We start from the raw sequence: 288,358 nt of genomic DNA, 5'->3' as shown, positions 1-288,358 counted from the left end.
TCCCCCGAAACCATCAGCTCCTGCGCCTGTCCAAGTTCCTTCCTGGCTAATGCTAAGTCTGCCTCAGCTCCCTCACTTCCTCCTGTTTCACTACACTCCTTCTTTTCACTTTCTACCTCCCCCTGGTACAAGGCTGGTAGAAACGTCTCAGCTAAATTTACTTCGGCACTCTTTCTGTACACACGCCGAGTCACTGCGCAAACGGGATGAACCTGTGAGTCCATGGGCGGGGCCTCAATACTGGCAGGCTGACCTGTCAATCTCACTGCTGAGAACACAATTCCCCCGGCGAGGTCATTACCAAGCAAGACTTCCATGCCTTTCATCGGTAATTCGGGCCTCACCCCAACCGTGACTAGTCCAGAGACCAAGTTGCTTTGTAGGTGTATCTGGTGCAAAGGGACTGCCTCAGTCAGTCCAATGCCTTTTATGACCCTGACTTTCCCAGTCTCGTTCTCTGAACTAAAGTCTAACACACCCTTTAATATCAATGACTGACACGCTCCCGTGTCTCTCCAGATCCGCGCTGGAACGGGGTTTAACCCCTCCTTCACCGACAGCAATCCGGCCGAGATAAACCTCTCGCACCCTTCCTGAACTTTGGCAGACCTTTCCTCTCCTAGCGGTTTATTCACCAGCTCAATACAGCCAGTCAAAATTGCCATTTTTCCTTTCCCCGTCTCCTTCTTTGGGGCAAAGCACCTGGACGCAAAGTGTCAGGCTTTCCCACAATTATAACAGACGACCCCAGGAGGCTTCCTACCAGACTGCTCCTGGTCTACCTTATCCTTCTCACTAGTCCCCGGCTTACTTACTGACTTTTCTGGCGGACTCTCCCCACCATCCTGACTACCCTTCTGGTAGCCTTTACTCGGGGCAAACTTCACCTTATGCATCAACGCGTACTCATCCGCTAACTTAGCAGTTGCGGCTAACGTGGCTGCCTCTTTCTGATCTAGGTAGGGTCTCATACCTTCAGGGACACAACCTTTAAACTGCTCAATCAGGATCAGCTGTAGCAGTCTGTCATAATCCCCATTTACCCCCTTCGAGGCGCACCAACGCTTACAATATGTCTGCATCTCACGGGCAAACTCTAAATACGTGCGGTCCCACTGCTTCCTTGCATTCCGGATCCTCTGCCGGTATGCCTCCAGGACCAACTCATAAATCCTGAGGATGGCCTCTTTCACCACCTCATACCTCTGGGCATCTTCCACGGACAAAGCTGAGTAAGCTTGTTGGGCTTTTCCTTTAAGTACACTCTGAAGCAAAACAGCCCACTTATCCCTCGGCCAGTCCTGACTTGCAGCAACTTTTTCGAAATGGAGAAAGTACCGATCCACATCGCTATCGTCAAATGGGGGAACCAGCCTAACCTCCTGGGTCGCCCTGAACCCTCCACCTTGGTTCGGCATGGGCCCCTGTTCTGCCCTCATCTTTAACCTCTCCAGCTCAAATTCCCTTTCCTTCTGCCTCTCTTCTCGCTCCAACTGCCTCTCTCTTTCTTGCCGTTCTAACTGTTTCTCTTTCTCCTGCCTTTCTAACTGCTTCTCTTCGTGTTCTAGCTGCCGTACCCGGAACTCGTGCTCGAGTCTTAGTTCTTCAAGCTGCACCTGTACTGTGTCTCCACTAGGTTTTCCAATAGATATCACCTCCAGATCCCCTTGGGGAAACACATCTTTAGATACATAGTGCTCTACGATAGCTCTGTGCATCTCCTCTCTCGTCATTGTTGACTTCCCCTTAACAAGATTCAACCGTTTGGCCACAGCTGCCAATTCCGCTTTCCTGGCATCCTCTAATGCCTCCGAGGTTGGCGCCTTTAGAAATTCCTCAATCTCCATTTCTGCTGTTTGCCTTTTCTTTCTTTCGGGAATTTTAACCCAATCAATTTACCCCGTCCCAAATTTAGCGTTCAAAATCGCGGACGAGAACCCCACTTATGTTACGTACCCCGTAACTGGGTTGCCAAACCAGCAGAAATGGATCACTCAGTTGGAGTCTGGATTACTGGAACTAAGAAAGTTTTATTAAAGAATTAAACAATACAGTACTCTAATAGTAAGGATATAAATGCAACAGGTTAGCAATGAACAAACACACATGTGCACAGAACTGGGATAATAGGGTCAATCAAGCTCTATCGCAGTCTAGGGGTAAAATGTTCAATCACAAGTGACAGAGTTCAGTTTAGTTCAGTTCGCAGTAATCGCCGTCGTGCCGTTGGGGAGGGAGAGAGAGAGAGCGAATGCTGATATTCAAATCGGATTCAACAGACCTTTGATATTCCTTGCAGTTAGCTTTCGGGCGAGCCCTTTGTAATGTCTTCTGAGGTCACCGACTGTGACCCCTCCATTTCAGATACGATCGTTCCTCTGCGGTGAACCCGGCACCCAGGCAAGGGTGGACACACACACCAGGTTCCCGCCGACCGAATCTTTCCACCCTGTGCGTCTATGGCTGGTCCCGCGATCAGCCCTCCAAAACTCCCATCGACTTGTGGGGGTGCACCACTTCCAGGGTCTCGATACCTCGTGGTGTCGTGAGTGGTGTCTTGTGTGGTGTCTGTTGCCTTAGTGAACCCGTCCCTTTTTATCCCCCTTGTTGGGGTATTGCCTGTCCATCACTTCAAACAGTTCAGGGTTCTAAAGAGCCGGTCTCGACAATACTCAGACCGGTGTCTCCTTCCGTTATTCTCTCTTGTCTCCTCATTAACATTTCCAAATGCTGCTCCATTGTCTTACTTATCTCTCTCTCCTGAAGACAGGTGGCAGATCAACTGATGATCCCACTGGTGATAGCACAGGACAGTTTACATCTTAGTCTATGTGTACTTTTGTCACCCTCTTTCGTCACACATGATTATCTAAAAATCTAAAATAAGGAAATGGCTGCTTCCTGTAGCCTGAAGGCAAATTACCATCAATTTGAGGCTTGGGATGGCAGTGTTGAGGTTGTTACTTAAATGTCAGATATGAGCATAACATTGGGCAACAAAGATTTTGCTTCCTGAATATATTTGGGAGTATCTTATGCAGGTTGGGCTGCAGATCATGAAAATCACCATGAAATTTCCACATCACACACCATTTTTTGAAATCAATTATATTTGTTACTTCAATTCATAATTCAAGTCAGAATAACTGATGCCAAGACTATTGAAGACATCCTTGTTGGTCCACAAATCAAGCAGGTCATCAATGACAGACAATTCGAAGAACTTCTATTGGGACCAGAGAAAATCACATGGAAGGCATTCAAGGAATTGCCGAAAATTTTCTTGGCAACTACAGAGCACCAAACTGTGATTAGCTGGTTGACAACATGCTTCAAGTGAGCAAAACCATGAAGTGCTACATGTCACTAAAGATTCATTTTCTGCATTCCCATTTAGACTTCTTCCGTACTGTCAGTGGCGAGCATGGTGAAAGGTTTCGCCAGGACTTTGCAATCGGGGAGAAACGTATCAGGGCAACTAGCATCCATCAATGCTGGCTGATTATTGTTGGACACTTCAGCAAAAAGCCTCAGACACTGAGTACAAATGACAATCGTCAAGAAATCACTTTCAGCTTTGTTGAACTATTGCAAAGAGTCAGCACTGTATTGCAATTAAACACATTATATTCAATAAGAGTTAATTTATTGTTTCTCCAGGTTCCTATGTGATACAAATAGTCTGAAACTATATTTGTGTTCGGCTTCAAGTAGTTTATCATAAACAAAAAAAGAATTCTGACGAAGCAACATTTATCAAAAAAAATTGTTGTCCAGTTGTAATGCCACGACTTTAGTTAAGATGGAGCAAACAAGTTTGGTGTATTTATAGAACTATGAGGAGTAGTGCTGAGGCTGTTGATATTTTTTAGACTGATAGTTGCTCTGATTAACAGAATGAATGCTAATGTATCTAAAAGATAGTCTAAATCTATTGACCTGTCTATCAGTTTCATTTGTTGATCACATGCACATTGAAACATACAATGAAATGTACTGTTTGCATCAACAACCAACAGAACCTAAGCATGTGCTGGGGGCAGCCCGCAAATATGGTCACACATTCCGGCACCAATATAGCATGCTCACAATGCTTGGCAGAACAACACAAGCAGCAACAACAGCAAAACAAATCCCTTTCCTCCCTCCCACTGATAGACAGTTAATAACTACATTGTTGGATATACAGATTAAATTGAACCAAACTAAAAAAGAATCCACAACTGCTGTCACTCAATTTAAGACATTGATTAGAGTAAGCGTTGGTACAACTTTGAAACAAATGACCTTTTAGATTATGAAGACACGGAGTCCTCTTTTATTGTCATTTAGTAATGCATGCGGTAGTCCAGTGTGATATCACAAAACACAGGACAGACCAAGACTGAAAAAACTAACAAAACCACATAATTATAACATATAGTTACAACAGTGCAACAATACCATAACTTGTTGAAGAACAGTCCTTGAGCACAGTAAAACGTTCAAAGTCTCTCAAATGTCCCACATCTCATGCAGACGGGAGAAGGAAGAAAAACTCTCCCTGCCATGCCTGACCACAGTCCAACTCAGAGTCATCCGAAAGCTTCGAGCCTCCGATCAGCTCTCCGACACCGAGTACCGTGCACCATCTCTATCCGAGCGATTCGACCTCAATCTCAGTCACCAACAGCAGGCAAAGCCGGGGATTTTGAGGCCTTCCCACCGGAAAATTCTCGATCGCGCAGTAACAACAGCAGTGAACGGGCTTTTCAGAAATTTCTGCAGATGTTCCTTTGTGCTTTCACATCTGTCTCCATCAAGTCAGAATTGTCCACGACCCCTATTTAACGGATACAATGTCATTTTTCACCGGAGGGCTGTGCACATACGGTGCACTGCTCTCTCTGCTCCCACTTTTAAATTCTGAACTTTTGACTTCATTTAAAGATGCTGGCACGTTTAAATCTAAAAAAAGTAAAGACAACTACGTGACTGTATTTTTCTGGTCAGTTTGCATGATTGGAAAAGCAATAACATGCTTAGGGTTCACTTGATTCCATAAACCTCAGGTGCAAATCTCAAGTGAGTCTTTCAACGTTATCTCAAGCTAGAAACGTGGTTGGGTAATTTCCCACGTTGACACTGCTGATGTAGCATCTCACCAGTCAGCTGTGCAAATCAGTACATTGTGAGCGGTGTATTCATTTTGCAGCAGAGGACATTGAGGACAACATTCTCACAGCTTCCTTTATGCATAGATAATCAGATGCTGAGCTAACCTGCTTGCATTTTGAACTCAGAAATCAGCCCAGCATTGTTCCAAGGAATCGCGTCTTGTATGTGAAAAGTCACTTATCTACATTACCTGTTTTGTTCCAGGAGCCCACTGGCCGGAAGGCTCCAGTCGATTTAATGGCAGACATTGACAGATGCAAATTCCACAGTCACATCTTCATTTTTCTCATCTTTGAAATAAAATAATGCAATCGTTTACTTTTCTATAAATTGTAAAGAACTCACATACTTTGGCTCAGATTTTGGAATAAGAACAATCCAAGGCTATTGGTGTTCACTGTGTCTGTGAATAACCCAGTCTGCAACTTCTGGCATCTGCAAAATCTCAGGTAGATGCTTTCTGAAATAGCCTCCTCTCCACGAGCATCTCGAAATCACAAAGATCAGTATTCGATGGAATAAAGTTGTTTTACCTGCATGGTAGACAGCTACAAAGAAACCTTCACATTTTAAACTTTCAAGTGCTTATTTTTTTATTAATTGAATGGAAATTCTTAATTATTGTAAAAAAAAACCCTTCCAGCCCTAAATCCTAGTCTGATGGGTGTGGAGTCACATTTCTCATGATTTGAATTGTTGGAGATTTAAAAAAGATACGTTACTCTTTTGTTGATTTACCTTCTATCTGTAGGACCCTACGACATGTTCTCAGTATTATTTATTCGTCTTTTTGTTACTTACACGATTTACCTTCTTTTTGCGTTGCTTGTCATTCTTTGTTTATGTATAGTTTCTTTCATAAATTCTTTTATATTTCTTTATTTCCCTGTAAATGTCTGCAAGGAAAAAGAATCTCAAGGTACTGCTGTATATGGTGACATGTATGTACTTTGATAATAAATTAATTTTGACTGACTTTGTTTTTTAGATCTTACTTTTAATTATTTACTTCCTTTTGCATCATGCATATAACTTTACATTAAAATAATAGTTCAAATGTATACTTCCTTATTCAGGCCTGAGGATTTTTCTCTGCATTTCTTATTGAGATTACCACTTTGGTTAAACAAATCCTCCACAGAATGATTGGTTTAGATCCCCAACTACACTGGACAACAGTTTTTTTGAAAGTGTTACTTCCTCAGATTTTTTTAGTTTATGATAGACCACTCAAAGCTGAACACAAATATAGTTTCAGACTATTGCATCACATAGGAATTAACTTTTATTGAATATAATGCATTTAATTGCATTATGGTGCTGACTCTTTGCAATATTCAACTAAGCTAAAAGTATTTTGTTGATTTTCATTTGTAGTCAGTGTTTGAGGGTTCACACTGAAGTGTCCAACAACAATCAGCCAGCATTGATGGATTCCAGTTGGCCTGATACTAATTTTCCACAACCGCAATGTCCTGGTGAAACTTTTCACCATGCTTATCATTGACAGCACCAAGATTTGCAGGGAAGAAGTCTAAATGGGAATGCAGAAAATGCATCTTTAGTGATATGTTGCACTTCATGGTTTTGTATGCTTGAAACCTGTCGTCAACCAGCTGCATATAGTTTGGTGCTCTGTAGTTGCGAAGAAAATTTTCAACAACATCCTTGCATACCTTCCATGTGATTTTCTCCAGTCCCACTAGAAATTCTTTGGATTGCCTGTCATTGATAACCTGTTTGATTTGAGGACCAACAAAAAAACCTTGCCTAATCTTGGCATCAGTTATTTTGAATTGAATCATAAATTTTAAAAAAAATGGTGTATATAGGGATTGTGATTTTCACGATCAGCAGCCCAAACTCCATAAGATGCACCCAAAAGTACTTAGGAAGCAAAATCTTTGTGGTCCAGTGCTGTTGCAAATCCCAGTCTGAAAGCTCACGTGGAGACTGTACCAAATGTGGTGAATGGCATGTTGTTTTCATTTTCTGCCGACTGCAAAATCCAATAATTTTTTGAATCCAGAGAGACTTAGCTCCTATAGGATTATAACTAGCAAGAGAATGAGCCAGGATTACATTTTACATACAAAACAAAATTATTCGCCAGCTGTTAGGCTTGGGAATTCCATGTGACTTGTACTATTTAAACGGATGCCTGATTAGCACTAATTGCGGAGTCCTAGTCTTGAGAATGTTCTGTCTCACGGTGTTGCTTGGCCAAGCCACCATTGTTCTGTTGGAATTTTTTTAAATAAAACTTTCGTTGCTGTTGCTGCTTTGTCATAGTCATAGTCATAGTCATACTTTATTGATCCCAGGGGGAAATTGGTTTTCGTTGCAGTTGCACCATAATAATAAATAGTGATAGAACCGTAAATAGTTAAATAGTAATATGTAAATTATGCCAGTAAATTATGAAATAAGTCCAGGACCAGCCTTTTGGCTCAGGGTGTCTGACCCTCCAAGGGAGGAGTTGTAAAGTTTGATGACCATAGGCAGGAATGACTTCCTATGACGCTCTGTGTTGCATCACTGGTTTTAACATCTGCAGGGAGTTCTACCACTGACCTGTGAGGAGGACAATGCTGTTTGTTCACTATAGAATTACCAGAGAGGAAGGGGCTGTAATGAGCTCCTCAGGTTTGTGCAGGGAGCCAGAGAGATTTGGGCTGGGGAGTATGTCTTTCCTCTGCACTTGGTTCTGACATTGCCAACACACATTGTGACATGTGCATTTATATCCAATGGCCAATCAGTGGTTGGTATTCCTAAACACAAGAGATTCTGCAGTGGCTGTTAATCTTGATGAAGTCAGGATTCCTGATGAAGGATCTCAACCCAAAATGTCGACACTTTATCCCTCTCCATAGATGCTGCCTGACCTGCTAAGTCCCTCAAGCATGTTGTGTGTGTTACAGTGGTTAAAATTGACTCCTTTTTATTTAGGTTTTCTTTAGGTGTCTATTCAGAGCAGAGTGAAGGCTTAAGGGCTTCAGCTCACCGGGCTTAGGCGGAAACGGGCGAGGCAAAGAAGGTTTGGTATTCATTTTTTTTTGTTGTTGTTATTTGAGGAGAGGGGCAGTATGAGTGTGAGGGCAGTTTGTTGTTCTCGGTGCCGGATGTGGGAGGCCCTGGAGTCTCCAAGCCTCGCCGGACGTCCACATCTGCGCCAAGTGCATCGAGATGCAGCTCCTAAGGGACCACGTTAGGGAACTGGACTGCAGCTCGATGACCTTCGTCTGGTCAGGGAGAGTGAGGAGTTGATAGAGAGGAGTTACAGGCAGGTGGTCACACCGGGGCCATGGGAGGCAGACCAGTGGGTCACGGTTAGGAGGGGGAAGGGGAAGAGTCAGGTAATAGAGAGTACCCCGGTGACTGTGCTCCTTGACAATAGGTACTCCTGTTTGAGTACTGTTGGGGGGGACAGCTTACCTGGGGGAAGCGACAGTGGCCGTGCCTCTGGCACAGAGTCCGGCCCTGTAGCTCAGAAGGGTAGGGCAAGGAAGAAGAGGGCAGTAGTAATAGGGGACTCAATAGTAAGGGGGTCAGATAGGCGATTCTGTGGATGCAGTCCAGAGACCCGGATGGTAGTTTGCCTCCCTGGTGCCAGTGTCTGGGATATTTCTGATCGTGTCCAAGATATCCTGAAGTGGGAGGGTGAGGAGCCAGAGGTCGTGGTACATATAGGTACCAATGACATAGGTAGGAAAAGGGAAGAGGTCCTGAAAGGAGAATATAGGGAGCTAGGAAGGGAGTTGAGAAAAAGGACCGCAAAGGTAGTAATCTCGGGATTACTGTCTGTGCCACGCGACAGTGAGAGTAGGAATGCAATGAGGTGGAGGATAAATGCGTGGCTGAGGGATTGGAGCAGGGGGCAGGGATTCAAGTTTTTGGATCATTGGGACCTCTTTTGGCGCAGGTGTGACCTGTACAAAAAGGACGGGTTACACTTGAATCCTAGGGGGACCAATATCCTAGCAGGGAGATTAGCGAGGGCTACTGAGGTGACTTTAAACTAGAATAGTTGGGGGGTGGGAATCAAATTAAAGAGGCTAGGCGAGAGGAGGTTAGTTCACAACAGGGGGATGGGAACCAGTGCAGAGAGACAGAGGGGTGTAAAATGAGGGTAGAAGCAAAAAGTAGTAAGGTGAAAAGCAAAAGTGGCAGGCCGACAAATCCAGGGCAAGCATCAAAAAAGGCCACTTTTCAACATAATTGTATAAGGGCTAAAAGAGTTGTAAAAGCACGCCTGAAGGCTTTGTGAGTCAATGCAAGGAGCACTCGTAACAAGGTGGATGAATTAAAAGTGCAGATTGTTATTAATGAAAATGATATAGTTGGGATCACAGAGACATGGCTCCAGGGTGACCAAGGATGGAAGCTCAACATTCAAGGATATTCAATATTCAGGAGGGATAGACATGAAAGAAAAGGAGGTGGGGTGGCGTTGCTGGTTAGAGAGGAGATTAACGCAATACAAAGGAAGGACATAAGCCAGGAGGATGTGGAATCGATATGGGTAGAGCTGCATAACACTAAGGGGCAGAAAACGCTGGTGGGAGTTGTGTACAGGCCACCTAACTGTAGTAGTGAGGTTGGGGATGGTATTAAACAGGAAATTAGAAATGTGTGCAATAAAGGAACAGCAGTTATAATGGGTGACTTCAATCTACATGTAGATTGGGTGAACCAAATTGGTAAAGGTGCTGAGGAAGAGGATTTCTTGGAATGTATGCGGGATGGTTTTTTGAACCAACATGTCGAGGAACCAACTAGAGAGCAGGCTATTCTGGACTGGGTTTTGAGCAATGAGGAAGGGTTAATTAGCAATCTTCTCGTGAGAGTCCCCTTGGGTAAGAGTGACCATAATATGGTGGAATTCTTCATTAAGATGGAGAGTGACATAGTTAATTCAGAAACAAAGGTTCTGAACTTAAAGAAGGGTAACTTTGAAGGTATGAGACGTGAATTAGCTAAGATAGACTGGCAAATGACAATTAAAGGGTTGATGGTGGATATGCAATGGCAAGCATTTAAAGATCGCATGGATGAACTACAACAATTGTTCATCCCAGTTTGGCAAAAGAATAAATCAAGGAAGGTAGTGCACCCGTGGCTGACAAGGGAAATTAGGGATAGTATCAATTCCAAAGAAGAAGCATACAAATTAGCCAGAAAAAGTGGCTCACCTGAGGACTAGGAGAAATTCAGAGTTCAGCAGAGGAGGACAAAGGGCTTAATTAGGAAGGGGAAAAAAAGATTATGAGATAAAAATGGCAGGGAACATAAAAACTGACTGTAAAAGCTTTTATATATATGTGAAAAGAAAAAGATTGGTTAAGACAAATGTAGGTCCCCTACAGACAGAAACAGGTGAATTGATTATGGGGAGCAAGGACATGGCAGACTAATTGAATAATTACTTTGATTCTGTCTTCACTAAGGAGGACATAAATAATCTTCCGGAAATAGTAGGGGATAGAGGGTCCGGTGACATGGAGGAACTGAGGGAAATACATGTTAGTAGGGAAGTGGTGTTAGGTAAATTGAAGGGATTAAAGGCAGATAAATCCCCAGGGCCAGATGGTCTGCATCCCAGAATGCTTAAGGAAGTAGCCCAAGAAATAGTGGATGCGTTAGTGATAATTTTTCAAAACTCGTTAGATTCTGGACTAGTTCCTGAGGATTGGAGGGTGGCTAATGTAACCCCACTTTTTAAAAAAGGAGGGAGAGGGAAACCAGGGAATTATAGACTGGTTAGCCTAACATCGGTGGTGGGGAAACTGCTAGAGTCAGTGATCAAAGATGTGATAACAGCACATTTGGAAAGCGGTGAAATCATCAGATAAAGTCAGCATGGATTTGTGAAAGGAAAATCATGTCTGACGAATCTCATTGAATTTTTTGAGGATGTAACTAGTAGAGTGGATAGGGGAGAACCAGTGGATGTGGTATATTTGGATTTTCAAAAGGCTTTTGACAAGGTCCCACACAGGAGATTAGGGTACAAACTTAAAGCACACGGTATTGGGGGTAAGGTATTGGTGTGGGTGGAGAATTGGTTGGCAGAATGGAAGCAAAGAGTGGGAATAAACGGGACCTTTTCAGAATGGCAGGCAGTGACTAGTGGGGTACCGCAAGGCTCAGTGCTGGGACCCCAGTTGTTTACAATATATATTAATGACTTGGATGAGGGAATTAAATGCAGCATCTCCAACTTTGCGGATGACACGAAGCTGGGCGGCAGTGTTAGCTGTGAGGAGGATGCTAAGAGGATGCAGGGTGACTTGGATAGGTTAAGGAGTGGGCAAGTTCATGGCAGATGCAATTTAATGTGGATAAATGTGAAGTTATCCACTTTGGTGGCAGAAACAGGAAAACAGATTATTATCTGAATGGTGGCCGATTAGGAAAAGGGGAGGTGCAATTAGACCTGGGTGTCAGTATACACCAGTCATTGAAAGTGGGCATTCAGGTACAGCAGGCGGTGAAAAAGGTGAATAGTATGCTGGCATTTATAACAAGAGGATTCGAGTACAGGAGCAGGGAGGTACTACTGCAGTTGTACAAGGCCTTGATAAGACCACACCTGGAGTATTGTGTTCAGTTTTGGTCCCCTAATCTGAGGAAAGACATCCTTGCCATAGAGGGAGTACAAAGAAGGTTCACCAGATTGATTCCTGGGATGGCAGGACTTTCATATGATGAAAGACTGGATGAACTAGGCTTATATTCATTGGAATTTAGAAGATTGAGGGGGGATCTGATTGAAATGTATAAAATCCTAAAGGGATTGGACAGGCTAGATGCAGGAAGATTGTTCCCGATGTTGGGGAAGTCCAGAATGAGGGATCACAGTTTGAGAATAAAGGGGAAGCCTTTTAGGACCGAGATTAGGAAAAACTTCTTCACACAGAGAGTGGTAAATCTGTGGAATTCTCTGCCACAGGAAACAGTTGAGGCCAGTTCATTGGCTATATTTAAGAGGGAGTTAGATATGGCCCTTGTGGCTAAAGTGATCGGGGGGTATGGAGGGAAGGCTGGTATAGGGTTCTGAGTTGGATGATCAGCCATGATAATACTGAATGGCAGTGCAGGCTCGAAGGGCCGAATGGCCTACTCCTGCATCTATTTTCTATGTTTCTATGTTTCTATTTGAACTCATTAGACACCATTGGAAAAGAAGCAATACCCACTAGTCATACCTAACAAAAGGGAATGTAGTTATCTGCAATCTTTGTTTGTAAGTTTTCCTGTAAGATATAATGCTGAGGCTTTATAAAGCATTGGTCAGACCACATTTTAGATTAGATTAGATTATGAAGACACACAGTCCTCTTTTATTGCCATTTAGTAATGCATGCATTAAGAAATGATACAATGTTCCTCCAGTATGATATCACAGAAACACAAGACAGACCAAGACTGAAAAACTGACAAAAAACACATAATTATAACATATAGTTACAAATGTGCAAAGCAATACCATAATTTGATAAAGAACAGACCATGGGCACGGTAAAGAAAAGTCTCAAAGTCTCTCGAAAGTCCCATCATCTCATGCAGACACTAAAAGGAAGAAAAACTCTCTCTGCCATGAACCTCCAGCACCGCAAACTTGCCGATGCAGCATCCTGGAAGCACCTGACCACAGCCGACTCTTGAGTCCGTCTGAAAACTTCGAGCCTCCGATCAGCCCTCCGACACCAGGCACCGAGTGCCATCTCTGGCGAGCACTTCGACCCCGGCCCTGGCAACAGGCAATAGGCAAAACCAAAGATCTGGGGCCTTCCCCTCCGGAAATTTTCGATCGCACAGTAGCAGTAGCAGCGAAGTGGGCATTTCAGAAGTTTCTCCAGATGTTCCTCCATGCTTTTCATGTCTGTCTCCATCAAATCAGGATTGTGCACGGTACCTACTTGACAGATATCGATATCATTTCGGAACGGCCGTGCGCGCTGCGTCGTGCCGCCATCTTCTTCTCCCCCTCCCATTTGGAGTATTGTGAGCAATTTTGGGCTTTTTATCTAAGACACGATGTGCTGGCATTAGAGAGAGTCCAGAGGAGGTTCATGGAAATGATTCCAAGAATGAAAAGGTTAACATATGAGGAGTGTTTGATGGCTCTAGGCATTGCAGAGGGTTCTGAGGAGGTTCACAAGAAACTCTACTTACTGGTCTTTAGAAGAATGAGGGGAGAAGGGGAACAAGGGGAGAAAAAAACCAGAGGACATGGGTTAAGGGTGAGGGGGGAAAAGTTTAAAGGGAACGTTAAGGGGGGCTTCTTCACACAGAGAATGGTGGGAGTATGGAATGAGCTGCCAGATGAGGTAGTAAATGTGGGTTCTTTTTTAACATTTAAGAATAAATTGGACAGATACGTGGATGGGAGGTGTATGGAGGGATATGGTCCGTGTGCAGGTCAGTGGGACTAGGCAGAAAATGGTTTGGCACAACCAAGAAGGGCCAAAAGGCCTGTTTCTGTGCTGTAGTTTTTCTATGGTTTCTATGGTTTCTTTAAGATTTCATTGAAACCTACCAAATATTGAAAGGCCCAAATAGGGAGAATGTGGAGAGGCAGCAGCTCTAGGAAGAGGTGCAGTTGACGTTTCAGGCCGAGACCCTTCGTCAGGACTAACTGAAGGAAGATTGAGTAAGGGATTTGAAAGTTGGAGGGGGAGGGGGAGATCCAAAATGATAGGAGAAGACAGGAGGGGGAGGGATGGAGCCAAGAGCTGGACAGGTGATAGGCAAAAGGGGATACGAGGGGATCATGGGACAGGAGGTCCAGGAAGAAAGACGGGGAGGGCGTGACCCAGAAGATGGGCAAGAGGTATATTCAGAGGGACAGAGGGAGAAAAAGGAGAGTGAGAGAAAGAATGTGTGTATAAAAATAAGTAACGGATGGGGTACAAGGGGGAGGTGGGGCATTAGCGGAAGTTAGAGAAGTCGATGTTCATGCCATCAGGTTGGAGGCTACCCAGACGGAATATAAGGTGTTGTTCCTCCAACCTGAGTGTGGCTTCATCTTTACAGTAGAGGAGGCCGTGGATAGACATGTCAGAATGGGAATGGGATGTGGAATTAAAATGTGTGGCCACTGGGAGATCCTGCTTTACACTCAGGTTGGAGGAACAACTTTAAAGCAGGATCTCCCAGTGGCCACACATTTTAATTCCACATCCCATTCCCATTCTGACATGTCTATCCACTGCCTCCTCTACTGTAAAGATGAAGCCACACTCAGGTTGGAGAAACAACACCTTTTATTCCGTCTGGGTAGCCTCCAACCTGATGGCATGAACATCGACTTCTCTAACTTCTGCTAATGCCCCAACTCCCCCTTGTACCCCATCCGTTACTTATTTTTATACACACATTCTTTCTCTCACTCTCCTTTTTCTCCCTCTGTCCCTCTGAATATATCCCTTGCCCATCCTCTGGGTCCGTCCCCCCCCCCGTCTTTCTTCCCGGACCTCCTGTCCCATGATCCTCTCGTATCCCTTTTGCCTATCACCTGTCTAGCTCTTGGCTCCATCCCTCCCCCTCCTGTCTTCTCCTATCATTTTGGATCTCCCCCTCCCCCTCCAACTTTCAAATCCCTTACTCACTCTTCCTTCAGTTAGTCCTGACGAAGGGTCTCGGCCTGAAACGTCGACTGCACCTCTTCCTAGAGTTGCTGCCTGGCCTGCTGCGTTCACCAGCAACTTTTATGTGCGTTGCTTGAATTTCCAGCATCTGCAGGATTCCTGTTGTTTGTATTTTAGAATGTGGAGAGGATGTTTCCTATAGTTGGAGATCCTAGGACCAGATGGCACAATCTTTGCATAGATGGACATGCCTTTAGAGTTCTACACAGAAAAAGGCCCTTTGGCCCATCTAGTTTGAGGTGAACTACTAATCTGTGTGGTACCATCGATTTGCAACGGAACCATAGACCTCTACGCTCCTGTCATCCATGTACCTATCCAAGTTCCTCGTAAATGTTGAAATCTACCCTGCATCCATCACTTACACTGGCAGCTCATTCCATGGCCATTAACACAGAGGTGAGTATGAATTTCTTTACCCAGAGGATGAAGAATCTGTGGAACTCATTGCCTTAGACAGATGTGGAGACCAAGTCATCGGGTAAATGCAAAGTTGAGGTTCGTTGGTTCTTAATTAGTATGAATATCGAAGGTTATGGAGAGAAGGCAGGAGAATGGGGTTGAGAGGGATAATAAATCAACCATGATGGAATGGTGGGACAAAGTCGATTAACCGAACAGACTTGATTCAACTCCTACGTTTTATAGCACCTTAATGCTATACACAATGTTGTGTTGCTTTGATTTCAAGGGCAACCTCCTTTACATCTGCTCCAGAATTGAGCTCTTTGATATCTGTTTAACCCAAACCTGTGATTAAAGTCTGGAGCTGAAAAGTATCAGGGAAAAGAGAAAGAGAAGCTGAACTTTAATTTGCAGATCATTGACATACGTGTGTCACTTGATAGCACTGTTGACAGCATCTTTCATCACTTTGCTCATTATTGACTCTGGGTGAATAGCAGAGCAAACATTGCCAAAAATAAATTAGAACTACAGCTTGCCAAGTGTTACGCAGAATAGAAACTTAATCTTTCAAGATGGGCTGTGACTAAGTGTACATTTTATTCAAGTTGTGGACGTTATATATTCAAGATTGTTCAATGTCATTTCCAGTACACAGATGTAAAGGAGAATGAAATAATTATTAATCCAGATCTGATGCAGCTCAAAAAAAACATGCTAAAGAACAAAATAAATTAAGAAAAACACAGTAAATATAAATACATAAGATGTTCAAGAAAAAAGCATACAATTGGTTTATTGAACTCCAAAAAGCTGAACACAAATCAAGGTAAAAGTCTTTTATGTAATTACATCATCATGTCAGACAAGCCTCTTAAACTGAAACCCCAATGTTGGTGGTTGTGAATTATGTACATTTCCAGCAATTATGTCATCCTACTATATGTCATATATATATAAAGTGACACTGGGTACAGGAGTACCTAGTGGGCTGTATTCATCATGAGAGAATATTCCCTGGTGATGCAGTTTGAGGTTTAAAAAGAACTTGGGTGTTTAGAGGACTTTTCAGCTCTGTTAGGCTCTTGGCAGGGGCCAATAAAAAAAAGCAAGTTGTAAGCCATGCGGCCACTATGGGAGTGGACAGAGTTAGAGTGGTCAGACTTTGGCTCAATGGGCTTGGGTGAGAACAGACAGGATTTCTAAGTAAGTTTCTAGTTATTTTTCTGCTTTTACATAGCTAGTGCTCTGAGAATGTTCAGAATTAGTGATCTGTTCCTTGTACGAGATGTGGGAACTTTAGGACACGGAGTCTCCTGATAACTACAGCTGCATGACTTTCAGCTAATATGTGAAAATAGGGCGATGATAGACAGGAGCTACAAGGAGCTCAGTCCTAAGCTGCAGGAGAGGCAGCTGTGATGGATGAATGTATGTCTAAGGAGCAGGTTTTCAGATTTCTGGATCATTGGGATCTCTGCTGGGGAAGGTATGACCGGTACCGAAAGGACCCGAGGGGGACCAATATGCTTGCAACCAGGTCTGCTAGAACTGTTGAGGAGTGTTAAACTAATTTGGCAGGGGGATGGGAACCAAATGGACAGGACTGAGGATGGGGCAGTGGGTATACAAGGGAGACAAAGTCATAAAGAGTGATGAATACAGGGCTGAAGGTGTTATATTTGATTGCATGCAGTATATGGAATAAAGAAGATTACCTTGTTGCTCAGTTAGAGGTTAGCAGGTGTGACGCTGTGGGCATTGACGAGTTGAGGCTGCAAGACGATCACAGTTGGGAGCTTAACATCCAGGGATACACATTGTATCAAAATGATATGCACGTAGGCAGAGGTGGTGTGGTGACTCTGCCGGTTAAAAAATGAAATCAAGTCCTTAGACAAACAAGAGAAAATCTGCAGATGTTGGAAATCCAAGCAACACACACAAAATACTGGAGGAACTCAGCAGGCCAGGCAGCATCTATGGAAATGAGTACACTCGATGTTTCAGGCCATAACTCTTTGGCAGGACTGAAGAAAAAAAGCTGAGGAGTAGATGTAAAAGGTGTGGGGGGGGGGAGGGGAGAGAGAAACACAAGGTGACAGGTGAAACCTAGAGGGGGAGAGATGAAGTAAAGAGCTAGGAAGTTGATTGATGAAAGAGACAGAAGGCCATGGAAGAATAAAAAAGGGGGGAAGGAGCACCAGAGGGAGGAGATAAGGTGATATGGTGAGAGAGGGAAAAAGAGATGGGAAATAATAAAGTGGGGGAGGGGGCTTTACCAGAAGATAGACAAATCAATGTTCATGCCATCAGGTTGGAGGCCACCCAAACGGAATATGAGATGTTTTTCCTCCAACCTAAGTTGGCCTCATCACATACATCTCCTTCTTTTGGAATGAAACGCCTCATCCTGAGAGCAGATGCAGCAGAGACGAAGGAATTGAGAGAAGGGGATGGCGTTTTTTACAAGTAGCAGAGTGGGACGAGATATAGTCCAGGTACCTGTAGGAGTCTGTGGGTTTGAAATAGACATCAATAGATAGGAGGAGGCTATGGATGGACATATCGGAACGGGAATGGGAAGTGGAATTAAGATGGGTGGCCACTGGGAGATCCCACTTTTTCTGGCCGACGGAGCATAGGTGATCAACAAAGCGGTCTCCCAATCCACATCAGGTCTCACTGATACACAGAAGGCAACACCGGGAGTCCCTGATACAGTAGATGACCCCAACAGACTCACAGTTGAAGTGTCTCCTCACCTGGAAGGAATGTTTGGGGCCCTGAATAGTAGTGAGGGAGGAGGTGTAGGAGCAGATGTAGCGCTTGTTCTGCTTGCAAGGATAAGTGCCAGGAAAGAAATTAGTGGGGAGGGACAAATAGACAAGGGAGCCGTGTAGGGAGCGATCCCTGTGGAAAGCAAAAATCGGGTTGAGGGAAGGATGTGCCTGGTGGTGGGATCCTGTTGGAGATGGTAGAAGTTCTGGAGAATTATGTTCTGGACGCAAAGGTTGGTGGGGTGGTAGTGAGGACAAGAGGAACCCTATCCCTGGTAGGTTGTGAGAGGATGGGATGAGAGCAGACGTACGTGAATTGGAAGACATGTGGTTGAGGGCAGCGTTGATGGTGGAAGAAGGAAAACCCCTTTCTTTGAAAAAGAAGGACCGCTCCTTCTTCTAGAATGAAAAGCCTCGTCCTGAGAACACATGCAGCAGAGATGGAGGAATTGAAAGAAGGGGATGATGTATTTTCAAGTAGTAGGGTGGGAGGAGGTATAGTCCAGGTAGCTGGAAGAGTCCATGGGTTGAAAATGGACATCAGTAGATAAGCTGTCTCCAGAGATAGAGAGGGAGATTGACAAAGGGGAGTCAGGAGTCGGAAATGGACCAGGTATATTGGAGGGCAGGGTGGAAGTTGGAAGCAAAGTGGATGAAGTTGACAGGTGCTCTCATCATGAGGCTAAGAAAAGATATTCTGGCATTGAAGAGGCCTTCAAAGGGGGTTCACGAGAATAGGATGAAAGGGTTAACATATGACGAGCGTTTGATGGCTCTGATCCTGTACTTGATGGAGTTTAAAAGAATGAGAGGTAGCTCATTTAAACCTATCAAATACTGTATTGAATATTGAAAGAAGAGGATGTTTTCTGTAGTGGGGGAGTCTAACATCAGAGAGCAAGAGTAGAGAGCATTCATTTATAACCGAAGTAAAGAAAAATTTCTTTATTCAGGGGGTGGTGAATCTGTGGAATTCATTGCAAAGAAGACTGTGCAGGTTAAGTCATTGGGTTTATTCAAAATGGATATTGATATGTTCTTGATTGGTCAGGATGTCAAAGATTACTGGGAGAAGGCAGGAGATTGGGCTTGAGAGGAATAATAAATCAGCCATGATGGAATGGCAGAGCAGAATCAATGGGCCGAATGGCCTAATTTTGCTCATATGTTTTATAGTCTTATGGCATCCATCAATATGAAAATACAGCAGAGAAAATCACAGGGAATACTGATATTTAGAAAATGTTACTGTATAAACTTGCATTGCAGTTTAAGAAGCAGCCAACTATCTTTGTCTACCTCTGTAATATTTTAATGCTATGAAATTAATGCACTAGTTGGCATGTTAATTAAGGTATTTTGCACCTGAGTTGGTACAAGATGATAGAAGGGCAGTGATGGAGCTCAGCTAGCATCAGAGCCAGATTGCCCTCATCATTCAGGATGCCAGCAACCATAACTGCAAATTTTTGCAGTTAGCTGACTGTAACTGAGGATGGATTAGATCCGTGGGCTTTGGGTCTGCTGGAAGGCATCTGCAGAGCTGTGCCGCATGTTGCAAAGCCAGCTGCAGCAACTTGACTGCATTTATAATGGAATTTCTGCTCAGGTTCAATTATTTCCTGGGTGTCATCATCTCTGAAGATCGATTGTCAATCAGCACTTGATTGTTTTTGCAGACTTAGTGAGCTGAAGGGTTCATTTCATTGTTTGACTCTACAACTTCATAAACAATGCACCTAGTCTGGATTCACTGGGCGTGGGTTGGTTATCCAGGCTCCATACTGACACTCACTGGATTTTTTTTTGTGTTTCTTGCACTATTTTCTATAAACTCTGGAGACTGTTGTGCATGAAAATCCCAGGAGACCAGAAGTTTCTGAGATACATAACTCATTCTATCTGGCACCAACAATCGTTCCACAGTCAAAGTTTCTTAGTTTGCACTTCCTCCTCATTCTAATGTTTGGTTTGAACAACAACTGAACCTCTTGACCATGTCTGCATGTTTTTAATGCTTTGAGTTGCTGCTACATGATTGGCTGATTAGATACCTGCATTATTGAGCAGGTGCACAGGTGTATCTAATAAAGTAGCCACTGAGCGTATAAAGAGGTATTGTGTCATGCCAACATGCAGGTAACAGTTTGCTCTTCTAGATCCAGATCCTGCTTGTACTCTGTGAGAATGTAGAGGAGATACCTTTGCAACATGGCGCACTTCCTCTGCCATAAACACAGGGCATTCTGCAGATGGTGGAAATCCAGAGCAACATACATAAAATGCTGGAGGAACTCAGCAGGTCAGGATCCGTTGTTGAAAATGAATAAACATTCAATATTTCACGACAAGACCCTTAACCAGTACTCAAAAGGAACGGGAAGAAACCAGAGCAGGGAGTTAGAAGTAGGGGAAGGAGTACAAGCTAGTTTGTGAGAAGTGAAGCCTGGTGGTTGGGGGAGGGGAGATGAAGTAAGATGTTGGGTGATGATAGGTGGAAAGAAAAAAAGCGCTAGGCAAACTCAAAGGACTTAAGGTGGATAAGTCACCTGGACTAAATGGATTATATCCCAGAGTTGTGAGAGAGGTTGCTGAAGAGATAACGGATGCATTGACCATGATCTTTCAAGAATCACTAGATTCTTGCATGGTCCCGGAAAATTGCAAATGTCACTCCACTCTTTAAGAAGGGAGGAAGGGAAAAGAAGGGAAATTATAGGAACAAGTGCTACACATGCCCTTACACTTCCTCCCTCACCACCATTCAGGGCCCCAGACAGTCCTTCCAGGTGAGGCGACACTTCACTTGTGAGTCAGCTGGGGTGATATACTGAGTCCGGTGCTCTCTAAGAAGCCTCCTAGATATTAGCGAGACCCGACACAGACCGGGAGACCGTTTCGCTGAACACCTACACTCTGTCCACCAGAGAAAGCAGGATCTCCCAGTGGACACACATTTTAATTCCACGTCCCATTCCCATTCTGATATGTCTATCCACGGCCTCCTCTACTGTAAAGATGAAGCCACACTCAGGTAGAAGGAACAACACCTTATATTCCGTCTGGGTAGCCTCCAACCTGATGGCATGAACATTGACTTCTCTAACCTCCGCTAATGCCCCACCTCCCCCTCGTACCCCACCCATTATTTATTTATTTATTATTATTATTAATTCATTTTCTCTCTCTCTCTCTCTCTCTCTCTCTCCTTTTTCTCCCTCTGTCCCTCTCACTATACCCCTTGCCCATCCCCTGGGCTTCCCCCCTCCCCCTTTCCTTCTCCCTGGGCCTCCTGTCCCATAATCCTCTCATATCCCTTTTGCCAATCAACTGTCCAGCTCTTGGCTCCATCCCTCCCCCTCCTGTCTTCTCCTATCATTTCAGATCTCCCCGTCCCCCTCCCACTTTCAAATCTCTTACTATCTCTTCTTTCAGTTAGTTCTGACGAAGGGTCTAGGCCCGAAACGTCAACTGCACCTCTTCCTAGCGATGCTGCCTGGCCTGCTGCGTTCACCAGCAACTTTTATGTGTGTTGCTTGAAATTATAGGCCAATTATTCTAACAACAGTGGCTGGGAAAGTGTTGGAGTCTATTACTAAGGATGAGGTTTCGGGGTACTTGAAGACTCATGATAAAATAAATCAAAGTTAGCATGGTTTCTGTAAATGGAAATATTGCCTGGCAATCTGTTAGAATTCTTTGAGGAAGTAACAAGCAAGGTGGATAAAGGAGAGGTAGTGAATATAATTTACTTAGATTTTCAGAAGGCATTTGATAAGATGACAGTCATGAGCTGCTTAACAAGATAAAATTCTATGGCGCTACAGGAAGAATACTGGCATGGATAGAAGGATGGCTGACAGGCTGGAGGCAGCAAGTGGGAATAAAAGGGGCCTTTTCTGGTTGACTGCCAGTGACTAGTGGTGTTCCTCAGGGGTCAGTATTGGGACTGCTACTTTTCACACTGTTTGTCAATGATTTGGAGAATAGAATTGATGGCTTTGTGGCAAAGTTTGCGGATGATACGAAGATAGGTGGAGGGGTCGGTAGCACTGAGGAAGCAATGTGATTGAAGCAGGACTTTGAAAAATTGAAAGAATGGGCAAAAAGGTGGCAGATATAATACAGTGCTAGGAAATGCATTTTGGTAAGAGGAACAATAGTGTGGACTATTATCCAAATGGAGAGAAAGTTCATATATCAGAGGTGCAGAAGGACTTAGGAGTCCTTGTGCAAGACTCCCAGAAGTCTAATTTATGGGTTGAGTCTGTGGTAAAGAAGGCAAATGCATTTATTGACATTTATTTCAAGGGGAATAGAATATAAAAACAAGGAGATAATGCCAAGCAATACACACAAAATGTTGGAGGAACTCAACAGACCAGACAGTCCTGTTGAAGGATTTTGGCCTGAAACATCAACTGTACATTTTTTCCATTGATGCTGCCTGGCCTGCTGAGTTCCTTCACCAACTTGTATGTATTGTTCAGATTTGCATATTATCTCTTGTTTGTGAGATAAAGCTGATGCTTTGTAAGACACTGGTCAGATTGCACTTGGAGTATTGTCACAGGTTTGTGCCCCATATCTCAGAAAGGATGTGTTGTCATTGGAGAGAGTCCAGAGGAGGTTCACGAGGATGATTCTGGGAATGAAGTGGTTAATATATGAGGAGAGTTTAGCAGCTTTGGGCCTGTACTCACTGGAATTTTGAAAAATGTGGGGGGAGGGGGGTGGGGAGCTGAATCTCATTGAAACCTACCGAATATTGAAAGGACTAAATAAGGCTGATGTGGAGAGGATGTTTTCTGTGGTGTGGGGTTTCCAGAACGAGAGGGCACAGCCTCAAAACTGAGGGGTGACCTTTCAGAACGGAAGTAAGGAGGAATTATTTTAGCCAGAGAGTAATGAATCTGTGGAATGCTCTGCCACAGACTGTGGTGGAGTTCAAGTCTGTGTAGGCGGAAGTTAATAGTTTCTTGATCGGTCAGGCATCAAAGAATATGGCGAGAAGGCAGGTGTATGGGGTCAAGTGGGATCCCAGATCATCCATGATGGAATGGCGGAACAGACTCAATGGGCTGAATGGCCTATTTCTGCTCCTATATCTTTTGGTCTTATGGTGTCAAAGGTAAAAGGCTGGAGAAGAAGCAATCTGCTAGGAGAGTTGAGTGGACCATGAGGATGTTGGGATGTGCTGTCACGCTCTTAAGACTGATTGGAGGGGGGGGAGAAGAGGGAATAATCGGAGTAGGAGAGGTCCTTAAAACACCTACAGGGTCACTAAGAAGAGCAGGAGACATTGGAGGAGCCCATGGTCTTGGCCCAAACACTGGTCAGTGGGGGCCTGACACAGACCATTCACTAACCAGTAGTATACCTGACCTAAACAACACCTTTCTTCCTTGTACGCAACAGCCCCTTTATAACCCCACCCCATGGGGCTCTCATGATTTGTCAATGTGCAGCTAGTGGTCCTGGGACAGCTCTGTTCCTCTGGTGAGGTAGAGTGTGGCCCAGTACTCAGACTGGTGTGGTGCATGGTGCCTGGGACTCTCTGTGTGAAAAACTTACCTCTGACGTCCCCTCGGTACCTATTTCCAAGCACCTTAAAACTATGACCCCTTGTGTTAGCCATTTCAGCCTGAGCAAAAAGCTTCTGACTATCCACATGATCAATACACCTCATCATCTTGTACACCTCTAACAGGTCACCTCTCATCCTCCATCGCTCCAAGGAGAAAAGGGCAAGTTCACTCAAGGAATTCTCATAAGGTGCTCCCTTCAATCCAGGCAACATCCTTGTAAGTCTCCTCTGCACTCTTTCTATAGTATCCACATCATTCCTGTAGTGAGGTGACCAGAACTGAACACAGTACTCCAAGTGGAGTCTGACCAAGGTCTTATATAGCTGTAACATTACCTCTCGGCTCTTGAACTCAGTCCCACAGTTGATGAAGGCCAACACACTATACCCCTTCTCAACACACTGTCAAACTGCGCAGCAGCTTTGAGTGTCCGATCGACATGGACCCCAAAATCTCTCAGATCCTCCACACTGCCAAGAGCCTTAGCATTTATATTATATTCTGTCTTCAAATTGGACCTACCAAAACGAACTACTTCAAACTTATCGGGGTTCTGCATCCAGTTCTGCATCCTATGTATGTCCCGCTGTAACCTCTGACAACCCTCCAGATTATCCACAACACCCCCAGCCTTTGTGTCATCAGCAAACTTACTAACCCACCCTTCTACTTCTTCATCCAGGTCATTTTAAAAAAAATCACAAAGAGGAGGGGTCCCAGAACAGATCCCTGCAGAACACCACTAGTCATCAACCTCCATGCAGAATACATCTACAACCACCCTTTGCCTTCTGTGGGCAAGCCAATTCTGGATCCACAAAGCAAGGCCTCCTTGGATTTCAGGCCTCCTTACTTTCTGAAGGAGCCTTGCATGGGGAACCTTATCAAATGCCTTACTGAAATCCATATATACTACATCTACTGCTCTACATTCATTAATGTGTTTTGTTACATCTTCAAAGAATTTAATCATGTTTGTAAGGCAGGACCTACCCTTGACAAAGTCACGCTGACTATCCCCAATCAGATTATGTCTCTCCAAATGCTCATAATTTCTGACTCTCAGGATCTTCTCCAACAATTTGCCCACCACTGAAGTCAGACTTACTGGCCTTTCACTGGTAAAAGGGAGTAACCTTTCACTTACTGACTAATCATGAACCTATCAACCTCCACCTTAAATGTACCCAGTGGTCTGGCCTCCACAGCCACCAGTGGCAATGAATTCCACAGATTCAGCAGTCTCTGGGAAAAGAAATTCCTCCACATCACAGTTCTAAGTGGTGTCCCTATACCCCGGGATGGTGCCCTCTTTAGTGTTCTTTAGTGCGCATGCGCCGGTCGTGCATGCAGCCTGGTACAGCCATTCCGATCAGTATTCTTACTTTCTTCTTCTTACTTTTAACTTATGTTACTTTTTGTATTTTTTTTCACGGTAACACGTTGAAGCTGCACCCTCTCTAACATGCTGGTAGAGAGAGTTTTATTTGGGTTTTTAGCGCTGGAAATAGCTACATCCCGTCACGCAGGACAGAAACATGGTCCCATTGTGTATTCCAGGGACTAGCTGTTTGCGCTAATACCGGCCGGTTTAGTGAGCAGAGCGGCGGACACCCCTGCTGAAATCTGGAGGGAAATACACAGAGGATGCAGAGGGGGATCACAAAGTCGAGGAAAGAGGACCGGGTTGAAACAACAGAGACTTATGGAGAAGAGGAGTTCGGTGGGTAATAAAATGGAGGAGTTCACGGCGCTAGCCAGGCGTCAGAGAACATTTCGGGAGTGCAGTGTTATGTGTTTCACTGGAACGGGGCTGCACGAGGACATACCTGATCAAACTTCTCCATGGACGGCTTCCAGACCGTTCCGGCTGACCGGAAGTGCACTGACAGCGGTAAGGGTAAAGGAGTTGGGTGCTTACTGTTCTGGTTAACAACAGATGGTGCAATCCGGGTCATATTACGATCGAGGAACGTGTTTGTAGACCAGATATTGAACTTCTTACTGTTGGACTTCAGCCACATTCCACCAAGATTCAACACTGGGCAGCACGAGAGGTCGTTCCTGCCTGTGGCCATCCAATTTGCAGCTCCTCCCGTGGAGGGTCAGACACCCTAAGCCGCTAGACTGGTCCTGGACTTATTTTCCATCTGGCATAGTTTGCATTTTGCTGTTTGATTGTTTGTGGTTTTTGTATTGCTATATTTACGCTCTATTCTTGGTTAGTGCAGCTGTAACAAAACTCAATTTCCCTCGGGATTAATAAAGTATATCTATCTATCTATCTATCTATCTATCTATCTATCTGCCATAGGAAACATCCTCTCCACGTCCGCTCTGCATCATTCCATAGGTTTCAATGATATCCTCTCTCATTCTTCTGAATTCCAGTGAGTACAGGCCCAGAGCCATTAAACTCTCCTCATATGACAAGCATTTCAATCCTGGAGTCATTCTCATGAATCTACTTTAAACCTTCTCCAACATCAACATGTTCTTTCTGAGATAAGAGGCCCAAAACTCTTCACAATACTCCAAGTGAGGTTTCCCAAAATTAATGCTAACATGGCATTTAATACTGATGCATTTGATTTTAGTTTCTCCCTCTCAAACTGCAGGGTGGATTTTATCTTATTATGATCACTGCCTCCTGAGGATTCATTTACCTTAAGCCCCCTAATCTAATCTAGTTCTTTACACAATGGTGTAGTAAAGAGGCTGGTTTTAATGAGTTACTGCCTACCAGTTTCCTTATTACCTATACTGCATGGAGTAGACCCTTCCGGCCCTTTGAGCCGTGCTGCCAAACAATCCGCTGAACTAATCCAGGCCTAATCATTTACAATGACCAATTAACTTATCGACCGGTACGTCTTTGGACTGTGGAAGGAAACCACATCACCCAGAGAAAACCCACAGGGTCACGGGGAGAACGTATACACTCCTTACAGACAGCGGCAGGAATTGAACCTGTTACGTACCCCGTAACTGGGTTGCCAAACCAGCAGAAATGGATCACTCAGTTGGAGTCTGGATTACTAGAACTAAGAAAGTTTTATTATAGAAACAAGCAACACAGTACTCTAATCAAAAGGATAATGAATGCAACAGTTCAGCAATGATAAACATACATGTACACAGAATTAAGATAACAGGATCAATCAAGCTCTATCATTGTCTAGGGGTAAATGACCAGTTTCAAAGTGACGCAAAGTTCAGTTCAATTTAGTTCAGTTCAGTTCGCAGTAATCGCTGCCGTGGCGATGGACTGTGGGGGGAAGGAGAGAGAGAGAGCAAAATGAATGAATATTCAAAATCGGCTTCCACACAGAACTTCACAGTCAGCTTTCGGGCGAGTCCTTTGTGATGTCATCTGAGGTCACTGACCGTGACCCCTCCGTTTCCAGATACGATCGTTTCTCTGCGGTGAACCTGGCACCCAGGCAAGGGTGGACACACACTAGGTTCCCGCCGATCGTGCATTTCCACCCTGTGCGTCTATGGCGCAACCGGCCTTCCAAGACTTCCCACCGACTTATGAGAGACGCACCGCTTCCAGGGTCTCGTTACCTCGGGTGTCGTGTGTGTGCTGCCTTAGTGAACCTGTCCCTTTTTATCCACCTGCTGGGATATCGCCTGTCCATCACTTCAAACAGTTCAGGGTTCAAAGGGTGAGCCGATCTTGACAGCTCTCCTTCCGTTACTCTCTCCCATCCCTTCATTAACATCTCCAAATGCTGCACCATTGTTTTCCTTATCTCTCTCTCTCCTGAAGACAGGTGGCAAACCAACTGCTGATTCCACTGGTGCCAGCACAGGACAGCTAACATCTTAATCTATGTGTATTCTCGTCACAAACCCGAGCCTGTACTGTAAAGCACTGTGCTAGTCCGTACACTACTGTGTCGCCTTCAGTTGTAGGAAGGTGGGACCAAATTTTCTGCCTTAGTTTGAATCTTTGCATAATTCAATCCCAGAGTCTTTGTGGCAGAACAGTGAACAGGATCGAGCCCTTTAACCCACAATGTTGCGCTGAACTAGTAAGACTAGTAACTGAACTGCTGACTAACCTAATCCCTTCTACCTACACAGTGTCCATATCCCTTAAATTTCTGCATATGCATATCTAATAATTACCTCTGAAGGTATCTGCCTCCACCACCACCCCGCGGCACATCCCAGGCAGCCACAGTTCTTCATGAAGGAAACTTGCCCTGCACATCTTCTGTGAAGTTACCCCTCTCACCTTAAATGCATATCTAGTATTAGTAAATTCCATCCTGAGACAAAGATTACAGCTATCTACTCTATGCCTCTCATTACCAGATACATTTCTATTAGATCTCCCTTCAGCCTTCATCGCTGCAGAAGTAAAAAACCAAGTTATCCAACTTCTACTTGTGGATAATGCTCCCTTGTCCAGACACCATCTCAAGATGCTCCTTGTCCCTGTAAGAGAGCAGAACACAAATAAGCTTGTAAACTTTCTCCTGCGCAACATGAACATTAACACAGAAGTGTCCACAGTACGTTTAAGAACCAAGTGTTAGGTGAAGAGACCCATTTTTACCCTGAATCATTTCTCATGAATCACCTGGGACAGTACCCACTGGAATTCAGAAGAATGAGAGAAGATGTTATAGAAACATATAAAATTATGAAAGGGATAGATAAGATAAAGGCAGCAAAGTTGTTTCCACTGGTAGGTGAGACTGGAACTAGGGGTCATTGCCTCAAGATTTGGAGCAGTAGATTGAGGACAGAGATGAGGAGGAACTGCTTTTCCCAGAGAATGGTGAATCTGTGGAATTCTCTGCCTAATGAAACAGTAGAGGCTACCTCAGTAAATATATTTAACACAAGGCTGGATAGATTTTTGCATAGTAGGGGAATTGTTATGGGGAAAAGGCAGGTAGGTGGAGATGAGTCCTCGGCCAGATCAGCCATGATCTTATTGAATGTCGGAGCAGGCTCAACAGGCCAGATGGCCGACTCCTGCTCTTATTTCTTATTTTCTTATGTTCTTATCTGCGATCTCATGTTCTCTACAATGTGATAAGAATGATAGGAACTTCACTCTGTGTCTGACCCCGAGTGGGTGTTTTGGGATGTCATGAAGGGAGCTTCACTGTGTTTGAACCTGGAAGTGTGTGATGGGACGTTGTGGAGGGAATTTTACTGTGTCTGACTCCAGGAGTATGTGATGGGACTTTCACTCTGTGTCTGACCCAATGAGTTTGTGATGGGATAGTGCAGAGAGGAAGGTTCACTCTTTGTCTGACCGGAAAAGTATGTGTTTGTGCTGTTTTTCATCATACCTACCCTCCGTGCACACAAAACACCACAATATTATGGGAGAGGACTGCAATCTCCAGAGACAGGGAAGAGGATTGTGTTTTTATGGTCTGTGGGTTCAGTGGGTTCAGCGACAGCTCCCAGGGTCTGTCTGACTCTCTTCTTTCTATTATGGAACTGCCCCCTCGTGACCCCCAACCCACGGTGCTTTCTGGAGTTGGCAGCTTGCCAGGGACCTGGACACCTCTGGTGAGGCAGAGTGTGGCGTAAAACTCCAGATCGTGCAGGGCACACACACCAGCTGGCTGTCCAGAAACAGAGGGGCCTGTCCTATAAACAGTCAGCCCAGATCTCCCACCCCGTTCAGTTTCATGGTGCAGGGAGCCTAATCCCCAAACCTCTCCACTCGCCCTGGGACAGGATTCAGCCTCTCAGCCTCCTGACCCTCTCCCTCACACCCCACTGTGACCTCTCCCATGGACAGTAGGTGCCAATGGTGAGTGGTTCCAGTCGGGGATGGGGAGGGGTAGGCCTCTCCAGTGGTTGATTGTCGCAATGTCAAGGGCTGGCTGGGTCTGAGCCCCAACTGCGGAAGTCCTGAGTCGCCAACCCTCCTGCGGGAAGTGGGTTCATGGATGTAAGAGTCTAATGTGAAGGGTTGGCTCACCTGCTGTTTGAAAGTTGCTTCACCGATCCTGCTGTTGATTGACCTGTTCAAAGGACGTAGCAGTTCGTTGCCACTGGTTGGCTGTGCTGCCATGATACCAGCTTTCAGTTTCAGGCACTTCAGAGGTATAAGAATAGTGCGAACAAAAGACTGTCTCTTTTTTCACACTGCTCATCTCCACACTGCTCACCTTCACACTGAAGAAGCACTGGTAAAGTGTGCTGCAGAAATAGCAGGGCCCACGCACACACTTAGCGAAGTACCTGCTTGTGGAGTGCTTAGTTTTGGAATTGCGTAACTTGGGGAGACTTAAAAAAAAACCTGTTGAGTTTGAAATGTTATTGAATGTTCAGTGTCATAGCTTTTGTAACTTAGGGTGGCTTAGATGCATACTTGTTTGACTTTCAAATCTATTACTAGCTCTTCTTTCAGTTAGTCCTGACGAAGGGTCTCGGCCCGAAACATCGACTGTACCTCTTCCTAGAGATGCTGCCTGGCCTGCTGCGTTCATCAGCAATTTTTTGTGTGCTGCCTGAAATTCCAGCATCTGCAGATTCCCTCGTGTTTTCTTGTTTGACTTAGATGTTTGATCAAGTATTTTACTGTTTGTTAATGTGCTTACTCGTAATCAGTGTCTTCTGTCCTACTTATTGTATTCACAAACTCTGGAACAAGGAGTGACGTACAGCGGCTGGGACTGCATGAGCACCACTGTCGTTCCCACCACCAGCACCAGGGAGCTTTGAAAATTGCCATTATCCTCACCACCAGGATATTGGACAACATCAGATTTACAATCTCATTCAACAACAGCACTTGGGTGGGACCTCTGACAAAATGGTCACCCTGCAACAGCACAAAAGTGACCGGTGAGAACAGCTGAACAACGTTCCCATGCTGGGGACTTGCTCGAGAATGGGGCAGGGATGACAGAGATAGGCAGGGTGTTAGCACTCCCATGTTGGTGTGAGCGAGGGATACAGAGAAGGGAACAATGCATGGTAATCCCGGTATGGATCTGCTCCAGGGGCACATGGGCACAGGAACCGTGCTTGGTACTCCTGCTGTCGGTCTGATCCAACCCTTTCAGAATCAGAGCACATAGCCTCAGATTAGAGGAGCATCCTTTTAGAACGGAGAGGAGGAGGAATTTCTTTAGCTAGAGAATGGTGAGCCTGTGGAATTCTTTGCCATAGGCAGCTGTGGAGACCAAGTCTTTATGTACATTTAAGAGAGAGGTTGATGGATTCTGGATTGATCAGGACATGAAGGAATATGGGGAGAAGGCAGGAGATTTGGGCTGAGAAGGAAATGGATCAGCTGTGATGAAATGGTGGAGCAGACTCGATGGGCCAAGTAGCCTAATTCTGCTCCTATATCTTATGGTCTTTCCGGATTTAACCCACATTTGACAATCCCACTAACCAACCTCAGTATCTGATTCTCCAAGTTGTTTCCATTTCGCTGAAGGTGCGTGGAAGGTGGGCGATTTCCAGCAGAAACAATGGCTTGACTTGGTCCCCTGCCGCTCATCCTCGGGAATTACTGATGACAATCAGCCCTACAGAAGGACTACTACTTGTCCTCAGGAACTGCAGTTGGAGAATCTGATGTACAGCATATTGGGAAACCTGTGAAAAAAGATTGCAAAGTTGCTGGAGTTTTAAGAAAAGGTTAGCGGAATACAGAAATTCACAATTTGGCAATGGCGCAGTAAAGCAGATTGGTTTAGTAAATTACTGCCCTCTGATAATCTGACAATGGTGCAGTAAAGCAGGTTGGTCCTGCTGGAGGGTCTTGGCCTGAAACGTAAACTATACACTTTTCCACAAATGCTGTTTGGCCTGCTGAGTTCCTTCAGCATTTTGTGTGTGTTGTGCGGTTGTGTGAGTTACTGCCCACTGGCAATGGTGCAGTAAAGCAGTCTGGTTTAGTGATTGTAAGGAGAGTGGAACAGAATTTCCTGCCTCAAGGTGTGTTGAATCTTTGCATAATTCAATCCCAGTGTTTTTTTGGTAGAACACTGAATAGGAACTTCAGTCCACAATATGGTGCTGCACTAATTAGATTAGAAACCATAGAAACCATAGAAACTACAGCACAGAAACAGGCCTTTTGGCCCTTCTTGGCTGTGCCAAACCATTTTCTGCCTAGTCCCACTGACCTGCACACGGACCATATCCCTCCATACACCTCCCATCTATGTATCTGTCCAATTTATTCTTAAATGTTAAAAAAGAACCCGCATTTACCACCTCGTCTGGCAGCTCATTCCATACTCCCACCACTCTCTGTGTGAAGAAGCCCCCCCTAATATTCCCTTTAAACTTTTCCCCCCTCACCCTTAACCCATGTCCTCTGGTTTTTTTCTCCCCTTGCCTCAGTGGAAAAAACCTGCTTGCATTTACTCTATCTATACCCATCATAATTTTATATACCTCTATCAAATCTCCCCTCATTCTTCTACGCTCCAGGGAATAAAGTCCTAACCTATTCAACCTTTCTCTGTAACTGAGTTTCTCAAGTCCCAGCAACATCCTTGTAAACCTTCTCTGCACTCTTTCAACCTTATTTATATCCTTCCTGTAATTTGGTGACCAAAACTGAACACAATACTCCAGATTCGGCCTCACCAATGCCTTATACAACCTCATCATAACATTCCAGCTCTTATACTCAATACTTTGATTAATAAAGGCCAATGTACCAAAAGCTCTCTTTACGACCCTATCTACCTGTGACGACACTTTTAGGGAATTTTGTATCTGTATTCCCAGATCCCTCTGTTCCACTGCACTCCTCAGTGCCTTACCATTAACCCTGTATGTTCTACGTTGGTTTGTCCTTCCAATGTGCAATACCTCACACTTGTCAGTATTAATCTCCATCTGCCATTTTTCAGCCCATTTTCCCAGCTGGTCCAAGTCCCTCTGCAGGCTCTGAAAACCTTCCTCACTGTCTACTACACCTCCAATCTTTGTATCATCAGCAAACTTGCTGATGCAATTTACCACATTATCATCCAGACCATTGATATAGAAGACAAATAACAATGGACCCAGCACTGATCCCTGTGGCACACCACTCAGGCCTCCACTCAGAGAAGCAATTCTCTACCACCACTCTCTGGCTTCTTCCATAGAGCCAATGTCTAATCCAATTTACCACCTCTCCATGTATACCTAGTGACTGAGTTTTCCTAACTAACCTCCCATGCGGGACCTTGTCAAAGGCCTTACTGAAGTCAAATGTAGACAATATCCACTGCCTTCCCTTCATCCATTTTCCTGGTAACCTCCTCAAAACTCCAACAGATTGGTCAAACATGACCTACCACGCACAAAGCCATGTTGACTCTCCCTAATAAGCCCCTGTCTCTCCAAATGCTTGTAGATTCTGTCTCTTAGTACTCCCTCCAATAACTTACCTACTACTGACGTTAAACTCACCGGCCTATAATTTCCCGGATTACTTTTCGATCCTTTTTTAAACAATGGAACAACATGAGCCACTCTCCAATCCTCCAGCACTTCACCCGTAGACAGTGACATTTTAAATATTTCTGCCAGGGCCCCCGCAATTTCAACACTAGTCTCCTTCAAGGTCCGAGGGAACACTCTGTCAGGTCCCGGGGATTTATCCACTTTAATTTTCCTCAAGACAGCAAGCACCTCCTCCTTTTCAAAACTGAATTAATCCTTTCTGCATACATAGTGTCCCTATACAGTACCTCCAATCTCTGCACAACTTCTCCCTATGGATAACAGCCTGTTATCCAGTCAGCCTCCCAAGATCCTTCTTGTCCCTGTATGAGAGCAGAACTCAGGTAAGCCTGTAATAAAGGCAGACTTGTTTAGAGTGGGTGCAAATCAGTAAAGACACATTGATTTGCGGGGTGAAGTTAATTTTCTGGACATGTGGTGGTCACAGTAATGGAAGGATGTGGTAATCAGATTTGCAGAAAGTGCAGGAAAAGGAATGGGCACAATGAGTTGGATGAATATCCTCCGTCCACACAGCATGAAGAGTAATACACAAGTTTCCACGGTGTCTCAAAGAACACTGTTAAGTGAAGTGATCTCATGTCTTCCGGAATCAATTCTTCTCTCTGGTCTCATGTTTTCTACAATGGGACAGGAATAAATGGAGTTGCATTCTGTGTCTGAACCCGGGTGTTTGTGATGGGACTGTGTACAGTGGGGGTCCCCAACTTTTTTTATGCCCCTGTTAACCCCCTACCATTAACAGAGGTTGACAACCCCTGGTGTAGAGGAAGCCTCACTCTTGGCCTGACCCAAAAAGTAAGTGTGTGTGTGTGTGTGTGTGTGTATGTTTGTATCCATTTCATCACATCTACCCTCCACACATACTGTACGAAACGCCACAATCTTATGGGAGTGGACTGTGTGTCCCAGAGATGGAGGAAGATGATTGTGTGTTTGACTCCCATTCCCAGAGGGGTAGAGGATAGTGTGTCCAGCGACTGCTCCCAGAAGTGGGAAGAGAACTGTGTGTCTGACATCCAGGTCCTGGAGGGCATCCTCTGGAACAATGCCAGAATCTATTGATTGTAATGAATTTCTGCCCTTTTCTTGAAAGATCATTACTAACGCCTCTACGGTCTCTTCAGCTACTCCTTTTAGAACCCTGGGGTGTATTCCAGGCGATTTATCTAACTTCAGACCTTTCAGTTTCCCTAGCACCATCTTCGTCGTAACAGTAAATGCATTCACTTCCGTCCCTTGACATTCTTGGACTTTTGGCACACTGCTAGTGTCTTCCACAGTGAAGACTGATGCAAAATATTTATTCAGTTTGGCTGCTATTTCCTTGTCTTCCTCATTTTTTCCACTCTTATGTTTTTTAATTGCCATCTGTGGTTTTTAAAAATTTCCCAATCCTCTCCCACTAATTTTCACTCTATTATATGCCCTGTCTTTTGCTTTAATGTTGGCTTCGACTTCCTGTGTCAACTACAGTTGTGTCATCCTGCCTTTGGAATTCTTCCTCTTCTTCGGTATGTATCTATTCTGCGCCTTCCTTATTGTTCCCAGAAAACCTAGCCATTGCTGCTTTGCCATTATCCCTGCTAGTGTCCCTGTCAAATCAACTTTGGTCAGCTCCTCTCTCATGCCTCTATAATTCCCTTTACTTCACTGTAATATACATGTGACATGCTTCTCTCCTTAAAATTGCACGGTGAATTCTATCATATTGTTATCCCTGCTTCCTAAGGGGTAAATTGCCTTAAGCTTCCTAATCATATTCGGTTCATTACACAATACCCAATCCAGAACTGCTGATCCCCTAGTGGGAGCAACCAATCTATCTGCATAATGAAATCCCCCATGACTAATGTAACATTGCCTTTTTGATATTTTTTTTCTGTCTCCTGTTGTAATTTATAGACCACATTCTGGCTACTGTTTGGAGGCTTGCAGTTTCTTAACTCTACCCATAAGGATTCTACGTCTTCCCATCCTATGTCACCACTTTCTAAAGATATGATTTCATTTTTCTACCAGCAAAACTAGTCCTCTTTCTCTGCGTACCTACTTGTCCTTTTGATAGGCTGTGTATCTTTGGATATTAAGCCCCAAACTACAATCGTCTTTCCGTGATACCCACAATGTCATACCTGCCAAGCTCTTAACTGCACTGCAAGATCACTTACCTTATCTTATGGTGTAACCCAGGCTGATTAAAAACCACAGATGTAATGTTAGAAAGCTTCACCTGTGGAGGGATGAAAATGAGGTTTATTGAATTAAAAAAAATGAACTTGACCGGGGTGGGAGGAAGAAGCTATGCAAGAACGAGGCGTGGCTGATGCAGCACGGGAAAGCAAGAGAAATGCAGCAAACTATTACGTTTGTAGAAACTAAAGATATAAAACTGTTAAAAATGGAATTAGTTGTGAATGTCTCTAACATACTTGAAAACTTCAAGGTGAAACCCCCGGAGGAGAGTCGATAGCAATAAAAGATTTATTGAAGTTACAGCTATAAAAAGCAGCAGCTATAATGAGACAATATCAACAGAAACAGTGTCCAAGATCTCCACCGTGTAACTGGGAATTAGTTCTGTTAAAACTTTTACTGTTCCGAGTGTATAAATTTGTGTATGAAATATGTTCAGTAGTGTTGTACGTAACTGAGAAATGGTTAGAAAATAACAATGTGATATTGAGTTATTTTGAAAAATAGAAAATAGATGTGTATTCTATATTGTAATCCTGTTGTATACAGGTCAGGATTTTTTGCGTAAGTGAATCAACTTTCTTTGGATGATCGATTATTTCACTCAAAGAGCTAAGAAACAAGATGGCAAGCCACCTAAGATGAAGAACCAGCGCAGGAACAAAATGTTTCATGATGTAGAGGATTTAATACGGTTGGATGTATAAGTATATTTTCATTCGAAGGATCTGAATTTGATTTTCTACAACTGATTATTTTTGTAAAGACTTTGATAAGTTACTGGACGACTGAGATTAAAAGTTGTGATGTTGGAGAATTGCTGAGAAAGGAGTTAAGCTGTATAGATATATAATTTTTGAATTTCAGTTGCAATTTATACACATACTGACTTGAACTGAAACTGAAGTTAAACATAATACTTAAGAATAGGAATTCAATTAACTTTCTAAAAAAAGGTTAGTCTGTAAACCTTTAAATAAGGAATAACACTAGGTCTAATTAGTTAGATAAATTGGAGTAACAAAGGTTACTCTAATGGATATCACTGATTCTAACTTGATTTTTATTGATATCTGAAATTTAGACCCTAAACAGAATGTTGGAATTTTGAATGTTCTTACATGTGTAAATATTTTGTATGTCTTTTTTATATATATAAACAAAACTTACCTCCAGAAGTATAAGTTTTCTACTCACTGCCTCCTTCCGATACCTAGAGCTTCTGATGGTCTAACATCTAGTGTAGTACTATGTCATTTGATTTTTCTCATAAGGAGTGTGACGACTAGTCATATGAGATGAAAAGAGCACTACACAGGTGTTACATAAAACTTAATGAGCCGGCCAGGAGGCAATGTATTAGATAACCAGTAACACACTGATTACAAAGCACTAGGAGAATCTTATGGGTCAAGCGCAAGTGTTCAATTAAGACTTACAGTGAAAGAAAATGAGTTGTAGAGGAAAGGAGTATCAAAATCTCAATTGCTGTTTTAGTTAGTGGCATAACGAACAGAAAAAGATGAGGAAATACTAAACTTTCTAAAATATGACTCCGTTGCCAGAGTTATTCCTCTGACCAGCTGTACTGGATTGGGTATTGTGTAATGATCCGGAGGTGATTAGAGAGATTGAGGTGAAGGAACCCTTAGGAGGCAGTGATCATAACATGATTGAGTTCACAGTGAAATTTGAGAAAGAGAAGCCGAAATCCGATGTGTCGGTATTTCAGTGGAGTAAAGGAAATTACATTGGCATGAGAGAGGAACTGGCCAAAGTTGACTGGAAAGGGGCACTAGCGGGAAGGACGGCAGAGCACCAGTGGCTGGAGTTTACGCGATAATTGAGGAAGGTGAAAGACATATATTCCAAAAAAGGAAGAAATTTTCGAATGGAAAAAGGATGCAACCGTGGCTGACAAGTGAATTCAAAGCCAAAGTTAAAGCAAAGGAGAGGGCATACAAGGAAGCAAAAATTAGTGGGAAGACAGAGGATTGGGAAGTTTTTAAAAGCTTACAAAAGAAAACTAAGAAGATCATTAAGAGGGAAAAGATAAACTATGAAAAGAAGCTAGCAAATAATATCAAAGAGGACACCAAATGCTTTTTCAAGTATATAAAGAGCAAAAGAAGGGTGAGAGTAGATATAGAACAATAGAAAATGATGCTGAAGAAATTGTAATGGGAGATAAGGAGATGGCGGAGGAACTGAATGAGTATTTTGCATCCGTCTTCACTGAGGATGACATCAGAAGTATACCGGACACTCAAAGATGTTAGGGAAGAGAAGTGTGCGCAGTCACAGTTACGACAGAGAAAGTACTCAGGAAGCTGAATAGTCTAAGGGTAGATAAATCTCCTGGACCAGATGGAATGCACACTCATGTTCTGAAGGAAATAGTTGTGGAGATTGCGGAGGCAATAGCAATGATCTTTCAAAAGTCAATAGGTTCTGGCATGGTTCCAGAAGACTGGAAGTTTGCAAATGTCACTCCGCTATTTAAGAAGGGGGCAAGGGAGCAAAAAGGAAATTACAGACCTGTTAGCTTGACATCAGTGTTTGGGAAGTTGTTGGAGTCAATTGTCAAGGATGAGGTTATGGAGTACGTGGAGGCATATGACAAGATAGGCAGAACTCAGCATGGTTTCCTTAAAAGAAAATCCTGCCTGACAAACCAATTGCAATTTTTTGAGGAAATTACAAGCAGGCTAGACAAGGGAGATGCAGTGGATGTTGTATATTCGGAGTTTCAGAAGGCCTTTGACAAGGTGCCACACATGAGGCTCCTTAACAAGATAAGAGCCCATGGAATTACGGGAAAGTTACATATGTGGATAGGGCGTTGGCTGATTGGCAGGAAACAGAGTGTGGGAATAAAGGGATCCTATTCTGGTTGGCTGCCAGTTACAAGTGATGTTCCACAGGGGTCCGTGGTGAGGCCGCTTCTTTTCACGTTGTGTATCAACAATTTGGATTATGAAATAGATGGCTTTGTGGCTAAGTTTGCTGATGATACAAAGATAGGTGGAGGGGCCGTTAGTGCTGAGAAAACAGAGAGTCTGCAGAGAGACTTGGATAGATTGGGAGAATGGGCAAAGAAGTGGCAAATGAAATACAATGTTGGAAAATATATGGTTATGCACTTTGGCAAAAGAAATAAATGGGCAGACTATTATTTAAATGGGGAGAGAATACAAAGTTCTGAGATGCAATGGGACTTGGGAGTCCTCATGCAGGATACCCTTAAAGTTAACCTCCAGGTTGAGTTGGTGGTGAAGAAGGCGAATGCAATGTTGGCATTCATTTCTAGAGGAATAGAGTATAGGAGCAGGGATGTGATGTTGAGGCTCTATAAGGCGCTGGTGAGACCTCACTTGGAGTACTGTGTGCAGTTTTGGGCTCCTTATTCAAGAAAGGATGTGCTGATATTGGAGATGGTTCAGAGAAGAATCACTGGAATGATTCTGGGAATGAGAGGGTTAACATATGAGGAACGTTTGTCCGCTCTTGGACTGCATTCCTTGGAGTTTAGAAGAATGAGGGGGGACCTCATAGAAACATTTTGAATGTTGAAAGGCATGGACAGAGTGGATGTGGCAAAATTGTTTCCCATGGTGGGGGAGTCTAGTACGAGAGGGCATGAGTTAAGGATTGAAGGGCGCCCATTCAGAACAGAGATGCGAAGAAATATTTTTAGCCAGAGGGTAGTGAATCTGTGGAATTTGTTGCCACGGGCAGCAGTGGAGGCCAAGTCATTGGGTGTATTTAAGGCAGAGTTTGATAGGTATGTGAGCAGCCAGGGCATCAAGGGTTATGGTGAGAAGGCGGGGGAGCGGCACTAAATGGGAGAATGGATCAGCTCATGATAAAATAGCGGAGAAGACTCAATGGGCCTAATGGCCGACTTCTGCTCCTTTGTCTTATGGTTCTTATGGTCTAACTGACCCCAGCATAGAATTTCCTGTCCCTCATAGTAGAGTATAATTTTGGTTCTGCCATGCAAGCTCTCCAGCCCATGCTATCATACACTCAACAGGCAAGCGGTGACCAAAAGGTTTCCTACCGTGTAGTTACTTTAGCCAGTGTTTACACTCAGAAAGTTGGAACACACGCCACTCAAACTTACCTTGGTGAGTTGAAAACCTTAGAGAAGAGCAGTGGGAAAGATTATGACGAAATCCTGAGAGAGATGTTAACCCAGATCAGCGAAACCCTTACTATCGAGAGTGGGGAAATAGTCACTGTTGAAACTGCTGAAGATCATACCTCTTCAATTCAGAGCAGACTCCTCTGATACTAACCAGCCGGAAACAGCTGTAGCTGCTATACAGAATAACTCAGTCCCTGTAATACAAACTACTGGAATTGCAGTGAACCCATCCCTCTCTCCCAATGGTCTAAACCCTCCAGATATTCAGTCGTCAGTTGTAGTGGAGCACATTGTGTGCAGCAATGACTTGAAGGCTCATGGCAATCCACCAGTAAGGCTCTGAACTTTTTCTGGTAGAACCCCTTTTACACCTACTGAGGCAGATTATGAGACTTGGCGTGCGAGTGTTGGACTGTTCTTGCAACACCCAAATGTGTCTGATCTTCATAGAACACAGAAAATATGTGAAAGTATTCTTCCACCAGCTCTGACATCGTCAAGTCATTAAGCTCTGGAGCTTCACCTGCTCTTTATGTACAACTCCTAGATTTAGCTTTTACCACTATGGAAGACGATGATGAAGTATTTGCCAAATTCATGAATATGATACAGAACACAGATGAAAAACTGTCTGCCTACCTACAGTGGCTACAGGTACCATTGACACTGACTGTAAAGTGAGGCGGAATTCCTGAGACTGAGGCTAACAAGCATCTCTTAAAGCAGTTTTGTAGGGGATGTTGTGACCGGTCCCCAATGTAGAGCTGCAGCTGGAACAGAAAAATCAAAACGCACCATCGTTTACCGAACTATTGACATTTCTACACACCGAGGAAGACAAGCATGTTTCCAGAACTGCATGCATGAAGCAGCATGTAGAAATAGTCACACAGCAGTCTCAGACTACGGGTGCCTGTAAAGAAGATGACGTAGCACAGCTAATTTCAGATACTTCTCAATTGACTGAACAGATCGCTGAGCTTCATAGTCACCTAACTACTCCACAAGCTACAAAACAACAGAAGGTAAAAGTGAGCTCAAAGACAGCAAGTGATACACCACCAAAAAGAAAGGTTGACACAAAGGATAAATAAGAATCCACAACCACTAACTAACAGCCAAGTGTAAAACCAAAACCTTGGTAATGTTTTAAATGTGGCAAAAATGGGCAGATAGCCAGCTTTTGCTGCTATGAACCCAATCCAACATTAGTAGCGGAAAAGAGCAGACAGCTTGAAAAGAGGCAGAGTGAGTGGGAGTCATGGTGCTCTGAAGCCTCATTTTAAACTGGAAACAGTTTCTGTTGCGGGGCAAATAGGGACTGATGTTGGCAAAGCATATCCCAAAAGCTCTAAGATGTCATTCAGTGAAACAAAGTCCCAGAAACGGTGGGAATGCATCTTGAAGTTTACTGAAAGTCGTCTGGTGAAGTCGGGTGATGTGGTTGAAGTTAGTGCTAATGTTGTGCCAGCTGTATGTGAGAGTTGTCTTATCCAACAAACAGAACCTGCCGCAATTACATAATACTGTGTAACTTGATTCCTCTCATAAAGAGTGCAGTGGCCAGTCATACGAGATAAGACAAGTGCTACACAGGTGTTACACTATATGGTGTGCATTCAAATGTAACAACTTCAGTTTGTCACCATTTTGCACTGCAACACGCCTCTTAACTTGTGAACTCCCTCCCCAGCACCTCTCTTACATCAGGAGACTGATGTAGAGGACATTTCGCCAGGTGAAGTCACCCCAGCATCCCAGAGGAAGGGACTTGCCCTGGAGTAATATCATCCCATGATATTCCATGCAGAGACCCTTCTCCAGAACTGGAAAGGAAGGAGGAAGGTGTGAGAATAAGGTGGTTCGGGGGTGGGGGGGGGGAGGAGCACAAGCTGGCAGGTGAGAGGTGAGGGGAGAAGCGGATGGAGGGATGCTGTGAGGTGATGGGTGGAAAGGTAGAAAGGTAAAGGGATGAAAAAGAAGTGAAATGGTAGGAGTGTGGATTGTGGGCTAAAGGAAAGGAAGGGCATCAGAGGGAATTGAAGGGCAGGGGAGAAGAACGGGTAAGAGGGGAGACGGAATGGGAAATGAATAAAAAGAGAGGTGGGAGGGGCAGAAACTGCTGGAAATTAGAGAAATCGATGATCATGCTGTCGGACAGAATATGAGGTGCTACTGTTCCAAACTGAGCGTGGCATCGTCAGGACAGCTGAGGAGGCCACGCATCAACATGTCGGAATGGGAATGGGAATTGAAACAGGTGGCTAATGCATGATCCTGCCCTTTGTTGTGGTTGGAACGAAGGTGCTTGACGAAGCGGACCCTTTTACAGTCCTAATGAAGAACCTTTCTTTCTCCTCATAGAGCAGGAACAAGTCATTTTCTGCTTGATTGACAGCTGAGTGGGAAGGTTGAATTTAGAACAGATTGGTGAGAACAGGGGGAAGATACTATGATTGATTGACAATGAGCTATGGAGCCACTGATTGGCTAGGATAAAAAGTGGTACAACCTTGCTTTGATTGGAGAAATGGAGCTGCTCATCGGTGAGGAGCAGCAAAGCAACAGAGTTCACTGACAGCAGAAGGAAGGGTGGGCATTTCACTGATGACAGGATGACAATTGATGGTGGGGCCTGAGGTCGACTGACCAGGATGAAAAGGTAAGGCTTATTGGTGATTCACATGTTGATGAGGAGGGTGTGGCAGTTGATAAGAAGGGGGTGGAACTGGGGATGACTGACACATGAATGAGAATGAGAATGGGTGCATTGGATAGGGCCAAATTGCTGACATCAGTGCATTCCTCCCCTATGTACAGAAGACGGTTGGAATTATTGGCCAGAAGAAACTACAGTCTGATCAAGGACAGGGAAGCAGACAAGCCAGTTGTCTTTGCTTCCCCCCATTTTGTGGACTCTGAACAGTTTCTTGCTCTTGGATTATATAATCAGAACAACTGAATTTGGACATAGGAAGCTTCAGGTAATGATCTGATAAACCTGAGACCATTCTCAAACAAGTAGTCATTTGTTATGTAAAGGCTCTGAAATCAGTTCAAGACTCTGAACTGCTCATTGCTCTGGGACAATCTAACCAGAGCAATAAACCTGAGACCATTCTCAGAGGAGTTGCTACTTGTTATGTAAAATGCCAGACCTGCATCGGTAATCTCGTTAGGCTCTATCTGGGTTGCCTTATTTAACTGGTTCGGACCAGTCAGAGTGTAGAGACACAAATACACAAGGCTGGGGTGGGTAGAGCCATGAAACAATGTTGGCTGTAGCCCTGTACAATGACCAGTAAGAAGGTGACCCAGGTAGGTCAGGTGACCTTGAGCCAATGGGATAGAGATCCAATGGTTCAATTGATGAGGAACCGTATAAGACTCAGGAGCTCCGAATACGCAGAGGTGATGACTCTCCAGCAGCCAGAGACCAACCATCGCCGATAAGGAGGACCCCACGGATACATGGAGATTGGGACCACAAGGAGTGAGGTGCAGAGATCTGGGACTGTGTAGTTAGCAGTTACTGACTCAGGATGAAGAATTCAGAAATTTCTGCAGGTCCACACGATTTGGGTTGTTTTGATAGGAGGGGATACCTCCAGAAATACGTGTTGGGGGAGTGGCCACAATATGAGGAGTTTGTCGGTCACCCTGGTTGTGAAGGGAAAACTGCTGGTGATGCTCTTTCTAAGGAAAATCACCCAAGGGAAGCTGTCGAGCAGGAAGTTTACACAATTATGAAAAACAGTAGCAGTTGGTTGTTTAATTGAGGATTCGATAGAATTTGATAGAATTACGACAAAATGCTAAAGCAGAACGGCATAGATTAGAATCAGAAAACGATTCAGAAAGCAGAAGCCGAGAGAAATAGGTTACAACAGGAAATCCTAGAATATCGCCAAAAATCTGAACCCGAGCAAGATAGGTTACGACAGGAAATTCTAGAATATCAGCATAAAGCTGAAGCTGAGTGAGAAGGAGAACATAAAAGGCTCCAAAAGGAGGTAGAAACCTTTAGAGAAAGGGTTACTTATTTACAGGGTCAGAGAGCTGTGGACTTTCTGCATATGAACCAGTTTCAGTTGAAGTGTGAGAAATTAAGAGAAAAGTAAACTAGAGGAAGCAGCCGAACTGGCGAAGGATGAAGTGGAGGGATTGAGGAAACAGTGCCATGATTGAAAGACGGCTATGAATGCGATTCAGGAATCAGCACAGGGAAGGAAGAGTAACACTGGTGATCATGCTATTCAAAAGCTGCAGGACCAACTTGCGGCACAGCGAGGTATAATATGTGCTTTTGGATCTGAAAAAGGGAAGGAAGGTGAATATGGAGATATTGATTGGCGTGATTTAGCAGACGAAGCTACTAGATATGGTTATGATAATTACAAAACACCATTTCCGAGGAACTCACACCGACACCCTACCAACGGGAGCCGGTGCTACCGTCTGCACGATTAGTACCCCTAGTTACTATCAGAGAGGGGGGAGCAGGGGGAGCAGATCAAAATCAGAATATAATACGCCACACCGTTTGGGGTACAGCAGCTTAGAGATATTGCTAATGATATCGGAACATGTGTGCTCGGAGACGATCCTCGAGAGCTTTTCCAAGCAATTAGTCATCAGAGAATAATACACAGCCCAGAGGTGACTCTGAGGAAAGGAAACTGATTATCATGTGTTTACACCCGAATGTACACTCAGCTTTGCCAGGTATACAATGACATGGTGGGGGAACAAGTGAGGAACTGAAAACCACAATAATGACTGTTATGGGTGTTAACAGAGGGAACGTGGTAGCCGTGCCAACCAGATGTTACCAGAGGAGAGGTCAACATCCCACTGTATTTGCATCTCGTTTATGGACGGTGTTCCAAGGGGTTTATGGGACAGCATTAGAGTGGGACCATTTAGGACCAGAGGCCTCAATTAGATGGTTGAGGACATTGGTGTCTCACTGTACCAATGAATCTAAAAAGGCACTGGAAATGTTTGATCCTTCTGAACCCACACATACTGAGGCACGGATGCTGAGGAAAATGTGTGGAGCGTGGGCAAAGGAGATACAAAGACCAACTCAACTCTCTAATGGGAAGGTAACGTCTATTAAAACCTGCCTGGAGAAATGAGAGTAGTGGACCCACCCTGAGGGCCTCCCTGCCACACTATCAAGGGGCAAGGAAGGGCAGAGGAAATGGAATAGGGCCGGTAACAGGGAGAACTGAAGGTGGAGTAATTAAATGCTATAACTGTGGTCAAGAGGGGCACATTAAGAGAGAAAGTCCAAACTTGGGACGAGAAAGAGCACAGCAATGTGGTTTACCCTTGGAAAGGCCAGGAAGATGGAGCCCACAAAATAACATGGTGGAGACACCACCATCCAGGGAATTGTAAATGAGCCTCAATGACGGTGTCAGGCCTCACTAACATGGACGTGTGACACAAGGTGGGATGAAACCAGAAGACCTCTAGTGAGTGGTAGGGACAGAGGCTGCCCTGTTACCTTTTTTTGAGACACTGGAGGATCCCGAACCACCACCAACACCACTAATGTAAATAGTGTAAATTGGGAGATACAAGGTAAAATTATCCTAAGTGAATTCACAGAACATTCACAAGTGGAACATGTGAGTGTATCATTGGAAGTAAGGATAGGAGACATAGCATTAAAACATTCAGTAGTGTTGGTGGAATTACATATACTGGGGAGTGATTATATGGTCAAAACGGGCTTTGTTTTGACCCAGTTAATTGTATGATTTGGCAGATGCCAGCTGGCATGAATAACATGCACCATCTGCAGATCCCAGCAGGTAAATATCAGGATAGAATATGCGCAATGGGTGAAATGTGGATCAAACTGGAGGAGATGAGCAATGATCAGAAGGTGCAGCAAATCATTGCAAAGAACTCAGGGGCATTGCATGGCACAAGCATGACTGCAGAAAGATGACTGGCAGTGTGTGCATACAAGGTCCAGACCCCAAACCACAGAAGCAATATGGGTTTCCAGAAAAGCAGAGGAAGATGTCGGTAAGGTAAAACAGAGTGGCCTCCACTAATAACTCACCCATATGGCTAGTGAGGAAACCAGATGATAGTTGGAGGCTGACAATAGACTATCGAGAGCTGAATAAAGTAACTCCATTAACAGCCCCAACTGTAGCAACTAACCCAGAGACAGTGGACAAAACAGAATGAAAGAGGGCAATGGTTCACAGTTTTGGACATAAATAATGGATTTTGGTCTATCCCACTAGAAAGAGAGTGTCAATACAAGTTTGCATTTACCTTTCAGGGACAGCAGTATACATGGACTACCCTACCACAGGGATTCCATAATTCCCGATCTATATTACACCAATGCTTAGGTGAAGGGTTAAAACAGTTTTCAAAACCTGAGTGCTTGGTACAATATGTAGATGATCTACTCCTGCAGACTGAAACTAAGCAGGAACATTGTCACTTATTGACAGAACTGCCACAATTAGTATTTCCATTGGGACTAAAGCTAAAAAGCACAAGTAATGAAACAAAAAGTTAGTTATTTGGGAATGATCTTGACACTGGGAAAAAGAAAGATTGATAAGCGAAGAAGTAGAATCGGTTATGAAACTGCCTATTCCCTGAGACCTGAAAGGGCTGTGGTCCTTTCTGGGGCTGGTAGGATACTGTAGGGATCACACTGATGGATTTTCCACAAAAGCAGCTCCTTTAATGGAGTTACTGAAAAAGAATGTGGTGTGGGAATGGAAATCAAAACATACCCAGGCCATCTGAAGCAAGCACTGGCCACTGTACCTGCTTTAAAAACCCCAAATCCGAATGAACCATTCTCATTGGAGGTCAGAACAACTGATACCACCCTCTCAGCAGTGCTGTTACAGGAGACACATGGGAGGTTAAGACCAGTAGTGTATGCATCGCGCATGCTCTCACCAGCAGAACAGGGGTATACTGTATGTAAAAAATACTTGTTAGTGGTTTTCTGGGCAGTATAACATTTCGCCTACGTAGTAGGATTTACGTAATCCACTTGCAATGCTGACAGAACATACCCCCATATAATTACTGTTAGATGGAAGGATTAAAGACGGTTCAGTAAGCCAAAATAGAGTTGCTAGATGAGCATTGCTGCAGCAAGGAAGAAATACGAGTGTAAATTGAGTGAACACTACCACTATGTTAGCTGATAACCTGGTGTACCAAGAAAGTGAACATGAGTGTCCAGTTATGATAGCAAATGATCCCAAGGGTCCATTTGTATCAAAACAAAAAGGAGGGGGTGGAAGCAGATCAGATAAAGTAATGACTGAGAACAAAGAAGCAAAGGAAAAAGAAAAACCTACTTAAAAATTTTTGTGGATGGCCCCTCATCAGTACAGGATGCTGAGAAGAGAACTGGGTGTGGCACATATGTAGAGGATGAACATGGTCAGGAAAGGTATAGTGTATCGTTAAAGTTACCCAAAACCATGAGTGCACAGGCAGCAGAATTGGCAGCTGTAGCATATATGGTTAGCCACCCAAAATACCGGACCAGCAATCGGTAATCTCATTACTGGTTTGGACCAGTCAGAGTGTAGAGACACAAATACACAAGGCTGGGGTGGGCTGAGCCATGAAACAATGTTGGCTGTAGCCCTGTACTATCACCAGTAAGAAGGTGACCCAGGTAAGTAAGGTGACTTTGACCCAGTGGGATAGAGGTCCAATGGTTCAATTGGTGAGGAACCGTATAAGACTCAGGGGCTCCAAATGCGCAGAGGCAATGACTCTCCAGCAGCCAGAGACCAGCCACCGATAAGGAGGACCCTACGGACACGTGGAGATCGGAACCACGAGGAGCACCTGGCCAGAATAGCCTCCTTTCCCGGGTAATACCTTTTCTTTTCATTGACTGTTCATGGAGGGTCTGGGATCCTAGTAGGTGCACATGGAGACAGTTTGTGAACCCACGTACTTTTAGTTGAAACAATAAAAGTTACTTGTCGATAAATACAGATTTTCTGTGCCTCACTGATCATTATTACAAGGGGTGATTCTTGTAACAGAATGTCAACACCCACTCCAACAGTCTTCGGTGTGCATAAACTCACAGTCACTGTTGCAGACCCAAGATTCACTTCGTAAGAAGTGCTTCACGGAGAGCATCGGGACCAGATGGTGCTCTTATCTATGTGTTTATATCCTGCACAGTTCAGATGGTTGAGGGTATTTGCAGACATATTTTACCTTCTCCCTGTTTCAATATGAAGTTCCCACCTGTTTTATGAAGACCACTGTCATACCCTCTGGTGATGGAGTTTTTGCTACCAGTTCTGGCTACTCTCAAGGTAGGTGGTGATATTCCGATCTTCTGTACCATACGATAGAAATCAAGGATTGTTTCGAAATCAGTGGTGGAGGGGGAAAGAAAACTGTTCCCAAAACTGTGAATGTGAATCTTCAGGCTCCTGTACCTCCTACCTGATGGTAGTAATGAGAAGACGGCATGTCACGGATGGTGAGGATTTTTAACTATGGATGAAATGAAGCATTTTGTATCTACTGCACTATACTACACATCACATCTTTCATTTATCGTGCTTGAAATTTTGTACAGGAATTTCTGTAACCTGGATATTTCTTAATTATTGACCCACTTTTCTGTACGAAGAGACAGTATTAAGCCTTAATTGAAAATACAGAATTACGAAGAGACAGTATTAAGCCTTAATTGAAAATACAGAATTGTAAGATGTTTTAAAAGTCATGTGTGGTTTCAGTTCTGCTGAAAGGCCAGTAATTATTTCTCATTCCTAACTAGCCTTGAGTCATTTTCTTCACCCGCTGCAATCTTCTGCTTCAGTGCTGTTAGATACCATTTTGCTGCTTTTCACTCTTACTTACTTAAAATGAGGCACTGGTGGAGCCATTGGCCTGTACCTGGACCTCAGCCCTCCAAACTCTTCCCATCCATGTACATATGCAACCTTCTCTTAAATGATGAAATTGAACTTGCATCCACCGTTTCAGCTGGCAGCTCATTGCATGCTCTCAGCACCCTGAGCGGAGAAATTCCCCTTAAACATTTTACCTTTTCCTCATTAACCCATGGTTGTGCCTTGTATCACACTGCCTCATTGGGAAAAGCCTATACCTCTATCACATCTCCCTCCTTCTCGTAGGCTTCAGGGAATAAAATCCTAACTTAGTCAACCTTTCCCTATAACTTCGAGTCAGTTACATTGATTGATTTGGACACATATATATATATAGGCAAACCTTCCCTGAAAGGAAGAACCAAATGGGCAAACCTTCCCTGAAAGTAAGAACCAAATGAACTTTACAGCAATTTTGTTGCCTTCTATGATTTCTAGTATCTACTTTTTTTTAATTTCTAGGAATATCTATTCACTTAATTTAAAATTCCCCTGTCACTAAGGTAGGATTTGAACTTATTCTTGAGTCAAGTGTTCAACCCACTAAATACAAGTCCAGTAACTTAGTCAGTCTGGTATAACTGAATGGTTTGTAAAGTTCCTTCAAGGAATAAAGAAGACATACCCTGTCCATACTGACCATCATATCTCTGTATATAATCCTATTTTCCAGCCTCCTATAGTCTGTTCCTCAGCTAATTTCTTCTGAAATATTTTGTCTTTGCCTCTACCACCCACTCAGAAAACACTTTTCAGATTCCATTCAATATTGAAGTAGTAAAATGGATTCAGCAGTGGCTGGATGGGAGATGCCAGAGAGTAGTGGTGGATAACTGTTTGTCAGGTTGGAGACCGGTGACTAGTGGTGTGCCTCAGGGATCTGTACTGGGTCCAATGTTGTTTGTCATATACATTAATGATCTGGATGATGGGGTGGTAAATTGGATTAGTAAGTATGCAGATGATATTAAGATAGGTGGAGTTGTGGATAATGAAGTAGGCTTTCAAAGCTTGCAGAGAGATTTAGGCCAGTTAGAAGAGTGGGCTGAAAGATGGCAGATGGAGTTTAATGCTGATGAGTGTGAGGTGCTACATTTTGGTAGGACTAATCAAAATAGGACATACATAATAAATGGTAGGGCATTGAAGAATGCAGTAGAACAGGGGGATCTAGGAATAATGGTGTATAGCTCCCTGAAGGTGGAATCTCATGTGGATAGGGTGGTGAAGAAAGCTTTTGCTATGCTGGCCTTTATAAATCAGAGCATTGAGTATAGGAGTTGGGATGTAATGTTAAAATTGTACAAGGCATTGGTAAGGCCAAATTTGGAGTATGATGTACAGTTCTGCAATACAATAAAGTTGCAGTGAAATCAAAGCAAAAAGTATCAAATACTGGTCTTAAGGTGTTGTACTTAAATGCACGTAGCATAAGGAATAAGGTGGATGATCTTGCTGTACAGCTACAGATTGGCAGATATGATATTGTGGCCATCACTGAGACCTGGCTAAAGGATGCATGTCTTTGGGAGCTGAACGTCCAAGGATACGAAGGATAGGAAGGTAGGCAGAGGGGAAGGTGTGGCTTTATTGGTAAGAAATGATATTAAATCATTAGAAAGAGGTGATATAGGATCGGAAGGTACAGAATCCTTATGGGTTGAGCTAAGGAATAGCAGGGGTAAAAGGACCCTGATGGCAGTTATTTATAGGCCTCCAAACAGCTGCATGGATGTGGACTACAAATTACAACTGGAAATAGAAAAGGCTTGTTAGAAGGGCAGTGTTATGATAATTTTGGGGGATTTTAACATGCGAGTAGATTGGAAAAATCAGGTTGGCACTGGATCTCAAGAGAGAGAATTTGTAGAATGTCTGCGTGATGGCTTTTTAGAACAGCTTGTTGTTGAGCCCACTAGGGGATCGGCTGTACTGGATTGGGTATTGTGTAATGAACCGGAGGTGATTGGAGAGATTGAGGTGAAGGAACCTTTAGGAGGCAGTGATCATAACATGATTGAGTTCACTGTGAAATTAGAAAAAGAGAAGCCGAAATCTGATGTGTCGGTGTTTCAGTGGAGTAAAGGAAATTACAGTGGCATGAGAGAGGAACTGGCCAAAGTTGACTGGAAAGAGACACTGGCGGGAAAGACGGCAGAGCAGCAGTGGCTGGAGTTTATGCGAGAAATGAGGAATGTGCAAGACAGGTATATTCCAAAAAAGAAGAAATTTTCGAGTGGAAAAAGGATGCAACCGTGGTTGACAAGAGAAGTCAAAGCCAAAGTTAAAGCAAAGGAGAGGGCATACAAGGAAGCAAAAATTAGTGGGAAGACAGAGGATTGGGAAGTTTTTAAAACCTTACAAGAGGAAACCAAGAAGGTCATTAAGAGGGAAAAGATTAACTATGAAAGGAAACTAGCAAATAATATCAAAGAGGATACTAAAAGCTTTTTCAAGTATATAAAGAGTAAAAGACGGGTGAGAGTAGATATAGGACCGATAGAAAATGATACAGGAGAAATTGTAATGGGAGATGAGGAGATGGCAGAGGAACTGAACAAGTATTTTGCATCAGTCTTCACTGAGGAAGAGAGCAGGATACCGGACACTCAAGGGTGGCAGGGAAGAGAAGTGTGCGCAGTCACAATTACGACAGAGAAAGTACTCAGGAAGCTGAATAGACTAAAGGTCGATAAATCTCCTGGACCAGATGGAATGCACCCTTGTGTTCTGAAGGAAGTAGCTGTGGAGGTTGCGGAGGCATTAGGGATGATCTTTCAAAAGTCGATAGATTCTGGCATGGTTCCTGAAGACTGGAAGATTGCAAACGTCACTCCGCTATTTAAGAAGGGGGCAAGGAAGCAAAAGGAAATTATAGACCTGTTAGCTTGATGTCGGTGATTGGGAAGTTGTTGGAGTCAATTGTCAAGGATGAGGTTATAGAGTACCTGGAGGCATATGACAAGATAGGCAGAACTCAGCATGGATTCCTTAAAAGAAAATCCTGCCTGACAAACCTATTACAATTTTTTGAGGAAATTACCAGTAGGCTAGACAAGGGAGATGCAGTGGATGTTGTATATTTGGACTTTCAGAAGGCCTTTGACAAGGTGCCACACATGAGGCTACTTAACAAGATAAGAGCCCATGGAATTACAGGAAAGTTACATACGTGGATAGAGCGTTGGCTGATTGGCAGGAAACAGAGAGTGGGAATAAAGGGATCCTATTCTGGTTGGCTGCTGGTTACCAGTGGTGTTCCACAGGGATCAGTGTTGGGGCCGCTTCTTTTTACATTGTACATCAACGATTTGGATTATGGAATAGATGGCTTTGTGGCTAAGTTTGCTGACGATATGAAGATAGGTGGAGGGGCCGGTAGTGCTGAGGAAATGGAGAGTCTGCAGAGAGACTTGGATAGATTGGAAGAATGGGCAAAGAAGAGGCAAATGAAGTACAATGTTGGAAAGTGTATGGTTATGCATTTTGGCAGAAAAAATAAACGGGCAGACTATTATTTAAATGGGGAAAGAATTCGAAGTTCTGAGATGCAACAGGACTTGGGAGTCCTCGTACAGGATTCCCTTAAAGTTAACCTCCAGGTTGAGTCAGTAGTGAAGAAGGCGAATGCAATGTTGGCATTCATTTCTAGAGGAATAGAGTATAGGAGCAGGGATGTGATGTTGAGGCTCTATAAGGCGCTGGTGAGACCTCACTTGGAGTACTGTGGGCAGTTTTGGTCTTCTTATTTAAGAAAGGATGTGCTGACGTTGGAGAGGGTACAGAGAAGATTCACTAGAATGATTCCGGGAATGAGAGGGTTAACATATGAGGAACGTTTGCCCGCTCTTGGACTACATTCCTTGGAGTTTAGAAGAATGAGGGGAGACCTCATAGAAACATTTTGAATGTTAAAAGGCATGGACAGAGTGGATGTGGCAAAGTTGTTTCCCATGATGGGGGAGTCTAGTACGAGAGGGCATGACTTCAGGATTGAAGGGCGCCCTTTCAGAACAGAAATGCGAAGAAATTTTTTTAGTCAGAGGGTGGTAAATCTATGGAATTTGTTGCCACGGGCAGCAGTGGAGGCCAAGTCATTGGGTGTATTTAAGGCAGAGATTGATAGGTATCTGAGTAGCCAGGGCATCAAAGGTTATGGTAAGAAGGCAGGGCAGTGGGACTAAATAGGATAAAATGGATCAGCTCATGATAAAATGGCGGAGCAGACTCGATGGGCCGAATGGCCTACTTCTGCTCCTTTGTCTTATGGTCTTCTGGTCACCGAATTATAGGAAAGATCTCATAATCATACTTTATTGATCCCGGGGGAAATTGGTTTTTGTTACAGTTGCACCATAAATAATAAATAGTAATAGAACTATAAATAGTTAAACAGTAATATGTAAATTATGCCAGTAAATTATGAAATAAGTCCAGGACAAGCCTATTGTCTCAGGGTGTCTGACCCTCCAAGGGAGGAGTTGTAAAGTTTGATGGCCACAGGCAAGAATGACTTTCTATGGCGCTCTGTGTTGCATCTCGGTGGAATGAGTCTCTGGCTGAATGTACTCCTGTGCCCACCCAGTACATTATGTAGTAGATGGGAGACATTGACCAAGATGGCATGCAACTTAGACAGCATCCTCTTTTCAGACACCACCATGAGAGAGTCCAGTTTCATCCCCACAAGATAGAGAGAGTTTGGAGAAGATTTACTACAATGTTACCTGGGTTTCAGCACCTAAGTTACAGAGTAAGGTTGAACAAGCTGGGTCTTTATTCTTTGGAGCTAGAAGGTTGAGGGGGGACTTGATAGAGGTATTTAAAATTATGAGGGGGATAGATAGAGTTGACGTGGACAGGCTTTTTCCATTGAGAGTAGGGGAGATTCAAACAAGAGGACATGAGTTGAGAGACCGGCGCAAAAGTTTAGGGGTAACACGAAGGGGAACTTCTTTACTCAGAGAGTGGTAGCTGCATGGAATGAACTTCCAGTAGAAGTGGTAGACGCAGGCTTGATATTGTCATTTAAAGTAAAATTGGATAGCTATATGGACAGGAAAGGAGTGGTGGGTTATGGGCTCAGTGCAGGTCGGTGGGACTAGGAGAGAGTAAGCATTCGGCACGGACTAGAAGGGCCAAGATGGCCTGCTTCCGTGCTGTAGTTGTTATATGGTTATATATGGTTATATGGTTATCTTCAGGGAGCGGTGTCTCGGAAAGGCAGCATCCATTATTAAGGGCCTCCAGCACCCAGGGCATTTCACAACAGCTTCTTCCATTCTGCCATCCCATTCCTAAATGGACGTTGAACCGTTGCACTCTACCTCACTTTTTTAAATAAACAATATTACTGTTTTTACACGTTTTAAAAATCTATTCAATATATATATATATATATATGGCAATCGATTATTTAATTATTTATTATTATTATTTTAATTTTATTTACTATTTTTTCTCTTCTATATTATGTATTGCATTTAACTGCTGCCGCTAAGTTAACAACTTTCACATCACATGCCGGTGATAATAAACCTGATTCTCATTCTCATTTAAAGCAGCAAACAGCATTAAGATGACCATTGGTTTAAAATGAAATAAAAAGAATCAAGTTCTTCACTTTTACATACAACCTCTTTCAATTTTTTAAAATTAATTTATATATATATAAGGATACAGAGTCCAGGAAAAAAAAATCAATACATTAAGCTAAATCCCATATAAAGACTCCTTACCCTTTCTTCGTACAAGTCAATTAGTTCGTAACATTGAAAAATAATAATTTTATTATATAAAAAATATCTAACCTACTACCAAGACCGAAGCTGATTAGTAGAAAAAAAGAAAAAAGATTGTTAGTCATCATCTGTGCTTTAACAGCAAATCAAAGGTTTTTAAAATAATTCAGAAAAGGTCCCCACAATGTTTGAAAGTCTTGATTAGATTTAAAGATTGAACATCAAATTTTCTCTAAATTTAAACACGACATCACATCACGTAACTATTGGGCGTAAATAGGAGGGGTCACATCTTTCCATTTAAGCAAAAGCGTCCTTCTGGTCACAAGAGACATAAAAGCCAAAATATGCAAATCAGATTGTTCCAAAATAATATCCTTTCCTCCAACAATACCAAATAAAGCAGTCAAAAGATTAGGCTTGAAATTAACTTTAAAAAGTATTGAAAAGGTTTGAAATACTTCTTTCCAATATTTTCCAAGACTCGGACATGTCCAAGACATATGAATGAGTGAAGCTCCTCCATTATTGCATTTATCCCAATACGGAGATATATCTAAATAAAAATGAGATAACTTATTCTTAGTCATATGGACCCTATGGACCACTTTAAATTGAAGGAGAGAGTGATGGGCACATAACGATAAAGTGTTGACCAATTAAAAAATTTGATTCCAAGTTTCCTCCGAAATTGAAGTCTGTAAATCTTGTTCCCAAAGATTTTTAATTTTATGTAAAGGAACACTTCTCTTTCCCAACAGCATATTATCTATATACTACTAAAATTCTCAGGCTCTGTCTGTCTGTTTGTGACCTCCAATTAGCACAAACGGTGCATTACAGCGGTACTATTTTTGGCTAAATCGAATTAAAATGCATTAACTTACAGAATGCAGACAAAGTTCAGGGTTATGTATTCGTATAAAATTGCTCATTCGCCAAAAATCGACAGGCTGGCTTTCGCCCAAGAGCCGATCCGCCATCATGGAATCGGGACATGACAGCCCGACGTATACGCACGGCCAGCCTCAGCAGCGATACCTACCAGAGCAAAAGGGAAGAACAGCTCTATTTAGAGGGGTCACATTCTGCTATCAACATCAGCATGTGCAGGATTGTGACAGATCTAACTGCCACCCATCAATAAGAGATAATTAAATCTTACTGTAGTGATGTATTTCGAGACACTCATAAAACTCTTTGCTGCAGTCAAAGGACAATGGTGACTATATCATGTCCATTTAGGAGAGCGCCAACCACATAATCAAGAATCATAAGCATCCTTTGGTGTTCGTATCTTCTATCCAGCAATTGGTTAAAAAAAATGGTCAGCCTAATTATGCCGCGTGGAAAGGGAAGGGGGACATTATGGTCAAGGGATGACGCCAAACGTCGTCGGGAAGCGGCAATGAGAGGGAGAGAACAAGAATCGGATGAGGCCAGGGCTGCACGACTCCAGGATCAAAGAGTCAGGACAAAAAAAGATGAGAGAAGAAGAGACAGAGGAGGAGAGGCATGCATGTTTCCAGGATCAGGAACAAACAGCAGAGGAGATGAAGAGACGGTGGATGAAAGGGCTGTACGTCTCCAGAATGGCAACGAGAGGCACAAGGGTGGCAGATAAACCAGAAATGATGCCATCAAAAGTGTCCTTCATTAAATGAGGAGCAGCTATATTTGCTTTGTTACTTATTGTTCTTCTTTAATAAACTGAGGTTTTCTACTTCAGTTTCCAAAGCAAAGCGATAACAACAGCATTCAGGAAAACTTAATATTCATTCTGGTCACATCAGACTGCACTATCCTTCTCTCAAAGGGTGCCCCAACGGGTCACCCCTTTGTCTAGTAAATATTAGATACAGGTCCATTATAAAAAGATTTCAGATTAAAAATTACATCTCGTAGATTCTTATCAGGACTTTTAGGAAATGTATTTATTTGAGACCGTAAAAAAATCTCTTATTTGTAGATATCAAAAAAAAACAATTAGTTTTGGGTAAACTATATTTAGTTGACAATTGTTCAGATGAAAAAAGACTTCCCTCTACAAACGAGTCTTGATAGCATTTAATACCTAATCTATCCCATTCTTTAAAAGCTACATCAATCATAGAGGGTTTAAAAATATTACATAGAAAAAATGGGAATGGAAAGAGAAAATCTCAATAAGCCAAAATATTTTCGGAATTGTATCCAAATCCTCATAGTGTGTTTAACTACCAGATTATCAGTTAACTTACTTAAAGACAAAGGAAGTGAGGATCCACGAAGAGAAATAATAGAGAATTTATTAATAGAATTAGCTTCTAAAGAAAACCCACATCGTGCAATCCTCATGATTTATATAATATAACCAAAATGTAAGATTTCTTATAATAACTGCCCAATAATAAAATCTAAAATTTGGTAAGGCTAATCCTCCATTCTTCTTATCTTTCTGAGATGAATTTTATTTAATCTAGAATGCTTATTCTTCCATATATAAGAAGATATAACAGAACCTCAACCTCAATTCCCTAATTCAAAGTCACTTCGAAGAGATAAGATTCCAGGGTAGGAAAAAGTTTCAGGATGGGCTGCTGGCCGTTTGGCATTGAAATGAGGGCAATTCTCTTCTTTGATGAAGCATTTGAACTCTCCATCCCATGAGGACTTTGAATACTCAGATATTGAATATGTTCAAAACTACTATTTTTTTTGAAAGATGTATATCTGTATGGATGGATTTCAGGTGGGATTTTTTGCTGACCCATGTGACGATAACAAAGCAATTTACCAATTAAAAATACTTTGTGCAACCTACACAAAATGCTTGAGGAACTCAGCATGTCAGGCAGCATCTGTAGAATGGAATAAACAGTTGATGTTTTGGGCTGAGACCCTTCATCAGGATTGGAGAGGAAGGGGGAGAATAAGATGGGGAGAGGGAGAAGTATAATCTGGCACGTGATATGTGAGACCAGCTGAAGGGAAGGTGGGTTGGGTCAGGGAGGTGATAAGTGGAAGGGGTAAAAGGCTGAAAAAGACAACATTTTCCATGAGAGGACAGTGGACCATGGAAGAAAGGGAAGGAGTAGGAGAGGTGATGGTCAGATGAGGAGAAGGGGTGAGAGGATAACCAGAATAGGGAATGAAAAGGAGAATGAGGAAGGGCTAGCAATTACCAGAAGTTTGAGAAATTGCTGTTCATGGCATCAAGTTGGAGGCTACCTAGACATAATATGAGGCATTACTTCCCCAACCTGAGTTTGGTCTCATCATGGGATTAGAGGAGGCCATGAACAGACATCGAAGTGGGTTTGAGAATTTGAATTGAAATGCAGACTCCAGGAGAACCTGCCTTCTGCAGCGGACAGAATGTAGGTGTTCGACTAAGCGATACTGCAATATGATTCACCCCACCCCCTCTTTCTCCTGCATGAGCAACTTCTTCCTTCCTGCTCTCTCTCATTATCCTTCCTCTCTGCTGCAAAGGGTCTTATTTTGCTCTCTGTATGTTTCCTTTCTGAATCAAAGAGAGAGGACGTGGAGGTGGTCATTCTTTGAACTGGCTGTACAGGGGCAGTGATGGAGGAGGCCTGTCCTATGATAACTGCATGGATTTTTTTCTCTGTCTGAATGAACACAGCAAAAAAAAAAATGCTCAGTTATTCCTATCTCACCGCCTTTATTGTCCAAGTGGCAGACTGTGGGAAAGCAGAATGAGAGGAAAGAAAACAGAATGCCTCACTGCCAAGTGTGAGGGAAACACTGGACACGAGGAACCAACCTTTATCCAAGGGGAGAAGTCATGATTTAGGCTGGGTTGTATGGCAGATGCAGAAGCATACAAAAGGGATCTCAGGCATACAAAATGATAAGGGATATGATTCTGAGATTGTGACTTTATACAGGCTTCCACTTGGACAGTTATTAGATTGCCTTTGCATTCACATGTAATTTTCAGGTCCACCATTTCCTCTAGATAAGAAAAGGATGTTAACTCTGTGTCTGACAGCCTGACCTGCAGTGTTTTCAAATATTTTCTGTTTATCCTAACACCATAATTAATCACGAGGGTCTTAAACTCACCTTATCTACTTTGTCAGCATTGGTGTACCTTTGATGAGTCAGAGAAAGACTGAGACCATGACATTCAATGTAGAGTCTCCTTCTCCCATCGAGGCATATGGTGTCGAATTGCCCAGCACCAGATGTGTCTACCTGGGCAGCATCATTTGGCAGGATGGTAGGGCCAAAGGCAGCATCCAGTGTAGACTGAGCAAAGCTAGAAATGTCTTTAGATCAATATATGGATCAACCATGAAGGTGAAGCTGTATCGGAACTGTGTTCTGTCCATACTCTTGTACGGGTCAGAATGCTGGTGCATGATAGAGAGCAACCATACCAAGCTGTTGTCATTTTACACCAAGAGCCTCTGGAAGATCCTCCTTATTTTCTGGCCCAGAAAGATCTCCAGCCATGCTCTACTCCTTCAGTGTCATTAAGAGGACATGGCCACAATCATCATGAGGAAACCATGGAGATGGATTGGGCATGTGATGAGAAGAGAGCCCAACTCCATCATCAAGACAGCACTTAATTGGACCCCTGAAGGACAGAGGAAACACAAGAGACCAAAGGCAACTTGGCACCATACTGTAGACAGAAATGAGGACCTTGAAGCACACATGGGGGACAACAGAGATGGCTAATTTTAGACAGATAGAGGACCTTCATTGCTGCCCTAAACGTCAGCGGTGTAATGGGCAGTAATTAATTAATTTACTTTGTCATGTGGTCATTCAATAATTTCATTATTTTTGATGTCTCTCTTCCTAGCCATTTTGTTGTTCTTAGTCTCAACACAAAATATACAGACTGATGTGCACAAGTAACTCAAACAAAATGTGTCTAGTTTACACAAGAGTCTATTTTGCTTCTGGAATTTCATTGCTGTCATTAGTCACATGAATACTCCACGCAGGAATGATAACTTCAAATCCGTTTATGATTTATATTGCATATACTAAATCCTATTTGAAAAATTACCCTGCACATCTTACATTTCCCTTTCTCACATTGAAGTAACAGTACTATGCAAGAGTCGAAAATATGTAGCTAGGATGCCTGAGAATTTTGCACAGTAGTGTAGTAATTTTATGTGTTCAATTGTACTGCTGTTGCTGCAAAAAAAAACACCCAAAATTCTTGACATATGTGAATGATGATAAACCTGATTCTGATATGGGCTTCTAATGTGTACTGAGAGTGGGAAGGGGGAAGAGAGAAAGGAATCATGTTTGGGAAAAGGTGAAGGGAGAGGGGATGGAAAAGGAAGCACCAGAGAAACATTCTGTAATGATCAATAAACCAATTGTTTAAAATCAAGAGCTCAAGGGAAGCCGCTATGATTTACTAGAGCCACCAAGGTCACAAAACAGCCACATGGACAAAATCCAGTCACAACTCTGTGACAATGACACACACACAGAGTATGGCAAGGACTGCACACCATTGTGGACTTCAAAAGGAAACACAGTGGTACAGCCAACATTGCCGCCTTGCTCCCAGACAAACTAATTGTGTTTTTTTAACACTCGACTTGAGGTTGATAAGACTGAACCCCCAAGGAGGGCTGCTGATCGACGGGACTTGAAACTTTGAGAACCCGCCCTGGGATGCCACAGCCTTGGAGATGACCAAAGTTCAAGTAAAATAAAAATAAAGAATCCCACTAACATAGACATAACTGTTTTTGCGTTTGCAGTTACCTTAACCAGTTCAACATGGAGTAGCTTTTAAATTGTTCCTGTTTCAACCTATTGGATGAGAAATGGACAATTTTGAGGTCAGCTATGTTACACCAATTAGACTGGATACAAATGAGTAACAATTTACGATGGCAAGTGTTATTGGAGATTTTAATTTGGATTTTAATTCAGCGAATAGATAAAGCTGTGATGAATGAATTTTAATATCAGCAAATGTGTGGTCATCTACCATAGACCTATAAAGATATATATCTATATATATAACTATATCCATAGATATCTATATCTATATCTATATATAGAGCATGACTAGACACAGAAGACGTCCTGGTCATCCACTGCGCCTAGTCCCATCTCCAGCCGTCTAGACTCTGTCTTGCCACTGGATCCAGATGCGAATTGGGAAGAGAGAGTGAGGCTGACACTGTGTAACTCTCCCTCACTTAAATCTAAATCATGCGCTAGTCTCGACATCATCAATTTGTGTCGAGGTCTTCATTGGCAATGATGGACGAACGAACATAAAGCTTACAGCAAGCACTGTCTAAATGATGGACAATTATGATTATGATTATGAAGACATGTAGTCCTCTTTTATTATCATTTAGTAATGTATGCATTAAGAAATGATACATTATTTCCTCCGGTGTGATATCACAAAACACAGGACAAACCAAGACTGAAAAAACTGACAAAACCACATAATTATTACATATAGTTACAAACAGTGTAACAATACTGTAACTTAATGAAGAAGTCCGTGAGCACAGTAAAGTTCAAAGTTTCTCAAATGTCCCACATCTCACGCAGACGGGAGAAGGAAGAAAAACTCTCCCTGCCATGCCAACCACAATCTGGCTCTGAGTCATCCGAAAACTTCGAGCTCTGATCAGCTCTCCGACACCGAGTACTGGGTGCCATCTCTGTCCGAACGATTCGACCTCCTTCTCGGTTGCCAAAAAGCAGGCAAGGCCGGGGATTTTGAGGCCTTCCCTCCGGAAGATTCCGAACCACACAGTAATGACAGCAGCGAACGGGCGTTTCAGAAATTTCTCCAGATGTTCCTCTGTGCTTTCACGCCCATTCTCCATCAAATCAGAATTGTCCACAGCTCCTATTTAACAGATACGATATCATTTTTCACCAGGAGGGCTGCGCACACGTGCGGTGCACTGCCATCTTCTCCTCCCTCCTTCTTGGACCACCCATTAGAGGCATTGGTTTGGGGTGCATACTTTTCAAAAGCTATGTGCAAGTAAAGGCATTAGTTACAAAGGCTGATGATATATTGGTCTTTAGACTGATACCAGTGCAATGCTTTTGTTTGACCACGTCCAGTTAACTAAAAAGGACGTAGCACAGTGGCATGGTACAGCTTCAGAGCACAAGGACGTCCCTTGAGAACAGCTGAGGAGGAATTCTTTAGCCAAAGAGTGGTGAATTGTGGAGGCCAAGCAATTGGGTATATTTAAAGCAGACGTCATAGGTTCCAGGAAGAAAGCAAGAGATCGGGATTGAGGAAGTTAATAAATCAGCCATGATGGAATGCTGAAGACTCAATGGGCTAAATGTCTAATTCTGCACTTATGGTCCTATAATCTTACAGGTAAGGTAAATACATGCAGGATTTTCCCCTGTGGTCAGGTGAGATTAGAACTCGAAGTCACAGGTTAAGTGTGAAAGATGAAATATTTAAGGGGAAATTGAGAGGGGACTTCATCACTCAGAAGGTGCGTGAAATGTGGAATGAACACCAGTGGAACTGGAGGATGCAGATTTAATTGCAACATTTAGGAGACTGGATAGGTACATGGATGAGAGAGGTATATATGGTCCAGGAGCAAGGCCTGGTCTGAGCTAGACAGCAAAGCAAGTTAGCAGGACTAGATGAGCCAAAAATACTGTTTCCGTTTTGCAGGACTCTATGATGATATCCCGGAAAGACAGAGGTCCCTGCACTGATCCTTCCTTATTTAACTTCCACCCTCAGCACAAACTTTCCATTTCTTCTTTTTCCTTTAAGGGGGAATAAAGGCTTGCACTCCCAATTATGCTTAACACACTGTGGATCAAGAAACTGAAGATATTGGCCTTCATAGTACAGTTCATCGTGGAAATAGTTACTGACAGAGAATTAAGAAGAGTTATCTCTTTACTTGCAGTGCAAGTTAACAGATAGTTATGAAGACATGTGGTGTGTTGGCCTTCATTGGATGGGGATTAAATTCAAGAGCCATGAGTTACTGTTGCAGCTCTATAAAGCTCCAGTTAGACCACAGACAGCATCCTTTCTCAACCTCTTTGCCCTGAAGGAGTCCCTGAAGTAACTCAGAAAACCCCTATGCTATCGTGATCAGTAAGATGTGCATATAACCCAGGCTATGTACCCCAGGCTACAGTGGGAGGCAAGGGAGGAAATTGCTAAGCCTCTGGTGATGATCTTTGTATCGTCAGTGAGGACGGGAGAGGCTCCGGAGGATTGGAGGCTTGCAGATGTTGTTCCCTTATTCAAGAAAGGGAGTAAAGATAACCCAGGAAATTATAGACCAGTGAGTCTTACTTCAGTGGTTGGTAAGTTGATGGAGAAGATCCTGAGAGGCAGGATTTACAGTGGCATGCAAAAGTTTGGTCAAAATTTCTGTTGCTGTGAATAGCTAAGCGAGTAAAAGATGACTTGATTTCCAAAAGGCATAAAATTGAAGATGACACAGTTCTTTAATATTTTAAGCAAGATTACTTTTTTATTTCCATCTTTTAGTTTCAAAATAAGAAAAAATGAAAAAGGCCTGAAGCAAAAGTTTGGGCACCCTGCATGGTCAGTACTTAGTAACACCCTCTTTGGCAAGTATCATAGCTTGTAAACACTTTTTGTAGTCAGCTAAGAGTCTTTCAATTCTTGTTTCGGGGATTTTTGTCCATTCTTCCTTGTAAAAGGCTTCTAGTTCTGTGAGATTCTTCGGCCATCTTGCAAGCACTGCTCTTTTGAGGTTTATCCACAGATTTTTGATAATGTTTAGGTCAGGGGACTGTGAGGGTCATGGCAAAGCTTTCAGTTTGCGCCTCTTGAGGTCGTCCATTGTGGATCTTGAGGTTTGTTTAGAAACATAGAAACATAGAAAATAGGTGCAGGAGTAGGCCATTCGGCCCTTTGAGCCTGCACTGCCATTTATTATGATCATGGCTGATCATCCAACTCAGAACCCTGCCCCAGCCTTCCCTCCATACCCCCCTACCCCCGTAGCCACAAGGGCCATATCTAACTCCCTCTTAAATATAGCCAATGAACTGGCCTCAACTGTTTCCTGTGGCAGAGAATTCCACAGATTCACCACTCTCTGTGTGAAGAAGTTTTTCCTCATCTCGGTCCTAAAAGGCTTCCCTTTTATCCTCAAACTGTGATCCCTCGTTCTGGACTTCCCCAACATCGGGAACAATCTTCCTGCATCTAGCCTGCCCAATCCCTTAAGGATTTTATACGTTTCAATCAGATCCCCCCTCAATCTTCTAAATTCCAACGAGTACAAGCCCAGTTCATCCAGTCTTTCTTCATATGAAAGTCCTGCCATCCCAGGAATCAATATGGTGAACCTTCTTTGTACTCCCTCTATGGCAAGGATGTCTTTCCTCAGATTAGGGGACCAAAACTGCACACAATACTCTAGGTGTGGTCTCACCAAGGCCTTGTACAACTGCAGTAGTACCTCCCTGCTCCTGTACTCGAATCCTCTCGCTATAAATGCCAGCATACCATTCACCTTTTTCACCGCCTGCTGTACCTGCATGCCCACTTTCAATGACTGGTGTATAATGACACCCAGGTCTTGTTGCACCTCCCCTTTTCCTAATCGGCCACCATTCAGATAATAATCTGTTTTCCTATTTTTGCCACCAAAGTGGATAACTTCACATTTATCCACATTAAATTGCATCTGCCATGAATTTGCCCACTCACCCAACCTATCCAAGTCACTCTGCATCCTCTTAGCTTCCTCCTCACAGCTAACACTGCCGCCCAGCTTCGTGTCATCCGCAAACTTGGAGATGCTGCATTTAATTCCCTCATCCAAGTCATTAATATATATTGTAAACAACTGGGGTCCCAGCACTGAGCCTTGCGGTACCCCACTAGTCACTGCCTGCCATTCTGAAAAGGTCCCGTTTATTCCCACTCTTTGCTTCCTGTCTGCTAACCAATTCTCTATCCACATCAATACCTTACCCCCAATACCGTGTGCTTTAAGTTTGCACACTAACCTCCTGTGTGGGACCTTGTCAAAAGCCTTCTGAAAATCCAAATATACCACATCCACTGGTTCTCCCCTATCCACTCTACTAGTTACATCCTCAAAAAATTCTATGAGATTCGTCAGACATGATTTTCCTTTCACAAATCCATGCTGACTTTGTCCGATGATTTCACTGCTTTCCAAATGTGCTGTTATCACACCTTTGATAACTGACTCCAGCAGTTTCCCCACCACCGACGTTAGGCTAACCGGTCTATAATTCCCCGGTTTCTCTCTCCCTCCTTTTTTAAAAAGTGGGGTTACATTAGCCACCCTCCAATCCTCAGGAACTAGTCCAGAATCTAACGAGTTTTGAAAAATTATCACTAATGCATTCACTATTTCTTGGGCTACTTCCTTAAGCACTCTAGGATGCAGACCATCTGGCCCTGGGGATTTATTTGCCTTTAATCCCTTCAATTTACCTAACACCACTTCCCTACTAACATGTATTTTGCTCCGTTCCTCCATCTCACTGGACCCTCTGTCCCCTACTACTTCTGGAAGATTATTTATGTCCTCCTTAGTGAAGACAGAACAAAAGTAATTATTTAATTAGTCTGCCATGTCCTTGCTCCCCATAATCAATTCACCTGTTTCTGTCTGTAGGGGACCTACATTTGTCTTTACCAGTCTTTTCCTTTTTACATATCTATAAAAGCTTTTACAGTCAGTTTTTATGTTCCCTGCCAGTTTTCTCTCATAATCTTTTTTCCCCTTCCTAATTAAGCCCTTTGTCCTCCTCTGCTGAACTCTGAATTTCTCCCAGTCCTCAGGTGATCCACTTTCTCTGGCTAATTTGTATGCTTCTTCTTTGGAATTGATACTATCCTTAATTTCTCTTGTCAGTCACGGGTGCACTACCTTCCTTGATTTATTCTTTTGCCAAACTGGGATGAACAATTGTTGTAGTTCATCCATGCAGTCTTTAAATGCTTGCCATTGCATATCCACCGTCAATCCTTTAAGTGTCATTTGCCAGTCTATCTTAGCTAATTCACGTTTCATACCTTCAAAGTTACCCCTCTTTAAGTTCAGAACCTTTGTTTCTGAATTAACTATGTCACTCTCACTCTTAATGAAGAATTCCACCATATTATGGTCACTCTTACCCAAGGGGCCTCTCACGACAAGATTGCTAATTAACCCTTCCTCATTGCTCAATACCCAGTCCAGAATAGCCTGCTCTCTAGTTGGTTCCTCGACATGTTGGTTCAAAAAACCATCCCGCATACATTCCAAGAAATCCTCTTCCTCAGCACCTTTACCAATTTGGTTCACCCAATCTACATGTAGATTGAAGTCACCCATTATAACTGCTGTTCCTTTATTGCACACATTTCTAATTTCCTGTTTAATACCATCTCCGACCTCCCTACTACTGTTAGGTGGCCTGTACACAACTCCCACCAGCGTTTTCTGCCCCTTAGTGTTATGCAGCTCTACCCATATCGATTCCACATCCTCCCGGCTTATGTCCTTCCTTTCTATTGCGTTAATCTCCTCTTTAACCAGCAATGCCACCCCACCTCCTTTTCTTTCATGTCTATCCCTCCTGAATATTGAATATCCCTGAACGTTGAGCTCCCATCCTTGGTCACCCTGGAGCCATGTCTCTGTGATCCCAACTATATCATAATCATTAATAACAATCTGCACTTTCAATTCATCCACCTTGTTACGAATGCTCCTTGCATTGACACACAAACCCTTCAGGCGCTCTTTTACGACTCTCTTAGCCCTTATACAATTATGTTGAAAAGTGGCCTTTTTTAATGCTTGCCCTGGATTTGACGGCCTGCCACTTTTACTTTTCTCCTTACTACTTTTTGCTTCTCCCCTCACTTTACACCCCTCTGTCTCTCTGCACTCTTTCCCATCCCCCTGTTGTGAACTAACCTCCTCTTGCCTAGCCTCTTTAATTTGATTCCCCCCCCCCAACCATTCTAGTTTAAAGTCACCTCAGTAGCCCTCGCTAATCTCCCTGCCAGGATATTGGTCCCCCTAGGATTCAAGTGTAACCCGTCCTTTTTGTACAGGTCACGCCTGCGCCAAAAGAGGTCCCAATGATCCAAAAACTTGAATTCCTGCCCCCTGCTCCAATCCCTCAGCCACGCATTTATCCTCCACCTCATCGCATTCTTACTCTCACTGTCGCGTGGCACAAGCAGTAATCCCGAAATTACTACCTTTGCGATCCTTTTTCTCAACTCCCTTCCTAATTCCCTATATTCTCCTTTTAGGACCTCATCCCTTTTCCTACCTATGTCATTGGTACCTATATGTACCACGACCTCTGGCTCCTCACCCTCCCACTTCAGGATATCTTGAACACGATCAGAAATATCCCAGACCCTGGCACCAGGGAGGCAAACTACCATCCGGGTCTCTGGACTGCATCCACAGAATCGCCTATCTGACCCCCTTACTATTGAGTCCCCTATCACAACTGCCCTCCTCTTCCTTGCCATACCCTTCTGAGCCACAGGGCCAGACTCTGTGCCGGAGGCACGGCCACTGTCGCTTCCCCCGGGTAAGCTGACCCCCCCAACAGTACTCAAACAGGAGTACCTATTGTTAAGGGGCACAGCCACTGGGGTACTCTCTATTACCTGACTCTTCCCCTTCCCCCTCCTAACCGTGACCCACTTGTCTGCCTCCCGTGGCCCTGGTGTGACCACCTGCCTGCAACTCCTCTCTATCAACTCCTCACTCTCCCTGACCAGACGAAGGTCATCGAGCTGCAGCTCCAGTTCCGTAACGCGGTCCCTTAGGAGCTGCATCTCGATGCACTAGGTTCATTATCCTGTTGTAGAAGCCATCCTCTTTTCACCTTCAGCTTTTTTACAGATGGCGTGATGTTTGCTTCCAGAATTTGCTGGTATTTAATTGAATTCATTCTTCCCTCTACCAGTGAAATGTTCCCCGTGCCACTGGCTGCAACACAAGCCCAAAGCAAGATCGATCCACCCCCGTGCTTAACAGTTGGAGAGGTGTTCTTTTCATTAAATTCTGCACCCTTTTTTCTCCAAACATATCTTTGCTCATTGCGACCAAAAAGTTCTATTTTAACTTCATTAGTCCACAGGACTTGTTTCCAAAATGCATCAGGCTTGTTTAGATGTTCCTTTGCAAACTTCTGACACTGAATTTTGTGGTGAGGATGCAGGAAAGGTTTTCTTCTGATGACTCTTCCATGAAGGTCATATTTGTGCAGGTGTCGCTGCACAGTAGAACAGTGCACCACCACTCCAGAGTCTGCTAAATCCCCCTGAAGGTCTTTTGCAGTCAAACAGGGGTTTTGATTTGCCTTTCTAGCAATCCTATGAGCAGTTCTCTTGGAAAATTTTCTTGGTCTTCCAGACCTCAACTTGACCTTCATCGTTCCTGTTAACTGCCATTTCTTAATGACTTTACGAACTGAGGAAATGGCTACCTGAAAATGCTTTGCTATCTTCTTCTGCTTTGTGGCATCATTTATTTTAATTTTCAGAGTGTTAGGCAACTGCTTAGAGGAGTCCATGGCTGCTGATTGTTGGGACAAGTTCTGAGGAGTCGGTATTTATAAAGCTTTGAAATCTGCATCACCTGGCCTTTCCTAGTGATGACTGTGAAAAAGCCATAGTCCTAACAAAATAATTAAGGTCTGAGACCTTGGTAAAAGTTATCTGAGAGCTTAAATCTCTTGGAGTGCCCAAACATTTACATAGTTCTCCTTTCCTTTTTTACACTTTAAAATTGTACAAAACAAAATTAATACACTAATCTTGCTTAAAGTGTTGAAAAGAATGTTTCATCTTTAACTTGATGACTTTTGGAGATCAGTTCATCTTCTACTCAATTATTCACAGTAACAGAAACTTTGACTAGGGGTGCCCAAACTTTTGCATACCACTGTATAAACATTTGGAGAGGCATAATATGATTAGCAATAGTCAGCATGGCTTTGCTAAAGGCAAGTCGTGCCTTACAAGCCCGATTGAAATTTTTCAGGATGTGACTAAATGCATTGATAGAGGTAGAGTAGTAGATGTAGTGTATATGGATTTCAGTAAGGCATTTGACAAGGCTTATTGAGAAAGTAAGGAGGTATGGGATCCAAGGGGACATTGCTTTGTGGATCCAGAATTGGCTGACCCACAGAAGGCACAGAGTGGTTGTAGACAAGTCATATTCTGCATGAAGGTCGGTGACCTGTGGTGTGCCTCAGGGATCTCTTCTCTTCGAGATTTTTATAAATGACCTGGATGAGGAAGTGGAGGAATGGGTTAGTAAATTTGCTGATGACGCAAAGGTTGGGGTGTAGTGAATAGCGTGGAGGGCTGTTAGAGGTTACAGTGGGACATTGATAGGATGCAAAACTGGGTTGAGAAGTGGCAGATGGAGTTCAACCCAGATGTGTGAGGTGGTTCATTTTGGTAGGTCAAATCTGATGGCAGAATATAGTATTAATGGTAAGTCACTTGGAAGTGTGGAGGATCAGAGGGATCTTGGGGTCTGAGTCGACAGAACACTCAAAGCTGCTGCGTAGGTTGACTCTGTGGTTAAGAAGGCATATGGTGCATTGGCTTTCATTAATCGTAGAATTCAGATTAAGAGCCAAGAGGTAATGTTGCGGCTATATAGGACCCTGGTCAGACCCCACTTGGAGTACTGTGCTCAGTTCTGGTCGCCTCACTGCAGGAAGGATGTGGAAACCACAGAAAAGGTGCAGAGGAGATCTACAAGGATGTTGCCTGGATTGGGGAGCGTGCCGTATGAGAATAGGTTGAGTGAACTCGGCCATTTCTCCTTGGAGCGATGGAGTATGAGAGGTGGCCTGATAGATGTGTATAAGATAATGAGAGATATTGATCGTGTGGATAGTCAGAGGCTCTTTCCCACAGCTGAAATGGCTAGCACGAGAGAGCACAATTTTAAGGTGCTTGGAAGTTGGTACAGAGGAGATGTTAGGGGTAAGTTTTTTTTACCAGAGAGTGGTGAGTGCATGGAAAGGGCTGCCGGTGATGGTGGTGGAGCAGATATGATAGGGTCTTTTAAGGGATTCCTGGACATGGAGACATGGAGCTTAGAAAAATAGAGGGCTATAGGTAACCCAGGGTAATTTGTAAGGTAGGGACATGTTCAGCACAGTTTTGTGGGCCAAAGGGCCTGTATTCTGCAGTAGGTTTTCTATGTTTCTGTAACAATATAAAAATATTTGTCAATACATTTTTGAGTAGAGAATGAATTTTTAGCTAACCTTTCTTGAAAAAAAAGATAGTTAAGCTTACCTTTCTTGAAGTTATCTCTTTCTTCCCCTTTCATAAATTTTTAAAATTTAATTTTTCTAAAGGTAGTGTTGAGGAAGCGGGTAGGATACAGAAGGACTTAGATTAGGAGAATGAACAAGAAAGTTTCAAATGAAGTATATGAATGAATGAATAAATGAATGAATGAAATTTATTTCGGTCAGTACAAACATAACAAAAAGCATAATTTTCAACGATGATTTCATAGGACAAAATTACAACAAAACACATAGATATCCTTTAAAACAGACCGAAAGGGTGTTACATCATTTGTACACATCACTTATGAGTAAACCTCCTGTTACTTTCCCATCAGTAGCATTTGTAAATATGTTATCAATAATTGTAGCACTATTTACAGTTATCCTGCTTGGTTGTGTGATTGAATGATATAAACTCATGCAGAACATTGTATTGATAGAATTTGTTATTTGTGTATGTCCATGAGGATTTAACAAGTCAATATTAAAATCCCCACAGACAAAAACTATCTTCTTATTGTTAATGTTATCATATAACCCAGCCAACTTATCTTTAAATGTAGCTATGTTGGATCCTGGGGTTCTATATATACAGCTTATACAGTCATTATATTTTTTGATCTCTCAACTTTAATTTCTGCAGTCACACATTCCATAATATTGTCTAAAGCAAAAGACATATTTTCAACGATTTTACTTTGTAAGATGATTTGATATGTAGTACAACCCCTCTACCCTTTTATTAAGCCTATTAATGAGAAATAAATCATACTCTTCAATCTCAACCATGGTAATTTAGATTATGAAGACACATAGTGAATGAATTGTATGAATTTGCTCTTCATTTAGCCCAGTCTTAGAAACAGCTATTACAGTAAAGTTCTTACGATATAAATTCAAACAATCCAGGATTTTTAAAAGATTCATATAGAGGCTTCTACTAATAAAGTGTATTATTGACATAGTTCCATCCATATTCACATTTCTTTTGAACTGCTCGTCAGTGTAGTAATTGCACTGTCGATACATGCTGTGATAAAAATGATTGTCCGGATCAATGTCGTTTTCAATATTATAGAATCTATGCTCTCTGTAATCAAATGTTTTAAGATAGAGATCCTCCACCTCTGTACTTCCAATCTGCGAGTCAGTTCTCGTCAACCAGGAGTGAAGATTTTGCTCAAATTAGTGAAAGTAGTCTTCCTTCGATCAAACGGTTCCATAATAAAATCAGTTATCATGCTTACTCAGTTGTATTTGTCCAAGTCAGAGAGTTCTCTTACCACGATGACTTTAGCTTCCTCTGGTGTTTCGTTCAGCTTAATCCACACTTTACAGTTCCTCGTCCAGGTGGCTAGTATTTTGTTTTGTTTTCTGAGAGTCCGGGCCTGTCTGGTGATGTCGGCATTCTTCTTTGTTAGGTGTTCATTCAGGTACACATCAGTTCCCTTCAGTTTTCTGGCCTGTCGCAGTAAATCGGTCTTAAATTTCCTGTTTACAAACCGGATTATAATAGCTGGTGTTGTCTTGCTGTCCTTCCTTAGAAATACATGACAAACCGAAATAGCACTGCTTTCTATGCTAATGTTGCTAGCTCCAAAGAACTGAAGCACCTGTTGCTCCAGGGAGAGTAATTCACCTGGTGAAGTGTCCTCTTCCTCTCTGTCTCCGGCTGTAACCCTTGCATACGAGCAGTGTCTGGTATCAAGTCCACTTACAATCGCATCGTCCCTTCTAGTGTACTGTTCCAGTTCATCCATTTGTCATTCTAAATCTAAAATTTTCTTGTCCTTCTCCAGAATTATTCTTTTAAGTTCATGAACTTACTCCATTAGTTCAAGCAGTTTTGTTTGCTGTTTTGCCACTTTACTGATCTCTTCCAACAAGATGTTAAGAGACGCAAACAAAAAAGAGGAACAAGTGCTACACATGCCCTTACACTTCCTCCCTTACTACCATTCAGGGCCCAGACAGTCCTTCCAGGTGAGGTGACATTTCACCTGTGAGTCGGCTGGGGTGATATACTGCGTCCGGTGCTCCCGATGTGGCCTTCTATATATTTGCAAGACCCGACGCAGACTGGGAGATCGTTTCACTGAACACCTACGCTCTGGCCGCCAGAGAAAGCAGGATCTCCCAGTGGCCACACATTTTAATTCCACATCCCATTCCCATTCTGATATGTCTATCCACGGCCTCCTCTACTGTCAAGATGAAGCCACACTCAGGTTGGAGGAACACCACCTTATATTCCATCTGAGTAGCCTCCAACCTGATGGCATGAACATTGACTTCTCAAACTTCCACTAATGCCCCATCCGTTATTTATTTATTTATATACACACTTTCTTTTTCTCTCTCTCCTTTTTCTCCCTCTGTCCCTCTGACTATACCTCTTGCCCATCCTCTGTGTTTTTTCCCCCCTCCCCCTTTTCTTTCTCCTTAGGCCTCCTGTCCCATGATCCTCTCATATCCCTTTTGCCAATCAACTTTCCAGCTCTTGGCTCCATCCCTCCCCCTCCTGTCTTCTCCTATCATTTTGGATCTCCCCCTCCCCCTCCCACTTTCAAATCTCTTATTGCTCTTCCTTCAGTTAGTCCTGATGAAGGGTCTCGGCCCGAAATGTCGACTGTACCTCTTCCTAGAGATGCTGCCTGGCCTGCTGCATTCACCAGCAACTTTTATGTGTGTTGCTTTATAGATGTTAAGAGATTTGTTTATCTCCTCCATCTCATCGTCATTCGGATGTATCTTCTTTGGTGTTATTTTTTGTGCAGTAACAAACAACAGCAAACACTAGACAAACCTTAGAAATTGAAATTGAAATTTAAATAAGCACTTTCACAGTAGTGTGTGCTCTCGTCAAGACACCATCTTGATTGTAGCATATGAAAATGAAATGTAATGTTGGAAAATGCACTTTGGTAGTAGAAATAAATGTGCGGACTATTTTCTAAACATGGAGAAAATCTGGGATTCTGAGATGCAGAGGGACTTGGGAGCCCTTGTGCAGAACAGCCTGAAGGTTAACTTGCAGGTTGAGTCGGTGGTGAGGAAGGCAAATGCCATGTTAGCATTCATTTCAAGCGGGCTAGAATACAAGAGCAAGGATGTGATGCTGAGGTTTTATAAGGCACTGGTGAGGCTTCACCTTGATAATTGTGAACTGTTTTGGGCTCCTCGTCTTAGAAAAGATGTGTTGGCATTGGAGGGTGTCCAGAGGAGGTTTACAAGGATGATTTGAGGAATGAAGGGTTATCATAAAAGGAACGTTTGATGGCTTTGGGGCTGTGCTTGCTGGAATTCAGAAGGATGGCAGGGTGCAGTTCTCATTGAAGCCTTTTGAATGTTGAAAGGCCTAGACAGAGCAGATGTGGAAAGGATGTTTCTCATGGTGGGAGAGTCTAGGACAAGAGGGCACAGCCCCAGTCATACACTTGTGTTGAAGGGGAATAAAAATACTGTTCAATTATCTTCTGCAGTTCTTCCAGGTGATTTTCAATAAGGCTTGAGATTTTCTGATGTCCTTTCTCACTCTCAAGCACAAGCAGCAGTGGATACATTTCAAGATTGCCTCCCTATCTCATGTCAAAAACTGAAAATGGACTCAACCAAATAAACACGGTCTTACTGCGCATTGCCATACTGGGCTGAAAGATCTCTAACGAGATTGCTAACAGGTCTGCTCGATCACTGCCCACAACTGCGAGCGATAGCATTGCAAAGTTAAAAAAAAAGTTTTTTTTAAAATCACAATCTCTCGTGGAACCCCAGTTGCAAAACACTGAAATAGAGTATGTGTTCATTTCTAGTCACCTTATTATTGGAAGGATGTAGTAGCTTTAGAGAGGATGCAGAGGAAATTTACCAAGATACTACCTGAACTAGAGAGCATGTCTTACAAGGGATTGGAGAGCATGCTAGGGCTGTTTTCTTTAAAGTGAAGGAGGATGAGAGGCAACCTTGCTAAGAGGTATAGATAGTGAACAGCTACCTCCTCTTTCCCAGGACAGAAATGATTAATAGGTAATCTGGAAAGTATATGGGAGAATGCCAGAGGTGTGTTTTTTTTACATAGAAGATGGTAAATGCATAGAATACACTGCCAGGGGTAGTGGTAGAAACAGATAGGGACATTTGAGAAACTCTTAATTAGGAACATGGATGAAAGAAAAATAGAGGGTTATGTGGGAGGACGGCGAGATTGATCTTGGATAAGGTTAAAAGATCAGCGCAACATCATGGCCTAAAGGCCCCTACCGGCCTTTGTTCTATAGTAGTGTGTTAGTTTGTGCGCAGTTGGATAACGTCCTCTTGTGTTTGTTCTTTTTTTCACTTTTATTAAGAGGGGAAAGGGTTCCTAAGTTTTGAAGAGTGTGGGGATTTGATGAAGAGTGGGACCAGCGGTGTGAGGCTGTTAATACTTGAGTGTGCAGAGAATGGACGGGTGTGGACATTGTGAAAGTAGAAGTGATTAATTTATTTAGTCATTTAATGACAATTCTAATTACTTCACCATGGGGTGATAGGGTTGTTCCTATGCTGTACGCTCTATGTTGAATGTTCTCTCCTCTTCCCTCTACCACTTGCTTTCGCTTTCTATCCCATTTTCCACTTTCACGTGCTGCCTCCTGTTCTCCCTCCCTTCCCCAATTGCATTCCCACCCTCTCACTTTGCATTTTTGTTATGTCTGTAGGGTGTGAACGTCCCATTCTTGGGCTCAGTTTATTCGTTTTTGTCTTAATTTATTGCCCCACTGGCGCCTTGTGCACATCAGGAATACCCTGCAGTACTTACGTTTCTTTACACCATGACATCTCTCTTTTGTGGTGCCAGGTGGGAACCTAATTATTTTCACAGATTAATATTTTGTTTGCTAATCATGGGATAGCTCCACCGCATCGATTTCGCCTCATAGCTTCTCTCTAGTCCCCTTGAGCATGGAAAGGGAAGAATTGTGCACTTCCTACTGTCACCCCTCAACTTCTCCCTCACTACTTCCAGGGAGAGGGGTCAGACTGCATAATACTTACATTGATATAGAAGCAGCCAACAGGGAGGGGGGGAGCAGGAGTCATTGGAAGGAGTCATTACAAGCCGATTCAGCCGAGACATAAGGCAAAGCCGTTTGTTGCAAACAATTTATTATTTAATACAGAAGATATTCCTCACCCCTCCATCCCACTACCTCTCCCCTTTCTCCCATCCTGCTTCCTCTCCATTCTCCATTCCCACTACCACTCCCTCTCCCTCCCTCTTGCTGCTATAACTACCCTCTTTACCACTACTCTATCTCCCTCCCCTTCCCCCTCTATCATCCTTACCACTCCTGTTGCCATCTGCATCCCTACTAACAACTCTTAACCACCCACCCCTTCAAACCTTGTACTAGGTCATGCTCATGGACTCGACCGCCTCCGATGCTTTGCTCTGCCATCCCACATCCCTCCTCCTCCTTTCTGTGGAACAGCCCCCTCATGACCCAACTCTATGCTCTTCACGGTCAGCGAGGAGACGGCCTTCAGCTGGCACTCTCTCAGCAGCCTCCACATCTCTGGCGAGGTAGAAGGTGGCCCAGTATTGTAGATTGATGCACATCAGCTGGCTGTCCAGGAGTGTGGAGGGAAGTGAGGCTGGTCTTTTCAGCAGCATCTCAGAAGCTGCTTCACTACCATGGCGGGGAGGAGAAGATGGCGGCGTGACGCAGCGCGTGCGGCCGCTCCGAAATGATATCGGTATTTGTTAAGTAGGTACTGTGCGCAATCCTGATTTGATGGAGACAGATGTGAGAAGCACGGAAGAACAGCTGGAGAAACTTCTGAAATGCCCGCTTCACTGCCGCTGCTACTGTGCGATTGAGAATCTCCAGAGGGGAAGGCCCCAAACCCTCGGCTTTGAATACTGCCTGTTGCTGGGGCTGGGGTCGAAGCGCTCGGCAGAGATGGTGCTCGGTGCTCAGTGTCGGAGGCTCAAAGTTTTCGGACGGACTCAAGAGTCGGCTGTGGTCGGGTACTTCATCAGGAAGTTCGTGGCACTGGAGGTTCATGGCAGGGGGAGTTTTTCTCCCTTCTACCATCTGCATGAGATGATGGGACTTTCGAGAGACTTTGAGACTTTTTTTTACTGTGTCCATGGTCTGTTCTTTATCAAATTACGGTATTGCTTTGTACTGTTGTAAATATATGTTATAATTATATGGTTTTTGTCAGTTTTTTTAGTCTTGGTTTGTCTTGTGTTTCTGTGATATCCTTCTGGAGGAACATTGTATCATCTCTTAATGCATGCATTACTAAATAACAATAAAAGAGGACTGCGTGTCCTCATAATCTAATCTAATCTACCAAAAATCCAGCACACTACCAAAAACCAGATTAGTAATCGCTGCATTGCACAGCAAGCAAAAGATCTGAGCCAGGTCTGCTCACTGGAATTCTCAATCTTTTACTTGCTGTGAAATGCAGCGATTACGAATCTGGTTTTTGGTAGTGTGCTGGATGGAGAGGTTCTGAGGTCTGGGCTTACCCTGGACATATCTGTCCCCAACTTCATCTCTCTGCCTGCTGCCAGGGTGTGGTAGCTATGTAATGTCATGGAGGTAGACATATTTTCAGACATCCTACCTCTCCCAGAAGTTCCGGGAGTCTCCCGCATATTGACAGTGGCTCCCTGACACCCGGAAATTATATACAATATCCCGGAAATCGATTTTTTTGAGAAAGAAAGGGAGAGTGAGCATCCTCATTGGTCTCCCCTCGTGCTAAGAGTGGTCCCCAACCACCAGGCCTCAAAGCATGTGCTACCAGGCTGCAAGGAAATTATATGATTTGGTGATATGAAATGATATGAGTCAGCTGCACCTTTCCTCATTCCCTGTCATGCACTGTTGAACTTGAACGCACACGAGGTCATTACGCACGTGTCATCCATGTCAGCGCGGGAAGATCAACTCCTCGAGCTTGCAAATGACGGCGGACTGAAAAGTATGTTTGACATAACATCTTTGCTGACATTCTGGATCAAAGTCAAGGCTGAATATCCTGAAGTAGCCATGGAAGCACTGAAAATGTTGCTTCCATTTCCAACATATCTCTGCGAAGCGGAGTTTTCTGCAATGAATGCAACAAAAACTAAATTGCGGATTAGACTGGACATAAGGAACCCCCTTCGAGTATCGCTGTCGCCCATCACCCCTCGATAGGACCGTCTTGTTGCAGGAAAACAAGCCCAGGGCTCCCACTGATTCAGCGATATTGGTATGATGCAATGATTTTATATGTTCATACAAGGAAAATATGTGCTGTGTGTTTAATATTAAATTCGTTAGATAAACCCTTTTAGAAACGAAATTAAGTTTATTAGCCACTTATAAGTGACTTATCACCTATATTCTGGTCGTGATTAACACCCCCCACCCCCACCAGTCCGCAAAAATATTGTCAATATTAAACCGGTCCGCAGTGCAAAAAATGTTGGGGACCCCTGCTAAGTAGACCTATCTGTTTTCTCTGTGGGCGGGCTTTACAGTCGACCTCAAAAATAATGACAGTGTTGCTCGCTGCACTGTTTGCAACAGTGACTCTTCTATTGCCCATGGTGGGTTAAAATGTAAAAGACATGTTGAGGTGAGTTTAACAGGTGTCATTCATTCATTAGCATAGCTAATGTTATTTAAACTAGCTGGCTGGCTGCTAAGGAGCTACTCTATTGATGTCCTACGTGATGAGGCCAAACTCCCTGTAGACTTGCTTAAAGTTGTAACAGAATAAACATGATAATATATAATATAATATAAGTATATAATTCTGAATATACCCAACTTCGTTTTCGGATTAGGCAAAATCACTAAACAAAGTATAACATACACCCTTGGAGGTCAACCAGGGGGTGGGGGGGGGTGGGATATGGGGTTGCCGGGGTGCTCCCTCCCTGAAATGGTGGTGCTACCTCCCTGAAATGAGTTTTTGCAGGGTGGGATGTCTGTATTTTTGTGAGCTCACTGGGGGTTGTGGGGTGTGGAGAGGGGCTTGTGAGGGGGAGGAAGAGGGTCCTAGTCCATCCCCTTAGATTAATGTCTGCAGCCTCCTCAGAACCTCACCCCTGAGGGCCCAGCTGGCTGTCCAGCAGCAGGGAAGGAAGATAGACCTGTTTCATCAGCAGCTGGGTCAGAGTTGCTTGGGCCACTTGAATCAGAGGGAGGGTATGAGCTGGCCCAGATCTTCCCTCCCTTCCAGTTCACACATGGTGCAACAAACCTCATCACCCAACCCCACCCCAAGATTAAGCCTCCTGGCTCTCCACCTCACACCCCAGTGGGGCCTCTCCCATAGGACGGGAGGCGCTGATGGTAAGAGCTGTCGAGGCCTCCTTGGTGGTCAGTTGCCATGATGAAGAAGAACTGATATAGGTCCAACTAGGCCCGAAGCCCAACTGTGAAAGTTCTGAGATACTAATCGTCCTGTGGGATGTGGATGAGCAGTCAGAGGAAGTGGTGTACGGCGGCTGGGACTATATGAGCGCCACTGTTGTCCTGAGTCCATGAAAAGTGGCATCCTCAACACCAGGATATGGAGCCCAACAACCTTGCCCAGGCCTGTGCCCTGGAAACTTCCAAGGTGCAAATTCATGGTCTCATGAGACTAACGGATGCCTATATATAAATGTCCCACTGTAACCTCTGACAGCCCTCCACACTATTCACAAAATCCCCAACTTTTGTGTCATTCAGCAAATGTACCAACCCATCCCTCCACTTCTTCATCCAGGTCATTTATAAAAATCACAAAGAGTAGGGTTCCCAGAACAGATCTCTGAGGCACACCACCACTCACTGACTTCCATGCAGAATATAACCCATCTACAACCAGTCTTTGCTTTCTGTGGGCAAGCCAGTTCTGGATCCACAAAGCAATGTCCCCTTGGATCCCATGCCTCCTTACTTTCTCAATAAGCTTTGCATGGAGTACCTTGTCAAATGCTTTGCTGAACTCCACATACTCTACATATACCGCTATACCTTCATCAATGTGTTTAGTCACATCCTTAAAAAATTCAATCAGGCTTGTAAAGCATGACCTACCTTTGACAAAGCCATACTGACTAGGCACTCACTCATTGAATCAGGAACAACTTCTTCCCCTCTGCCATCTGAAGGGATATTGAACCCATGAACACAACTTCACTACATTTTTCATTTCTGTATTTTGCACTAACTATTTAATTTAGCTATTATATGCTGTAATTCTCAGTTTTTTCTACATTATTTATTCGTTGACATACAGCACAGAGTAAGACCTTTCAGCCCATCGAGCTGCACTGCCCAGCAATCCCCACATTTAACCCTAGCCTAATCATGGGACAATTTTATAATGACTAATTAACCTACCAACGAAGACGTCTTTGGACTGTGGGACGGAAACTGGAGCATCCACAGGAAAGCCACGTGGTCACAGGGAGAACATTGAAACTCCTTACTGACAGTGGTGGGAAATGGGACCCAGGTTGCTGGTATTGTAAAGCATTGTGCTAAGCACTATGCTACCATGCCACCCACATTATCAATGTATGGCATCGTACTGCTGCTGTAAAGTTCACAAATATCACGACATTGCCGGTGATATTAAACCCAATTCTGATATGTAGTGGAGAAAGAAAAAAAAATGAGGTGGTATATATGGGTTCATTGTCCATTCAGATATCTGATGGCAGTGGGGATGCAGCTATTAGTAAAATGATGAGGCTCCTCCCTGATGGCAGTAATGAGAAGAGGACATGTCCTGAGTGATGAGGGTCCTTTATGACGGATGCAGCTTTTTTGAAGCACCGCCTTTTGCAGATATCCTCTATGCTAGGGAGACGAGATGGCATGATGGAGCTGGCTAAGTTTGCAACCTTCTGCACCTTTTTCCGATCCTGTGCACTGGCCCCTCCTTACTAGATGGTATTAAACAATTCCACACCAGGGGAGAAAGATTACTGCTATCAACTCAATGCCTCACGCAATTTTATAAATTTCTATTGGGACACTCCTTAGCTTTCATCACTCCGGAGAAAACAACCGAAGCTGTCCAACACCTACTTGTGGATAATATCCTGTTATCCAGAAACTATCCCAAGATCCTTCTTGTTCCTGTGTGAGGGCAGAACTCAGGTGAGCTTGTAGTAAAGGCGGACTTGTTTAGAGTGGGGGCCAATCTGTCAAATATGTTGTTGGTTCCTATGCCAGATGGAGTTAATTTTATGGGTGGGTGGTGGTTATAGAGGGGAGAGGTGAGCAAAATCATAGAGAATGCAGGAGGGGGAATGGGCACAGTCAGGGAGATGAAGCACTTTCTCCCACTCTTACCTCCCACAGGGATTAGTCTTGGAGAACTCACCGCCAAACAACATAAACAATAATGCAGATGTTTCCACAATGCGTCGAGGATCAAAATGTCAGGTGAAGGAATGTGTTGACTTCCTGAATCATTTCTTCTCTGCAATCTCATGTTCTCCACAGTGGGACAAGAATAACAGGAGCTTCACTCTGTGTCTGGCCCCAGGTGTGTGATGTTGTGGAGAGAGCTTCACTCTCTCTGACCTAGAACGTGTGTGCTGTGTGTTCTCTCATCTTACAATCAGTTCTTTGGTCTTAATGACTTGGAGTGCAAGGTTGTGGCTGTGACACCACTTAACTAGCTGTATATATCTCGCTCCTGTACGCCCTCTCTCCTTCAGCTGAGATTTTCCCAAGGCAAATTTATAGATGACATTTGAGCTCTGCCTAGCCACACAAGCATGGGTGTAAAGAGAGTAGAGCAGTGGGCTAAGCACACACCCCTGAGGTGTGTGGGTGATGATTGTCAGTGAGGTGGAGATGTTATTTTTAATCTGCACGGATTGTTGTCATCCAATGAGGAAGCCGAGGATCTAGTTGCAGAGGGAGGTAGAGAGGCCCAAGTTCTGGAGCTTTTCAAGCAGAGATGTAGGAATGATGATGTTAAATGCTCAGCTGTAGTCAATAAACAGCATTCTGACATAGGTGTTTGTATTGTCCAGGTAATCCAAGGCTGCATGGAGAGCCAATGCGACCGTATCCACTGTACACCTGTTGAGGCAGTTGACAAATCACAGTGGGTCCAGGTCCTTGCTGAAACAGGAGTTAATTCTAGCCAGAACCACACTCTCAAAGACCCAAGAGGTAAGCCTGTAGATCATTCAATCGGTTTAGATTTGTGATGAGTGATGTTATCCATGCCAGTTCAGGAGCCGAATAGTTGTAGGGTAATAATTGTTCCTAAACTTGGCGATGTAGGACCTGATACTTCTGTACCTCCTGCCCAATGATAGTTGTGAGAAGGGGTCATGGCCTGGATGGTGGGGGATTTTTGGTGATGGATGCTGCTTCCACCCTCCTCTTTCACCTGGTTTCACTGATCACGTGACAGCTTGTACTCTTTCCCCTCCCTCCCCCCACCTTCTTATTCTGTCTTTTTCCCATTCTGATTTTAGTATCAACTAAAGTTACATGTGTGCTAGTTTGATTTTCTCTATGTGCTCAGAAAGACTATGACACCTAACGGCATCTGAACCAGGAAAACTAAAACAGCATGGAATTGTCAAGAATGTATTTACCTCTTCAAATTATTACAGTTAAAATGAACCTTAGTTGTCAAGTTGCAAGATCTCAGAATGCTTTCACAGTCTTACATGTAGATCCACGAGAACAAAAATTTGCCATCTGGTAGACCACCAAACAGACTGAAGAAACATCAATCTGTAACAGATGTGAAGAAATTAAAAATTATAATTTTATAATGATAAAATTGATATTTTATTTTAGCACATTATAACACCAATAATTAATTTTAACGTTTGCACAGCAGTAAGCAATTATAATTCCTGCTTTCTTACAGAATAGATAATCAGGTGGTATTTTATTAAGATATAAAATAGGAAATGAAATAGATAAAAAATCAATATATTATTTCAAAGTTTTATGCAAGGAAACTCATTTATATTGGTGACAGTTAGTTTTATAACTGAGAATAGCAAGAGTTTCTTGAAGAATAAAGCTGAAAGAAAGCCTGGGTTAATTAAAATGATGAGTTGAATGGATTTTCTGGTACTGCGTGTTTTATAAGTGTGAATGCACAACTAGACCGTAAACTGAGTTGGATTCTGTGAAATTTGATTATTTCTGCTTTTTCTATAAACTGTGAAATCTTAATAAAATGGTAACTTTCCATCATTGTACAATTTTGACTTTCAACAATAATCCACAACATTACTCAAATATTATTGAAATATTAAATATACAGCTCTCCTCCCTCCTTAGCCGTAAATTCCTACTCAATATAGAATTCATCTCAACTATATATTCCATATCTCTGAGGCCCCCGTCAGCAGAGTTGACCAAGGATGTTCTGCCCTAGCTGTCTAGATACGCAAGCCTGGTCAGTATGATATGGAGAGAAAGCTGTTGCCCATGCAGCAAGCTCCCCTCTCCATGCATCTGATGAACCCAAAGGAAGGAAGAAGACAGATAAAGTTCAGCACCAGCAGCATCGCAGGACTTGCCAGTCAGCATTGAACCCAAAGTAGGACTATCGTTGGGACTCCAGCTCTAGATTTTTCCCTCGGGGTTTATTCCCAAAGCCTTTCCCATGAGTGGGTATAGCTGCAAGGCAGTGGAGGTTTGAGATCAGAGTTTTCCTTCATCTAGATGAGCTGCCAGCCACGGATGATGAGCCTCATCTGCCCGAAGCAACTGGTTTTAGGGCGCCAGTAAACTGCCTTTGCCCCTTCTTCTGTCAGCAGAAACGGTTCCGCCAGGCTCAGTAGCTAAGCCGAACGTGAAGGCCAGGAGCTGGACTTGGCTGTCAGAGGCTATTTGAAGTGCACACAACTAGGAGCATTTAATAGGAAGTGGGAACTTGTTCCCATTTCCATCCCCGACTAAAGCAACCTTAAGGAACCATACTATTCAGTAAATACAATATATATAAATGCAGTAAACTACATAAAGCAGCTTTAGCAAAAAAGAAAAAAAAACAAAAAAAAGAACAAAAAAGATGTCAATAGAATTCAGAGAGTACAGAGGAGGTTTACTAAAATGTTGCCTGGGTTTCATCTCCTAAGTTACAGAGAAAGGTTGAACAAGTTGGGTCTTTATTCTTTAGAGCGTAGAAGGTTGAGAGGGGACTTGATAAAGGTGTTTAAAATTATGAGGGGGATTGATAGAGTTGACGTGGATAGGCTTTTTCCATTGAGAATAGGGGAGATTCAAACAAGAGGACATGAGTTGAGAGTTAAAACACAAAAGTTTAGGGGTAACATGAGGGGGAACTTCTTTACTCAGAGAGTGGTGGCTGTGTGGAACTCAGCAGAAGTGGTAGAGGCAGGTTCGATGTTGTCGTTTAAAGTTAAATTGGATGAATATATGGACAGGAAGGGAATGGAGGGTTATGGACCGAGTGCTGGTCAGTGGGACCAGGTGAGAGTAGGAGTTCGGCATGGACTAGAAGGGCCGAGATGGGCTGTTTCCGTGCTGTAATTGTTATATGGTTATATAGACATCCACGGAATAGTAAATTTTAAACTGTCCCATCCAGGCCTAAAGATTCAATCACTGGAAGATTTCTTACTCTTGTGGGATAGAGTCTTTCCTGACCGGGAAGGTCAGTCTGCTTGGCAGGTGATACTTCTGGTTGTGAACCAGTCTCAGGTTCTAGGGCCTCCTCCATGATTATGGTAGAAGTTGATTCTGGGACTGCAGGAATTGGCTCTGACATCTTTGGTCAACTTTCTTCTCTAACAATTGACTCTTCTCTCCTCAGTGATTGATGTGTATCATACTGTGTGAGTACAGTGCATGAGGTTACCATTTCCTTTACCTTTTTGAAATCTACCCCACATTGCTGTGTCCATTGCCATTTCTTCCTGATTTGTAGAATTGAGTTCTGGGGTGGAGCACAGCAGACAGGTTTTGGCAGAAAACGCACCACAACTGTGGCACAAACTTTGGGCTTGGGGCATCCACCACTGCCTGAATTTTCTCAGAACACGTGGGTAATACTTGCGCATCAATGGAGATGTTTGGTTTAATGGATTCACACTTGTTGTGTTGTGCTCTGAGCTGGTAATCTTCTCTCTTTTTAATAATGTCTTGAGACTTTGGAGATGTTCCTTGTCATCCTTACCAGGTAACACTGAGTGCTCGGACAGCCTTTCAGCGCCTGGTCCATGGCTTTCTCCCAGAGTGTAGGTGTAGAAAAATCTCCAAGATAAGCCTATTATAGTGATAAAGCCCTTTGTGAGTTTTTATGGTGGGAAGCACTTTAGCCCCCTCTTCCATCTTCACCTGTAGGTAGGGCTCAGCGAAGTCCACTTTGCTGAAATGTTTTCCCCCAGAAAGATTTGTGGAGATATCCTCTTTCCTGGGCAGAGGGCATTGATGTACTTCCAGTTCTGGGTTGAAGGTGACCTTAAAATCAGCACAGCTCCAGACAGACCCATCCTTCCTTGCTGCTGGGACCACTGGCATTGGCCATGGGCTCCACTCAGTCTTGGAAAGAATTTCTTCAGCCTCCATGTGATTTAGCACACTGGTCACTTTATCATGGATGGCATAAAGAACCAGATGGACTTTTCAAACTTGGGTGTGGCATTTTCATTTATCATTATTTTACCCTTGATATGTTTCAGTTTTCCAATGCTAACCTTGAACACTGCTGTGACATCATCCAGTACCTTCCTTAATTTGCTTTCAGTTGACTCTGTTACAGGGGTTGAGGCAAACAGGTAGATGGATCTCCAATGAATTTGTAGTTGTCGTGTCCCCACAATGCCGGCACCCCCGGGTTTGTCACATACAAACCCAATGTGCTGTGTTGATTATTGTATTTCACTGGTATGAATGTCATTCCCACAGGAGTTACTTTTGCTCCAGTATAAGTTTTTAGTTGGATATCTGCAGGATTCAGTTCAGTATCTTTGAAATGCCATTCACACTTATTTTGCGAAATGACTGAAACAGTTGAGCCAGTGTCCAATTCCATTTTTAATTAATTTGCCATTCACTTTTGGCATAAGGCATATTGCTTATCATTTGTTAGCTTTCAGAATGTAAATTTCATGGCTATTCAGTCCCATGTCACTTTCATCATTATCAGGTTTTTCATCAACAGCATGCTTGCAGATTAATGCTCTTTTTGAAACTGCAGCTTGACTTTTTGTCTTTTTCTCTTCCCTTTGCAGTCTACTTATTTTGCTCTGCCTGACATGGTTTTGTATGTATGTGTCTCACTTTGTTGCATTTTCTGTAAGTTTCATCTTTAAACCTGCATTGGTCTGGTGTATGTGGGCTCCTGCCACAACGGTGACACAATTTGTTCAGCCAGGCTGGTTTCTGTTTAGACATTGCAATTTTGTTCACACACACTTTCATTCCGGACTGCAACTCAATAGCATCTGTCTGCAGTTTCCATTGATATAGTTATTTCAACTGCCCTTTTAAACGTAAGTTGTGCTTTAGTTAGGAGTCATTTTTGAATGATTATATGTAAGATTCCACAAACGAAATTACTTCAGCACATCATTATGCCCATCACTGAACTGACAATGCTCAAAAACTTCTTCAATTCAGCCACGTATGCTGAAATGGACTCCCCTTCCTTTTGATCCCGCTTATGAAGCCCAAAGCATACTGAAATTAACAATGGCTTCAGATCTAAATGTTCTTGCATTTCTTTTACAATATCAGCAAAGCTCACTTCGGCTGGTTTGGGTGGAGTAGTTAAACTTCTAAACAAGCTGTATGCCTTTTAACCCAGGATGCATTTTAGAACCATAATCCCCTCAAAACTAATCAGCAAACTCTAAAACCTGGGCCTCAATACACCCTGGTGCAATTGGATCCTGAATTTCTACACTTGTAGACCCCAGTCAGTTTGGATCAACAAAAACATCTCCACCACAATCTCCATCAGCACAGGAGCACTGCAGGGATGTGCAGGGATCTGCAGTCCCCTGCTCTACTCGCTTTACACCTTTGACTGTGTGGCTAAATACATCTCCAACACCATATACAAGATTACTGATGACTCCACTGCTGTGGGCTGTATCAAAGCTGATGATGAATCAACATACAGGAGGGAGATTGAAAGTTTGGCTGAGTGGTGTAATAATAGCAACCTCTCACTCCATGTCAACAAGACCAAGGAAGTGATTGCAGACTTCAGGAGAGGGAAACCAGAGGTCCGTGAGCCAGTATTCATTGGAGGATCAGAGGTGGAGAGGATCAGTAACTTTAAATTCCTTGGTGTCACTTTCTCAGAGGATTTGTCCTGGACCCATAATATAATATAGAAAGCACCTCTACTCCCTCAGGAGTCTGCGGAGATTTGACAGGTTATCACAAACTTTGGCAAACTTCCATAGATGTGTGGTGGAAAGTGTGCTGACTGGCTGCATTACGGCCTGGTTTAAAAGGTAATGTAAAAGGTAGTGGATTCAGCCCAGTATATCACGGGTAAAACCCTCCCAACCATTGAGCACATCTATATGAAAGACCTTCACCACCTAGGCCATGTTCTTTTCTTGCTGTTGCCTCAGGACACGCACCACCAGCTTCCAGAACAGTTACTACTCCTCAACCATCAGGCTCTTAAACATGAGCATAATTGCACTCATTTATGGACTCTTTTATCTTGTTATTTCATACTTGTTATTTATTGCTATTTTTTGTGATCTGCATTGGCAGAATTTGTTGTCCATTGATCCTGTTTACAGTTAGAAGAAACAGAGAAACATAGAAGACCTGCAGCACAATACAGGCCCCTCAGCCCACAAATTTGGGCCGAACATGTCCTAAGAACTACCGAGGCTTACCCATAGCCCTCTATTTTTCTAAGCTCCATGTATCCATCCAGGAGTCTCTTAAAAGACCCTATCGTTTCTGCCTCCACCATCACTTGGTTCTCACTGTTAATGAACTCGTGTATTTGTCAGTTTTCTGACATTTTTAAAACTCGACTGTGTCTTCCCTTCCAAAGAACGTGTGCAGCAATTTTTTTTTAACTCAAACATCTCGCTGCACTTCAGCAGGCTGTCTCGGATTTGTTTGAAATCTAACCTGTTGCTACTGTTATACTTTGTAATTCCAAAACATAAAACAAGCTGGAAGGAAAATAAGGGAGTCTAGAATGTGAGTTGAACTTTTAATGTTGAGGTTTTATAAGGCAGTGGTGAGGCCTCACCTAGAATATTGTGTCAGTTTGTGGGCCCCTTATCTAAGAAAGATTGTGCTCACGTTAGAGAGGGTCTAATCAAAGTTCACAACAATGATTCCGGGATTGAAAGGCTTGCCATATGAGGAGAGTTTGATGGCTCTGGGCCTGTAATCACTGGAATTTAGAAGAATGCGGAGTGTCTCAAATATTGAAAGGCCTGGATCAAGTAGATGTTGAGGGGTTGTTTCCTATGATGCAGGAGTCTAAGACCAGAGGACACAGCCTCAAAACTGAGGGATGTCTATTTAGAATGGAGTTGTGGTGTAATTTCTTTGCCAGAGCATGTTGAATCTGTGGGATTCGTTGCCACAGGCGGCTGTGCAGGCTGCATATTTAGTAGAAAGATTCTTGATAAATCTGGGCGTGAAAAGTTATGGGGAGAAAGCAGGAGAATGGGGTTGAGGGAGAAATGGATCAGCCATGATCAAGTGGCAGTGCAGACCTGATGGGTTGAATGGTTGAATTCTGCTCTGATGTTAGTCTTATATTTTATATCATGACTTAAATTTTACTGAAATCTTAAATACACAACAGACAAATTCCAGTACCTTCCAAGCTAGTGGGGCAAGGACTCAATTTCAGTAACCAACATGTGCTGGATACAGCCCGCAATTGTTGCCATGATGTTGGCACCAACACAGCATGCCCACGACTCACTAACGTATGTCTTTTGTATGTGGGAAGAAAGTGGAGCACCCGAAAGAAACCCACCTGATCACAGGGAGAACATATAAACTCCGTACAGGCCGCGGTAGGAAATGAATTTAGCTCGCTAGCATGATAAAGCATTATATTATCTGTTGTGCTATCGTGCCGTCCAATGTAAAACATTTTTCTTTCGGTGTCTTAACCAGCTGACTAAATCATTAATTCAATATAATGATTCAGGTATTACATGATCAAAATGTTCTATTGCACTGTAACAGATGAGTAATAATTTTATAAAACTGGATCTTGCCTGCTCGAGGTTCATTTTGCAAGTTTTAGCATATCCCACTTCTTACTTGAACAAAGAATATTGGACATAATGCATGCAACTTTTGATCTATGTTTGCTTAAACAAAGTTTGCCAAACGAAGACTTGTTTTAATGTTCCAGTGCCTCTAACATGGAAGGATATATCCTAATTTTATTTCTCCTTGATCAGTTTATTCAGATTTATGCAGGATAACAAATTGAGGAGGATTGAAGTGCATTGATGGTCTGGTTGAGCCACCTTGTGTAATTTCTGAGTTTTGATTTGGTCTGTTGCAGGCTGTAGGTTTCTTTAGCTTCCTAATCATGCTAAGTCCTTTCATTTTGGAATAAGAACTAAAGAATCATAGAGTGTTACAGCACAGATTCAGGCCCTTCAGCCCAACAAGTTCGCACTGACCACAATGTCCATTCAGCTAGTCCTAATTTTTTGCAATTGGCTAATATCCCTATAAGCCTTGGCACTCCATGTAATTAGGCCAAATGGCCTAATTCTGGTCCTGTTATGATCTTATTAAGGCAGAGGTTGATAGATTCTTGATTAGTTAGGGAATGAAGAGTTACAGGGAGAAGGCAGGAGTCTGGGGCTGAGAGGGAAATGGATCAGCCATGTTGAAAGGGAGGCAGAGTCATGATGGGCCAAATGGCCTATGGACTTATTATAGTCTTTTATTATCCTTCTTATTCCCATTCTCCTGCCTTTTTCCCATAATCTTTGACGCTCTGACTGATTAAGAACCTATCAACCTCCGCAGTAAATATATGCAATAACTTGGCCTTCACAGCCATCTATGGCAACTAATTCCACAGGTTCGCCACCCTCTGGCTGAATGAATTCCTTTCTCATCTCTGCTCTAATTGGACATCTCCCTATTCTGAGGACGAGCCGCCTGGTCTTAGGTTCACCCACTATAGCAAACATCCGCTCTATCTAGGCTTTTCAGTTTTCAATAGGTTTCAATAATCACACCCCCCCCCCCATTCTTCTAACCTGTAAACAGTACAGGCCTGGAGCCATCAAACATTTCTTAAATGATCAGCCTTTCAATCCCAGATTCATTTTCGTGAGCCTCCATTTTGCGTGTGTTGCTCTGGAAAATTATTTTTTCAATTTGCAAAAATGTGAATTTCTGAATTCAGAGGCTGATCAACCAGACTGGAAACACTAGAAATACAGAAAACTGGTCCTTTGGGTCAGATGGAATGGACTAACGACCTATAAACAAATTCAAATTGTGTTTGAAGTTTGGAATTCTTTACCAGTCACCTAGATCACACCTCTTCCCATCCTGATGTCTGAACAACAACTGAACACGTTGACCATGTCTGCATGTTTGTATGCATTTAGGTGTTGCCACTTGATTCACTGATTAGATATTTGCATTAACAAGCAGGAGTACAGGTGTACCTGATAATCTGTGCACTGAGTGTATGTAATATTGCAGCTTTTGATCGAGACTTTTTACATAAATTCGAAATAAAAAGTGGCTCCTCTTGTTACTTGGATTGCTCAGTCCTGCACTAGGAAAGTCTGGGGTGCTAGTTCCTGCCCAGGGCTGAAGACGGGTTATCAGTGAGGCTGGAGCCTTTCATCGTTGTGAATTAGTGGCCAATGGAGTTCTAAGTTTTGCAGGATCTGAAGCCTTATAGTGTTCGGTTCAACCTTCTGCCGCATCCTCAGTGACTGGCTTCCTTTTGTTTTTTGCTTGCACGTAATACCACACCACTACTTTCCCCATAAGTATTCTATTATATTCATGTTCCTGACCTACATTTTCTTCATTTTAAAACTAATGAACTGGACATCAGGGGATAGCACTGATTCCTGTTAAACCAAACCAGCATGTACTGAAAGGGTCAGGGCATATATTAAACGGCATAAAATAAATGCGGAACAACAAATTACACAACGTATGTCAGTGACAATAGACAGATTCTGATTCTGATATGAAGGGTTAATCGAAGTAGAGGGGCAAGAGGCTCAGGGGGAGGGGGAGTTGTGGCCGGGGTGTGGACAATGTACTCATTCTTTCTCATCTGTTAGGCACTATTGATCAAATTCATTCCAACGTACTCTACAGGGAACGAGCTTTTTCTGCAAAGAGACTGAATGATCTTCTTAATGTACTTTTAATATGAACACATTTGACATAAGACCATTAGACATAGGAGGCAGTTAGGCCATTTGGCCCATCCAGTCTGTTCTGCCATTCCATCATGGCTGTTTATCCTGAGAGTTCTTTACTCTCTGTTCTTTAGCTAGAGAGTGGTGAATATTTGGAATTCATTGCCACAGGCAGCTGTGGAGGCCAAATCATTAGATATATTTAAGGCCGAGTTTGATAAATTCTTGATTGGTTAAGGCATGACGTGATATGGGAGAAGGTCTGATGAAATGGCGGTGCAAATTTGATGGGCCAGATGACCTAATTCTGCTCCTTTATCTTATGATCTAACTGTTCAAGTGCTTCTCAAATGATTCTATTCTACCTACCTCAACCACTCTTCTGGCAGCTTATTCCATGCACTGTCTACCCTCTGTGAAAAAAATGCCCCCCTCAGATCCCTTTTAATTCTTTCCCCACTCTTCCTAAATCTATGTTGTCCAGTTTTGGACTCCTGTACACCGGGGAAAAGACTGTTACTATCCATCATATCAGTGCCCCTCAAAATTTTAAATGTTTCTGTAATACCACCCCTCATTCTCCTGCCTGCCAAGGAGTAAAGACCCATGCTGGCCATCTTCTCCCTATAACTCAGGCCCACCAGTCCTGGCAACATCCTGGCAAATATTTCCTGCAGCCTTTCAGCTTAACCATATCTTTCCTATACCCTTTTGTCCTGACGAACGGTCTCGGCCTGAAACGTCGACTGTACCTCTTCCTAGAGATGCTGCCTGGCCTGCTGCGTTCACCAGCAACTTTTATGTGTGTTGCTTTGTATTACCAATAGGGTGCATCATATATTGAAAATCCTGAACTCAATGACTAGTTTTCAGTGGCAGAAAAAGTAGCGCCAAACCAGAGTTTCAAACTAGATTTGAAATAATCATTTAAGCATCCTGTTATTTGGTGCCTTATAATTTTAATATAAGTATTCCAGTTCAAAATTAAATATGCATTAAGTATCCCATACTCTTATTTAGTTATTCTATCCAATTTCCAAAATGTTATCTTAATATTTCATATAGCTACCCATCATTTAGAACAAGGGTTTCCTCCAGGTTTTCTGGTTTCCTCCGACAGCCTAAAGACATATCAGTCAGTCGGTTAATTGGTCATTGTAAATTGTCCTGTGATTAGGCTCGGATTAAATTAGGGGTTTCTGGTATAATGCCTCGGTTCATATTTTTTACTGTTTTGCTGTTCTGTATTTCATTTCAGCAGTTCTGTGCGAGCTGCTTGTTTTCAGCTTATGTTTCGGTTATGGTTGAAGATAAGAGAAAGGAGAAATGTATGCCATTCAGTTAGGATGGTTGCATTAAGGGGAAGTTTCTCTGGTGAGGGACACTAAGGTTGGGCTTGGGGCTTTTGTTCAAGATGAGATGAAGAGAGAGGACGCTGGGGAGAACAGGTCGTGGCATACGATCCGGTGGGAGACCCATTTGCGAGTGAGCTTCGGAAGGTGGTGTGTGTTTTCCTGTTGACCGAGGGCCCAGCGTGAGTGACAGAGACGTTCAAGATGAGCTCCAACTTGTACGCATTTAACTGTTTAATTCAAATGGGCCCTTTTTGTTATTCTTTAGTTAAGATTCATAAATTTAATTCCTTTACTCGTATGCAGTGTACTGTGTTATTTTGTGGCATTAATTTGTAACAGGGTAGTGAATTAGGCAGCATCCACACTAGCAGGGGGCTTGGGGTGGGCTCGCGCCCCAATCTCACACATTTGGCAGGGCTGGAGATTGTCTCCCCTGGACTTACGCAGTCGAGGAAACCAGGGTCTTTCACTGGCTGGTGAGGTCGTGGGCCAGAAGGGTTGCTATCTCAATAAAGTAAAAGAAATGAGGACTTATGTATATTTTGTTTACAATTTCTCCTTATAATGCTGATTAGATTTGCCTCTGACCAATGTTTCCAGACGCTTGTCAGGAAAATGTTCTGGGAGAAACTTTAGGGATTCTTTCAGCTAGGCCCCTTGACATTGTTGGCAGTTAAGCAGAAACCACATTCATACCCTAACTGGAACAGCTTACGAGGATATTCTGAGCAATTCTGCTGGTTTCCTTGTTGACATCTTCTGCAGGCAAATGGACTCAGTGAAGCAGGACTCATTATCACATCTTACCAGGGCCAACATAATTGTGCCAGTCTATTTGTTCAGTTTAACACTTCAGAGGCAACGTGCTCATCAGTTGTAAATTTCTGATTGCCATCCTGATAGGTAGATCTCCACACTAAAAATCTGGCTGGAATACATTGGTACACATGGCGGATGATCTTTCAACATTTATACCAATGGCTGAGAAATCATAAGCTGGAGATGTAAATAATTTGAAAATGCTTTCTCAATGATTAAGCCTCTTTGCTGAAAACACAAGGTTAAAATACTAAATATTATTTATATTGAAGTGTGAAAAGGGTGAATATGGGGCTGAAGTTGTTAAATTTGAAAGTGCGCAGTATATGCAATAAGATAAATGAACTTTCAGCACAGTTGCAGATTGGCTGGTATGATGTTGTAAGCATCACTGATTCACGGCTGAAAAAAGATTATAGCTGGAGCTTAATGTCCAAGGATATAAATTCTTTCAAAAGGAGAGGCAGGGAGGCAGAGGGAGCGCTGTTGCTCTGTTGGTAAAAAATGAAATCAAATCATCGGAAAGAGGTGACATAGGGTCAGAAGGTGTTGAATCATTGTGGAAAGAGTGAAGGAACTACAAGGGTAAAAAGAACCTGATGGGAGTTGTATACAGATCCCAAACAGTAGTGAGGATGTGGTTACAAGTTTCAATGGGAGATAGAAAATACATGCCAAAAGGATAACGTTACAATAGTCATGGGGGACTTCAATATGCAGGTAGATTGGAAAAATCAGGTTGGTGCTGGATTCCAGGAGGGAGAATTTCTAGAGTGCCAATGAAATGGCTTTTTAGAGCAGCTCATGGTTAAGCCCAATTGGTAATCAGTTATTCTGGAGTGGGTGTTGTGCAGTGAACCAGAATTGATTAGAAACCTTAAGGTAAAAGAACCCTTAGGGGAAAGTGATCATAATGTGATCAAATTCACCCTGAAATTTGAGAGGAAGAAGAAGAAGCTAAAGTCAGTATTACAGTGGAGTAAAAGGAAATACAGGCACATGAGAGAGGAGCTTGCCAGAATTGATTGGAAAAGAACACTGGCAGGGATGATGGCAGAGCAGCAATGGCTGGAATTTCTGGAAGCAAACAGTATGATGGAAGTTCTAGGAGTCAGGGGTCACGAAATGTGCAAAGTTATCATAACTAGAGAGAAGGTTCTTGGGAAACTGAAAAGTCTGAAGGTCGATAAGACAGCAGGACCAGATGGTGTACACCCCAGGATTCTGAAAGAGATGGCTGAAGAGATTGTGGAAGCATTAGTAATGTTCTTTCAAGAATCAGTAGCTTCTGGAATGTTTAGCCCAGTTAGTCTAATCTCAGTGGTTGGGAAGATGTTGGGGTCATTATTAAGGATGAGGTCTCAGGGTACTTGGAGGCACATGATAAAACAGGCCATAGTCAGCATGGTTTCCTCAAAGAATTCTTTGAGGAAAAGCAGGCAGGATAGACAAAGGAGAATCAGTTGATGGTGTTTACTTGGATTTTCAGAAGGCCTTTAACAAGGCACCACTCATGAGGTTGTTTAACAGGATAAGAGCCCATGGTATTATAAGAAAGATAGTAGCATTGGTGGAATATTGTCTGACTGGCAGGAGGCAACGAGTTCAAATAGAGGGTCCTATTCTGGCTTGATGCTGGCGACTAGTGGTGTTCTCCAGTCAGTGTAGGGGCTGCTTCTGTTCAAGTTATGTGTCAACGATTTGGATGATTGAATTGATGGCTTTGTGACAATGTTTACAGAGAATACAAAGATAGGTGTATTGGCAGGTAGTGTTGAGGAAGCAGGGATTCTGCAGAAGGACTTGGACAGATTCGGGGAATGAGCAAAGAAGTGGCAGATGGACTATAGTGCAAGGAAATGTATGGTCATGCACTTTCATAGAAGGAGACTATTTTCTAAATGGGGAAAAGAAAAAATATCGAATTTCAGAAGGGTAAAGGGACTTGGGAGTCCTTGTGCAGGATTCCCTAAAGGTTAACTTGAGGGTCGAGATGGTGGTGAGGAAGACAACTGCAATGTTGTATTAATTTCAAGAGGACTAGAATATAAACAAGGATGTGATACTGAGGCTTTATAAGGCATTGGTCAGACCACATGGAGTATTGTGATCAGTTTTGGACTCTTATCTGAGAAAAGATGTGTTACATTGGAGAGGGTCCAGTTGATGTTCAGAAGAATACTTCTGGGAATGAAAGGGTTAATGTATGAGGTTGTTTCGATGGCTCTGGGCCTGTACTCACAGGAATTTAGAAAAATGAGGGGTGATCTCATTGAAACTTATCGGATATTGAAAGGCCCAGGTGGAGTGGATATGAAGAGGATGTTTCCTATAGGGGAGTCTGGAACTGGAGAGCACAGCATCAGAATAGAGTGACTCAGAACAGAGATGGGAAGGAACTTCTTGAGCTAGATGGTGGAGAATCTGTGGAATCCATTGCCACGGATGGCTTAGAGGCCAAGTCATTGAGCATATTTAAAGCTAAAGTTAATAGGTTCTTGGTTAGTCAGGGTGTCAGAGGTTACAGGGAGAAGTCAGGAAAATGGGAGTGAGAGGGATAATAAATTAACCATGATGGAATGGCAGAACAGATTCAACGGGCCAATTGGCTTAATTTTTCTCCTACATTCTTGGGTCTTATGGACTTACGGTAATTAGTTTAGAGTTTAGAAATACTCTTCCTGATATGAATATAAAGCTTATTGATGTCATGGTCCTTTCTGGCAATCCCCCACCTTGCTAGTTACCTCAGGAATTGGGCCTCAATCCCTTTGTTGAATTTCCAATCATTCCCAGGTTCCACTAACTATACACACCTGCTTTCCATCAGAAAATGCAGGATAAAGACCCTGAGATCACAACAAGAAGCTGCCAGTCTGTTGGTCGACTATAGTGTGAGTAAACTTCGTTTTGTGATTCCTGAGAACTGTCAGTTCTACGTTCTGCATTGTTTCCTGGATACTCTATGTGACCCTTGTCTCTGTGTAAAGACTCTCCTGGATACCGGTTCCCTGTTCACAGCAGTGCTAATGCCTCATGACTCTGCCTCAGTGCCTGTGGCCTGCACTTGGGCTAGTCCCCAGCCATGTCCTTGCAACAATTGATCGCCAACACAACCAAACACTTTAACCTTTTGTACAATGTCAAGATCAACCTGTACTTTAAACAGGTCTATTCTGGTCAGTAAGAGAGGAGTTTGCTTCCTAATTCTAGCAGACACTAACAGTTATGGCTGATGTATTAGTTACAGCTGTGGGAATACTCAACAAGCATGACCATTCACAACAAAGCAAACCACTTGATTAACATCCCATCAAGAGCTTTAACTCCTTTCACCAGCAGCACCTGTGATTGTGGCAAGTGTCATTTGCAGGAGGCAAACAGCATTTCCTCACCAGACATTTAAGAGAGTCGTAACTGGATTGTCAGTTCACTTCTAAGCATTTTACACATTATCAAAAATGAAGTTTGGGCAATTTTAAATTTTGGCTTTAGAATGGCTAAAATAAAAAATTTAAAAAAAAATAGCTTTACTTGTCACAAGGACAGTGAAACATACAGTGAAATGTGTTGTTCTGCATCAAGTCAACTCAGCAAGGATTGTACTGCAGGCAGTCCACAATCGTCACCATTATCATACCAATATAATATGTATTATATTAGAATTTCCCTCTAATTTATGACCAGTGTGTGCGAAAATCTTCTGCTGAGCAATTTTTTTTTGCCCAGTGATAACAACATGTGTGCACTGCATAATTTCTTCCATAAAAACAGTATAAATAAGCTAGTTGCAAAATCTGCTGATGAATCATCACAAACACCACGTTGTCAACATTGTCTCCATCAGAACCCAGATTGAGTATGATCTTGAAATATACTGAACATGCCAATCAGGTAGAGGGTGATGACTTCTTGTGCGCAGTGTAAATTCTTTTGTGTGCTGGTAGGAAAAGACGTGCGCACACACAGACGCGTTCACCTCAGAGCGAACATTGCCCACAGCTCACTAACCCCAACAATACATCTTTGGAATTTGAGAGGAAACCGGAGCAGCTGGAGAAAACCCACAATGTCAGGGGATGAATTTACGAAGTCCTTTCAGACAGAAGCAGGAACCGAACCCCAATCTTACAACTGGCGTTGTAAAGCATTGCTCCAACTGTGCCACCTGTGTCTATATCAATGTCTGCTACTTTTGATTTGGAATCCTGGGCTTTTGAAAGAGGCGGGGAGAGAATTCATAAACATACCACAAGTAGAAATTTGGAGTTATCTGTAGATTATTGAAAGAATTGAGAGTGAAATGGTATTATGTGTGAATAAAAATGTGAATACCAAGGGACAGCAGATTATATATTCAAAGTTCAAAGCAAATTTATTATTACAGTACATATGTCACCATATATAATCCTGAGATTTATTGTCTTGTGGGCATTCACAGTAAATACAAAGAAACACAATGAAAAACACACAAAACAAGATGGACAAACAACCAATGTGCAAAAGACAACAAATTAGGCAAGTACAAAGAGAAATAAAAAGACAAACAATATAATAATAAATAAATACATTTTAAAAAATCAAGAGCATGAAATAAAGAGTTCTTGAAAGTGAGTCTATAGGCTGTGGGAACAATCCATAGATAAGGCAAGTGAAGTTAAGTGAAATTATCCCCTCTGCTTCAAAAGCCTGATTGCTGAGGGGATAATAATTGCTCCTGAACCTGGTGGTGTGAATCCTGAGGCTCCCGTACCTCCTTCCTGAGGCTCCCGTACCTCCTTCCTGATGGCAGCAGTGAGAAGATAGCATATCCTGAATGGTATGAATCCTTGATGTTTGTTGCTGCTTTCCTGTGACAGCACTCCTTGTTGACGTGTTCAATGGTGTGGAGGGTTTTACTCGTGATGGACTGGGCAATATCCTTATGCTTTTAGGGTTTTCCATTCAAGGGGCATTGGATTTTTCATACCAGGCCATGATGCAACCAGTCATATACTCTTCACCTCACATCTCTAAAAGTTTGTTATAGTTTCAGATGTCATGCTGAACTTTAGCAAATTTTAAGAAAGTAGATATGCTGCCGTGCTTTCTTTGTAATGGCATTATGTGCTGGACCCGGGACGGGTCCTCTGAAATGATTCTACTGAGGAATTTAAAGTTGCTGATTCTCTCCACCTTCGTGCAATGGGAAGCAGCTCATGGACCTCTGCTTTCCTCTTCCTGTAGTCAATTAAAAAATAATAAAAACTGCTGTAAATGCCCAGGGAATCTGGCAGCATCAGTAGGGAGACAAATTATGTTAATGCTACAAATTGATGGGCTTTCACCAGAAAGGAATCTGGGGGAAGGTCATGGATTTGAAATGCTATGTCTGCTACTCTTAGCATAAATGCTAACTGACCTGCTGAGTACTTTTAGGATCTACAGTTATTTGCTTTTTCACCAGTGTTGAATATTTGCTAGACCTAAAAACCAAAAACAGAGAAGAAGTACATTCCAACTAGAAAGAGGGAAAAAAAACACTGGATGGCCTTCCAGAATCAGGTTTAATATCATCCTTGTATGTAATAAAATTTGTTGTTTTATGGCCTCACGTGGTCTGTACACACCAGCTGTGTGGTGAAAAAGGCACAACAGCGCCTTTTTCACCTCAGGTAGTTGAGGTAGTTTGGTATGGGCCCCCAGATCCTAAGAACTTTCTACAGGGGTATGATTGAGAACATCCTGACTGGCTGCATCACTGCCTGGTATGGGAACTGTACTTCCCATTGCAGGACTCTGCAGAGAGCGGTGCGGACAGCCCAGTGCATCTGTAGTTGTGGACTTCCTATGATTCAGGACATTTACAAAGACTGGTGTGTAAGAAGTGCCCGTAGGATCACTGGGGACCAGAGTCATCCCAATCACAATCTATTTCAGCTGCTACCATCTGGGAAACGGTATCGCAGCTTAAAAGCCAGGACCAACAGCCTCCGGGACAGCTTCTTCCACCAGGTCATCAGACTGATTAACTCACGCTGATTTGAATGTATTCTATATTACAATGACTGTTCTATTTATTATAAATTACTATGATTACACATTGCTCATTTAGACAGAGACATAATGTAAAGATTTTTACTCCTCATGTATGTGAAGGATGTAATAAATAAAGTAAATTCAATTCAATTCAGTAGTACATTGCAATTCATAGTGATAAAAAACTATAAATTACAATAAAGAATAAGAAATAGTAAATTAGCTAAATTAAATTAAGTAAGTGGTGCAAAAAAAGAGGAAAAACTACCAAGGAACTGTTCATGGATGTATTGTGCATTTAGAAATCTGATGGCAGAGGGAAGTGTTATGTGTAGATATTACAAAAGGTAAAGAGTTAAAGAGAAAACAAATAGACACAAGGCAGGTCAGAAGATTGGACAGAATGCAAAACTTAGTAAAGAATGAGTAAATAATAGTAAGGAAGGGTAAATTGGAATATACAATAAAGCTAGCCAGGAATTTAGAATCATAGAATGGAGTCATAGAATACTACAACACAGAAACAGGCCCTTTGGCCCATCTATGTCTGTGCTGACCCATTAATCAGCCTAGTCCCATTGACCTACACTTGGACAATAGCTCTTCATACCCCTCTCATCCATGTACCTCAGACTCTCAATGTGAGAGGTTAAAGATCTCAGTGAATTCTCCAGTCAGTTGATCAGCACAGGTCTTTAGTACTTGGCCGTCTGGGCTAGATGTTTTCCGTGGTTTCACCCTCCTGAAGGATGCTCACACTTTGGCCTCAAATACTGACATCATAGTATTATTGAGGCAATGGGAGTTCCTGATGGTTCCTCCATGTTTTGATGGTCAAAGTGACCATTGAGCTCATCTGGAAGTGAAGTCTTTTTTGCCACAACCACGGATTCGGCGCTGCGGTAGATACAGCAATTGCACTTGTGAATTTGCACGTGTCAGCTAATTATTATTTAATCATGATAGTATTTAAATCCATACTTGTTGTCGTAGTGCTTGTCGAGACTTGAACAGAGCATAGCAATGCTTCGCTGCTGTTTTGCATTTGGCCTTCCCTGAGATATTGGACTTCCAAATCAAGTGACTCTGAAGACTAGCCGTATTCGTTTAATATTTTAGATGTTCCTTTCAGCTGCAGTGTAGGCTTTGTTTTCCTTTTGAGAGTTTTAGTTAATGGCCCTGTTTGCCCTAGCGTTTATTGTTTATTTTCCCTTTAACATTGTTCATATTAAAGTCTGTGAACTATCGACGTGCTTCGGTTTCTCTCACTCTGCACTTGGGACCTATCTGAACCTGGTAACACTTCTGTCACCAATGTCATTTAATTTTACTTTATAAGAACATTCAAGTCCTGCTACATCCTTCATTGATTCAAGTTTATTGATTCAATCTCTATGTTCTCTGGAATAAAGTCTTAACCTCTCCCAAAACCTCAGGTCCTCAAGTTCCAGCAACATCTTTGTAAATTTTTTCTGCACTCTTTCAATCTTACTCTCATCTCTTATGTGTACTGTAGGTGACCAAAACAGGACACAATACTCCAAATTAGGCCTCACCAGCATCTTACACAATTTCAACATAAGGTCCCAACTCCTGTACTCAATACACTGATTTATGAAGGCCAATGTGGCAAAAGCTTTCTTAATGATCCTATTAACTCTGATACCATTTTCAAGGACTATGCATCTGTATTCCCAGATCCCTCTGTTCTATTACAATACTTAGTGCCCTACATTCACTGTCTAAGATCTACCCTGGTTTGTTCTTCCAAGTGCAACACCTCACACTTGTCTGCATTAAGTTCCACCTACCATTTTTCAGCCTATACTTCTGGCTGCTCCAGATCCCATTGCAAGCTTTGATAGTCTTTTTTACTGTCCACTACACCCCCATTCTTGATGTCATCTGCAAATTCGCTGATCCAGTTTACCACATTATTCCAGATCATTGATATGGATATGGTGTTGGTGCGTGGCCAAGTGGTTAAGGTGTTTGTCTAGTGATTTGAAGGTTGCTAGTTCGAGCCTTGGCTGAGGCAGCGTGTGTGTCCTTGAACAAGATACACTGCTCTGCGACAACACTGGTGCTAAGCTGTATGGGTCCTAATACCCTTCCCTTGGACAACACCGGTGGCATGGAGAGGGGAGACTTGCAGCATGGGCAACTGCTGGTCTTCCATACAACCTTGCCCAGGCCTGCGCCCTGGAAACTTTCCAAGGCGCAAATCCGTGGTCTCACGGGACTAACGGATGCCTATATGATATAGATGACAGACAACAGACCCTGCACCAATCGCTGTCCAGTTGCAAGCCTCCAGTCAGAGATGCATGTAAAAACTGATAGGAAGATTTTCTATAAATATTTAAATAAAGGAAAGATTAATATATTAAGAGTTGGGAGATGGAAGATAAATTAACCAGTTACTTCACCTCAGTTGTTACTATTGAAGATATAAATATCATCCCATAAACGTTTAGTAAAATTGGATATGGGAGGAAAAATGAACTGAGGAAAACTACAAGTTGCAAGCCCCCCAAAAATTGTTATTTTATTTATTTATTTATTTATATTTTATGGAGATACAGCATGGAATAGGCCCTTCTGGCCTATTGAGCTGCGTCATTGGGCAATCCCCCATTTATTCCTAGCCTAATCACAGGACAATTTACAATGGCCAATTAACCTACCAACCAGTACATCCGTGGGAGGAAACTGGAGCACCTGGAGGAAACTGACCCGGAAGCAGGGAGAATGTACAAACACCTTACAGGTAGCAGCAGGAATTGAACCCAAGTTTCTGCTACCGTAAAGCGTTGTGCTAGCTCCAAGAGATGACAGATGGACTAATAAATAAATGCTTCCTCTTAGTCAATGCAGTACTGTTTCTGTTTCCTTGGTTATTTTGTTATTGTATTCAACTGTTCCAATTCCCATTAGAAAGCAAAATTTAAATTACAGGTAACATCAAAGTTAAAGTAAATTTATTACAAAGTTACCATACCTTATCTTGAGATTCACTTCCTTGAAGAATTTACAGGAAAATAAAGAAATTCAATAGAATTTATGAAATACACGTGCAAAAAAAATGAGTAAAAGAAACACAATATAGTTATCAGAACATGATGCAGTTGTGCATATAAAAATCCTGGAGTACAGCACATATACATTCAGTGGCCACTTTATTAGGTACACCTGTACACCTGCTCGTTAATGCAAGTATCTAATCAACTAATTATCTGTCAGCAACTCAATGCACAGAAGCATACAGACATGCTCAAGAGGTTCCTTTTCTGTTCATATCAAACACCGGAATGCGGAGGAAATGTGATCTAAGTGACTTTGACCATGGAATGATTGTTGGTGACAGACAGGGTGGTTTGAGTATCTCAGAAACTGCTGATCTTCTGGGATTTTCATACATTACAGTCTCTACAATTTACAGTGAGTGATGCGTAAATTAAAAAAAAACACATCCGGTGAGCAGCAGTTCTGTGGGTGAAAATGCCTTGTTAATGTGAGAGGTCAGAGGAGAATAGTTCAAGCTGACAGGAGTGTGACAGTACCTCAAATAACTATGCAACAGTGACGTGCAGAAGAGCATCTCTAAATACACAAACGTCGAACCTTGAAGTAGATGGCCTACAGGAAGCAGAAGACCACAAACAGACACTCAGTGGACACTTTATTAGTACAGGAGATGTTCAATGAAGTGGGCACTGAGTGTATGTTGACACGTTTAGTTGTGGGGGTAGCTTCTGATTCATGTGAACTGAAGCTATAGTAAACTCCACCAGTCCCTGGATAGCTTGGCAAAGACTTAGCCAGACTGACTCGGCTATCAAATCAAGTATTGTGCAGTTCAGACTTCCGTTCACTTTAGGATCAGATTTAATACATTCATTTCTACAAACGCCTGCTGTTTCAGCTTGTGTTATGCTCTCCTTTCTTAATTGTGGTTTCGTTGGACATAACAGTGTAGTTGAGGATAGTGAAAGTGCAGCTTAAAATTGTTCTCACAAAATTGATTTGGCAACAGAAGTTGGATGAATGTTTTTTTACAAGATGGGCTGTTTCAAAATCAGCTGAATGTAAAGGCATCAGTTGAAAAAAGTGATAAAACCATTTTACAAACCTATCCTTGGAGCTCCATTTGGGCTAATTCGTACTATATATGGTAGCCAGTTGGAGCCCAGAAGGCTCCTATTTTTTGGATATGTGGTTAATGAGGGTAAAAAATCCAGGATTCTCTTGAAGATTACATCATTCATAAATAATTTATTTATTTAGCATTAATCATATCTTGAAGGACGCTGCTGTTATAATCCTGAACCACAAAATTGGATGAAGCACTAAATGGATTCTGATGCCCAAGTTTTTCCAATCAGTTTCACCAATTCTATATTCATTATTCAGGATTTTTATGACTAAGCTCTGGCTTTCCGATTTTCCCAGCAGAACAAAATAACTATTTTTTCTCTCAGCGGGTAACTTAAAACCTTTGTATGGTAAGTCCTTCAATGTAAAATCTATCTCAATGTATCCCATGGGATCCCTGGAAGGTTTAGCATGTCAATAGTAAGCTACCATGTTTTTCTTCTCAGGATATTTTCCAGAAATGTTATTTTCAGTATGACGGATGCCTATAGCACAGATTACTATCCTAAGGACAAAGTGCAGAGTATGCATTTTATCAGATACAGATGTAAACTGATTGGATAACATTGCATTTTTAAAATACAGATAATGGAAAAATGTGATTGCATTTAATACTATTTTGAAAAGCATTTGGTCATAAGATACAGCACACTAAATTCAAATATATTAGAGATTTTTTAATTTATCTTATATATTGTCCTACTGCACTTCAGCCCAATAGATAAATAATTCAGCACAATGCATGAATAATAGACATTGGAGTTTAAAGCAAGTTGTCTTGGTTTTCTTCACTGCTCTTTATCTAAAATTGGGTACATCAGTGCAAAGGATGATGGAATTTTAAATGGAAATAATATTTAACTGACACTGTTTCCAAGATATTAGCATTTAACGAAACTGAGCAGGATATTTATTTACTAATTTATTTTTTATTATTGAGATACAGTGCAGTATAGACCCTTCGAGCTGTGCTGCCCAGCAATCCCCCAGTTAAATCTGAGCCTAATCACCGGACAATTTACAATGACCAATTAACCTACAAACCAGTAGTCTTTGGACTGTGGGAGGAAACCAGAGCACCCGGAGGAAACCTATACGTTTTCACAGAGAGAACGTAAAACCTCCTTACAGCAGCAGTGGGAATTGGACCTGGGTCACTTGTACTATAAAGCATTGTGCTAACCAGTACGTTACTGTACCATTCCAGCTCGCGCGCGCTCTCGCTCTCGCTCTCTCTCTCTCTCTCTCTCTCTATCTATTTATATATAGATAGATAGATAGATATATATACACACACCTAGAACTTTTACACAGTATATTTTAGAAAGTGTTCCACCATTGGCCTTAAAAGTGAAACTTTTTTACTCTTTTATTAGGTTATAATAATACTTTATACTTTATTATCGCCAAACAATTGGTACTAGAGCGTACAATCATCACAGTTATATTTGATTCTGCGCTTCCTGCTCCCTGTATTACAAATCAATAGTAAATATTAAAAATTTAAATTATAAATCATAAATAGGAAATAGAAAATGGAAAGTGAGGTAGTGCAAAAAAACCAAGACACAGGTCCGGATATTTGGAGGGTACGGCCCAGATCTGGGTCAGGATCCATTCAGCAGTCTTATCACAGTTGGAAAGAAGCTGTTCCCAAATCTGGCCGTACGATTCTTCAAGCTCCTGAGCCTTCTCCCTGAGGGAAGAGGGACAAAATGTGCGTTGGTTGGGTGGGTCGTGTCCTTGATTATCCTGGCAGCACTGCTCAGACAGCGTGCGGTGTAAAGTGAGTCCAAGGACGGAAGATTGGTTTGTGTGATGTGCTGCGCCGTGTTCATGATCTTCTGCAGCTTCTTCCGGTCTTGGACAGGACAACTTCTATACCAGGTTGTGATGCACCCTTGAAGAATGTTTTCTACGGTGCATCTATAAAAATTAGTGAGGGTTTTAGGGGACAGGCCAAATTTCTTTAGCTTTCTCAGGAAGCAGGATCGTCACCTTGTCGTGGTGGAGAAGCTTGTGATTTCCAGACGTCCCAAGAGCAATACTGTCTGGATCTTAGCTCCTGGCAGTAAGGTCAAGGGGGAGTTTCCAGACAAAGAGCAATCCAACCAACGCCTCAGTGGTGGAGCTGGAGGAAGATGATGACACCTCACAATGGCAGTGAAGGGGGAAGTGGGCTGAGCAGTGAAGGGTCCCCACTTACTTTGCATTTCATGCCACTGGACCCTGACTGGTCTGTCAAGGCCTATGTGATGCCTGTATTGTGCTGTACGTTTTCTATGTTTCTATGTTAATAAGCAAAGTCACTCACTGGAGTTCTCCATTAAGGAAATCCAACCTATGATCACAGAATCAGAGTGGACGGCTATGTCTGGAACCAAAAGAGATGGGGGAGATTTTGAACAATTTCTTTTCTTCGGTATTCACTAAGGAGGAGGATGTTGAATTGTGCAGGGTAAGGGAAATAGGTAGGGAAGTTATAGAAAATATGATGATTAAAAAAGAGGAAGTACTGGTGCTTTTAAGGAATATAAAAGTGGATATTTCTTAGGACCTTGAGGGAAGTTAGTGTAGAAATAGCAGGGGCTCTGACAGAAATATTTCAAATGTCATTAGAAACGGGGATTGTGCTGGACGATTGGCATATTGCTCATGTTGTTCCATTGTTTAAAAAGGGTTCTAAGAGTAAACCTATCAATTATCGGCCTGTGAGTTTGATGTCAGTGGTGGGTAAATTTATGGAAAGTATTCTTAGAGATGGTATATATAATTATCTGGAGAGACAGGGTCTGATTAGGAACAGTCAACATGGATTTGTGTGTGGAAGGTCATTTTTGACAAATCTTATTGAATTTTTTGAAAAGGTTACTAGGAAACTTGACGAGGGTAAAGCGGTGGATGTTGTCTATATAGACTTCAGTAAGGCCTTTGAAAAGGTTCCACATGCAGATGCTGGAAATTCAAGCAACACACATCAAAGTTGCTGGTGAATGCAGCAGGCCAGGCAGAATCTATAGGAAGAAGTACAGTCGATGTTTCAGGCCGAGACCCTTCGTCAGGACTAACTGAAGGAAGAGCGAGTAAGAGATTTGAAAGTGGGAGGGGGAGGGGGAGATTCAAAATGATAGGAGAGGACAGGAGGGGGAGGGATGGAGCCAAGAGCTGGACAGGTGATTGGCAAAAGGGATACGAGAGGATCATGGGACAGGAGGCCCAGGGAGAAAGAAAAGGGGGAGGGGGGGAAAAAGCACAGAGGATGGGCAAGGGGTGTAGTGAGAGGGACAGAGGAAGAAAAAGTAGAGAGAGAGAGAAAGAATGTGTGTATATAAATAAATAACGGATGGGGTACGAGGGGAGGTGGGGCATTAGCGGAAGTTTGAGAAGTCAATGTTCATGCCATTAGGTTGGAGGCTACCCAGACGGAATATTTCCAACACCTCACTACCCTTTCTAGATCTTTCTGTCTCTGTCTCTGGAGTCAGCTTATCTACTGATGTCTATGATAAGCCTACTGACTCTCACAGCTATCTGGACTATTCCTCTTCTCACCTTGTCTCTTGCAAAAACGCCATCCCCTTCTCGCAATTCCTCCGTCTCCGCCGCATCTGCTCTCAGGATGAGGCTTTTCATTCCAGGATGAGGGAGAAGTCCTCCTTTTTTAAAGAAAAGGGCTTCCCTTCCTCCACCATCAACTCTGCTCTCAAATGCACCCCCCCCCCATTTCACGTACATCTGCTCTCATTCCATCCTTCCGCCACCCCACTAGGAATAGGGTTCCCCTTGTCCTCACCTACCACCCCACCAGCCTCCGGGTCCAACATATTATTCTCCATAACTCCTGCCACCACCAACGGGATCCCACCACTAAGCACATCTTTCCCTCCCTCCACCCTCCTTTCCGCAGGAATCGCTCCCTGCGCAACTCCCTTGTCCATTCGGTCCCCCCATCCCTCCCCACTGATCTCCCTCCTGGCACTTATCCTTGTAAGCGGAACAAGTGCTACACATGCCCTTACACTTCCTCCCTTACCACCATTCAGGGTCCCAGACAGTCCTTCCAGATGAGGCGACACTTCACCTGTGAGTCTCCTGATGTGGCCTTCTATATATTGGTGAGACCTGACACAGACTGGGAGATCGTTTCGCTGAACACCTACGCTCTGTCCGCCAGAGAAAGCAGGATCTCCCAGTGGCCACACATTTTAATTCCACGTCCCATTCCTATTCTGATATGTCTATCCACGGCCTCCTCTACTGTAAAGATGAAGCCACACTCAGGTTGGAGGAACAACACCTTATATTCCGTCTGGGTAGCCTCCAATCTGATGGCATGAACATTGACTTCTCAAACTTCTGCTAATGCCCCATCCGTTATTTATTTATATACACACATTCTTTCTCTCTCTCTCCTTTTTCTCCCTCTGTCCCTCTCACTATACCCCTTGCCCATCCTCTGGGTTTTTCCCCCCCTCCCCCTTTTCTTTCTCCCTGGGTTTCCTGTCCCATGATCCTCTCATACCCCTTTTGCCAATCAACTGTCCAGCTCTTGGCTCCATCCCTCCCCCTCCTGTCTTCTCCTATCATTTTGGATCTCCCCATCCCCCTCCCAGTTTCAAATCTCTTACTAACTATTCTTTCAGTTAGTCCTGACGAAGGGTCTCGGCCCGAAACATCGACTGTACTTCTTCCTATAGATGCTGCCTGGCCTGCTGCGTTCATCAGCAACTTTGATGTGTGTTGCGTGGATAACTGTTTGTCAGGTTGGAGGCCGGTGACTAGTGGTGTGCCTCAGGGATCTGGACTGGGTCCAATGTTGTTTGTCATATACATTAATGATCTGGATGATGGGGTGGTAAATTGGATTAGTAAGTATGCAGATGATACTGAGATAGGTGGCGTTGTGGATAATGAAGTAGATTTTCAAAGCTTGCAAAGAGATTTAGGCCAGTTGGAAGAGTGGGCTGAAAGATGGCAGATGGAGTGTAATGCTGATAAATGTGAGGTGCTAGATTTTGGTAGGACTAATCAAAATAGGACATACACGGTAAATGGCAGGGCATTGAAGAATGCAGTGGAACAGAGGGATCTAGGAATAATAGTACGTAGTTCCCAGAAGGTGGAATCTCATGTGGATAGGGTGGTGAAGAAAGTTTTTGGTATGCTGGCCTTTATAAATCAGAGCATGGAGTATAGGAGTTGGGATGTAATGTTAAAATTGTACAAGGTATTGGTAAGGCCAAATTTGGAGTTTTGTGTACAGTTCTAGTCACCGAATTATAGGAAAGATGTCAACAAAATAGGGAGAGTACTGAGAAGACTTACTAGAATGTTACCTGGGTTTCAGCACCTAAGTTACAGAGAAAGGTCGAACAAGTTGGGTCTTTATTCTTTGGAGCATAGAAGGTTGAGAGAGGACTTAACAGAGGTATTTAAAGTTATGAGGGGGTATAGATAGAGTTGACATGGATAGGCTTTTTCCATTGAGAGTAGGGGAGATTCAAACAAGAGGACATGAGTTGAGAGTTAGGGGGCAAAAGTTTAGGGGTAACATGAGGGGGAACTTCTTTACTCAGAGGGTGGTAGCTGTGTGGAACGAGCTTCCAGCAGAAGTGGTAGAGGCAGGTTCGATATTGTCATTTAAAATAAAATTCGATAGCTATATGGACGGGAAAGGAATGGAGGGTTATGAGCTCAGTGGGACTAGATGAGATTAAGAGTTCGGGAAGAACTAGAACATGCTGTAATTGTTATATGTTTATATCTGTGGATCCCAGATGGGCCTCTACAGCCTCTTGAGGACCCGCTGGTGGACAATCCCTTGAGAGAACATCATTCTCGGCTCCAGTGACTGCACCACTGTTAATAATATTTTTAAAAGTATTGTAACAATTTCAAATCATATTTTAGCAAGCGCCATCCTGAAATATTGCAAATATATATTACTTTATGCATCACAATATCCTTAAACCTCGTCTTGCTAAACCCAGTTAATCTCTAATATCATTACATCTGCCTGCAGTTTGCCTTTAGAAACACATGCATTTATCAAACCTGTTCATAGGCGCTCTTATGTGTTTAGCAACCTCAGGGCCATGACATACAGAGAGCAAGCTACATAAAATGAGATAAGAAGGTGCAAGGAGATTACAGGATGAAATGTTTAAGATTATTACAAGAAATAAGCATCTTCTCGGTCTTTTTTTTGAAAATGGTTGTTCATAGGGCCGTTTTGCACCAAGCATTTGAAGCTAACTTTTTCCTTTCAACTTTTTAAGGTTCTTGCTTCTACAAAGAACATAGAACAGTACAATAAAAGAATAGGCCATTCGGCCCACAATGTTGTGCTGAACCAAATAAATAAGTAATCAAATGGCCAACTAAACTAATCCCTTATGGTACACAATGTTCATATCCTTCCATCGCCCTCACATTCATGTGCCTATCCAAATATTTCTGAATAGACCCTAATGTATCGGTTGTGTATTTAATATTTCAGTAATAATTGAGTAATCTTGTGTGTGTATATATATATATATATAGGTTGATTAAGCATTCTTGTTCATTTAAAGTGTTCATTATGGGTTATATGTATAAACAGGTGAATTGCATATGTCATCACCAAATGATACGTATGCACCTCGCTTAAAGTAAAGAAAAAAGTTAGACTCACATTTCGGACTCCTGGGTCTTCCTTTCAATTAGTTTAATGTTTTGAAATTACAAAACATAACAGTGTCTGTCTCTACCATCACCCCAGGCAGTACATTCTAGGCACCGACAACTCTCTGTGTAAAAAAACTTGCCCCTCATGTCTCCTTGAAATTTATCCCCTCACCTTAAATGCATGCTCTCTGATATTAGACATCTCAACCCTGGGAAGAGGATACTGTCTGTCTACTCTATCCCTCTCATAATTTTATAAACCCCTCAGCTTCTGCCCCTCCAGAGCAAACCACCCTCGTCTGACCAACCTCCTGTTGAAGCACATGCCCTCAAATCCAGACAGCATCCTGGAAAACTTCTTCTGCACAAAGGTTGGAGGTCTTGTAGATAGTGTGGAGGCTGTCAGAGGTATGGTGGGATGCAAAACTGGGCTGAGAAGTGGCAGATGGAGTTCAACCCAGATAAGTGTGAGGTGGTTCATTTTGGTAGGTCAAATGTGATGGCAGAATATAGCATTAATGGCAAGACTCTTGGCAGTGTGGAGGATCAGAGGGATCTTGGGATCTGAGTCCATAGGACGCTCAAAGCTGCTGCGCAGGATAACTCTGTGGTTAGAAAGGCATACAGTGCATTGAATTTCTATTTTTCTATGTTTCTAATTTCCTCAAAAAATTGCGGTAGGTTAGTCAGGCAGGATTTTCCATTCAGGAAACCAAGCTGACTCTGGCCTATCTTGTCATGTGCCTCTAGGTACTCCGTAATCTCATCCCTAACAATCGATTCCAACAACTTCCCAAACACTGATGTCAGGCTAACAGGTCTATAGTTTGCTTCCTGATGCCTCCCACCCTTCTTAAATAGCGGAGTAACTTTTGCAATTGTCCAGTCATCCAGTACAATGCCAGAATCTATTGATTCTTGAAAGATCATTGTTAGTGCCTCTGCAATCTCTCCAGCTACTTCCTCCAGAACCCAAGGGTGCATTCCATCAGGTCCAGGAGATTTATCCACTCTCAAACCATTCAGCTTCTTAAGCACCTTCTCAGTCGTAATTTTCACTGCACATACTTCACTTCCCTGACACTCTTGAATGTCTGGTATACTGCAGACGTCTTCCACTGTGAAGACTGATGCAAAATATGCATTCTGCCATCTCTGTGTCTCTCATTACAATATCTCCAGTCTCATTTTCTATTGGTCCTATATCTACCCTCAACTCTCTTAAAAAAGACTTTCAGTATCTTCTTTGATATTAGCCGCCAGCTTCCTTTCATAATTCATCTTTTCCTTCCTAATGACCTTCCTAATTTCCTTCTGCAAGTTTTTATAAGCTTCCCAGTCCTCTATCTTCCCACTAGATTTGACTTCCTTGTATGCTCTCTCTTTTGCTTTTACTTTGGCTTTGACTTCACTTGTTGGCCACAGTAGTGGCTTTCTTCCATTTGAAGATTTCCTCTTAATTAGAACATATCTGTCTTGCATTTCCCTCATTTTTTTGCAGAAACTCCAGCCTTTGCTGATCTGCTGTTCTTCCTGCTGGTGTCTCTTTCCAGTCAACCTTGGCCAGTTCCTTTCTCATGTCATTGTAATTTCCTTTATTCCGCTGAAATACTGACACATTGGAATTTAGTTTCTCCTTCTCAAATTTCAAACTCGATAAATTAGTGGGAAGTTAGAGAATTGGGAAACTTCTAGAAACCAACAGAAGGCAACTAAAATGCCGTGAGGATGGAGATGAAGAAATCTGAAGATAAGCTGGTCAATAATATCTAAGAAAATACCTAAAGTTTTTTCAGACATATAAAGAGTAAAAGAGCAGTGAGAGCAAAGATCGGACCTCTGGAAAATGATGCTGGAGAGTTGGTAATGGGGGACAAGGAAACAGAGGTTGAACTGAACAAGTATTTTGCATCAGTTTTCACTGTGGAAGACACTAGAAGAATGCCAGGTTACTAAGGAGAAGGTGCTTTGGAAGTTGAAAGGTCTGAAGATAGATAAGTCATCTGGACCAGATGGACTACACCCCAGGGTTCTGAAAGAGGTAGCTGAAGAGATTGTGGAGGCATTAGTAATGATCTTTCAAGAATCAATAGATCCTGGTATGGTTCTGAAGGACTGGTAAATTGAAAATGTCGCTCCTCTCTTCATGACGGGAAGCAGGCAAAATAAAGGAAATTATAGGCCATTTAGCCTGATAGTGGCCGGGAAGATTTTGGAGTCAATTGATAAGGATGAGGTCTCGGGGTACTTGGAAACACATGATAAAAGTCAGCATTATTTTCTTAAGGGAAAGTATGATTTGCTGCTAGTGACTTGTGGTGTTCAACTGGAGTTGATGTTGGGACAGTTTCTTTTTACGTTGTATGTCAATGATTTAGATGATGAGTCCTGCCAAAGGGTTTTGGCCTGAAACGCAACTGTACTTTTCTTCCATAGATGCTGCCTGGCCTGCTAAGTTCCTCCAACATTTTGTGTGTATTGCTTGGATTTCCAGGATCTGTAGATTTTCTCTTGTAGATGATGGAATTGATGGTTTTGTGCCCATATTTGCAGATGATATGAAGATAGGTGGAGGGGCAGGTAATGTAGAGGAAGCAGAGAGGTTACAGAAGGACTTAAACAGACTCGGAGAACAGGCAAAGAAGTGGCAGCAGGATTCTCTAAATGTTAACTTGCAGGTTGAGCTGGTTGTGAGGAAGGTTTCAATGGTTTCAAAGGCACATTTAATGTCAGAGAAATGTATACAATATACATTCTGAAATACTTTTTCTTCGCAACCATCCACAAAAACAGAGAAGTGCCCCCAAAGAATGAATGACAGTTAAATGTTAGAACCCCAAATAACCCCCAACTCCCCCCCACACGTAAACAGCAGCAAAGCAACAATCCTACCTCCCCCACCAGCAAAAAGAGCATTTGCACTCCCCATCGAGCACTCAAGTGTGCAGCAAAGTATCAACAAAAACACAGACTTGCAGTACCCCAAAGACTACTCGTTCAGCCAATATTCTACATAACACAGGCTCTCTCTCTCTCCCTAATAAGGGAAAAAGAGATGTCTCTGTTTCACAGTGAGAGGGGAGACATAACAAACAATTCGCTGATTTACGATGTTAAAAGTCCATGGCGTTGCTTTTTTCGAGCTCTGTGCCCAAAGAACTCGGGTCTCTGGGCACACAGCCAGAGATCTTCCTTCTCCCACGACACACCGAATTTCTGCAGAGGCACCGACCTTCGGTCCGCCCGTGTCCAGAGCCACGAGACCCCAGAACTCTGAAGGTGAGCTAATCTCCTAGGCCGCATCTGTGGCATATTGAATAACGGTCAGTCGCGAAACCCTGAGAGCAGGTCCCATTCCTGCAAAGAACCGTAGTCAGCGTGTAACTCCAGGTCAGGGTCTTCAAAAGAACCCTGAAAGAGAGAAAAAGATATATTAAAGATAGAAATAGAGCTGTTTCCAAAGATACAAGCAAAGGAGTCGCCGTTAGGTAGCATTGTCTCTCCTCAGCTCATTCTCACTACCGACTTAACCTGCAAGTTAACCTTTAGGGTATTATGCACAAGGATTCCCAAGTCCCTCTGCATCTCAGATTCCTGGTTTTTCTCCCCATTTAGAAAATAGTCTGCACATTTATTTCTACTGCCAAAGTGCAAGTACAACGTTAGCATTCATTTCGATGGGACTAGAAAATGAATACAAAGATGTAATGTTGAGTCTTTCTAAGGGACTGGTGAGATCTCATTTGGAGTATTGTGAGAGTTTTGGGCCCGTATCAAAGAAAGGATGTGTGGACATTGGACAGGGTTCAAAGAAGGTTCACTAAAATGATTCTGAACATGAAAGTGTGGGTGTCTTGGACCAAAGGGCACATCCTCAGAATAGAGGGGCATTCATTCAGAGCGGAGATGAGGATCAATTTCTTTAGCCAGAGGGTGGTAAGTTGTTCGAATTAATTGTCACAAGTGGCTGTGGCTGCCAGGTCTTTGAGTGTATTTGTCGTGGAGATTGATAGGTTCCTGATTAGTCAGGGACTGAAAGGTAATAAGACCATAAGACATAGGAGCAGAATTAGACCATCTGGTCTATCGAGTTTGCTCCGCCATTCAATCATGGCAGATCCTTTTTTTATCTCCTCCTCAACTCCAGTTCCTGGCCTTCTCCCCGTAACCTTTGATGCCATGTCGAATCAAGAACCTATCAATCCCTGCCTTAAATACACCTAACGACCTGGCCTCCACTGTTGCATGTGGCAACAAATTCCATAAATTCACCACCCTTTGGCTAAAGAAATTTCTCCGCATCTCTGTTTTGAAAGGGCGACTCTCTATCTTGTGGCTGTACCCTCTTGCCATAGACTATTCCATCATGCGAAACATCCTTTCCACATCTGCTCTGTCGAGGCCTTTCCACATTTGGCAGGCTTCAACGAGATCCCTCCTTATCCTTCTGAATTCCAGTGAGTACAGATTCAGAGCCATCAAACATTCCTCGTATGTTAACCCTCTCATTCCTGGAATCATCCTTGTGAACCTCCTCTGGACCCTCTCCAATGCCAGCACATCTTTTCTAAGATAAGGGGGCCAAACGTGTTCATAATACTCTAAGGTGCAGCCTCACCTGTGCCTTATAAAGCCTCAGCAACACATCCCTGCTCTTGTACTCTTGAAATGAATGCTAAAATGGCATTTGCCTTCCTCACTACCGACTTAACCTGCAAGTTAACCTTTAGGGTATTATGCACAAGGACTCCCAAGTCCCTCTGCATGTCAGATTTTTCTCCCCGTTTAGAAAATGGTCTGCACATTTATTTCTACTGCCAAAGTGCATGACCATGCATTTTCCAACAATGTATTTTCTTGCCCATTCTCCTAATCTGTCTGTCCTTCTGCATCCTACCTGTTTGCTCAACACTACCTTCTCCTTCACCAATCTTCATATCATCTGCAAACTTTGCAACAAAGCCATTTATTCCATTATTTAAATCATTTATATACAACATAAAAAGAAATTGGCCCAAAATGGACTCCTGCAAAACACCACTAGTCACTGACAGCCAACCAGAGAAGGATCCTTTTATTCCCACTCGCTGCCTCCTGCCAATCAGCCAATGTTCTAACCATATTAGTAACTTTCCTGTAGTACCATGGGCTCCTAACTTGGTAAGCAGCCTCATGTGTGGTACCTTGTCAAAGGTCTTCTGGAAATCTAAATATACAACATCCATTGCATCCCTTTTATCTATCCTACTTGTAATCTCCTCAGAGAACTCCAACAGGTTTGTCAAGCAGGATTTTCTCTGAAGGAAACCATGCTGACTTTGTACTATCTTGCCCTGCGTCACCAGGTACTCCATCACCTCATCCTTAACAATTGACTCTAATATCTTCCCAACCACTGAGGTCAGGCTAACTGGTCTATAATTTCCTTTCTGCTGCCTTCTCCTTTCTTAAAGCATGGAGTGGTATTTGCAATTTTCCAGTTCTCTGGCACTTTGCCAGAGTCCAATGATTTTTGAAAGATTATTTCTGATGCCACCACATTCACTAATGTTACCTCTTTCAGGGTGCAGTTCATCTGGTCCGGTGACTTATGTTCCTGAAGGTCTTACATCTTTTGGAGCACCTTCTCAGTAACAGTAACTGCACCCACCTCTCTTCCTTTGCAGACTACATCAGGCATACTGCTGGTGTCTTCCACAGTGAAGGCTGATGTAAAATACTCATTTATTTCATCAACCATCTTGTCTCCAGTTATTATTTCTCCTGCCTCATTTGCTAGCGGTCCTATATCCGCTCTCATTTCTCTTTTATTTTTAACATACTTAAAAAACCTTTACTATCCACTTTGATACTATTTGCTAGTTTGCTTTTATATTTTATCTTTTCCCTTCTAATGATTTTTTTAGCTGTTCTCTGTAGGTTTTTAGAAGTTTCCCAATCCACTTTCTTCCCACTAATTTTTGCTTTGTTGTATGCATTTTCTTTTGCTTTTACAATAGTTTTGACTTCCCTTGTCAGTCATGGTTGTGCTATTTTACCATTTGAATATTTCTTCACTTTTGGAATATCTCATCTTAGCCATTTCAGCCCTGGGAAAAAGCATCACTGGTCTGTAATTTCCTGGGCTATCTTTATTCTTTTTCTTGAATAAGGGAACAACATCTGCAACCTTCCAATTCTCTGGAGCCTCTCCCATCCCCATTGATGATGCAAAGATCATCGCCAGAAGCTCAGCAATCTCCTCCCTCACCTCCCACAGTAGCCTGAGGTATATCTCATTTGAGATGATTTGATGCTCATATTGATGTAGAGATTGCTGACCCACCAAGATGAAGTGTTACATGCTGTATTTTCTCATGTTTTGTCTCACTGTGACTAAAATCAAATCACTCATAATCATTTGAGTTGAGGTTGGGTTTAGTGAAAATTAAATGTTGAGCTTTGTGAAAAAGAATTAATTTGTAACCACTCTCCTTTTTATTCTCATCCAGTCTAATTTCTGAAGTAGGAAAAATGTCCTTCCACATTTTTATGCTAATATTGATGCTGAAGTTTCTCTCCTTTGAAGACAAATGCGTCAATTCTCATTAACCTTAATATGACTGTAGAGTCGTAGATTCAAAGAGCACTCTAGCACAGAAACAGGTCCTTTGTCCCTACCCTACCCCGACCATTCATCTACCCATTCAAACTTCTCTTTAACATTTCAATTGACCCCACATCCGTCACTTCTACAAGCAGTTCATTCCACACATGCACTACCCTCTAAGTGAAGAAGTTCCCCCTTCACCCTTTAACCATGACCTCTAGTTCTTCTCTCACCTAACCTCAGTGGAAAAAGCCTGCTTAAATTTACCCTACTTATACCCCTCATAATTTTGTCTCCTTCCGTCAAAACTCCCCTCATTTTCCTATGCTCCACAGAAAAAGAGATCTATTCAATCATTCTCAAGTTCTCAAGTCCTGGCACCATCCTTTAAATTTTCTCTGTACGCTATCAATCTTGATATCTTTCCTGTAGGTAGGTACTCCAAAAACTCCAAATTTGGCTTCACCAACATCTTTTACAACTTCAACATAGTATCCGAACTCCTGTCCAATATTTTGATTTACGAAAACCAATGTGCCAAAAGCTGTCTTTCCAACCCTATCTAATTGTGACACCACTTTCAAGGAACTATGGATCTGTTTCCCCAGATGTGTTTGTTCTACTGCACTCCTCAGTGCTCTACCATTAGGGAAATCTGGATTAGGGGTGAACAGTGACAACCCGGCATACTCCATAACCAGAGAAGTGTAGAACCAGAGTAAAGTCATAGTCATACAGTGATACAGTGTGGATGCAGTCTTTTCCTCTGTGTGGAAAAGCTGGTCCCTTTCAAATCTTTCCCCTCTCCCTTTAAACCTCTGACCCCCTATTTCTGGGCTGCCCTACCCTGGGGAAAATACTGTATTGTCCATCTTATCTATGCCTCTCTTAATTATAAACATTTCTTTAAGTTTGCTCCTCATTCTCCTCCGTTCCAAGGAATCCAAGCATAGACGCAGATCCAGCACAAAGCTGCTTCATGGAGAATTTGGTTCTAACAATTAGCTTTAAGTCACAGCCCCAAGTCAGAGTAGAAAGCAGCTGTCAAGATAAGGTGGGAGTTGAAACCATTTGTTAGAGGAGGATATAAGTGAAAGAAAGAGAAACAAGATGGGGGTGGAAAGCTTTACAGCTTGCTGCTTGTTTCTTTTGTAAGAACAAATAAGAAGGGATGTGCTCCAAATGTCTACCTCCTAACATTTGTATTAAATTGATTGGCACACAAATTGTAAGCAGGAGGAAAATCTATAATTATTTTTGAAGTGTGCAATAAATATTTCCAGCAAAATATTGCATGCTGGGAGCACCAGAAAATAAGTTGTTCCTTTTGTACATCTAAAAATATACATGCAGTTGCTGATTTACAAACTTTACCACAAACTTATTGTCAAACTTTGGGCATTTGAATAATATTTTATAAATAAGATTGACATCATGGCCAAGAAAACTTACCAACACCTCTACTCCCTCAGGAGACTAAAGAAATTCAATACGTCTCTGTTGATTCTTACCAATTTTTATTCTGGCACTTTAGAAGGCATCTGTCTGGATACATAATGATTTGGTATGGCAGTCAGAAGATTTTACAGACTTTACAGAAGATTTTATTGATTTTGCTCTGTCTGTAACCGCAAGAAGCTGCAGAGTGCTGTGGACGCAGCTCAGCACATCACAAAACCCAGCCTCCCCTCCATAGACTCTATCCACATTTCTCACTGCCTCAGTAACGCAGCCAGTATAATCAAAGACTCCAGCTACTCTGGTCATTCTCTCTCCTTCCTTCTCCCATCGGGCGGAAGATACAAAAGCCTGAAAGCACGTACAACCAGGCTCGAAGACAGCTTCTATCCTATTGCTATCAGACACTTCAACAGACCTCTAGTACGATAAGATGGACTCAGTCTCACAATCTACCTTGTTATGATTTAGCATTTTATCATTTATCTGAACTGCATTTTTTCAGTTGCTTTTAACATTATCCAGTATTGTTATTGTATTAGTTTTTGGGTGGTGAGGTGGAGATAAACCTCCAGCAAAAGAGGTGTAAGCAGTCCTTCCCTCCGCTAGCCTCAGATCACCCTTGGGTAAGGCGTAGCACCTGCTTGGCCCCCTGAGCAGGATCACTTGAATCCATAGGAGCAGGTGGTGGATGGTCGTATAAGCAGCTTGTGTATATCACAAGTCCTGGTTATGTGACCACTGACACCAGGCAGACAATCTCTGAATGGTATTGATAATGGTTGAGGTCACCTGTCCTGTAAGGACACTGCCCAGAAGAAGGCAATGGCAAACCACCCTTGTAGAAAAATTTGCCAAGAACAATAATGGTCGTGAAAGATCATGATCACCTATGTTATACGACAAAGAACATAATGAATGAGTGGATTGCATTAGTTTAGTGTAGCTCAATGTGTAGATTCCTTAAATGGAGAATGCCTGTACGTGACAATGTTTAACGTGGAGAGGAAGCTGATGCATGGGCAGCCATCACTTAGTCCTTGACATATTGGGGTCAGGGTCCCGTGGCACGGGGTACAAGGTGACTGCTGCAGCTTTCCTCCACCATCACTGCCATTGTGATGTGTCATCATCTTCCACCAGTCCTTGGTCTTGGTAGGATTGTTCTTTGTCTGGAAACTAACCCCCCCCCCCCCAACCCCCGACCTTACTGCCATGGGCGACCCTACCAGGAGCTAAATTTCAGATGCCATTATTCTCAGGATCTCAGAAACTCGCAGGCTACTCCGTTACAACGCTAAACTTCAGTATCTTAGTAACTCACAAGCCTCTCCGTCACAATGCTCCTTATTTTAGAAAGGATATACTGACATTGGAGAGGGCTCAGAGAAGATTCACGAGAATGATTCCAGGAATGAAAGAGTTACTGTATGAGGAACGTCTGACAGCTCTTGGGCTGTATTCCCTGGAGTTCAGGACAATGAGGAGGGATCACATAGAAACATTCCAAATGTTAAAAGGCTTGAACAGATTAGATATGGCAAAATTATTTCCCATGGTAGGGGATTTTAGGACAAGAGGGCATGACTTCAGGATTGAAGGACGTCCATTTAGAACTGAGATGCGGAGAAATTACTTTAGTCAGAGGGTGGTAAATCTGTGGAATTTGTTGTCACGAGCGGCTGTGGAGGCCAAGTCATTGGGTGCATTTAAGGCAGAGATAGATAGGTTCTTGATTAGCCAGGTCATCAAAGGGCATGGGGTGAAAGCAGGGGAGTGGGAATGACTGGATGAAGTGGATCAGCCTATAATTGAATAGCAAAGCAGACTCGATGGGCCGAATGGTGTACTTCTGCTTCTAAATCTTATGGTCTTATGGTCTGATGCTAAACTTCAGACGACATCATTCCTGGGACCTCAGGAACTCACAAGCCTGTCTGCCACGATAAGGTGAGATCCTCGGAGAAGCAGCTTAAGGCACTGTGTAATGACCCGATCTGTATCACCAGTATGCAAGGCAAACTTTTTGCACTATTTTGGTACATGTGAGAATAATAAACTAAACTAAATTGGAAAAATGAGCCATGAAGTGCTTCAAGTTCCAGAGACTGGCCATTAGGGGTCTGAAAGTTGACCGCTATGTGTCGGAGGAATCGTTGATTCCAGAATGACAGGATAAGCAGATTATCGTCAAAGCCAACATCTGCTGCCAACTGCGAGCTGCCTAATTTTATTATGAGATCCAGTATTGCCTTGCTATTTTACATCTGGGTGATATTATATGACAGTTTTACAGCAATTTAAATACTAAAGTATATTTGGAATATTTACCTTTTTTGACAGTTGCATAGTGCTGGGAACTTTACTGAAAGCTGGCATGGATTTGTTGACAAGAATGGCCTCCTCCTGTGACAATTCTATGATTCCTTTTGATTATTGAAAGGGCTAGATGGAGTGTATATGGAGAGGATGTTAATTATAGTGGGGAAGTCTAGGACCAAATGACACAGGCTCAGAAAAGAGAGACATCACCTTTAGAACAGAGATGAGGAAGAATTTCTTAAGGCAGATAATAGTGAATTGGTGGAATTTATCACCACAGATAGCTGTGAAGGCCAAGTCATTGGATATATTTAAAGTGGAGCTTGATAGGTTCTTGATTATTAAGGGCATCAAAGTTAACAGGGAGAAGACAGGAGGATGGGGTTGAGAGGGATAATGAATCTCTTCTGTGGAAGGTATGACTTGTACAAAAGAACTGGGTTACACCTGAACCCGAAGGGGTCCATTATCTTTGAGGGCAGGTTGGCTAGAGTTGTTCAGGTGAGTTTAAACTAATTTGGCAGGGGCACTGGGAACCGGAATGAGAGCGCTGAGGGAGTTGGTTGACAAACAGAGACATTGTGTTGTGAGACTCCTAGCAAGGAGAAGAGTAATGACAGGGAAAAATTGCAGTCAACAGGATGAGCTGCAGTGTAAAAGGCAGACAAAATTGAATACAGGACTGAAGGTGTTATATTTGAATGCTTGCAGTTATACAGAATAAGGTCGATGAACTTGTAGCACAGTTACAGATTGGCAGGTATGATGTTACAGGCATTACTGAATTGTGTCTGAAAGAAAATTAGAGCTGAGAGTTTAATACCCAAAAATCCACATTGTATCAAAAGGACAGGCAGGAAGGTAAGGGGGAAGGGCAGCTTTGCTCTGTTGGTAAAAAAAATGAAATTAAATTATTAAAAAGAGGTGACATAAGGTTGGAAGGTGCTAAATTGTGGATAAAGCTAAGGAACTGCAACGGTAAAAAGACCCTGAATTGAGTTATATACAGACCCCACCCCCCAACCATAATGAGCCAGAATTGATTAGAGACCTTAAGGTAAAAGAATCCTACGGGGAAAGTGATCAAAACATGATCGAGTTCACCCTGAAATTTGAAAAGAATCTAAAGTCAGATGTATCAGTACTACAGGGGAGTAAAGTGAATTATAGAGGCATAAGAGAGGAGTAGGTCAGAATTGATTGGTAAAGAACACTGGCAGGTATGATGGCAGAGTAGCAATGGTTGGAATTTTTGGAAGAAATTTGGAAGGCTCAGGATATATACATTCCAAAGAGGAAGAGGTATTCAAAAGGCAAGATGACAAAACTGACAAGATGACAAGAGAAGTCAAAGCCAACATAAAAGCCAAAGAGAGGGCATAGTTGAAGATGGAATATGAAAAGTGAGCTAGCTAATACTATTAAAGAGGATACCAAAATTTCCTTCAAATTAAATAAAGTGTAAAAGAGAGGTGAGAGTGGATATAGGACTGCAGGAAAATGATGCTGGAGAGGTAGTAATGGGGGGGGGGGACAATGCAATGGTGGATGAACTGAATAAATATTTTGCAACAGTCTTCATGTTGGAATACACAAGCAGTATTGTGGAAATTCTAGCTGTCAGGGGTCATGGAGTATATGGTGTTCCCATTACTAGGGAGAAGGTTCTTGGGAAATTGAAAGGTCTGAAGGTAGATAAGTCATTGGGACCAGATGTTGTATACCCCAGGGTTCAGAAAGAGGTGGCTGAGGAGATTATGGAGGCGTTAGTCATGATCTTTCAAGAATCACTAGATTCTGGAATGGTTCCAGAAGTCTGGAGAATTGCAAATGTCACCCCACTCTTCAAGAAGAGTGAGAGGCAGTTACAAGGAACATGAGCCAATTAGTCTGACCTCTGTGGTTGGGAAGAATTTGGAGTCCATTGCTAAGGATGTGGTTTCAGGGTATTTGGAAGCACATGATAAAATACACAGTAGTCAGCTTGGCTTCCACAAAGGAAAATCTTGTCTAACAAATCTGTTGGAATTCTTTGAAGAAATAACAAGCAGGATAGATAGAGGAGAATTGATTGATGTTGTGTACTTGGATTTTCAGAGGGCCTTTGACAAGGTGCCACACAAGAGGCTGCTTAACAAGCTACAGACCTGTGGTATTACAGGGAAGATTCTAGCATGGATAAGTAGAGGCTGATTGGCAGGAGACAAAGTGTGGGAATAAAGGGAGCCTTTTCTGGTTGGCTGCCCGAGACTAGTCATGTTCCACAGGGGTTTGTGCTAGGACAAATTCTTTTTATATTATATGTAAATGATACGAGGTAGTTTTGAGGAAGTAGAGAGGCTATATAAGGACTTAGATAGATTAAGAGAATGAGCAAAGAAGTGGTAAATAGAATATACTGTCAGCAAATATATGGTTATGTACTTTGGTGGAAGAAATGAAAGGGCTGACTATTTTCTAAATGGAGAGAAAAATAAAAAAAATCTGAGGCGCTAAGGGATTTGGGAGCCCTTGTCCCGGATTCCCTAAAGGTTGATTTGTGATGAGGAAGGCAAATACTATATTAGCATTCATTTCAATAAAACTAGACTATAGAAGCAAGGGTGTAATATTCAGACTTTATAAAGCACAGGTGATGCCTCACTTGGAGTATTGTGAACAGTTCCAGACTCCTTGTCTTAGAAAGGATTGGCCTGTATTCACTAGAATGAAAGGTGACCTAACTGAAACCCATTGAATTGTGAAAGGCCTTGATTGAGTGGATGCAGGGAGGATGTTTCCTATGTAGAGAGTGTCTAAGACCAGAGGAGATGAGGAGTAATTTCTTTAGCTAGAGAGTGGTGAATTTGTGGAATTCATTACCACAGGCAGCTGTGGAGGCCAAGTCTTTATGCATATTTAAGGCAGAGGCGATAGCTTCTTGATTGGTCAGGGAATGAAGGGATATGGGGGTTGGGGGGAGGAGACAGGAGCTTGGGGCTGAGAGGAAAAATGGGTCAGCGATGATAAAATGGTGGAGCAGACTTGATGGGCCAAATGGCCTAATTGTACTCCTATATCTTATGGTCTTATGGTCTATGGAATCAGCCAAGATGGAACGGGAGAGCATATCTGATGGGCCGTATAGTCTAATTCTGCTCCTAAATCATGTAGTCTTATGGTTTTTTTCCAAGAATTTAATATAATATTTTGGAAATAACAGTTTCTAATGATTGAGTCCTGTGGCATTGAAACAAACAGTTAGGCCCTCTGAAACTGAGCCAATAATCAAACATTTATTTGCAATAATCCTATATGAAGCCTGTCTTTATTCTCTCCACATTCTTATTAACTCCGCAAACACAAGGAAATCTGCAGATGCTGTAAATTCAAGCATCACACACAAAATGCTGGTGGAACGCAGCTGGCCAGGCAGCATCTATAGGAAGAGGTACAGTCGACGTTTCGGGACCCTTCGATGTGGTTGGATATCAGGCCGGCAGAGAGTGGACGAAGCACCCCCCCCCCCCCCCCCCCAACCCTCACCGCCTAATCAGCAAGTTGTCAGCGGTTTCTGAGAGAGAGTTCCATGGGGGCCGGATGAATGAGTTCCAATGGCCCCCTGCACTCGTGAATCAGTGAGACCGATTTCAAGGCCCAACGTTCGGCTTCTGCCATCAGTGATTCTGCATTTATGGCCTGGTGTTTAGTGATTGTCATGTCCTGGGATCGATGCCCTGGGCCCTGGGATGAATTAAGCGCCCAGAAGTTGAGGCCCATTGACTGGAGCCACGTCTGTGAATCCCTGTGAGTCGACTGGGGAGGTTGAAGCCTGGTGTCTGCAGGCCCGGATCCATGTCTGCTGGAGGCTGGAGCTTGAGGCCTATCCTGGGATTAAAGTCGTGTCAGTGAGCATGGATGGGAGGTAGGAACGGGGCTTGTTTTTGCTGTTGTTTGTAGCTTGTTGTGTTCTGCATTGTTCAGCCAAGCATTGTGGCATGCTATATTGACACCAGAACATGCAGCAACATTTGTGAGCGGCCTCCATCGTTAAGGACACCCATCACCCAGGTCATGCCTTGATCTCAACATTACCATCAGGTAGGAGGTACAGAAGTCTGAAGACACACACGCAACGATTCAGGGATAGCTTCATCCCCTCTTCCATCCGATTTTTGAATGGACGTTAAGACCAGGAACACTACCTCATTACTTTTTAAAATCTATTTTTGCACTACTTATTTAATTTAACTATGTTTTATATATATGTTGGTTATTGATTTGAATTATGCATTCTGCTGTTTGTTTTGAAATACCTGGTCTGTTACGCCACTGGCATTTAAGACAGCAGTGAAGGTTCTCCATCTCTGATGGTGTCCAGGGCTTCCATCATCATGTCAGTAGCCTCCTCTCAGCCTCTCAGTTTCCACTACTGTCGGTCATGCAAGTCCCGGGTGGAGACTCAGGAATACCGTTGCTCTCAGATGTTGAAGGATTCATTGCTGTTTCCATAACAATTTTGTTTTACCAGTCAGGGTTAGTAGCCCTGGGCTGAACCCCCGAACCTAGAGGACTGGTGGACCACTCTTGGACTGGCCCCTACCCTTTGACCTGTTTGACATAGGTGAGCCTACCAAGACCCAAAGTATAAAGCCCTGACTCCAGCCAACATAGTTCTCCAAGTCACTGGGGCACGCAAGCCTCCAAACTATGACAAGGCTGTGGTCCTCTTGCAGCATGCTTTAAAATACACTTGAGAAATAAACTTGAATCTGGAAAGTTGAGTTGTAATGGGGATCTATGTTCATGGGGGAAATGTGCAAATACAACCAAACAGCATCAGGTATCAGGTTTGAACCTGACTCGTAAAGCAGTGAAGCAGCAGCTCTGTTCACTTCATATCTATGGACCCTTCTTTTAAACATCACTCGACAGATTAACAGAATAAGAATAACAATGCTATGTCTATTGTCCAACAGGTGAAGCATGAGTGGTATTGACATTCCTTCGAGCTGGCCTTCTTAGAAATCATTCCTCCTTCTGTATTTGTGAATGCTCCTTTCAATGTCAATTTAAACCTGATAGATTTCAAACTATTGATTTATTTTTATAGTGTCAGATTTTCAAAGTAGCATTGAGCATTGTGCCCTTCAGCGGTTTATGACAATATTGGCGCAAGTATCTCTCTGTCTTGAAGAGGGTCCAGAGCAGGGGTTCCCAAACTCTTTTTTTGCCATTAAATAAGGAGTCTATGGTCCCCTGGTCCAGAGGAGAATCGTAAGAATGATTCCGGGAATGAAAGGGTTAACACATATGAGGAGCGTTTGATAGCTCTGGAGTTGCTGGAGTTTCGAAGATTGAGGGGCAATCTCACTGAAACGTATTGAATTTTAAATTGGAGAGGATGCTTCCTACAGTGGGGTAATCTATGATCAAAGGGTACAGCTTCAGAATATAACAACGTCGCTTAAGAACAGAGATGAGGAGGAATTTCTTTAGCCAGAGAGTGGTGAGTCTGTGTAATTAATTGCCACAGACTGCTGTAGAGCCCATTTTATTGGGTCTGTTTTAAATGGAGATTGATAGTTTCTTGATCAGTAAGGCTGACAAAGGTCACAGAGAGAGGGCAGAAAGATAAAGCTGACAGGGAAAATAAATCAGGCAAGACGGAATAGTGGAGCAGACTTCATGGGCCAAATGGCCGACTTTTCGTACTTTGTGTTATGGTCTTACATTAGACACTATGCCCTAATCTATTTTATGATACAGTAATGTAGATGCTAATGTTTCTCTGCCTTGAAAATAAATGCTTCTGCATCACAGGTAGTTTGTTTCACGTCATGTCGTATGACGCGGGCGATCATGGTCTTTCCATGCTGCTCTGTATCCTCCATTTTGTGAACTGGTTGAATCAGTGTTGTGAAGCAGAGACAGTGTTGCTCCAGGTAATCTGCTGGACTAGAGATCATTTCCAAATGGGAAGTGGTTTTTGAGGTTTTCTCAGAATCAGAATCAAAATCAGGTTTATTATCACTGCCATGTGTCGTGAAATTTGTTAACTTAGCAGCAGCAGTTCAATGCAATACATAATATAGAAGAGAAAAAAATAAGTAAATCAGTATATGTATATCGAATAAATTGAAATCATGCAAAACCAGAAATAATATATATTTATAAAGAGAGGTAGTGTTCATGGGTTCAATGTCCATTTAGGAATCGGATGGCAGAGGGGAAGAAACTGTTCCTGAATCGCTGAGTGTGTGCCTTCAGGCTTCTGTACCTCTTACCTGATGGTAACAGTGAGAAAAGGGCATGTCCTGGGTGCTGGAGGTTCTTAATAATGGACGCTGCCTTTCTGAGACACCGCTCCCTAAAGATGTTCTGGGTACTTTGTAGGCTCGTGCCCAAGGTTAGCTGACTATTTTCTATGTATGTTTCTATGACTAGATTTACAACCTTCTGCAACTTCTTTTGGTCCTGTGCAGTAGCCCCTCCATACCAGACAGTGATGCAGCCTGTCAGAATGCTCTCCATGGTACATCTATAGAAGTTTTTGAGTGTATTTGTTGACATGTCAAATCTTTTCAAACTCCTAATGAAGTATATCCACTCTTTTTATGACTACATCGATAAGTTGGAACCAGGTTAGATCCTCAGAAATCTTGACACCCAGGAACTTGAAGCTGCTCACTCTCTCCACTTCTGATCCTTCTATGAGGATTGGTATGTGTTCCTTCGTCTTACCCTTCCTGAAGTCCACAATCAGCTCTTTTGTCTTACTGACGTTGAGTGCCAGGTTGTGGCGGAAGACAGCACTCCACTAGCTGGTATATCTTGCTCCTGGATGCCCTTTCATCTCCATCTGAGATTCTACTAACGATGGTTGTATCATCAGCAAATTTATAAATGGTATGCCTAGCCACACATTCATGGGTATAGAGATAGTAGAGCAGTGGGCTAAGCACACACCCCTGAGGTGCACCAGTGTTGATCGTCAGCAAGGAGGAGATATTATCGCCAATCCACACAGATTGTGGTCTTCCAGTTAGGAGGTCGAGGATCCAATTGCAGAGGGAGGTACAGAGGCCCAGGTTCTGCAACTTATCAATCAGGATTGTGGGAATGATTGTGTTAAATGCTGAGCTATAGTCGATGAACAGCATCCTGACATACTAGGTGTTTGTGTTGTCCAGGTACACCCTATCCTCATTATATGCAGGTGATACATTCCTCGAAGTCGACGCATAATATGAAATCGCATAATGTGAATAATTATTTAAATGGAGAAAATAGGGATGCGTTCCAGAGGGCTTCCTAACTATGTTTTATCTGTAATTTATTCACATTTTCATACCAATACGACACAAAAGCAGTACCACAAGACAACATTTGTATTATATTTCATCAATTTAAGTTAATATTCCATGTAATAAATCATAGAAAATTAACATCCGCGGGTGTACAGTACTCACCAACAGTGGCAGGTGTGTTCGCTCCGGGAGATGAGTGGTGGTTGTGGTGTCGGGCAGCTTTACATGGATAGGTGGATGGTTGTGGTCATCAGGATCATATCAAGCACAGCAAGGGGCGAAGGAAGACTCACAGAACTCTTAGAACTGCTGGCAGCAGGAGATGACACCGATTTGAAGAAAGTGGTGAGGGTTGTTTGCTTGGCAGCATTTTGTTTTTCAGCATAAATTTGCTTGTAGGGAAGAAGGGTTGACGGCAGCGAACGATTGAAATACTGACTCCGTTCTAAACTTGGCTCCATGTCCATCGCCATTTGTGCCAAATGTTCCGACTTCCACCATTCCCTCACCGTAGTAAACTCCCAGGATTTTCAAAATCGTCTGTTGCTTGCAGCATCTGAGAGATAGTTGGCTGAAAAAAAAATACGTACGCCTTGAATGTGGATCGCAACTTGGTCGAGTGGTTGAATCAGCGATGTTGTGTTAGGCGGCAGAAACGCACTGTTATGTTAGGATGAATGCTGTCCAAATGTTTAGGATGGGCTGGCGCATTGTCAAGCAACAAAAGAACTTTAAAGGCAAGATTCTGTTCCCAGCAGTAGCGTCCCAGAGCGGTGTTACCTTCAGCTGATGCTGCGCTGTTCATAATTCCCAACTTTTTTTTCCAAGTGTTAAAGTGGTTCTCTGCCACTTGGCTGATGGCTCAGGACATGACATCGGACGCTTAGGAGGCATAGTTAAATATTTCAAGCACAAAATCACTGCACCGTAGGTAAAACCAACAGAAGTTTAAGAGCGCAAGATTGCACACCCACACCTTGCCAAAACCAATGTGAGACTGGCGGGAGTGAGATTGTGAGATGCACGCACCTGACTTGTATTGGCAGGAAAGCAGTGCTTCACATTCCAACAGTGAGATGTGAGGTGTGCGCACATGACTTGTATTGGCGGGAAAGCAATGCTCCTCGCATAACTTTGAGTTTTGGACGCATATAAGGAGACATTGGTAGAAATAGGTTCCTCACATAACTGTGAATCCGCATTGTCTGAAGACGCATATAACGAAGATAGGGGGTAGCCTAAAGCCATGTGGCGAACCATTGAGATTGAGTCTGCCATTGACCTATTGTGGCAATAGGCAAATTGCAGTGTGTCCAGGTCCTTGCTGAGGCAGGAGTTCAGTCTAGTCATGAGCAACTTCTCAAAACATTTCATCACTGTAGATGTGAGTGCTACCAGACGATATTCATTAAGGCAGCTCGCATTATTCTTCTTAGGCACTGGTGTAATTGTTGCCTTTTTGAAGCAATTGAGAACTTTTGCCCATAGCAGTGAGAGGTTGAAAACCCTTGAACCCTATCAGTTAGTTGCTACAAGATTTCAGAGCTTTATCAGGTACTCCGTTTGGATCTTCTGCCTTGAGAGGCTTCACCCTCTTTAAAGACAGCCTAACATCAGCCTCTGAGACAGAGATCACAGGGTCACCGGGTGCAACAGGGATCTTCACGGCTGTAGTTTATATTCTCCATTTGAAAGCAGGCATAGAAGGTGTTGAGTTCGTCTGGTAGTGAAGCATTATTACTATTCATGCTATTGGGTTTCACTCTGTAGGAGGTAATGTCTTGCAAACCCTGCCAGAGTTGTTGTACATCCAATGTCGACTCTAATCTCATTCGAAATTGTCTCTTCACCCTTGAAATAGCCCTCCTGCAAGTCATACCCAGTTTTCTAGTACAGATCTGGGTCACCAGCCTTGAATGCCACAGATCTAGCTTTCATTCTTTGGTATGATATGACATGTAGGTTTGCAAATTGGTGGGGTCTGTGTCTCCCCTGAGTGATTCGAGCTGGTTACTGGTTTGGTAACTGATTTAGAACAAAAAGCCATGTATTACCAGTTGTCGCTTGCAGAAGAGGGCAATAAATGGATGCTGGCTTGGACCAGAGCCAATAAGAAGTTGACCCCCCCCCTCCCCCCAGGTCAGTCAGATGACCCACAGCCGAAAAGACTGAAATGAGGCATTTGCACTGGTAAGGAAAGAGTATAAAAGCAAAGGCTTGAAATGCAAAGCAGCAACAACTCTGGAAAAGAGCCACCGCAGATATGGGTGTGAGCAACCCTACGTCAGACATGTGGAGAGTGAATTGGCACTACAAACAACGCCTGGCCAGCATAGACTCTTTTGCCTGGGTACTACCTTTTCTATTCTTTGACTATTGAGGAGAGTCAGGGAACCTAGTGGGTGTGTACACAGGTACTTAGTGTATAAGTTCACATGCTTGTTAGTTTAGACAGTAAAGATACTTGTCAGTAAATACCGATTCTCTGTGTGCCTCTCTAATCTTTATTACTAAGGGTAATCCTTGCAACAATAGATTCTTGTAAGGGCCTAGCATTCTCTTTTAGCTCCTCAGTTGGATACATTTAAGATCATAAGCTAGTGTTGTTTGTAAGGACATCAAAGGTTATGGGGAGAAGGCAGAGGGATGGAGTTGAGAGGAATAATAAATCAGCCATGAAAGAATGGTAGAACAGACTTAGAAACATAGAAAACCTACAGCACAATACAGGGCCTTTGGCCCACAATGCTGTGCTGGAACATGTACTTACTTTAGAAATTACCCATAGCCCTTTATTTTTCTAAGCTCCATGTACCTATCCAAGAGTATCTTAAAAGACCATATCGTATCCGCCTCCTCCATTGTCGCCGGCAGCCCATTCCACGCACTCACCACTCTCTGTGTAAAAAAAAAATTACCTCGACATCTCCTCTGTACTTTCTTCCAAGCACCTTAAAACAGTGCCCTCTCGTGTTAGCCATTTCAGCCCTGGGAAAAAGCCTCCGACTATCCACCGCAGATATGGGTGTGAGTAACCCTACATCAGACAAGTGGAGACTGGATTGGCACTACAAACAATGCCTGCCCAACATAGACTCTTTTGCCTGGGTAATCAATTTACATGAGACATTAACTAACAGTGCACCACCAGTCTGACTTGATAGACTGAATGGCCTCATTCTGCTTCTGTCTCGTATCGTCCAATAAGATACTTCTTTGTTAACCTAGCTTAATTCATCTCAGCACTGGAAGTGGAGTGAATGAAACTGGCATTTATTGTTCTCAGGTGTAAATTTTCTGGAAGATATGGAAAGTCTCACACGACTGGGAACCGGAAACTTTGCATTAGACTTCCCAACTAAAACAAACAGAAGTTATAAAATTCTAGACCATGCTTTAGCCATTTAACCATCAGTAGGAAATAACATTAAGCTAAATGCTTAGTTTCTTACAACACACATCAAAGTTGCTGGTGAACGCAGCAGGCCAGGCAGCATCTGTAGGAAGAGGTGCAGTCGACGTTTCAGGCAGAGACCCTTCGTCAGGACTAACTCATCCTTCAGTTAGTCCTGACGAAGGGTCTCGGCCTGAAACATCGACTGCACCTCTTCCTACAGATGCTGCCTGGCCTGCTGCATTCACCAGCAACTTTGATGTGTGTTGCTTGAATTTCCAGCATCTGCAGAATTCCTGTTGTTTGCTTAGTTTCGTAAGTACTTTGTTTGGTTGAAGTCAGGCTTTCCATCTCATTTTAAAATCTGTTGTATTTTTTACTGTATCTATGTGCATTCTATTTATTGTCCACTCTGAACTGGCAACTGAAACTGCCCAGAGTGGCTGGAAGACCAAGATTTTCCCTGTAGAAGTGGGATGCAGGGGATTCGTTGCTACATCTACGACCAGTCTATTGAGGAAGATGGGGGTGAGGGGTCTCTCCCTCCAACAAGCAATCAAGTCCTTGTCAAATGCAGCAGAAGAAAGCAGCAATTGGATTTGGATTAAAAGGAAAGACAACAACTGGGCTGAAAGATGAAGACAGGAGGGTATGGAACTGAGGGGGGTGTATCTGGGACGGCAGGTAGCACCGTTGAGCCCTCTGGAGACGTCATGGGCTTATCAACGAAAAGTCAAAGAACGAGGGTGCCTACCTGATGACCCCGATGACGTACCTACACCCCCTCCTCATCACCACTCCAAGCCCACTGCCAACATCGAGTGTGCCGACTTACCATAGGGATTGAAACATCGTCCTAGTAGCTCTACTTTATACAATGGATATGTACAAAGTACAGTGGATTCAGTTAGAGCATTTAACGAAAATTGAGTGAATACTATTGAAATTAATCAAAGTTAATATTTAATTTTATTTTTCAGTAAGGAACCTTTGTAATAGAATGCATTAATAAATCAACTGAATTCAAATGTCAATTACTTAATAAAAGAGGTCTCAAAAACCATGGATTCTTGAATAGGTATTAAATTCTTCCCTCCAGTACATTAACAATGGTTTTGACTTGGTTAATACCCACTGTTAAAATAGTGAAGGGATGCTTCATGTGATGAGGCACTAAACTAATCCTTATTGTGCAATTTCAAAACTTTAAATGGTTTTAATATTAGTAAAGGAGTCACATTAGCATTCACTTATACACGAAAGGTATTGGAATATCAGACACATTCATATTATCTTGCAAAATATCAAGGAAAAATGATTTCTGCCTTGGCTCAGCATGTTAAATATCGTTCAGGCATGAAGTTGCGCAGATACATTAAATAGCTGCTGCATAATTTCTCATTTTAAAAATATTGTTAATATTAACAGGATTGGGATCATCAGCTAGTTTTAACATTAACATTCAGTCAGCATTTGAATGGCACTGAATGGAAGTCTGCAATAATTGCAAGTATGGGAGAGAAGAAATCAATTTACGTGAGGCATACCACCAGTCTGCCAGCCTTACAACACAATCTGCCAATGCTTGACTTACAGAGTGTGTCTGAACAGTCAGTGCATTCATAAAGGAAAAACACTATTTTTGATTTTTATGGTACACACAGAAGCATTAAAATACAAGGTCATTCCAATGTCCCATGAACTTAAGATTTCAGAAATATTATGTTGCAAATTTTTTATTTTTATGCAAATCCTTACTTCTAATTGTTATATGTTGTAACTTCAAAACATTAATCTAAGCTAAGCTCATTTCTGCTGGTTTGGTTGGAGCAGTCAAACTTTGAAGCAAACTGTATGTCTAAACTCAATGGACTCAGCAAAATTGGTACTTATTTCTCATTGGCTCTTTCATTTGCTTCAAAATACTATTCAATTAGCTCAGTATAGATGAGCCAGTTATCCCTTGTGGAATCAGACACACCAATCTTTCTTATATACCCTGCCAGTTCTGCTCTATTTTTATGATTATTTTCACCTGGTTCTCACTTTTTATGAACCCATGAATTCTTCTGTTTTCTGACTTAAAAAAAGCCCGATAGTGTCTTCCCTTCTGAAGAATATGTGCTGGACTGCTTTTTTTAAAAAATCACTGTTTGCTGCATTTGTTTTAGTTTGAACATCTCACTACACTTAAATGGGTTGAGAGCTGTCTCAGGTTCATCTTAAACATGCCTTGTCACCGCTGTTATGTTTCAAAACATTAAACTAATTCAAACATTAAACATTAAACTAACCAGAGTCTTCATTGTGAGTCTAACTTCATGTTTACTTTAACTGAGGGGCATGTGGTAGGGTGATGACATATGCAATTCATGTATTAATACACATAACTCATAATGAATTATTTAAATTACCAAAAATGCTTAATCAAATAGTATATTTACAATATTACTCAATACCACTGAAATATTAAATACAAAACACTAATTACAAAACAGGAAACAGATACCTGAACACGAGGAATTCTGCAGATGCCGGAAATTCAAGCAACACACATCAAAGTTGCTGGTGAACGCAGCAGGCCTGGCAGCATCTCTAGGAAAAGGTACAGTCGATGTTTCGGGCTGAGACCCTTTATCAGGACTAAATGAAAGAAGAGCTAGTAAGAGATTTGAAAGTGGGAGGGGGAGGGGGAGATCCAAAATGATAGGAGAAGACAGGAGGGGGAGGGATGGAGCCAAGAGCTGGACAGTTGATTGGCAAAAGGGATATGAGAGGATCATGGGACAGGAAACCCAGGGAGAAGGTAAAGGGGGAGGGAAGAAAACCCAGAGGATTGGCAAGGGGTATAGTGAGAGGGACAGAGGGAGAAAAAGGAGAGAGAGAGAAAGAATGTGTATATAGAAATAAATAACAGATGGGGACCTGCCTGTTCTAGCAGACCTATTGTCTCAGCTTGCTCCTGCCCTACTGAACTCATTTCTGCATACCTCGACATGGTTTTATCCCCGCCTTGTTCAATCCCTTCCTACCTATGTTCGTGACACTTCTCACGCTCTTAAACTTTTCGATGATTTTAAGTTCCCTGGCCCCCACTGCTTTATTTTCACCATGGATGTCCAGTCCCTATATACTTCCATCCCCCATCAGGAAGGTCTCAAAGCTCTCCGTTTCTTTTTGGATTCCAGACCTAACCAGTTCCCCTCTACTATCACTCTCCTCTGTCTAGTGGAATTAGTCCTTACTCTTAATAATTTCTCCTTTGGCTCCTCCCACTTCCTCCAAACTAAAGGTGTAGCTATGGGCACCCGTATGGGTCCTAGCTATGCCTGCCTTTTTGTTGGCTTTGTGGAACAATCTATGTCCCAAACCTATTCCGAAATCTGCCCCCACTTTTCCTTCGCTACATCGACAAATGCATTCCTGCACGCATGCTGAGCTCGTTGACTTCATTAACTTTGCCTCCAACTTTCACCCTGCCCTCAAGTTTACCTGGTCCATTTCCAACACCTCCCTCCCCTTTCTAGATCTTTCTGTCTCTATCTCTGGAGACAGCTTATCTACTGATGTCTACTATAAGCCTACTGACTCTCACAGCTATCTGGACTATCCTCTTCTCACGCTGTCTCTTGCAAAAATGTCACCCCCTTCTCGCAATTCCTCCATCTCTGCCGCATCTGCTCTCCGGATGAGGCTTTTCATTCCAAGACGAGGGAGATGTCCTCCTTTTTTAAAGAAAGGGGCTTCCCTTCCTCCACCATCAACTCTGCTCTCAAACGCATCTCCCCCATTTCAAGCACATCTGCTCTCACTCCATCCTCCCGCCACCCCACTAGGAATAGGGTTCCCCTTGTCCTCACCTACCACTCCACCAGCCTCCGGGTCCAACATATTGTTCTCCATAACTTCCGCCACCTCCAACGGGATCCCACCACTAAGCACATCTTTCCCTCCCCCCACCTCTGCTTTCCGCAGGGATCGCTCCCTACGCGACTCCCTTGTCCATTCGTCTCCCCCATCCCTCCCCACTGATCTCCCTACTGGCACTTATCCGTGTAAGTGGAACAAGTGCTACACATGCCTTTACACTTCCTCCCTTACCACCATTCAGGGCCCCAGACAGTCCTTCCAAGTGAGGCGACACTTCACCTGTGAGTCGGCTGGTGTGATATACTGCGTCCGGTGCTCCCGATGTGGCCTTCTATATATTGGCAAGACCCAACGCAGAGTGGGAGATCATTTCGCTGAACACCTATGCTCTGTCCACCAGAGAAAGCAGGATCTCCCAGTGGCCACACGTTTTAATTCCATGTCCCATTCCCATTCCAATATGTCTATCCACGGCCTCCTCTACGGTAAAGATGAAGCCACACTCAGGTTGGAGGAACAACACCTTATATTCCATCTGGGTAGCCTCCAACCTGATGGCATGAACATTGACTTCTCAAACTTCTGCTAATGCCCCACCTCCCCCTCGTACCCCATCCGTTATTTATTTCTATACACACAATCTTTCTCTCTCTCTCCTTTTTCTCCCTCTGTCCCTCTCACTATACCCCTTGCCCATCCTCTGGGTTTTCCCCCCCTCCCCCTCCTCTTTCTCCCTGGGCCTTCTGTCCCATGATCCTCTCATATCCCTTTTGCCAATCAACTGTCCAGCTTTTGGCTCCATCCCCTCTCCCTCTTGTCTTCTCCTATCATTTCGGATCTCCACCTCCCTCTGCCACTTTCAAATCTCTTACCAGCTCTTCTTTCAGTTAGTCCTGATGAAGGGTCTTTGCCCAAAACGTCGACCGTACCTCTTCCTAGAGATGCTGCCTGGCCTGCTGCGTTCACCAGCAACTTTGATGTGTGTTGCTTGAACAGATACCTGAATCTTATAGGCAGCATCACAAAAAGACACAATTCCCATTTCTTGCAGATGTTTTCCACAATTTTCAAAGGTTGTCCAATGTTTAGTTTTCCTCCAAGAGGACCACAACCTTGCCATGGTTTGGAGGCTTGAGTGTCTCAATGATCCAGAGAGCTATGTTGGCTGAAGACAGGGCTTTAGGTGTTAACAACCCTCACTGGTAAAACAAATTTGTTACAGAAACAGCGAAGAAAAATTCTTCCACGTCTGAGTGCGACGGTATTCCTGAGTCTCCACCCGGGTCTTGCATGACTGATTGTAGTGAATACTGAGAGTAAGCTACTGACAGAATGAAGGGAGCCTTGATTGCACCAGAGATGGAGGATCTTCATTGCTGCATAAACGCCAGTGGTATTACGGGTATAAGTAAGCAAGATGTCTAATTTAGGATAGCATTGTTCACAGTATAAGCATGGTATGTTAAAGCAGAGAGAAAAAAAAACATGGCTCCTCAGCTGGACTGATTGAAGAATTCTTACTCAGACATGTGGGGCCCGTAAATAGCCTGGATAGTCCCCAAATCAGGGTGTCCAAGGGGATCAATTGATGATTAAAGTAGATCACATACTTGCTGGTGTGGTTAATGGAAGCAGGCATCTTTATTATTGATTCATTCATGGGATGTTTTGTTGTAAAGCTGCATTTATTGTCTGACCTTAACTTAAAGTGCACTTGATAGATTAGCTGACCCATTCCAGAAGGTAGTTAAAAGTCCACCATATTGATAGGTCTGAAGTCAATGATTTACCTGAGCAATTATGGATGGTAGTTTTCTATATCTGAGAAGCAGGTGTTTATTTTACAACAATCTGGCAGTTTCATGACTGTCATTACTAACATTAGCTTTTTATTTCAGATTTATTTAATTGCTTTAACTTACATTATCCATTTGCAGCATTGAGATCTAAACTTGTGTCTCCATATAATAAATCTGGCCTCTGAATATAAAGCCAACTAAATTTTGCTAGTGTCGTTTTGTTGCTCGTTGTGTTCTCTGTTGTTCTGCTGAGCATTGTGGGCAGGACATGATAGCGCTGGAATATGTGGTGCACTTCTGGATTGCCCCCAGCACATACCCAGGTGTGTTGGCTGTTAGCACAACCAGCGTATTCCACTCCATGTTTCTATGTACATGTGATAAATAAATCTGAAACTGAATTCAATCGAACTTCATGAAGTTGTTATTTGACAACTGCTAGGAAAATGCTGAGTTGACACATTGTTCGCTGTGCAACACAGATTTGATCCCAGCAATACCACTTTTGATCTTCACATTCCAGGTGCTCATTTGTTGTGGCCATTCAGTCCATCAGGTACATGTTGAGTACCAGCAGAAGAGCCTCATAACATACTTGCCTATGGAAATATTTTCGAATATGTGTAGCTGGGGTGTTTGATGGTTGGATTGAGTTGCTTTCCAATCTTGGCAATTAACTTGTAAATGTTTCATTAAGTGGTGTCTTCTTGCATGGTGATGAACTGTTTGCAAGTTATATTTTCCTTTCTCTTGATAGTCAAGTAAGATCAGCAAGACCAAGGAATTGACTGTGGAGTTCTGGAAGAGGAAACCGAGGGAACACACACCAGTCCTTATCATGGGGTCAACAATGGAAAAGGTGAGTAGTTTCAAGTTCCTGGGTGCCAACAGTTTTGAAGATCTATCCTGGGCCCAACACATTGATGCAATTATGAAGATGGTCACCAGTGGTGATATTTCATTAGAAGTGTGAGGAGATTTGGTATGACTCTAAAGGCTCCAACAAATTTCTGTGCATCTATCATGGAGAGCATTCTGAATGGTTGCATTGGCATCTGGACAGGATTGGAAAAAGCTGCAAAAGGTCTGCCAGTTCCATCATGGGTACTAGTCTCCCCAGCATGGAGAACATCTTCAAAAGGCAATCCATCACTAACGACCCCTATCAACCACAATTATTCTCTTCTTATTGCTTACCATCAGGGAGTTGGTACAGGAGCCTAAAGACGCACACTCAACATTTTAGAAACAGCTTCTTCCTCCACTATCAGATTTCTGAATGGACAATGAACCAATGTATGAACCCTACCTCACTATTTTTCCTCTCTTTTTGCACTATTAATTTAATTTATTTATTGTATATATATATTTCTTTTGTACTTTCTGTTTTTTATCGTATTGCACTATCCTGCTGCCACAGAGCAACACATTTCACGACACGTCTCAGTGATATATAAGCTGATTCAGGTTCTGAAGTGGGACACGATGCAGCCAGAGATGAGCTCACTTGTCCACAATCTCTAGCAGAGGAAGATGTCCTACCAGTTGTTTTATAAGAGGCCATCAGTTTGTAGAGTGGATCTAGATCAGTGATTGTCAACATTTTTCTGTTCTTGGCCCACTTGTGACTTTCATTTATCTCTGTGGCCCCCACCCTCCATAGTCTCTGTTAGTTACTAAAATTCTTTTTTTGGTCAACTGTACTAATTATTAGGTGACTGGGTGGAGATACGTCTCTACCAAAGGAGGTGTAAAAAGCTCCTTTCCTCTGCTAGCCTGCAGGTCACCCTTTGGGTAACTGCAGCACCTGCTTAACCCTCCACCCCCCCCAATCAGGGTCTCATGAAGCCTTGATGCATATTGCAAATCCTGGATATGCGACCACTGACACCAGGTGGACAATCTCTGAAGAGTATTAGTAATGGGTGGGGTCACCTGTTTTGTAAAGATATTGCCTAGAAGGCAGCAATGGCAAACCGCTTGCCGAGAAAAATTTGCCAAGAACAATCGTGGTCATAGACCATGATCACCCACGTCACATGACATGGCACATAATGACGGCGATGGTACTAATTATTCTAATATGCAGTCAATATTTTAACAAGTTATAGGTATTATTATATATTAAATATAATGTTACAGCTGTATATTCCAGTCAAGTGAAGTTTATTGTCATTTAACTACATACACCTTTCCAAGATGGTGCCGTGTATGGCGGCTGTGTGGTGAACTCTGTTCCAAATCTACAGTATACAACTAATTTCTACGATTTTCTTAGCATTTTCTGTTCAAGTAACTGATAGTCACATTAGATACGATAGACTGACCCTTCTGAACATCGGAAGGACAGCATTTACCCACTATGTGCCACCTTTCCTACATTGGGATCCCCTGCTTGAGCGATCATGGGAGACACATCTCTTACTCCGCCACTACCTCGGAAGAAGTACCGGAGGCGAGGGAGAAGGGCTGGCGTCCTGGTGAGGCTGAGATGGCGTGCAAATTGGCTGCTGCTCTTTAGCATACTCCTGGCTAACGTTCAGCCCCTGGACAACCAGATGTGCGAACTGAGAGCCAGAATCTCCTACCAGCGGGAAACAAAGAAATGTAATGTTTTGTGCTTCGTGGAGACCTGGCTGATGGAGGAGATATGAGACCAAGTTATTGAGCCCTCTGGGTTCTCCCTGTTCCAGGTGGACAGGTTGAGAAACCTCTCTGGGAAGAGTAAAGAATGAGGGGTATGCTTCACGGTCAACAATGCTGGGTGCGACCCCCAGAATGTGCATGCACGCAAATCCTTTTGTTCCCCAGACCTGGAATACCTGGTGCTGCTGTGCAGACCCTACTAGCTGCCTAGGGAGTTCACGGCTGTTATCATCACAGTGGTGTACATTCCACCGCAGGCTGATACCGACCTGGCTCTCAAGGAACTGTATGAGACCATCAACACGCTGGAGACAGCACACCCAGAGGCTGCCTTCATCGTCGCCGGTGACTTTAATCGAGCATTGCTGATGAAAGTCTCTCCGAAATTTTGTCAGCACATCCAGGTGAGCACTCGTGGAGTTAACACACTTGACCACGGTTACACTCCCTTCCACAACACTTACAAAGCTCTCCTTCGCCCAGCTTTTGGAAAATCAGACCACTCTTCGATCCTGCTTTTGCCAGTGACCAGGCAGAAGCTGAAACAAGAGGCGACCATAGTTAAAACTCTCACTGTTGGTCCGAGCAGTCGGCCTCCATGCCGCAGGAAGATTCGATGACGTCGACTGGAATGTTTTCTATGACGAGGATGTCTCCGAGTTCATGGATGGAGTCATGTTCTTCAACCGGAAGTGCATTGACTATGTTGTCCCCTGAAAGTCAGAAAGGGTCTTCCTGAACCAGAAACCCTAGATCAATAGTTCTGTGCGAGCAGCACTTACACTGCAACATCGAGCTTACATCGCTGGCGATCAACTAGAGCTCAAGAAAAGCAGCTATGATCTGCACAAAGCTATCAAGACTGCGAAACAATAATACAGGGACAAGATTGAATCAAGATTCACAATGAATAGCACACGTGACTTGTGTGAGGACTGCATACCATCACAGACTTCAAAGCCAAACCTAGTGGTTTCGCCAACATTGCAGCCTTTCTCCCATTTGAGCTCAATCGCTTTTACGCTGGGTTCGATGTTGCTAACCCTGAGCCTCCGAGGAAAGTCACCGCTTCAACCTGCAACCTGGTCATCTCTGAGGCTGAGGTGCGCAGATGTTTCCAACGAGTGGACAGTCGCAAGGCTGCGGGACCGGACAGCATCCCAGGGCGAGTACTCAGGATGTGCGCAGCACAACATGCAGGTGTGTTTACAGACATTTTTAATCTTTCCTTATCCCAGTGTAGAGTGTCCTCCTGCCTCAAATTATCCACCATTGTCCTTGTACCAAAAAAGACCAAGATAACATGCCTGAACAACTGGCGTCCTAGACAATAGACAATAGACAATAGGTGCAGCAGTAGGCCATTCGGCCCTTCGAGCCAGCATCGCCATTCACTGTGATCATGGCTGATCACCAACTACCAGTATCCAGTTCCTGCCTTATCCCCATAACCTTTGATTCCACTATCTTTAAGAGCTCTATCCATCTCTTTCTTGAAAGCATCCAGAGACTTGGCCTCCACAACCTTCTGGGGCAGAGCATTCCATATATCCACCACTCTCTGGGTGAAAAAGTTGTTCCTCAACTCCGTTCTAAATGGCCTACCCCTTATTCTTAAACTGTGGCCTCTGGTTCTGGACTCACCCGTCAGCGGGAACATGCTTCCTGCCTGCAGCGTGTCCAATCCCTTAATAATCTTATATGTTTCAATAAGATCCCGTCTCAGCCTTCTAAATTCCAGAGTATACAAGCCCAGTTGCTCCAATCTTTCAACATATGACAGTCCTGCCATCCAGGGAATTAACCTTGTGAACCTATGCTGCACTCCCTCAAAAGCAAGAATGTCCTTCCTCAAATTTGGAGACCAAAACTGCACACAGTACTCCAGGTGTGGTCTCACCAGGGCCCTGTACAGCTGCAGAAGGACCTCTTTGCTCTTATACTCAATTTCCCTTGTTATGAAGGCCAGCATGCCATTAGCTTTCTTCACTGCCTGCTGTACTTGCATGCTTGCTTTCAGTGACTGATGTACAAGAATACCTAGATCTCGTTGTGCTTCCCCTTTTCCTAACTTGACTCCATTTAGATAATAATCTGCCTTCCCGTTCTTACCACCAAAGTGGATAACCTCACATTTATCCACATTAAACTGCATCTGCCCACTCACCCAGCCTGTCCAAGTCACACTACATTCTTATAACATCCTCCTCACATTTCACACTGCCACCCAGCTTTGTGTCATTGGCAAATTTGCTAATATTACTTTTAATTCCCTCATCTAAATCAGTAATATATATTGTAAACAGCTGCGGTCCCAGCACTGAACCCTGTGGTACCCCACTGGTCACCGCCTGCCATTCCGAAAGGGACCCGTTAATCGCTACTCTTTGTTTTCTGTCAGCCAGCAATTTTCAATCCATGTCAGTACTCTTCCCCCAATACCATGTGCCCTAATTTTGCCCACTAATCTCCTGTGTGGGACTTTATCAAATGCTTTCTTAAAGTCCAGGTACACTACATCCACTGGCTCTCCCTTGTCCATTTTCATAGTTACATCCTCAAAAAATTCCAAAAGATTAGTCAAGCATCCTGTTGCACTCACCTCAATAATAAACAAATGCTTTGAGAGGCTGGTCAACGATTACATCTGCAGCATGCTACCATCCACACTGGACCCCCTACAATTCGCCTACCAACACAACCGATTGACAGTCGACGCAATAGCCACTGCTCTACATACTGTCCTTACACATCAGGAGAAGAAGCATGCTTATGTGAGAATGCTGTTCTTGGATTACAGTTCAGCATTCAACACCATAGTTCCATCCATACTTGACAGGAAGCTCAGAGATCTCGCCTTCACCCTGCCTTGAGCAGCTGGATCCTGGACTTCCTGTCAGATCGCCAGCAGGTGGTAAGAGTGGGCTCTCTCACCTCCACCCCTCTGACTCTCAACACAGGAGCCCATCAGGGCTGTGTACTAAGTCCTTTACACCCTGTATACCCATGACTGTGTCTCCACCTACAGCTCTAATCGGCTAATTAAATTTGCCATTGACTCGACATCGATTGGCCTAATCTCAAACAATAACAAGGTGGCCTACAGGGAAGAAGCCATCTCTCTGACACAGTGGTGTGAAGAAAACAACCTCTCCCTCAATGTTGCTAAAACAAAGGAGCTGGTTGTGGATTACAGGAGGAATGGAGATGGGCTAACCCCTATTGACATCAATGGGTCTGGGGTTGAAAGGGTAAACTTTAAGTTCCTCGGCATCTACATCACCGAGGATCTCACATGGTCTGTACACACCAGCTGTGTGGTGAAAAAGGCGCAACAGCACCTCTTTCACCTCAGACGGTTGAGGAAGTTTGGTATGGGCCCCCGAATCCTAAGAACTTACTCCAAGGGACACAATTGAGAGCATCCTGACTGGCTGCATCACTGCCTGGTATGGGAACTGTATCTCCCTTAATCGCAGGATTCTGCGGAGAGTGGTGCGGACAGCCCAGCGCATCTGTAGATGTGAACTTCCCAATATTCAGGACATTTACAAAGGCAGGTGTGTAAAAAGGGCCCGAAGGATCATTGGGGACCCAAGTCACCAACCACAATCTACCATACGCGAAACAGTACTGCAGCATAAAAGCCAGGACAAACAGGCTCCAGGACAGCTTCTTCCACCAGGTCATCAAAATGATTAACTCATGCCGATTTGAGTGTATTTCTGTGTTACATTGACTGTTCTATTTACTATAAATTATTGTAAATTACTATGATTGCACATTGCACATTTAGACGAAGACGTAACGTGAAGATTTTTACTCCTCATGTATGTGAAAGATGTAAGAAATAAAGTCAATTCAATTCAACATGTATATAACGTATATGGAAATAAGATGTTTTTTTGAACCTTCATAAGTTATCGTGTGTTATGTGTAAAGCACAGTAGTACACATAACACATGATAACTTATAAAGGTAAGGATAAAATCCACAAATAATCAGACATAAATAACAAACTGAAATGCATTAATATTAAATATTGTAAGGAACAGATTAACCAGTGACACTTCGAATATGATATGGCAGGGAGTTCAGAAGCCTAATGGCCTGGCAGAAGAAACTGTTTCTCATCCTGACCATTCTTGTTTTTATGCATTGTAGTCTCCTGCCTGGTGAGAACGTCAAAGAGGATGCTGGATGGATGGGTAGGATCCTTAATGATACTAAGAGCCGTGCGTATGCAGCGCTCATGATAAATGTTCCCTATAATCCTGTTAGCTGTTCTCACAGTCTGTTGTAAGGACTTCTGGCCTGAAGCTTGACTGGTCCCATACCAGATGGAGGTGAAATTTGTCAGGATGCTCTCAGTGGTGATACCGGAAAACTCAGTTAAGATGGGGACTTCAAATCTCTGAATAGGATGCTTTATTTATAATATATATAGTATTCTTCCAACCAGGAGCAAAAACACACTAAATATTGTTACCTTGGGTGTCCTTGTGACTGATGCAAACTAGTGAGTTATTGAATATCTGGTTGCAGCTTGGCTGACGATAATCGAACATCACCTCTTTTTATTGCATCAAGACAGTTGCACGCTTGCGATAGCAGGCGAGGAGCTTGACCAAAACCACATTCTAGGTGCCAGGGTAACACAACAGTTAGTGCAATGCTATTAGAGCTCAGGGTGTTGCAGAGGTCAGAGTTCAATTCTGGTACCATTCTGTAAGAAGTCTCCCCACGAAATGCATGAGGTTTCTCCCGGTGCTTTGGTTTCCTCACAGTGGTGTACTAGGTGGGTTAATTGGTCGTTGGAAATTGTCCCATGATTAGGTTTGGATTAATTGAGTATGTCGGGGATTGCTGGGGTAACGTGGCTCGCTAACCAAACAAATACATAAGCTACATAAGAGGTGGGAAATTCAAATTAAAAACAACTTTACTTTCTCCCAGAGCTGTGGGAACTTATTTTGAACATCACTAGTTATCTAGAAATTTTGCTTGCTGCGTTTGAATTTTGTTTGAGGAGTTATGTCACTCTACAGCTCAATAAGGCATTCTTGCAATGTGGTGTCAGCATCATTCATGTTCACCCCAAATGGATCCACCATCCGATCTGGAATAGGCATCCCCAGCCGGCCTCTGAACCGAAATTTCATATCAGGGCATGGTTGTTTCAAATGATCAAGATATACAATCAGATCATCATCTTGCTATTCTATTTTAAGAGTGGTCAGTGCAGGATGTTACACAAACTTGTGATGTGCAATATTACTGCAGAAAAGTTTACGTTTCCCAAGGAGAGTAGTGATGGCCTCTTAGCATGATATGGGATTGCATTTTTTAACTTTTTAATAAATACAGTTTATCAAATATATCCGACAGGTAAAATATGTCAGACTTGGCAGCGACATTTTGTTTTCCAAACTGCATATCACTTAGAAATGCTACAATACCATCGCAAAGTGCAACAGAGAAAAGAAGACAATTACCTTTTGATAGCCATTGGACCTCTGTATACATTAGCCGTCGTTCAAAATCTTCTTTGTTTTCCTCACAAATTTGTTGCAAAAGACGATCTTGAAAAGCTGCACAGAAAATGCAGGAGGAACTCGGCAGGCCAGGCATCATCTATGGAAAAGCGTATAGTCGACATTTCAGGCCGAGACTCTTCTGCAGGACTGGAAAGGAGGGGACATGGAGTTTCTCGTGTTTGTGATGTTAAAGTGCATTTGATTTGCTGAAGTTGACAGTTTACAGGACCAAGGGAGTCGTGGAAACATCTTCCTATATTTTTGCAACCAAATACTGATGGTGGAAAGCACAGTATATGCAAAAAAAACATATATTTAAAAGGAGCAATGAATCCTCTGTCTGGGGCATTATATTTTCCAGCAGAATATTGTTTTCCAAGAAATAGCTCTTAACTTTTTCAAAAATAGTTTCACCCTTGGTATCTGCCTTAAGTTTTTGGGCAGTATTGAATGTACATTTAAAAATAACACTAGCTTTATAGTCAGTATTTTTAAAAAATAATTTAATATTTTCAGCAATTTTTAAAAAAAATGCGATTATATATGCAAATTTTATGTGGCCATAAAGTGCACGTACTCACCAAGAAAAGCGAATTGAACTTCCTTTCAAAATATGATAATTATCAGGGATTTAATGGAAGCTGTAGTGGTAGACAGCGATGCAGTGGTAAACTTCATGTGTTAGCACATTTCTGCAGTTGAATCATTTCTGGCAGATTGACCCCATGCAGTAACTGCTGCCTTCATGACACGCTTCATAAGTATTATAACATGCACGGGTCAGTGGAAGGCAAGCAGAATCAGCCTCCTGCGGCATTCTCACTGATTGGCCTTGCTGCAGACAGCCCCACCTTGTGATTGGGGGGTGGATGAGGAGCGGGGTTCAGTGGGTCACCCTGCGGGATGTGAACTGTGATTTGTGCATGGTCAAGCAGGAGCAGAGATAACCACTGATGGGCTACACATTCACACCTCACTCTCTCTCACACACACCTCACCTCTCACTCTCTCTCACACTCACACCTCACTCTCTCACACACACACCTCACTCTCACTCTCTCTCACACACACACCTCACTCTCACTCTCTCTCACACACACACACCTCACTCTCACTCTCTCACACACCTCACTCTCACTCTCTCACACACACACACCTCACTCTCTCTCACACACCTCACTCTCACTCTCACACACACACCTCACTCTCTCTCACACACACCTCACTCTCACTCTCTCACACACTCACACCTCACTCTCTCTCACACACTCACACCTCACTCTCTCACACATACCTCACTCTCACTCTCTCACACACACACCTCACTCTCACTCTCTCTCACACACACCTCACTCTCACTCTCTCACACACACACCTCACTCTCTCTCACACACACACACCTCACTCTCACTCTCTCACACACACACACCTCACTCTCACTCACACACACCTCACTCTCACTCTCTCACACACACACCTCACTCTCTCTCACACACACACACCTCACTCTCACTCTCTCACACACACACACCTCACTCTCACTCACACACACCTCACTCTCACTCTCTCACACACTCACACCTCACTCTCACTCTCTCACACACTCACACCTCACTCTCTCTCACACACACCTCACTCTCACTCTCTCACACACACACACCTCACTCACTCACACACACACCTCACTCTCACTCTCTCTCACACACACCTCACTCTCACTCTCTCACACACACACACCTCACTCACTCACACACACACCTCGCTCTCACTCTCTCTCACACACACACATCTCACTCTCTCTCACACACACCTCACTCTCACTCTCTCACACACACACTCACACCTCACACTCTCTCACACACACCTCACTCTCACTTTCTCACACACACACACCTCACTCACTGACACACACACCTCACTCTCACTCTCTCACACACACACACCTCACTCTCTCTCACACACACCTCACTCTCACTCTCTCACACACACACTCACACCTCACACTCTCTCACACACACCTCACTCTCACTTTCTCACACACACACACCTCACTCACTCACACACACACCTCACTCTCACTCTCTCACACACACACTCACACCTCACACTCTCTCACACACACCTCACTCTCACTCTCTCACACACACACACCTCACTCACTCACACACACACCTCACTCTCACTCACACACACCTCACTCTCACTCTCTCACACACACACCTCACTCTCTCTCACACACACCTCACTCTCACTCTCTCACACACTCACACCTCACTCTCTCTCACACACACCTCACTCTCACTCTCTCTCACACACACCTCACTCTCACTCTCTCACACACACGCACCTCACTCACTCTCACTCTCTCTCACACACACACACCTCACTCTCTCTCACACACACCTCACTCTCTCTCTCACACACACACTCACACCTCACACTCTCTCACACACACCTCACTCTCACTCTCTCACACACACACACACCTCACACACTCACACACACACCTCACTCTCACTCACACACACCTCACTCTCACTCTCTCACACACACACACCTCACTCTCTCACACACACCTCACTCTCACTCTCTCACACACTCACACCTCACTCTCTCTCACACACACCTCACTCTCACTCTCTCTCACACACACCTCACTCTCACTCTCTCACACACACGCACCTCACTCACTCTCACTCTCTCTCTCACACACACACACACACACACACACACACACACACACACACACACACACACACCACACCACACCAGAGGCTAAGGTGTTTTGCTGCATCATTTGCATCATCTGGCATATTTTCCATCCGTTTCATTCAGAGTTCGAATTAAATTGCAGACATATATTCATTTCTTTTTAATTTATATATTTTACTAATATTTCATTAAAACAGTGAACATATCATGCCCCATTCAGAAGCTGCTGTGGCCCTCAGTTTCTTGTTATTACTTGTGTCCCCTACAGGATCTGGCATGGCACCGTAGTAGGCCGTACAGCACAAGCTGAGAACACTGATTTGGTGTTCCATCTGGGTTATCGACAAATGAATGACGATTTCTGTATTTTTTTTCTGCTTGTAAAATCTACAAGGAATGGGTGGGAAGTAATAATCAACTTTTGATTATAAAAATAATGATCAACCCTGTTTCCTGGTCTCTGCATATGTCTGTTGCTAGTAAAATAGTGTATATTATTGGAGAAGACCAGAAAACCACAAAACATAGGAACAGAATTAGGCCATTTGGCCTATTGAGTCTGCTCTCTGTTTGACCTTGGCTGATTTATTATCCTATCAACCCCATTCTCCAACCTTCACCCTGTAACCTTGGATGCCCGGACTAATTAAGTACCTATCAACCTTCACTTTAAATAGCCCAATGATTTGGCCTCCATAGCCATCTGTGGCAATTAATTCCACAGATTCAGCACCCTCTTGCTAAAGAAATTCTTCTTCATCACTGTTATAAATGAATGACCTTATATTCTGAAGCTGTGCCCTCTGGTCCTGGACTCTCCCACTATAGGAAGCATCTTCTCCACATCCACTCTGTCTAGACGCTCCCATATTCAGTAGGTTTCATGATACCCTCTCATTCTTTTTAACTTCAGTGAGAACAGACCCAGAGCCAACAAATGTTCCTCATATGTGAACCGTTTTATTCCTGGGATCATTCATGTCAGCCTCTTCTGGACCCTCTCCAATGTCAGCAAATTCTTTCTTAGATAAGGGCTCAAAGATGCTTGTAATACTCACAATTGCAATCTGACCAATACCTTTTAAAATCTCAGTTTTAGTCCCAGTGATGAATAGATCTCCACAAAAGACATTCAAATAATGGCCAGACTCAGCTCATGGTCATACAAGCAGCTCTGTGCCTCATAAAGTAGCCTCCAAATGTTTGGTGGATGTCATACAGTATCTTTAGATACAAGTAGATGCTGGAAATCCTGAGTAACGCACAAAATGCTGGAAGAACTCAGCAGGTCAGGCAGCATCTGTGGAAGAGAATAACCAGTTGATGTTTCTTGCCAAGAACCTTCATCGGGTCTGGACCTTTAGATAGTTTGGATTTCATAAATATATCAAGTTCAAGATAAACACATACAAAATGCTGGAGGAACTCAACAGGCCAGGCAGCATCTATGGGAAAGAATATAGTTGATATTTCTGCCTGAAACGTCAATTGTACTCTTTTTCACTGGAATTCTGAAGAGTGAGAGGTGACCTCATTGAAACCTATTGAATGTTGACAGGCCTCAATGGAGGTGATGATGTTTCCTATGGTGGGAGAGTCTAAGACCAAAGGGCACTGTATCAGAATAGAGAGGTATCCTTTTAGAATGGAGGTGAGGAGGAATTTCTTTAGCCAGAATCTGTGGAATTCATTGCCATGGGCGGCTGTGAAGGCCAAGTCATTATTTAGGGCAGGGGTTGATAGATTCTTGATTAGTCAGGGCATGAAAAGATACAGGGAGATGGCAGGAGGTTTGATCAAGGCACGACTGTGGAGGCATTTGGAGGTCAGTGAGTTAGAATGGGGGGAAGAATTTAAAAGAGAAGACAGCATTATAGAGCGGGCACTAGAGTAGACAGAGTCGGAGTAGAGGGAGTCAGAGTAGGAGGGCTTTAGCTCAACAGGGCTTTGGCGATAACGTGTCAAGACGAGGTAAGTTTCTTGTGAAGAAGAGGAATAGGAAGTATGTCTGTGAGGCTGGTGTTCTCTATTGGGTGTCGGATATGGGATGTCTGGGAGGCTCCCAGCCTCCTGGATGGCCACATCTGTGCTAGGTACATCGAGCTGCAGCTCCTTAGGGACCGGATTAGGGAACTGGAGATGCAGCTCGATGACCTTCATCTGGTCAGGGAAAGAGAGAAGGTAATAGATAGGAGCTACAGTCAAGTAGTCACACCAGAGCCTCAGGAGACAGATAAGCGGGTAACAGTCAGGAGAGGGAAGAACAAAAGTCAGATACTAGAGAGTACCCCAGTGGCTGTCCCCCTTAACAATAAGTACTCCTGTTTGAGTACTGTTGGGGGGGACAGCCTACCTGGGGGAAGTGACAGTGGCCGTGCCTCTGGCTCTGAAGGGTAGGGAAAGGAAGCGGATGGCAGCAGTGATAGGGAACTCTATAGTTAGGGGGTCAGACAGGCGATCCTGTGGATGCAGGAAAGATGGTAGTTTGCCTCCCAGGCGCCAGGGTCCAGGATGTTTCTGATCGCGTCCACGATATCCAGAAGTGGGAAGGTGAACAACCAGAGGTCGTAGTACATATTGGTACCAATGACATAGGTAGGAACAGGGAGGAGGTCCTGAAAATAGACTACAGGGAGTTAGGAAAGAAGCTGAGAAGCTGGACCACGAGGTAGTAATCTTGGGATTACTGCCTGTGCCACGTGACAGTGAGTTAAGGAATAGAGTGAGATGGACCCTGGTCAGACCTCACTTGCAGTACTGTGCTCAGTTCTGGTCACCTCAGTACAGGAAGAATGTGGGAACTTACAGAAAGGGTGCAGAGGAGATTTACAAGGATGTTGCCTGGATTGGGGAGCATGCCTTATGAGAATAGGTTGAGTGAACTAGAACTTTTCTCCTTGGAGCGATGGAGGATGAGAGGTGGCCTGATAGAGGTGTATAAGACGATGAGAGGCATTGATCGTGTGGATAGTCAGAGGCTTTTTCCCATAGCTGAAACAGAAAAACTACAGCATAATACAGGCCCTTTGGCCTGCAATGTTGAGCCGAACATATCCTTACTTTAGAAATTACTTAGGGTTACCCGTAGCCACGTGTGAGCACGTGGCCAAGTGGTTAAGGCATTGGACTAGCTACCTGAAAGTCGTGAGTTCGAGCCCCAGCTGAGGGAGCGTGTTGGGTCCTTGAGCAAGGCACTTAATCACGCATTGCTCTGCGATGACACTGGTGCCAAGCTGTATGGGTCCTAATGCCCTTCCCTTGGCAACATTGGTGTCGTAGAGAGGGGAGACTTGCAGCATGGGCAACTGCTGGTCTTCCATACAACCTTGCCAAGGCCTGCGCCCTGGAGAATGAAGACTTTCCAGGCGCAGATCCATGATCTCGCAAGACTAATGGATGCCTTAAACCCACTGCCCTCTGTTTTTCTAAACTCCATGTACCTATCCAGGTATTTCAGCCCTGGGAAAAAGCCTCTGACTATCCACACGATCAATGTCTCTCATCATCTTATACACCTCTATCAGGTCACCTCTCATCCTCCGTTGCTCCAAGGAGAAAAGGCCAAGATCACTCAAATGGCTAACATAAGTGGGCACAGTTTTAAGGTGCTTGGAAGCAGGTACAGAGGAGGTGTCAGAGGTAAGATTTTTACGCAGAGAGTAGTGAGTGCATGGAATGAGTTGCTGGTGACGGTGGTGGAGGCAGATACAATAGGGTCTTTTAAGAGACTCTTGGATAAGTACATGGAGCTTAGAAAAATGACTATGAGTAACCCTGGGTAATTTCTAAAGTAAGTACATGTTTGGCACAGCATTGTGGGCTGAAGGGCCTGTATTGTGCTGTAGGTTTTCTATGTTTCTATGTTAGGTGCTGAGGAAAAATGGATCAGCCATGATGAAATGGCAGAGCAGACTCGATGGGCCAAATGGCCTTATGCTGCTCCTGTGGACATAAGGATTTGTCAGCAAATTTACAGAACCTTTGGGACTTCCTTATTTGACTGCATGCATACTGATTCAGAGCTGCCCTTCAGAGTCACGGTGAACATTCATATCGCAATATTATTTGCAAGACAAAGTCTAAGGCATTATAGTACTTATCAGAATACAGTCATTACAGTTTGCATCACAGCCAGGGCATGATCAATAATTTCTTTTGCTCAACAGGTGAATTATTTGTAACTTGGGGTGAAGTTAATATTGCTCTATTAACTGAAACAAACGCCGGCTGGTGTGGTAGCATCAACACCGGACATGAGTCCTCAGTTCGAATCCAGCTGGCTTCTTGCATTCTTGCCATCCATGCTGGATCGAATGTCAACATAGCAACTCGACTTCATAAAAAAAACACAGTCAATTGCTATTGCTACAAGAATCACCCCTTATAATAATGATCAGTGAGGCACAGAGAGTCTGTATTTACCAACAAGTATGTATTATTGTCTCAACTAAAAAGCATGTGGGTTCACAAACTAACGACCTGTGTGCATCCCACTAGAATTCCTGACCCTCCATGAACAGTCAATGAAGAGAAAAGGTATTACCCGGGAAAAGAGTCTACACTGGCCAGGTATTCCTCGTACAGTCCTCCTTATTCACGATGGTTGGTCTCTGGGTGCTGGACAGTTACCTCCCCTGAGTACTTGGGAGCTCCTGACTCTTTTAGTGTTCCTTGTCCGTTGAACTGATGGATTTCCATCCCATTGGTTCAAGGTCACCTTCTTACTGGCTCTTATCCAGGGCTACAAACAACATGGTTCTGCTTACTCCAGCCTTGTGTACTTATGTCTTTCAACTCTGACTGGTCCAAACCAGTTAAATGAGGTGACCCACACTGAGTCTAATGAGATAACAGATGGACACCTCCACTCCGTCTGCCACGACAGACAGGATGTCCCGGTTGCCACCCACTTCAACTCTGCTTCCCACTCCCATTCAGATATGCCCATACATGGCCTCCTCTACTGCCATGATGAGGCTAAACTCAGGTTGGAGGAGCAAAACCTCATATACCATCTAGGTAGTCTGCAGCCCCTTGGTATGAACATAGAATTCTCCAACTTCAGGTAATTCCCCCCCTCCCTTCCTCTATCCCTATTTCACTCTGCCCCCTCCCCCAGCTGCCTATCACCTCCCTCATGGTTCCGCCTCCTCCTACTACCCATTGTGCTTTCCCCTATTCCTTCTTTACCTTTCCTGCCTATCCGCTCCCCCACCCCTTTACTGGTTTTTCACCTGGAACCTACCAGCCTTCTCCTTCCCACCCTCCCCCACCTACCTTACAGGGCCTCTGCCCCTTCCCTCTACAGTCCTGACGAAGGGTTCCGGCCCGAAACGTCGAACCATCGTTTCCACGGATGCTGCCCGACCTGCTGAGTTCCTCCAGCGTGTTGTGAGATGGCTTCTTTGGTAGGTCTGGTATTACATAATAAGTAGCTACTCATCTAAGAATGGTCTTGGGTTTAGCAGGTTATTACCTCAAGTTCCTTGTGTTAGCATTCAATTGCTCTGATTAGATTACCCCAGAGCAAGACGCAAGAAAAGCAAAAATCAGTGGAGAGTCCACAAAATGGGGGGGGGGGGGGGCGGTGTTGGGGGACAATGACCACTGGTTTGTCCGCTACCCCTGACTTTGATTCGTCAAATCCACCAAGTTTCTTCTGGCCGACACTACGTAAATGGCAAAAATTCCTCCCGATGCACCACACCGTGTGGAAAGGAAAAACAACAACAACAACAACAACTGAAACAAGAAATCAATTTCTATTAGATAGATAGATAGATTGATATACTTTATTGATCCCGAGGGAAATTGGGTTTCGTTACAGCTGCACCAACCAAGAATAGAGCATAAATATAGCAATACAAAAACCACAAACAATCAAACAACAAAATGCAAACTATGCCAGATGGAAATAAGTCCAGGACCAGTCTATTGGCTCAGGGTGTCTGACCCTCCATGGGAGGAGCTGCAAGTTCGATGGCCACAGGCAGGAACGACCTCCCGTGCCGCCCAGTGTTGTATCTCGGTGGAATGTGGCCGAAGTCCAACAGCAAAAAGTTCAATATCTGGTCTACAAACACGTTCCTCGATCGTAATATGACCCGGATTGCACCATCTGTTGTTAACCAGAACAGTAAGCACCCAACTCCTTTATGCTTACCGCTCTCAGTGCACTTCCGGTCAGCCAGAACAGTCTGGAAGCCGTCCATGGAGAAGTTTTGATCGAGTATGTCCTCGTGCAGCCCCGTTCCAGGGAAACACATAACATTGCACTCCCGAAATGTTCGCTGATGCCTGGCTAGCGCCGTGAACTCATCCATTTTATTACCCACCGAACTCCTCTTCTCCATAAGTCTCTGTTGTCTCGACCCGGTCCTCTTTCCTCGACTTTGTGATCCCCCTCTGCATCCTCTGTGTGTTTTCTTCCAGATTTCAGCAGGGGTATCCACCACTCTGCTCGCTAAACCGGCTGGCATTAGCACAATTGATATTTCATTATTTAATTTATTTGCTCAGACGTTGTTCCAGGCTCCTATGAAAGAACAATGCACTGGGGATAACTCTGTGAATATACAGTACTGCGTAAAATTCTTCGGCACATGCCGAAGAATTATAGGAAAGATGTCAATAAAATTGAGAGAGTACAGAGGAGGTTTAATAAAATGTTGCCTGGGTTTCATCTCCTAAGTTACAGAGAAAGGTTGAACAAGTTAGGTCTTTATTCTTTGGAGCGTGGAAGGTTGAGGGGGGCCTTGATAGAGGTGTTTAAAATTATGAGGGGGATAGATAGAGTTGACGTGGATAGGCTTTTTCCATTGAGAATGGGGGAGATTCAAACAAGAGGACAAGAGTTGAGAGTTAAAGAGCAAAAGTTTAGGGGTAACATGAGGGGGAACTTCTTTACTCAGAGAGTGGTAGCTGTGTGGAATGAGCTTCCAGCAGAAGTGGTAGAGGCAGGTTCGATGTTGTTCTTTAAAGTTAAATTGGATAGATATATGGACAGGAAAGGAATAGACAATAAGTGCAGGAGTAGGCCATTCGGCCCTTCAAGCCAGCACCGCCATTCACTGTGATCATGGCTGATCATTCACTATCAGTATCCAGTTCCTGCCTTATCCCCATAACCTTTGATTCCACTAATTTTAAGAACTTTAAGGATTGGAGGGTTATGGGCCGAGTGCAGGTTGGTGGGACTAGGTGAGAGTAAGAGTTCGACACGGACTAGAAGGGCCAAGATGGCCTGTTTCTGTACTGTAATTGTTATATGGTTATATGGTTACATGCAAAAATATTCTGTAAAGTGAAGATGCTTTCTAAAATAATAAAATGAAAAAATTCTAAATATCGAAAGAATCACTATAAAGAGCAGTAAACAGTAAAACAGAACACTAAATCAAATCAATATTTGGTGCGACCTTTAAAACGGCATCAATTATCTTGGGTACTCTGCTGTGCAGTTTTACAAGCAAACCGGCTGGTAGGTTGTTCCAAGCACTTTGGAGAACTTGCCACAGTTTGTCAGCAGACTCTGGCTGTCTCTCTCACCTTTGTCTCTCCAAGTAATGCCAGACAGCCTCAGTGATGTTGAAATCAGGGCTCTGTGGAGGTCATAACACCTGAAATCATATAAAAATCTAGAGTGCCTATGACTTTTGCACAGTACTGTACAATGACTTATATATTTGTAAAACAGTATATTGATTATTAATTTAGCTAAATTTAAACTTCATTGTAGACCAGGATGAGTATTGATTGGGTTTTATGAAGAAATCATTTTGACTAATTCAGATAATATTGCGAATGATAAATCATTTAAAAACTGTTTACCATTTGGCTAACATTTATTTATTTTATAGACACTAAAATAGAGGATTTGTTTGGTCTTGAAACTGCCTGGAGAAAATATTGAGCATGACAAAGGAACAAATGCGTTTTAGGTACCTTTCAAGTGACTTCAAATTGCTTAATAGATGTCGAAGTACGTAGTTCTGAAGTGATGTCACACGTGTCTGGCAGCATGTTTCCATGACCATGAGAAGCTAACCTGTTTTCTGAAGTCCATCGTTCAGAGTACATTTTATTAGCTAAGAATGTATACTTTACAGAACCATGAGATTCATCTCCTTAGAGGTGGCCATGAATCAAAGGACCCTAGTAGAACCAAAGACTGTCCAAACACCCAGTGCGGGGAGGGAGGGGAGGAGAGGGGGAGGGGGAGGGAGGGGAGGAGAGGGGGGGAGGGAGAGAGAGACAGAGACAGAGATAGAGACAGACACCAACGTCCTTGACATTCACAAGCGGGCAGTTTTTAATATCAGTCCTTGGGCACTCAGGAAATCTGCACCAATCCTCCCACATTCCAAAGACATACAGGTTGGGTTAGGGTTAGTAAGTTGTGGGCATTGTATGTCGGCACTGGAAGCTGGGTGATACTTCTGGGCTGTCGCCATCACAATCCCTGCTGATTTGATTCGGTGCAAAACCATACATTTTCTTTTTTTTTGTAATTTATTTTTTTATTGAATTTCATCATCGAACAAACATTTCCATAAGATGTATTTCAGGTACTGTACATATATATTATATAATCATATTTGTCACAAATCTCCATACATATTTATCTGAGGTATACACTTATAGAAAGGAGAGGAAAGAAAGAACAATCGAAAGAAGAAAACTATGTACAGGGTAGGGAGTGATTTTTTTTCTTACAACATATTCACTGACTTGTGAGAATAAAATCAGGCCTATGAGGTGTTATGTAGTTAAACCATTTTTTCCAGTATGAATAAAATTGTTCCAACTTATGATTAACAGATGCTGTTATCTTCTCCATTTTGTAAATGTCCATGGTAATTTCCATCCATACATTTAAAGTTAGGCTCTCCTGTGATAACCATTTCCTGGTAAGGGTCTTTTTACCAGCCACCAGCAGTACATTCATTAAATATTTATCTCTTTTCAACCATTTCTGAGGTATATACCCAAAATATATGGTCTTACTCTCTAAAGGTATTTCACATTTAAATATGTCTTGTAGGGCATTATGTATCCCACTCCAATAGTCTTTGATAATGGGCATTTCCAGAAAATATGATAATGGTTTGCATTTTGATTTCCACAATTTCTCCAGCAAACGGGGGGTTACTATCATAATGGGATTTCTGAGAGGGTTTAATAAAATATCTTATCAAGTTTTTCCACCTGAACTCCCTCCATTTCTGTGAACTGGTACACTTCCATTGATACCTCCATATTATTGTCCAGTCTTCCTCAGATATTATTATCCCTCCTTCCTTCTCCCATGTTGTTTTAATGTATGAAGTCGAATGTGTTTTAAGATTTGACAAACCCTTATACACGCTTGAAATGATTTTACTACCATTGTCTGAATTATATGCTTTTCTAAATAGCTCTATCAGACATGTACTTGCCTTGGTTACATTTTTAACCGTCCTTTAACATACTGTTGCATCTGAAAATACCGGTAAAAGTCTTGTTTTTCTAATAAGTGTTTCTCTTTGAGCATTTCAAAACTGAACAGTGTTCCTTCTTTCATTATATTGCAAATAGCTGTTATTCCTTTAGCTGTCCACTCCTTAAATCTAGCATCCAGTTTATTCGGTGTAAAATCCGAGTCATATGCACACCATTTAAGAATTGCAATGTCTCTCTCTAGTTTATATTCTTTGGTAATAGTTTTCCATATTTTAAGACTCCATTTCACCCACGGGTTGTCAGTATTATTTATGTAACTCTGTAGGTTGTTATCAGCCAAAATTGCCTGTGTGGGGATGGAGAGTATCCTCTCCTCAATGTTTTTCCATAGAGCGTCATATGATGGGTTGCACCAGCATGTCACAGCTCTCAACTGTGCTGCAAAATAATCATCTCTAAGAGAAGGTAGGCCCCATCCCCCCTTTTCCTTGGCTAATTGCAAAGTTTTAAGATGAACCCTAGGCCTTTTACCTTGCCATATACATCTTGATAGCATCTTGTTCCATTCATGAACTGATTTTGGTTAATCTCGATTGGTAAAGTCTGAAAGAGATATAGTAGTCTGGGCAGTATATTCATTTTAAAAGATTCAATCCTTGAACTGAGACCAAGAAAAGGAATTAGGTTCCATCTTGTTACATCTTCCTTAATTTTTTTATATATAGGCTGATAATTGCATTCTGATAATTTTGCCAAATCTTTTGGCATAATGATGCCCAAATATTTGACAGACTCTGTTTGCCATGCCCAAGGATATCTACTTTCAAATTCTCTTGGTGGGCTATAGTCATATGAAAGTAGTTGGGTTTTATCTGTGTTGATCTTGTATCCTGATAATTGGCCATATTGTTCAAAGGATTGCATCAATTTAGGTAAAGAGTATGTTGGTTGCCCCAGATAGATCAAAATGTCATCCACGTAACAGGTCAATTTATGCCTTGTCCCTTTAATAGTAATTCCCCTGATATCTTCATTTTGTCTGATGTATTGAGCTAATGGTTCCAGATATAATGCGAAGAGTAGCGGTGACCATGCACAACCCTGTCTCGTGAAACCATACATTTTCACTACAGGTTTCAATGTACATGTGACAAATAAAGCTAATCTAATCTCAATTTGCATGCTCAGATGAATGAGTGAATGAAGACCCTGGGGTCAGCCACCCAATCTGATCATATACCAGTGAAGTCTGCAGATGATTTAAGTTGGAAAATATCAAATATTTTTGTTTTAGCCTGCTGAGGAGATTTCAGCGATCTTTTTGGTAATGATGTACGCTCCACCTTAGGCTCTCGATGAACTGAGTGACGTAATCAATAGGTATGAAACAGCACATTCTGATGTCTTCTCCATCATTCTGGGAGATTTTAACTAGGCCAGCTTGATAAAGTCACTAAATAATTATTATCAACAAATCTTCCGTAGAACCAAAGGAAATAACACACGGGAGCACTGTTACACTAAGTTCAAGAGTGCCTACGGTGCTATCCCACACCCACACTTTGGAAAGTCTGATCACCTGGCTGTACTTCTACTCCCTGAGTATAGGCAGAGACTGAAAACTGCAGCACCAGCAGTGAGGATCAAGAAGGTATGGACCAGGAAGGCACAGGAGCACTTACAGGACTGCTTTGAATCAGTGGACTGGAACTGTGTTCAGGAGTTACCTTTGAGCCTGGATGAGAATGCTACAATTGTCATTGACTTCATTAAAACCTGTGTGGATGAGTGTGTGCTGGTGAATACATTCCAAAACCAAAAGCCATGGATGAACTGGGAGGTTCATATTCTGCTGAGGTCTAGATCTTTCACATTTAGTCTGGCATTCCAGGTCTATATAACAAAACCAGTTATGTCTTGCAGAGGGCCGTTTCAAGACCCAAGAAACAATTATGAGCAAGGTTAGAGGCGGCATCAGATGCACGTCAACTCTGACAGAGTTTGCAAGACATTACTTCCTACAAAGCGAAACCCAACATCATGAACGGCAGCAATGGTTCACTACCAGTTGAGCTCAATACTTTCTATGCCCACTTTGAAAGGGAGAATAAAACTACAGCTATGAGGATCCCTGCAGCATTTGATGACCCTGTTCTCTCTTTCTCGGGGGCCGACATTAGGTTGTTTTTCAAGAGGGTGAACCCTTGCAAGGCGGCAGGGCACGATGGAGTACCTGGTAAGGCTCTGAAAAGCTGTGCCAACCAACTAGCGGGAGTATTCAGAGACATTTTTGATCTTTCACTGCTCCGGGTGGAAGTTCCCACCTGCTTTAAAAGGGCAACAATTATACCAGTGCCCAAGAAGAGTGGTGAGCTGCCTCAATGGCTATCATCCAGTCACACTCACATCTATGGGGTTGAAATGCTTTGAGGGCTCCCAGGAAGGATTGGAGCCATTGCAATTTGTCTGTCTACAGCAGACGTGATCTCAATGGCTCTTCACGCAGACTTGGATCACCTGGACTGTGCAAATACTTACGTCAGAATCCCATTTATTGATTTGGTTTGTCAACTGAAACACTCTAAAACTTCTACCAATGAGCCGTGGAGAGCATTCTGACAGGCTGCATCACATCTGGTATTGGGGAGTGGGGGAATACTGCTGTACAAGATTGAAATAAGTGGCAGAAACTTGTAATATTAGTTAGCACCATCATGGATACCGGCCTCGGTAGTATTGATGACATCTTAAAGGACTAGTGCCTTCAGAAGGCAGCATCCATCTTTAAAGGTCCCCACCATCCAAGAAATGCCCTGTTCACACTGTTACCATCAGGTGGGAGGTACAGGAGCCTGAAGGCACACACTCAGCGATTCAGGAACAGCTTCTTCCCTCTGCCATCCGATTTTTAAATGGACATTGAACCCTTGAACACTACCTCACTACTTTTTTATTTCTGTTATTTTGCATGACTTAACTATTTAATAGACATATATATAAGAAATGTAACTCAGTTTTTTTCTCTATATTTATTTATCATGTATTGCATTGCACTGCTGCTGTAAAGTTAACAAATTTCTTGACATATACCGGTGATAATAAATCTGATTCTGACATACTGTATGATAGGTGTAGACACTCAACAGATATGTGTCACACTGGGAGTTCTGCATGGATTTTGCTGTTCCGTGGGTCTTTGAAAGACAGAGCTGTGATGATATCTTTTTCCACTGAAACTATTGTACAGTAGCCTTCTTGACTAACTGCCGTCCTTGTGCTGAGGAAACTCTAGCAATGCCTCTTCCAGGGCAATTTGAACACACTGAATGAGTGGGCACGGGAGCTGGATTAAGTGAGCAGCATGATAAACCAGGAACACACACAGAACACTGGAGAAACTCAGCACTTCAGGCAGCATCCATGGAAATGAATAAACGGTCGACCCTTTGGGCTGAGACCTGAAAAAGGGTCCCAAAGAAGGGTCTTGGCCCGAACATTGACTGCATATCGGGGAGACCCAACACAGACGGGGAGACCACTTCTTCAAGCACCGGCATTCCGCCTGCCAGGAAAAGTGGGATCTCCCAGTGACCACCCATTTTAATTCCACTGCCCAATCCCATTACGACATGTCAGTCCATGGCCTCCTCTACTGTCGCAATAGAGCCACACTCAGGTTGGAGGAGTAACATCTTATATTCCATCTGGGCATCCTTCAACCTGATGGCATGAGCACTGATTTCTCAAACTTCTGGTAACATCCCCCGCCCTCCTTCACCATTCTCCATTCCGATTTCCCTCCCTTTCCTTATCTCCTTACCTGCCTATCAACTCCTTCTCATGCTCCTCCCCCTTTTCTTTCTTCCATGGTCTTCTGTCCTCTCCTATCAGATTCCCCCTTCTCCAGCCCTGTATCTCTTTCACCAATCAACTTCCCAGCTCTTTACTTCACTCCTCCCCCTCCCCGTTTCACCTATGTCCTTGTGGGTCCTCCTCCCCTCCCTCAACTTTCTAACCCCGACTCCTCATCTTTTTTCCAGTCCTGATGAAGGGTCTCGGCCCGAAACATCGACTGTTACTCTTTTCCATACATGCTGCCTTGCCTGGTGAGTTCCTCCAGTATTTTGTATGTCTTGCATGACCTGCTAAGTTCCTTCAGCATTTTGTGTGTGGTACTTTGGATCTGTAGCATCTGCAGAATTTCTTGTGTTTATGATAAAGCAGCAGGGAGAGCTATTCCTCAGATCCAGAAATCCAGGTTCAATCCTGTACCGAATTTACATGTTCCTTCTCTGGTTCTGTGGGACTCCCTTGTGGTGCTCAACTTTCTTCCCAGATCTGAAAGTTGAGCTGGTGGGTTAATTGGCTGCAGTAAATTATTGCCTGTGGCCAAAACAATCAGAATGCAGTGGATAAGCAGATGAGGGAGAATAAACTGCAGAGGTACAGAGTCTCTCTCCCTCGATGTTGTTGGTGGATGGTACCAGTATTGTGGGTCTGTGGTTTGTGGATTGGATTATAGTTCCTGTTTGCTCCTTTTTCTGTTGCTATTTTGGGCAACTTTGGATTGAGGCAGCCTGCAGGTAATAAACACTGAGGTGAACTGAATATGGACTCTTTCAATTTTGTGTTTGTTGTCTTTCTTGTTGCCGTTTCCAGTTGGGGGTTTGATGTTCTTGTTGCACTTGCGCAATTGTTTTTTTTTTTGCGCTTGGTGGTGGGGGGTTGATGTTCTTCTTTGAACAGGTTCCATGGTTTTCTTTGTTTTGTGGCTGTCTGTGGAGAAGATGAATCTCAGGTTGTATACTGCATGCATAATTTGATAATAAATGTATGTAACACTCAGTTATATTGGCTCGTATGTGTCTAGGGGAAGTCCCGCCCAGCACCTGCCTCAACGCTTCCCACTGAGTCGGTTGCTGCACCACTGCTGCCTGAATCAGTCCCAAACATCGATCATCAGCCAGCATACACAGTACGTTTTACCAAGCACACCTTATAGATATTACTAAGTCTATGAAATTAATATAATTTCAATACAGAAAAGGAAGTAATGGAAAAAAAAGGGCGCCAGACTTATCAAAGTCCAAGTTCTTCGTGCACAACCGTTGGAGCTCAATAAATTCCTGACGACCACCCGGATCCTGTCGACTCACGGCTCGGGACCACCTGGAATGATCGACCGGAGACTTTCGCAAGTCCGCCGTCCTCCCCATCTCTCCTCCGACTCCTCGTCTCTCCTCTGACTCCCCGTCTCTCCGCCGTCCTCCCTGTCTCTCCTCCGACTCCCCATTTCTCCTCCAACTCCCCGCCAAAAACCCCCGTTCCCAGTCATATGAGACAGCATTATTACCCGAAAAAACGATAACATGAACACCCATTGGCTAATAGCACGCTGCTGTCTGTATTAACCCAAGCAAATGTCTAGCTAGAGACTTTCTCAGCATTTAACATAACAAAGAAGCATTCCCCAGTATAACATAACAAAGAAGCCATTTTAAATTTAACATACGAGAAAAACCCCGTACATGTACTTTGAATCCTTTGAAATAAGAAAAGAGAGAAGAGACAAAAGAGATTGCTCTCCTGGGATCCAGCATAAGTCTGATAGGCTGAATGTCCTCTTTCTGTGTTGCTTTAATTTAAGTTCAGGTTCCAGTTTATTGACTGTACAACCAAACAAAACAATGTTCCTCCGGACCGTGGTGCACAGCACTGAACACTTACTACAGTTATTATAGTTTATTTTATTTAAAGCCCATGCCACCTAATTACACCCTACTAACCTGTATGTTTTTGGACTATGGGAGGAAACCGGAGCACCCTGAGGAAACCCACATGGTCATGCGGAGAATGTACAAACTTCTTATGGACAGTGACGGAATTGAACCCAGGTCTTGCTGCTGTAATAGTGTTATATTCATCACTACACTACTGCTAGCCCTTGTATTAAAGATGTCTCCTTGTCTTTCTCAGTGTCAAAATCGAGGCTTCTCCTAGTGATGTAGAAGAAGCTTTGGTCATTTGTTGAATCTACATTCAGTGGCCACTTTATTAGGTACACCTGTACACTTGCTATTTAATGCAAATATCTCATCAGCCAATCATATGGCAGCAACTCAATGCATAAAAGAATGGGGAAGAAATGTGATCTAAATGACTTTGACCTTGAAATGATCGCTGGTGCCAGATGTGGTGGTTCGGGTATCTCAGGAAAGGCTGATCTGGGATTTTCACGCACAGTAACCTCTAAAGTTTACAGAGGATGGTACAAAAGACCAAATCACATCCAATGAGTCGTGGTTCAGTGGGTAAACCCCTTGTAAATGAGAGTGTTTAGAGGAGAATGGCCAGATTGGTTCACAGGAAGACGACATTAACTGTGCCCTAGAACAGTGGTGTGCAGAACAGTAGGTACTTAATAAAATGGCCACTGGGTGTATTTGGAAATAGAGCACAGTACAATCAGTGTAGGACTGCAATGCAAGGCCAAGTTTGCTTATGGGGTGCAACCCACAGTTTGCTGTTATAAATGTGCTCTCCAGTGGAGCAAGAGCCTTGTAAATTCCACAAGAACATAGCAGTGTTTAAGCTTGGTGGAGTGCACAGTGATATCAACAACTTCAGCTAATCAGTATTTAAACCATTGTATTCTACCTTCTGTTTGAAAAGAAAATTGTAGCACCCACACACCTTCCTGAATTTGAAAAGAATAAATAAAAAAAATTGCTATTGACAGGAATTTGTTCTAATTTAAGTCTCAGCATGTACCTAGTGAGTGAATTCCTTACACATTCTTTGTGTATCATAAATCAAGCTGTTGTTGTCTACAAAAACAAAACTATTTTAGTTTACCTCAAGAGAACAGATTTTATCAATCATTGTAAATTATAGATTACAGTCTTCTCTTCCCAGGGAGAGACTCTTGTTTTTCTTACAAGAGTAGGTTTGAATGATAACATCAAAAACACATTTTTATACGGTATTGTAAAGAAGTCTTTGGTACCCCAGATATTTTATCTGGTTTCAGATAGTTTGGCATCCACAGAACCCTCATCTCGACATCATCGAGGCTGTCGGGATTACCTAGAGAGACAGAAGCAAGCGAGACAGCCAGAGGCCACGGAAGAACTCCATCATCAAGGTTGTATGGGAGACCAGCAGTTGCCCATGCTGCAAGTCTCCCCTCTCCACGGCACCGATGTTGTCCAAGGGAAGGACATTAGGACCCATACAGCTTGGCACCAGTGTCGTCGCAGAGCAATGTGTGATCAAGTGCCTTGCTCAAGGACACAACACGTTTCCTTGGCTGGGGCTCGAACTCACAACCTTCAGGTCGCTAGTCACCACTTGGCCACGTGCTGTAAAAGGATTATACTAAATGCTATACTACCATGCCAACCCCATGTTGTTGTACAGATGGATCTTGGATTAAAGTCCATAGCTCACTGACAGAGGTTGCACAAGTTGATAGGGTGGTAAAGTAGGCTTATGGCATGCTTGCCTTTATTAACCAAGGCATTGAATTCAAGAGTCAGGAAGTTTTGTTGTATCTTTATAAAACTCAATTGAGGCTGCATTTGGAGTATTGCATTCAGTTATGGTTTTCCCTTTATAGGAAGTATATGGAAGCTTTGGAGAGGGTGCAGAAGAGCTTTAACAGAACACAAAACACAAGACCATAGAACCGTAAGATATAGGAGCAAAATTAGGGCTTTTGTCCATCGAGTCTGCTCCGCCATTTCATCATGGCTAATCCATTCTCCAATCTCCTGCCTTGCAGTGGTAAACCATCAATCAAGAATTTGTAGATTATGCAGGTGCTGTAAATCTTGAGCAACACACACAAAACACTGGAGAAACTCAACAAGTTGGCAGCATAAATGGAGGGCAATCAACAGTTGATGCTTTGGGCCAAGACCTTTCATCAGGACTTCAGTGATCCTGATGGTGGTCCTTGACCAGAAACGTAGACTTTTATTCCCTTCCATAAATGCTACCCAACTTCCTGAATTCATCCAGCATTTTGAGTTTACCAGGGTGCTGCCTGGATTAGAGATTATGTTCTGTAAAGAGAGGTAGGACAGTTTGCTGTGGAGGGCAAGTCATTGGGTATATTTAAGGCAGTGGTTGATAGATTCTTGATTGGTCAGGGCATGAAGGGATACAGGGAGAAGGCAGGAGATTGGGGTTGAGACGGAAAATGGATCAGCCATGATGAAATGGCAGAGCAGACTCAATGGGCCAAATGGCCTAACTTTACTCATATATTATGGTCTTATAGCTTTCTCTGAGGTGGAGGAGGCTGAGGGGAGAACTGATAGAAGTTAGAAAATTATGAAAGGCAAGGGGAGAAAAAAACCAGAGGACATGGGTTAAGAGTGAGGGGGGAAAAGTTTAAAGGGAACATTAGGGGGGGCTTCTTCACACAGAGAGTGGTGGGAGTATGGAATGAGCTGCCAGACAAGGTGGTAAATGCGGGTTCTTTTTTAACATTTAAGAATAAGTTGGACAGATACATGGATGGGAGGTGTATGGAGGGATATAGTCTGTGTGCAGGTCAGTGGGACTAGGCAGAAAATAGTTCGGCACAGCCAAGAAGGGCCAAAAGGCCTGTTTCTGTGCTGTAGTTTTTCTATGGTTCCTGTGGTTCTATCAAAGGCATTGATAGAGTAGACAGCTGGCATTCCAGTGTCAATACTGAAGAACATACAGTTCGTATAAGGGTGAGAGGGGGTAAGTTCAAAGGAGATGGGCTGGCTGGGCAACTTTTTGACACAGAGAATGGTGGATGCCTGTAATGAACTGCCAGGGGCAGTGGTGGGGGAGGCATAAAATAAAGGCATTTAAGAGATACATGAATAATTAAAGAATGGAGCAATATCGGGTACGTATAGCAGAAGTGATTAGTGTAATTAGGCATCATCAGCTTAATTAATTCGACACAACATTGTGGGACAAAGAACCTGTCCATGTGCTGTGCTGTTCTAGGTTCTGTAGTTGAGGGTTACTAGAAACAGGCAGGATAATAGAGTTGAAGGCAAAATCATATCAGCATTGATTTTATTGGATGGCAAAGCAGGCTCGAGGGGACTTAAGATCTTCTCCTGACTCTTTTGCTCTAATTTCTTATGTTCTTCACACTAAGCTCTGTAATTTCCTCTCAAAGGTTTTCTATTAAACAGGACCAGCAGCAATGATTAATTTCACACGATCACAACTTCTCTTTTAATGACATTCTAGATAAAGCCCCCTTTTATTTCTCCCATGGTCCACTCTCCTATCCTTTCAGATTCCTTCATCTTCAGCCCTTTGCCTTTTCCAGCTGTCACCTTCCAGCTTCTCACTTCATCCCACCTCCCCCCTCACCTGGTTTCACCTATCACCTGTCAGCTTGCACTCCTTCCCCTTCCCTCACTTGCTACCTTTTTATTCTGGCTTCTTCCCCCTTCCTTTCCAGTCCTGATGAAGGGACATCAACTGTGAATTCCCCTCCATAGACACTGTCTGACCTGCTGAGTTCCTCCAGCATTTTGTGGCACTCCTTCACCAGTCCTGGTGTTTTCTATCCACCTCTTTACTGTTTTGGCACCAAACTGACAGACTTTTATTTTCCTTGGGAGTCTCTAATGGTTCAGAAGCACCATATAAAGCAAGTTGATGCTTTGCCAGCATGAGATTTTATGTGAAGCCTTAAAGTAACGGGAAAAGAATGGTAATTAATATTGGCAGTTTGTCCTGTCTGTTCAGTAATGATTTTAATTATTTTTTAATTAGTTTTGTAAATTTTGTGGTTGATGATCCCATCATTAGGAAGAATTTGATGTGAGGAACTTAGGAACCCTGAGGAGTTCGCCTCTTTACCAATACTCCATTGGGATACATGAGCAGATCTCGCTTGTTTCACTACTGACTAAGCAGATAAAAGCTGACCCAGAGATCAAGAGAATTTCTTGACTCCATTTCAAATTGTTCAACTGGTTTAAAATGATAATGATGTCAATTATAAGTATTTTCCAGTGATGAATTAAAAGAAAATGAAAAACAAGTGTCCTTACCCGTGAACGTAGACACAAGAGATTCTGCAGATGCCAGAATTTTGGAACAACATAAGCACAAAATACTGGCGGAACTCAGCGGGTCAGTCAGCAACTCTGGAGAGAAAAAAAACTCAACTTTTCAAGCTGACGGTCTTGGTTTGAAACATCAACTGTTTATTTCCCTCCGTAGCTGCTGCCTGACCTGCTGAGTTCCTCCAGCATTTCGTGTGCATTGATTTTTACCCTGGAACCTTGGTGGTTAACATTGTTATGTTTTTTTCCACCTTATTATCTGCCTCCACTGCACGTTCTTCGTAACTGTCACACTTTTTTCAGCATTCTGTTATTGTTTTATCGTGTACTGCCTCAATGCACTGTGTAGTTAATTGATCTGTATGGACAGTATGTAAAGCTAGCTTTTCACTACATGTACAATAATAATAATAAATCAATTCTAAATTCAAAGTTTCAAAGAACAATTATCATCAATGTATACCCTGAGATTCAACTTCCTGCCGGCAGACACAAAACAAAGAAACAGCATGCAACCTGTTTGAAGAAAAACCCCACAAAACAAACACCATCAAACACCCAACACATGAAAAAAAGAAGAAAACATGGCAACAACAATAAGTGAGTAAATAACACACAGAATATTAGACATGAAACAGTAGAGTCTCCACCACAAGCTGCTGCGGCAAGTGAAGTCAGTCCAGGAATCCATTTTCACTTTCCACAGATGGTGCCTATGTTTTGAGCTTTACCAGCATTTTCTGTATTAAATTAAGCAATGAATTGACATGTTTTCATCATGATCAATTATAACATGGGAATTAATGAATTGTAACATGAGAAACTCTAGGCCATTCAGACTTCTGTGTCTGCACCTGGTTGATCTTTCAGCTCAGTGGCATTTTTCTGAACTAACCCATACCCCTTACTACTTTTATCACAACTTTTCGCTACTTTTTAATCTCTTTTTGCACTACTTATTTAATTTAACTTTAAAAAATATTTGTACCTACTGTAATTTACAGTTTTTATTATTCAAAATCCAAATTTCAAAGTCAATTTTGTTATCAGTGTACATATATGTCACCACATACAATCCTGAGATTCAGTTTTCTGCTTGGCATACACAGTAAATCTATAGAATACTAGCTATAACAGGATCAATGAAAGATCAACTGGAGTGCAGAAGATAACAGACTGGGCATATGCAAATATAAACAAATAGCAATAAATAACCAGACCATGAAATAACTAGATAAAGAGTCCTTAAAGTGAGATCATTGGTTATGGAAACATCTCAATAGATGGGCTGGTCAGTGTAGATATCCTCTTTTGTTCAGGACCCTGATGGTCAAGGGGTAGTAACTGTCCCTGAATCTGATGGTGTGAGTCCTGAGGCTCTTGTATTTCTCTCTGATGGCAGCAGTGAGAAAAGAGCATAGCCTGGTTGGTGAGGGTTTTTGATGGAGGATGTTGCTCTCCTTCGACCGTGATTCCTGTAGATGTGCTGAATGGTTGGGAAGGCTTCACTCATGATTTAATGGGCCAGTTCCACTACCTTTTGTAGGATTTTCTGTTCAAGGGTATTGGTGTTCCCATACCAGGCTGTAATGCAGCCAGTCAATACACTTCCCACCACACATCTTTAGGAGTTTGCGAATATTTAGATTAGATAGATTATGAGGACACGCAGTCCTCTTTTATTGTCATTTAGTAATGCATGCATTAAGAAATGATACAATATTCCTCTGGTGTGATATCACAGAAACACAGGACAGACCAGGACTGAAAAACTGACAAAAAGCACATAATTATAACATATAGTTACAACAGTGCAAGCAATACCGTAACTTGATGAAGTACAGGCCGTGAGCACGGTAAAAATTTCAAAGTTTCTCGAAAGTCCCACACGAATCTCATAGAATTTTTTGAGGATGTAACTAGTAGAGTGGATAGGGGAGAACCAGTGGATGTGGTATATTTGGATTTTCAAAAGGCTTTTGACAAGGTCCCACACAGGAGATTAGTGTGCAAACTTAAAGCACACGGTATTGGGGGTAAGGTATTGATGTGGATAGAGAATTGGTTGGCAGACAGGAAGCAAAGAGTGGGAATAAATGGAACCTTTTCAGAATGGCAGGCAGTGACTAGTGGGGTACCGCAAGGCTCAGTGCTGGGACCCCAGTTGTTTACAATATATATTAATAACTTGGATGAGGGAATTAAATGCAGCATCTCCAAGTTTGCGGATGACATGAAGCTGGGCGGCAGTGTTAGCTGTGAGGAGGATGCGAGGAGGATGCTAAGAGGATGCAGGGTGACTTGGATAGGTTAGGTGAATGGGCAAATTCATGGCAGATGCAATTTAATGTGGATAAATGTGAAGTTATCCACTTTGGTGGCAAAAAAAGGAAAACAGATTATTATCTGAACGGTGGCCGATTAGGAAAAGGGGAGGTGCAACGAGACTTGGGTGTCATTATACACCAGTCATTGAAAGTGGGCATGCAGGTACAGCAGGCAGTGAAAAAGGCGAACGGTATGCTGACATTCATAGCAAGAGGATTTGAGTACAGGAGCAGGGAGGTACTACTGCAGTTGTACAAGGCCTTGGTGAGACCACACCTGGAGTGTTGTGTGCAGTTTTGGTCCCCTAATCTGAGGAAAGACATCCTTGCCATAGAGGGAGTACAAAGAAGGTTCACCAGATTGATTCCTGGGATGGCAGGACTTTCATATGATGAAAGACTGGATGAACTAGGCTTATACTCATTGGAATTTAGAAGATTGAGGGGGGATCTTATTGAAACGTATAAAATCCTAAAGGGATTGGCCAGGCTAGATGCAGGAAGATTGTTCCCGATGTTGTGGAAGTCCAGAATGAGGGGTCACAGTTTGAGGTAAAGGGGAAGCCTTTTAGGACCGACATTAGGAAAAACTTCTTCACACAGAGAGTGGTGAATCTGTGGAATTCTCTGCCACAGGAAACAGTTGAGGGCAGTTCATTGGCTATATTTAAGAGGGAGTTAGATATGGCCCTTGTGGCTAAAGGGATCAGTGGGTATGGAGGGAAGGCTGGTGCAGGGTTCTGAGTTGGATGATCAGCCATGATCATACTGAATGGCGGTGCAGGCTCAAAGGGCCGAATGGCCTACTCCTGCACCTATTTTCTATGTTTCTATGTTTCTATCTCACACAGACGGAAGAAGGAAGAACACTCTCCCTGCCATACCTGACCACAGTCCGACTCTGAGTCCTCCGAAATCTTCGAGCTCCGACACTGAGCACCGAACACCATCTCTGCTGAACGCTTCGACCCCTGCCCCGGTCGCCAGCAGCAGGCAAAGCTGATGATTTTGGGGCCTTCCCTCCAGAGAGTCTCGATCGCACAGTAGCGGCGGCAGCGAACTGGGCATTTCAGAAGTTACTTTAGATGTTCCTCCGTGCTCTCACGGCTGTCTCCATCAAATCAGAATTGCGCACGACTCCTATTTAACAAATACGATATCATTTCACCGGAGAGGCTACACGCGCTGCATTGCACCACCATCTTCTCCTCCCCCCCTTTAATGACACGCTGAATATCCGCAGACTCCTGAGGAAGTAGAGTTGCTGCCGTGCTTTCTTTGCAATTATATTTATATGATGCATCCAGCACAGGTCCTCTGAGATAGTGACGTCCAGGAATTCAATGTTATTGACTTTCTCCACCTTTGATCCTTTGATGTGGACTGGCTCATGGACCTTGGTTTCCCTCTCTTGAAGTCCACAGTCACTTCTTTGGTCTTATTAAGTGTGAGGTTGTTGTTATTACACCACTTAGCCAAATTTTCAGTCTCCCTCCTGTATGCTAATTCATCACCACCTTGCTTTGACCAAATAAAGGAGTGGAGCTTAGGATGATGGCACCTAACTGGGACTGCTTTGCTTGCATCTTTGGAAGCAGCTCTATTTCTATCTTTAATATCTCTGTTTTTCCCTTTGGGCACGTGGCCAAGTGGCTAAGGCGTTCGAGTAGTGATCTGAAGGTTGTGGGTTCGAGCCCCAGCCGAGACAGCCTGTTGTGTCCTTGAGCAAGGCACTTAATCACACATAGCTCTGCGACGACACTGGTGCCAAGCTTTATGGGTCCTAATGCCCTTACCTTGGACAACATTGGTGTCGTGGAGAGGGGAGGCTTGCAGCATGGGCAACTGCTGGTCTTCCATACAACCTTGCCCAGGCCTACGCCTTGGAGAATGAAGACTTTCCAGGCGCAGATCCATGATCTCGCAAGAGTAACAGATGCCTTTTTTTGCCCTTTCAGGGTTCTCTTGAAAACCCTGACCTGGAGTTAAACACTGACTTTAGTTCTTTGTAGGATTGGGACCTGCTCTCGGGGTCTCTCGACTGGCTGCTATTTGATATACCAAGGACGTGGCCTAGAAGACTAGCATGCCTTCAGGGTTCCGGGATTTTGTGGCTCTGGAGATGGGCGGACTTGAAGTCAGCGCCTCCGCAGGAAAATGGTGTGTCGTGGATCGAAAGCAGCAAGCTGGCTGCTGGCTGTGTGCCCAGAGACCTGAGTTCTTTGGGCACAGAGCTTGAAAAGATCGATGCCACAGACTTTTAACATTGTAAATCAATGAGTTGTTTGTATGTCTCCCCTCTCGCTGTGAAATGGGGACACCCCTTTCTCCCTCATTACCAGATGAATGAGTAGTCTTTGGGGTACTGCAAGTCTGTGTCTTTGTGGACTTCGCTTGAGTGCTCGATGGGGGATGTCAATGTTTTCTTTTGCTGGAGGGAGAGGGGGGGATTGTTACTTTGCTGCCGCTTATGTGTGGGTGGGGGGATCTGGGGGGTGGTTTGGGGTTCTAACATTTAACTGTCATTAATTCTTTGGGGCACTCCTTTGTTTTCATGGATGTTTGCAAAGAAAAAGAATTTCAGGATGTATATTGTATACATTTCTCTGATGTTAAATGTACCTTTGAAACCTTTGAAATTTTTGATACGACACGGAACAGTGGTGTCATCAGCAAACTCGTATATGGTGTTGGAGTTGTGCTTAGCCACACAGTCATAGGCGTAAAGCGAGTAGAGCAGGGGCTAAGCACACAGCCCTGTGGTGCACCCGTGCTGATGGAGATCATGGGGGAGATGTTTTTGCCAATATGAACTGAATGGAATCTTCAAGTGAGGAAATCCAGGATCGAATTGCACAAAGAGATATTGAGGCCAGTGTCTTGGAGTTTATTGATTTGTTTTGAGACGATGATGATGTTAAATGCTGAGCTGTAATTGAGAAAGAACATCCTGACGTATGCATCTTTGTTCCAGGTGTAACACCCTGGTAGAGGTTTCACTGCCCACATAATGGTCTTTCTGTAGAAGCAGTGTTTGGTTATAGTTAGAGAGAACGGGTGCTTTGGAATGTGAGCCATCCAATCAAGGGAGTGGGTTTTTTTCTGTGTGCCTGACATCGGTGTTAGCTGGGGTCTTTGTTCGGTGGGAGATGAAGAGAGAACTGGTTGTAGGATTCGTCCCAGTGGGGGACCGTGATTCGATGGAGTGAGCTGCAGAGGTCTATTGAGGATTGGTGACTATGTATGACTTTTGAAAGAGCTGAGCTCCAACTTGTGCACATTTGACTGTTTAGCTATAATGGGCCCTTTTTGATTCTTTATTCCTTTTCTTTACCCACCCTTTAGTTAAGTTAACATTCGTAAGTATAATTCCTTTAATCATATGCAGTGTGCTGTTTTATTTCTTGGCACCAAGTTGTAACAGGGTAGCAAATTGGGCTGGGAGAGCTGTCCCAATTTCATGGATTTGGAGGGAACAGAGAGTGTATTCATCGCCGTGGATGTTAGTGCCACTGAGTGATAGTTATTGAGGCTGGTTACCATGCTGTCCTTGGGCACCAGTGTAATTGAAGGCTGATTGAAGCAGGTGGGTACTACACACTGCTGAAGCAAGAGGTTAAAGTTGTCCATGAGTACACCAGTTAGTTGGTCAGCATAGGTCTTCAGTGCTCAGCCAGGCACCCTGTCCAGTCTGGATGTTTTCCTTGGACTCAACCTCCTGAAGGCAGCCTGTACGTCAGCTTCAGATACTGAGGCCAAAAGACCATCAGGAGATGTGGGGGTTCATGATGGTTCCTCCATGTTCTGATGGTCAAAGCAAACATAGAAGGCATTGAGTTTATCTGGAAGCGAAGTGATACCTATGTCACCTAATTAAATTTGTTAATCCAGAGATCATAGCTGCACCTCTTGTACCATCCTTGGTCCCCAGACTTGAATGCCTTTGAACTGGCCCTCAACAAATCTTGGATTTCATGGTTTATCCAGTGCTTCTGATTGAGAAATACTCCGAATGATTTTGTGAGGACACACTCATCTACAGCTGTTTTAATGAAGTCTCTTACAGCCCTGCTGTAGTCATTCAGATCCACAGATGAGTGTTTGAACTCAACCCAGTGCACTGACTCAAAGCAATCCTTTAATTGTTCCTCCAACTCTTACTTGTCCTAATCTCTGGAGCGTTGCTTTTTAAGCTGTGTCTGTATGCGGTTAGGGGGAGGACAGCCAAGTAATCCAATTTACCAAAATGAGGTCTAGGCAAGGAACGATCGTCGTCATTGTCTGAACCCTTAGTGCCTAGGTGGCACATGGGGCCTCGCAAGGAACGATAGCCATCCCTTATTATGTACTGCTGCTGTATACTGGTGATATTAAACCTGATTTTGATTCTGATTAATTCCACCAATATTTCAAAGAGTATCAATATCTGTCTTGAAAATATTCATCAGCTGATATCCTTGTGAAAATGTTTTAAGGAAATGTTTCATGGATGTCTTCAGTGGTGTGAACTTCATTAGACGGCCTTAATATCACTCACTTCCATATTAAAAGTTAAGATGAGTGACAAATCTTCGTGGGTGGCTCCGAAGGAAATTATCAGATATTCTCATTTTGGACTATGACAGTAACTCACTAATTTTGCTCTCTTTTTGCGCTACTTATTTATGTTTTTGCATACATATTTTATTGTATAGTATATTTTGTTAATTCCACCACACTGCTGCCACAAAGTAACACATTTCATGACATATATTCAGGGACCATGTTATTACCTGAACACTTGCTCATTAATGCAAATATCTCATCAGCCAATCATGTGGCAGCAATTCAATACTAAAAAGCATGCATACACGGTCAAGAGGTTCAGCTGTTGTTCAGAGTAAACATCAGAATGGGGAAGAAATGTGACCTAAGTGACTTTAATCATGGAATAATTGTTGGTGCCAAAGGAGGTGGTTGGATAATCTCAGAAACTGCGATCACCTGAGATTTTCATGCACAACAGTATCTAAAGATGACAGAAAGGTGCAAAAACCAAAAAAAATCCAGTGAGCGGCAGTTCCGTGGGCAAAAAGGCTTTGTTAATAAGAGAGGTCAAAGGAGGATGGCCAGACTGGTTCAAACTCTCAGAAAGGTGACAATGCTTGGCTGGAGGAGGGGCAGGATTGACTGATGCAGGTACCGGGGTTTAAGTGTTTTAAAAGGAATAGGATGGGAGGTAGAAAAGTGGGGGGAGTAGCATTACTGGTCAGGGATAGTATCACGGCTATAGAAAGGGAGGACGCTGCAGAGGGAGTGTCCACTGAGTCGGTGTGGGTGGAAGTCAGAAATAGGAAGGGATCAATCATTGTGCTGGGAGTAGTCTATAGGCTCCCAAATAGACCTCGGGACACCGAGGAGCAGATAAGCAGGCAGATTTTAGAATAATGCAGGAAATACAGGGCTCTAGATATGGGTGATTTCAACTTCCCTCATATTGACTGGCACCTCCTGACTGCAAGGGGGATAGATAGGGCTGAATTTGTCAGGTGTGTTCAAGAAGGATTCCTGACACAATATGTGGACTGGCCGACGAGAGGAGAGGACATACTGGATCTAGTTCTGGCTAATGAACCTGGTCTGGTGACAGACCTCTTGGTGGGGGAGCATTTTAGTGAGAGTGACCACAACTCCCTTAGCTTCAGCATAGCTGTGGAAAAGGATAAAACCAGACAAAATGAGAAAGTGCTTAACTGGGGAAGGGCTAACTATGAAGGGATGAAGCAGGAACTAGCGAGAGTAAATGGGAAACAGATGTTCAAGGGTGAAAGCACAGAAGTAATGTGGAGGAAGTTTAGGGGCCACTTGTGGTGGGTTCAGGATAAGTTTGTCCCACTGAGACAAGGAAAAAATGGTAGGAAAAGGGAACCGTGGCTGACGAAACACGTGAGGCAACTCATCAAGAGGAAGAAGGAAGCAGGAGGGGCTCATGAGAAGTTTAGGGTAGCCAGGAAGGAGCTTAAGAAAGGACTTAGGAGATCTCGAAGGAGGCATCAGAAGGTCTTGGCATGTAGGATTAAGGAGAACCCCAAGGCGTTCTATGCATATGTGAAGAACAGAAGGATGACAAGAATGAAGGTGGGGCCGCTAAAGGATAAAGAAGGCAACATGTGCCTGGAGGCGGAGGAGATTGGGGAGGTCATAAATGAATACTTTGCTTCAGTATTCACAAGTGAAAAGGACCTTGATCAAGATGAGGTCGAAATAGAACAGACCTGTGTGCTGGACAATGTGTAGATTAAGGAAGAAGAAGTGTTGGATCTTCTTAAAAACATCAAGATTGATAAGTCCCCAGGGCCGGATGTGATATATCCCAGGTTGCTGTGGGAAGTGAGAGAAGAGATCGCTAGAGCAGTAGCTATGATCTTTGAATCCTCTTTGGCTGCAGGGGAGGTGCCGGAGGATTGGAGAATGGCAAATGTAGTTCCCTTGTTTAAAAAAGGTAATAGGGAGAATCCTGGGAACTATGGACCGGTGAGTCTCACGTCGGTGGTCTGCAAACTATTGGAAAGGATTCTTAAGGATAGGATCTACGAGCTTTTTGAGAAGTACAATGTACTCAAGGATAGTCAACATGGCTTTGTGAAGGGAAGGTTGTGCCTCACGAGCCTAATTGAGTTTTTTGAAGAGTTAACAAAAGAAATTGATAAGGGTAGGGCAGTAGATGTGGTCTACATGGATTTTAGCAAGGCATTTGACAAGGTTCACCACGGGAGACTCATCCAGAAAGTCATGAGGCGTGGGATCAGTGGAACCTTGGCTGTTTGGATAAAAAATTGGCTTACAGGAAGAAAGCAGAGGGTAGTAGTGGAAGAGAAGTATTCTGCCTGGAAGTTGGTGACTAGTGGAGTGCCGCAAGGATCTGTCCTGGGACCCCTGCTCTTTGTGATTTTTATAAATGACCTGGATGAAGAGGCAGAAGGATGGGTGAGTAAGTTTGCGGATGACACGAAGATTGGAAGAGTTGTGGATGGAGCTGTAGGTTGTCGAAGGTTACTAGACAGGATGCAGAGTTGGGTAGAAAAGTGGCAGATGGAGTTCAATCCGGATAAGTGTGAGGTGATGCTTTTTGGAAGGACAAACCAGAAGGCTGAGTACGGGGTTAGTAGTCAGTTACTTAAGAGCGTGGATGAACAGAGGGAACGTGCGGTTCAAATTCATATAACCCTCAGGGTCGCTGCACAGGTTGATAGCATAGTTATGAAGGCCTATGTGATGTTAGGCTTCATTAATTGGGCGATTGATTTCAAGAGTAGAGAGGTCATGTTGCAACCCTACAAATCTCTGGTGAGACCACACTTAGAGTATTGTGTTCAGTTCTAGTCACCTCAAAATAGCAAGGACGTGGAAGCAATGGAGAGGGTGCAGAGGAGATTTACCAGGATGTTGCCTGGATTGGAAAACAAGTCTTATGAGGCAAGGTTAACAGAGCTGGGATTTTTCTCTTTGGAGCTTAGAAGGATGACAGGGGAATTGATAGAGCTCTCAAGATTATGAGAGGCATAGATAGGGTGGATAGCCAGTACCTGTTTCCCAGGACAGGAATAGGAAACACCAGAGGGCATATGTACAAAGTTAAGGGAGGGAAGTTTAGGGGAGACCTTGCTAGGGATGGTGGTGGAGGCTAAAACATTAGGGGTATTTAAGAGCCTCTTGGACAGGCACATGGATGAAAGAAAAATAGAAGGTAACGGAGTGTTGTAGCGTGGATGAAATCACTGGAGAGACAGTCACTGGTAGATACAAAGCAGCTTCTTTATTCGACACAACAAGGTACAGCAGGCATCATACAGACGGAGACACTTTCGGTGGAAAGGTCTGCGAGCCATTGTGGGCTCAATATTTATATGCTAAACACAAAGGGTAATCACTATTTACCAAGTTAGAGACAATGCATAGACAATGCTTCCTTTTGAAGCTACATACAAAACATCACACCTTCTGACTTCATCCTTTCCCCCCAATGCCAACATGTCTGGGTTGGTACTCACAGCCTTTAGGAGTGCAAGTCAAATCCACAATGCATTTATTTGGTATTTTACGTGTTAACATAAAGGATAATTAATATTTATAAAGTATGGATAAGGCTGTCTTCGAAACTACCTGTAAACTTCATACTTCCATCCTCAGTGTGTGGCTAGTATTCCGATATCCACAGCTTTTAGGAAATGCATTGTTGTGAACTCAATCCACAGTACTTTGTCAAACAGAGAACTGGTGGCCAGAGTCATTTAAGTGTAAATGAATCGTCTACCCAAAAACTCACCCTAACACGGGGTAGTGTGGGTTTAGTACTTCTTTTAAGGAGTATATTGGTCGGTACAACATCAGGGGCCGAAGGGCCTGTACTGTGCTGTAGTATTCTAGTGTCTAGTGTCTAGTCTCTAATACCTTTAAGAACCATACGTTACAACAGTGGTGTGCAGAAGAGCATCTCTGAATGCACAGCATGCAGACTATTGAAGTGGATGGGCTAGAGCTACAGAAGACTATGAACATATACTCAGTGACAATGAAACCGATTCTGATTCTGAAATCTGCTTTCATTCATAGTGACCAGGACTTTCCTGCAACAACAATCTTGAATGGAAGTGCCAGAAACCAGACTGCATTGCAATCCAAACCTTCTGCGGTGAATTGAAATGCAATTTGGCCAGGAAAACATCACATCAAGGATAATAGTAAACTTGAAGAGGCTTGTTTAAAAATCCCTGAATAAGTCAATTTGCCTCACTAAGCAGACGGCAGAGACTGAAGGCGCAGTGGGAAGATTGGAGTTGAATTAAGGAATAATTTTCCACTTAGAGTGCGATCTGGACCTGGAATTCACTGCCTGAAATTAAGCCCTCAGCAAATTTATAGAGTGCCTTAATGAGATCTTTGTTGTGCCACAGTGTACAAAACTACACTCTGAAAGCTGAGAAGAGAGATTAATCGGAAGGCATCTTTTTCTAGCAGTCATGGGTACACCAGCCTGAATGCCATCCTTCGATGCTGTAAGCTTTTTCAGTTTCTAAAATGAAAATCTTAGTAACGGTGGAAACACTCGGGTAGCTGCTAGGAAAAGACAGAAGGAGTTAATCACAAACAGGAGAAAATCTGCAGATGCTGGAAATCCGAGCAACACACACAAAATGCTGGAGGATTCAGCAGGTCAGGCAGCATCTATGGAAAGGAATAAACAGTCGATATTTCAGGCCGAGACCCTTCATCAGGACAGATTTGGATTTCCAGCATCTGCAGACTTTTTTGCGTTTGGGGTATTTAACCCTAGCCTAATCACAGGACAATTTACAATGGCTAATTAACCTACTCACAGGTACGTCTTTAGAATGTGGGAGGAAATCGGAGCACCCGGAGGAAAGGCATGTGCACACCAGAAGGATGTATAAACATCTTACAGATGGTGTTGGAATTGAATTCCAAACTCCGACACCCCCAGCTGTAACAGCATCACGCTAACCGCTACGCTACTGAGGTGCCGGGAGTTGAAGAATCTGAGGCTATGAAGCACTGTAAAATCAGCAAGAAAACTGATCAGATTGTGTCAAGTAATTTGCATGTTAATCCTTGGGCCATAGAACTTGAAGGGGTAGTTATGGATCATGCACTGAATCCAGATCAATGGAATTAGCTTTTGAGACTGAGTTAATGTCAAAATGTCAGGGAAGAAAGCAATCTTATAAAGTACATGGAACTGTAAAATCCTTGCAATTGACCAAAATATGTGAATTACTGGAAATCTGAATTAAAGGCAGACACCCATTCCTCAGAAAATTACACAGTGTTTAAATTTAAATGTAAAGTTTTAAATATGATGTTTGAGTTTTTAGTCACTGGTAGCACCATCCTATCCGGTCTAAGAGACACGATGATATCTTATGAAAAGTGCAGAAAAAGCTGAAAATCCTATGAAAAAGCTGAAAGATCTAAAGGTACCCATACCAGATGAACTGCATTCTAGGGTTCTGAAAGAGGTAGCATTAGAGATTCTGGTGGCATTAGAAATGATCTTTCAAAAGTCATTGGACTCTGGCATGGTGCCAGAGGACTGGAAAATTGCAAATGTCACTCCACTCTTTAAGAAAGGAGGAAGGCAGCAGAAGGGAAATTATAGACCAGTTAGCCTGACCTCAGTGGCTGGGAAGATGTTGGAGTCGATTTTTAAGGATGAGGTGATGGAGTACTTGTGACACAGGACAAGACAGTACAAAGTCAGCATGGTTTCCTTCAGGGAAAATCCTGTCTGACGAACCTGTTGAAATTCTTTGAGGAGATTGCGAGTAGGATAGATAAAGGGGATGCACTGGATGTATATTTCAACTTACAGAAGGCCTTTGACAAGGTGCCACACATGAGGCCGCTTACAGCCCATGGTATTACAGAAAAGTTACTAATATGGTTAGAGCATTAGCTGATTGGTAGGAGGCAGTGAGTGGGAATAGAAGGATCCTTTACTGGTTGGCTGCCAGTGACTAGTGGTGTTCTGCAGGGGTCAGTGTTGGGACTACAGGTGCACATTCATTTATCTGAAATTCTGAAATACAAAAAGCTCCGAAAACCGAAGTTCTTTTCGCCAACAGCTGATATCACTCAGGTGTGACGTGGCTGCACTAGCAGAGGCTGCCAGACGTCAGTCGTGGCTCAGTGCTCCTACTGGTTACACGTACATTTGCTGTTCACTGATATTTTGTGTTCACTGTTGACTTCGTGTTTAATTTCACTGTGAAAATGTCAAAAAGAGCTGCAGATACCCCTATGGGTAACAACAAGAAAAAGAGAAGGAAGCATCTATCATTATTAATAACGCAGAAAGTGGAGTTTTTGCAGAAGCTTGATCGTGGTGTGTCTGTGCGGCGTCTTACTGAAGAAAATAGTGTCGGAATTACCACTGTATATGATTTAAATAAGCAGAAAGACGAGTTACTGAAGTTTTATAGTGACAGTGACAGTGACTTTCTACATTTATTCCAATAAGTCATTTACCATGTGTTTGATTCAGTTCGTCTGAAGCTGTATATTTTTATGTTTTATTCAATGTTTTTGTTGGAAATAAAAAATTTTGTTGTCATTATTCTCTAAACAATACAGTATAACAACTATTTACATGACATTTACATTGTATTAGGTATTATAAGTAATCTAGAGATGATTTAAAGTATGCAGGAGGATGTGCGCAGGTTTGGTGCACCGCCGGGTCCTAAAGTCCACCGCACTGAGACTGTTTAAATAAGGGACTTGAGCATACGTGTTTTTTGGTATCGGGGTGGAGGGGGGTCTGAAATCCAAAAAATTCTGAATTCCGAAACGCAACTGGCCCCAGGGATTTCGGATAAGGGATTGTGGACCTGTACTTCTTTTTATGATGTAGATAAATGATTTAGATGAAGGAATAGATGGCTTTGTTGCCAAGTTTGTCGATGATATGAAGATTGGTTTAGGGGTGGGTAGTGTTGAGCAACAGGTAGGATGCAGAAGGACTTAGACAGATTAGGAGAATGTGCAAGAAAGTGGCAAATAAAATACAATATTGGAAAATGCATGGTCATGCACTTCGGTAGTAGAAAAAAAATGTGCAGTCTATTTTCTAAGCAGGGAGAAAATCCAGGAATCTGAGATGCAGAGGGGCCTGGGAGTCCTTTGCAGAGCACCCTGAAGGTTAACTTGCAGGTTGAGTCGGTGGTGAGAAAGGCAAATGCCATGTTAGCATTCATTTCAAGAGGTCTGGAATACAAGAGCAGGGATGTGATGCTGAGGCTTTATAAGGTACTGGTGAGGCCTCACCTTGAGTACTGTGAACAGTTTTGGGCCCCTCATCTTAGAAAAGATGTGCTGGCATTGGAGAGGGTGCAGAGGAGGTTCACAAGGATGATTCCAGGAATGAAAGGGTTATCATATGAGAAATGTTTGATGGCTCTGCGTCTGTGCTCACTGGAATTCAAAAGGATGAGGTGGGGTCTCATTCGAATGTTGAAAGGCCTAGATGGTAGAGATGTGGGAAGGATGTTTCCCATGGTGGGGGAGTCTAGCACAAGAGGTCATAGCCTAAGGATAGAGGGGTGCCCTTTCAAAACAGAGATGTGGAGAAATTTTCTTCCGCCAAAGGGTGGTGAATTTATGGGATTTATTGCCACATGTAACTGTGGAGGCCAGGTCGTTGGGTGTATTTAAGGCAGGGATTGATAGGCTCTTGATTGGATCTGACATCAAAGGTTATGGGGGGAAGGCCGGGAACAGGCGATGAGGAGGAGATAGTAAAAAGGGATCAGCCACAATTGAATGGCGGAGCAGACTCGATGGGCCAGATGGCCTAACTTGGCTCCTAAGTCTTATGGTCTTATGGTGCTTGGGCAGTACCCAATATTTCTTTAATTATTAAAATCTACTCATTTTATTTTCCATTGTACGAAGGCAAGGTGGTTTAGAAGGTGGCTTTAGGGTATGCAAGTGAGGAAATTGAGGATCTAGTTGCACATGAGGTACTGAGGCCTGGAACTTGAAATGCATTGATTAGCTTTGAGAAGATGATAGTACTGAATGCTAAGCTGTAGTCAATGAAGAGCACCCTGGTGCATGTGCCTTCACTGTCCAGATGTTCCAGGACTGAGTGAAGAGTAAATGAAATGGCATCTGCTGTTGACCTATTGAGATTTAAATGGAAATTGGTGTGGATCCAATTTAGAAATAAGTGCTGTTGGATGATAGTCACATTCTTCTTAGGCACCAGTATAATTGAAGCCTGCTTGAAGTAGATGGGTACCTCAGATTGCTGAAGCAAGAGATTTAAGTAATACTCCAGCCAGTTGATCAGCACAGGTCTTTAGTCCTTGGCCGTCTGGGCCTGCTATTTCCTTCCATGATCTCAGCCACGTGAAGGATGCTCTCACGTCGGCCTCAGCCTCTGAAGTCACTGGACAGGCGCACTAATCGTGAGTTGGCTACGAGAGAGGTGATGTCGCACAGGTCCGGAAGCGAAGTTTAAAAGAGGAAAGCTTTGCGGGAACTCTGGCTATAACTGGTGCGACAATCGTGTATTGGAGAACAGGGAAGATTCAAACATAAAAGGAAGACAGTGCCGAGCAGAGCGGTCATCAAAGGAGAGGTCATCGATGGAGTGGTAGAGCTTTGGCTCATTTGGGCTTCGGCGAGGTAAGTGGGTAAGCGGATTTCATTTATACCTTGCATTTTTTAAAGAATAGAGAGCATGCCTGTAGGGTTAGTACTTTGCTCTGGGTGTCAGATGTGGGAATCCTGGGAATCTTCCAGTCTCCCAGGTGGCCGCATCTGCGCCAGATGCACCGAGATGCAACTCCTGAGAGAGTGTGTTAGGGATCTGCCGCTGCGGGTTAATGACCGATAGATTATTAGGGAAAGTAAGCAGGAGATAGAAAGGAGATACAGGGAGTTAGTCACCTCAAGGCTGCTGGAGTGAGACAAGTAGTTGACTGTCAGGGAAAGGAAGGGAAGAGCTCAGATAGCAGAGAGCATTCCTGTGGCCATTCCCCTCAGTGATCGTTATCTCATTTTGGATGCTGTTGAGGGGGGTGACCTGACAGAGGTTGACCACGACGATCGGGTCTCTGGCACTGAGGTTGGTTCCATGGTGCAGTAGGGAGAGAAGAAGATGAGGAATGCAGTAGTCACGGGGATTCCATAGTGAGGGAACAGACAGGAGATTCTGTCAGCCTGATAGCGATACCTGCATGGTGTGTTGCCTCCCAGGTGTCAGTGTACAGGATGTCTCGTATCAGGTGCAGAGTATTCTGAATAGAGAGGGTGAACAACCAGAAGTCTTGGTACATGTTGGTACCAATCACATAGGTAGAAAAAGGGAGGAGTTCCTGAAGAGAGAGTAAAGGGATTTGGGTAGGAAGCTGAAAAGCAGGAACTCTAGGGTAGTAATCTCAGGATTTCTGCCTGTGCCACGTGCTAACGAGCGTAAGAATAGCATGATCAGGCATATCAATGCTTGGCTGAGAGACTGGTATAGGGAGCAGGGCTTCGGGTTCCTGGATCATTGGGCTGCCTTGGGGAAGTACAACCTGTACAAAAAGGATGGGCTACACCTGAACCCAAAGGGGTCCAATATCCAAGCAGACAGGTTTAATAGAGCTGTTAAGGAGGGTTTAAACTAATTTGGCAGGGGGGTGGGAACCACAGTGGTAGGGCTGAGGAAGGGGAAAACGGAAATAAATCAAAGATAGCGTGCAACAGGGATAATAGAAAGGACAAGCAGGAGGTGAGGCATAATCACAGCCAGTGGGATGAGTTACAGGGCAATAGAGGCGTGGTGCAGTTAAAACAGAAAGCAACAAATACTGGACTGAAAGTGTTATATTTGAATGCACGCAGCACAAGAAGTAAAATGGATGAACTTGAAATTCAGCTACAGGTTGGCAAGTATGACGTTTTGGCCATCTCTGAAACTTGGGTAAAGGATGGCTGCCATTGGGAGCTGAACGTCCAAGGATATATGGTGTATCAGAAAGATAGGTTAGTAGGCAGAGGGGGTGGTGTGGCCCTGTGTATAAGGAATAATAATTAAATCATTGGAAAGAGATGACATAGGATCAGAAGGTGTAGAATCTCTATGGGTTGAGGTAAAAGGACCCTAATGGCAGTTGCATACAGGGCTCCAGACAGCAGCCGGGATGTGGAAAACAAATAGAAAAAGCATGTCAGAAGGGCAATGTCATGATAATCATTAGGTATTTTAACATGAAGGTGGATTGTGAAAATCAAGCCAGTACTGTACTGGATCTCAAGAGAAAGAAAGGGATGGCTTTTTAGAACAGCTTGTTGTTGATCCCACTAGGGGATTGGCTGTGCTGGATAAGGTGTGATGCAAAAATCTGGATGTGATAACAGATTAGGGAACAGTGATCACAATATAAACAAATTCACTTTGAAATTTGAGAAAGAGAAACTAAATTCCAATGTATCGGTATTTCAGTGGAGTAAAGGAAATTATAGTGACATGAGAAGGGAACTGGCCAAAGTTGACTGGAAAGGGACACTAGCAAGAAGGACAGCAGAGCAGCAATGCTGAAGTTTCTGCAAAAGATGAGGGAAGTGCAAGACAGATATATTCCAAATAAGAAGAAGTTTTTGAATGGAAGAAGAACACTACCGTGGCTGACAAGTGAAGGCACAGTCAAAGTAAATCAAAAGACAGGGCATACAAGGAAGCCAAAGCTAGTAGGAAGATACAGGATTGGGAAGATTTTAAAATCTTGCAGAAGCAAACTAAGAAGGTCATTAGGAAGGAAAAGATGAATTATGAACGGAAGCTGGCAACTAATATCAAAGAAGATACTAAAAGCTTTCTTAAGTATATAAAGGGTAAAAGAGAGTTGAGGGTAGATAGAGAAACAATCGCAAATGACGCTGGAGGTATTGTAATGAGAGACACAGAGATGGCAGAGAACCTGAATGCGTATTTTGCATCAGTCTTCACAGTGGAAGACATCTGCAGTATACCAGACATTCAAGAGTATCAGGGAAGTGAAGTTTGCGCAGTGAAAATTACGACTGAGAAGGCGCTCAGGAAGATTAATGTTCTTAGGGTGGATAAATCTCCTGGACCTGATGGAATGCACCCTTGGGTTCTGAAGGAAGTAGCTGGAGAGTTTGCGGAGGCATTAACAACGATCTTTCAAGAATCAATAGATTCAGGCATTGTACTGGATGACTGGAAAATTGCAAATGTTACTCTGGTATTTAAGAAGGGTGGGAGGCAGCGGAAAGGAAACTATAGACCTGTTAGCCTGATGTCAGTGTTTGGGAAGTTGTTGGAATCGATTGCTTTGGATGAGATTACAAAGTACCTGGAGGCACATGACAAGACAGTCCAAAGCCAGAATGGTTTCCTGAAAGGAAAGTCCTGCCTGACTAACCTACTGCAGTATTTTGAGGAAATTACCAGCAGGGTAGACAAAGAAGATGCAGTCGAGGTGGTGTACTTGGATTTTCAGAAGGCCTTTGACAAGGTGCCCCACATGAGACTGCTTAACGAGCTAAGAGCCCAGGGAATTCAAAGAAGTTACTAGCGTGGGTGGAGCATTGGCTGATCGGCAGAAAACAGAGAGTGGGAATAAAAGGATCCTATTCTGGCTGGCTTCCGGTTACCAGTGGAGTTCCACAGGGGTTGGTGTTGGGACCGCTGCTTTTTACGATGTATAATGATTTGGACTATGGGATGAGTGGATTTGTGGCTAAGTTAGCCAATGATACAAAGATAGCTGGAGGAGCGGGTAGTGTTGAGGAAACAGAGAGACTTAGATAGTTTAGGGGAATGGGCAAAGAAGGGGCAAATGAAATACAATGTTGGAAAGTGTGTGGTCATGCACTTGGGTGGAAGAATTAAATAGGTTGTCTATTATTTAGATGGGAAGAGAATTCAAAATGCAAAGGGACTTGGGAGACCTTGTGTACGATGCCCTAAAGGTTAACCTTCAGGTTGAGTTGGTGGTGAAGAAGGCAAATGCAATGTTGGCATTCATTTCTAGAGGTATAGAAAATAAGAGCAGGAGTGTGATGTTGAGGCTCTATAAGGCGCTTGTGAGACCATGCTTGAAGTATTGTGTGCAGTTTTGGGCTCCTTATTTTAGAAAGGATATGGTGACATTGGAGAGGGTTCAAGAAGATTCATGAGAATGATTCCAGGAGTGAAAGGGTTACCGTATGAGGAACGTCTGGCAGCCCTTGGGCTGTATTCCCTGGAGTTCAGGAGAATGAGGAAGGATCTCATAGAAACATTCCGAATGTTAAAAGTCCTGAACAGATTAGATATGGCAAAGTTATTTCCCATGGTAGGGGAATCTAGGTCTAGAAGGAATGACTTCAGGATTGAAGGACGTCCATTTAGAACAGAGATGCGGAGAAATTACTTTAGTCAGAGGGTGGTAACTCTGTGGAATTTGTTGCCACTAGTGGCTGTGGAGGCCAAGTCATTGGGTGCATTTAAGGTAGAGATAGATAGGTTCTTGATGAGCCAGGGCATCAGAGAGTATGAGGAGAATGCAGGGGAGTGGGGATGACTGGGAGGATCAGCCCATGATTGAATGGCGGAGCAGACTCGATGGGCCAAATGGCCTACTTCTACTCCTATATCTTATGGTCTTTTGATGATTGGTGGCTGAGAGAGTTTGTGAAGGTGCATCCCTTCATGCCCTGACCAAACAAGAATCTATCAACCTCTACTTTAAATATACATAAAGGCTGTGCCTCCACAGTTGCCTGTGGCAAAGAATTCCACAGATTCACCACTCTCTGGCTGAAGAAATGCCTCCTCATCTCTGTTCTAAAATGGCACTCCTCTAATCTGAAGCTGTGGCTTCTGGTCTTAGATGTTTCCATTGCAGGAAACATCCTCTTTACATCCACTTTATCAAGGCCTTTCACAATTAGGTTGTTTTCAATGAGGTCACCTCTCATTCTTCTGAATTTGAGTGAATTCATGCTCAGAGTCAATCAATATCAATAATAAGTATCAATAATATATATACTGTTTTGGATAATGTTGGTAGGGATGACCTTGTTGCAAGGACGTGGCTGGGGATGAACCCAAGTGCAGGACACAGATGCTGAGGCAGAGTCGTTAGGCGTAGCACCTCCGCAAACGGGGAGCTGATATCCAGGAGACGATGCAAAGCTTAGAACTAACAGTTCTCAGGAATAGGAAACAAGGTTTACTCTCACAAGAGTCAACCAACGAACTGGCAACTTCTTGCTGTTGCGTGTAGTTAGTGGTACCTGGGAATGATTGGAATCTAAATGAGGTGATCAAGGCCCAAATCTTGAGGCAAATGGCAAGGTGGGGGACTGCCAGAAGGGACCATGACAGACCTACCAGGGACAAGTTGTAGTGATCGCATCTCTGGCACTGAGACTGGACCCTCAGCTCAGAAGGGAAGGCGAGAAAAGAGGAGAGCAGTAGTGATAGGGGATTCGATGGTTAGGAGGACAGATAGAGATTCTGTGGAAGAGATCGAGAATCCCAGATGGTCTGTTGCCTCCTTGGTTCCAGGATCCGCGATATCTCGAATCGAGTTCTCAGTATTCTCAAGAGGTAGGGTGAGCAGCCAGATGTCATGGTCCACGTAGGGACCAATGACATGGATAGGGCGGAGAAGGAGGTCCTGCAAAGAGAATTTAGGGAGTTAGGTGCAAAGTTGAAGGACAGGACCTCCAGGGTTGCAATCTCAGGATTGCTACCCATGCCACATGCTAGTGAGGCTAGAAATAGGAAGATAATGCAGCTAAATATGAGGCTAAGGAGTTGGTGCAGGAGGGAGGGCTTCATGTTTCTGGACAATTGGGCCTTGTTCCAGGGAAGGTGGGACCTGTTCCGACGGGGCGGGTTGCACCTGAACTGGAGGGAGACTAACATCCTTGCGGGAAGGTTTGCTAGTGCTGCTCCGGGAGGTTTAAACTAGATTTGCAGGGGGAGGGGAACCAGAGAGTTAGAGCAGATACTGAGGTGGAGAAGGATAAAGGTCATGCGAGAACTGCAAGTATAGTGCATGGAATAAAGCCAGATCTGACATATAAAGAGGCTTTGAGGAAAGAGAAGCAGAATAAAGGGTGTAAAGGTAGTAAGGTAGAAGGGCTAAAGTGCATGTACTTCAATGCAAGAAGCATCAGGAACAAAGGTGATGAACTGAGAGCTTGGGTACATACATGGAATTATGATGTAGTGGCCATTACAGAGACTTGGCTGGCACCAGGGCAGGAATGGATTCTCAATATTCCTGGATTTCAGTGCTTTAAAAGGGATGGGGGGGGGGGAGGGGAGGAGGGGTGGCATTACTGGTCTGGGATACTATTACAGCTACAGAAAAGGTGGGTATGTAGCAGGATACTCTTTTGAGTCAGTATGGGAAGAAATCAGGAACAGGAAGGGAGCAGTTGCTCTGTTGGGAGTATTCTATAAGCCCCCTGGTAGCAGCAGAGATACCGAGGAGCAGATTGGGAGGCAGATTTTGGAAAGGTGCAAAAATAACAGGGTTGTTATCATGCAAACACGAGGAATTCTTCAGATGCTGGAAATTCAAGCAACACACGTCAAAGTTGCTGGTGAACACAGCAGGTCAGGCAGCATCTCTAGGAAGAGGTACAGTCGACGTTTCAGGCCAAGACCCTTCGTCAGGACTAACTGAAGAAAGAGCTTCAGTGTGTGAGTTGTTATCATGGGTGATTTTAACTTCCCTAATATTGATTGGCACCTGATTACTTCCAATGGTTTAGATGGGGCAGAGTTTATTAGGTGTGTCCAGGACGGATTCCTGTCACTGTATGTTGACAGGCCATACTAGATCTAGTATTAGGTAACGAACCGGGTCAGGTCACAGATCTCTCAGTGGGTGAGCATCTGGGGGACAGTGACCACCGCTCCCTGGCCTTCAGTATTATCATGGAAAAGAATAGAATCAGAGAGGTGAGGAAAATTTTTAACTGGGGAAGGGCAAATTATAAGGCTATAAGGCCAGAACTTGCTGGTGTGAATTGGGATGATGTTTTTCCGGGGAAATGTACTATGGACATGTGGTCGATGTTTAGAGATCTCTTGCAGGATGTTAGGGATAAATTTGTCCCGGTGAGGAAGATAAAGAATGGTAGGGTGAAGGAACCATGCATGACAAGTGAGGTGGAGAATCTAGTCAAGTGGAAGAAGGCAGCATACATGAGGTTTAGGAAGCAAGGATCAGATGGGTCTATTGAGGAATATAGGGTAGCAAGAAAGGAGTTTAAGAAGAGGCTGAGGAGAGCAAGAAGTGGGCATGAGAAGGCCTTGGCGAGTAGGGTAAAGGAAAACTCCAAGGCATTCTTCAATTATGTGAAGAACAAAAGGATGACAGGAGTGAAGATAGGACCGATTAGAGATAAAGGTGGGAAGATGTGCCTGGAGGCTGTGGAAGTGAGCGAGGTCCTCAATGAATACTTCTCTTCGGTATTCACCAATGAGAGGGAACTTGATGACAGTGAGGATAATATGAGTGAGGTTGATGTTCTGGAGCATGTTGATATTAAGGGAGAGGAGGTGTTGGAGTTGTCAAAATACATTAGGATGGATAGGTCCCCGGGGTCTGAAGGGATATTCCCCAGGCTGCTCCATAAGGTGAGGGAAGTGATTGCTGAGCCTCTGGCTAGGATCTTTATGTCCTCATTGTCCACGGGAATGGTACCGGAGGATTGGAGGGAGGTGAATGTTGTCCCCTTGTTCAAAAAAGGTAGTAGGGATAGTCCGGGTAATTTTAGACCAATGAGCCTTACGTCTGTAGTGGGAAAGCTGTTGGAAAAGATTCTTAGAGATAGGATCTATGGGCATTTGGAGAATCATGGTCTGATCAGGGACAGTCAGAATGGCTTTGTGAAGGGCAGATCGTGTCTAACAAGCCTGACAGAGTTCTTTGAGTAGGTGACCAAGCCTCTCTACTTCCTCAAAACTGCCTTCCCCTCCACCTATCTTCATATCATCTGCAAACTTTGCAACAAAGCCATCAATTCCATCATCAAATCATTGACATATAAAGTAAAAAGACCTCTGTGGAACACCACTAGTCACGGGCATCCAACCAGAAAAGTTTCCCTTTATTCCCACACTTTGCCTCCTGCCAATCAGCCACTGTGTTATCCATGCTAGAATCGTCCCTGTAATACCATGGGCTTGCAGCTTGTTAAGCAGCCTCACGTGTGGCACCTTGTCAAAGGCCTTCTGAAAATCAAAGTACACAACATCAACCGATGTCACCTCTTTCTAATGATTTGATTTCATTTTTTTACCAATAGAGCATTGTTACCCTGTCTGCCTATTTGCCTGTCCTTTCAATACAATGTTTATCCTTGGGCATTAAGCTCCCAGTTGTAATCTTCTTTCAGCCACGATTCAATGATGCCTACAATATCATACCTGCCTATTTGTGAATATGCTGCAAGTTCATCTAGTTTATTTCCTGTACTGCGCACATTCAAATACAACACCTTCAGTCCTGTGTTCACCCTTTTCGATATTGTCTGCCTTTTACGTTGCAACACATCCTGTTGCCTGCAGTCTTGTCCTATCATCAGCCCCTCCTCACTGCACATTGCCTGTAATGTTTTACTCTCTTCAGCCATGTTTGTGTGGAGGCGAGCCAGTTTGGACTGAGAATAGCTTTCCACATTCGGCCCGGGCAAGAAGCTTGGCCGGCACCAGAAAGTGCAACATGATTGTAGCCGTACCGCGCGGCATCAGCCCTACCTCTCTTGCGTTCCTGCAAGGGCTTCTGTCACGGTTCAGCCCGAGCAGCCACATACCAGAAGACTCTCTGATCTAAGGGCTGTTCCCAGGGACAAGCATATGGAGACAAGCATCAAGTGCTCCTGGTAGATCATCAACTCAGCGAAAGACACCTTTTGGTCTGCCCGCACATCCAGATGGAGAAATGCTGCCGACTGGCACATTCCAGACTACAGGAGTACATGCTGGTTGTTGGATCGAAGCTTGGTGCGGCCATCTCAAGGGGTCAGTGGGGAAGGACCATAATGTAGGTTCCTCCTGCTACGGAAGAAGGACGGGCTGGCTGGGTGTGGAAGCTCCTCAGTTATGTACCACCCTAGAGGGCCACATGAGTGACAGTACTGCTACTGGTGTGTAGAAATATAATAAAACAGCACTGAAAACATTGACTATAGATGTGTAAAACCAAAAGGCATTGCATGGTTTATTTTTGTTGCCACCTAATTAGGTACAGGATTAGAACCTGACATGGTCTTCTGCTGCTGTAGCCCATCAACTTCATGGATCAACGTGCTGTGCATTCAGAGATGCTCTTCTGGCCAGCACTCTTGTAGGCCTTTTTTTACTTTGGTTTTTGTCACCTTCCTGTCAGCTTGAACCAATCTGGTCATTCTCCTCTGACCTCTCTGATGTACATGGCATTTTCACACACAGAACTGTTGTTCACTGTAAACACTAGACACTGTTGTGTGTGAAAATCCCGGGAGATCAGCAGTTTCTGAGATACTCAAACCACCCCATCTGGCGCCAATAATTATTCCACAGGCACAGTGAGTTAGATCACATTTCTTCCCCATTCTGGTGCTTGGGCTGAGCAACATGTCTGCATGCTTTTATACATTTGGCGCCATGATAGTGTAACGCTATTACAGTTTGGGGCGCCATAGTTGAATTCCAACGACGTCTGTAAGGAGATTGTGCACTCCATCCCGTGAGGGCACTGGTTTCCACTGGGTGCTCTGGTTTCCTTCGACAGTTCAAAGACATACTGGTTTGTAGGTTAATTGGTTATTGTAAATTGTCCTGTGATTTTCGTTCATTCATTAAGTGCAGTGTCGTATGATGTGGGTGATCACGGTCTGTCCATACCATGCTTGCTCTTGGAAAATTTTTCTGCAGAAGTGGTTTGAATTGCCTTCTTCTGGGCAATATCTTTACAAGACAAGAGCTCCCAGCCATTATCAATGCTCTTCAGGGACTGTCTGCCTGGCGTCAGTGGTCACATAACTAGTGATATGCAGCGGCTGCTCAGCTGGCCATCCACCACCTGCTCCCATGGCCTCACATGACCCTGATTTGGTGGGGGGGTGGGGGTGGGCAGTTAAGCGGGTACTACACCTTGCCCGAATGTGATCTCAGGCTAGTGCAGGGAAGGAGTGACTTGGACTTCCTTTGGTAGAGGCGTATTTCGACCCCGCGCCACTCTCTTAGTGTTGAATAGGTGCGTCGCTAGGCAGCCCAGCTTGTTAGGCTGAAGGATCTGTTCTGTGCTGTATCTCTAAAAAAACCTTCAGTTGCTGCCACGTGATTGGATATTTGCATTAACAAGCAGGTGTATAGATGTACCCAATAAAGTGGCCACTGAGTGTGTTCATTTATTACAAGTAAAGTTTATTTTGATATTAACGTTGCACCACTACAACATCTATATACCCCTAACAGGAGGAGGAAAAACCCAGGACTGGTATTTCACAATCAATGGTCATTTCCAACTAACACACAGAATACATTATTTGTTCTGCTTTGTGGCTTGTTTTACAAAGTTTTAGTTGAATCATTCATCCTCCCATTCCTAGTCAGAATATTCTTCATCATCTTACAGACAGTCCAGATGGTAAAGATTTTTTCAACACATTTTTAACTAGGTTGTCCATCTGCTAGACTGCTATCTGGGAGCCATAACTAAGACAACCAGCCAAACTTTAAAAAGAAACTAGAATCACTCACTTATCATGTGCTAATTAAATCATTCACCGATCACGCACTAATTAAATCTTGCCTCATAAGGCACTACCACTCAGATCCACCAGTACTTCCACACCATATGGAGGAACAGACAAGTGGGGAACTCCCAATCTACAGGGTACATTCAAACGGCTCTTGTATTCTCTGGAGCGGTGGAGGCTGAGGGGAGATCTAAAGGAGGTTTATAAGATTATTAGAGGCATAGACAGGCTGTACCATTCACCCAGGGTTGTTATGTCTAATACAAAAGGGCATGCATTTAAGGTGAGAGGGGGTAAGTTCAAAGGAGATGTAAGGGGGAAGTTTTTTTTCACATGGAGTAGTGGGTTCCTGGAATGTGCTAGCAGAGGCAGATACATTCGGGATTTTAAGAGATATTTAGATAGGCATATGAATGTCAGGGAAATGGAAGGATATGGACATTGTGTAGGCAGAAGGGATTAGTTTAGCTGGCTCTTTGATTCCTAATTAAAATCAGTTCAGCACAACATTGTGGGCCGAAGGGCCAGTTCCTGTGCTGTACTGTTCTCTATTCTATCTGGATATATACTGGAAAGTTTATTCCTTTCCAGTGGAACTAGTGATACCTGCCATTAAGCCAGGTTCAGTCTGCTTCACCCCACTACACTACTTTTGGAGAGAAACTACAGCTCTATTTACTCCGCTTAGTTACATTCAGTTCATTCTATCATTTATACACATCGACCATCAACTATTCACCAACACATGAGCACTACCTCACTATTCCTTCCTTTGCACTATTTATGTTATGTTTTGTAACTTCAAAACATGGGCTAATTCAACGAAAGACATGAGAGTCCGGGAATATGTGTGAAACTTCAAGGTTTTACTTTAAGCGAGGCGCGCACGTATCACATGATAGTGTGATGTAATTGACGCATTCTTACATATAACCTATAATTAATTATTTAAACAAACAGGAATACTTAACTATACAATATATGTAACAGATTACTCAAGTCAAGACAAGTCACTTTTTATCGTCATTTTGACCATAACTGCTGGTACAGTACACAATAAAAACGAGACAACATTTTTCAGGACCATGGTGCTACATGAAGCAATACAAAAACTACACTAGACTACAGACCTATCCAGGACTGCATAAAGTGCACAAAACAGTGCAGGCACTACAATAAATAATAAACAAGACAATAGGCACAGTAGAGGGCAGTAGCTTGGTGTTAGACCATGCTCTGGGTATTGAGGAGTTTGATGGCTTGGGGGAAAAGACTGTTACATAGTCTGGTCGTGAGAGCCCGAATGCTTCTGTGCCTTTTTCCAGATGGCAGGAGGGAGAAGAGTTTGTATGAGGGGTGCGTGGGGTCCTTCATAATGCTGTTTGCTTTGCAGATACAGCGTGTGGAGTAGATGTGTTTGATGGCGGGAAGAGAGACCCCGATGATCTTCTCAGCTGACCTCACTATCCACTGGCAGGGTCTTGTGATCCGAGATGGTGCAATTTCCGAACCAGGCAGTGATGCAGCTGCTCAGGATGCTCTCAATACAACCTCTGTAGAATGTGGTGAGGATGGGGGGTGGGAGATAGACTTTTCTCAGCCTTCGCAGAAAGTAGAGACACTGCTGGGCTGTCTTTGCTATGGAGCTGGTGTTGAGGGACCAGGTGAGATTCTCCGTCAGGTGAACACCAAGAAATTTGGTGCTCTTAACGATCTCTACGGAGGAGTCGTCGATATTCAGCGGAGAGTGGTCGCTCCGTGTCCTCCTGAAGTCAACAACCATCTCTTTTGTTTTGTTCACATTCAGAGACAGGTTGTTGGCTCTGCACTCAAATATTATTGAAATATAAAATATACAATTTATTTACTTTATTTTTACTGTAACCTATCATTTTTATATCTTGTACTGTAATGCTGCCACACAACAATAAATTTCACAACAGAAGTTGAGTGGTGGCATGGCAGCATAGTGGTTAACATAATGCTATTATAGCACCAGCAACCTGGTTTCAACTCCCACTGCTGTCTGTAAAGAGTATGTACATTCTCTCTATGACTGTGCGGGTTTCCTACGGGTGCTCCTGGTTCCTGCCACAGTCCAGAGATTTACAGGTCAGTAGGTTGGTTGGTCACATGGGTGTAATCAGGCAGTATGGGCTCGTTGGGCTGAAAGGGACCATTGTTGTACTCTATCTCCAAATGAGAATGAATATAAATTAGGGATAATCAACATGATTCTAATTCTGAATACTTAACTTATTGTACATTGTTTATTTTAAGAATAAAGATGATTTTTTATGTGGGTTGTATATTTTCTCCAACAAAGATGTCTAATGAACAAAAGTACTTTATTTTCATTAATAATCTAGCAAAGAGTATTCTTCCAAAGCTAATTACAGTAGGCAGGATAATTAGCTTCCAAAACATCATACTGTTAAAGTTTCTGTTTTACTTCCTCCTAGTAATGAATGCTATGATGAGCAAAATAAATATTTCATTCCAATCACCCATATTGTGATATTAATTTGTCAATACTTCTCTCCTCCTTACAAACTTTCCAGCATAATAGAGTTCTAGAACCCTACAGCCTAGAGACAGGCACATCTAGTCCATGCTGAACTATTAACTTGCCTAATCCCACCGAGCTCACCTGAATCATAGCCCTCCGTACCTCTCCCATCTATTTACCAAACCAAAGTTCACTTAAAAGTGACTGGCTTCATAAGCATAAAGCTTTTGACATTTGTATGTTTTCAAGATTTCATTTATGAAAGACACCAGGAGCTACAGGGTGATCTGTTCTTCTGAACTCGCCAGAATCATATTTATGAGTTCTGCTCCTACTTTGTCAGGCTTTGTTCTGTAAGAACAGTACATACAGTACCCCATCCCTTGTCTTCCTACACTACTCGTACTTTGACTTTCTGCTCATTATTTCTTAATGAAACCATTCATCAATCCAAGCCGTCTATGTCAGGGGTCCCCAACCTTTTTTGCACTGCGGACCGGTTTCATATTGACAATATTCTTGCGGACCGGCTGACCGGGGTCGGGGTGGGGTGGGGTGGGGGGGTTGCCAATGGACAAGAGTAGCAGTCAAATACGTTGCGTTTACTCCGTAAAGACTACAATGACCATGAACTTTGCGCGGCCACCAGTGCGCATGCGTGACTTGCACGTGCCTTTTTCTTACAAATCATTTTTGGCGATTCTGTTCGCGCGGGGTGGGGAAGTTAATCACGACCAGAATATAGGTGATAAGTGGCTAATACACTCAATTTTGCTTCTAAAAGGGTTTATCTAACGAATTTAATATTAAACACACAGCGCATATTTTCCTCGCATGAATATAGTGATAGTCAATTATCAGGGGAGCTTGAACTAAGTGTTGAACAAACTTCCAGTAAAAGTGGTAGAGGTAGGCTCGATATTATTATTTAATGAAAAATTGGATCGGTATATGGACAAGAAAGGAATGGAGGGTTATGGGCTGAGTGCAGGTTGGTGGGACTAGGTGAGAGTAGCGTTCGGCACGGACTAAAAGGGCAGAGATCGCCTGTTTCCGTGCTGTAATTGTTATATGGTTATATAAGTAAGACAATAGCATCATAACATTTTAAGTAACGTTTGGATATTAAACGCACAGCACATATTTTCCCCGTATGAACATATAAAATCATTGCAACACACCAATATCGCTGAATCACTGGGAGCCCTGGGCTTGTTTCCCTGCAACAAGACGGTCCTATCGAGGGGTGAAGGGAGACAGCGATATCCGAAGGGGGTTCCTTATGTCCAGTCTATTCCGCAATTTAGTTTTTGTTGCATTCATCGCAGAGATATGTTGGAAACGGAAGCAACGTTTTCGGTGCTGCCGTGGCTACCTCAAGATAGTCACCCTTGACTTTGATCCGGAATGCCGACAGAGATGTTATGTCAAACATACTTTTCAGCCCCTCGTCATTTGCAAACTCGAGGAGTTGATCTTCTTCCCGCGCTGACATGGATGACGCGCGGCTCATGACCTCGCGTGCGTTCAAGCTCAGCAGTGCACGTGACAGGGAATGAGGAAAGGTGCAGCTGATTCATATCGTTTCCTCGCGGCCCGGTACCGGTCCGCAGCCCGGTGGTTGGGGACCGCTGGTCTATGTCATTTATGGAATATTCTCTTCGATCTATTTTGCTTTAGACCAGGGGTTCCCAAGCTTGGCTCCACAGGCCCCTTGCTTAATGTTATTGGTCCATGGCATAAGAAAAGTTGGGAACCCCTGCTTTAGAGGATTAGTTAGGCATTCGCATTTTGGTTTATTGGGCTATTATTGTCACCTGTAGCAAGATACAGTGAAAAGCTTGTCTGTTCATAAAGCTCAACTCATTACACAGTGCATCGAGCTAGAATAAAGTAAATCAATAACAATGCAGAATAAAGTGTAAAAAGCTAATGAAAAAGAGCAGTACGGGTAATCAATAAAGTGCAAGATCAAAATTGTAAGGCCAAGAGTCGATCCTATCGTACAAGAGGTCCATTCGAGAGACTGATAACAGTATGGTAGAAGTAGTCCCAGATCAAATAAACAGATATACTGTGCTAAGTCACAAACGAGAGAAAATCTGCAGAAGCTGGAATCAAAGTAAAGCACACACGATGCGAGAGGAACTCAGCAGGCCAGGCAGCACCTATGGAAAAGAGTAAAGGTTCAGTGTTTCGGGACAATGCCCTCCATCAGGACTGGAAAAGGGGATGAGAAGTCAGAAAGAGAAGGTGGGGGAGGAGGAAGGGGAGGAAGAAGTACAAGGTAGTAAGTGATAGGTGAAACTGGGAGAGGGGGAGGGGTGAAGATGATCTGAGCAATGGGATCGACATGCACGAAACAGCGCACCCTAACGCCTTCACCATCGTTTTGGGAGATTTTAACTTGGCCAGTCTGAAAAGATCACTAAGCAACTACTATCAACAGATCACTTGCAATACTAGAGGAAACAACACACTGGACCATTGCTACACCACCATCAAGAATGCCTACCGTGCTATTCCATGCCCTCACTTCGGGAAGTCTGATCACTTGGCTGTACTTCTACTCCCTGAGTATAGGCAGAGACTGAAAACTGCAGCACCAGTAGTGAGGACCAAGAAGGTATGGACAAGGGAAGCACAGGAGCGCCTACAGGACTGCTTTGAATTGGTGGACTGGACTGTATTCAGGGTTTCATCTTTGAATCTGGACGAGTACCCTGCAGTTGTTACTGACTTCATTAAAACCTGTGTGGATGAGTGTGTGCCCACAAAGACTTACTGTACATTCCCAAACCAAAAGCCGTGGATGAACCAGGAGGTACATTGTCTGCTGAAGGCCAAACCTGCGGCATTCAAGTCTGGCAACCCAGACCTGTACCAGAAACCCAGGTATGATTTGCAGAGGGCTATTTCAAGGGAGAAGAGACAATTTTGAACAAGGTTGGAGGTGATGTCAGATGCACAGCATCTCTGACAGGGTCTCCAAGATGTTATTTCCTACAAAGCGATTGAAAGGGAGATCACAACTATAGCTATGAAGATCCCTGCTGCACCTGATGACCCTGTGATCTCTGTCCCAGAGGCTGACGCTAGACTGTCTTTAAAGAGAGCAAATCCTCACAAGGCAGAAGGTCCTGATGGAGTACCTGGTAAGGCTCTGAAAACCTGTGCCAACCAACTAGTGGGAGGATTCAAGGACATTTTCAACTTCTCACTGCTACGGGCAGAAGTTCCCACTTGTTTCAAAAAGGCAACAATTATACCAGTGCCTAAGAAAATTAAGGTGGGTTGCTTTAATGACTATCGCCCGGTAGCACTCACATTGACAGTGATGAAATGCTTCAAGAGGTTGGTCATGACTAGACTGAACTCTTGCATCAGCAAGGACCTGGACCCATTGCAATTTGCCTATTGCCACAATAGGTCAATGGCAGACACAATCTCAATGGCTCTTCATACAACTTTAGACCACCTGGACAACACAAGCACCTACGTCAGGATGCTGTTTATCGACTATAGCTCAGCATTTAATACTATCATTCCCACAATCCTGATTGAGAAGTTGCAGAGCCTGGGCCTCTGTACCTCCCTCTGCAATTGGATCCTCAACTTCCCAACTGGAAGACCACAGTCTGTGTGGATTGGTGATAACATCTCCTCTTTGCTGACGATCAACACTGGTGCACCTCAGGGGTGTGAGCTTAGCCCACTGCTCTACTCTCTATATACACATAACTGTGTGGCTAGGCATAGCTCAAATACCATCTCTAAATTTGCTGATGATACAACCATTGTTGGTAGAATCTCAGGTGATGACAAGAGGGCATACAGGAGTGAGATATGCCAACTAGTAGAGTGGTGCCACAGCAACAACCTGGCACACAATTTCAGTAAGACTAAAGAGCTGATTGTGGACTTCCGGAAGGGTAAGACGAAGGAACACATACCAATCCTCATGAGGGATAAGAAGTGGAAAGAGTGAGCAGCTTCAAGTTCCTGGGTGTCAAGATCTCTGAGGATCTAACATGGTCCCAACGTATCAATATAGTTATAGAAACATAGAAGATAGGTGCAGGAGTAGGCCATTCGGCCCTTTGAGCCTGCACCGCCGTTCAGTATGATCATGGCTGATCATCCAACTCAGAACCCTGCACCAGCCTTCCCTCCATACCTCCTGAACCCTTTAACCACAAGGGCCATATCTAACTCCCTCTTAAATATAGCCAATGAACTGGCCTCAACTGTTTCCTGTGGCAGAGAATTCCACAGATTCACCACTCTCTGTGTGAAGAAGTTTTTCCTAATCTCGGTCCTAAAAGGCTTCCCCTCTATCCTCAAACTGTGACCCCTCGTTCTGGACTTCCCCAACATCGGGAACAATCTTCCTGCATCTAGTCTGTCCAATCCCTTTAGGATTTTATACGTTTCAATCAGATCCCCCCTCAATCTTCTAAATTCCAACGAGTATAAGCCTAGTTGATCCAGTCTTTCATCATATGAAAGTCCTGCCATCCCAGGAATCAATCTGGTGAACCTTCTTTGTACTCCCTCTATGGCAAGGATGTCTTTCCTCAGATTAGGGGACCAAAACTGCACACAATACTCCATGTGTGGTCTCACCAAGGCCTTGTACAACTGCAGTAGTACCTCCCTGCTCCTGTACTCGAATCCTCTTGTTATAAATGCCAGCATACCATTCGCCTTTTTCACCGCCTGCTGTACCTGCATGCCCACTTTCAATGACTGGTGTATAATGACACCCAGGTCTTGTTGCACCTCCCCTTTTCCTAATCGGCCACCATTCAGATAATAATCTGTTTTCCTGTTTTTGCCACCAAAGTGGATAACTTCACATTTATCCACATTAAATTGCATCTGCCATGAACTTGCCCACTCACCTAACCTATCCAAGTCACCCTGCATCCTCTTAGAATCCTCCTCACAGTTAACATTGCCACCCAGCTTCGTGTCATCCGCAATCTTGGAGATGCTGCATTTAATTCCCTCATCCAAGTCATTAATATATATTGTAAACAACTGGGGTCCCAGCACTGAGCCTTGCGGTACCCCACTAGTCACTGCCTGCCATTCTGAAAAGGTCCCGTTTATTCCCACTCTTTGCTTCCTGTCTGAACCAATTCTCTATCCACATCAATACCTTATCCCCAATACCGTGTGCTTTAAGTTTGCACACTAATCTCCTGTGTGGGACCTTGTCAAAAGCCTTCTGAAAATCCAAATATACCACATCCACTGGTTCTCCCTGATCCACTCTACTAGCTACATCCTCAAAAAATTCTATGAGATTCGTCAGACATGACTTTCCTTTCACAAAAAAGGCAAGACAGTGGCTATACTTTATTAGGAGTTTGGAGAGATTTGGTATGTCAACAAGTACACTCAAAAATTTCTATAGTTGTACTGTGGAGAGCATTCTGACAGATGTCTCAGAAAGGCAGCGTCCATTATTAAGGACCCCCAGCACTCAGGGCTGTCCTTTTCTCCCTGTTACCATCAGGTAGGAGGTACAGAAGCCTGAAGGCACACACGCAGCGATTCAGGAACAGCTTCTTCCCTTCTGCCATCCAATTCCTAAATGAACATTGAACCCTTGGATGCTATCTCACTTTTTTTTAAATACAGATCCCTGAAAGTTGCCTCACAGGTGGATAAGGTAGTTAAGAAAGCTTATGGGGTGTTAGCTTTCATAAGTCGAGGGATAGAGTTTAAGAGTCGCGAGGTAATGAAGCAGCTCTATAAAACTATAAAACTCTATAAAACTATAAAACTCTGGTTAGGCCACACTTGGAGTACTGTGTCCAGTTCTGGTCGCCTCACTATAGGAAGGATGTGGAAGCATTGGAAAGGGTACAGAGGAGATATACCAGGATGCTGCCTGGTTAGACAGTATGCATTATGATCAGAGATTAATGGAGCTAGAACTTTACTCTTTGGAGAGAAGGAGGATGAGAGGAGACATGATAGAGGTATACATAGATATTAAGAGGAATACATAGAGTAGATAGCCAGTGCCTCTTTCCCAGGGCACCACTGCTCAATACAAGAGGACATGGCTTTAAGGTAAGGGGTGGGAAGTTCAAGGGGGATATTAGAGGAAGGTTTTTTACTCAGAGAGTGGTTGGTGCGTGGAATGCACTGCCTGAGTCAGTGGTGGAGGCAGATACACTCATGAAGTTTAAGAGACTACTAGACAGGTATATGGAGGAATTTAAGGTGGGGGGGGGTTATATAGGAGGCAGGGTTTAAGGGTTGGCACAACATTGTGGGCCGAAGGGCCTGTACCGTGCTGTACTATTCTATGTTCTATACAGTATTTCTGTTTTTGGACATTTTTAATATCCATTCAATATATGTAATTGATTTACTTGTTTATTTATTATTATGTTTTATTTTACTTATTAATTTTTTTTCTCTCTGCTTGATTATGTATGGCATTGAACTGCTGCTGCTAAGTTAACAAATTTCACATCACAAGCCAGTGGTAATAAACCTGATTTTGATTCTGAAGTATAGAGTGATGAAGTCCATTAGTGACAAAGGGCTAGAAAAAGGGGAATCTGATAAGAGAGGACAGAAGGCCATGGAGGGAGGGAAGGGGAGGAGCACCAGAGGGAAGGGATGAACAGGTAAGGAGATAAGAGGAAAGAGGGAAATGGGAATGGGGAATGGTGAAGGAGGCAGGAGGGGGTGTGTGGAAATTACTGGAAGTTCGAGAAATCAGTGTTCATGCCATCAGTCTGGAGGCTACTCAGATGGAATATAAAGTGTCGCTTCCTAACCTGAGTGTGGCCTCATCACGGCATTAGAGGATGCTCTGGACTGACCTGTTGGAATGGGAAGCAGAATTGAAATGGGTGACCACTGGGAGATCCCACTTTTATGTATTATGTCCGAGTTTCTGCTGGATGGTACTACCGACCTGCTTTTCCTTCTGGTCAGGTCCTCAATTTAATTTGAGTGACTAATGTTGATTGTTCATACGAATCTTCTTTAGAGATATACTTGTTTTCTGTCACAATCCTCACTTATTTTGGTGCCTGTCTTCTTAGCTGAGTGATGGTGGCAACTTCTAAAGTGCTTAGAAGTAAGAATCGCTCATTACAAACACACTGAGTGTCTCGAGCTACACTTGGCTATCTCCTGTAGGTCTGACCATTTCTGCTGCTAATCAGCTGTCTCATGCAGCTGTGGCAGAGATTATTAGAACCATCCTGGAATTTTTAGTCACTTGTCCTATTTTAGCTGTTTGATTAGCATCAGACTATCAGCAAAATGACATTGTTTGTACAGTAGTAGCACAGTAGCATGTTAAAATGTAGTACTTTTGCAACCTGTGCAGATTGGAAATAACTTCTTGACCTTGTTGACGATTATTACTGGCACTCCACAGGGATATGTGCTTATCCCACTGCTCTACTCTCTCTACACTCATGACTGTGTGGCTAGCTACAGCTCAGATGTCATCCATAAATTTGCTGATGATATAACCATCGATGCAAGATGGTGATGAGAAGGCGTTCAGGAGTGAGGTATACCAGCTAGTGGAGCGGTGTTGTAGCAACAATCTTCACTCAATATGAGTAAGACCAAAGAGCTGATTGTGGACTTCAGGAAGGGTCAGATGACAGAACACAATCTAATCTACATAGAAGGATCGGAAGTGGAGGAACCAAGCAAATTCAAGTTCCTGGGTGTCAAGATCTCTGAGGATCTAAACTGGTCGCAACATACTGATGTAGCTATAAAGAAGGCTAGACAGCAACTATATTTCACTAGGAGTTTGAAAATATTTGGTATGTCACCTAAAACACTCAAAAACTTCTACATGCCCTCTTCTCATTGTTGCCGTCGGGAAAGAGATACAGAAGCCTGAAGGCACACATTCAACAATTCAGGAACAGCTTCATCCCCTCTGCCATCCAATTTCTGTTTGAGCATTGAACCCATGGACATTACCACAATACGTTTGTTTATTTGTTTTGCACTACTTATTCAAAGATGTAATGCATGGTTACCTGAGTTACCTGCCAGCTTGGAACCAGACTGGCTATTTTCCTTTGATCCTGTCTCACTAACAAGGTGTTTTTGCCCACAGAACTGTCGCTCGCTGGATATTTTTTGTTTTTTGTACCATTCTCTGTAAACTCTAGAAACTGTTTTGTGTGAAAACCCCAGGAAATCCGTAGTTTCTAAGATACAAAGCTACCCCATCTGGCACCAACACTCATTCCATGGTCAAAGTCAATTAGATCACATTTCTTCCCCATTCTGATGTTTGATCTAGACAATAACTGAACCTTTTGACAATATCTGCATGCTTTTATGCATTGAGTTGCTGCTACATGATTGGCTGATTTAATATATGCATGAACAAGCAGGGGTACAGGTGTACCTAATAAAGTGGCCCCTGAATGTGTATCTGTGCTTACTTGATGGAATATTTACAACGATGGTTGGCGTTATATCAGCAAACAACCTAAGCTTGGAATTTGCTGTGTTGCTTCTTTAACATTCAACCTAGTGCAAGCGTGTTTATTAGATGCGTCAAAAATCAAACTTACAAAAATTAGTGAAAATGCTTACAAAATGATATCTCCAAGAAAGCACAATAATAGCTTTGTACTTTCTCCTGTCCACTGTGAACTCCTGACAGCCCCTATCTCTCACTCTTACTGGGGGTGATCAGCTAGAACATACCATCTTTAATTACCAACAAAGTTAATTTAAGACTACACATGAATTAGGATATGATGCACCTCACAGTGTAGTTACAGTCATGTTACAAAGTGAACAGAAGTTACCACCTTAAATACAGTTTACAAACAATATGCATAAACATTTACAAATCCGCATTACTAGAGAAATGGAATACTTCGCCGTGTATTGCAGGAAAGGCACCATAAAGCCAAGCTGAGTGCATTAGCTTGATTTAGGACCCATTATGAGAATATACCAGGTCAGACACTGAAGTGCGTATACTCAGCACAACAATGGCAGATTGACAAGGCAATTGTGTGTGTGTGTGTGTGTGTGTGTGTGTTTAGGGAGTGCATTAACTAAACCTGATTGCCAGCCTGATCATTTGTTACTGACTGACAGTGGCCCACTGTTAGCTGAATATTCAGTTGGTTAATCAATTGCAGAAATAATCTCGTCTGTGGCTTCGGAATTTCCACCTTGATCCGGAATAGCTGGCCCTGAAATAGCTATTATCATTTGCCCTGCGGCATCCTCAGTGGCTTTGTAGCGATCAAAAAGATTTAATTACATCTTCCTTTGTTAGCTGTAGAGAGATGACAAGACGGGTCTCTCTCCTGTTACTCCTGTACTTTCTGAGCAGTGTTTTAGAGACAAGAGACTGCTGAAGCCCGAATCTGGAGTTAAAAATAAACAACCTGCTGAAAGAACTGAGTGCAACGGGCAGAAGGAGAGCCGATGTTTTGGGAGAGTCGCTCCATCATGATTGAGGGTGTAAAGGGGAGGTGTCCAGTGTAAAGGGGTGATGGGGTAGGGCTGAGATTAGAGCTGGCAAATGATGATTACTTATGAGAAAATGGAACAGGAGTCGGCCACCTGGCCCGCCGAGCCTGCTCCGCCTTTCAATAAGATCATGGCTGATCTGGCCATAGGCTCATCTCCACCTACCTGCCTTTTCCCATAATCCTTAATTCCCCAGCTATGCAAAAATCTATCCAACCTTGTCTTAAATATATTTACTGGGGAAAAGCAGTTCCTCATCTTCATCCTAAATCTGCTTCCCCGAATCTTGAGGCTATGTCCCCTATTTCTAGTCTCATCTACCAGTGGAAACAACCTTCCTGTCTCTACCTTATCTATCCCTTTCATAATTCCATATGTTTCTAAAATATTTTCTCTGATTCTTACTTGCTGCAGAGGGAGGGTTGGTGATGGAGATTGAAGCTGGGAGGTGAGTACAGAGAAAATTTACAAGAATGTTGCTGGATCTGGAGGACCTGAGTTATATGGAAAGATTGAACAAATTACAATTTTATTCCTTAGAATGTAAAAGATTGAGGGCAGATTTGATAGAGGTATACAAAATTATGAGGGGTATAGATAGGTTTCAAGCAGGCTTTTTCCACTGATGTTGGGTGGGACTACAACAAGAGATCATGGGTTATAGGTGAAAGGTGAAAAGTTTATGGGGAACATGAGGGGAAATTTCTTCCCTCAGAGGGTTGTGACAGTATGGAATGAGCTGCCTGTACAAGTGACCCATGTGAGTTCGATTTCAAGGTTGAAGAGAAGTTTGGATAGGTGCATGGATGGTAGTGGGACGGAGGACTATGATCCCACTGTAGGTCAATGGGTGTAGGTAGTTGAAATGGCCCAGCACGGACTAGATGGGCCAAAGGGCCTGTTCCCGTGTTGTGCCTTTCTAGGACAAAGACTCTATTAGTGGTGTCGGAAATAGTCCTGGTGAATTTGAGGGCACGGTAGCTTAGTGGTTAGCACAACACTTTTCCAGCGACCCGGGTTCACTTCCCGCCACTGCCTGTAAGGAGTTTACACGTCCTCTCTGTGGCCACGGGAGTTTTCTCCAGGTGCTCCGGTTTCCTCCCACAGTCCAAAGATGTACCATTTGTTAGGTTAATTGGTCATGATGAATTGTCCCATGATTAGGTTAGGATTGCTGAAGGTGCAGCCTAAAGGGCTGGGAGGGCCTATTTCACACTGTATCTCAATAAATAAATAAATTAAGGGCTGCAGGTTATCGAATCTGCTAAGAAAGGAACCGGTCACTTCAATATCAATGATGATCAGACCATAAGACCTAGGAGTAGAATTAGGCCATTTTGCCCATTGAGTCTGCTCTGCCTTTCGATCATGGCTGGCTTATTTACCCTCTCAACCCCTAAGTGAAAGGTCTGAATGCAACTCTCCAATGAGATATGGGCTGGAAACCGTTCAGCCTCTTTCTTTTTCTCTGAACTGACACGTTAAATATTGAATCTCTAATCAATGATCCTGCAGTGTGGTCGTACTTACTAGAGTATTTCATTGCCATGTATTTTTGTTTGTTTATCTATCAAACTCTCTACTTCCTGAGGAGTTTGAGGTGAGTGAGGCTCTCCCCTCCCCTTAACAAAGATTGTTAGGATGGGAAACAGCGTCTTCCCCCAGGCTGTAAGACGACTGAACTTCCTGCCACCAGCCAGGTCTCATCACCCATGAGTCGCCAATAGCGTTATACTGTTTACTTTTCAACTTGTATTGTATATGCACTTTATTATTGGTTAACTTATTTATGGTAATATTATTTTATGTGCTCTGTATGTGATTATATGAACTGTGTGGTACATTTGGTTCAGAGGAACATTGTCTCATCTTGTACTATAGAAACATAGAAACATAGAAAATAGGTGCAGGAGTAGGCCATTCGGCCCTTCGAACCTGCACCGCCATTTATTATGATCATGGCTGATCATCCAACTCAGAACCCTGCACCAGCCTTCCCTCCATACCCTCCGATCCCTATAGCCACGAGGGCCATATCTAACTTCCTCTTAAATATAGCCAATGAACTGGCCTCAACTGTTTCCTGTGGCAGAGAATTCCACAGATTCTCCACTCTCTGTGTGAAGAAGTTTTTCCTAATCTCAGTCCTAAAAGGCTTCCCCCTTATCCTCAAACTGTGACCCCTCGTTCTGGACTTCCCCAACATCGGGAACAATCTTCCTGCATCTAGCCTGTCCAATCCCTTTAGGATTTTATACGTTTCAATCAGATCCCCCCCTCAATCTTCTAAATTCCAATGAGTCCAATGAGTACAAGCCTAGTTCATCCAGTCTTTCTTCATATGAAAGTCCTGCCATCCCAGGAATCAATCTGGTGAACCTTCTTTGTACTCCCTCTATGGCAAGGGTGTCTTTCCTCAGATTAGGGGACCAAAACTGCACACAATACTCCAGGTGTGGTCTCATCAAGGCCTTGTACAACTGCAGTAGTACCTCCCTGCTCCTGTACTCGAATCCTCTCGCTATAAATGCCAGCATACCATTCGCCTTTTTCACCGCCTGCTGTAGCTGCATGCCCACTTTCAATGACTGGTGTATAATGACACCCAGGTCTCGTTGCACCTCCCCTTTTCCTAATCGGCCACCATTCAGATAATAATCTGTTTTCCTATTTTTGCCACCAAAGTGGATAACTTCACATTTATCCACATTAAATTGCATCTGCCATGAATTTGCCCACTCACCCAACCTATCCAAGTCACCCTGCATCCTCTTAGCATCCTCCTCACAGTTAACACTGCCGCCCAGCTTCGTGTCATCGGCAAACTTGGAGATGCTGCATTTAATTCCCTCATCCAAGTCATTAATATATATTGTAAACAACTGGGGTCCCAGCACTGAGCCTTGCGGTACCCCACTAGTCACTGCCTGCCATTCTGAAAAGGTCCCATTTATTCCCACTCTTTGCTTCCTGTCTGCTAACCAATTCTCTATCCACATCAATACCTTACCCCCAATACCGTGTGCTTTAAGTTTGCACACTAATCTCCTGTGCGGGACCTTGTATGGATGCATTTGGTTGAATGACAATAATCTTGAACTTGAAGAATTGTGAATATAGTTTTTTAGCATCTAAAATCTTGAAAGTCAGATGGATTTTGTTTCAGGCTGCGTTGCCCGAACACCACTCAGATTTCTTTCTCAAATGCATAAGAGAGCTGTGACCTCTCGTCAAAATGCTGATTGATTCACACGGTGGTGGTGGTTCCCCAGAAATTCTAGATTCACCGATAATGTTTTGTTCTGGTGGGTGTTTGAGTGTGGAAGGCTGGGTGACAATGGAACGTACAAAATCTACTTATATTATACAATGTTTACTGAATTTTGGATACCTGAATAGTGGGCATGGGATGAAGGTTATCTGGAATCTAGGCTTCCGCTCTGTGCTCGAAAGACTGAGACATGGGCGGGTGACGAAGGATATTCATGGATGATGGACTGTCCCAGGTCGGATGAGTCTCTTGAAGCAGAGGGCATGAGGGCCAGTCAGTCAGCATTCCCGGAGTTCGAGCCTGGAGCTTGGCTTACGTCATTGGCAGGTCCGTGGATCAGTACCGAAGATCAGGGCCCAAAGGTCAATTGGAATTCTGGAAATAGAAGCCTGACATCTGAAACTCTGGATACTGGAGTCCTGTCCTGGAGTTGGAGGACTATTTGTGAGTGTATGTGCGAGGGAACAGATTAGAAACATAGAAACATTACAGGCCCTTCGGCCCACAATGTTGTGCCAACCATGTAACCTGCTCTAGAAACTGTCTAGAATTTCCCTACTGCATAGCCCTCTATTTTTCTAAGATTGTTTTGTTATTGTTGTTTTGTTGTTTGTTGTGCTTTGTTTTGTTCTGCTGAGTTTTGTTGGCATGTTATATTGGTGCCGGAATTTGTGTGTAACACTTCTGGGCTGCCCCCAGCACATCCTTCATATATGTTGTTTGTTAATGCAAATAACACATTTCACTGTTTCAATAGATACACGATAAATAAACTTGAAACTTGTATCTTGACTGTGTCAGATAGTTGTTGTGATGTGTCTAATGTATAACGCTTGTCACTCTTGGTTTCAGCTTCCACCACTGGCGAGCAGTCTCGTGAAAAGGAGAGCTGAATGTTGAAGTCTCTGCCTGCCAATACATAGCCTCTCCAACAGCAAGCCTCATGCCTACTTGCTGGTGACACATGGAAACTTTACTCCTCTCCGATTCAGGCTGACCTACAGAGGACAGGGAGGAGGGCTGGCCTCTGCACATGTAGCACGCAGGCCCACCGGCGTGTGGACACGCCCTGGTGCTCGTGAACCAGATCCTCAGCTATGGGTAAATAGTCCTCTGCCTTGTGGTCAGCCTTGGGAGATGCAGCGCAACCCTTTTAAACCTTCCCTCCTTCCACATCCCACACCAAGTATTTTTATAGGAAGCAGCACTTTGCTCTTCTGATTTAATATACAGTGGTCACACTCATAGAAAAACATAGAAACATAGAACCTTAGAAAACTTACAGCACAATACTGTATAGGTTTGGCTGTATCTTACCTTAGAAATTACATAGGGTTACCCATAGACCTCTATTTTTATAAGCTCCATATACCTACCCAGGAGTCTCTGAAAAGACCCTATCGTATCCACCTCCATCACTGTTGCCAGCAGCCCATTCCACGCACTCATCCTCTCTGCATAAAAAACTTACCCCTGACATCTCCTCTATCCCTACTTCTAAGCACCTCAAAACTGTGCCCTCCTCTCATGCTAGCCAGTTCAGCCCTGGGGAAAAACCTCTGACTATCCACACGATCAATGCCTCTCATCATCTTGTACACCTCTATCAGGTCACCTCTCATCCTCCGTCGCTCCAAGGAGAAAAGGCCGAGTTTGCTCATAACCATAGGAAAAGTAAATGCACTTTATTGACCTCCAGTGTGATCCCGAACTCATTTTTATGATTCTCCTTCAGATTATAGTCCAATTTCTCCCTTTGGGTTCTGATACTGTTTTACAAAGTTCAATGCAAACTTGTGGACGAGAAAGATTTCTTCCAACAAAGCATCTAAAAGTCTCAGGACTGAGTACAATAATTTCAGATATATAGCATATCCAAAATTCCTTTCAGTCATGAAAATAGTCAATTTATATCTATATCCAAACTAATGTCTTATTTTTTTATTTGTCCGATTACTACTTAATTTCATTCAAGTCGATCACTTAGACACTACTGTCTCTCACCATTTCACAAACAGCCCTTCCACAAATCTGCAGTAGAATCTGCAGTTCTAATGAAAAAAAATCCATCTGAAACTGAAACTTAACTTCCCGAAAGCTGCACATGACCAGCTGAATATCTGGTATGTTGTTTAATTTTAGATTATTAATATTAATGGCATCTTAGTTTCCTTTCAGATTAAAAAGAAGGATGGAATGAACTTTAACAATTGATTGCCACAAGAAATTTATGATCTGGATGTTAATTAGATGGAATCCGACAAATACACAAGTGATACTATTATTAATTTAAAAATTGACTGCAAGCAGTTCATTACAATATCAGATATATTTAAAATTCATCCTGAATTGCAAAAATGCAGTTGCCTCCACTAAAAGTATAAAGCTGTACACTTCCAAATTAAAATGAACACACACTAACCTTTACAAATGATGTAGCAAGGGAACTAACTCAGACCAAAAAACTGACGAAGGGTCTCGGCCTGAAACGTCGACTGCACCTCTTCCTAGAGATGCTGCCTGGCCTGCTGCGTTCACCAGCAACTTTGATGTGTGTTGCCAAAAAATTGACTATTTATTCCCCTCTATAGAGGCCTCCTGACTTGCTGAGTTCCTCCAGCATTTTGTGTGAATTGGATTTGCCTCGATTTTTATGCTAGTTCACAACTGGGCAATTTTTCCGTTTTCTCATCATTGTAAATGTACTGGAAGAGCTTGTCTGGAGGTGCAGCCAGTGCTGGAGCACTTGTCTAGGTGTCCTCACCAACCATCCCATGAGAATCCGACGCAGCATTCTCCGTCAATTCCAAAGGGATCCTATCAACAAACGTATCTTTATCTCCCCCCTCCCTCTCTGCTTTCTGCAGGGATCATTCACTCTATGATTACCTTGTTCATTTTTCCCTCCCCGCTAATCTCACACCCAGCAGGTGCTACATCTGTCCGCTCATCTCCTCCCTTATCTCCATTCAGGGGCCCAAACAGTCCTTTTAGGTGAGGCAATACTTCACCTGTGAATCTGCCGGGATCATCTATTGTGTCCAGTAGGTGAGACCCATCATAAATTAGGGGACTGCTTTGTCAAGCACCTCCACTCGTTCACAAATGGAACTGCCCAGTGGACAAACATTTTAATTTTGATTCTCATTCCCATTCCAATATGTCCGTTCATGGCCTCCTCTTGTGTCAAGATGGGACCTTGCTCAAGGTGGAGGAGCAACACCTTACATTCTATCTGGGTAGCCTCCAACCAGATGGATATCAATTTCTCCTTTCTGGGTTAAAAAGAAAATTCCCTTCCCCTTCCCCCTTTATCTATTCCCCATTCTGGCTTTTCACTTCTTCTGACCTGCCTATCACCTGCCCCTGGTCCCCTGCTTCATCCCCTTCTCCTGTGGTCCATTCCTCTCTCCTTCCTCTCCCCACTTGGCTTCACCGATAACCATCCAGATGTTCTCCTTCCCTTCCCCCCAATCTTTTTATTCTGGCGTCTTCCCCTTCCTTTCCAGTCCTGATGAAGGTCTCAGCCTGAAATGTCGACCGTTTATTTATTTCCATAGATGCTGCCTGACCTGCTGAGTTCCTCCAGCATTTTCTGTCTAATGCAAACGATGTATTTCCCTGTGCGTTTTGATGTACATGTGATAAGTAAATCTGAATCTGAATTGGAATAAGTAAGTGAAACAAAAACACTAACTTTCCTTTAAGTTATCTGTTGTTGCCTTTGGAAGGCCAAGTTTAGGGACCCTCAATATAAAGACCACTGGATATACAAGTGTTTATGAATCACTCATCATGGACTAGATGGGCTGAAGGGCCTGTTTCTGTGCTGTAGTATTTATTTACTTATTGAGATACAGTGTGGAACAGGCCCTTCCGGTTCTTTGTGTTGTGCCACCCAGCAACTCCCAGATTTAATCCTCGTCTAAACATGGGATAATTTACAATGACTAATTAACATACCAACGGGTAGGTCTTTGAACTGTGGGAGGAAACCGGAGCACCCGGAGGAAACCTACGTGGTCACAGGGAGAATGTACAAACTCCTTATAGGCAGCGGTGGGAAATGAACCCAGGTCGCCAGTATTGTAAAGCGATGTGTGAACCACAATGCTATCATGCCGCCTATGACTCTATAAGAGATGGGAATTGCAAAGTAATGCACCTAGAAACTGACGAAGGGTCTCGGCCCGAAACATCGACTGTACCTCTTCCTATAGGTGCTGCCTGGCCTGCTGTTTTCACCAGCAACTTTTATGTGTGTTGCTTGAAATTCCAGCATCTGCAGATTTCCTCGTGTTTGCACCTGGAAACTCATCCCTTTGGTGCTTGCTCTGAATGCACGGTGTGGCTGAATAGAATCTAGGTTTTTGATGTAGAATGTAATGTGCTACTACTGGCTTTCAGTGTATTTAGCACTATAAACTGGTGCCTTTCTGGTTTATAAACTAATTTGGGAAACGATGGAGCATTGTAGAATAGTGTAAGGGTGTAGGTGTTCATCTGCTAAGCCTTTGAGAGCTGAGGATCACCAAAGCAGCAGCAGTCTCTGAGACATGCAGAATCAGGAAGCAGAAAATGAGAAATAATTTAAATTCACCCTGCTGTTTGGATACCTCTCTGCTCTTGGCCAGCGTGTGGACCAGATGCCACGAGCCCTGCAAATGGATTGTGGCGTAAATCCCAGCATCTTGTGCATCTCCCAGGAATGGGCAAGCATGGTTTGCAGCTTCACACTTTGATTCAGAGGGACCTGTTCTTTCTACTTTATAGTTGCATTCCATCCTAATTTGGCCCAGCAGCTCGTGATTGATGCTGTCAGATGCCCTAAGATGATGGAACATGTGTACTTTCCTCTTGTAGTGCCTGTCAAGTTCAGTCACAGTGACTTCGGCAGTATCAATAAGGCAAGAAGAGTTTATGTTTTCCTTTACTGCATGCTGTCAGTCTCTGTTTCCCAGTCATTTTATACATCTTGTCATTTTGAAGGGATATTATTTGGATACTGTGTTTGGTGATGCTTTCATGAAATCAATTTCAGCAAGTTTTTAATAATAACTTAACCTGGGTGCAATGCATCAATGCGGCAGCAAGGAAGACAAGACAGTGGCAATATTTCATAGGGAGCTTGAGGAGATTTGGTTCATCACCAAAAGCACTCGCAAATTTCTACAGATGTACTGTGGAGAGCATTCGAACTGGTTGCATCACCATTTGGTATGGGATGGGTGGGGGGAGGGGGCACTACAGCACAGGATCCAAATAAGATGCAGAGAGTTGTAAAATAAGTCAGCTCCTTCATGGGCACTAGCCTCCACAGTATCCAGGACGTCTTCAAGGAGTGGTTCCTCAGAAAGACAGCATCCATCATTAAGGACCCCCATCACATAGGACATGTCCTCTTCTCATTACTACCATCAAAAGGAGGTACAGAAGCCTGAAGACACACACTCAGTGATTCAGGAGCAGCTTCTTTCCCTTTGCCTTTGGATTTCTGAATGGACATTGAACCCATATACACTACCACACTGATTTTTTATTTCCTAATTTTTGCGCTACTTTTTTAACTACTTAATATACACACTTACAGCTTTTTTCTGTATTATTATGTATTGCATTGTTCTGCTGCTGCAAAGTTGCCAAGTTTCACAACGTACATCAGTGATATTAAACCTGATTCTTGATTCTGATTCTGAATTCTGTGCACATTAGAGGTGCACAGATATATAGATATACAAATATTGGAAGAGAAGTAAGAAAGAATAAAAAGAAGGTACCTCAAACTGTCTAACGGGGGGATCATCACTTCCCTGGCTATAGGTTGACTCATTATAGAGCCTCACACATCAAATTTGCTGATGAACGCAGTAGGCCAGCCAGCATCTCTAGGAAGAGGTACAGTCGACGCTTTGGGCTGAAACCCTTCGTCAGGATCTCGACCTGAAACGTTGACTGTACCTCTTCCTAGAGATGCTGCCTGGCCTGCTGCGTTCACCAGCAAATTTGATGTGTGTTGCTTGAATTTCCAGCATCTGCAGAATTCCTCGTGTTTACATTATAGAGCCTGATGGCCAAGGGTAAAAATAACTTCATATCACGTACTTCGGAGCAGCGTAGTCTTCTTAGTCTATTACTAAAAGTGTCCCTCTGTTTAGCCAAGGTGGCATGCAGAGGACAAGAAACGTTGTCTAGAATTGCTAGGATTTTCTGGAGTGTCCTTTGTTCTACCACAGTCTCCAATGAGTCCATTTTGACTCCTACGGTATAACAGAGCCAGTCTTTCTAATCAGTTTATTAAACCTGTTGGTATCACCCGTGTTGATGCCATTGTCCCAGCACACCACCGCATAGAAGATTGAACTTGTGACAACGGACTGCTAAAACATGTGACGGAGAGACCTGCATACTCCGAAGGACCTCTGTCTGCTCAGGAAGTAGAGGCAACTCTGGCCCTTCTTGTACACAGCCTCTGTGCTGGTGCTCCACTCAAGTCTGTCATCCAGATGCACGCCCAGGTACATGTAGGTCCTCTCCACATCCATGTCCTCACCTTCAATAGTAACAGGGAGCAGTGCAGGCTTCTTAAAGTCCATTACCATCTCCTTTCTCTTACTGATTCTGAGCTGCAGATGATTCAGCTTGCACAGTTTGACGAAGTCCTCCACCAGGGCCCTGTATTCATCTTCCCCTTCTCCCTTTATACACTCAACTATTGTTGAGTCATCAGAGAATTTCTGCAGATGACATGACTCAGTGTTGTATCTAAAGTCCAAGGTATGAAGGGTAAACAGGAAGGGAGCCAATGCTGTCCACTGTGGGGCCCCAGTGCTGCTTATAGCCATGTCTGACACACATCTCTGAAGCCGCACAAACTGTGGTCTGCCAGTCAGGTAGTCCATTATCCAGAGTACAATGGAAGTGCCAACCTACATTGAACAGAGCTCTTCCCCTAGCAATGAGGGCTGCATGGTATTGAAGACACTTGGGAAGTCAAAAATCATGATTGTCGCAGTGCTGCCTTGCTTATCCAAATGGGAGTAAACAACTTCTCCCCTTTTACACTTAACCGATGACCTCTAGTTGTAGTCTCACCCAGTCTTAGTTAAAAGAACACATGCTTGCATTTAACCTATCTATACCCCCTAGAATTTTGAAAAGCTCTATCTAATCTCCCCTCATTCTTCTACACTCCAGGGAATAAAGTCCATACCAATTCAGTCTTTCCCTATAACTTATGTCCTCAAGCCCTGTCAACATCTTGGCAAATTTTCTCTGCACTTTTTCAAACTTATTTACACCTTTCCTGTAGGTAGGTGATCAAAACTGCACGCAAAACTCCAGATTAGGCCTCACCATTTCCTGTACTTAATACATGGATTTATGAAGGATAATGTGCCAAAAGCTTTCTTTATGACTCTGTCTACCTGTGATGCCATGTTCAAAGAATTATGGATCTTTTTTCCCAGATTCTTCTGTTCTACCGCACTCCTTAGTGCCCTACCAGTTACCTCGTAAAACCAACACTGGTTCGTCCACCCAAACAGCAATACCTCACACTTGTCTGCATTAAATTTCATTTGACATTTTTCAGCCCATTTTTTCAGCAGGTCCAGATTCTGCTGCAAGCTTTGATAGTCTTCCCTGTTGCCAACTGTTGTCATCTACAAATTTACCGATCCAGTTTACCACATCATCATGCAAATTATTAACGTAGATCACGAACAACAATGGATCCAGTCTCGATCACTGTGGCACACCACTATCAAAGGTCTCCAGGCATAGAAGCAACCAGCTACTACCACTCTCTGGCTTTTCCTGTGAAGCCAATGTCTAAATCAATTTTCTACCTCATCTTGAATGCCATACGACTGAACCTTCTTGACCAACCTCCCATGCAGGACCTTGCCAAAGGCATTGCTAAAATCCATGTAGACAATATCCACTGCCTTGCCTTCATCAACCTTCCTGGTAACTTCCTCAAAAAACACCTCCTCCTCTCTAATCTGTATAGGGTCCATGACCTCATTGCCTCTTCTGTAGACACTGTGTTCATCTCCCAAGTAAACACAGATGCAAAAGATCCATTTAAGATCTCCCCCATCTCATACAGTCCCAATCATAGATGACCACTCTGATCTTCCAGAGGACCAATTTTGTCCTTTGGTTTCCTTTTGATCTTAATACTTTATATCTGTCAAAGCCCTTAGGATTCTCCTTCACCTTGTCAGCTGGAGCAACCTCATGCCTCCTTTTAGCCTTCTGGATTTCCTCATAAAGTGTTCTCTTGTATTTCTTATATTCCTCAAGTACCTCATTTGTTCTAGTGGGCCTATAACACCTTCTTCTTTTTCTTAACCAAGCCCTAAGTATTTCTCAGAAACCAACGTTCCCTAAATCTGTTGTCCTTGTCTTTTGTTCGGACAGGAACATACAAACTCTGTACTCCCAAAATTTCACTTTTGAAGGCCTCCCACTAACCAACTAATCCTTTTCCAGAAAACCACATGTTACAATTCACACTTGCCAGGTCCTTTCTGATACCATCAAAATTGGGCTTTCTCCAACTTAGAACCTTACCCCAAGGACCAGACCTATCCTTTTCCATAATTACCTTGAAACTAATGGAATTTTACTAGATGTAAGGTGCCTTCCGACACAAACTTCTATCTTATTCCCTGTCTTATTCCCTAATAGGAGATCCAGTATTGCACTCTCTCTAGCTGGAACTCCTATGTACTGATTAAGGGAACTTTCCTGAACACATTTGACAAACTCTTTCCCATCCAGCCTTTTGAAGTATGGGAGTCCTACTCAATATTTCCTTTTCTTCTTTTGACTGTTATATCGCTGGCATTTGGGGCATCAATGATGGTCTTCCAACTTAGGCAGCGTTAATGAGTTCCTTTATCGTGTCAGTAGCTTCCTCTCGATTTACGGTCAGTCACGCAAGTCATGGGTGCAGACTCAGGTCTACCATCACACTCAGATGTAGCAGGATTGTTCATTGCTGTTTCCATAACGGTTCTGTTTGATCAGGAGTCCAGTTTACATACCTTGGCTCCACCATCACAGACAGCCTCTCCCTAAACCCCGAGATCAATAGACGGATCAGACGAGCAGCCTCAACATTCACCAGGCTGACAAAGAGAGTCAGGGAGAACAGAAAGCTGACGACACACACCAAAGTTGCAGTCTACAGGGCCTGCGTCCTCAGCACATTGCTTTACGGCAGCGAGACCTGGAGCCTCTACTACAGACAAGAGTGGCGTCTCAACGCCTTCCACCTTCGCAGCCTGAGACGCATCCTGGACATTACGTAGACTGACCGAGTCACCAACAATGAGGTCCTGGCCCGTGCCCAGATACCCAGCCTCTTCAACCTGCTCCAACAACGCCGTCTCCGCTGGCTGGGCCACGTACCCCGCATGTCAGATGGGAGGATCCCGAAAGACCTGCTGTACAGGGAGCTGGCCTCTGGCAAGAGAGCACAAGGGTGGCCCCATCTTCATTTCAAAGATGTCTGCAAGAGAGACATGAAGTCACTGAACATGAACGTCGAGAGGTGCGAGGACATCGCAAGCGATCGCTCTCACTGGAGGCTGGAACTACGCAGAGGTCTAAAATGAGGAGAAGAGAAGCTGAGGCTTGCTGCTGAAGAAAGGTGCACTCGTCGGAAAAACAGCACCAAGACAACACTGGAGGACAGCGCCTTCAAGTGCAGTCGCTGCAGCCGAGACTGTCACTCCTGTGTGGGTCTCTACAGCCACAACAGACGCTACTCTAACACAGACTGAAGCAAGACTTTCCAGGCACAGATCCATGGTCTCGCGAGACTAACGGATGCCACCACCACTGTTTGATCAGTCCGGGTGTAGACCTGAGCTGACCCTCCCGTACCTGGATGATCGGCGGACCGTTCTTTGTCTGGCAGCCCCTACCCATTGACTGGTTTGGCATGGGTGACCCTACCAAGAGCCAAGGTATGAAGCCCTCACTACAACGCACATAGCTCTCTGGGTCATTTAGGCTTGCAAGCCTCTGAGCCATAAGTCTGTGCTCCTCTTGGAGGGCTCAAAATATGGAGAGTTAAAATTGCCTACTATCGAAACTTTATGTTTCTTGCAACAATCTATGATCTCTCTACAAATTTGCTCGTCTAAATCCCATGTACTGTTGTGAGTCTCTAATACTGTATAACCCCAATAAATTGGTCATAACTTTCTTATGAGACCATAAGACACATAGGAGTAGAATTTGGCCATTTGGCCCATCACATCTGCTCCGTGATTCAATCATGGCTGATCCTTTTTTCCGCCCCTCAGCCTCACTGCCCGACATTCTCCCTGTAACCTTTGATGCCGAGCTAAACTAGAACCTATCAATCTCTGCTTTAAATACACCCAATGACCTGTCTTCCACAGCCGCCTGTGGTAACATATTCCACATATTCACCACCCTTTGTCTAAAGAAATTGCTCCTCATCTCTGTTTTAAATGAACGCCCCTCTATCTTGAGGCTGTGCCCTTCTGTCCTAGACTCCCCCACCATGGGAAACATCCTTCCCACATCTCCTCTGTCTGGGCTTTTCAACATTTGAAATGTTTCAATAAGACCACCCCCCCCCCCCCCCACCAATCCTTCTAAGTTCCAGCGAGTACTGGCCCAGAGCCATCACATGTTTCTCACATGGTACTCTTTCATTCTTGGAATCATACTTGTAAACCTCCTCTGAACCCTCTCCAATGCCAGCATATTTTTCCTTTTCTTTTTTCAATATTTTTATTGATTTCTTACAAAAAAGAATTCAGAGTACAGGAGGATATATATGATATATCAAATACAATATATGTGAATCACGCTTATAGTTTCATTACCCCATATTTGTGTAAATTAAATTTAATTGTAATGTTGAAAAGTAATAGTTTTATTATTATACAAAAAAAATCTTAACCCATTACCGAGAAGGCTGTTTGGTAAAGAAAATGGAAAAAAAAAATCCTTATCATATAGTAAAACATGTTATTAGCTAACATCTGTACTTGATAACAAATCAAAGATTTTGAAAGTAATTCAAAAAAGGTCCCCACAATGTTAAAAAGTCTTGTCTTGATTCAGAAATTGAACAACGAATCTTCTCTAAATTTAAGCATGACATGACATCGCTTAACCATTGAGCATGAGTAGGCAGAGCAACATCCTTCCACTTAAGCAACAACGCTCTCCTAGCTATAAGAGAAATAAAAGCCAAAATATCAAAATCAGGTGTCTCCAAGATAATATCTTTTCCTCCAACAATACCGAATAAGGCACTCAAAGTAAATTTTAAAGTAAATTTTTTCTTTAATAAAGAGCCCAAAACTGCTCCCAATACTCAAGGCGAGGCCTCACTAATGCTTTATAAAGCCTCAGCATTCGATCTCTGCTCTTGTGTTCCAGACCTTTTGAAATGTATACTAACATTGCATTTGCCTTCCTCACCACTCAACCTGCAAGTTAACCTTTTGCACAAGGACTCCCAAATCCCTCCGCATCTCAGATTTTTGGATTTTATCCCTGTTTAGAAAATAGTCTGTACATTTGTTTTGCCTTCTGAAGTGCATGACCATCCATTTTCCAACACTGCATTTCATTTGCCCTTTCTTTCCCATTCTCTTAATCAATCTAAGTCTTCCTGCAGCCCTCCTGTTTCCTCAACGCTACCTGCCCCTCCACTAATCTTCATATCATCTCTAAACTTAGTAACAAAGCCATCTATTCCATCATCTAAATCATCGATACACAGCATAAAAGGAAGCGATCCCAGCATCAACCCTGCGGAATAACAGAAAATGATCCTTTTATTCCCACGCTGCCTCCAATCAATCAGCCAATGCCAGTAAATTTCCCGTGATACCATGGGCTTTTAACTTGACAAACAGCCTCATGGTTGGCACCTTGTCCAAGCAGACAACATCCACTGCATCCCTTTTATCTTTCCTACGGAGAGACACAGAGCAGTACTGCTGCCCGACAAAGAAGGAAAGCAGTAGCTGCGGCTTCACTTCCAGATCCACGCAGTTTTCATGTCCTTATTGCGGACGTCTACATCACTCACTACTTCGACTCAGCAGCCACCAAGAACACAACTGAACTGAACAAATCTAACTCTCATCGTCGGATACGAAGGACAACCAATCAATCAACATGGTATGTTTACCTTCTTTTACCTACCGGATCACAATGGGAACATGCACAATGATGCATTACAAATCCATGCTGATAGTCATGTGCTACAAACAGAGTTCTTAGGCTACCACAGAGTTTCAAGGAGCCGATACAAATTTAAGGAAAACTAACTTCTGAATATTTCTGAGCTGCTTATCTGTGGCAGAGGTATCTGTCCATGACAATTGGGTTGCTGACTTAGTGAAGTTGCCATTCATTTTGTGCTGTGATGGTAACACCAACAGCAGCACCATAACATTTTTTTTTAGATTATGAGGACATGCAGTTCTCTTTTATTGTCATTTAGCAATGCATGCATTAAGAAATGATACAATATTCCTCCAGTGTGATATCTCAGAAACACAGGACAGACCAAGACTGAAAAACTAACAAAAACCACATAATTATAACATATAGTTACAACAGTGCAAACAATACCATAACCTGATGTAGAACAGGCCATTGCACAGTAAAAAAGTTCAAAGTCTCTCGACTGTCCCACATCTCACGCAGACGGGAGAAGGAAGAAAATTCTCCCTGCCATACCCGACCACAGTCTGACTCTGAGTCGTCCGAAAACTTCGAGCTCTGACACCAAGTACTGAGCACCAGCTCTATCCGAATGCTTCGAGCTCAGCCTCGGTCGCCAGCAGCAGGCAAAGCCGATGATTTTGGGGCCTTCCCTTCTGAGATTCTTGATTGCACAGTAGCGGCGGCAGCGAACCGGGCATTTCAGAAGTTACTCCAGATGTTCTTCTGTGCTCTCACGGCTGTCTCCATCAAATCAGAATTGTGCACAGCCCCCTACTTAACAAATACGATATCATTTCACCAGAGAGGCTATGCGCGCTGCATCGCGCCACCATCTTCTCCTCCCTCCATGATTTGTATGAACAAGATGCAAGACAAGCTTTTGGTACACGTGACGGTAATAAACTAATTTTAATTCCTGGACAATTTATTGTCTCCATCAGTTTGCAGCATCAAACTATGCTCAATCATCAGCAGAGTGATGAAAGACACACTCCATCTCTTCTTAGGGGAACTTCCACTGATGTCTCCATCCTTTGTCATCTTAGAGATTTCCTGGATATTTCCTTGTGCCCTCGGCTCTTCCCCTTATAAAGTTATAGAACCATGGAACTGTGCAGTGGAGAAACTGGCCTTTCTGCTGACTGCATCTCTAGCAACCATCATGCCAATCTTTACTAATCCCTTCTATATCCATTTTTACTCTACTCATTTGAGTACCTACCAAGATGCCTCTTAAATATTGTTACTTTTCTTGCCTGCACCATTACCTCTAGCAGCTCGTTTCATATACCGACTACACTTCGTGTGAAAAATCAACTCATCTGATTCCCCTTTAGATCTCCTTCCTCTCAGCTTAAACCTACACTCTCCAGTTATTACAGCACCACTCTGGGAAACAGTTGCTGACTATTCTTCTTCTGTATGCATCTCATAAATCTCCATCATGTCACCTCATCATTTTTCACTACAGGGAAAACAGACCCAGCCTATCCCAATGTTCTTTATAACTCAAGCCTTCCAATCCAGACAGCATCCCTTTTCTCCACTCTAGTTTAATCATTGAGTAATCTCATATCAATGGATCAGAGCTCCATAGTTCTCATGGATGGTGATAAACAATTAAACAATTCATTAATCAGTGACACGAGAAAAGCTGTAGATGCTGGAAATTCAAAGCTACACACACAAAATGCTGGAGGAACTCAGCAGATCAGGCAGCATCTATGCAAATGAATAACAGCCGATGTTCTTCAGGATTTTAGCCCTGAAGAAGAGCCTCAGTCTGAAACATCGACTGTTTATTAATTTCCATAGATGCTTCCTGACCTGTTGATTGCCTCCAGCATCTTGTGTGTGTTATAATTCCTAGACTCTTCAGTATTCCCACTCTCGACTATGATCAAATACGATCAAAACAGGGACATTTATCATTATTTCATGTGGAATGTAACATTTCTTTATTTAGATTTTTGTTGAGATTAGGTGTAGCAAAGTTACACAGATTGATGTACTCAAGAGGATGTTTGGTTAGAATGATACTGTAGAAGAAAAATTACAGCAAGAAAGTAGGGTAATGACTTCAGATGGAGTGAATGCAGTGCTCTGAGAAACATTGAAAATACGAGGTTCCCATTGTTTTTTATGTGCCATCGACTCCTACCATTAACCAAGGGGTTTGTAGACCCCAGGTTGGGAACCCCTGCTATAGAGGCTCTGGGAGCACTAAGAATGGAAGAAAACTGCACCCAGTGGCCACTTTATTAGGAACACCTGTCCACCTGCTCATTGATGGAAATGTCTATTCAGCCACTCATGTGGCGGCAACTCACAGTCAAGGGGTTCAGTTGTTGTTCAGACTAAACATCCGAATGGAGATCGAAGTGACCTTGACTGTGGAATGATTGTCGGTGTGAGACAAGGTGGTCTGAGTACTTCAGAAATTGCTGATCTCTTGCGATTTTCATGCAGAACTCCAAAGTTTAAAAGCAAAAAAAAACACATCCAGTGAGCAGTGGTTTTGTGTTTGAGAATGCCTTGTTAATGCGAGGTCAGAGGGGAATGGCCAGACTGGTTCAAACTGACAAGAAGTTGACAGTAACTCATATAAGCAACTGTGCGTGTGCAGGAGAGCATCTCAACACACACCACAATGAACCTTGAAGTAGTTGGGCTACAGCAGCAGAAACCACAAACACACATTAGATATAGGAGGGACCTAATAAATTAGCCACTGATTGCAGATGTAGGAGCCATGTATATATTTTCTGTCTGTCTGTATTGTATTTTGTGTTGAAAGTTTATTATGGATTATGGTCATTTTTCACGTGGGTCGGGGCATGGTAGAAGCAATTGGGTACAGTGACATATTCATGCTTTGTCTTCGTTAGTTAATTGAGCTTAGTTGAGAGGAAGTGAGCCTTTGATGACTTTTTGTTGACCACTTAATTACGCTAATTTATCTTTTTCTGCTATATCACTAATTTATTTTCGTTTATTTTTTCATTCACTATAAGATTGTTTGTCTTTGCTGATTTTGTAAGAAAGGATCGAACATATTTTTATTTTGACTTGGAACTCGGTTATTTGGAAGCGCATCAGACAGTGTCAACTCCCATTCTCAGTCTCCCAGCAGTTTTGGTTTGTTTTCAAGTAACCGCTACAGTGTACTTTAGTTGAGAGTTTGAAATAAAAAAGGACAAAGACAAGTTCAATGTTTAATTTGGAGCTCCCATGATCTGGAGCAGGGATTAGGGGTTCCTAACCTTTTTTATGCCAGGTTGGGAACTCTTTGTCTAGGGTCTTGGCTTTTTTGTGTTGTTGCTCAGTTTAGCAAATAACAATGGCAGAGCAACCAACAAAATAAAGGCTGAATTTCCAGTCTATGGAAGTGTCTGGTCCAACGATCTATTAAATGTTATACCACATGGTCGACCAGTTCTTAAGGATTATCTAATCTACATCCAGATGGATGACACTGATGACAATTGGATAGATTCAGGTTGAACAAATTTATATGAGCATCCACGATGTCAATAGGGAGCATCACATATTAGCAGCATAAATTGAGAAATCGACAATACTGAACCAGCATTATTGGAGTAAAATCCAGGTTCATTAACAAGACTCCTTTCACTCCCTTGCCTTCTTCCCCCTTTCTTTCCAGTGCTGAAGAAGGGTCTTGCCCAGAATGCTGAGAACTCTCTTCAGCATTTTCTGTTTGTTGCCCTGAATTCCAGTATCTCAGAAGAAACATAATCAGGTTTGTTATCACCGGCATGTGACATAAAATTTGTTAACTTAGCAGCAGCAGTTCAATGCAATATATAATCTAGCAGAGAGATAAAAATAATAATAAAAATATTAAAAAATAAAATAAAGCATAATAATAAATAAACAAGTAAATCAATTACGTATATTGAATTGATTTAAAAATGTGCAAAAGCAGAAATACTGTATATTAAAAAAGTGAGGTAGTGTCCAAAACTTCAATGTCCATTTAAGAATCGAATGGCAGAGGGGAAGAAGCTGTTCCTGAATCGCTGAGTGTGTGCCTTCAGGCTTCTGTACCTCCTACCTGATGGCAACAATGAGAAAAGGGCATGCCCTAGGTGCTGGGGGTTCTTAATAATGGATGCTGCCTTTCTGAAGAAACTCTTGCATTCTTCACAAGAAAGACTGCAATTTATTTTGACAATTTTAAATCAGATTTTCTCAACCGCAATGCCAGCTGTAATACCAGGGTTACTGACTGCACTCCACCAGTAATTGTCCACATGCGTTCAGCCACTGGAGCTCAATGGCTGGGAATACCGGGGAAGCTGTTCCTAGATGCTGGAAATCTTGAACAACAGACACTCAAAATGCTGCACGAAGTCAGTACGTCAGGCAGTATTTATGGAGGGAAATAAGTGGTCAACGTTTTGGGCTGAGATCCTTCATCAGGACCGCTCAACTCAAACTTCGGGCCAGCTCTTCATCATGTCCTTCATCACAAACAAGTTTACATTTCCTGAATTTATTTGTCCTTGGTTGAATTATACTTAATAGTTTTCATAAGTTGATATGCTCCTGAGCACTGAAGACAACCAATGCTTTGTAATACCTTGACAGCTTAGATAGTTGCCAAGGATAGATCATAAACACAAGAGATTGTGAAGGTGCTGGAAATCCATTGCAACATACACAAAACACCAGAGGAACTCAACAGGTCAGACAGCATCTATTGAGAGGAATAAAGATTCGATATTTCAGGCTAAAAGATCTTAGACCAAAACACTAGCTCTTTATTCCTCTCTATCGATGCTGCCTTACCTACTAAGTTCCTCCAGCATTTCAAGTATGTTTCCAAAGATAGATATGGTGACACACCTGTTAAAGATTGCCAGAGGTGCTTCATGGATAAGACTTCTTCTGGGCAACACACACACACATTTAAGTCATTCATGGGTACTATAGAAACCATAGAAACCATAGAAAAACTACAGCACAGAAACAGGCCTTTTGGCCCTTCTTGGCTGTGCTGAACCATTTTCTGCCTAGTCCCACTGACCTGCACACAGACCATATCACTCCATACACCTCCCATCCATGTATCTGTCCAATTTATTCTTAAATGTTAAAAAGAGAACCCACATTTACCACCTCGTCTGGCAGCTCATTCCACACTCCCACCACTCTCTGTGTGAAGAAGCCTCCCCAATGTTCCCTTTAAACTTGTCCCACCTCATCCTTAACCCATGCCCTCTTGTTTTTTCCTCCCTTTGTCTCAGTGGAAAAAGCCTGCTTGCATTCACTCTATCTATACCCATCATAATTTTATATACCTCTATCAAATCTCTCCTTAGTCTTCTACGCTCCAGGGAATAAAGTCCCAACCTATTTAACCTTTCTCTGTAACTGAGTTTCTCAAGTCCCGGCAACATCCTTGTAAACCTTCTCTGCACTCTTTCAACCTTATTTATATCCTTCCTGTAATTTGGTGACCAAAATTGAACACAATATTCCAGATTCGGCCTCACCAATGCCTTATACAACCTCATCATAACATTTCAGCTCTTATACTCAATACTTTGATTAATAAAGGCCAATGTACCAAAAGCTCTCTTTAGGACCCTATCTACCTGTGACGCCACTTTTAGGGAATTTTGTATCTGTATTCCCAGATCCCTCTGTTCTACTGCACTCCTCAGTGCCTTACCATTAACCCTGTATGTTCTACCTTGGTTTGTCCTTCCAAAGTGCAATACTTCATGCTTGTCTGTATTAAACTCCATCTGCCATTTTTCAGCCCATTTTTCCAGCTGGTCCAAATCCCTCTGCAAGCTTTGAAAACCTTCCTCACTGTCCACTACACCTCCAATCTTTGTATCATCAGCAAATTTGCTGATCCAATTTACCCCATTATTATCCAGATCATTGATAAAGATGACAAATAACAATGGATCCAGCACTGATCCCTGTGGCACACCACTCGTCACAGGCCTCCACTCTGAGAAGCAATCTTCTACTACCACTCTTTGGCTTCTTCCATTGAGCCAATGTCTAATCCAATTTACCACCTCTCCATGTATAACTAGCGACTGAATTTTCCTGACTAACATCCCATGCGGGACTTTGCCAAAGGCCTTACTGAAGTCCATGTAGACAATATCCACTGCCTTCCCCTCATCCACTTTCCTGGTAACCTCCTCGAAAAACTCCAATAGATTGGTCAAACATGACCTAGCACGCACAAAGCCATGTTGACTCTCCCTAATAAGTCCCTGTCTATCCAAATGCTTGTAGATTCTGTCTCTTAGTACTCCCTCCAATAACTTACCCACTACTGATGTCAAGCCTACCGGCCTATAATTTCCCAGATTACTTTTCGATTACTTTTACCAAGAATGAATATGGGAATGGGGAGCTTGTGCAATGACAGATTTTTCTTGGATTTTCAACTTTTACAAAAATATGACAAACTTTCACTGTGTTGGGATTTGTATCCTCTGATGCCATCTGGTTTCTAGAAAATGCCTTTTCTGTCTTTTGTTTACCTTTAGTATTCCAAAGCAATGATTGTTTTTGGAGAAAGAGAGAGAAAAAATGTTCCCAGTAGAAAACAAACCACAGAGCTATGTTATTCCCAACAGGAAGACCAGTTACTGTGTTGAGTTTAATTCCTCCTGTACCTTTCTGCCTTGCCTCTTCATTGAGAAACCATCTGCTGCAAATGACATTTTTTAATGAGCCAAGTGAGCATTTGTGATAGCACTATGAATAAAATTGAAGTGAGTGATAAACAGTGCAAAGCAAAGAGCCCAGGAAATGGAGAAGAAAATCCAATTCGCTTGGCATATACCCATCCAGCTGTTTTTCTCGACCTAGTGAGATCTGATTTGACTGAGTCCAAATGTCTGGAGATGCTCACTAGCTTTTTCTCAGTAATATTCTACTGCTTATTTGCTGTTTACTTAGAGTAGTGGTCACCAACCTTTTTAAGCCCAAGATCCCCTACCTCGACCTTAGTGAAAGGCAAGGTCTACCTACTAAATCATTTAGAGAAAAAACAGCTCAGATTGTACTGCCAATTTGAGGCCTTTTATCTGGGCTAATTGTGTTTGAATTACACAAAATACTGTTGTCAAACTTTCAAATTAATTCAAACAAGAAAACACTGTAACTAGTATATCTTTCTTTAAGAATATTACAATACTTCACACCTTTAATTCTAAGTTTCATTATTTAATTTTATTTCAACACGAAAAATAAATGAATGAAAATTGACTATTGCACTCAGTGTGATGACTGGGGCTGAATACTTATTGCTAGTTCCCTGAAATTTGGCTCATAACTACAGACAGCCAGTCTGAGACAGTTTGTGAGGTGTCTGTCAGTAAGACAGCTTCTGTACTTAGATTTAATAATTTTTCATCTGTGAAAATGCAATTTCACATAGGTAAGTTGACCTGAAGTAGGCACTGACCCTTAGTACTATAAAACCAACGTGCACACTGCACATTGCTGGGGCCCCAACAGTAGTAATTGCCACCAGTTTATGAATGGGGTTGTCATTTTCACGGACATATTTTTTAAACTCATTGTAAATATACTCACCTCTTGTTCTCTCCTTTAATTGCAAAAGAGTGAGGAAGTCCTCCTTTGTTGGAAAATCCTGGAAAGCCATTTTGACAAAAACAACAAGCTGAGCTGTTTGCGTTACAATAGACAATAGACAATAGACAATAGGTGCAGGAGTAGGCCATGCAGCCCTCCGAGCCAGCACCGTCATTCACTGTGATCATGGCTGATCATCCACAATCAGTACCCCATTCCTGCCTTCTCCCCATATCCCTTGACTCCGCTATCATTAAGAGCTCTATCTAACTCTTTCTCGAAAGCATCCAGAGGATTGGCCTCCACTGCCTTCAGAGGCAGATCCGCAACTCTCTGGGTGAAAAAGTTTTTCCTCATCTCCGTTCTAAATGGCCTACCCCTTATTCTCAAATTGTGGCCTCTGGTTCTGGACTCCCCCAACATCGGGAAGATGTTTCCTGCCTTTAGCGTGTCCAATCCCTCAGTATTCTTATATGTTTCAATCAGATCCCCTCTCATCCTTCTAAATTCCAGTGTATACAAGCCCAGTCACTCCAATCTTTCAACATATGTCAGTCCCGCCATCCCGGGAATTAACCTCGTGAAACTGCGCTGCACTCCTTCAATAACAAGAACGTCCTTCCTCAAATTTGGAGACCAAAACTGTACACAATACTCCAGGTGTGGTCTCACCAGGGCCCTGTACAATTGCAGAAGGACTTCTTCGGTCCTATACTCAACTTCCCTTGTTATGAAGGCCAACATGCCATTAGTTTTCTTCACTGCCTGCTGTACCTGCATGCTTACTTTCAGTGACTGATGAATAAGGACACCAAGATCTTGTTGTACTTCCCCTTTTCCTAACTTGACACCATTCAAATAGTAATCTGCTTTCCTGTTCTTGCCACCAAAGTGGATAACCTCATAGTTATCCACATTAAACTGCATCTGCCATGCATCTGCCCACTTACCCAACCTGTCCAAGTCATCCTGCATTATCTCAACATCCTCTGCACATTTCAGACTGCCACCCAGCTTTGTGTCATCTGCAAATTGCTAATGTTACTTTTAATCCCTTCATCTAAATCATGAATGTATATTGTAAATAGCTGCGGTCCCAGCACCGAGCCTTGCGGTACCCCACTACTCCAGGGATTCATCGAATTGTAGTGAAAAATATCCATGTCCTCTGACAGTGACTCTACCCTCCTTGTCACTGTTGCAGGGCCAAGCGGTATATTATGTATTGTGGTTGTGATGTCGTTTTTGTTTTTAAAGTCACTAAAAACAGCCTCTGTGGTAATGGCCATTGCTTCCTTGAATAAATGGCCATCTGTAAAAAGCTTCTTATGTTTAGAAACATAGAAACATAGAAAATAGGTGCAGGAATAGGCCATTCGGCCCTTCGAGCCTGCACCGCCATTTAATTTGATCATGGCTGATCATCCAACTCAGAACCCTGCCCCAGCCTTCCCTCCATACCCCCTGATCCCCGTAGCCACAAGGGCCATATCTAACTCCCTCTTAAATATAGCCAATGTACTGGCCTCAACTGCTTCCTGTGGCAGAGAATTCCACAGATTCACCACTCCCTGAGTGAAGAAGTTTTTTCTAATCTCGGTCCTAAAAGGCTTCCCCTTTATCCTCAAACTGTGACCCCTTGTTCTGGACTTCCTCAACATCGGGAACAATCTTCTTGCATCTAGCCTGTCCAATCCCTTTAGGATTTTATATGTTTCAATCAGATCCCCCCTCAATCTTCTAAATTCCAACGAGTACAAGCCCAGTTCATCCAGTCTTTCTTCATATGAAAGTCCTGCCATCCCAGGAATCAATCTGGTGAACCTTCTTTGTACTCCCTCTATGGCAAGGATGTCTTTCCTCAGATTAGGGGACCAAAACTGCACACAATACTCCAGGTGTGGTCTCACCAAGGCCTTGTACAACTGCAGTAGTACCTCCCTGCTCCTGTACTCAAATCCTCTCACTATAAGTGCCAGCATACCATTCACCTTTTTCACCGCCTGCTGTACCTGCATGCCCACTTTCAATGACTGGTGTATAATGACACCCAGGTCTCGTTGCACCTCCCCTTTTCCTAATCGGCCACCATTCAGATAATAATCTGTTTTCCTATTTTTGCCACCAAAGTGGATAACTTCACATTTATCCACATTAAATTGCATCTGCCATGAATTTGCCCACTCACCCAACCTATCCAAGTCACTCTGCATCCTCTTAGCATCCTCCTCACAGCTAACACTGCCACCCAGCTTCGTGTCATCGGCAAACTTGGAGATGCTGCATTTAATTCCCTCATCCAAGTCATTAATATATATTGTAAACAACTGGGGTCCCAGCACTGAGCCTTGCGGTACCCCACTAGTCACCGCCTGCCATTCTGAAAAGGCCTCGTTTATTCCCACTCTTTGCTTCCTGTCTGCTAACCAATTCTCCATCCACATCAATACCTTACCCCCAATACCATGTGCTTTAAGTTTGCACACTAACCTCCTGTGTGGGACCTTGTCAAAAGCCTTTTGAAAATCCAAATATACCACATCCACTGGTTCCCCCCTATCCACTCTACTAGTTACATCCTCAAAAAATTCAATGAGATTCGTCAGACATGATTTTCCTTTCACAAATCCATGTTGACTTTGTCCGATGATTTCACCGCTTTCCAAATGTGCTGTTATCACATCTTTGATAACTGATTCCAGCAGTTTCCCCACCACTGACGTTAGGCTAACCAGTCTATAATTCCCCTGTTTCCCTCTCCCTCCTTTTTTAAAAAGTGGGGTTACATTAGCCACCCTCCAATCCTCAGGAACTAGTCCAGAATCTAACGAGTTTTGAAAAATTATCACTAATGCATCCATTATTTCTTGGGCTACTTCCTTAAGCACTCTAGGATGCAGACCATCTGGCCCTGGGGATTTATCTGCCTTCAATCCCTTCAATTTACCTAACACCACTTCCCTACTAACAAGTATTTCGCTCAGTTCCTCCATCTCACTGGACCCTCTGTCCCCTACTACTTCTGGAAGATTATTTATGTCCTCCTTAGTGAAGACAGAACCAAAGTAATTATTCAATTGGTCTGCCATGTCCTTGCTCCCCATAATCAATTCACCTGTTTCTGTCTATAGGGGACCTACATTTGTCTTTACCAGTCTTTTCCTTTTTACATACCTATAAAAGCTTTTACAGTCAGTTTTTATGTTCCCTGCCAGTTTTCTCTCATAACCTTTTTTCCCAATAACAGCCTTATTTTGAGCAGCATGTTTTGTGAAAAACAATTGCTGGCTTCAACCCTGATTTCAGCTTGTCAACTTTCCTGGCATGAATTGCGCTCTTTGGGGGGGGTAGGTGTCTTTAAATTCCTGGTGGTTGGTGTTGCGGTACCCCTCCAGATTCCCTCTTTCAGTCAGTGCTTGTGTTTGGTGCCACAACATACACACACACTTGTCTTTCACCAAGGTAAATAGAAATTCCTCTTCCCATTCTGGATAGAATTTGTACATTTTCGCCTTCTTTCATGGAGCCTCCGCCATGCTATCAGGATATCACGAGCGACTGCCGTATATTGACGTTTGCGACAGTCTGTACTCTTATCCAGTGGTCCCCAACCTCCGGGCCGCGAAGAATGCAGTAGTACAGTGGTGGCTAGAATGCCCCCAGCACATCTTTAAGAAAAAAAGCCAAGATAAACAAGCTAGTTAATTAGGTGCTGCTTGTTTATTTCGGCTTTTTTCTTTAAAATGTGCTGGGTGCGTTCTGGCTACCGCTGTACTGCTGCATTCTTCGCGGCCCGATGGTTGGGGACCACTGTGTATCTAATTTAATTGGTCACTTTGATGCAGCACAAGCTACGCTGAAAACGCAATTCATGGCGGGGGTGCTACGCACATGCGCACTGGGTAGGAAGAACGGAACTAAAACCCCGCAACCCGGAAACAATCTCTTTTTACAAACAGCTTTGTAGCAAAAGTATTGCTATATTACAATTATCCTAATTAGTATTACTTATTTTTATAATGCTCACATTACAACAGTATTTGTGTATTTATTTTTGATTTTTTTTGGGATCTACTGAAAAAGTCTCAAAGATTGACTGGTCGATCGCGATCGACGTGTTGGCGACCCCTAATTTAGAGATACAGTGTGGAATATGTGTTTCTGTCTCTTATGTTGAATGCTGGCTTTTGACCATAGAGTTTGTGTGCTGGTGGTTACCAGCAAAAAGTGACAATTCTAATTGAGGATGCCTTGGTTTTGTAATTAACTGACTCCTGTTCTATAAATCATAATATCCTAAAAAACATTGCTCTTTAGAAAGACTTAAAGTTCCTTTCAAGAAATACAGTTATATATTAAGATTAACTCTCTTATAAAATCTATATTTAAAAGCACCTTAAAATGGTGTCTAAACACTTTATATTAAAATTGACAGTTTTGTTTTCTAATTCAGCTTTTTTTTTCCTGTGAAAAATGTGTACAATTTGTGTTTAATTTTTTAATGAGTTATTTGAGCCAGTGGAGAGCACTGGAGGGCATTGGACTCTGCTATTAGTGCTCCTGAATTGGTTAATTGCTGTTTAACGAGAGGCGTTAATCATTTAGAGTTCCAGGTGCTTTGTTTGAGGTCTCCTGTGCTTTTTGTTTAAGCTTCTTAAGTTTATTTTGATAGGCTTGGAGATTCCGTGTTATTTATTGTGCGCAGAGCTACAGATGGCGCCAGAGGGTGGGTTCTCCCAACTTATCAATGAAACAGTTAAATTCTTCCTATTCTAATGTCTCTATTTTCCTTTCCAGGGTGGCTGGGACACTTCTGGGATCTTTGACTGCAGTGGCACTCAAAAGTTACGGTTGTGCTCAGTGGCGTGTTTTTATTCTTCAACCTCACCGCTTGGCCACGTTTCAGTATGACCAGGCTCGGGCTGAACTTGGGCGACTTCAGGGTCAATGTGGCCCTGTGGACATGAGATCTTGCAGGTTTTGAGTACTAAGGTGTAGTGACAGCTGGAACATCGAAGACAGCAAGAGAGGCTGTCGGAGGGGTCTGCTCTCGGTAATTGATTTGCTGATTCTCGAGTCGGTTAACTTGAAATAAAAAAGCAATGCTTCAGACTGACTGTATCATTAAATTAGCAACTGCTCTTTCCCCTGTCACTGTGGAAGGAGTGATATCTGTCTCTCCCTTGTTAAAGAGAGAGAGTGTCTGTGGGATGTTGAAAATGTTGGAGTGAACAGTTAGTTTTTGATGGACTGTTGACCATGGTCCCTCTTTGGGGACTCTGCTGTTGCTTGCATGGTGGGTGTTGGGAATGCTGATGCTAGAATAATTTGGGGGGGGGGGAGAGGAGAGGGTTGATCCAGCTTGCTGCTGCTGATGTGTGGGAGGGGGGCAATGGGCCTTGGGGTCCTTATGTCTTTTTCTGTCATTCAATCTTCGGGGGCTTTTCTTCTATTTCCAGGATGTCTGCAGAGAGTACCAGTTTCAGGTTGTGTATTGCATACATTCCCTGATATTAAAGGCAACCATATTGTATTATTGTACACTTGTATTATTTAAGTGTACACCCGATTAGCACTAATTGAAGGATCCTACTTCTGTGAATGTTATATCTCATGGTACCTATTGACTGAGCCATCGATGTTTTGTTGGTATTCTTATGAATAAACTTTGGTCATTGTCTCTACATTGGAGTCTGTCTTTCCTCTGCACTTGGGTTCTGATATTGCCAGTGCACATTGTGACAAATTTATGTCTTTTTATGTGAATGTTGCTTATATGACACTGTTACCTGTCCCGTGAGTATCTCATGAACATAATGTAATTGTCTTAAACTATTGGAATGATGTAATGGTCTCGTGCTATTGGAATGATGTAATTGTCTTGTGATAGTGGGGTGATGTGATGTCACATGATGGCATGCTCCAGCTGGTATAAAAGGGGAAACCGCAGTTGTTGCGTAGTTTGTTTTGGTAACTACCGTTGGTCGTTACACCATCGGAGAAGAAGAAAGAGTGAGAGTGAAGAATCCCCAGCTCCGAACGAACCCCAGAAAGACTGGGGTTAACCAGCGGCATTCGGTGCACTATGGGTGTGACTGACATTTGGAACTGTCCGTACGTGGCATGTACATTTTGTTAACCCTTACACGGTTTGGGTATTGTGTGATGACCACTTCATCGAAAGGTCAGTTACTTTGAGAAATCATATTCTGTGTCACATCTTCGGACAAGGCATTTCGGCTGGGAGCTGCGTCAGCAGTGTCGTCTTTACTTCGGGGACTGTTCCAAAGCTGGTTCGGGAATAGGGTTGCTAACTTTTTCACTCTCAAATAAGGGACAAAAGTAGCAGTCAAATAGGGGACACTTGTGTTTGCCCCGAGAAAGACTACCATGACCATGAAGCCTTGCGCGGGCACCTGTGTGCGCATGCGTGACGTGTGCAAACATGACGTGCACGTGCATGTACATGCCGAATTTTTTTCTACAAATCGGTTTTGGCGATCCTGTTCGGTGAAACTACACTGTACATACATTATTTCTACTTTATATAGGCTGAGTATTTATCTTATCATTCCTGCTTTTACCATATGTTAGTGTTATTTTAGGTTTTCTGTGTTATTTGGTATGACTTGGTAGGTTATTTTTTGGGTCTGGGAACGCACAAAAATTTTTCCCATATAAATTAATGGTAATTGCTTCTTTGCTTTACGCCATTTCGGCACGAAAGGTTTCATAGGAATGCCCTACCTTAGCGGAGGAAATACGGGACAAGGGTGGTCCCGTATGCGACAAACCAATTTAGCCCAATATACGGGACAGTTGGCAACCCTATTTGGGAAGTATCTCCTCTCAAATATTTCAGGAATCACTTGGATTTATTAAATTACCACCTTAGGACTCTGCTTAAGTAAGATCTGTTAAGAATTGTCTTTAAGTTCGACTGTTTGATAACTATAGACGCATAACGCTGTTAACTTCCGTTTAAGTTAGTCGTTTGATTACTGTTCTATGTTTTTGAGTACAGGTTAATAAATGTCATTGTTTATTTTGTAAAAACTCGACTCATATTCATATCTATTGCTGCTGGTTCACAACAACGCCAAGTGCCTGTGACCAGTGGCTCATCACTGCTCACATTTAAAAGAGCTGTTGAAATTGATTTATTAATGGAAACAGCATTCAGAGACACAACTGAGTTGCAGTCAGGAATGAAAGTCAGCATGAACAAAATTGCAACATCTAAACCAAGCCTGCCTGGCTGTACAAATTCTGTTACTGTTGTGGCAGGGGCTGACATGCACTAGACCAATGCAGGTTTAAATGTGAAACTTGCAGAAAATGCAACAAAATAGGACACATATAAAGACACTGTAGGACAGACAGAAATAAATGGACTACACAGGGAAGAGAAAATGATAAAAAGTCCAGTTGCAGTTTCAAAAATAGCACTAATCTGAATGGTGTTGATGAAAAATCTAGTAATGAGAGTGAATCTGGACTGAGTAGCCTGAGAGTTACAGTGTGAAAACTAACAATAGATAAGCAAAATGACTTACACCAGAAGTGTACGGGCAATTAATTAAAATGAAACAAGGCACTGGTTCAGCTCAGGGCAAGGGACAGCATTGCGGGCCATGATTGGCTGAGACAACTACAACTTGATTGGACAGCCATCCAATATTTGCATGCAATATCCCTGCAATAGAGTTAACTGAAAGTGAATTGAAAGTGAAAGTAACTTGGAGTACTGTGTGCAGTTTTGGTCTTCTTATTTAAGAAAGGATGTGCTGATGTTGGAGAGGGTACAGAGAAGATTCACTAGAATGATTCCGGGAATGAGAGGGTTAACATATGAGGAACGTTTGTCCGCTCTTGGACTGTATTCCTTGGAGTTTAGAAGAATGAGGGGAGACCTTATAGAAACATTTCGAATGTTGAAAGGCATGGACAGAGTGGATGTGGCAAAGTTGTTACCCATGATGGGGGAGCCTAGTACGAGAGGGCATGACTTAAGTATTGAAGGGCGCCCTTTCAGAACAGAAATGCGAAGAAATTTTTTTAGTCAGAGGGTGGTGAATCTATGGAATTTGTTACCACAGGCAGCAGTGAAGGCCAAGTCATTGGGTGTATTTAAGGCAGAGATTGATAGGTATCTGAGTAGCCAGGGCATCAAAGGTTATGGTGAGAAGGCGGGGGAGTGGGACTAAATGGGAGAATGGATCAGCTCATGATAAAATGGCGGAGCAGACTCGACGGGCTGAATGGCCGACTTCTGCTCCTTTGTCTTATGGTCTTTGTCTTATGAATTAAGAAAGGTACTGGATGATGCCACAGCAGTGTTCAACAGTGAAAAACTCAAACATATCAAGGGTAAGTTAGTGTTAAATGAAAATGCAACATCAAAGTTTAACAAAGCCCATCCAGTTCCTTATACTGTACCAAAGTAACCGGTGAGCTTGATCACATGGAGGCTGAAGGGATTCTTTTCAAGGTTGGCTGGAGCCCATGGGCAATACCATTGGTTGCCGTAGCCAAGAAGGATGAATCTGTCAGGATCTGAGGCAATCTTGAGGTCATTGTCAACCCAGTACAGAAAGTAGATCAATATTTTCTACCCAGGATAGAGGATATCTTTACACACCTTTCTAGAGGAAAGCACTTCAGCATAGTGGTCTTAGCCGAGGTTTACCTGTACATGAAGATGGAAGAAGAACCCAAAGTGTTTCTCACCAAAAACACTCACAAAGGACTTTATTGTTATAATTGGCTTACTTTTGGAGTAACATCTGCGTCTGCACTCTGGCAGAAAGTCATGGACCATGTGCGGCAAGGCTGCCCAGGCTCTCAGTGTTACCTAGATGACATCATAATTACCAGTAAGGATAACAAGGAACATTTCCAGAATATCAAGAAAGTGTTAAAAAGATTAGAAGGTTGTGGGCCCAAAGCTCAATGCATCAAGTGTGAATTCTTTAAACCAAACATTCTTTATTGTGATAACATCGTTGATGCACAAATAGTACACAAGTTTGCTGAGAAAATCCAAGCAGTGGTGGATGCTTCAAAGCCAAAGGACGTATCACAGTTGCAATACTTTTTAGGATTTGTCAATTACTATAACAGATTCATGCCAAACCTTGCTCCACCCCTTGAACTTATTATGACAGATTGGGAAGAAATGGAAATGGGCAAAGCAGTATGAGGTGGCTTTCCAAAAGACAAAGGAGATGATGATGTCAGGCACTGTGCTCACACATTATGATCCACATTGTCCAGTGAAGTTTGCCTGGTGGTGCCTTGTCTTACGGTATGGTGCAGTCATATCACATGTTATGAGTGATGGAAGTGAACGTCCCATAACCTTTGCAGCCCATTCCATTACCGCTGCAGAGACTGGTTTTGGGGCGTAAAACATTGTAACCAGTACGTGTGTGGGAGAGAGTTTATCCTCACTACTGATCGTCACCACCATTGTCCATTTTCAATCCACGGAAGTGTGCTCCACTAACAGCAGCAGCACAAATACAGAGATGAGATCTGTTTCTTGGAGGAGACAATTACAGAACTGAATTCAAGAGGACAACTAATCATGGAAATGGTGATGGATAGTCCCATTTACCCTTGGAAATGGAAACACCTGAAAAATTCACAAAAGGGGAAACTCCTTTTGACATATTCTCCTTAATGCAAACTGAGAATCTCCTTATTAAGACAAAAATGATCAAAGAGGAAACCAGAAAAGAGCCCACTCTATCTCAGGTCTACATGGCTACTCAAAATGGCTAGAATGTGCAGCAGAAATTCAGTTCCCTTATTTTTGCCAGTGCTGGGACGAACTTGTCCTTGATGGGAATTGCCTTATGTTGGGATTGCGAGCTAAAGTTTTGGAGGAGCAATGTGCCAGTCATCCAGGTGTAGTCTAAATGAAAACATTGGCTTGAACGTTTGTCTGGTGCTGTGGAAGTATCAACAAATGGAACAGCTCACCAAGCACTGTTCAGGATGCCAACACATCCAGAAGATGCCAAGAGCAGTGCCTCTGCATTCCTGGGAATAGCCTGAATTGTCCTGGTAAAGGATTTACGTGGACCTTTCTGGAATATTCATGGACATAAATTTCTTGGTAGTAGTGGATGCAGCTACAACGTGGTCCATTTGTGAAATTCATTGCCACATAGCCGTCCATGGACGACTTCTAGACCGTTTCGGCTGACCGGAAGTGCACTGAGAGCGGTAAGCTTAAAGGAGTTGGGTGCTTACTGTTCTGGCTAACAACAGATGGTGCAATCCGGGTCATATTACGATCAAGGAACGTGTTTGTAGACCAGATATTGAACTTTTTACTGTTGGACTTCAGCCACATTCCACCGAGATACAACACCGGGCAGCACGGGAGGTCATTCCTGCCTGTGGCCATCGAACTTTGCAGCTCCTCCCGTGGAGGGTCAGACACCCTGAGCCACTAGACTGGCCCTGGACTTTATTCCATCTGGCATAGTTTGCATTTTGTTGTTTGATTGTTTGTGGTTTTTGTATCGCTATATTTATGCTCTATTCTTGGTTGGTGCGGCTGTAACGAAACTCTATTTCCCTCAGAATCAATAAAGTATATCTATCTATCTATAGGCTATAGAGGTCAAGTTGTTGTACTTCTTCTTACGGCCTGTTATCCTGCTGGTGTTTCGGGCAGCAGTGAAGGTCCTCCATCTGTGGTGGTGTTCAGGGCTTCCTTCATCATGTCAGTCCTAGGTGGAAACTCAGGAATATCGTCACAGTCAGATGTAGGAGGGTTCCTCATTGCTGTTTCCATAACAATTTTGTTTTACCTGTCAGGGTTGTTGGCCCTGAGCTGAACCCCTGAACCTGGAGGACTGCTGTCCTGTACCCTTTAACCTGTTTGGCGTGGGTGACCTGACCAAGAGCCATGGCATAAAGCCCTGACTCCAGACAACGTCGCTCTCCAGGTCATTGAGGCTTGCAAGCCTCCAAACCCAGTGACAAGCTTGAGGTCCTCTTGGATGAGGCCAAGTCATTGGGTATAATTTAAAGTAGAGGTTGGTAAATAAAGCTGTCAAAGGATATGGTGAGAAGGCAGGATAATGGGGTTGAGAGGATAATAAATCAGCAATGATGGAAAGATCGGGCAGACTCAATGGTCCAAATAGCCTAATTCTCTTCTACATCTTATGGTCTTAAGTCTTTAGATTTTTTGCTTAAGTGACATAGGCTTAGAGCAGAGGTTCCCAACCTGGGACCCATGGACCCCTTGCTTAATGGTATGGGTCCATGGCATCAAATAGGTTGGGAACACCTCGGTTAGGGTGAGATGGAAATGATTCAAAAGAGACATAAGCAGCAACTCTTTCATGCAGAGGGTGGTGTGTATATATTAAATGAGCTACCAGTGAAAGTGGTTGAGACATGTACAACAGTCTCATTTAAGAAGCACTTGAACAGCTACATAGAGGGAGGGTGCTTAGAAGATTATGGGCCGAAGTTTGGAAATTGGGACACCCGGATGGGCACAGTTCTCCGCCTGGAATGGCTGGGCCAAAGAGCCTGTATCCATTCGGTATTAATCGTTGACCCTTATCTACTCAGAAAACAAGGTTTATTTGTTATGCAAATAAAGGAGTCTATGAAGGTGAGCATGTGCTATGTAGTTAGAGTTAAATTTTTAAAATATCCATCTCACAGTAGTGACTCAGCATCTCAGAATCAGAAGAATCAGAATCAGGTTCAATATTACTGTCATATGTCGTGAAATTTGTTGTCTTTATGGCAGCAATACAATGCAATAGACAATAATAGAGAAGAAACATGAATGACAGTAAGTATATATATAATTAGTTAAAGAAGTAGTGCAAATATAGATATTAGATTAAATTAGATTATGAGGACACGTAGTCCTCTTTTATTGTCATTTAGTAATGCATGCATTAAGAAATGATGCAATATTCCTCCGGTGTGATATCACAGAAACACAGGACAGACCAAGACTGAAAAACTAACAAAAACCACATAATTATAACATGCAGTTACAACAGCGCAACAATACCATAACTTCATGAAGAACAGTCCTTGGCACAGTAAAGAAGTTCAAAGTCTCTCAAAAGTCCCACATCTCATGCAGACGGGAGAAGGAAGAAAACTCTCCTTGCCATGCCTGACCACAGTACTGAGGTAGAAATCATGAGTTCAATGTCCATTCTGAAATCGGATGGCAGAGAGAAAGAAGCTGTCCCCAATTTATCTGTTTATCTATCTAGCTATTTATTTATTTATTTATTTATCTGTCTCTTGATTGATTGATCGATTAAGATAGAGTGCTGAGCCACGTGGTTCAGCAATCCCCCAATTTAATCCTAGCCTAATTATGGGAGAATTTACAATGACCAATTAACCTAGCAACCCGTACACCTTTGGACTGTGGGAGGAAAATGGAGAACCCAGATGAAACCCACGTGTTCACAGGGAGAACGAACAAACTCCTTACAGGCAGTAGCGGGATTTGAACCCTGGTTGCTGGTACTGTAATGCATTGTGCTAATCACTATGCTGCTGTGCAAAACACAAAACTCTTTGTGTTTCGTATTATTAACTGCGATACCCAACATCCAAACAGGTAGGGTGTGTATGTGCAGTTATTATCAGTCACAGACTGTTTCACTTGACAATGATTTGTTAATTCCCCTCATGGTTTTTGCAACAGAGAGAGTAAAGCTACAGTGTGCGTGCATGCATGTCAGGATGTTTGATTAACTCCTCCATATGCAGATGACATGGCAGTTCATTTAGCACCAAGGCAGAATCTCTGAGGTTTATGGCTGTATTTTTTCTGAGAAGCATTGATTGACTTTTTGAAGTGTTTGTTTAGGAAATGAATATCAGCTGGCAGCCATAACACCTGTGTCAAGTTTAAAGATCTGATTCCTTCTGTATCACAATCACAATCAGAATTAGTGTCAACATCACTGACCTATGGTGTGCCATGAACTTTGTTGTTCTGCAGCAAAAGTACAACGTAATATGCAAAGAAGCAATATATTATAGTTCTAAATATGTCGTATTATATATATAAAAGGAGGTGTTAGGCACTCCTACCTACTGCTAGCCTGCAGGTCACCCCTTGGGCAAAGTGCACCACCTGCTTTACCTCACCCCCTACCACCACGGATCAAGATCATGTAAAGCTATGGGAGCCATGGTGGATGGTTGTACAAGCAGCTGGTGAATGTCACAAGTCCTGGTTATGTGACTATTGACCCCAGGCAGACAGTCTCTGAAAGGTATTGATAATGGCTGGGGCCATCCTTCTTGTAAAGGCACTGCCCAGAAGAAGGCTATAGTGAATAATTTCTGTGGAAAAATTTGCCAAGAACGGCTATGGCTATGGAGAGACCATGATCGTCCACATCATACAGCATGGCATATGATGCAGAAATGAGTGCAAGAAAGAGAACAAAAATAACGAGGTAATGTTCACGGGTTGGTTCATGGACCATTCGGAAATCTGATGGTGGAAGGGAAGAAAATGTTCCTAAAACGTTGATTGTGTGGCTTCATGCTCCTGTACCACCTCCCTGATGGTAGCAAGAAGAAGGCATAATCTGAGTGGTGGCCATCCTTAATGCTGCTGTGTTAGCTATGAAGGAATCAAAATATGAAAGAAAAAGTTGAACTTGAATGAGTAAATGAAAGTGGAAGCAGACAAATCAGTTGTCTTTGTTTTTGCCATGAAGTTAAAGGAATAGAGGCTACCATTTTGTGAAGCTGCCCTGCATCCTCTGTCTTGTTTTGCTTGGCTGGATCAGCGTTTTAAAGTAGACGCAATAATGTTCCAGGTAATCTTTGGACTAGACACCATTTCCATACAAGAAGTTATTAGTGAGGTGTGCTTTGGTTAGATATAACATGCAGGCTTGTGAATGGTGGGGTCTGTGTCTGCCCTGAGTGATTTGAGCGGCTACTGCTTTAGTCACTGATTTAGAACAAAGAACCAGTTGTCACTTGTGAAAGAGGGCAACAAATGGATGCTGGCTTGGACTAAGGTCAATAAGAAGGTGTTATATACAGTAGGTCGGTCAAATGACGCATAACCAATAACACTGAAATGCAACATTTGAACTGGTAAGGAATGAATATAAAAGCAGAGGATTCAAAAAAGTAATCACTTCAAAGATTCACCACCCCAAGTAAGAAACCTCATGCTGGGGGCTGGTAGAAGAAAGACATGATCATCTAACCAATGGGGATCCCTTATTTTTGAGTTATAAATAGGAAAAGTGGTCTCAGTGACTAATGGTACAAAGGGAACACTAGAATTCATGCTCTAAGTTGTTGGCCCAGGGTCAACATAGTTATGTTGTTGTTTGAGCAGAAACAATAAAGTATGAGCTTTGATGAATTAAAAATTGCATGGTGAGTTTCCTAACCTAGTTCTGTTGATGAATGGTCAACAGTTTCCACCTTTTTTGAGGCTTTGCCTTTTGAAAATGTCCTCAATATTTCTTCCAGAAGCAGAAGGAAGCTCTTCCCTTCTTTATGCCAGCATCTTTCTTGCTTTCCAGACCAGCCGTCAGTTGTGATAAGGCTGGCAATCTATAGCAGCTTACTGTTGGATCCTGATACTTCTGTGATCCAAATGTTCTTCGCAAGTCAAGAATGAGGCATGAAACCTATTGCTGAGTAATTTTAGAAGTGTTACAAGAGCAGAAAGTGAACAAGAAAGAGGAGCCGAGAGAGCAAAGAAAAGACTAAAGGAAAAGCAGTCGTGGTGGTCATACTCAGACTAGAGAGAACAAAAATTTCGATGATAACAATTAACCTATAAAACTCAGATTCGAGTGCAACTGAAAACTAAGAGGTTTCTAGAAAAATACAGAAGTGACTGTACCATAGTTACTGTTGCTCTTGATCAGCTACATTATCCCAATATATTTATGAACATTTAAGATAACCGTTTTGAAGTTTCCGTTCATATTTCCATTGTTTTGCAGCCTGTATCATTTGTTACTATTACTTCAAACATTCCCATGTGTTAGCATATGTTAGCTATTATCATTTACTTTGGCATCCACTGGATCACCGTCTTTCAAGTACACAAAACGCCAAATCTTTGTGCTTTAAGGAGTCTGCCCCACTTTATCTGTGTCAATACCCTTGACCACAGGAGTCAGCTTTTGATTCCAAAGCATTTTATAGACAATAGACAATAGGTGCAGGAGTAGGCCATTTGGCCCTTTGAGCCAGCACCGCCATTCACTGTGATCATGGCTGATCATCCACAATCAGTACCCCGTTCCTGCCTTCTCCCCATATCCCTTGACTCCGCTATCATTAAGAGCTCTATCTAACTCTTTCTTGAAAGCAACCAGAGAACCGGCCTCCACTGCCTTCTGAGGCAGAGCATTCCACAGATCCACAACTCTCTGGACGGAAAAGTTTTTCCTCAACAAAGATTTTCTTTTCGCTCTGGATTTCCAAGAGGTTTATGCTCTGCCTCTTCTTTTCTCAGTCAATTGGGGCAGCACAGTAGCATAATGGTTAGCGCAATGCATTACGGTACCAGCGAACCAGTTCAATTCCCACCACTGTCTGTAAGGAGATTGTCCCTCCTCTCTGTGACCACTTGGGTTTCCACTGAGTTTTCCAGCTTCCCCCCGTCCAAAGGACCTACAGGTTAGGGTTAGTAAGTTGTGGGCATGCTATATCAGCACCAAAAACATGGCTGCCCACAACACATATTTGGAATGTGTTGGCTGTTAACACAGACGATGCATTTCACTGTATGTTTCGATGCACATTTGACAAATAAACCCAAGCTCTTTCATCTTTAGCAATATACACAAAGTGCCGGAGGAACTCAGACTAAGTCAGCATCTGAGGAAATGAATAGAGAGTCAATATTTCGGGCCAAGACCCTTCATCAGGACTTGAATCTTTACATGTGCACATCTATGTTAAGCCTAATTGCACCAGAATGCTGTCATTCCTGTCATTAAGTTTTTTTTTCCTGTCTATCTTTAAGAAGGATTTTAACCTTTTCATCATCAATTGCTTAGTGGGAGTGAGGCCTCTGTTTAGTCAGGTCAACTATGAATGTTATGTCCTAGCTGTCTAGGTATGCAAGCCTGGGCAATACAATATAGAAAACAAGCTGTTTCCCATGTAGCCAGCTTCCCTCTGCATGCATCTGATGAACCCAAAGGAATAGCACAGACTGATACAGTTTGGGACCAGCAGTGTTAAACTCAATGTAGGACTGCTTTAGGGTCTCCAGCTCCAGATTTTTCCTTTGGGATTTTCTCCCGAAGCCTTCCCCTAAGCGAGTAGAGTTACAAGCCAGTGTTGTTTGAGATTAGAGTTTTCCTTCTCCTCGATGAGCTGCCAACCAGGGCTGACAAGCCCCATCTGCCCGAAGCAACTCGTTTTAAATCATCAGAAACCCACCTTTGTTCCTTCTCCTGTCAGTAGAAATTGTTCCACCAGGCTTAGTAGCTAAGCTACACATGAAGGCCAGGAGCTGGACTTGGTTGTCAGAGGCTATTTGAGGTGCACACCATTGAGAGCATTTAATAGGTTAGTGAGAGCTTGTCCCCATTACCACCACAGGCTATAACAGCTTTAAGGAACCAAATTGGTTAGTAGCTCTAAACTAAAAGGAGAATACTTATAATGATTTTTCCTGTAATTTTCTTTCAACACTTCTTATACAACATTATTTTACTTGTTTAACTTAAAATATGAATGCCAACATGTAGTTTTCAGTCAGATGAAATATGTTTGCACTTTCTATTGTATTTGTTACTGATAAAGTAAAGGAACAGGAGCTCTTGTTGTGAGTGCATACATTTTACAGTAAATGGTATGATTACTATGATTTTAAAACAGAATCATCCCCAACTGAATTAAAACTTGACATTTAAGCACACCTCTCTGTTTAGTGAAATGCAGGACTGTCTGAAGGGTGGGGAAGTCATTAAATGAAGGACACATTAAGCCTTGAAGATGGCCTTTAATCATTCACTTTGGGGGAAAAAAAAATTGACACACGCTTCTGATTTAGACCGCACTTGGTCAGGCCTGTTCACAGCATATGCAAGCATTCTGCAATCTCAAGTACTTAACCCAGCCATTATTAAACTCCCTACAAAAGAATTGCTGCTTTTAAGCAGTATTAAAATCCTGGATAGCCATCGGGAAAATGCACTGTAATTCCCAAGCAGGCATCTTTTAGGTGACCCTGTTGCAAAAGGCCATTTATAAGTGGTTTGAAGAGGTAGAGATTAGACCAGTCGTGGCTTCACAAAGGTTTTTGCTTATAAACAGATTCAGAGAAATCACATTATTAATATCACCTCTTTGTTTCATATGCTCATATTTACCAGTGCGGTCCCAAAGGGTGACCTAACAAGACATCTATAAAATATTTGCAAAAAAAGAAAAGATATTGAATTTTGGATTTTGTTGAATCCCACGGGGTTATACATCTATTCCTTAATGATTAATGTGAAGGTTCATTCTGCCTGGCGTGGCATTCTTAAGAGCATCATTTAGTTACAGAATATGACTGGACAAACAGTGACATTTGCAGGAGAAAATAGAGATTCAGATTCTCCAGAAATTTATGCTGCTGCCTGGGGAAATAGCTTCACAAATTACAGTTTTAATATGAAAATTTTGTTCCCTTCATTTCTGAGACTCATCTCTCTGCAAATGAAACGCTCCAGTTAGAAAAATCCTGTGGCTGAATATCATAAACTCAGGCTGTCAAGAGTTGTATATTATTTAGGTAAAACAGAGGATGAATTAGATGAAAATTGGTTCCCTGTAATTAACTAAATTAATGCAAAGTCAAGTCATCTTTGAAGTCTTTATCGCTACGGTGTCCCTGAGGCAAATATTTCTGTCAGCCTTTTTTTTTAATCCATTGACAGCCAGAGCCTGGTATCAGCTGATTATGCATCATTATATTCTCATCTGTGGCTCTGACCATTAATTAATGCAAATTAAACATTTTCAGAAAAAAACATCCAATTAATTCAAGAAACTGGCCTGTAAATTTCATGGTACTTTGGAAGTACTTTGCAGAACATGAAGGTAAATATTATTAAAGGAAGACACTCATGGACTTTTTTACCCCAGAGTCACATGAACTCGATCCCACAAATCCTTCCAATATAAGTTATAAAGCTCAGCTTAGAATGAGCTGATCCCTCTCAGTTCTGATTGGCCACACTCCTTGGAACTAAACTTGCCCCATTGGATAATGGCATGGCAAGGAAGGGAGAAGGAAAGCAGTACTAACAAACACAATCACAAAATAAGACCATTGTGTGATTTACAATTTTGATTTAAGATCCTTGGAAGATAAACTTGTGAAAAGGAATTTTGTGGGGTCAATTTAACGTGCAGTTGGTGCATAACCAGTATATGCACTATCAGTTCAATGGTTCAATTTAATATCAGAGAATGTATACAGTTTACAACCTGAAATTCTTACTCTTCACAGACATCTATGAAACAGAAAAACCCCAGCAAATTAATGACAGAAATATCAGAACACCTAAACCCTCCCCCCCTGAGAACAAACAGCAGCAAAAGTGTTAACACTCCCCCTCCCTGACCCCTCCCCCACCATGCAAGCAATAGCAAAGCCCCGAAAGAGATCTTGATCGAGAGCCTATCAGAAACTATAGTCCATAACCCAAGATTTCAGTAGCTCAGACAGACTCTCTCTCACTAGCAATGGAGAGGGAGGTCATTCCTGCAACCTACAAGAGCAGGAGATCAGCAGCTCATTGTACTGATGTTACCATCTGCTGTGTCGCTTCTCAGAGTTCCCCAACTCGAGGGGGGGAGAGAGAGAGAGGGGTAGAGAGAGAGAGAGAGAGAGAGAGTCAGAGAGTCGCTCAAGTGCAGGAGCCTTTTTCCAACAGTACTGCTGTCTCAATGCTTCAGTCTCTGGTGACATTGGCATATACCAGTAGATACATAACCAGGGAGTCATAGATAAGGTGGATGGTAACTGTCTTTTGCTCAGGGTGGGGGGAGTCCATAACATTTAAAAGGGACCTTCTTATCTCTGTTCTAAATGGACATCCCTCTATTCTGAGGCTGTGCCCTCTGGTTCAAGACTTCCCCACCATGGGGAACATCCTCACCAATCCTCCCTGTCAAGGCCTCTCAACATTAACGGTCTTTTCATGCAGAATGTGGTGAGTATACAGAATAGGCTGCCAGAGGAAATGGTTGAAGTATGTTCATAAAATATTATCATTTCAGAAGCACTTGTGCAGTGCCCTGATTCACATCTTTACTGTTATGCTGTACGTATTTCATTTAGCAGCTCTGAAAGTGTAGTCTGTTCTGCTTTCATCCCGTTTGGGTTATTGTTGAAGATAAGGGATGATGTGGAATGTGTGACATCCAATTAGCGGGAGGTTTTTCTTGGTGAGGGACAATAAGGTTGGTCTTGGGCTTTTGTTTGAGAGGAGATGAAGAGAGAAGCCACTGGGGAGAACCGGTCGTAGCATACGATCCAGTGGGAGACCCATTTGTTCGAGACGGGTTGTGAACGATGTTCAGAAGGTGGTGAGTGCTTTCATGTTGACCGAAGGCCCAGCACGTGACAGAGAAGTTCAAGATGAGCTGCAACTTGTGAACTTCTAACTAATTAGAATGGGCCCTTTTCTTTTTGTTATTCTTTACCAACCCTTCAGTTAAGATTCAGAAATATAATTCCTTTAATCATAGACAGTGTACTGGCTGTAATTTTGTGGCATTAATTTGTAACAGGGTAGTGAACTACTCAGCATCCACACAGACAGGGGTGTCTGGGGGTGTTGGGGGGGGGGAGTGCACTCGTGCCTCAATTTCACACTTTTGGTGAGGCCGGAGATTTTCTTCCTGAGACTTATGCAGCTGAGGAAACTGGAGTGTTTCACTTGGATAGGTACATTGAGGGGCAGGACTTGGAGGGATATGGATGAAAAGCAAGGAAAAATGGGAACAGCTGGGTGGACACAATGTGGTCAGGATGGACTGTCAGGGCTGAAGGGCTTATATCCATGCTGTATTATTCAATAAATTACCATGTTTCATCTCAACCTCAACTCATTATTAAAAATATATCAATGGTGTAAAGGCTTGTTGCCGAGCAACTAAGACATTGTAATTGTCATTAATGAATTTCCATTAATTCTGTTGCTGGAATATCTGTATTGGGTGAGAATTGGAATTGAAAAGGCTTTATTATTGTCAAACGTAGCAAGGTACAATGAAAAGCTTTCCTTGCGTACTTTACATAGAGATCAGATCATTACAGAGTCCATTAAGGTAGAGCAAGGTGAACAGTGACAATGCAGAGTAGGGAGTTAAAAGCCTGTTGCTGCGACCATCACGTACGTTTTTCACTTATTCAATGTGGGCACCGCTGAAGGAAAAGGTGGTGATGAGCTGTCTCTTGAAGCTACTGCCGTCTGGATGATAAAAGTGTTTTTTGCAAATCGTCGCAGGAGTCAGACTCAGTGATATTGTTCCTCTAAGGTGCATAGATGCACAGCCGCACAGTCACTGAAATGTTTCCACACACGTAGCCTTTGTTGCCGCACAGCTGGAATTTTTTAAAATATAATTTTGAAACCTGATCTATGTTAACATACTTGTGAAATACCCTGTAATTAATTATGTGTCAATGAATATAATCCATACATTTTCTAAATAATAAATAATAAACATCCTGCATTCTTTACTCTGAAACATTTTAGAACTTCAACATTGTCAGTGTTTCAAGCTACAACATTGTAACAAATTGTAACAATAAACACAGAATGGCAGTCGGTAGCTCATTGTAAGTGAACTGCAAGCCTGCTGAATGCCAAGGCCGTAATATGCATATTACAAAAAACCACTAAAGTGCTGTGCAGGTTTCAAGTCGTGGAAAAATTTCTCTTAGCGCAATGGCTGGTGTGTGCAGCTGTAAAAAATAATAGAGGGAATGTTGCTCAGTGATAATGAAGGATACTTCCAAATTGATAGGACATACCCAGGTAATTTTCAACATGATCAGGTAGATGTCAGTATTGTAACTGTAGTGGAACAATTTTGACTAGAGGGTCTGGAGGTTGAGTCAGAATTCTCATCACTGCAACTGAGAGATGTGGTTCTAAAGAATTACTGCATCTAAGGGTCTCCGCTGGATCTACTAACACATAGAGGGAATCAAATTGGCTGACAATAGACTTTTGTGATAATGAGGATCAAAATATGAATAATATACTTGGCAGTTCTGTTTGATATGCGCACTCGGTGAATCTTAACTTCCAGCAAGTTCTACTTCAGGATGTTCAGATCAAAGAGTGTGTAATATACTTAATGGGTTTTCACAGACTGAGTCTGCGGTTTTTCACAAACATTGTTGTAATCCAGAAAGAAACTAATGATATGGTAGAATCGCTAATAGGGTAACAGCCTTAAAATAATAATTATTAAAACAACAAATTCCAGAACACACATAAAATGCTGAAGGTTCTCAGCAGGTTCTGCCAGCATCTATGGAGCAGAATAAACAGTCAACGTTTTGGGCCAAGACCCTTCATTGGGATGCAAATAAAAATTATTGTTCACAGTTAACATTATACACATGATGACATTTCTAGAGCCTCCTTTTACCATTAATTGTTTAATTATATGCCTCTGTTCATTACTAGATGTGATAGGACATAAAGTATGTGGAAGAATGAATGATACTGTAAAGCTTTCTTCTAATCAGTTGGGTTAATCAAAATCAGAATATATTTATTGTCAGTCTGTGAAACATACTAGAAATGATTGTGGATCAGTGCCAAGCATAGACCACAGGACAATACCATAATAGACAACACAATCACAATCACCAGTTTACAGGACAATAGTGCAAAGACCCATGAGCAATCAAACTGCACCAATATCAATAATCAAACTCTTATGGGAACATATGAACACAACAGGAAGAGTAGGACAGACCATTTAGCTGATGTTGGCTGGCAAACTGGAGATAAGTCTCGACCAAAGGAGGTTTAAGGCATTCTTTCCCCCACTGGCCTACAGGTCGCCCTTGGGAAAGGTGTAACATCTGCTTAGCCCCACTGATCAAGATCACACGAAGCCAGGGGAGCAGGTGGTGGATGGTCATATGAACAGCTGGTGCATATCATGTCCTACTTATGTGACCACTAACACCAGACAGATAATCTCTGAAGAGTATTGATAATGGCTGGGGTCCATAAGACCATAAGACATAGGAGCAGAATTAGGCTATTCAGCCCATCGAGTCTGTTCTACGATTTCATCATGGCTGATCAGGTAACCCACTTAACCCCATACACCTGCTGTCTTGTCATATCCTTTGATGTCCTGACCAATCAGGAAATGATCAATTTCCACTTTAAATATACCCATGGACTTGGCCTTCACCACAGTCTGTGGCAAAGCATTCTATAGCCTCATTACTTTCTGACAAAAAAAATTCCTCCTTACCTCTGTTCTAAAGGATTGTCTCTCAATTTTGAGGCTGTGCCCTCTAGTTCTGAATATTCCCACCATGGGAAACACCCTCTCTACATCCACCATATCTAGCTCTTTCAACATTCGGTAGGTTTCAATGAGATCCGCCCCCCCCCCCCCCCCCACATTCTTCTAAATTTCAGTGAGTACATGCCCAAAGCTGCCAAAAGCTCCTCATATATTAACCCCAACATTCCCAGAATCACCCTTGTGAACCTCCTCTGGACTCTCTTCAATGACAACACATCCTTTCTGAGATGGGACCCAAAACTTGATAATACTCTAAGTGTGGCTTGACTAGTGTCTTATAAATGCTTAGCATTATCTCCTTGCATTTATATTCTTTTCCCCTTGAAATAAATGCTAACGTTGCATTTGTCTTCTTTACCACAGACTCAACCTGTAAATTAACCTTCTGGGAGTCTTGCACGAGGACTCCTAAGTCCCTCTGCACCTCTGATGTTTCAAACTTCTCTCCATTTAGATAATAGTCCACACTATTTTTCCTCTTCGAAGGCGGAGCTTAGAAGGGATAATGGCACCTAACAGCGACTCCTTTGTTTGCATCTTCGTAAACAGCTCTATTTCCAACTTTAATATCTTTATTTTTTCCCTTTCAGGGTTCTTTTGAAGACCCTGACCTGGAGTTACACGCAGGCTTCAGTTCTTTGTGGGAATGGGTCACATTCTCGGGCTTCCACCATAGGGAGTTATTCGACATGCCAAGTGTTTGGTCTGAGAGTCTTGCTCGTGTTTGGAAGCCTAAGATCTCAGGGCTCTGGAGACGGGTGGATCGAGGGTCGGTATCACGGCAGGAGACTCGTGTGTCATCGGGGAGGCCAGAAAATCTTTCACTGTGGGCCCGAAGACCCAAGGTCTTTGGAATCTTCAGACACAGAACTCGAAAAAAGTGATGAAACGGACTTTTAACATCGTAAACCAACGTGTTGTTGTTATGTCTCCCGCTCGCTGTAAAAATGGGGGACACCTCCCTCTCCCTTGCCAGGGAAAGAGGGAACTTGTGGTTTGTTGAATTTCGGATGAAATGCAAAGCCTTTGGGGCAACTTTGATCTGTGTCTTTGCTATTGCTTAGCACATGCTTGGGCTCGGTGACGGTGCCGATGTGCGATTTTTTTTGCTGATGGGAGGAGGGGGGATCGTTGCTTGCTGCCGCTTACGCATGGGAGGGGGGAGCTGGGGGGGCTTTGGGGTTCTCACATTTAACTGTCATTCATTCTTTGGGGCATTTCTTTGCTTTCGTGGATGTTTGCGAAGAAAAAACATTTCAGGATGTATATTGTATATATTTCTCTGACATTAAATTCAACCTTTGAACCTTTGAAGCTTTTACCAAAATGCATTATCATATATTTCCCAGCACTGTATTCCATCTGCTAATTTTTTGCCCATTCTTCCGATTTGTCCTGCTGCAATCGCACTGTTTCCTCAGTACTACTGACCACTCCACCTATCTTTGTATCATCCTCAAACTTTGCCACAAAGCCAATCAACTCCATTATCCAAATCATTGACAAACAACGTGAAAAGTAGTGGTCCCAATACTGACCCCTGAGGAAGACCACTAGTCACCAACAGACAACCTGAAAAGGCCCCTTTTATTCCCACTTGCTGCCTCCTGTCTGTCAGCCATTCTGCTATCCATGCCAGTAATTTTCCTGTAACGCCATGGGATTTTATCTTTTTAAGCAACCTCATATGTGACACCTTATCAAACAGCTTCTGCAAATGCAAGTAAATGACATCCACTGCCTCTCCTTTGTCCACAATGCTTGTTATGTCCTTGAAGAACTTTAAAAGGCAATATTTCTCTTTACAGAAACCATGCTGACATTCACTTATTTCATCATTGGTTTACAAGTACCCTGAAACCTCATCCTTAATAATAAACCCTAACACATTCCCAACCACTGAAATTAGGCTAGCTGGTCAATAATTTCTTTTATTTTGCCTTCCTCCCTTCTTAGAGAGTGAAGTGATATTTGCACCTATATTGTGAAGACACTGCCCAGATGAAGGCAATGGTAAACCACTTCTGTAGAAAAATTGGCCAAGAACAATCATGATCATGAGACCATGATTGCCTACATCACATATGGCATATAACGATGATGTTGTGTAGGGACAGTTACGGTATTACTCCTGAGTGAGCTTTGTTGAGAAGTTGGATAGCTACTGGAAGAAGCTTTAGAGATGACAAGTCTTGGTGGTGATGGATTGGTAACTGATTTAGCTCAGCCAACTTGTTGCTGATGACAATATTGCATGCTCATCAAGTTGGGGACATATTCTCAGGTACAAATGTTTCTCCTTCTGGAAGTGCACCTGGATTGGTCATCTCCAACAGATCAGAAGAAAGTACAATGTCCGCTAATGTATTTTTAATAACAAACCAGGGTAATGCACTGTACTGCTGTCACAATTTCATCAGTGCCTGTCACATTGACTATCGCCAGTGGTCTAATCTAGCTACCGATGGTGAGGCCTGGCGACACACCATTCACCAGTCTGTCTCCTCCTTCGAGAATGTGCGCAGGGCTGGCAATGAGGACAAAAGTAGGAGGAAGAACCGTGACACAGCAGCACCAAACCCAGAACAGAATTTCCCTTGCAGCCGCTGTGGCCAGACCTGCCTGTCCCATATTGGCCTCGTCAGCCACCAGCGAGCCAGCAGCAGACGTGGGCAGCCCCCTTCCTAAATCTTCGCCTGCGAAGCCAAGCCATGATGATGATGATGATGTCAGAAAAGAACAAATTTCACGATATACAGTATGTCAGTGATAATAAAACAAATTTTGGTTCTGAAAATGAAGACAATTGTTCCTGTTAGTGAGTTTGTAGTGAAGGACATTGATATGTTACCTATATCTTTTCTCATATATCGCTAGGTCTCCTCACTTAGATATCTCTCCTCAAATGAGAGTGCCTTAGGAGCATTAAAATCTAATGAGGAGTTATTTGTTTTTATTCTAATTATGTTTTAATACAACTGGATGGTTTGCTGTGGTTTTGGCATCATGAATCAATCAGAGAAGCAGATTGTTTTTGCGTGAAGGGCATAAATGAACTGATGGGATTTTAATGACAAAGCAGTAATTTCAAGGTTGCCATTAATGAGGCTAACTTTGTTACCCAAATTTAATTATAGTTTATCTATTTAATTGAATTTAAATTTACAGCTGCCAAAGTACGATTTGAATTCATTCAGTAGGCCCTCAGTTTATGCCTTTGCATTAGTAATTGAATAATTGGAGTACTGCACTGCCAGCTCTATCGACACATGCTACCAAACACGAAACCTGTGGACTCACTTTCAAGTACTCCGTCTCTTGTTCTTGATATTTATTGCTTATGTATTTATTTGTTTGTTTGTTTATTTCTCTATTTATTATATATCTCTCTGTCTATTTATTAATTTATTATCATTCTATTTATTTATTCTTTTTTTCTTTCTTTCTTGATGTATTTGCACAGTTTGTTGTGCACTGGTTGTCCACCCTGTTGATGTGGTCTTTCATTGAACCTGTTACGGTTATTGGATTTATTGAGTATGCTCACAAAAAATGGATCTCAGGGTGTATAGGGTCACATACACACATACAGTACTGTGCTAAAATCTTGGTGCACACACAAACACACAAACACACACACACACACACACACACACACACACACACACACACACACACACGCACGCACATATAGCCTAAGATTTTTACACAGTACCATATTTGTCAAGGTGGAGTGGAGAGCAAGTTTGCAAATCTGGCTGGAGCAAAGATGTTGGGAATGGCAATGAGGCTGGAGTGCCTGGAACGGTGTGGGACAGGTGGCAGAGAAGGAGTGCCAAGAATGGGTGTTGGTGTGGTTGCAGACACATCCAACCCTGAGATGCCAGGTGAAGTCATTTGATTCCAAGCAATTGGTTTATTGATCATTACAGAATGTCTCTCTGGTGCTTCCTACTCCCTCCCCTCTCCCTTCCCCTTTCCCCAACCATGATTCCCCTCTCCCTGCCCCCTTCCCACTCTCAGCCCACAATAGGGACCCATATCAGAATCAGGTTTATCATCACTCACATATGTCATGAAATTTGTTTTTTTTTGCAGCAGCAGTGCAGTACAATACATAAAACTACTACGGTACTGTGTAAAAGTCTTAGGCATCCTAGCTACATATCTATGTCCCTAAGACTTTTGCATTGTACTGTATAAGTACTTTGATAATAAATTTACTTTGAACTTTGTACCATTGGTTGTGTCCTAACCCATCACATCAATCAAGTATTTCCGGTAATGGAACCTTAGACCAGGCCTGGAAGTTCTATGTGCTATAAACAATGGGTTTGATAATAAGCTTGAATATATAGCAGGACAATTTATTTCTATATCATTTATTATTGGGTTGAACACAGAAAGCTTAATCTCTTGTGCACCACATAGTATATGATTCCTTGTTCATATTGAGAGCGGTCTGGCTCACTGACTAAACTTATTGAGGTGGAGTTAGATATGGCCTGTGTACTTGTTGATACAATGGGCTAATTCAGCACAGAAGCAAGCCTTTTGGTCCATGCTGACCAAGTTGCCCATGGAGTATTGTGAGCAATTTTGGGGCCCCTTATCTAAGAAAGGATATGCTCACATTGGAGAGGATCTAGCTGAGGTTCACAGGAATGGTTCTGGAATGAAAGGGTTAATATATGAGGTGCATTTGATGGCTCTAGGACTGTATTCACTGGAGTTTAGAAGAATTGGGGCGGTGGGGTGGGGAATCACATTGAATTGTATTGAACATTGAAAGACCGAAACAGAGTGGGAGTGGAGAGAATGATTCCTATAGTGGGGGAGTCTAGGACCAGAAGTCACAGCCTCTGGCTAGAGGGATGTTGATTTAGAACAGTGGTGTGGAGGAAATTCTTTAGCCAGAGGAAGATGAATTAATTGTAGAATTCATTGCCACAGATGGTTGTGGAGGCCAAGTCATTGGGTGTATTTAAAGTGGAGGTTGATAGGTCCTTGATTAGCCAGGGTGTCAAAGGTTACAGTGAGAAGGCAGGAGAATTGGGTTGAGAGGGATAATAAATCGGCCATGACGAAATGGTGGAGTAGTCTCAATGGGCCAAATGGCCTAATTCATCTCCTATGTCTAATGGTCTAATATTGGAAATTTACAGTTTGCCTTTCCTTAATTTAAACAAGGTTGTTTGATCTGTCAGTTGACTATTTTGCCTTTATACTAATCAAGATCTTCCTCTCAACTGCACTTTGGAGATAGAAAACTGCAGATGCTGGAATCTGGGAGGAGCTCAGCAGGTTAAGCAACATCTGAGTGGTGCGGCAAGAGATTGTTGATATTTTGTGTCAGGACTTGGAGTGGTGAGGGAAGAAAGCCAGTGTAAAGACAAGATGGAGAATGATGTGACATAGGATGGTAGATTGACTTAATGGATAAAAGATAATGGACAGATGGAGCCTAATACTTGCCTCCCCTCAGCCTGACTCCAACGTTATACTGCTATCAGTGTTCCCTCTAATATTTTTTACAGCTCCACAGACCAAGCATTACTCTGAGCAGGAAATTCTTACACAGTCTGAAAACTGCACTGCACTTTGAAAGTTTATTTTGTGTAATATGCACATAAAACAAGCACAAACCACAACTCATAACGCAAGTAACCAATATCAGGCAGTCACAACAACCGACAAGCACAATCGCAAATGTAAAATGTTCTGACTAGATGGCATTGGCATTCAGTGGGCCAATTAAAAATGAGCTACTGACTTCCATTCTGTGTTTATTGTTACAATTTTAATAGTGTTGTAACTTGAAACACTGACTATCTAAATACTTCAAAGTCCTAAAATATTTCAAAGGAAAGGTTGTGGTCTGTTTATTATTTAGAAAATGTGTCGATTATATTTATTAAAACTTAAGTAATTTCACAATTATATTAACATTGATTTCTAAATTATATTAGCATAATTTCAAAATTATTTTAACACTATATAGAAGAAAATTCCAGCTGCATGGCAACAAAGGCTATGTGCATGGGATCATTTCAGTTACTGTGCTGCCATGCACCCATGCTGCTTAGAGAGAACTGTGACTGCAATGGAGGTGACCATTTATTCAAATAAGTAAAGGCACAAATAAACAATACTCTGTTTAATTGGAGAGTAGTTCAGGATTTCTAAGCATAGATGAAGTTCAACTTTTGACTCTAGCATTGTAATGATTTCAGGACTCCTGGGCTTAATTTTCCAATGGGTAAAAATAGATTTCCTATGATTTATAAAGATTAATTTCTGACATAGGAACTAGATGGGGATCTGTCTAAGTCAGATGTTTCCACTCTTTTTTTATGCCATGGGCCTATACCATTAAGCAAGGGGTCCATGGCCCCCAGTTTTGGAACCTTTGGTCTACTGTAAGTGATCTATAAGTAATACATGGTCCAAGTATCTGCTTCAATGTAAAGACAATTGGTATTTTGTGTAATTTCAAACAAAATAGAAAAGTCAACAGTTATTTCTAAATAGCACAATAAATTCATTTCCTCCTCAGTCTGAAATAAATAACATTTAGAGTTGAATTTAGAGAAAGGAGGTAGAGTTAAGATGGTGCCAAACGGCGACTCCTTTGCTTACATCTTTGGAAGCAGCTCTATTTCCATCTTTAATATCTTTATTTTTCCCTTTCAGGGTTCTTTTGAAGATCTTGACCTGGAGTTACACGCAGACTTTGGTGCTTTGTGGGAATGGGATCTTGCTCTCAGGGTTTCAGGACCGGCTGTTCTCGTTTGGCATGCCGAGAGTTCGGTCTGAGAGTCCAGCTCGTGTTCGAGAGCCTAAGATTTTGGAGCTCTGGAGACGGCAGATCGAGGATCGGTGTCATGGCAGGAGACTCGTGTGTCATCGGGGAGGCTGGAAAATCTTTTGCTGTGGGCCTGAAGACCCGAAATCTTTGCGATCTTCAGGCACAGAGATTGAAAAAAGTGATGAAACAGACTTTATAACTTCGTAAACCAGTGGGTTGTTGTTATGTCAACCACTTGCTGTGAAAATGGGGGATATCTCCCTCTCCCTTATTAGGGAGAGAGAGAACCTGTGGGTTGCCGAATGCCGGATGAATTGTGATAGTCTTTGGTGTAACTGCAAGGTCTGTGTCTTTGCTATCGCCTAGCTCACGCTTGTGCTCGGTAGCGGGTGTGCTTTTTTTGCTGGGGGGAGGGGGGATCATTGCTTGCTGCCACTTGCGCGAGGGAGGGGGAGCTGGAGGGAACTTTGGGATTCTCACGTTTAACTGTCGTTCATTCCTTGGGGCAGCTCTCCGTTTTCATGGATGTTTGCGAAGAAAAAGCATTTCAGGATGTATATTGTATACATTTCTCTGACATTAAATTGGACCTTTGAACCTTTGAATCCCTATGCTTTTGCAAGAAAGGTTCATTGTGCATTTCATAAAATGGTAGCTTAGTAGTTTGCATGCCATTATTACAGCTCAGGGCATTTTGCAGATAAGAGTTCAACTCCAACACCATTCAGTAAGGAGTTTCTGTATGTCCTCCCCATGCAATGTGTGGGTGTTCTCCAGCTTCTCTAATTTCCTTCCACAGTCCAAAGACGTACGAGGTAGGTCAACTGGCCATTGCAAATTGTCCCGGATTAGGTTAGGGTTAATCGGGTTTGACGTGGGTTGCTGGAGTGGTGTGGTTCAAAGGGATTTTTGGACCAACTCCATGCTTTATTGCTAAAATATTTGCCCTTTATTGCTCAGTCACTGAAAGCAAGCGTGCAAGTACAGCAGGCAGTGATGAAAGCTAATGGCATGCTGGCCTTCATAACAAGGGGAATTGAGTATAAGAGCAAAGAGGTCCTTCTGCAGCTGTACAGGGCCTTGGTGAGACCACACCTGGAGTACTGTGTGCAGTTTTGGTCTCCAAATTTGATGAAGGACATTCTTGCTATTGAGGGAGTGCAGCATAGGTTCACAAGGTTAATTCCTGGGATGGCGAGACTGTCATATTTCGAAAGATTGGAGCAACTGGGCTTGTATACTCTGGAATTTAGAAGGCTGAGAGGGGATCTTATTGAAACATATAAGATTATTAAGGGATTAGACACGCTGCAGGCAGGAAGCATGTTCCCGCTGATGGGTGAGTCCAGGACCAGAGGCCACAGTTTAAGAATAAGGGGTAGGCCATTTAGAATGGAGTTGAGGAAAAACTTTTGCACCCAGAGAATGGTGGATATATGGAATGCTCTGCCCCAGAAGGCTGTGGAGGCCAAGTCTCTGGATGCTTTCAAAAAAGAGATGGATAGAGCTCTTAAAGGTAGTGGAATCAAAGGTTATGGGGATAAGGCAGGAACTGGATACTGATAGTGGATGATCAGCCATGATCACAGTGAATGGCGGTGCTGGCTCGAAGGGCGGAATGGCCTACTCCAGCACCTATTGTCTATTGTCTATAATAAATACGATATGGCTATATTATGAGCAAGGTGGTGGAGTGAAGATACATCTCTACCAAAGAAGGTGCAAGGCTCTCCTTCCCTCTGCTAGCTTGCAGGTCACCCTTGGGCAAAGTGTAGCACCTGCTTAGCCTCTCAATCAGGGTCACGTGAAGCCCTGGGAGCAGGTGGTGGGTGGTCGTATGAGCAGCTGGTACATATCACAAGACAACAGGAATTCCGCAGATGCTGGAAATTCAAGCAACACACATCAAATTTGCTGGTGAACACAGCAGGCCAGGCAGCATCTCTAGGAAGAGGTACGGTTGACGTTTCAGGCCGTTTCAGTCCTGACAAAGGGTCTCAGCCTGAAACGTCGACTGTACCTCTTCCTAGAGATGCTGCCTGGCCTACTGCCTTCACCAGCAACTTTGATGTGTGTTGCATATCACAAGACCTGGTTATGTGACCACTGATGCCAGGCAGACAGTCTCCAAAGAGCATTGATTATAGTTGGGGCCACCCGTCTTGTAAAGACACTGCCCTGGAGAAGGCAATGGCAAACCACTTCTGTGGAAAAATTTGCCAAGAGCAATCATGGTCAAGGGAAGACCATGATCCTTCATGTTATACCACGCAGCACATAATGTACAGACAAAAAATATTATGAGCAACAAAACAGTATATCATCTTTGGAATATAACATTGTTATCTTTTACTTTTCCTATATTTATCAGCTTCAACATGGGGGAACTTTGAAGCTTGATCCTTCTAAATTTGTAAGATATTCAATATGAAAGACATATCAACAGCTTATTGTTAGCAATGTAAATAAGACAATAATATAATTCATAAAATGATTTGAAAAAAATGTTTCATCCAGCATATTGCACCGCTGATGCCAACCATTTGCGGATCGAAGAGGCAGAATACTAACTGCGTTTGAGTTCGTAAACTGACACTTCTATTTTCTCAAGAAGACTGAGAAATATGAGAAAAAAAACAATATAGAAAAATAAATTATTCATGCAATATTCAAAGGACCAGTGTATTTTAAAATAATATGTTTAAAATGTTAATATTCCTATATCTGAAGATTACTATGGGATACAACTATATTTTAAGAAAGAATATCTCTCTATATCCACTTTAATTTGGCAGTCAAATAATGCAAAATTTCAAAATAGCAATCTTAGAATTGAGTGATAAAAAGGCCACAGAATAACTTGGGCAATTTGTGGACTACCAATAAATCAGTATGGGGTGTAAATGATTAAAATTGTCATTCTAGATAAAGATGGCCACTTTATTTATGCCTGGAACAGAATCAGAATCTGGCTCAATATTACTGGCATATGTTAGGAAATTTGTTGTTTTTACAGCAGCAGTACAATGCAATACATAATAATAGAGAAAAGGTGAATTACGTTAAGTATTTTTATTAAAGAATTAAATTAAATAGTAGTGTAAAAATAGAAATTCAAAAGTAGGGAGGTAGTGTTCATGGGTTCAATACTCATTCAGAAATCAAATGGCAGATGGGAAGAAGCTGTTCCTGATTAGTTGAGTGTGTGCCTTTAGGCTCCCGTACCTCTCCCTGAGAGGTATGGTAGCAATGAAAAGTGGGCGTGTCCTGGGTGACCGGGGTCCTTAATGATGGACGCTGTCTTTATGAGGCATTGCTCCTGATGATCATAGAGACTTGCAGTGCTGACACATCAGACAACTTAATTAAATTGCTTTTAATTTCCCTTGTTTGAAGCTTTTGCTCCTGAACATCAGCCTAGACCGTCCCTCCCCACAACTTAAATTTGAAGCTCTTTATTTAATTTTTGATTCATCTCGTGATAATATCATCCGCCGCATTCTCATTCTCAGAATCAGATTTATTATCACTGATATGTTGTGAAATTTGTTGTTTCGTGCAGCAGTACAGTGCAATACATAAAAAACTATGTTACAATAAGAAATGTAAAAATAGTCAATAAGTAATGCAAAATAATGAGGTAGTGTTTGCGATGTATGGATCTATTTCTTTGAGCGCAATGATCATCCCCTTAGCACTACGTATTGATCTGTTGTCTGCACATAGGCCTTGATCTCTCTTGCTCTCTCTGCAACGTGAATACACCAGTTAAAGCCATCTCCCACATGTATGCTTTTATTTAATTGATACGTAGTTGTGCACAGACACAACAGTGTTCATGGGTTCATGGCTGGTGTTGTAACTGTTAACAAAGTCACCAGAGAGACACCAAAGCTAGTGGATATAGAAGTCTTTATTCAACAAAACAAGCAGCGGGCATCATATTTGAGACACTCTTGGAAGAAGATGTCTGCCTGACCCAATATTACATGATATTATTACATGCTAAAGATCAAAGGTAACAGCAGGACAATTCTATAGTTACTATGTATCTACAATGCTTTCTTTGAATTGCATATAATTTTCAAACACCTCCGTCTTCATACCCTGCAAATTAACTTTTAGGGAATCCTGCAGAAGGACTCCCAAGTCCCTTTGCACCTCAGTTTTTTTTGTATTTTCTCTGGATTTAGAAAATAGACAACAATTTCATTTCCTCTACCAAAGTGCATGACCATACACTTCCCGACACTATATTCCACCTGTCACTTCTTTGCTCATCTTCCTAAACTGTCTGAGTCCTGTAACCTTTCTACTTTCTCAAAACTACCTGCTCCTCCACCTATCTTCATATTGTCTGCAAATTTTGCAAAAAAGCTATCAATTTTATCATCCAAATCATTGACATATAATGTAAAAAGGATCGTTCCCAACCTAGACCTCTGTGGAACATCACTAGTCACCGGTAGTCAGCCAGAAACAGCTCCCTTTATTCCTACTCTTTGCCTCCTGCCAATTGGCCACTGCTTTATCCAGTGCTAGACTCTTTCTTGTAATATCATGGGCTCGCAGCTTGTTAAGCAACCTCATGTGTGGCACCTTGACAAAGACCTTCTGAAAATCCAAGTACACCACATTAACAGATTCTCCTTTGTCTATCCTGTTCGTTATTTCTTCAAAGAATTCCAACAGATTTGTCAGGCAAGATTTTCTCTTGAGGAAACTATGCTGACAATGGCCTATTTTATCATGTGCCTCCAAGTACACTGAGACCCCATCCTTAATAATCGACTCCAATATCTTCTCAGACTAAATGGCCTATATTTTCCTTTCTTCTGCCTCTCTCCCTTCTTGAAGAGTAGAGTAACATTTGCAGTTTTCCAGTCTTCTAGAACCATGTCAGGGTCTAGTGATTCTTCAAAGATCATTACTAATGCCTCCATGATCTCTTCAGCCACCTCTTTCAGTACACCGTCTGGCCCAGGTGACTTATCCAACTTCAGAGCTTTCAATTTCCCAAGAACCTTCTCTGAAGTTATGGTAACTTCACACACTTCACGACCCCGACACCTAGAGCTTTTACCATACTGCTACTGTCTTCCACAGTGAAGATGGTTGAAAAATACTTATTCAGTTCATCTGCCATTTTATTGTCCCTCAATACTACCTCTCCAGTATAGTTTTCCAACTGTCCGATATCTATTCTCACCTCTCTTTTACACTTTATGTATCTGAAGAAACATTTGATATCCTCTTTAATATTACTGGCTAACTTACTTTTGTATTTCATCTTTACCTTCTTAATGACATTTCTAGTTGCCTTTTGTTGGATTTTAAAAGCTTCCCAATCCTCTAACTTCCCACTAATTTTTGCTCTATTATGTTCCATCTCTTCAGCTTTTCTATTAGCTTTGACTTCTCTTGTTAGCCATATTTGTGCCACCTTTCCTTTAGAATACTTCTTTCTCTCTGGAATGTATATATCCTTTACCTTTCGAATTGTTTTCTGAAATTCCAGCCATTGCTGTTCTGCCGTCATCGCTGTCAGTGTACTTTTCCAGACTGTCCTTACCATCTCCTCTTTCGTGCCTCTGTAATTCCATTTACTCCACTATAAATCAGATACATCTCACCTCAGCTTCTCCTTCTCAAATTTCAGGGTGAATTTGATCATGTTATGATTACTTTCCCCTGAGAGTTCTTTCACTTTAAGCTCTCTAATCAATTCTGGTTCATTGCACAGCACCCAGTCCAGAATAGCTGATCCCCTAGTGGGCTCAACTGCGAGCTGCTCTAAAAAGCCATCTCGTAGACACTGGAGAAACTCCCCCTCCGGGAATGTAGCAGCAAACTGATTTTCCCAGTCTAATTGCATATTGAAGTCCCCCCATGACTATTGTAACATTAACACGAGGAAACCTGCAGATGCTCGTGACGTCCTGACGAAGGATCTCGGCCTGAAATGTCGGAGGCTACCCAGTTGGTATATGAGGTATTTCTCCTCCAAACTGAATTTGAGCTCATCATGGCAGTAGAGGAGGCCATGGATCGGTCTGTCAGAATGGGAATGGAAGTTGAATTGAAATGGGTAGCCACCAGGAGATCCTGCCTTTTGCTGTGGACAGAGCAACATGCTTGAAAAAGTAGTCTCCAACCTTCATCATTATAGAGAGGGATGCACCGGGAGCACCAGATACTGTAGATGACTTCCGCAGAGCTGCAGGTGAAGTGCTGCCTCACCTGGAAGAACTGCTTGGGGCCCTGAATGATGCTGAAGGAGCAGGTGTAGGGACAGGTATAGCACCTGCCATGTCTGCAGGGGTAAGTGCCATAGAAGACTTTTTCTTCCCCTTGTGTGAGTTATTAGTTCCAGTTGTGTTTCATGCTCAAAGTGGTCCTTTGAATTTTTGAACTTGCTTTGAACTTTGAACTTTGAATTTCATGCTAGCCTGCCAAAAAAGTCTATGAGATCTCTGCATTGATACTGGATCTCAACCTAATATGGGTTCAGATTCAGACCCAGCATCAGGTTTATTTCACTGACATCTATTGTGAAATTTGTTGTTTTGCAGCAGCAGTACATAAAAATGACTGCAATTTATAATAAGAATATACAGTATATAAAAATAAACACAAGATTCTGCAGATGCTGGAAATCCAGAGCAACAAACACAAACTGGTGGAGGAAATCAGCACATCAGGCAGCATCAGTGAAGGGGAATAAACAGCCGTTGTTTTGGACTGAGAATCTTCATCAGGACTCAAGAGTCAAGTCCAGGCCCAGAAAAGACAGCTGTTTATTCATTTCCATAGATGCTGCTTAACATGCTGAGTTCTTTCAGCATTCTGGGTGTGCTGATTTTAAAAAAATTCAATACAATTTGTCGTAAACAGTGTCAAATCAGTAAACAGAACAAGTTTATCAGGTGAATATTGCTGCAGTATGACCTGGAACCCTGCAAGAGGACCACGACCTTGTTCTGCTTTGGAGGCTTGCGTGCCTCAATGACCCAGAGAGCTATGCTGGCTGGAGTCAGGGCTTTGTGCTATGGCTCTTGGCAGGGTCATTCATGCCAAACAGGTCAAAGGGTAGAGGCCAAACTAAGAGTGGCCCACCAGTCCTCCAGGTTCGGGGGTTCAACTGAAGGCTAACAACCCAGACTGGTAAAACAAAATTGTTATTTTACCAGTAATGGAGAATCCTTCTAATCTGTGTGCGATGGTATTCCTGAGACTCCACCAGGGACTTGTATGACTGACAGTAGTGAAAACCAAGCTAGTGACGTGATGAAGGAAGCCCTGAACACTGCCAGAGATGGAGGACTTTCATTGCTGCCCAAGATGCCAGCAGCATTACGGGCAGTAGAGAGAGATAATCTGGAAAGGAAGATGTTTTATTTGGAAAATGACGCACAAGTGTAATGCTGCTTTCACTGCTTCAGGGCTAATTGAATGTAAGAGAACAAACTACCAGTGAGAATGGCTGCAAAGATATACTCGAAGCAATTTTATACCATTAAGATAATTACCATCGCGGAAATAATGGAATTAGATTTTGAAATTTTAGGGAAAAAGTAAAAAAGTAAACCTTGTAGCAAATAATTAGAAAATGAGAATAATTAATTATAATTGGCTTTCTGGAAATTATAGTTTTATTACATTTTAATGAAAGCAAAGTGTTAATAAAAATGTCATTATTTGCAGCCAGCAAAAGAAATGTTACAACCCTTGGTAGATTTCTATTGACAACACTGTATTTTGTTCCCATTAATCAAAGGTATAATTAATTAAATGACAGCAACTGGAATGGTTTGTTTGAGAGAGATTGGTTATTTTTCATATTTATATTGACAGCAATGGAGCTATTGACATCTGCTATAATTCATGCCTCAACACGTTGCCACCTATACAATGCAAACTTGCTTTCTTGCTGCTCCTTTTAATGGGTTGTTAGGTGGTAGCCTGGACCAGTTACTTGCTCATTTTTGTAACTGATGTGACTTCAGCACATAAAATAAATAGGGCTTTGTATGCAGAATTGCAGTTGTGAGTGTTGTAAGCATATACTGATGCTTCATTAATCTTTTTTGTCATTACAGGTTTAGATTAATATAAAGTCTCTACGTGTTACATCTCATTGAAAAATGCTGTAGATCTGGCATAGAAGATTGGAACTGAAAGGCTGCAATTAACTACACCATTATCCACCTCCTAAATCCATTTACTACAAGCATTTAAACCTCTTCATACTAATACCTTGATAGTATAACTTTTTAATGCGTAGCACAGTAGCGTAGTGGTTAGCACAACGCTTTACAGTGCAGGTGCCTGGGGTTCAGTTCCTTCCACTGCCTGTAGGGAGTGTGAACACATGGGTTTTCTCCGGGTGCTCCAGTTTCCTCCCACAGTCCAAAGACGTACCAGTTGGTAGGCTAATTGCCCATATAAATTGTCCCATGACTAGGCTAGGGTTAATATGAGGGATTTCTGGGCAGTGCAGCTGGAAGTGTCAGAAGAGCCTATTCCGTGCTGTATCTTAAGCACCTAGAGAGCTGGTGCAGTGATAACAACTTGATGCTTAATGTCACCAAAACCAAGGAGGTGATCGTCGATTTCAGACGTTCTCAGCCTGAGCACACACCCCTCAGCATCAGCGGCTCCACAGTGGAGAGAGTGGAAAACATCAAGTTCCTTGGAGTGCAGATCTCGGACTATCTCATCTGGTCCAGGAACACCACTGGGATTGTGAACCGGGCCCAGCAGAGATTGCACTTTCTGAGGAAGCTTAAACAAGCATCACTCCCCACTAACATCTTAACTACATTCTACAGAGGCGTGGTTGAGAGTGTGCTGACCTTTTGCATCACAACCTGGTACTCCAGCTGCAGTGCTGTCAACAAAAAAGCCTTGCAGAGAGTGGTTAGGGGAGCAGAGGTTATTGGGGTCTCCCTACCTTCTGTCCAAGACCTCTTTCAGAGTCAATGCCTCCAGAAGACTCGGTGCATCACTAAAGACCCCTCACACCCTCTCCATGAACTGTTCGTTCTTCTGCCATCAGGCAAGCGTTACAGGAGCATCAAAACTAAAACCACAAGGCTACTAAACAGCTTCCTCCCACAGGCAGTCAGATTGCTAAATAGCTGCTCCACCTGACTCTGCTTTGGACACTTTTAACTTGCACTGGACACATATAACTTGATTTTAACTGACATGTGGCTGTTGTGTTTTACTATTTATTGTTATGTTTATTATTTAGTGTTGCGTTTGTTATGTTATGATTGCACTGCCCCTGAGAAACGCTGTCTCATTCTGCCCTGCAGAGCTGATGCAAGGTTAGAATGACAATAAAGTTTTTTGAATCTTTGAATCTTTGAATCATTAATAATATAAAAAAGTAATCAACCTCTTTACCTGTTTTGACTTCCTACCATCAGGCAGGAGGTACCGTAGCATTAGGACAAGGACTGTTAGGATGGGAACAGCTTCTTCCCCCAGGCCATGAGACTACTGAACTCATTGCCGCCACCCAAGTCTCATGTTTCATCACGTCTGCAGTGCCAGTAGCTCTGTTTACTTTTTAACTTGTGTCATAAATGCATCTTAGGTTAAATGTCTAACTTCTGGAATATATTTTATTATTTTTTAATTTACTTGTGGTAATATTACTTTATGTGGTGTGTGTGATTTATATGTACTGTCTTGGTTTGGAGGAACATTGTTTCGTTTAACTATATATGTGTACAGTTGAATGACAATAAACTTGAATATGAACATGAACTGATGCTTTAATTGTCCTGATAGCTCTTTGCCTGAATCTTAGTGGTTCACAACTCATTGACTGGAGATGGTCAAAGTGATAGCAAATGACTGGGCCAAGTGGATTTGAGACTTGGCCTAAAGTACAAGCTATTTCATAAATATTATAGGTAGGCAGCACCTAAGAAGAATGTGATGAGCTGCCTCAATGACTCTCATCCAGTAGCACTTACCACCACAGTGATGAGGTATTTTGAAAGGATGGTGATGCAACATAGAACGTAGAACAGTACAGCATATTACAGGCCCTTTGGCCCACAATGTTGTGCTGACCCTCAAACCCTGCCTCCCATATAACCCCCCACCTTAAATTCCTCCATATACCTGTCTAGTAGTCTCTTAAACTTCACTAGTGTATCTGCCTCCACCACTGACTCAGGCAGTGCATTTCATGCACCAACCACTCTCTGAGCAAAAAAACCTTCCTCTAATATCCCCCTTGAACTTCCCATCCCTTACCTTAAAGCCATGTCCTCTTGTATTGAGCAGTGGTGCCCCGGGGAAAAGGCGCTGGCTATCCTCTCCATCTATTCCTCTTATTATCTTGTACATGTTATCTTGCAACGTATCAGCTTCTGCTTGAGAAGTGACTTGGATCTGCTCCAATTTGTTTACCGGAGATACTGGCCCACAACAGATGTCTTTTCATTGGCTCTTCACTCAACCCTGGAACATCCAGGCAGGAAAGGTGCATACATCAGGATACTCTGTATCGACTACAACTCCATGCTCAATACCATTATCCCCTCAAAACTAATCAATAAATTTCAAGGCATTGCCCTCAATACCTCCTTGCACAAAGGGTTCCTTGACTTCCTCACTTAAAGTTCACATTGGCAACAATATCTCCTCCATGATATGCACTAGCACAGGGGCACCACAAGGCTGTGTGCTTAGCCTCCCTGCTCTACTCACTTTACACCTATGACTATGTGTCTAAGCACAGCACCAATGACATTTTTTTTTCTAGAGGAGCTGTCTTGGGCCCAGAATATAAATGCAATTACAAAGAAAGCATGGCTATGCCCCTACTTCCTTAGGAGTTTCCGAAGGTTCGGCATGTCATCTAGGATGGTGACAAACTTCTATAGATGTGGAGGGAATGCTGACTGGCTGCATCACAGCCTGGTATGGAAACACCAATGGTCTTGAATAGAAAATCCTACAAAAAATAGTGGATACGACCCAGGCCATTGTCTAGGACTCAGAAAATCACTTACAAGGGTAGGCCTGGACCCCTATTTAGTCAGTAGAACCATGCCAGAGCTCCAGAGAGTTATGTATTACAGCTAAAGCCATCTCAATCATATCAGTTATAAAGGCAAGATTCATTCTCTGCCAATCCCTAGACAGCCAGCAGAAAGTAATGCTCTCATAAGAAGAATGTTGATATACCTTTAAAGCACAGAAGATTCTTCCATGGAAGTCCTTCTCTTCCCATCAAAGATTACCAAAATCATCTATGGGATGTGACAAATGCTGGGATTATACTTTTTACAAATTTTCTTTATGTGTTCAATCACCACCTTTCTACCTCCAAGCCAATTTTGAATCCACCTAATGAGCTCTCCATTGATTCAATGTGACCTAATTGTTCATACCAGCCTACCATATGGGACCATCAAAGGCCTTGCTAGAGTCCAAATAGAAAATATCCACTACCCCACTCTCATCTACCTTCTTGGTTACCTCTTCAAACTCTAAGAGGGGCAAGTACAATAATATAATTGGGTAGGTACCTGGAGGGCAGGGCTTAAAGGGATATAGGCCAACTGGGTGGGTATTGAGGATGGCATGAACTCAATGGGCTGTAGGATTTTTATGTGGGCTATATTTATTTATGGCTCCATGATCATTAGCAGAACAAATTAATATTATATCCATAAGTGCTGAATATTTCACAGCAAAAAAAAACATAGTTCTAAAGTTTCTAAAGACTTCCCATTTCTTATCATCCTTATCAGGATAGCAATGGAACATTCTCCACTTGTTTGGGTGAATGAAGCTCCAATAACGTTCACAAAGCTTGGCAACATTGAGGGCCAAGTCCATTGGTCACCACTTTCAACATTCGCACTCTCTAACCTGCATCTTTGACAGCTATTCTCCCAGGCTGGTGTCTTGTCTAGAAGTTAAATGGCAGTAGGAACATAGAAACACCATCATTTGTTAGATCTAAATCAGGTGACACTCTATTCTGACTTTGAAATATGTTATAAATTAGCCAGTGTTGCTGTAGCAAACTCCTGCAGATATCTTCCATCATAACAATGGTGAAGAGGAAGGATCTCCACTTAGAAGTCACTCTGACATAAATACTGGTATCACCCATGTAGCTTATGAGCAAATAAATTTTATAAATCAACTATGGACTTTGTTTAAACTTGGATATGTTGTCCTTATAAACACAGGAAAGTCTGCAGTTGCTGGAAATCCAAAATAACACATTAAAAATGTTGGAGGAAATCAGCAGGTCAGGCAGCGTCTATAGAAGTGAATAAATAGTTGATGTTTCAGGCTGAGACTCATGGGAGAAGGGGAATGAGGATAGCTAGAAGATGATAGGTGAAGCCAGGTGGGTGGGAAAAGTAGTGGACTGAAGACCAAGGAATCTGATAGGAGAGAAGAGGAGAGCAGACCAAAGGACTTATGAAAGTAGTAGAGAGCCCAGGGGAAAGTAATATGCAGATGAGAAGAGTTAAAAAGCTAGAGTGGGGAATAGAAGAAAGGACGGGGATTGAAAAAAAAACATCCCAGAAGGAGAAGTCAGGTTGGGTGCTCATCCACCCTTAAGGTGGCCTCATTTTGGCACAAGAGGAGATGATGGACTGACATGTTGGAACAGGAACGGGAATCAGAGTTAAATTTTTGGCCACTGGGAAGTCCCACTTTTGACATTGATGAGCAGAAAAATGCTCTTTCATGTCAAAGTGAAAACAGATCTCTACAAAGTGATATAAATTAATTACAGATATAAATCACAAAATAATTGATTGTATTAAGAATTCGCCCCCCCCCCCTTTAATATGACACACCAAATCATCACTGGTGCAGCCAATTGGTTTAAGAAGTCACATAATTAGTTAAATTGAGATCTGTTTTTGGAGAGCTGTGTGCAGTCAAGGTGCTTCAATTAATTGTAGTAAAAATACACCTGCACCTGGAAGGTCCAACCGCTGGTGAGTCAGTATCTTGGCAAAAACTACACCATGAAGACAAAAGAGCACTTCAAGCAACTTTGCAAAAAGGTTTTTGGGAAGCACGAGCCAGGAGATGGATACAGGAAAATTGCCAAGTCACTGAATATCCCTTAGAGTATAGTTAAGTCAATCATCAAAAAATGAGAAAGAATATGGCCCAGCTGTAAATCTGCTTTAAGCAGGTTGTCCTCAAAAGTTGAGTGACCATGCAAGAAGGGGACTAGTGAGGGAGGCCACCGAGAGACCTTTGACATCTCTGGAGGAGTTACAAGCTTCAGTGGCTGAGATGGGAGAGACTGCACATACAACTGTTGCCTGGGTGCTTCACCAGTCACAGCTTTATGGGAGCGTGGCAAAGAGAAAGCCACTGTTGAAAAAACCCACATGAAATCTCAGGCAGAGTTTGTCAGAAGGCATTATGGGAGACCCTGAAGTCAGCTGGAAGAAAGTTTTATGGTCTGATGAAACTAAAATTGAGCTTTTAGGCCATCAGAATAAATGCTATGCTTAGTGTAAGCCAAACACTGTGCATCATAAAAAACACACCATCCCTACTGTGAAGTATGGTTGTGGCTGCATCATGCTGTGGGGATGCTTCACTGCAGCAGGGCCTGGAAGGCTTGTGAAAACAGAGAATACAATGAATGCAGCAAAATTCAGGGAAATCCTGAGGAAGACCTGGTGTAGTCTGTAAAGGAACTGTGAATTGGGAAAAGATTTGTTTTCTGGCAATACAATGACCCCCAACATAAAGCCAAAGCTACACAGGAATGGCTTAACCTCAACAAAATTAATATCCTGGAGTAGCCAAGTTGGAGTTCAGACCTCAATCCAATTGAGAATTTGTGGCTGGACCTGAAAACGACTGTTCAGTCATGATTCCCATGCAATCTGACAGAGTTTGAGCAGTTTTGTAAAGAAGAATGGGGAAAAGTTGCAGTGTTCAGATGTTGAAAGCTGGTGGAGACCTACCCACACAGACTCAAGGCTGTGATTGCTGCCAAAGGTGCATCTACTAAATATTGACTTGAAGGGTGGTGAGTAATTATGCAACCACTTATTTTGTGTTTACTAATCGTAATAAATTTAGACCAATTTGTAGAAATGTGTTTTCTTTTTGACACGACAAATTTTTTTTCTGTTGATCAGTGTCCAAAAAGCCAAATTAAATCCACTGTAAGTCAATGTTGAAAAACAATAAAATATGAAATCTTTCGGTGGGGTGGGGGTGGTTGTGTTGAAGGGTTGAATACTTTTTATAGGCACTGTGTGTGAAATACTGTTATTCTCTTGCATTATGTTCCATGACATTTTCAGTTCCCTGATTACTGTTTTGTTTGCTTCACCATTCTAGTGTCTCCTATATATATCCTAGGACTGAAATATAATAAATGTAATGATTGCTTGGTGTTCTCCCATGCAGTTTTCATTTCTTGCAGGATGTTGCACTTGCTCTCCTTTGATGCAATGAATCAACATAGGTTCATTTCCCTTGTTTACCGACAGTGTTCTTAACTGTACACAAGCTTATCCTTTAATTTCCTTATTTCTGAACCTCCATTTTAACACAGTTTTGATCCCACAATAAACCATAGACCTATAAACCTAATAAAAAAAGGATTCTTACAAACTCAGTGATTACATCCTACACATATACGAAAGCAGTTTCATTATTTCTGATGTGTTCACTCATATCCTTGAGTAAAGCAAGAGAATTCTCAGTGATCTTCTCCTGGGAAACATGATGGAACCAACAGTCTGTTATTTGTCCCAACAAGCAATACAATTTTCAAAGAATTAAACTGCTTTTCAGCTACGTTTAATGGACCTCTGCAATTTGATATGCTTCAAAGCTTTGGTATTTAAAAATTATTCTGTAATTGCAGCAATCAAGTAAGTGATGATTTTAACTATTTTCCCTAATTTGACTTCACATGTTAAAAAAAAGGTACACATTAAAATTCCATTCAAAGCAAACTGACCAAAACAAGTCTGCGTGAAATGCAACAGTGTTCAGGTATCAGTGTTGACCCCTACAGTTATTTATTGATTGAGATTCAGCTCAGCGTAGGTGCTTCCGGCCCTTCCTGCCTTTCAAGCCATGCTGTCCAATAACTCCCGATTTAACCTTAGCCTAATGATAGAACGATCTACGAGAACCAATTAACCTACCAACCAGTACATGTTTGGACTGTGGGAGGAAACCAGAGCACCCAGAGGAAACTCAAGTTGTCATGAGGGGAAATGTATAAACACCTTACAGGTAGCAACGGGAACTAAACCTGGGTCACTGGTACTGCAAAGCATTGTGCTAACCACTGCTACTGTGCTATCTTTCCTAGTTGGAGTTTAGAGGTTTGGGTGCCTCAGTGACTCAGAGAGCTATGTTGGTTGGAGTCAGAGCTTTATGCTTTGGCTCTTGGTAGAGTCACTTGTGCCAAACAGATCTGAACAATCAGAACCATAGAGTTATAGAGCAATACAACATGGATAGAGGACCTCCAGTCCAATGGGTCCATTCTGGCTATGTGGTCCACCTACCTAGTCTCAATTTTCTGTGTTCTGCCCTCCAGGCCCCTCCTCTCCATGTACCTGTTGTGTGTGATCTAAGGCACTGGAGAGACACTGAAACAGGTGATCTAGAAATCTTTATCCATTACTTCAAGCCACATTCTTCTAGTGAGCCTCTCAGTAGAGTGTCACAAACTCAAAAGTCCATCATGTTTTGATACTCTTAAGATCACAACAGCCTTTCATGACTTGGAGGTACGTGCCCTTCAATGACGCTGAGAGCTACGCTCGCTGGAATCAGGACTTGTTGCTTTATGTAGGTGATTCGATACAATCTCAAAAGTTACAATGACATTGTTTACTTCTGTATTTTGGGTTGACAATGCTTCTTTTGAATTGTATACAGCGCTGTGCAAAAGTCTTAGGTGCACGTAAAAAAATTCTGTAAAGCAAAGATGCTTTCAAAATAATAAAATGATGTTTCTAAATATCAAAGAAAATTACTATAAAAAGCAGTATATACTGAAAAACTAAATTAAATCAATATTTAGTGTGAACACCTTTTGCCTTTAAAACTGCATAAATTTTTACTGCAGTGATGTTTTATAAGAAAATCGACTGGTAGGCTGTTTCAGGCTTCTTGGAGAACATGCCACAGTTTTTTGGCTATCTTGCTTGATTCTGCCACTCCAGATAATCTCAGACAGCCTCGATGATGTTGAGATTAGGCTTCTGTGGAGGCCATACCATCTAAAACCATATTAAAAAAATCAAGAATATCCAAGACTTTTCTTCAACAGAACTGTTTTTACTGTAGGAGACACCTCCGAATGTTCAATTAACTTTGCTGGGATAAACTAATTCACACAGAATATTTTGAAACTTGTGGGGCCAGAGATCTCAGACTCTCAATATTGTGTAGGGTTGACTCTCTGAGTACACAGATATACCAATTATTGACAAATCAACTATTTGATGTGTGAAGGACATCTTCAAAATGCAACGCCTCAAAAAAACAGATCCTTTATTCAGGATCCTCACCACCCTGGACATGTCCTCTTCTCATTGCTAACCATCGGGGAAGAAGTACACCTACTCAGCATTTTAGGAACAACTTCTCCCCAGTGCCATCAGATTTCTGAATAGACAACAAACTCATCCATTACACTACCTCACTACTTCTTTCTTTTTTTCCATCCTTTAGTGCACTACTCATTTAATTCAAATTTTAATATATATTTTACATTTTGTAATTTATAGTGCTTTTATCATTATGTATGGCAATAAATTCTGCTGCAAAACAACATATTTCATTACATATACCAGCGATATTAAACCTGATTTTAATTCTGATAATTGATGATCTCAGCCTGGTCTGCAAGCATCCTTGAACTTGTTTATAATAGAACAAATAACTTAACTATTTTGACTGGTTTGATGTAGTGTCAACATAACCCAGTTGTCATGAGTTCTGCAGAGTGCTGTAGAGCGTTGGACTTCTAGGTTTCTTGAGCGCTTGCATCAAGCAGCCCTTGTGCTTTTTGTTTAATCTTGTCAAGTTAATTATGCCTGGCACGGGTTTTCAGCATCCAATAATTATTTAAAGTGGACTCCCGCTTAGTGTTTCATCTTGTTTGTGGAGTATGATTTGCCTTGTGTTGTTGCTCGGTTGTGCCTCCAATGCTCTGTTGGTATTCCTATGTATAACCTCATTTCCTTCTCTACATAGGAGTCTACCTTTCCTCCACACCTGGGTTGTGTTGTTGCCAGTAAACATTATGATAAAGTCTGCCATTGGTTTCAGTTCTGCCAGCGACCACCGTGACATCCGCTGTCCTATATTTGCATACGAGAATGCCTCATGTTCAGTTCATTTTGTCAACCATACCTTAGCCAGGGGGTCAGCCTGTGCTCCACAGACAGTGTTGTTTATTTGTAAAGGTGTGTTTTCAACTTCAATTTACTGTTTGCAATTTACATGAAGAACTGAAGACTGTTTCTTGTTTGATTTGCATAACTCCAGAATGCTATCAAATAGTACTTATCCACGTACTTCAAATATTCTGTTGTACCTACTTCAACCTCTTCCTGCAGCATCTCTTTTCACCTACTCACCACCCGGTGCATGAAAAAAATTGGTTCACCTCAAAATGTCCTATAATCACCCACATCCCAAGTATGCTACAGAGGTATGCAAGTGACTCTTTCGATTCCATCCTAAACTGAGTTCTCTTCTGTTTTCTTCCACTTTACCAAGCATTGTTGTTTTCTCTTTTTGCTGGAGTCACACCTATTTTCCCTTGGAATTAGGAAAACTTCATCAGTTATAGAACAGAATGTTTTTTTCTGTTGTTGATGGGAGGAGCTGGTAGAGCAATTGCCGGAGACAGGGGGTGGAGGGCGTGATGTGAGTCTATAGAGGTGGCTTGCAGATGCTTCACTGGCTGCTCGCTCCGCAGAACCTACTCACTCATTGGCATTCGCATTGTGTATTCCACGGACCAGCAAATTCCGGTCGGCTTAGCGAACAGAGTGGCAGACACCCCTGCTGAAATCCGGAGGAAAACACACCGAGGGGGATCACAAAGCCGAGGAAGGAGGACCAGGTCAGGACAACAGAGACTTTTGGAGAAGAGGAGTTTGGTGGGTAATACCGTTCCGCCTGACCGGAAGTGCACCGAGAGCGGTAAGCGTGAAGGATTGGGGTGCTTACTGATCTGGCTAACAATGGATGGTGCAATCCAGGGTATATTACGATTGAGGAACGTGTTTGCAGACTGGATATTGAACTTTTTACTGTTGGACTTCGGCCACATTCCACCATGATACAACACTTGGCGGCACGGGAGTTCGTTCCTGCCTGTGGCCATCGAACGTGCAGCTCCTCCCGTGGAGGGTCAGACACCCTGAGCCAATAGACTGGTCCTGGACTTATTTTCCATCTGGCATAGTTTGCATTTTGTTGTTTGATTGTTTGTGGTTTTTGTATTGCTATATTCACGCTCTATTCTTGGTTGGTGCGGCTGTAACGAAACCCAATTTCCCTCGGGATTAATAAAGTATATCTATCTATCTATTACAGGGGCTGCAAAGAAAAGAGCCATTGGGACCATCACAGAGGCTGCTGAATGAGCCTCCAGATGGCTGTGGATCAAGAGGTGTGACCCATGGACCATTGCTGCTGGGACACAAGCTGGGTCCTGCTCAGCCCTGGTTGGGTCTTCTGGCCAAGGTTATCTGATGTTGACTGAACTGAAACACCCAATGACCCATGTTGCATCAATGAGGATGTGCCCCAGCGCATCCTATGACGTATCTCAGCATCATAAGAGATTCTACCCAGCACCACAGTTCACTTGTTTATAAAGTCTACTTTGTTTCATCCACACTGGAAGAAAAAATATTCATGCTAATAATGTTGTTATTTCCATTAAATCTGATATTACTGTTTGACCTAATATTAACCATTTGATTTCTTCAGCATTTCTCACATTCCTGCTGTCCTGCCTTCTACCTCCTCTTCCTTTTGGTCATTACCAATGCTAAATTCTCTCGGAGACAGCCTGAAATAAGCAACAATATATAAAATTTATTTACATTTTAACCTTTATTTTTTGTTTAATCTCTTCTGCTTCTGTACAATAGTGCTATAAGATAGATTTCTCCTGTTTTCTAATGGATGCCGTCAATGTTTAGCTTTGAAAAATAAAACTTGGTGCAAATGACTGGTGAAGCCTGCCCAATGTCTTACTTCAAGGATTTCCTCAGTATCTGATGCACCATTCGGTGTTTTCCACAACAAAGCAACAGCCTTTGGAACCAAACGTTCATGTCACTAGTCTTTCAAAGAGCAATGTTTCCTAAATCTGTTAAAGCTGAAACTCAGGATGTCTTTAAAATGACATAATATCACCTCCCTGAACAAGAAGGCATAGCAGCATCTCCACTTCCTAAGAAGTTTGAGATAAGCAAGACTCCGCCCCCCCCCACCCACCCTAACTGCATTTTACAGGAGCACCATTGAGAGCGTCCTGACAAGTTACATCTCCATCTGGTGTTTTCATCCATCGTCAATGTCGATGAGGACCTCGACACCGTTATGATGGTGTCGAGACTAGCGCGTGATTTCGATTTAAGTGAGGGAGAGTTGCACAGCGTCAGCCTCACTCTCTCTTCCCAATTCCCATCTGGATTCAGAGGCAAGACAGAGTCAAGACGGCTGGAGATGGGACTAGGTGAAGTGGATGACCAAGATGTCTTCTGTGTCTAGTCATGTTCTACACGTTCCATAACGCTTGCAGAGACCACCATCTTGACCGTTGGACCTTCCATTGGTCCCATCGGCTCAATCCGCTGGAGTCTGTCTTCACATGCTGGGATAGACAACTCCCTATCTCACCAAGAGTTTGAGACCTGTCGGCTACCCTCACCTGGTTTAGCCGGCTTGTCGATGCCGTTGCCCGGGTGTGGCCGCTGTCGCATGCAAACAGCTACGGGGAGCCACAGGTGAGAGCTAAGTGCCAGGTGGGGACCAAAGGAGGACTAACCACCTTGAAAAGGACACAACATGTTCCCCCACCAGAGGTGCTACCTCTCCCTGGCACCCCATACACTCCATCTGGTGCACCTGAGCATCAGACCGGAAGTCCCTACAAAGGACTGTGAGAATGGTTGAGAGGATCATAGGGGTCTCTCGACCATCCATTGGGACACTTATCAGGAGCACTGCATATGCAGGGCCCATAGTATTATTAAGGATCCCACCCCTTTTTGACATTCTACCATCAGGCAGGAGGCTACGATGCATAAAACAAGAACGGTCAGGATAGAAAACTGTTTCTTCTCCCAGGCTATTAGGGTTCTGAACTCCCTGCTGCATCGTATTCAAAGTGTCACTGGTTAATCTGTTCTGTACCTTACAATATTTAATATTAAGGCACTTTAGTTTGTTATTTATGTGTGATTCATCTGTGGATTATATCCTTACCTTTATAAGTTATCATGTGTTATGTGTACTACTGTGCTTTACACCCTGGGTCAGAGAAACTTGTCTCTTTTCTATATACGTTATATGGCTATATATGTTATATACATGTATATAGTTAAATGATGGTAAACTTGACTTGACTTGACTAGACATGATCAATTGGTCAGAACACCAAAAGGGGAATTGAGCTCTTTCTGAGGAGATATGAGAACTTTTGTTGGTTTGTTGACCTTGAGACAAATTCCACCCATGGGCAGTGTCATGCACTATCAGATTTCCTATCGGCATGTGCAGTTCGAGGATTCACATTCAGTCTTTGTCCGGCAGTCACCTGGAGTCCCTCTGACCCGGGACCAGCATATTCCATGAATTACTGAATACCGTGGGACAAGCATGATGCGTTTTCCTTATGTTACCAACAAACAGAAAACAGCAGCACTTTACTTAGATCTCTCACTCTCCATGTGAATCTTTTTTCGAAGGATTCTTCTACTGCTGTCTATGCCTATTCCTTTGATGAGAAAGTTCAACTTTTAAAAGAAAGCCCTGCCATTGTGACAAATCTATAAGTTGTTTTGAGTAAAAATTATTTTTATTTATTTTATTTAGAGATACAGCATGGTAAGAGGCCCTCCCAGCCTAACAGGCCTACACTGCCCAATTACAGCCATGTGACCATTTAACATTCTAAGCAGTGCATCCCATAGGGGTACCCGTACATCTGGGCAGAGCTGGAGCACTTGCAGCAAACCCACATGGCCACAGGGAGCATGTTCAATCTCCTTACAGACAGCAATGGGAATTACACACAGATCACTGGTGCTGTATTAGGGTTACACTAACTGCTATGTTACCATAGAGCAGGGGTTCCAATCCTGGGGTCCATGGACCCCTTGGTTAATGGTAAGGCTCTGGGGCATAACAAAGGTTGGAAATCCTTCTCACAGAGCAATGTAATCAAAGTTAGGTCCAAAGTCAGGTCAGTATGTTAGTATAGCAGTTAATGCAATCGTGTTACTGCGCCAGTGATCACTGACTGGGGCTCAGTTCCTGCTGCTTACTTTAAAGAGTTTGTATGTTTTCACCATGAACATGTGGGTTTCCTCTGGGTGCTCTGGTTTCTTCCCTATTTCAAAGAACAAGGAAACCTGATACCTCTAAATAAAGCAGCAGTTTACTCCCAGCTAAACCTTTAGTGTGTACATGGATTTGTAGACTATCAAGGGATCAGAAATTCTTCCTTCTTTAAGAAGGTTATTGTCATCATCATCTTCAGTATGTGCCACGTCATATGACGTGGGTGATCATGGACTTATGACCATGATAGTTCTTTGCAAATTTTTGTACAGAAGCGATTTGCCATTGCCTTCTTCTGGACAGAGTCAATACCCTTCACAGATTGTCTGCCTGGCGTCAATAGTCGTATAACCAGGATTTGTGACATCCATCAGCTGCTCACGTGACCATCCACCACCTGCTCCCTCACCCCTGTAGAGACGTATCTCTACCCCATCACCCTAAAGGAAAGTTGTAGTGTATTGCATATAGAAAACTTATAGTTGAAGAAATGTATAGCATTATTAAATCTTAACACATTGGACAGATCAGACCCAATATTATTTTTAGTGAGTCAGAACCAGCAATACAGGCATCAGATGCAAGATAAAGTACAGCCTATCTGTAGTCTTTCTCCCAGAGCTCTGCCAAACATGAGAGATGGGTTAGAGACACAAGAGACTGCACATGCTGGAATCCCCAACATTTTCTCCACTACATCAATGACTACGTTACTGCTGCAAAGCTTCAGAACTCAATAATTTGATCACCTTTGCACATTATCTGTTAAGATACAGCATAGAATAAGCCCTTCCGGCCTATGCGAGCCGCGCTCCCCAGCAACCCCTGATTTAACCCTAGCCTAATCACAGGACAATTTACAATGACCAGTTAACCGACCAAGCAGTATGATTTTCGACTGAGGGAGGAAACAGGAGCACCCGGAGAAAACCCACACAGTCACGGGAAGAACGTACAAACTCCTTACAGGCAGTGGTGGGAATTCAACTCCAGTTGCTGGTACCGTAAAGCCTTTGTGCTATCTACTATGTTACCGTGTGTCCCTACCCTGTCCTCAAATTCACCTGGACTATTTCTGTCACTTTTTTTTTCTGCATCTCTGTCTCCACCTCAGGAGACAAGTCCTGCTATAAACCTCGATGACATCTGAAAGGACACCATCCCTTTTTCTCAATGTTTCCATTGGCACCATGCCTGTTCTAAAGATAAGGCTTTCCGCTCCAGGACTTCTGAAATCACCTTTTTCAGCAAATGTGGCTTCCCTTCTGCTGTATTTTATGGAGCTCGCTCTTGCATTTCCTCCATTTTCTACATGCCTGCTCTCAGCTGGTCCTCCCTAGTCGCACTGTTAGCTTCTGCATCCAACATGTCATCCTTTGCAGCTTCCATAAGACCATAAAACATAGGAGCAGAATTAGGCCATCTGGCTCATCGAGCCTGGAGAGGTAAAAGGGATGGTTCTGCTTGTTGCTCCACATTGCACTGAGCTAGTGGTCTGTGGACAGACTCTCTGGAGACTTCAGTTCAGAACACTATCTGCTTGCATTTATTGTTTGCATGATTTGTTTTTTTTTCTCTGTACATTGTGTATTTGACAGTTTTTTTTTAATGAGTTACTTTGGGTTTCTTTGTTTTGTGGCTGCCTATAAGGAGACAGATCTCAAGGTTGTATAATATATACATACTTAGATAATAAATATACTTTGAACCTTGAGTTCTCTGGTTTAATTCTGCGCCAGATTTCTGTAAATCGGATGTGTTTTGTTGGGTAGAAAGTAAACCTCCCCATCTTCCAGCACTTACAGCCACAGCCATATGGGATGTTACACTAGATTTTCTCACTACCATCCAGGTACTTCAACAGCCCTGCCAGCGAGACTGAGATTCTAGACTGCTGCATTTGGTGCTTGTATGGGCGAAACTAAGCATAGACGAGGTAGATTAGGTTTTGTGGAGCACCTGTCCTCTGTTCGCAGTGACATCTTGATTTTCTGGTTGTAAGTAATTTCCTCACTCTTCCCAAACCCATGCTGACCTGTGTGCCAGAGCTTCCTCTCTGACATTGGAAAACCAATTGGAAACTAGAACCACACCTCATGTTTCATGGTGAAGGAGTCTCCGACCAGAGGACACAGCCTCAGAATAGAGGGACGTCCACTTAGAACTGAGATGAGGAGGAGTTTCTTCAGCCACGGAGTGGTGAATCTGTGGAATTCATGGCCACGGGTGTCTGTGGAAGTCAAGACATTGGGTATATTTGAAGTGGAAGTTGATAGATTTTTGGAGGTTACTGGGAGAAGGCAAGAGAATGGGTTTGAAAGTGATAATAAATTGGCCATTATGCAGTAGCAGAGCAGACTCAATGGGCTAAATTCTACTCCTATATCTTATGGCCTTACATTCTTGAACTGAAGCATCAGATATCCCGTAGCCTCCAAGATGGTGGTTGACTAATTACATTCTTCCAGTGGCTTACCTTTTGCTTGAGGAGTAGCTTGATTAACAGACTATGATCTATCCTTCACAACTTTTTTTTTTAAAAACAAGAAAAAATCTGCAGATGCTGGAAATCCAAGCAACACACGCAAAATGCTGGAGGAACTCAGCAGGCCAGGAGAGTCCTACTGAAGGATCTTGGCCTGAAACGTCAACTGTAATCTGTTCCATAGATGCTGCCTGGCCTGCTGAGTTCCTCCAACATTTTGTGATTCTTTTTTAAAAGTCATTTTAAAAACAGAAAGTGGTGAAAATGCTTTCATCCACACATAAGGGGGATCTAGGAGTATCTATTGAAACATCAATCGCGTGATGAAGTCCTCTCCTGAAACAACAAAGGAATTTTCCTACTATTCATGAACATTTACTAAATCAAATAGCTTTGGTATTTGGTTTACAAAGGAATTGAATGTGAGAAAATAGACTGGTCTGTTCAGGAAAGATAACTGCATATAAAAAGTTCAGATGAAAAACAACACAAAAATGCCGCTTGACAGACTTTAATACAGGTAACAAAACGCTGGAGGAACTCAGCAGGCCAGGCTGCATCTATGGAAATGAATAAACAGTTGATCTTTTGGTTGAGACCTTTCTTTATACCTGAAAAGGAGGGGAGAAGATGCCAGAATAAATAGGTGGGGGGATGGGAAGGAGGATAGCGAGAAGGTGATAGGTGAAGCCAGGTAGGTAACACAGGTAGATGGGACCCGAGTTGCAGACTTTTTAATTGCAATCCCAAACATCACAACATCTCTGAACTGTGAAGAGTTGCATGTGCTTTATCTAGTTGTCTTATGCTTGATGAGAAATTGGAATTCAACCATGTGAGGAGAGATGGGTATGGCATGGATTTGAGGGGGCACCAAACACTGCAAAAGGACGGTGCAACACTGGGTTGAAGTTGCTAGCACAACATTTCTTAGTCATTCCATTCGGTCAATTACTGACCTGATAATTTCAGTCATTGTTACCCGTACAACATAAGAATCCTTGGTCCACCATAACTATGTTGCCAATCAGGTGCCTATCTGCAGTAATTCCATTTAGCAATACTTGGTCCATAGCCTTCTGTACGCTGGAGATTCCAACGCTCATCCAGATGCTTCCTATATGCTATGAGAGGAAACATCTCCACCACCTTCACAGACCAACCATCTTCTAGAAGAAAATAAATCTTCCTCAGATCTCCACTCTTACTCTGCACCTTAAAACTACATCCTCTGGTTTTACCATGGGGGGTAATTTTCTTCTTACTCTATCTGTGCTACTTATAATTTTGTACTCCCCGATTTGGCTCTCCCTCTGCCTCCTCTCTCTGGTTCTCCTCATAATAAAAACAGTCCATCCCAGACGACATCCCGGTGAACCTTGTTTGCACCCTCTCCAGAGCAATTGTGTACTTCCGAGAGCGCAGCAGCCAGAAATGCACACAACATGCCGCTTGTACCCGAAGCACTACTTTGCAAGAAATCAAATTCAAAGTTAATAGATTTGACTCTTATCCAAAGTAACCATTAACAATATTAATAACTTTAAAAGAGTATAGAGAAAACTTACGAGGATTTTGCCAGGACTTGAAGGACCTACCTGATCCATAGGGAACAGTTCAACAGGTTAGGATGTTATTCCCTGGAGCATGGGGGAATGAGGGGAGATTTGATAGATGTACTTAAAATTATGAATACTACAGATAGGGTAAATGCAAGCAGGCTTTTCGACTGAGGTTGGGTGAGACTAGAACTAGAGGTCATGGGCTAAGGGTGAAATAGGGAATTTCTTCATTTGCAGGAGTTCTCAACCTGGGGTCCATGGACCTCTTGCTTAATAGTATTGGTCCATGGCACAAAAAAGACTTTTATAAATGACCTGGACAAGGATGTGGAGGGATGGGTTAGTGAGTTTGCTGATGACACAAAGGTTGGGGGTGTTGTGGATAGTGTGGAGGGCTGCCAGAGGTGACAGCAGGAGATTGATAGGATGCAAAACTGGGCTGAGAAGTGGCAGATGGAGTTCAACCCAGATAAGCGTGAAGTGGTTCATTTTGGTAGGTGAAATACGATGGCAGAATATAATATTACTGGTAAGACTCTTAGCAGTGTGGAGGATCAGAGGGATCTTGGGGTCTGAGTCTATAGGACGCTCAAAGCAGCTGCGCAGGTTGACTCTGTGGTTAAGAAAGCATACGGTGTATTGGCCTTCATCAATCGTGGAATTGAATTTAGGAGCCGAGAGGTAATGTTGCAACTATATAGGACCCTGGTCAGACCCCAATTGGAGTACTGTGCTCAGTTCTGGTCACCTCACTACAGGAAGTATGTGGAAGCCATAGAAAGGGTGCAGAGGAGATTTACAAGGATGTTGCCTGGATTGGGGAGCGTGCCTTATGAAAAGAGGTTGAGTGAACCCGCCCTTTTCTCCTTGCAGCGATGGAGGACGAGAGGTGACCTGATAGAGGTGTATAAGATGATGAGAGGCATTGATTGTGTGGCTAGTCAGAGGCTTTTTCCCAGGGCTGAAATGGTTGCCACAAGAGAGCACAGATTTAGGGAGTAAGTACAAAGGACATGTCAGGGGTAAGCTTTTTACGCAGAGAGTGGTGAGTGCGTGGAATGGGCTGCCGGCAACGGTGGTGGAGGCGGATATGATAGGGTCTTTTAAGAGACTTTTGGATAGGTACATGGAGCTTAGAAAAATAGAGGGCTATGAGTAAGCCTAGTAATTTCTAAGGTAAGGACATGTTCAGCACAACTTTGTGGGCCAAAGGGCCTGTGTTGTGCTGTAGGTTTTCTATATTTCTATGTAACCCCTGATTTTGAGGGTGGTGAGAGTGTGGAACGAGCTGCGAGTGGTAGTGCTGGATGCAGGATTGATTACAATATTTAAGAGAAATTTTTAATAGGTACATGGATGGGAGGGGTAGGGTCTAGGTGCAATATGATGGATCTAATTAGTATAAATAGGCCAAAGGTTCTGTTACTATGCTAAAGTTCTCTATGACTCTATGAAACTAGTTAGGCTTCTAGTGACTAAGAATTAATCGTCTTAAATAAATGACTACAAAATCTCAGGGGAATGCAGCTGGAGTTTCCTAATATCCTGTCAAGCAGATCAGATATATTGTTGCTCTTCCATACAAGAGAAAATCTGCAGATGCCAGAAATCTAAACAACACACACAAAGTGCTGGAGGAACTCAGCAGGCCAGACAGCATCTAGGCAAAGGAGTAAATAGTTGCCATTTCGGACCGAGAACCTTCATCCTGATGAAGGATCGCGGCCTGAAACATCAACTGTTTACTCTTTTCCATTGATGCTGACTGGCCTTCTGAGTTCCTCCAGCATTTTGCGAGTGTTGTTGCTCTTAGTTTTGCAATGTTCACTAATTCATTGGACTGGTTGCCTTCAGGTAACTTCTCAAAGTATAAACCTTGACGGGAGCTATTTAACCAACAGGCCATCATTCAAAGACTGATGGACTGCAGTTGCATCTCTGTGGAATTTTGTTTGGAGAAGGCTGTCAATATAGATTTGGATCCAACTTTGGATCTTTCCTGGTCCTTGTGCACATCTTATTGTAAATAAATTTTGTAGCCTGGGGAAAAGTACGCACTCAGGACAACAAATATTTTTTTGGGTTTGAATTCCTTCATCTGTTTTAGATGTTTACATGCCAGAAGAGGGTCTCAAAACAAAACAAACGAATTTACAACCAGTTCTTGCCATTACAATCTCAGTTTAACTTTTGTTCCACACCCTTGCGTAGTGGCAAATTGCATATGCAGTATAAAAATACATAAAGCAAGCCGCTCAGAACTAATACAGAACTAATATGGTAATGACAATTCTGAAGAAACACAATACAAATAACATTATAATCCCCCCCCAACCCTGTATCTTATACATAGCAGCGAAAATGTAAGCGAATACATCTCAGCTAAGACGTCTACTACTTTTTAGTACACACGTGCTGAACTTCCGAACAGGGAGTACACATTTGCGTTATGCTGTTACATGCACAATCAGTCATGATACAGTAGTTAGACTAAAGGTAAACTTTGGCACAACTTTTACAGGATATTGTCTGGTAGTTAAATTACAGGAAGACTGACCTACTTGGCCGGTGAGGGACTTTTCACAAGCCACGCTATCCAGCGCTGATGCCCTCACTCGTGAAAATCTAAAGCATCCACATGTAAAGCATGTCAAATTACAGATATTCTTGATTCACCAACAAGCATAAATGAATTCACATGGATATCGTCAATTAATGCTCACCTTTCCTCACCATGCCCAGAATCTCTGGGAGGAACTCAATTCCAAAGCCCCACCAGCTTCTTCAGCAGAAAACAAAATGGTCTCCCCACTATCCCCCGCGTGCGTCATGACACCACAGTCTCCACTTAAAGGCACAGACAACTATTCTAGCATTAACCGGAAGGATGCCTAGGTACACTTTTAATGATAATGAATAAGATTCGACGGTCACCCAGTTACATAAATAACCACTAAATCTCAGGGAAACACTTCTACAATTTTCCAAATATAGTCCTGACAAGCACACCAGGTGCAATACTGTGCAAAATTCTTAAACACAAATACAGTACATAGCTAGGGTGCCTAAGACTTTTGCACAGTACTGTAGTAATTTTATGTATTGCACTGTACTGCTGCCGCAAAAAAAACAAACTCCATGACATATGTGAGTGGTGATAAACCTGATTCTGATATGGGTCTCTATTGTGGACTGAGAGTGGGAAGAGGACAGGAGGAGGGGAGTAATGGTTGGGAAAGGGTGAATTGAGAGGGGATGGAGCAGGAAGCAAGTGAGAGACACTCTGTAATGATCAATAAACCAATTGTTTGGAATCAAATGACTTTGCCTGGTATCTCAGGGCTGGATGTGTCTGCATGCACGCCACCCTCCCCGCCATCCCTGGCACTCCTTCTCTGCCAATTGTCCCACACCTTTCCCATGGCATTCCACCCTCGCCATTCCCAAAATCTTCTGTTCTTGTTAGATTTACAAGCTCGCTCTCCACTCCACATTGACAAATACAGTACTGTGCAGAAGTCTTAGGCATCCTAGCTATGTATGTATATATGTTTATTTATTGAGATACCGCGTGGAATAGGACCTTCTGGCCAATAACCCTTGATTTAATCCTAGCCTAATCACTGGACTATTTACAATGACCAATTAACCAACGAAAAGTTACGTCTTTGGACTGTGGAAAGAAACCTGAGCACCCGGAGGAAACCCCAGCAGCCATGGTGAGAACGTACAAACTCCTTATAGGCAGCAACAGCAGGCTGCTGGTTCTGTAAAGCATTGTGCTAACCACTACCCCATTTATATATGTGCCTTGTGCACAGTACTGTATGTTGATCTTAATTTTTCAACATTCATCAATTTGGGGTTTTGACGTTAGACTGGAATATTGCAAATCCCCCCCTCTGTTGTTCAAGTGGGTCAGGAAGAAACCAATTAACAACGTAGCTGTCTATTTGACATCAATTTTGGGCAGGTGCTCGAGTATATCACCAGGGACAGAGATACCGAGTACTTGGACTGATAAAAGAGAGGCAGTGCAGATTTGTGAAGGGCAGGTCATGCATGAATGACCCCACTGAATTTTTTTTTCTGCTGATCACTGCTATGATAGATAGGGCAGAACCTGCGGAAATTCTCTTTGTTAAATTTCAGAAGACATTTTATACAATTCTACACAGGAGATTATCAACAAAAATGAAAGAGCACAGGATTTGGAATAACCTTATGACATGGGTTGATAATTGGTTGGGTGGCTGGAGATAGAGAGTAGGAACTCGATTTGACAGTTGGTGTTCTCCTGGGATCTATGGCCTCTAGTTATTACCACATGAAACAGTAACATAGATGAAGGAGCAGAAGGCTATATGTGAGAGCTTACAGATGAAATTAAGTTGTGAGGTTCAGCAAGTTATGTAGATAGAAGTCAGAGTTATAAAAGGACATAACTCTGTTATGTTCAAAAATCTTAGGCCCATGTAAAAACATTCTGTGAAAAGAAGACCCTTTCAAAAATAATAAAATGTAAAGTTTCTAAATAACAGAAAATTTACTACAAAGAATAGTAATTAGTAAAAAACTAAATCAAATTAATATTTGGTGTGACCACCCTTTGCTTTTAAAACTGCACCAATTCTCTTAGGCACACTGTTGTGCAGTTTTATAAGAAATTCAGCTGGTAGGCTGTTCCAAGCATCTTGGAGGACTTGTCACAACTCCTCTGCAGGCTTTGGCTGCCTCGCTTGCTTCCCTTTGCCTTCAAAACTGCATCAATTCTCTTAGATACACTGCTATGCAGTTTTATAAGAAAATTGGCTGGTAGGTTGTTCCAAGCATCTTGGAGAACTTGCCACAGTTCTTCTGCAGACTTTGGCTGTCTTGCTTGCTTCTGTCTCTGCAGGTAATCAGAGATAGTCTGGATGACATTGAGATCAGGGCTCAGTGGAGGCCATACCATCTGAAACCATACAAAAAGATCTAGATTGTCTAAAACTTCTGCACAGTACTGTAGTCTGATTATTTCCCACACTTTGGCTCCAAGTGGGAAAGTGTGAGATCACGTCATAGGTTAAAGGTGAAAGGTAAAATATTTACAAGGAACCTGAGGAGTATCTTCTTCACTTGAATTGTGGTGAGAGTGTGTAACAAGCTGCCAGCAGAAGTGGTGGATGTGGGTTTGATTATAATGTCTAAGAGAAATTTGGACAGGTACATGGATGGGAGGGGTATGGAGGACTATGGTCCAGTGCAGGTCAAAGGGAAGAGACAGAATAGAAATTCCGTAAACCAAAGGTCTTTTTCTGTGACACCAAAAAATCAGAAAAGTAAGAATGAAAGACAAGGAAAGTGGGGCAGGAGGAAACCATTATACCCCTATGAGCATGCTCTGTATTCCATAAAATTGTGACTATTGTCATCTTAGTTTGAGCTCTGTCATAGTTGCAGTGTTGTCCTTTCCTGTCTTTTGTATTTTTATTTACCTCCTCCAGGCAGATCTACTGCAATTAACAAGCCTACACCTCTGTCTCTTGACCAATACCCACCACGACGTCATCAGTTTCTCTCTTGGTATCCATTCTACTATGGTTATGACTTCTGTTCTTCCAAACTGGCACGGCAGCATCATGGTTAGCACAATGCTTTACAGTACCAGAGACCTGATTCAATTCCTGCACCATCAGTACGGAGCCTGCATGTTCTGGCCGTGATCGGTGGGTTGGAGAGCTGGAAGGGCCTGTTCCATTATTAATAAATAAGTAACTAAACTCTCTCCCTTCTATACATCCTAAAACATGTTTCATTTTTAACTTCTCTGTGCTCTGATGAAGGATCCCCAATAAATTCTGTCTGATTTGCCTAGTATTTCCAACACTTTTTTGTTTGTTTATTTCAGATTTCCAGCCTCTGCATGGAGGCATGGTAGTGTAGTGGTTAGCACAAAGCTTAATAGTGCCAGCAATCAGCGATCAGGACTCAATTCCCACCGCTGTCTCTAAGGAGTTTGTATGTTCTCCCTGAGAATACATGCATCTCCTCCAGGTGCTCTGGTTTCCTCCCACATTCTAAAGACCTTCTGGCTAGGAAGAGTAAATTGGGGGCATACTATGTTGATGCACAAGCATGGGGACACTTGCAGGCTGCCCCCAGCACATCTTCAGAAGGTGTAGGTTGTGAATTAAAAAATAATACATTTCACTTTACATTTCTGTGTTTCAATGTACATGTGACAAGTAAAATTAATCTTTAATCTCTAAAAGTTTATTTTCATTTGAAACAGCTTCTCTTTCGGTTGTGACATATTCTTTTTTGCGGACTTCTTCAAAAGGAAATATGCAAGCAGTATCAGTTTAAAGTGTGCAGCATAATAATCTGTAAGGTTTATTGATCAATAAAAGTGTCGACATTGGGAGATTAGGATAAAACAATCACAGGTATTTGCTCTGCAGTTATGCATTGTACAGTGAATGAAAAGAAGGGGGCATCTTCAGTAAGATAAGTTCCCTAGCAACAGATTGGTTAGAGTTGATTTATTAGACTGAAGGGGTACAGTGCTCTTTAGAGCAGCTGACCTTTTCATGAGGCTCTTTCAGGTGATAGTAAAAGATCTCTTGGCACCATTTTAAAGAAGAGCTGAAGGGATCTCTCGTGTATCCAGTGTAATATTAACTTTTTATCCAGGATTGTAAAGCCAGTTATCTGACCACTTAGGTGCAAATCTCGGTGCTATA

This window comes from Mobula birostris, chromosome 2 (assembly GCF_030028105.1).
Source record: "Mobula birostris isolate sMobBir1 chromosome 2, sMobBir1.hap1, whole genome shotgun sequence".
In the NCBI taxonomy this organism is placed as follows: domain Eukaryota; kingdom Metazoa; phylum Chordata; class Chondrichthyes; order Myliobatiformes; family Myliobatidae; genus Mobula; species Mobula birostris.
The sequence above is the reverse complement of the archived record's forward strand: the minus strand, read 5'-3'. Positions refer to the sequence as shown.